Below are 243793 nucleotides of genomic sequence, written 5' to 3' on the forward strand. Positions count from 1 at the left end.
AATGGCCGATGACCGATGGCAATCTAAAACCCTGCTCAGGGACTTGAATCATTTCCCTCTGTTTTGCAAGTTAAAGCTCACCTAATCCCTTTTTGTATTCTCTGTGGCCAAATTAGAAAATTACTCCGGACTGAGAATCTAGCTCAACCACTTACTGATTTCTACTATGCAAGAGAAGCATTCTCGTCTCACATCCATTACCTCAAAAGTCATCATACTATTATGACTCTCACAACACATACCCTGGCTAGATGTCTTCTTTAACCACCTTGGTTTTTTTTTTTTAATTGGGCCCAAAATGAAAATAGCGATTATGATTCACATAAGAAAATCACATTGTCTCTTCAGGAAGTCGAACCTGGTACCTCTGTGTAACAATTCAGTGCTATAACCAACTGAGATAAAGAAGTACTTTCCCATTTACAGCTACCTATAAAGCTAAGTATCTACTACCTAAGGGAAGCAATCCTGTCACATGTTTTTTTGTTAAAATGACATTATAAAAATTCAATTATTATGTAATAGGTGTTACTTAAATTGTGATCGATATATCTTTACTTATTGGTTGTAAGACTTATTTTTATTTTGCATGTTTTGTATTGGCGGAAAAAATGTAATTTAATTTTTTTTAGAAAGTCTTAAATTTTCTTTCAAGTAAACATGGTGAAGGTAGATTCCTAAACATTTCCTAATCATGCTTATGTCAGATCATGAGAAACTTCTGGTGCCAATCATCAACCTTTGGGAGAAAAAAAAGTCACTTACCTGTCAACTCTTTATTTTCCTCCTGTGTTGATAGGAGCACATTAGCTATAACTGATTTCTTTTTATAGTTGATGTTTATAAAATTCATTAATAAAAAGTAGTGTGAAAGAAACAATTAGAGGGCATTGTTTTATACTGATATTTGATTAATGATAGATATTTAACAAATGCAATGAAGTTGAAATGAAAACAAGTTCAAAATTTTAAATAATTTTCAGAGAGGTTGACAGGTACGAACTCATAGTATTCCTCAAATTTGGTGATACTTTTACCATTGAGCCATCTTTGATCAATTATATAAATAGGGCACTATAGATCATGTAGATCTACATGTATCAGGAAACCACCCATGGCAATTTGACTTGAATATGTAAATGGTTTTGCAGTTTCATGTACATTGTTCAGTACACATACATGTAGGGACATACTGAGATAAGTGTCTTGGATTGGCATTGTGTCTGTCATGACAAACAGAAAAGTCAGTTTGTTACCCGAAATATTAGCTGTGAAATATTAGTCAAACCTGATTAAGAGTAAAAAAGATAAATAGCATATCATTTGAGTTGGTTAAGCAAATAACAACTTGATGTCAGATAGTTAGCAATGGTAGAAAGTTACCTGATCCAGTTACATATGTGAACTTTTTCAATTGACTCAGTGCTGTTGAAATTTTTTTAAGTCTGTCAGACAATGGGTCCTACAGACTTGTCCACCTAGTCGGACCCTTTGAGTTTTTGCCAGACCTTCACTTTTTAACATAAATTTAAGCATTTCAGTAAGTTGTATACTCACATGCATTGTTGAAGTTTATAAGTTAAATATTACTTGATATAAAAGGCAATAGCGAAGATACTGGACTCAAAGAGAACTGTCGAAAAGAATATATAAGTCTGTATACAAAAAGTCAAGAATTGCTCAACTAAATCAACAAACAATAAATTTCATGAATGTCATATCCCTGACTTGAGATTTTTTTCTAGAAAAATTGATGGTTAAAACATGGTTTTATAATGTACATCATATTAACATGTTTTGTCTTCTCTTACCTATAATTTAACCCTTTTCATACTAAAACAGGAACATTTAGCACTTACATTTTTTTCTTTCCCCAATATAATGATTTTTATGCTAATTTGAGATTTTTTTTTAAAACAATGTAAGCAGACAATAATTACAAGCAGGGCAGACCTGTTAAAAGATAATTATACAGCAGAAAATAAATTACATTGGTAGTTGTAACAACATGCAATAAAAAGGGACTAACAAAATCATTTGAAAGAATTTAAAAAAAAACTGAAGATTTATCATGTTTATTAAATACAAGGTGCAAAATAGATTACCCATCCAAAATTGAGCACAGGAAATTTTATGAATCATAAATAAAAATTAAACACCTTCCTTCATTCTTTATTTACAGAAAAATATCAACTGATCATGCATACATTTATAGTATGAAGCTTCGGTCAATGCTTTTACACCCCAATAAAATTATAAAAAGGAGCATCCAATTCTTAAATATTTTTAATTCTATCTGGCATCAGAAATTTATATTGAATATAAATTGTATACAGTTTATTGTTTTAATATGCAATACAATAGTTCTTCAATTCATTTGAAAAAATTAAAATAAATCTGCTTTCATATAAAATAGGTAAAAGTTTATTTGCAAGGAGACAGAAAATAAGTATACTTTTTTTTTTGGCTTGATAAAAAATATAAATGATAGCCTCAAAACCCTGTAAGGAGATTTTTGTTAGTTCTGAAAATAAATATTTTCTAATCTTGTCTAGAAAAATTTACAGAAGTGCAGTGCAATAAAGCTTTTATATGTATGTTTGCTAACCCTTACCAGGGGCGGATTTAGGGGGGTGGCCCGGGTGCCCAGGCCCCCCCTTATGGAGCTTTATTTATGGTTAATCCAGACTTTTTATCGGTTCAACTACAAATTTTGTCTAGTTTGGGGGCCCAAGCACCCCCCCCTTTCCCAAACCTGGATCAGCATCTGCTTACGTTTACACAAGATACATATATACATTTTTTTCAGAAACTCTTAATCATACATTATTATTTTTACAAATCCTTACATTAATATGTTAAATTTTTTCAGAAACATGGTATTATGTGTATTATCAGCAGAGGTCAGACAGCGACATGAACCACTGTATTGTGTTGATGTTTTAGATAAATCTGGTTTGTATATATTACAACGTTATTGATATTCACTGGATCAGTTAATATGAAGGGGTAAAGTTTTTGGAAATCTCATTTCTAAATTCTTTAAAGTCCAGTGAATCTCAATAATATGCCTAAGATCTTACAGAAATAAAGATCTCCCTAGAAATTTTTAATAGCACTGCGGGCAGGTGACATTCTGATTAAAAAAAGTTCAATATGCATTTTTGTCTCACCTGCAAAGAAAGTCATGGAAAGTGAGACATAGGGATTGCTTTCCCTGCAACGGCAACAGTGTCAACAATTGTAAAGTTTTCTGCTTAAGTTAGTTTGATAGGAACTTCTTGTGATCCATTAATGATATTTTGTATGAAGTCGCATTACTATCAGTACATATCAGTTTGACAACTATTTTGAGGCCCTGCCTCCTAGGACGTGGTCCAGTGACTTTGAATTAATTAGCAATGTTTAATGTTAAGTTTTCTGCTTAAGTTAGTTTGATAGGATCTACTTGTGATAGATCAATGATATTTTGTATGAAGTTGCATTACTATCAGTACATATCAGTTTAATGACTATTTTGAGGCCCGCTGCCTAGGACATGGTCCAGTGACTTTGAATTAATTAGCAATTTTCAATGTTAAGTTTTTATGCTTAAGTTATATTGATAGGAACTACTTACAATAAACAACAAAATTTTCTATTAAGTTACATTACTGTCTGTACATCTCAGTTTGTCGACCATTTTCAGGCTCTGCCCACTAGATCATGGTCCAATGACTGAATTAATAAGCAATGTTGCTGTCCATCAGATTGTCTTTTTCTGAATTTTATGCCGATAGGGGAGACGTATCTCTGTGTCAACAGTTTATTTTTTCAATCATTGTTTCTGTAATAATTTAATATGTCAACTCATGGCTTAATTTCTGTATCTTCAAACTGTGTCAATAAACTCATCATAGATACAAGGATAAAAATTTTGTATGCCAGATGCTTGTTTTGTCTACAAAAGATTCATCAGTGACGCTCGAATAAAAAAGTAGGGAGTAATAATACTTGAGGCCACAATATTTGAAAATCAAAACCCAATACAAACGTTGAAAAGATCATATATTAGTTTGTTTTTTTTTTTATCTCTTTTAACAGGTCAATCTGGGATAATATGGAAGAGTGCCTTGAAGGATCAAATTCATGTGACAATAGCAGACAGGGAGATTGATGATTCTTTGAAATCAAATTTAGACACATACAGTCTGTTATGTCGAGATCTACCATTAGATATAAATCGAATACCTGGAGATCCTATGGAACCACAGCATGTTAATGAAATATATATTGCAAAATGTTCAGCTAATGTTGTTCTACATATGGAAGCCTTTGATTTTGTGTTAGTATATTTTCTTTTGTTTTAAACTACAAAACCATATAAGCAACATAAATAAAAGAAGACAAATATATTTACTTTTTTGAAAATTTTACCAAAGAAATCCCAAACAGTTTTAAAACATTCACAATATCTTAAGCCAAAAAGAAAACAAAGTCTATTGAATCTTGTTGTGTATTAAGGCGGCTCACGGGTATAAATCAATTTTTTTTTTAAATATAGGATTTCGCTATTTTTTTCTATAAATAAACTTTATCCTTTACTTAATAGAAAAACAAAATAAAAATATGGGGTCACCGTTCATTTAAGCTCAAAATCTGCCTTTGAAATAAGCATGCATTTTTGTTCAGGTACTTTTTTTCTGTTAAACTAATAGGAGAAAAAAAGGTAATAATGAAATAAAAAAAGAACTAAATTACAGAAATCGCTTAAATTTTAATATAGTTTAGTTTAAGTACAGCTTATTTGAAAAAAATAATAAAAAATATAGGTCACCGATGAGTTGAAAAAGATATTTCAATTTTTATGCAAAAAAAATGGCATTTTTACACCAAAGGGAGATAATTTGGAGCTTTTTCAATGATATAAACATTTTAAAAGTCATCTGGGGTCAAAATGAATCGATTTTCTCGGTTGATTTTTGTACCATTTCATAAAGTAACAACTAATAGTATAATAAATAAAATTTGTAATGAAAAACAAAATGTTTGATTTTTTGCTGAAATTTTTGTACCCGCGAGCCTCCTTAACAGGGTATTTTGTGCAACAGGTTTGATAATTTTCTTTCACATTTCTTTGCGCTTGATGTTCTTTTTCACAAATTGGTTAAAAAGCAAAATGTTTTTTTTTTAATTTTTCTTTCATTGTGAAATGCCCATTTTATTTCCAATGCACTTAACTGTGCACATACCCCTCCTTTATGATAGACTGCCAAAGTTCACAAAAAATGGTGATCTGAAGGTTTTGACCACCAAAATTTCATAAAGGACCAACACAATTTTGGTATTTTGCAATAAAGAATATATTGAACACTAGCAGATTTTCTTCAAGGATCACCAGGGAAAATAAGATTTTGAGAACTCTGGACTGCCTTTCTATCTTGTTTCTAAGGCTCATAATTTTTCTAGAGCTATGCACATATATTTCCCATATATATATTTGATGTGTTATTTATTTATAGATTTACAATAAAAATGGTCGGTATATCAAATTAACCCAACCTATCATTCACAGGTCCAATACTGTAAACAAACTTATTTTGTGGATAATTAATTCCACCTGTAACCCTTATCAGTCAACTGTGCTGTGATTTTTTTTGAAGATTTTCTAATTGTCTTGATGTATTTATATAAGTTTAGACCCAAGTTTTACATATTGGCTACGTTACATATTCCGGTAATGTTTCTACTTGCAAAAGTCCTGAAAAATAAATCACCCGGAAAAGAAGTTGGTTTATTTACAGATCTTGAATGTTATTTTTCAGAAACATGAATCCAAACCAGCATTTAGTCAATGTTTTAGATTCAGCAGTGATGAACTTAAAACATAATGGAATATTGTGTGTATCATCTACCGACATTTCATCAAAATTTACAAGAACTGCTCATGTTATACATAGACATTATGGAGCAAGCGTTATCAAAACCAGTTATATGAAAGAGCTAGCTCTCAGAATTGTCATAGCAAATATAGTCAGGTATGTCAATCAATATTAGGCCATAAGATTTTAGATTTATAGTTCTCAGCCCTTCATGCATCCTTTGGTTGGTCCTTGCATTGCAATTATTTTTTCATTGAATAAAAAGAGAAATGTGGTACTGTACCCGGTCTAAATGGTTTCACATTTGGAATTCTCGTGCAACTTCATTAGCGTGTGTATGAAAAGTTCCAATAATTCAATTGTACAAACTTTTAAATCATTGATCATGTTGATTGATTGATTGATTGTTGGTGTTTAGCACCATTTTCAGCACTATTTGCTATATCGTGGCGGTAAGTTTTTATTGGTGGAGGAAGCTTGAGAGGACCACCAACTTTCCACTGAATTACTGACAATCCTAGTCAATTAAGATTGGAGTCATACACGCCTGCCACGTGCATGGTTAAAATCCATGATGTGACAAAGACATCATTTAAACATTAGTGCGGGAGGTCATAGTTCCTAATGCCAGCTGGGTCAAACCAAAGACTTTATAATTGGTATTTGCTGCTTCTCCACTAAGCACGAGGCATTAAGGAGTAAGAGCAAAGACTGGTTGGCTTGGAGTCAGAATAATGTGTCCAGGTAGGGTGTCATGTCTTTCTGGGGAATGTTACCTTGTGAACTAGCGCGTTAAAAATCTTGCTTATGTGTCAGTCTCGTACAAAGCAGGATTAATATTCATATTACATTAACATGTTTTCATCCTGAATATGCATTCAATTTACAGCTGGATGTTAAACAACCATCCATCATCATCAATACAACATGTATCATTTAATCATTAGATAGAAAAAATGAATAACATACAAAGTTTGATGATGACATGAATATGATTAACTGGTAGCAACTATCCTATTAAGGATGTTCGATACTCTGTTTCAAAATAATAAGCTTTTATAAAGACTGTTAAAAATTGATAGTATATAAATAAAGGAACTGAAATGGCTGAAAAAAATGAAGGGTTTGTTTGCTTTTTTTTGTTATATAAGACAGTCAAAATTTGGCAGGAAATGATTCTCTCTAGATTTTTCATACATTTAACATTGGCACCATTTTTCTTTCAAAAACTATGAAAATATAACAAGAACTTTATATAAGATTTTTTGAAATATGGCTTTTTAAAACTATATGTAATAAAACGACAAAAAGAAAAGTAGGGGTTAGCGAGCAAAATTTTTAATGGCACTACATGGATAAAACCAGAGGATTCCAAATATCTGGCAAAAATTCAAAAACAAAGAGGAGCAAACATTCTTAAGTGTTGAATTTTTATTGCTGTGGTCTGTTTGCTCAACTTGAACATGGATAGAACCATCTTTCTAATTTTCCTGATGATAATATGACCTTTTGTATTTTCAGGTCATGTGCAAAATGTAACAAAGGAATTGATGTGTTATTATCGGTGTGTGCACATGATAATTTCCTCATTGTTGTACGTATTTTAAGAGGGGCCAAAGAAGGGGATAGCTGCATAGATAAAATTGTACCAGTTCTACACTGTCAGATATGTGAAGAGAGAGTTTTTCATCCAAACACATTGTCTCCACAAGGTAACATTAACAGTTTAAAAGTTTGAAAAATATGACCTAATTAAACTTCATAGTTTTTTACAACCAAATAATGGTAGATTTATCATGGAATATGTGAGATATTTCGGTAAACTGTGGATTCATTATTATTTGTTGGGCACCAATTTTTGGTGGATTTTGTAGGTACAGGTGAACCACAAATTAAAATGTTCAACAAAGTACAATTTTTTTTTAAGCTTGAATGCAAACTTATACAGATCCAAGAAATCAAATATCCACGAAAATATAATGTTTCTTCAATCCACAAAAATTGGTATCCATAAAAACAAATGAATCTACATTGCTAGGTATTCAAAACTTTTGTTGAAACAGTATTTTAGCGAAAAAAATGATCTTCACAGGATTTGTATTTTAACACCCCCAAAATATTTTGTACATCTGTTATAAATTGTCATCCATTTTGTTAGCACTTTTGCAGTCCTTTTCCAACATGGAGAGAAACATTTTAACATGTTTATATTGAAAAGTTATGTTGCAGAAGTGTACAGAAAAGCAACAAAATTTAAACTGTTCTTAAGTATCTGGCTTTATCAGACAAGTACTTGGTTTTACATCTGAGTTATCTCCCATTACCAAGTTTAAAAATATATATATGAGGGACTGGATGGAGTTTATATAATAGAGAATAATGGGCAAAAATAAATAAAGAATAGAAAAAAATAGGCAAACAAAATAAAGAAAGGAGATTAATGGGGTGCTAAATTATAAAGAATAGAGAATAATGGGCAAAATAAATAAATAATAGAGAAAAATGGTACAGAAAATTAAAGGATAAAGGAATAAAGGAACCCCATCCAGACCCTCACATATCATATCATGTTTTTAACACACTTCTTGAGAAACCTGTAATATAGCTTTCCTACTTGACAAAATGTTCTGGTAGAAAATAATGCTGCATGACACATTTAAATTGTTTTGGGTCATATCAGTTTGATAAAAAAATTTTATTTAGTTTCCACCCATTGCTAACAAGGATCTGGCACAACTGTTTTTCTTTCTTTTTTGAAGACCTTCTTCAGGAATTGGGATCCTTGGGTTTGTTATAATGATAAAAGCACCATCACAAATTTCTAGACAGAAATTTCATTGGTTGACATACAGGGCTTCCAAAATTTCCTGACGACAGCCTGAATGATCAGCTGGATACTTAAATGTAACTGAGAGGATGCATAAATTGATATATGTGTCTAAATAATTAGTAGTGTTATATGCAATAAAATTATTTATAACTGTTTTGTTTTCTTCATTCTAAAAATAAATAAAATATTATCCTCGGTATTGTGTCATTTTTCTGTGTATCGTAATACAGTAACCATCATTGCATCAATCAGCTTCAGTACCTGACTGTTCTCATGTTTTTGTTTCTGTTTATATAATCTATCTTCTCTCTGTGAGTACTTAACACTTTGTAAATTAAGGCCATCTTATTTGAAACTGTTGATGTTGGCTTTAATTGCAGTACAACTTGATCATCAATACACGTGATACTTTTCTTTTTGTGTATTGATTACCTGACCACGTGACTTTTACAACTGATGCGGTATTTATAGATAACATTGAGGAGGCCCGATGAAGGATATTGTTTTAAACCGTGTAAAATCTACTGAACAGTGATAACATTTTTCTTTGTACAATTTCCCAACCTGATTTAGAAAATAAGGAATAAATAAAAACATACTCAGTTGATAAATAATTTAATGAATAACAACATGATATTTTATGTAAGCATATAACAACAATAAAATGTCAGAAGAGCACAATGCTGACAAACACACGCAATAAATATTACAATGAGCACATTGAAAAGAAGCACAGATCACAGCACAAGATTAGAGTTCATTTAGTCTAATTAAAGATTTTACATTCATGAGCTTGCTAAATGCATTGTTCTGATAAACATGGCGGTTACGAACGGATTGCCATTTGCGGATAGCAGGAACAGGGTCAAAGTCTTTAACATCTACACCTACTAAGCTTATCCTCATAAGTTGATCTAAAGCGTCAATACCTAGACTACACCTTAGTCGATCATAATTCCCATGGCGGGACTTAACTTTACGTCGGACATCACCTCTTTCTCTATAACATCGGAAATTGTCTGAATAAATTCGGAGCAGGCATTGTTCTCTTGGTATAATTTAGAAGTGATCACGGCACCATTTAACTTAGTTAAATCATTTATTGACTGAAATTTGTCCATTAGTTTTTCCTATATATTTTAGTAAATTTTCCCCTTGAGAGTACCCCAGTATTTAACACGATGTACAGTGTTAAATAAAATAATATATATCATACTTATTCATTTATAAATATCCTTATTTGAAGAATAACTTTTAAATATCAGGATACTTTTAAAACTGAATGCTCATTTAAAATAATATCTATAAAGCGTAATTAAATAGGATGTTGTTCCATACACGCTTACATGTTTGACCTCGTTTACCGGATTACCTTTATGTACATTGTTATGCATCATTAATTCTATTGATAAAGATAAGCTAAGGACACCTCATCAAAGGTAACAAACCTGTAATCAGTGAATGATTTATGGCTTCAATATAACTTATTGAAGAGATAATTGTTTGACAGCTTGTTGTTATTTAAATAAAAGAAAACGTGTTTTTTCTACTTTTTATTGATGTACACAAGCTAAAGACCAAGCCGTACATTTATGTACCCAGAGGATTAGACTAACTGAGACACTTCAAAGTATCTGAAATATGCTGCTTCTGTTTTATTAAACCCAATTATGACCGAAATATCTTTGTGAAATAGATTGCCACAATTATAAACTAAAATGCCCAAACGGACATGCCCAAAGCCCCAAACGGACATTTTTATCGATCGATAGTTGGTAAAAATTGAAATGACCGTTTCATGAAAATGCCTTGAATAACAAAATGTGGCACACCAATTCTATTTGACCGTTTGAGTCTTTTTATGAAAGTTTCGGTCAAGTCCGGAATATATGACCGTTTTGGAAGCCCTGTTGACATAATAATTATCAGAACAGGAAAGTAGAACTTAGTATTGTCAGATCCTTGTGAGTGTAGCGTAAACCAAGGATGTGTATTTCAATCAGATCTAGGTCATTTAGTCAAGTGTGAATATATAGCTGAAATAAATGATCTGTTAAGTCAGCTTTATTTTTTCCAGCAAATCACAAAATGAACATGAAAATTATCATTAAGAATAAAAGATTTCCTGAGAAGCAAAAATGATAAACAAAAAACTCAAGAAAAACATAAAAACTTAAATCCTATTGACTTTTTAAGTGAAAAAATGAACACCAAATATGTTCCTGACTATTTGTCTGTTTATAAGTTCTCATCAGATGCATTATCAAATTTACAAAGGGATGATAAAACCTATATTTAATCAGAACAGATATTCATGATTTTCAATTTTTCAGGATATTTTTCTATTATGTCATAATAAAACAAATAAATACTGTGGATTCATTATTATTCGTTGGATACCAATTTTCGTGGATTTCGTGGGTACAGGTGAACAACGAAATTAAATGGTAAACGAATAACAAACCTTCTATTGGCTTATATGAAGACTTCGGCAAAACCACAAAATTAAATATCCACGAACATGTAAGTTTCCCTTAATTCACGAAAATTGGTACCCACGAAAATAAATGAATCCACAGTATTATATATGAAGTAACAAGATAGATCTCTAAAATTTCTTTATCAGTATACTTTTTCTCTGTAAACATGCATGATATATTTGAAATCTTAAAAGAGCCTTTCCAAAATATTTAAGGTAATGAAATGAATTTTGATCAGGTAATACAGCAATCGATGACTTCATGTTAAATTCTAATACCCATCTAGAGTTTGCTCTTAATGAAATTTAAATAGAACATTTGTAAGAAACTTGTTGATACCTCCATGTTTCATGCTTTAAATATTTTCTAACAATTTCAGAAGACCCATACAGTTTGCTACCATGTTCCTGCAACAAGAATAATCCTGGGAAGACTGCTGTTATTTTAGGACCTGCCTGGTAGGTAACTTATATTTTATTGGTTTTTATATATTTCATTAAAAAAGCGTTCTAAGACAAGAAAGCAGAAAATGTTCAATAGCCCTTCCATAGATGTCATGTGACTTCCGAAAGCAGATATTTTTACAGTAAAATGATTTAATATGTTATTCCCTTCCAAGTGAAGTATATCTGGTTCATCATGGATGAACAATGCTCAGAAGTAGATAATATCTCATTATTTCATTAATAAAAGTATTCTCTAAAAATATAGCCTACAATAATTCTGGGTATGCACCCAAAGCATAGAGCCATGTCTGTCAAAATCTGGCTAATAAGCATTTTGTTTGACAAATAACGTTATAGTGCCCTTCTTCTTCACAGGAAGACCCACAAAGAGGATTACATAGAATAAGCAACAAATATGCTTATAGACATTCTTATTGATTGTTTATTGCTTAACGTCCACTGTAGACATTCTGTCCTTGCAACAGAATAATTATCTGTTTTCAATGACACAACCTTTATGTGGGCTGTTCTAGAAATAAAAACTCATCAAATATACCAGACTTATAATTTGGTACGCCAATCAGGCGTTTTGTCTACATCACACTCATCAGTAGTGCTGGAAATTTAAATAGTTAGGAGGCCAAATCAAATATAAAGTTGAAGAGCATGAAACATCAAAAAATTTTAAAAGGTTGTGCCAAATATGGTTAAGGCAATCTATTACTGGGGTTAGAAAAACATTAGTATTTAGAATAGTTCAATATTTCATCAACAGTGAATTTACTGAAAATGAACATATACTTTTATAGCTGACTACTGTAAATTCAGAAATTATTGCGAGGTTTTTATTATTGCGAAAAATGCGACAGAGTTGTAAACGCAATAATTTAAACTCGCATTTTGAAATATTTTATATGAACTAAACAGGATTTTTCTCAAAATCGTAAAAATTAAAATCGCATTTAAGTATAAAATGACAAAATCGCAATAATAAATGCACGCAATAATTTCTGAATTTACAGTATGTGGTATGGGTTTTACTCATTGTTGAAGGTCGTACGGTGACCTATAATTGTTAACTTCTGTGTCATTTTGTCTCTTGTGGAGAGCTGTCTCATTGGCAATCATATCACATCTTCTTATTTTTATATATGTATGATATTTCATGTAAACACAAAAGTGTACATTACTGGACTGGTGATGATACCCTAATGGATGAAACTTCCACCAGCAGTTTCATCAACCCTGTCATGGTAATAACTCATCAAAGATACCAGGCTTACTATTTGATGTGCCAGAGACTGGTTTCCTGTATAACAGACTCATCAGTAGGGGTTGGAAAGCACTTTTAATTTTACCCAATAATGCATAACATTTTAATTCATTATCATTGATTATTAACAAAAATTGTTCTGGTTATCTTATTAGAGTTTTATTCCAAGTGCCCTCCTACCCCCATCCCCTTATAATTGATTCTAGAACAACCCCAATGTAACAAGGTAATCATTTTCCTTTTAAAAATACTTTAATACTATTACCATAGACATTTCAACAGAGCATTACAACTTTCTGTTATTTTGAAGTCCCTTACACTTTCTTCCCCCCCCCCCATAGAAATAACATACAAATCATTATGTCCCATGAAAAATTAACCCATACAAACTACTGTGGATCATTTATTTTCGTGATTACCAATTTTCAAGGATGGGGGGGGGGGGGGGATTTTTATTTTCGTTGATACTTGATTTTATGGATATGGACAGTTTCTGTAACAAGCCTATAGGAAATTTCTAGTTTTTGAACACTTGAATCAGAGGTTGACCTTTACCAACAAAATCAACAAAAAATAGTTATCCATGAATAATAATGAATCCTCAGTATGTCAAATCAATGAAACCTCAGAAAATTTTATACATTTGCATAAATTATTACCATGTTTTATTTTATTTTTTAGGTCAGGAAAACTTTTCAATGTTTCATTTTTAGATTCAATGTTACATGGTTGTAAAGACTTGGATTGGAATTTCTCAGACAATTTCAGTATTGAAACTTTAGTGGAAGAGGCTAAGTGTCCAAACTGTTCCCTTCCAGAAGATGACAGTGAGGAACCAGATCTGAAGAAGACAAAGTTATCTCCCCCTGAAGAGCCAATGCCACCATTTTACTACAATCTTCATGCCATGAAATTGAAATCTGTTGAACATCCTAAGTATGTCATCAGGCATATGTTTTTTTCCTATCGTCACCATTAGTCTGTATTCATTTCATCATCTGTAAAGTTTTTAAAGATAATGTTCTCTGACACAACAGGACCAATTAAAATCAAAATTGTCTGAAAAATGATTTGGATATCTGCATTAAAGGTTTGCCCAATTACTTGGCTTAGCCAACTTGATTACCATTACAATAACTGGAATTAATGAGTGTAAAACATCCAAGGTGGCAATTTCCTTTAAGTATTCAACAAAAAGTTTTATAGTTACTGGTTACAGATTACACACCTGTTTTATTTTTTTGGCATATTTTTTTATTTCATTATTACCCTTGGATTTGAAAGTGAAAGTTTTCTACAACTTTTCAGTACTCCTTGCTGACTTAAAAGACTATATTTGATATATAAGTGTCATGAATAGTTAGAGATCCTAGATCACATTTGGGTTAAATTTAGGGCTTCCAAAATCAAATTTGAGCCAGTAGGACATTTTTTCAATCCTTATTTAACTTTTTTAAACTTTGTAACAATAGGCAATCAAGTTAATAATTATACAATGACTAACAGGAAAATGATATTGATGCCTTGAGCTGATAAAATTGAGAATGGAAAAGGGGAATGTGTCAAAGAGACAACCACCTAACCAAAGAGCAGAAAACAGCCCAAGGCCACCAACAGGTCTCCAACACAGCGAGAAAATCCTGCACACTGAGGTGAAAATGGATGTCACACTAAACTCTGAAACATAAAATTTAACCAAAAACATACAAGACTAACAAAGACCAGAGGTTCCTTTAAGACAGGGACTGGCACAAAAATGTGGTGGGGTGAAACATGTTTTGTGAGATCTCAACCCTCCCCTTATGATGTTTACTCGTACATTGATAGTTCTGCTAATTTACAGTGCATTGTTTGAAGTGTGCAATTTTAGATGACTTACATTCATGCTATACTCTTTATTAATGCAATAGCACAGTGAAAACAAAATTAAATTTCGTTTTTAAAATGCACATGTATCTGAATACCAGATGTTGGCTTGACAATGATAAAGTCTGGAAAATAGATAAATATCATGCCAGCCATATAAGGGTTTTTATTGCATGAATGCAATCTTTACCCCAACTAGTAAAAACATGTTGAACGTTTATTATTACGTTTTTAGTTGGTTATCTTCCCTGAAATTTTATCTAATCCCCTTAAAACAAGTCATCTATTGGTCCCTATAATAGGTTTATGCTCTGGGTCTTCTAACACGCTAAAAGTACTGCATTATCCAAACATTTTGAAAAAAAAGACATGTAGGACAATTTTGAAATATACATTTAGAAAAAAGACATTTAATAGTTAAAGAAAATAACAATTCTGGAATATAAATTTAGAAAAGATACATGCAATAGTAAAAGACATTTTTGGAATTATAATTGTAACTGTTGCTTTAAAAAGACTATGAAATATACTTATAAAGTATCATGTACATGTGGAATTCATAAAGAATAAAATGCTTATACAATTTTTTTTACCGTTTTAGATTCAGTCGTTTGTTAGAGTACCTGAGGCAGGAAGGATATAAATGTAGCCGAACACATTTAGATGTCTATGGCGTGAGAACAAATGCAACATTGAAACAGATAACAGACATAATGTACAAATATTGTAAACAAAAGTCCTGATATTGTTTTTGATATTTGTTATTTTTTATACACCTGCAAAGGATAGAACATATTACGGAACACCATTGTTAGTCTGTCTAGTGTAAACTTGTTGGAATATTTAACATCGCCATTTCTAGGTGACAAGAAATTTTTTCCAAATTATAAGAAAATTAGTCAGAGGGTTTTGGTACTATTTTGACAATTTTATGTGTGTTGTTGTTGAGTTACAGGACTTCATTTTGTGAGAAAGATGGCATAGTGTCAAACGTTGATAAATCTTAATTTATTTGTATAGTTTTAGTCATTTTTTTATAGATTATTAAGACTTGTTGTTGGATGATGTACATACAATAAAATTATATTAATATATTTTGCTGCAGAAAATTATGTGACTTTATTTCCTAGAAAAAATGAGGACTTTTCAAAAGATTCGTAATAACTCAATTTTGACTAACATGAAGGTTAGGTTGTGGGTATGCTAAAAATTTTAAAATTTGGCTTTCCCTTAAAAGAGTCTGTATATTACATGTAATTTGGGATAGTACGATTTGCAGGCAGGATGGCTAGCTTACAGGCTTCTTTAACTGTGCACTATATTGAAACTGTTAAACTAATCTTTATCAAATTTTCCTACATGAAGTATATCAAGTTTTGACAGAGATATTGATGTCAAAACAATTTAACCACATACTGAAAGTAAATGTTGATGCCACTGATACTGGAATGAACGATTTCTATGCCTTGCTTCCTCAACAAAAAGTTTCAGGCTCAACAAAAATAACACTTTATGTCATTTAAGTCCAAATTTGGAAATGGTTGAACCAAACCTTTCAAATTCTAATATTTTGTTTCTCATGACAAAATGGAGGTGAAGTTGATTGACAATGTTCACTTTTGCCACTCAGGAGTTTTAGTCCTTGATTGATTGAAAAATGACACCTTGGATGGAGAGTTGTCTCATTGGCACTCATACCACATCTTCCTATATATACCTAATGTGGTTTCTATTCCATAACTTGAGAATTTTTCAATTAATGTTTTTTAGATTTAAATATATTGTTTCTGATGACAAAGATGGAGGTCATGTTTGATTTTGACTATTTTCAATTATGCTTCACAGGATTTATGGATATTGATTGCTTCGCTAATATATATTTAGTAAAACCTTGTATAACCTAAAGTCATTTTGACAGCCTCATGTCTTATTTTGAGGTCCAGGTTTATAGGATTTCATTTGTGTGAAATATAGCACAAATGTAGCATGCTAGCTCGAGTTTGTTTGAACTGCTTTCTTTCTAACTGCATCACACTAAAGAAAAAGTTAGCTATCTCATAAAGTATTCCCAGCTCCAATCTACGGTTACATTATCAAACCAGACATTTTGCTTCATACACATTTTCATTTGGTGTATTATTTTTGTCTCAAACTTTCTTTTAATCCATAAGAAGTTGTGGTTGAAAGCTGTGACTAATACATGATATATGTTGGTACCAGTTGCATTTTGATATTAGATAATAATTTAATTTTGGATGTAACACGTCTTCTGATTGGCTGACGTTGTTTTGTTTATCAGCTCATAGACATAATTTTGTCATGTGACTGTGACGTCATCAACGTTTTTTCATGGTTTACTACGATTTAAAATGAAATTTAGAATTAAATTATAAGGAATGACTGTAATATTTTTTCTGTCTATTCGAAATAACATAAAAAATGTGGTGCACACTTTAAAATAACCCGCTATGCGGGTTATTCAGTGTACACCACATTTTTGATGTTATTTCTTCATACACAGAAAAAATATTACAGTCATTCCTTAAATGAATTTAAATCTGAGAATAGTGATCTCTCTATAATTCACCATATGAAATTTACTTGCTTCATTTAGTCCTGTCCTTGTGTAAACATTTATTGAAATCCTATTGATGGTTTAGGAATAAAGCTAATAGTTGTGTATGCTGAATTGGCTGCATTATCAAGAATCATTAAAAATTATAAAGCTACATTCAAATGAACATCTTATCTGCAGTGATCACCAGCCTGTCAACCGAGAGAACCCATGCTGTGGTGACCTGCATTCGACTCTGATCATAATTGACAAGAAAGCTTTCATGCCAAAGTCTGGTGGTACTCTTATAGTACTCCCATTACCCACACCAACAAAAATGGCAGCCATTTGATATACTGTGGGTATTTATTTTTTCCATGGGTACCATTTTTTGTGGATTGAAGAAAAATTGCATTTTCGTGGATATTTGATTGAGTGGTATTGCCAAAGTCTGCAAACAAGCCTATAGAAAATTTGTACATTGTTCATCTTTACCCACGAAATCCATGAAAATTTGTATCTCACAAATAATAATGAATCAATAGTAGTCAGGGTTGCTGAAAGTGGTGTTAAGCACCAACAAACAAACAAATGAACATATCACCATATGGTAGAACTTCATATAAATTCCTGAATTTGCAGTAATACAATATACAATCTGGGACTATTATACTAACATCAATATATTATATCCCAGATACAATCAATAAAACTAAAGTTAAAAAATTGCCAGATTTTCAAAAAATTGAAAGAGATAAACTAGTAGTTTAGATTGTGTGGGTAGTTCTTGTATTAGCGTATATCATTTTACAAGCATACACCTTGCTTTTATTTACAATGAATTGTGTATGCACTTTTGTAAATTAAATTTTCCCAACGTTCCAAAATTGTAGAAATCTTTAACGTCACAAATATTTATACTAGGAACTATGGGCACATAGATGTAAAGACGTACTATCCAGTTGTGTTTGACAGTCGTTTAGTCTGCAAATTACACACTTCCATATATGCATTTTGCATGCATTTTGTATTCCATGTTATCAGTAATTACTAACAATTGACAGATTCAGTTTTTTTTCCCGATAGCTAATGTAAATGTATTGTCTCTCTTTGCTTCGACCCAGTTTTACAAATATTATATAAATGGTCTGTAAACACTAACGGTTGTTTGAATCATGAGAATATTTCATATACTGGTAAATTCATTTCAATTGAAATCAAGAAAAAAAGAATAACTCGGCTGCATTATAATTATACGTATCTGCAGAGACATATATATGTGTGTATATGCCTCTGGTGTCTGCAATGCTCTCGTGATTTCTTCATGTATCTAAATTCGTTTGTTAGCACTTAGTTGCCTTTGCATTAAACTTGTTGGTTGTTTAGTACCAAATCTCCGTATGTTATATATATCTTTTTTAGGAGGTGACCCAGCTTTTTCCCAAATGTAGAATGCTTTTTTTTATTCATTATTACTGCTTGAGCTAATTTTGGTGGCCAACTTATCCTTTTCTTACGTTTGAATTTTAATTTCCGTCGTTGATAGTGTCGATCTACTGCTCTATTTAGTCCGGTTTTAATTGGTTCGATTCCATAAGGTTGTTCTCGTGTTCAAGTATTTACGATCTTTTCGCGTTCTTCAAATACTATTTATTCATAGTTTTCTTTGATGACATATTCCCAATTAATCTTTATCGTGAAGTTTCCTCTATGTTTTTTTTACTCATTCTTAGTTTTATGTAGAGGTCAGCAGAAACAGGATAATGATGTGAGGTGCTGTTACCTTCTTTTAAGGTTTTCATATGGATAAGCTCCCTAGTTTTAGTAACCAATACTGGCTTTTATAAAACGGGATGAAGGCTCCGTCGATTTATTGACGGTTCGCGCACAACTGTGTCTTCTAGATGGCTCTTAGACTAGTTAATTATCGTGGACACAAAGAGTGAGTTGGTATGTTGTGGTGTTCTACTGGTGGGAATGTCAAAACATCTAGTAGTTGTTTCTCACTTGTTTCTCAACAATGTTTGCTGTTTGAAAGTCATCGAACTTTTTGGCTGCAATGGATCTTTTTGGTCTTGCTGATTTAAGTACTGGTTTGGATAATATAGGAGGAGTCGACCCTCAACCACCTGTCACTGATCGATTTCCGGTTTTTTTTAAAGATGATACTCCGATATTATCTGTTTTCCTGAAGTACTTCCAGAATGGGTTTGTTGTTGCTTATTTTAATGCCTTTGATGATAGTATCATTGATTTACGAGTATTCTGCTTTCCTGACTAGCCTTTTTACCATTTTTTGAAACTGTCTATAGTTTGTCCACTTTTTAGCTCACCTGGCCTAAAAGGCCAAGTGAGCTTTTTCTCATCACTTGGCGTCCGTCGTCCGTCGTCCGTCGTCGTCGTCGTCGTTAACTTTTACAAAAATCTTCTCCTCTGAAACTGCTGGGCCAATTTAAATCAAACTTGGCCACACTCATCATTGGGGTATCTAGTTTAAAAAATGTGTCAGATGACCTCGCTTGCCAACCAAGATGGCCGACATGGCTAAAAATAGAACATAGGGGTAAAATGCAAGTTTTGTCTATTATTTTGAAAACCGTCATAAATAGAGAAACTCAGACGGAGCAAAAACGTTCAGAATGTTGAGCTCTACCAATTGTCCATATACGCCAAATCTGTCAGACGATTTCTAATAGGAGTTATTTCCCATAAATGACAAATTTTACCATGATTTTTTATTTTTGCCTATTATCTTGAATACTCTAATAGATAGAGAGAAACTTTAAATTGCAAAAATGATCAACAAAACAAGTTTCACAATTAAGTCTAATGGTCTTGATCGTCAGTAGGCTCCTTATTAGAGTTATTGCCCTTTGATAACCATTTTTACCATTTTTTTGCGTTTTTGCCTCATATCTTAACAATTATGATAGATAGATAGAAACTTAAATAGGCAAAAATTACCAGAAAGACAAGATCTTCAATTAAGACAATACGGAGGAAATCGTCTGATGACTCCTTATTGTAGTTATTGCCCTTTGATGATGATTTTTAACATTATTTTTGTGTTTTGCCTTATATGATAAAAATTATAATAGATAAATAGACACTTTAAATCACAAAAATTGATCAGCAAGGCAAGATCTACTCACAAGTCAAATTTTGCCGATATGGTTAGTAGACTCACTTTTTATAGGAGTGATTGCCCTTACAAGATTTTTTTTACCCTCTTTTGTGTTTTATGCAAAAACTAACGAATATAGAGAGAAACTAAACAGACTAAATGATCAGCAGTACAAGATCAACAAAACAGAGATTTTTGTCGTGAATTCTATTCTTGTCTACAATGTTGGAGAGTGTCCTTTGTTGAATATGCACATAGACCAAGGTGAGCGACACAGGCTCTTTAGAGCCTCTAGTTAGTTCTTTTAGCTTGTTGGTATAACTGTTGTTTCGTTTAAAGCAGCTTTCTTATTTTGTGGCTTAACAAGAGAAGGTTGTTCTTGGAGCGGATTTATTCAGATGGTATGTTTTTGTCCATACTTTATAAAAGGTCTTTCTTGAAGGTGTCGCTCATTTCTTATACATTTATTCCTTATTCCTGCATCTGTCTAATTTTTGTTGATGTTGTTGTAATCTCCTAGTTTGGATCTCCTTGTTATTTGAGTTGTTTGGTCCTGACATTGATTCCCAGTATATATCGGGGCAGTTAAAATTCAGATTTTGTAGTATATAAGATGGGCGTCTGTCAAGATACTGGCGCTTTCATTAGAATTTTGTGGTATAAGATGGGCGTCTGTCAAGATACTGGCACTTTCATTAGAATTTTGTTGTATAAGATGGGCAACTGTCAAGATACTGGCGCTTTCATTAGAATTTTGTGGTATAAGATAGGCGTCTGTCAAGACACTGGCGCTTTCATTGGAATTTTGTGGTATAAGATGGGCAACTGTCAAGATACTGGCGCTTTCATTAGAATTTTGTTGTATAAGATTGGCGTCTGTCAAGATACTGGCGCTTTCGTTAGAATTATGTGGTATAAGATGGGCAACTGTCAAGATACTGGCGCTTTCATTGGAATTTTGTAGTATAAGATGGGCGTCTGTCAAGATACTGGCGCTTTCATTAGAATTTTGTGGTATAAGATGGGCAACTGTCAAGATACTGGCGCTTTCATTAGAATTTTGTGGTATGAGATGAGCGACTGTCAAGATCCTGGTGCTTACATTACAATGTTGTGGTATAAGATGGGTGACTATTAATATCCTGATGCTTACATTACAATGTTGTGGTATACGATTTGTGGCTGTTAAGATCCTGGTGCTTACATTACAATTTTGTGACATAAGATGGGTGTCCAGATCTGTGTGCGAACATTAAATGTTCTGTTTTTGATATAAATGAATGTAAGGATCCTTGTGTCTGTGTTACAATGATGAGACCATGAAGTCATTATAAGACAGAGGATTAGCAACATTCCGGTCTTTGTATTTTAAAAGTAATTTATTGACCAGGTATTTGTCTTAACAGTAACAAACAGCTCTGAATTTTAAACATAATAAAATATGCATTCAAAGGAAAGTATTTTTGCTCTCCCTTCCCTTCTCGTGCTCGAAGACAATGTCACTAACATACCCGTCATAATAATGATTTATTCAGATAAGTGTTCTATATCACGAAATCAAAGATTTTAAAAGTAAACTTTTTTTTTGACTGACATTATAGAAAAGAAAGGGTATGACTGATATACATTATTTATTGTTATATCTTGATTGGTTGCTAAAAGTGGCTGCTACATATAACTTACGATCATTTAAGATTTCCAAAATTAAGTGCTAATCCGTTATAACGGATTAGAAATCCGTTGGAACGGATAAGCAATCCGTTATAACGGATTAGTAATCCGTGGGAACGGATTAGTTATCTGTTATAACGGATAAGTAATCTGTGGGAACGGATTAGTAATTCGTTATAACGGATTAGTAATCCGTGGGAACGGATTAGTATTCCGTGGGAATGGATTAGCAATTCGTTATAACGGATTAGTAATCCGTGGGAACAGATTAAAAAAATATATAGCATGTCCATTCCTGGGCTCCGTATATTTCAGTTTCTAAAATGATATATTTATATTTTTCAGCCAACGAAGACATTAAAATCTGTATGTACACACCTGACGGATTTTTTGTTACCATAGAGAATAGTGTACTGACACATGCAGAGATAATACTGTCTGACAAAATATCTGGAAAAAAAAACACTTCAAAATTCTTACATACTGAGAATGTATAAATTATTTCATATATTTATGTTGTGATGTCATAATGTATTGAAAAAAGATATGTTTTCTTTATTTGATTTTTTGACTTCAAATATATGTCACACGGTAATGGTAATTACACATGCAAACTCATATCATATATATTTGGTTTCATGAATTCTAAAGAACGAAAAATAATTTGGCTTGAGCTCATAACTGGAAAATTGATTGCAGGTATTTAAAGGCCAGTCATATTCAAATGAAGCAATCAAAGAGCAATGAATTAGAGCGTTTTGGTGTTCTTAAACCTGAATATGTTGGAAGGTTTGTAACATTGAGCACTTTGTGGTCCCATAGTGCTATCATTGTTAGTAACTGTTGCTGTGATATTTTTATGATATTATCAGGATGGGGTTTCTGGGTTGTATTGTCTGTTGTTTGTCTGTTATGGTTGGACTTAACCAACAGCACACCTTACGGACTTAGGGGAATGAGTAAGGGCCTGAAAACAGTTATAACAAACACAGTGAAGTAGGTTTTAGAACTTGTATCTTCAAAAGCGCATGAAAAAGTCTATATATAATTAATAACAGTATAATAGTATATAATGCAAATAATAGAAACATCTAATTCATATGGTTTTACAATATAATTGATCAATTAATATCTTTGGTATACAAACTTTACGTTAATGCATGAGCATATGCATTTTAACTGACGAACACGGATGCTTATAATATTTCTTATAAATAAAAGCTTATTTAGCATTCAAATATATGAGCAAGATGCGGACTAAATCTTAAATGTATGAGCATAATGCAAGACCTAATATTTGAACCTAACGGAGCATAAAGCATGTGCTGAACAGCATAAAGTATTGAATGCATAATATCTTAACAATGGACATGAATAAACATGTTGAATTCTTTTATCTTTCGACTTATAATCATGGTAGAGCATATATTGCGCTAGTAAAAACCTTAAACTATATAAAAACCTATTAACCCAAAAATATTCAATTCCGACGATGAGCATTGGTTGAGAAATGTTCGAAATCGAGACAAACTTAGCATTACGAAAATAATCGTGAATATTCAAATAATATAAATATTAAACAATATAATATGAAATGGGGAAACTAGCTTTGTAAAATATATATGCTTGCTTTGTATCAAAAAATTCATGACTCGTAATAATATAGGGCTAAACAACAAGAATAGTTTACGATAAATAATTTCTTATTAAATTCGCCTACACATGTGGAAATTACGCATAAAGCGTTTATTAAAATAATTGACATCTTACCCTTGCAGAACTGACCTTAAGTCTTATTAAGTATGAACAAGCGATAAGTTAAAATTATCATTTCCAACATGCGAGCGTAAAACTAAATTCTATAATGCGTTTAAAAATACCCTTGAGTACAGAAAGTTTGTGAAGAATAAACCAACCTTTTTTTGAACATATATACATCTATTTACACTGATCGAGAAACAACAATTTGATCTTAACTTCTTTACTTGCAGAACTCATAGATATTTAACTTCAACTTTACTAAATGAAATGGAAACGAATCTTTACGAAGTTTCATGATTCAATTGAATAAAATAATGAAAGAAACATATTAACTTTGAATAATTAAAATACTTGACTCACCTGAAAACAGTTATAACAAACACAGTGATATAGGTTTTAGAACTTGTATCTTCAAAAGCGCATGAGAAAGTGCCACTTTTGAGACCGAAATTCACTTGTTCGATTTTGCGTTACTGTTTCAGGTTCGACCAATCAGATTCGTTAAACACCCGAGCCACTTAGTTACCCTGATAATTTGGGGTAAAAAGGGGCGTGGGAAGGTCTTTGCTGGACAGAACAAAGAACCCTAATTGACCAGGTTACCTAGACATATGTTGTTTACACAACAACTTGTTTGTGTTTAAAGGACAATAGACTTAGTAAAAAGACATGTCTAATTGTGTCCACTTAGCTTGTCGCTAAACATCTGATTGATAAAAATAATGCCTAACAAAGAGAAAATTTGAAGTGACAAATGCCAGAGTAAATATCTGTCAAATTTGAACTTTTTATCTTAAATATATCGAGAATATAAAAATGATTTCCTTCAACAATAATGAACGAATATAAAACAAAAATACTTTTAATCAATACTGCAGTTTCGAAATGGACTTTAAATAAATAAAATATCTTAAACTTATTACTTTTTGCTGAAAACTAAATTTTCACAAAAATATAAAATTAGCCTAGGTCTAAAATGACTCTATGACAACTACCCTCTACTTCAGCTGATTTCGTCCCGAAATCTTGAACTTTCTACATCTTGATTATAATAATAATTGGTAGGAGTTGTAAGCATAAAAACATAGAAAACTAAATTTTCACAAAAATATAAAATTAGGTCTAAAATGACTCTATGACAATATTACGTTTCAGATGTATGTGTCAATCATATGTAAGAGAAACAAAACAAAGTAGAATAATAGAAGAAACACAAAACAAAGTAAAAGAATAAAACAAACACACACAATGTTGAATAATAAAAGAAAAAACAACACAAAGTAAAATAACAGTCAAACAGTCTATTGGTCGTGACTATTCACAATAACCATGTTGACAAACCAACATTGTCACTTTTGACCATTTCAATAAGTCATATGGACTGCATTCAATTGTCAAACTGACAAATGGGCATATTCAATTTGAACAGTCCCATTAGTCCTAACGACTATAATATATAGTCATTTTGCCTACCTTACATAGTCATAACTACCATCCTACTCAGTCAAATGTGACTCACCATTTAGTCAAACGACTAATAGCATAGTCAAAATTATTAAATTCATTGTCATCTAGAGGACAGTCAAAATGACCAATTAAATTAATCAAATTGACTAATTTAGGTTTTCAGTGGAATGTACATAGTTCGATGCATGATCATCAAAGCAAACACCGTCGCACTTCCATGTTACTTGGTGGCCGCATAATTCGCATGGGTATCAGGCCTGGGGCCATTACATTGCAATGTAATGCATTACATTACAATTACTTTGTGATTCTTTCATTACAATAACAATTACAATTACATTTTTTCTCACATGTAATGCATTAAATTACAATTACTTTGCCTGTGTAATGCATTACATTACACATTACTTTTTCAATATAAAAACTAAAAACATTTAAAAACTAGATTTTTATAAGAAATTGATAAATATTACCGGGGTTTATGTACATATATATATACAGTGTTAGAGACATAGACTTCAAATACTTGAAAAATAAATAAATTATCATATAATTTTGTTTCTAACATTGATCACTTAATCATGAAGACATCATAAAGGGGTTTCAAAGGGATATAATAAATGTGCCATTAAGCGATTATCTTGTTAAATGTTAAGGGCTCTGTGAGGACAAACATAAGTTGAGGAGATTTGATTGCAATAAAAACATTTTGATATTAATTAGGTGAAATAACAACCACAGTTTGGTGTAAAAATGTTGATTGACATATTCAATCTTTCATTGAAATACATGTAAGGTGTGTATAGAATTATTAGAATTTCATCTTCATATTTTTTCCATTCATCTATATAGTTTTGTTTAATAATTATTTTTAGAAGATTTTTTAAGGGCAAACTATCTATAATGATTTAATACATTAATTAACTGTGACAATAATTTTATTCAATACTTTCTTTTGTTTTTGTTAATATTTTATTTTTATTTTACTATATTCTTCAATTTTATGTATTTTACCAATTTGTTATGAAAAGTAATGTACAGTAATGGAGGCATTACATTGATTTTTAACTAAAGTAATTATTACATTACATGTAATTGTAATGCAGAAAATGTGCATTACAAATTACTTTGCATTACATCAAAAAAATGTAATATTACAATGCATTACAATTACAAATTACCATTACCCCAGGTCTGATGGGTATATACTTTTTCGTCTCGCAAAAGGTCCAGGGTAAAGTTCAATATCTCCTTCTAGTATAAGGTGTTGTTTTACATTTAATGTTGTTGGTAATGTTATAGATTTTTGCCTGCTGTTGACATGTTTTTATTTATTACACAGGTGAGAAGATGCTGTTGCCACAATGATTTACTGGTTGTTCCAAAACAGTAAAGCTAGCAGTATAATGTTGATTACATTCATGTTGAAAGTTATGGTAGTTTAATGATTTTGTTGATGTTTAAGATGTTTGAGATTTCAGTCCTAAATTAGCTATTGTATGGGTTCTTTGATACTTTAGCATCATTTCTGTTAAAGTGCCAAAGTTTCTCCATAACAAGCATGTCCCTTATATGTACATTCGTGGGAAGGTACACATTTTTTGAGGCAAATAAGTTTTTTTGCTGTTGAGATCACAATAGCCTGTATGTATTCTCTTATCTCCATCTGGAATCTAGAAAACATAATTGAAATTAAAGACCTTTCTGTATAAAATTGATATTTCACCATATCTTCTCGGTCTACCAAACAGAGACAGTGGTTCGTCAAGTCCAAATGGTATTGTTTCAGTAATTCTTTTTCGTATGATTTAAAAATAGCCAATGTTCTTGTAAGAATATTATATCATGCTTATTAAGTAGTCCGTTAAAAGTTCCTTTTGTTAGAGTGGAAGCCTTAAATGTTTAAAGAGACTATTCGCAGCTAATGTTCACGGCAATGTTGTTTTCAGAGCCTGTATATTTTGATACGACCCATGTAAGCTTATCGATCCTTTGAATAAACTCAATCTCAAAAGTACCAATTTAACACTGTAATATTGAATATAGTTTTCATCGATACAAACATTGATTTTCTTATCAATTGTCGATACTTATAGTTTGGCATTGCACAAGATCATGACTGTTTTAATACCTTTACACCAAATCCGTTGGATGTGTACTGATTGATATTTTGTCTTGGATACGTGATTTTTGTCGAGCCTGCGAAATTTATTTCGCAAAAGCGAGACATAGCGATCCTAGATTCCGTCGGCCGGCGTCAACATTTAGATTCAGTCTATGGCTAAAGTTTTTTTGGACATCAATAACTTTGTCAAACCTACATGGAATTAGATGAAATATGGACAAAAGCTTGTTTGTGACCAAAATACAGTATCCAGAGCAAAATTTTGAAAATGTTTATTTTCATTTTTCCGTATTTTACTGATAAATGGACTTAGTTTTTTTTACATTTAACAAATAGATACAGTCTGGGGTTAAAGTTTGTTACACATCCAATACTTTGTCAAACCTTCATAGAATTTTATGAAACTTTTTTATGATTAAGAGATAATGTCTGAAGCACACTTTTGAAAATATATTTTAATTTTGAGTATTTTTCTGATGGAAGGACTTTTTTTTACAGGTAACATTTACTGACAGTCTGTGATTAAATTTGTTTGACATGATAACTTTGTTAACCTTCTTGGATTGTTATGAAACTTGGACAGAAGCTAATCTTCAAGACCAAGAAATAGCATCTAAAGAGAAAGTTTGAATCTTTTTTAACATTCTGTATTTTACTGATAAATGGACTCACTTTTTAAGTCAACATTACACTTTTACACTGACAGCAGCAATCGTAGGCGAGACACAGGGTTCCGCGGAACCCCGCTTACAATTTTTTTTTTAATTCGTTGTTATTTACTTGGAACTAGCTTTGAGTGTCTGCGAGTACTCTCAGATCGGTACTTTGTGTCTTTATTCATTTTGTAGTTGTTGTTTTTTTGTCTGCTTTGTATCGATCTGGTGCGTCAAGTTCTTTTCAACTGATGTTTATAGTAAGTTTTTATGCTGTGTTTTTACACCACCGCCCCATGTAAGAAACGGCAAACATGTTTAACCCCGCCACACTATGTATGTGTCTGTCCCATGTAAGGAGCCTGTATGTAATTCAGTGGTTGTCGTTTGTTGCTGTGTGTAAATCATATTCGGTTTTGTTTCTTGTTTTGTAAAAGTAAAGTTTAAACTTTTAAAATCTTACATATATAGTATTTAACAAGTTTGTTTCTTGTTTCGATTACGGGTTTTACTTCTGTTTGTGTATAGTTTTATGACACCAATATTTTAAGAAGAGATGTACATTATTCTCATTATTATTAAAAAAATAAGTACTAGTAATATAGGTAACCCTTTAAATAAAAAATTAAGCCGTTTTCCACGGGTCCTCCGATAATGGAGGAAGCTACTAAGAGAAGAGAAGAAGAAGTCCCGTTATGATCTACTGTAACTAGGGATTCTGTAGGATTTTATTTCGTTGAAAAACATACACATAAAGCATATACTATTTGAAGGTACCCTATGGAAGAAATAAAATGAGACAAAAGTTTTCATTTTCTTGTTTGACCTTTGACCCCAAGCATCGATCTGATTTTCTGGAATACAAAAAAAATAAATTCTGCCGATATTCCAATTTCCAATAAATTAAAGTTATTAACTTACTATTAAATATAACTACAACAGCACCAGTCATATATAAAATGTGCTGAAAGGGTGCAGCAACTTATTTATTCTAATAACTTATGTTTCTTGCACAAGACCATCTTGTTTCGCAGAGGAAAACCCATGGAATACTAATTTTCACAAAACAGTGAAAAATGACATTTGCAGATATAATGATTTTCCTTATTATCCATGAACTTATTTGCCCAAATGATTCAAACAAATGGTAGTTTCTGATCTTAGAAGTGTATAAAGTGTTTCATATGTTGTCATTGGGGGTGGGAGGTGTCCAGAACACAGTGTGTGTGTGTGTGTGTGTGTGTGTGTGTGTGTGTGTGTGTGTGTGTAAAAAAAGGGGGGTTGCACCCACTACCTTGGAATTTAGTTTTATCAGGTCAAAATGAAGAAGATCAGCTGGACTCCGGTGGAACCCGCACCATTAACCAAAAAAAAATGTAGATCCGTGGCGGATACAAAAATATATAAAACATTACGACTCTTCATTTGAAACAAAATTGAAGCTTACATAGATTTTGGCAAATATGTGTATTTACAGCAAAAAATGAGAATGGTAAATTACCGTATTCTTTACAAAACCAAAATTATTTCTGGAGTGAAGCTATGTTTTGTTTTTCAATTATAAATTAATTCATATCTTTCAATGCAAAATTATTCAAAACCATTTAAAAGATGGGATAGTGTATCCTCGACAACAATGTATTTCTCTATATAACATTTTGAATAAATGGATATCTTAATGTAAATTATTTAGGTTCTTACTGTGACTTGACTGTTAGTGTTGCTCTCCATCTATTGCAACTTATTTAAAATTCTGACCAAATTGCAATTTGTTTTTTAAACCAAACTGTTCAACTGGTCAGAAATTTGAACTAACTGCTGTAGAAAACCACAGTCAAGTCGTGAAAGTACAAGGTGATAAAATAATGCATACTTACAATCCTATAAGAATTTAATTCCACTCCAATGTTATAATGAAAAATCCGTCTAACAGTTTGTATAGAAGTTTTATTGTTATTGTCATGCTAAAGGTGATGGATAGAAATTTTGAATTGCTATAAAAATGTCCAAACTAAGCTTTCATACAATTTTTCTTTCGATAAGTCTTCTATATTCATAAGAATCAGACATCATTTGAATTAAAACATCTTTTATTCAGTAAAATATATGTGAAATTACAATACGTTGTTAATAAGTTTCCATGGGAGATAACCTAAAACATTATTCTTTTGAATATAGAAGACTTTTCGAAAGAAAAATTGATTATCTCCCATGGAAACTTCCTAACAACGACCAATTTTCGTCTGGGAGTAAATAGGATGGAAGTGGGTGTAGGGGGAATTAAAGAAGTGGCCATAGAGGGAGAGAGAAGAGGGATTAGGGGATAGGGAAGTCGGTCCCGCCCTCTCACTAAAAGAATTAACAGAAAGAGTTGTCACAGTGTCACTGACTAAAGGTGTCAGACCACCAACTAACCCACTTCAATTTTAGAACATTTAGTAAAAGTTCCACCAGACAAAAATAGTTCGTTTGGTGTCAGTGTTTACATAAACTGAAAAACAAATTTGCAGAAATGAAACTTCTGGTGAAAGAGAAATCTATGTAGACCATTTTGGGCCAAAATTTACTTGCCCGTGATTTTGCATTAAAAATTGAGGATTAGTAATCTCCATAGTGTACTTATTTAAGATTTCCAGAAAACCAGGGATTTTTTTTTGTTGACTTCCGAACGGTGACTTCAGTAAACATTGATTGAAAATTGGCATATAAACTTTAAGGTGATACATGTGCAATGCAGAATATACCTGGTTAGAATTAATGTAAAATATTTAGAAAGCTGTGGAAATTGAAAAAGCTGGTTGATTATATAGGGGTTTTGAATTGGTGGTCTATGACAAAGTGCTTGGCTCCCGCCATTCAAATGTTTTAATATGTACTCCCTAACTACCGCCAAAACATTCCAACTCGCTTGATAAGTCCACACTTGTAAATGTACAATTGTAAAATGTTGTGAAACTTTTATTATTTTAGGCTGGTCCTCTCCCTTGCAACATACGGGTATCTATTATTATCTGTACTGTATAAGCTACATAAAGTTTTTAGGTCGGATATAACTGTACGGAAAATGAGGTCAACACTTTACGATAGCTAACGTTAAGTGCGTAAAGTGTACACTTTACAATGAAAAGAGAAACCAAAAATAAAGTGGGAAAATGCATCGAATGATGTTTCCTTACGTTGAGTGAGAATTTGTATTAGGTATATGCTATTTCAGTATATAACATAATAACCACATTGTAATCTTTTAATACTTGTTTGAAATAATTCTCTAAATAGCTTTGAAACAAAACATTTCTTCAACGAACCGTAATTATTGTGTCATTTTTTGTACTTTTACTTTTGTCACTTTAATGAATGAGTCATTTAGGAGACTTTATCTTTCTATGATTTTATAATCAACTTTCGAAGGAGTAGTTTAAGTTAAGGTAATAAACGTATTTACACTTTTGGTATTTAGCTGAATTTTGTCTCCGAATGACCTTAAATCTGTCTCCGAATAACCTTCTGACGTCAAGCAACAATCACTTTTTAATTATGAGGTCAAATTTTTTAAATTGTGATGTCAAAATTTACGGGAACTTGTGTGATTTTAAGTAATGGCTGACAAATTTGCATACAAGTGTAAATACATCTATATGGTAAGTTTCTCCCAAAAACTGAGGGTCTTCAATTCCCTATATTCCACTTTTTTGGTAATTTTTTTGCACTTCCCACTTAATTGTCTTCTTTTTCCAAGATCCCACTTTTTTTTATCACCTACACCCCATCCCACATCCCAACTTTATTTACCAATTATAATCCCACATCTCAAAAGGTAGTCATTCCCCCTCCTTTAATTCAAATACATCTTTTTAAGTTGTCAAGCACTGGTGTTGATACCATAAATTTTCCAGACTTTTCACATGACAAAACAAACATGCCCTGTCATGATGTTACAAACTTACAACCATATTGGGATCCCCTTGATAGCAAATTCCACATTTCAAAATTTAAACTACAACAAAGAAAGCAAACATGTGAAATTTAAAATTTAATTATTGAGTACTGGTTTGGAGAGTAGATATTCAAAAACTTTATAAAACAAAATCATTGTCAAAATTTAATAATTATGAAATAATTGTTAAGATAACAAGCTGTCAAAGTGGCTAAATAGTTTTCCTTTCCAACAATAAAACACCTGCCGGGGAGGGGGGTGTATTTATTTGGCTTTGTAGGATGTAGGAACACAGACACATCCATACAAAATTGCTAGGGAATTTGTTTCCCTTGCCTGGTGTAGAGAGTGCTATGCTCATAATTACAATTTAATTGAAAACCCATTACAACATTTTTCTGATAAATGTATGTGAGAAATATGGTCCAAAATCTAAAAAAACACCACAAGATTTTCTGGTGATTTCCTGATATTGCACTATATTTATGACATTCTTTGGTGTTTCATAGCTGTGACTTTGAGATTAAGAACAGCATCAAAAGCACTGTTCCTTGTGTTTTTTGCTGTGCATGTACTGGTTTTGTGTCATGGATGGATACCCTATTTCTTTTCTTTTCAATTATAAATTTTTTAATTGATTGTAATTTTTTTCTTTATCATGATTATTTTCAGAATTTAAGTACACTTTTAACAGAGAACATGGGAAATTGCAAAGGGAAGATATCAAAAGAAAGTAAAAGCCAGATGAGAGAGGACACTTATAGACCTAGTGACAAAGGAAAGGTGAAGGACAGTGTTGGGGATAAACTAGATAATAAAAATGGTATTAACAAAGAGGATGCAGAAGCTACAAAGATACCATTTGTGAATCCAGAAATCCCAACAAAATCTGAAACTGTGTTACAGAGTACAAATACAAGTGTATCTGGTATGAATGGATTAAAAGCAACTGATTACATGAAAGAACAAGATCACAAACAGCATGAACCAGAAGCTTCATTTTCAGAAAATCCTGTTGAAAGTTCAAATAAAGATGGACTATTAACTAGAGCAGATACCGAAAATGATAAAGGAGAAGAAACAAATAATGAGTCTCCAACAGGCATTCCATTAAATAAAGTTCCTGGATCCCAGTCTAGTGATGCAGAAACTGACAGGTCCTATTGTGAGTTAATTCATCTCATAGAATATTTATCCTGTTTATAAAAAAAAATGAGAGCTGTAGTATGACTGTCAATGAGACAACTATCCAACAGAGTCCAAATGAAGCCAATTTAAGCACCTATAGGTCATCATACACCTTCAAAATTGAAAAAAAACCATATAAACGTATATATATAGTCCACTTTATAGGCCCTGACATGACAAAATGTGAAACAATTCAAACATAAAACCAAAAGCCTGATTCATGATAAAACAATATTAATAAAATGAAAAAAACACCAAATATGACAGACAGCAACCAAAAACAACCACTGAATTACAGGGACATATAGAATGTGGATTAAGCATGTTTGTGAGTGCTCAATGCAACCCTCCCCTAACCTGGGATAATGGTGTGTAACAGCACAACATAAGAACAAACTGTAAAGATTAATTGAAAATGGCTGGACTCATCAGATCCACACAAAGCACATTTAACAACTAACATAAAGACAAAAGACACAAAGTGCCAATCTAAGAGCACAGTTACCATGGTTACTGAAAGCTAGTTCAAAGCTAAAAACAGCTAATAAATCAATCATGTTTTCCCAGACTAAAGTATCAATCATTACACATCCAATGGATTTAGTGTAAAGACATTATAAACTGCATGTTTATATGATATGATGTATTGAAGATTATTGTGACATACATTCCTCGAACATTTTGTATTGTCCATCATTGTTCATGTCTGCATGTTACTGATACGACGATATATACATTTAATTTTCATTATCATTTTGTTTGAAATATGACCAAACTTTGGATTAAATTATTGTAATTTTGGAAAGAGTCTGATTAACTGATAATGTTTTTGGTATTCAATATTGGGTCCTTCTGATGGCTATATGCTGACAACACTAATTGTTATAATTCAAACTGTTTTATCAGTGTAATTGTAATCATGGTAATTAATGCAAAGTGAAATTTGCCCACTGGATTAAAAAATTCAGTTTATGAATTGTGCAATTGTCTTAATACTAGGATCGTAATTTTCACTGGCAAAATTGACCTGAGAGTTTTATCTGTTTTGGTAATGATTCTTTTAGGTCTGGCATGCTCAATGCTACAAAACATATATTTTGCTTCTCAATCTTTAGTCCGTAATAATTATTGCATGATTCCTGCACTTTATATAATAATCAGTATTGTGGTTTTTGACCTTGGATAAGATCAACTTTAAATGTTTTATTGAAATGGTTTAAAACTGACAGAAAATTATATCTGAATTTCATTGAATTTGTCATGTTTGTGTCATAAGCTTTTACATTCAAAATAACAATGACTCATTATACACTCTATGTTTTCCTCAGAACTTGGTAGCTAGCTATGGCAAGACAATTTTTTTTTATTATGCATTATGACAAAGGAGTAGGCCCAATAAGACCCCTTTTCGGCCCCAAAATATAGCAGTTTTACAAAATTGTTAAAATGTAAATTTTTAGCTTTTTAGTGGAAAGAAGAGTACTTCTGTTACATAAATATGGGCTGTTTTTGACAATACAATGCACATGTATCGGGTACTAGCATCATTAAGTCATGCTAAATTACCGAAATCTGCGAAATTTTAGCATTTTGGTTAATCTTTAGACGGTTTCCGTCTGAAATGGAAGTGGCCGCATTTGTGTTCATTCTTAATATTTAAATGTAAGTTGTATTTGATGATAATACATAACATATATGAAGTTTGAGAATGAACACGGATGCGGCCACTTTCATTTTTGACAAAAAACATCTGAAAAGTGACATATTATGGCATATTTGATAGATTTTTCATATTAAAGCTTGAATTTGAGCGTCTTTAATGACTAAAGCAGTTCAAATCTTTTACATAAACTGATTGAATCGACTGAAGTAGACACTCAAGTGTTTAAAAAGTGTCCAAAATCTTTCATCAGATGAACCTGAATTTTGAGGCCAAAATCAGCCCTTACCGGACCTACTCCTTTATTAGAAAAACAATTTAATAATTTTTGTACTTATTTCCCTTTTCCTAGCCATAATAATCTGTATAAAACAGCATATTTTCATGTGTCTGTCCAAAGTCAGGAACCTTGTCAGTAATTGTCACATATTTACATTGTATATGTCATATCTTGTGATGTTTCTTTTGTAAGTTCGGTTGGATATTGTGTTATGTCTTATCGTTTGTGGTTTGAATTCTCTATTTTCGGTAAATTTCACATATGTCTTATTTGTCAGTATAATCGAGTTAATTTCCATTTTCCATGGATAAAGTATAGTGTTAGTCCAAATAATTATGACATTGTCACAGTATTAATTTAAATAGCCTTTCAAGACCGTCATAATCATGATAATTTTTTGGACTAGTATTGTGAAAATAATTGTGAAGTTTTGGATCTCATTCCATATATAATTGTATGAATTTCAAGATTATATATACATCACAAAAATACGTCACTGTTTGTGGTGTCCTGTGCAGTCGTTAATGGGAGATGTCCGTTGTTATTCTGAGGTTTACATGTTGTAATGTACTATTATATTATTTATTTATGCATTTCTCTGTGCTGAGTGTTCTTGCGTTTGTTTGTACTGTATTCCTGTCACGTAGTGTTGTCATTTTAGCGATATTTTTATCATTGCCATATAAGCGGGAGGTTTGGCTAGCCATAAAACCAGGTTCAACCCACCATTTTCTCTTAAAATGTCCTGTACCAAGTCAGGAATATGGCAGTTGTTATCAAATAGTCCGTTTCTATGTATGTTGGCGTTTGTTTTTGTGGCAGTTGAGTTTAGTGTTTCTGTTGTTCCGTTGTTTTCCTCTTATAGTTGATGTGTTTCCCTCGGTTTTAGTTTGTAACCCGGATTTGTTTTCTCTTAATCGATTTATGACTTTTGAACAGTGGTATACTACTGTTGCCTTTATTTATCATATTCATATTTCAAAAAATCGTTTTTATTATTTGGAGAATTGAGTATTAATGGCAAATGTTTGATTGTTTCTGTCAAAATTATTCACTATTTTATAGACTCAGGAGGATTTAAATCTTGATATTTTGATAAACTCCTGACTATTGTTGAACCTATGTCTTTTGGTTATTTTTGTAGTTGAGTTGCTGTATCATTGAGGTATACCCCACATCCCACTTTCATTTGTGACTTTATTCATTTATGTTTTTATTTTTTCTAGTATTTGCCCATGGAAGAAAAGAAGAAGAACCACAAATTGAAGAATCAGAATTTATAAACAAAAAAACTGGTAAAAGTGATGATTCATCAGCACATAAAGGTTAGGATGAGGAAAACGTCTTTCATATAGTTATAGTATTACAGCAATTTTGAACCATATCTAGCATGTCTAGAGAAAAACATGTTGTATTTCACTTTATGTAGTGATAGCTGGTAATTGGCCATTAATATGTTCTCTTCGTCTAGCCTGCAACAGAGGTCACAGAATGCAAGATGTACATGTAGGTGTGCAAATCAAGCAACAGTATAAATTATTAATGTATTCATATTTCAGAAGGTATAAGACCTGAATACATCATATCTTTCTTATAGATCTATGTTCTGAAGTTTCCATCTGTCACATGCCTATTGTCCTTGACCCCCTTTTCATGATTCAATGATCAAGGTTAAATTCTCAGATATTATAAGTTATAGGTAAAATAAAGTTTGAGTATGGAATGGTGTACATGTATGTCTGGCAGGGTTCATTTGACCATGACCTCATTTTTACACACTCTTCACAATAAAAATCCTTGCAACAACTTTTAATGGGGTCAGTGGGTATCCAGTTTCATGGCTTAATTTCTATCCCTATCCAATGTACCCTCATTTTCCAGTGGCATTCCAAATTTCCAGTCTATCAGTCGGGTAGACCCCCTATTGCAGGACCTACCTTTTGTCTTTATTGTCAATTTGTTCTTGTCCTAAACAGGCATGAAATATTTGCTTCTGGACATAAAGCAAACAACAATCAATCATTTTCATGGTACATTGGTCAAGTTGAGTTATCCTAATTAGGTCAATATATATCTCAGATACAACAAGCAACAGGGTAACAATATGTACTTAGTGTATGCAATGATTTTAAGTTGTTCATATGTCTGTCAGACAGGATTCATCTGACCTTAACTTCATTTTCATGGTTCATTTGTGGTTGATACCTTCTGTCAGATACTATAAGCAAAAAGGTCAACTATATTTGGCGTATGGAATGTTTGTGAGGTGTAACATGTTGGTCTGGCCTTTACCTAATTTATATTTTTCATTGATCAATACAGTCAGGATTCTACTTCATCAAAATTATCTCCCCATTACGCCACCTAATATTTATAATCATAAAAATGGAAGCCATTGTAGTGATGACGCGCTGTCAATTTAGCTCTTGAAAACCGATAAATTTATCCACATAGCATCATTACGATCCTTATATGCCAGTTGTATTTTAAAAGACGAATGTATCTACTAGCTATTGAGCATGTACTTTTATGCATTTGATCAACTTACAACTATTGTCTGATCGGTTGTCAGGAGGAATTTTCGAAAGTTCAAAAATATTTAAAAAATTCTAATTAAATATTTCGTGGAAGGGCAGACTAAAAATTTTCAGAGGTTGAAGACTAATTACCTTAGATAACACACACAAAAAATGAAGTTTTTTTGAAGTTATGCATTTTTAAGATCCACTTGAAAAGTCTGTCGTCAAGTACTTTTAGTAAAAATTTGTTATTCGAACACACCTACTCTGTTGATATGACTCATTAGAAAGGTATTTCACTTGACCCATATATTTCATTTTTTAGTACTGTAAATGTTTAATGTTATTATATCAACCTAGAGCCTAAATATACATATTATATAAGAGTAATAGAATCTGAAGCGAGATGATGTATCAAATATTTTTCTTTTTTACGTTTTCAAGACAGAAAAGTCAACTCAAACACGCCCAAACATGAAAAATTGTACTGGACTTTCTCTTTTCGATGAAATTATTGCCCATTTAGGGATTTTTTCACAAAAAACTGTCGCTGGGGGCAGAGATGCAAATTAATGCTTTAAAAAGATCAATCTATTATCTTTCTTTGGAATTTTTTTCAGCGGAATTTATGCTTATGCACAAAAAAGATCCACATGAATTTGCACCTACCACAATCGACTGTTTTGTGAAAATTTGTCTATAATTTAAAAATTTACAAATATCTGGAAGCTCCATACCATAATTTAAGTAAAAACACATAACATTAGACGCATAAAATCCTAAATTAGGCACATTCATTTATAAACTTTTAAAGCCCATAGAAACAGATGTATACAATTCAAATTTACAAACTTGGCCTTTTTTACCTTCTCTAACAAAGAGTTCCATTTCTTTTGTTTTATTTCAACTGGGTTTTCGCCTGAATATTAAGTTTTGGTTTTGGTGATTAGGTCAAACATAATTCTGATTAATAGCTCACAGTACATTTGTTTTAATCAAAACTCCTTAGTCCTAAGGATCAATGATTGCTGCTTAAGAAATAAAAGTAAAAAAAAAATTATCAGCAACAACTTATCAAAGATATTAGGCTTACAATTTAGTATACCAGATGTGGAAGTGCGTTTCGTCTATACACATCATACAGGACTTGTCAGTGGTGCTCTAATTTTGCAGTTGTTTCACATCATGCTAATGTTTAACTGGATTGCAACTAATTTTGAAGGTTTGAAACTTTTAATAATGCATACATGACAAAGGAAAGCTTTCCAAATAAATAAATAAATTTTAACAGTTATCTTTTAGAATAGAGAATGGAAATGGGAACATGTCAAATAGACAACAACCCGACCGAAGAGCAGAAAACAGCCCAAGGCCACCAATGGGTTTTCAAAGCAGTGAGAAAATCCTGCTCCCAGCGGCGGGCTTCAGCTGGCCCCCTTATGTTTGCTCTAGTATTTACATGAAGAAATATTACATAAATAACATAAAACAAACTACTAAAACCTCAGGCCACTGGACAAAAATGTACACAGACTTCATTTGTTCCAAGTTTTATTGCATTAATATAAATATTTACATGATTTATGCATGCATCTAAATTCTGAAATCTATAATTGCAAACAAGAAACAGATGTTTAAAATAAAACTACAACTAAACAATGATGAATATTTCAAACCACTGATGCTCATTTTTCACGTCAACTATATTATTGATACATCATGATAGTGTCTGATCTGTAATAAGGCACACATTATTTGAATGTTTTAGCTAAGAAATTCCTTTAGTGATCAGATATTTTTTGTTAGTAGAGTGAAATGTTTAAGGTGAAAATTGCAATTTGTTATATTAAAATTCTGATTATTCTCCTTTTAATTTTGTGGCCAACTAAAAGAATGGTATGTTTTGCAGAGCCCTTTTTGAAACTAGAATTTATAGATTTTGATATTTGTATTTGAAGATGAAGTAAGCAGCTTAAATGAGACTGGTCCAACAGACAAAGCAATGGCTGATGCCTCAACCACATTCGAAGAAACAAGCCCAGAAAAGAAGGTTGACAATTTACCAACAGACAATGCTGGTGGAAATGATTCAGAAGCTGTGAAAGGCAGAAGTGACCAATCAAATGGACTTAAAAATGATCAAATAGGCAAACATTCTGATAAGTCACAGCCTGAAAATGCTCAATCTGATAACCAACAGAACAGTGATGATCCTACAGGCTATAAAGGCTCTAAATTTGCAAAGCTTGCTGACATACAGGTACAAAAAGAATGTGATATATTACACAGAGACTTATTTTGAAGCATAATTAAGGGACATGGCATATTCACCTTTTCTTTACCACATCCAAGTTTTCAAGTTTTATAAGAGTTGTTGTCCTTTTGTAGATATTCACAATAAGTAATAGAGGTTCTAAATTTTCACAATCTGGTTATGAACAGGTACAAAAAATATGTTTTATTACTGATTTTGAGGAATTGGGGGAACATGGCTTATTCATGTTTTTCACCGTACCTGAGTCATGTCCCATTTGTGTAAGAGTTATTGTCCTTGGTATGTAGTCTCTGTATGATTCTTTAATATAAAAAAATCACATCAATAATCCTATCATAAGGTACACCTGATTTAGCTGTCAGAGTATATACAATAAGTAGATTTTTGTCTCGCCTTGATGGAGTCAAAAAGCGAGACATAGGTATGCTGTTTCTGGCATATCTCATTACCATGGAGATTATTTGGCCCTGCCCCCTCAGTCATGGTCTATTGACTTTGAAACTTTGCTTAGTTTACATGTATTAGTTTGTGATTAGGTCAGTTTATGGGGAACCACTAGTGGTAGGTCAATGATATTTGGTATGCAGTTGTATAAGCATTGGCATATCTCATTTCCATGGAGATTATTTGGCCCCGCCCCCTCATTCATGGTCTATTGACTTTGAAACTTTTGCTTAGTTTTCATGTATTAGTTTGTGATTAGGTCAGTTTAAGGGGAACCGTTAGTGGTAGGTCAATGATAATTGGTATGCAGTTGTATAAGCATTAGCACATCTCATTTCCATGGAGAATATTTGGTCCTTAGCCCTCAGTCATGGTCTATTGACTTTGAAACTTTTGCTTAGTTTTCATGTATTAGTTTGTGATTAGGTCAGTTTAAGATGAACCACTAATGTTAAATCAATGATATTCAGTATGCAAATGTATTGGCATTTGCAAGTTTCATTTCCATGGAGATTATATAACCCCACCCCCTAATTATGGTTCATTGACTTTGAAACTTTTACATAGTTTACAAGTTTAATATAATGTTTGTGTTTAGGTTTGTTTAAAGGGAACGACTTATGAAAAGTCAATGGTATTTGGTTTGCAGTTGTATCATAGCATTGGCACATCTTATTTCCATGGAGATTTTTTAGCCCTGTACCTTCAGTAATGGTTCATTGACTTTGAATATTTGCATAACTTACATGTTAAAGTATTGCTATTTTAATTTCATCATTTGCATTATCAAAATAACAAATAGGCGAGACATATCTCTGTGTTAACAGTTTATTATAAAAGAAATGAATGTAAAAAATTGCTGACTGTATAAACATTAAACATTGTGAACTATAAAAAAAAATGAAGCAAGAACAAGTTTGAATTATCTAAGTATTTTTCCTATCAGATATTTTCATTTATTATCCCCATTTAGTATGAAAATATGAATATTGACATTTGGAGCATTGCTTACATTTCCCATGGAAATTCATGAAATTTATGAAAAAGGTTTAGATCAGCAATATATCAGATTAATTTGAAAACCAAGACCCATCTTTTGGAAGAATTATGTCCCTTGGAAATTAAAATAATATTGAAAATCAACATTTGCTAGCACTCTTGAGGCAATTATTTCTCATTAAATTTTAATGAAAGAAGTAGATAAGGTAATGGGACCTAACTATTGCTACTTATATCATGTATATTAAAATCTATATATTTCAAGATGAAAAATGTTTCAAGATGATGCATACCCTGTTTGATCTTTTCTTATAGAGCATTTACCTTTACATCCCAAAAAGGCAAAATATATAGATTTAATAGATAAAATCCACAGTTAGACCTAGGAAACATAGACCTTAGGGATCATCAAAGTATATATGTTCAAGTCAGATAGGTGATTTGTTATAACAAACATAATTTCTTAAGGATGTTTGCTTATCTTGTTTTTGACTTTTTGTCAGATATTGGGAATCCTCTGGTTTTATCCATGTTGAAAAATTTTGCCCCCTATCCCCTACTTTTCTTTTCATAATTTTATTACATATAGCTGAAGAAACCATTTTTGAAAGTCTTATTAAAGCCTTGTTATTTTTTCATAGTTTTTGTCTTGCCTCTGACAAAAGTCACAGTATGCGAGACATAGGTATTGTAATCTGCTGGCGGCAAAGAGGGCGTAAACTATTTGTTTAAAGCTTTATATTTCCAAAGGTAGAAGACCTGGATGCTTCATACCTTGTGTGCAGATCAGCAGATACCTTATGTTACGAAGATTCCGTTGTGTCATATGCCCATTGTCCTTGAAGTCATTTTCATGGTTCAGTGACTGCTTGAAAAAAAATTACAGTTTTTTTGTTAAGTGAAATACTCACTTATTATGAGCACTAGGATAACTATATTTGGTATATGGATTCCTTGCAATGTCAGCATGTCTGATGGGTAGGGTTTACCTAACCTCGATCTCATCCATGGATCAAGGTTAAAGTTATGTGTTCAAGTCCGTATCTCAGATACTATATGCAATAGGTCAACTATATTTGGTGTATGGAATGATTGTAAGGAGTACATGTCAGACTGGCAGGTTTCATCTGACCTTGAACTCAATTTCATGGTTCATTGTACAATGCTTAGTTTTTGTGTTTTGGTCTGTTTCTCATTTACTGTAAGCAATAGGGCCACTATATTTAGTGTATGGAATAATTGTAAGGCATACATGTCCGTCTGGCAGGTTTCACTAACCTTGACCTCATTTTCATGGTTCATTGGTCAAAGATAAGTTTTCTTAATTTTGTCAGTTTATCAGATACTATAAGAATAGGTCAATTATACATGGTGTATGGAATTATTGTAGGGTGTTCATGTCTTTCTGGCAGAGTTCATATGACCTTGACCTCATTTTCATGGTTCATTGGTCAATGTAAAGATTTTAAGGTTTGATCTGTTAGAGATAGGACCACTATATACGGTGTATGGCATGATTGTAAGGTGTACATGTCTATCTGACCGTGACCTCATTTTCATAGAACATTGATAATGTTAAGCTTATGTGATACTTGTAGTAAAACCTTCATATTACAGACTTTCAACATTAATTCAATGATAAGTAAAACAGGCGAGACATTTCAGCGTGTGTGCACTCTTGTTTAAAGAAAAGGAACCAATGTTAAATGTTTAAAATTAACACCAATACTTCAGAGGATTTTGAAAATCAGGATATGATAAGGAAAATTTCAATATATTGGCGGGATCGTTGCTACCCTGTAGCATGCAATCTTGTTTTTTTACTATACTTTATTAAATTTTGAAATGACATTTAAAATGTGTTCATTGGAAATTTATTGAACTGTTTTCACAGGATAAAAAAATTTCAGAGGAAATGAAGGAAATGAATAGCAAAAAAACAAAAGGAAAAGAAAAGAAGAAGAAAAGTAAATTTGGTAAGTTCAAACACTTCTTGTCTCAGTTGTACCTAATGAAGATTATGTTGCTAGTGTGGTGCTGACAGAAATCAGTTTTCATGGTATTTAGAAATTTTTTTCATGAAATTTGTAACACATTAACATGGTTTATGCTTTTAATACTATCAATCAAGGAAACAATTTAATAACCTTTCCCAAGTTTAGGCGATGTTTCATGGTTGTCAGAGCAATTAAGATACTAGGTAGACATTAATTTTGCCAATTGTTAAAGGAGGAAGCATGATGCAAACCATCATTTAGTCCCTGAAATTATCTTGTATCAGGTTAAATATTTTTGTTAAGGTTGTCTACCATGAAGTTGTAGCCATATCAACAGGGATGGGGTAATCGTAATCTGTAATCGTAATCGATTGTAATTGATTACATTTTTTCCAGTAATCGACAGTAATCTGTAATCGAAGACATTTTCGATTACATGTAATCGTAATTTAATCGATTACAGCAAAAATTGTGATGTAATCATCGATTACTTTTCGATTACATTTCGATTACTTTAGTAAAATAGTTTGATGAAATATAACCTATTCTAAATGAAAGTATGTATGTATTAAACAGAATGTATCAATATGATTTAAGAGTTTATCAACTGCTTTATATCTATCTATTGTCACAAGCTGCATTATGATCAACCAGATCCCCTACCAAATTTTACTTTATATCTAGCTTTTGAAAAAAAAATGGATTTATGTGCTTGTCAATAATTCAAGACCTTATATATTAAAAAAAGAAAATAGATTTGAAATAAGAAAATAGAAATAGAATAATAAACGAGTCTAAAGTTAAGTACTGTACTACATTAAAGTAGTAAGCTTATTTGTATTAACATTCTTTAAAGCATAATTTTAAATAAGAGTTGGAATTTTAGATTAGAATAGATAATCAGTTGATTCCTTATAATGTTATGATATAAAAATTAAAAAGTACACAAAATCCTTTCGACAATGAACCATTGGCTATGCACTGAAATTCTTTTGGAGAAATAGATACATGTATCCCATTTTGACACTATGAATATATATTGTTTATAATTTGATTAGAGAATAAAAAAATCTAAACACAATTCTTGTCTTTACTAATCAGATGATAAAAGACTTCTAATAAATAAGATGTAGACTTTGTTTTCATTTCAATTATGTCTAATTAAGAGGGAGATTTACATTATTTTGCCCCAGGTTATAAATTGTACTCCATTGGCAGTTTTATAACATGTAATTGGGGTGGTTATCAAAACAAAAGGATTAATTCATGCATGACATTATAATTATAAATATTGATCTTTGAAATTAGCTGAACTAATTAATTATTCTACTTTTTTCAGAGGAAAACTTCCAACATTGCAATTAACTATGTTGAATAAAAATATACCTGTTTTTAATGAGTAAAAACAAAAAAGCTACTCTTAGTCAGTATGAAAGCAAATTTTTTGAAAAAAAACTTGCAATATAAATAAGTGATTGATGCAATGCGATGTCATCTCTCGTTCATGTTGAAAGCCAAATTTCAAGAATGTTTGAATATTTGTGATCCTCAGTAAGAGATTCCATCTAGAAAAAAAATGTCAACTTAAAATTTGAAGACAATGCTCTAAATGCTGTTTTTGGTAAATTTCTAAATATCCACTATACAAACGTTGAGCAACATAATTGTGTTTAACTTTAACTTACTTTATTATTTGTTTTGTAATTTTGTAAAATAAAATTGACAGTAATTGAAAAGTAATGTAATTACTTTTGATAAAGTAATCGATTGCAATCGATTACATACAAAAATCAGAGTAATCGATTATTAATCGATTACACAAAAATCCTTCATGTAATCGATTATTAATCGATTACATTTGTCAGTAATCGTGCCCATCCCTGCATATCAACTTAAAAGTTATTAAACATGTTCATTATGGTTTGAATTTTTAAAATTATATGATAAAATTTGGTTTTTACCCCAATTCACACTTCACTAAACATGGTAATATATTGTGAAATCAGTAAATTTACTTAACAATGAATGTGTGGTCAAATCAACTTGAAATTTGTTCATTTTAATGCGCTTTCAAAGTTCACCGAACAGTGTACGTGAGCGTTGCATAAATACCTATGGACACATATTCTTGTTTTTTTCTTGCCCAGGATGAAAGTTGTAGAATGCAAGACTGATTGATTGATGATTGCTAAACATCGTGTGAATGTGAGACATAGGGATATTAATCAAGAGTCAAAAACTAATTGAATAAATCTTAATATTTACGAAGGTTGAAGACCAGAGGATACTGTAAATTCAGAAATTATTACGTGCATTTATTATTGCTATTTTTGAAGAATGGACAAAAATGAGAGATTAATTATTGCTTATTTCAGGAAAATCTGAATACAGATATATGTATCAGACATCAGAGTTCAATTTCTTATTATTGCGATAAACACAAAGTCGCATTAATTAAAACCTCACAATGATTTTTGAATTTACAGTAATTCATATCTTGTATGCGGATGCCTTCTGTTCTGAAGTTTTGGTCTGGCATATGTGCCTTGTCCTTGACCTCATTTTCATGGTTTAACAGCTGCTCTAAAAAAACTGTATAGAGTTTTTCTATCATGTGACTTTCTCACTTATTATGAGTAAGAGGATGATTTTATCTTGTATATAGAATCATTAAGGTCTACATATCTATCAATGGTTTTGTGGTCAAGTCCATTTCTCAGATACTGTACCCAATATGTCAACTATTTGTAGTATATGAATGATTGCAAGGAGTACGTATCTGTCTGCATGGCAGTGTTTTTATGACCTTGGCCTCATTTACATGGTGCATTGGTTAATTTTAATTTTCATGGTGATATCCATTTCTCAGATACTCTAAAAAAGTACTTGTATAACAAAAATAATGAACTCCAAGGCAAGTTAAAAAAAATGGAAGTTCATAAAAACTGACAAAATCACAGAATAAGTGAAAAACAACTGCCATATTCCTTACTTGGTACAGGCATTTTCCAAAGAAGATGATGGGTTTAACCTGGTGTTATAGCTTGTTAAACCTCCCACTTGTATGACATTTTTATATAGGTTGCACTTGGTAAATATAGCTGTTTCACAAACCGCGTCCTTTTGGGGAGAGATAATATTCATAGATATTTTGTTTTGTTTACCTACTGGTTCCCAGATATGATCTCTAAGTTTCATCTCTTAGAGACACAACTTGGGAATTTTACCAGTATGAATGCACTTGGATAGCGGCCAAATTGAATTCTGAGGAAGAACCAAAGTGAAGGGAGGGGTAGTACAGAATTTTAGTATAAGTTTAAACTCTTAGAAGTTCAAGGCATATAAATGTTGAAAATATGCCGCACAGCCCTATGTTTTGACCTTTGAAAAAAAAAATAGTACTGCATATGAACTTTCCATTCTTGGATATAATTTTTTATGAAACTTTATAGTAAAAGTGGCACAGTTATGGAGTTCCTATGGGAAATGCATGGTCTATTTTTACAGAAGTGCAACCTATAGTAAGCAATATGTCAACTATATTTGGTGTAGGTAATGAATGTAAGGTGTACATGTCTGTCTGGCAGGGTTTTTCTGACCTTGACCTCAATTCATGGATTATTGATAATGTTGAGCTTTTGTGATTCTTGTAGTAAAACCTTTATCTTTAAGACTTTCAACATAAATTCAATCATGATCAGATAAAGCTGCTTTGACATTTCAGCATGTGCACTCTTGTTTGATAGATAAACAGCTATAGATCAAGTAAGCATTTTGTTCCAGTGCAATGATTTTTTAACCGGTAGAGGACTATGTATTGCCATGCAATACTCTCAGAATACTTGTTATAATTGTGTCACTTTGGTGCAGAAATGTCAGTTTTGATATCACTATGACAATATTAATATGTCGAATTTGACTTATCAATAGATTTCATACAACATGTACAATGGTCATTTAACACATAATTTTGACAAAATTATAAATGAGATCATATTTTTTTTATCCAGTGTAACCCCAAATCAATAAATGGATTTTGGTGAGAATACCTAGTTAAAAATGTGAGTAAAACTAGAAATCTCATACATTTAATATTGACTATTTCATTTTTCAGAGCCACCTCCCAATGCTAACATACAACACTATTATAAATATGCAGCGGTAGTAAACATTGGTAATGATAATGTTTACATGGGTCAGGTGGATGGAAAAGAGAAAGAAGAGCAAGAAAAAGGTAATATATTTTTCTTAATTACCCTTTAACATGTTTAAGTTCACCGTAAAACATACATAGAAATAAGAAGATGTGGTATGAGTGCCAATGAGACAACTCTCCATTCAAGTCACAATGTGTAAAAAATAAACAATTATAGGTCAAAGTACGGCCTTCAACACGGAGCCTTGGCTCACCGAGCAGCAAGCTATAAAGGGCCCCAAAATGACTTGTGTAAAACAATTCAAACAGGAAAACCAACGGTCTAATCTATATAAAAAATGAGAATAGAGAAACACTTATGAACCACATCAACAAACGACAACCACTGAACAACAGGCTCCTGACTTAGGACAGGTGCAAACAAATGCAGCAGGTTTAAACGTTTTTAAAGGCGCCAACCTTAGAAATTCCCATGGTGGGTAACAGGTTTTAGTGCCTAACAACATTTTTTAAAAATAAAATTTTAGCGGTGTTTGTGCCTGTGCTGATTTTCACTAGTTTAAAGTGTCAAATCTCTTCCTTTTTTCTTACGTTATCAGTCAGGGGTACTACTTGTACAAATTTTTTTTTTTTACTTGAAGAAGTAAATAAAATACACTTATATAAGTAAATGTATTATAATCATATTTTCTTATAAGGTTTGAATAATCTCCCCTAAATTTTCTAAAAAAGTAGCTCATAATTTTTAATTAGAGTTCATCCTTTCATCTCATTAAATCAACAAAGAAACTAATTGAGCAAAGATCTTATGTATTTGCACAAGGCCTTCAAAAATTCAAGAAAAGAAGATAGTATGACTTTTTTACTTGTATAAGTAAAAAAATATGAATGTCTAAGGGACATAACTATGCCATTAAAATAATTTACCTATACAAGTAAATAAAATACACTTGTATAAGTATCTTAAAAATTTACTTATATAAGTAAATTAATATTACTTCTTAAAGTAAATAAAAATAACTTGTACAAGTAGTACCCCTGACTGGTTATGCTGATGATAGACTTATAAGCCTTTTTCTTCTTTTTATTTGCATGATTCTTATATTTTGATTATTGTGTAGAAATGATAGTACATGTTGCATACCAGCAAAACATTTTTTGGTGTAGGAATAAGTGACTGTTGACTTTTCCCATTTATAAATGTTGAAATTTATTTTATTCCTATTGAAAAATAAAGACAATACTTTAAATAATGTGATAATTTAATATCAAGAGTGACAACAATGTATGATCTTTTACAATAAGTGTAATGTCCATATAAGCTACTATTTATTCTGTAATATGACGTTCTTCAAATGCTTTGAGTATTTAACTCGTGGTAAAATATGAATATATTGATATGCCAACGTCATGGATTGTTTGGGCTGTTCCAATTTTACTCCCACGTTGTTTGCTTTTTATGAATGAGTTACCCGAGGTCAGACGGTGTAAATGACGTCATTGAACGATGACATAAGAATATAAGCATTGTACAGGAATATGCACGAATTTGAAACTGAAAGTCGTAAACACATGAAAACATGAACAAACGATGATAAGAATTTGTTGAAAGCCCATTTCCTTAAATAAAAGTAAGATAATCAATCAGCTTTGTCCAAACCTGTCTTAGTATGTTATTGTAAATCATTTAAGCATGTCACTTGTTCAGTTTTGTCTCGTATTTTACGTCAATATTAATAGTGTGTTCAATTACGGGAACAGCAAACATTTCCCTTCACCTAGAGCGCTTTGAAACAATAGAACTGCTGTCTTTGTCCTATTTGAATAGAAATAATTCATGTGGGCTTGAATTTATATTGATTTTACCACAGGTTGGCCCTTTATGCTGATATTTTACCCCTCGCTGTCACTTGTTGTAAAATATTTAGCATAAAGGGCCAAGCCATGGTAAAATCACAATAAGTTCAAGCCCCAATGAATTATTTCTTAAATATATTCATGGTAGCACTGCAACTCAAAATGCATTAAAGTAAGCACACTTCATTAACTTGTACATGTATTAAACTTGATTCATATTTTAATGCAATAAAGAAAGACTGTTTATGAGAATCATTTTTCCACTGTGTTGCAGGATATGACATCAATTTTAAATATGTAATATGGCAAGTATTGCCTATATTTCGCATAGCCTTTAAATTAGGGGCAGTTAAGTGACAGAACAAATATGTTGAACTTCTGGTAACTTTTGCACATTTTGATTTTAAACAATGACTATTCAAATCATGGCATAAAAACATAATGTAGCAAAATCATGTATTCTCTAGTCTTATAAAGAGGTCGACAGTGAATTTATCTCATTTAAAATCATTTCTTGCTTTATACTGTAGACAAGAAAAAAAATCACAAATTAAAATTTTCTTTGAATAAATGATATAAGTTTTTGACATCTGTTATAGTGGAGAAATTCCAGCCAACTTCTACAATAAGTACTATGGAAATGGAAATCCTTGTAGAAGTGTCAAAATCAGTGGGTTATTTTCATGGACCCATTAAAACTGGAACATGTTGGAGAGTAGGAGAAGATAAAATCATTACTGCTGCTCATGTTGTTTATGATAATATATGTGAGTATAAAGTTTGTTATGTATTCTCATGTGTTTGATGAATTACAAATACATGTATTGTGTAAATAATTACTTGTCACTTATAAAATTTATAATAGGATTGTTGCATTAGACCCTCTGACATTCTTTAATATGTGTACCAGTTGTGCTTCTCCTCTTCATTTATTCTTTTTTTTGAAGTTTTAAAGGCCAGACTTAAATTTTTTCATATACAGAAGGGAAAAGTCAGCTGTCTTTTTATTTTAACCTTTTATCGTATTTTATCATGTCTGTTGTACAAATAATATCCTATCAATGATAATTTGGATGTCTTTTTTAATGCTGCCATTTATGAGTTAATCATGTATTGAATATTTAGAATTTAAAAATTTTGGATAGTTTTCAGAGTTTGAACTAGCAACCTGCGACACTTTAGGTGAGCATACTGCCTTATTACTACTCAGGCAGGTATGCTAAAGTTTTGAAAAAAAGTCTTTCAATTTGTAATAGTACAAAAGAGATAACTTATAAGTGGACGAAAAACTGACAACTCCATGTCAAAAAACGAAAAATGACGAAAATCTAACAAGTCCACAAAACGCTTCATAGAAACTAAAGACTGAAGCAACACAAACCCCCACCAACAACCAGGATGAAATCAGGTGCTCCAGAAGGGTAAGCATTTCCTGCTTCAAATGTCGCACCATTTGTGTTGCTCACGCTATTAAAAAGTTCAATGATAATTTAAAATTAACATAAAAAGACCTCTGAATAAAAAGGGATGTTTAGATCTCTGAGCATGGAGGGGGAGGGGATTTGCCAAGGTCAAAACAAAGTCTTTTAAATTGTTTAACTATATTAACAATTTTATAAGATAAACATATTTAAAATTTTTTTTTTTAGGTTTATGTATTAACGTGTTTAAGTTAAAATCTGCAAATAGGTTTTGAGAACTCAGAATACTCTCCTTTTTATCTGTACTTTGGTTAGAGGTATGATATAATATATATAAAGTGCCTAGAAAATCGAATTAACAATGTAAGAGTAGATTAGATTCTTTACTTCCTCCCCAACCGGGGCTGGAAGCTGTACTTCATACGACATAGCAAATTATATATGATATATACAGTCGAAACTGCCTTAACGGTCACCTCGTTTCAGCAGCCACCTGCCTCTAACGGTCATTTTCAGACCCTCCCAAAAGTTTTTTCTATATAATTTAACTCATTTCAGCAGTCATCTGTCTAACACGGTCAGCGGTCACCTAATTTTCAAACGAAATCGTCATTTCAACTTTTAACAATGGTCATTTAAATGTTTTAATTACCAAAAATTTTGACGAAAAATATATGTTGTCATTATCGAAGTTAATTGAAAAAATTGAAACCTGTTTGCAACCAAGATCGCGCAGTATGAGGTGAATTCGTGAATTCCCCTGTCTTCCAACCTTTCAGTATCCATTGAAAACCGTATGCCGACTTATTTCTCAATGAATATTAACATATTTCGAATTTGTCTTCACACTTACAGCGCAGGAATCCGCCATATTTTATTTCACTGCACGCAAGGACGATAACTCTACGGATTGAAAACACTAAACCAAATTGCCCCGATCCCGGTCACGGGCGATATCAGAATCTGAATTTTTTGGAACCTCCTTTTACAGGTCACCTCTCAAAATGTGTTTCTGTCAACACGTTTACAACCCTATAAAAATTACAAAAAGTAGCATTCGACCATAAGTTATGATATAACATATGCGGCTTATAGATACCAAATTAGAAAATATGTTTTAAACTTTTGAAAAAAAAATACTTGGAAATATGAAATTATTTGTCTTATATAAGACATGTTAAATATATAAAATGAAATCAGAAATTGGTAAAAATTAGATCAGTCTGTGTTGCAATTTCTTAATGTTGAATTGTGCTATTGCAAGTGAACTACAACATGTCATTTGTTGCTGTATTTCATATTTTTTTTTTATTGTTTTGTTCATAAATCAGGGCTTTAGCATGTTCTTTTTTTTTATTTGTTATACATAAGTCATGTTGGGGCCTATTATAGTTTACTATGTGGTATGGCTTTTGCTCATTGTTGAAGGCTGTATGTTGACCAATCGTTGCTGACTTCTACATGTACGTCATTTGGTGTCAGGTGGAGAGTTGTTTCATTGGCGAGGGTACCTCATCTCTTTTTATTTTTCATACTAGACATGTTTCATTGGAAAGTGTAGATTTTAAAGAGAATTTAAGGAGTTATAGAATAGAAACCAATTTTGGGACATATGTACAGACGTACGGACGGACAAACAGACAGACAAGGGTAAAACTTAATGCCCCCTCCCCTACGGCGGGGGCATTAAGTTTAACCCTTGTCTGTCTGTTTTTCCGTCCGTACGTCTGTACATATGTCCCAAAATTGGTTTCTATTCTATAACTTTAGTTTGCCGCAACCAAATGTTATGAAACTTATACACAATGTTTATTACCACAAAACACAGATCAAGTTTGAATTTGGATGGCGTCACTTTTACCTTTCAAGAGTTATGCTCCTTTACAAATGGAAAAATTGCTGAATTTTTCGTTTCTGCTCTCTGACTTTAGTTTGCCTCAACCAAATGTTATGAAACTTATACACAATGTTTATTACCACAAAACTCAGATCAAGTTCGAATTTGGGTGGTTTCACTCACACCGTTCTCCAGTTATGCCACTTTATAACGTTATATGCAAGCGGGAGCATCATCTGTGTCCCAGGGACACATCTCCATTTATATTTTATAAAAACGAAAAAAAACGTTTATGTAAATTTGGGGAAAAAAAATTAAAAGTGGCAAAAAATATATTGTTTTGGCGAAAGAGGTGACGCAAAAGAAAATTGATCTGAGAGTTATGGTCCTTGACAGATTTTTAAATGACACTTTTTGTAGTTTCAATGCAATAACTGATGAACCATTCAACCAACGCTTTTCTAATTTTTAATTTGTTGTTACTCTGATGACAAAATGAATGTCAATTTGGATGTTGACAATTTTCGCTTTTGCCATTCTGGAGTTATGGTTCTTCATAGATTGAAAAATAGGCACAGAATGAAGTGGGTGAAACAAGTCTGAAAGTACCTTCAAAATACAGAAACATGGTTTGCTGTCAATTTGACAGCTCATTTCTTGTTAAATTGGTAATTCAATTATACTTCACTGCTAAGCACCGATCATAAAGAGTAAGATCAATAATGATCAATGACTGACTTACATATTATGAGAAGATTTTCTGCATAAGATGTTGCCATGTATCTTATAAATCTCATTGTTAGTGTGGTATGTTATATATAAGTATAATATATTCATTTGAAACAGATATGTTATTGTTCTGACTAATTGCTACAGGACATTATGCATTCATTTAGTTTATGTCATTTTTATAGGGAATACTGTTCTTGATATACCATATGAAGCAGAATTGGATAACATAAAGGTAGACTTTGATTATATTAGCGAAAAGTCACCCGTTTTTTTCAAAGTTGAACCAAGAATATTGTTTAAGGATGAAAGTTTGGATGTAGCCGTTCTCCGGCTGATACCTGATAACCGGAAGCCGTTTCCTCCTCCACTTAAGAAGTTTTATAGACTTAATCCTAAAAAAGATGAGGATAAACATATTTATTTGATCAGTCATAATAAAGGTATAAAAAAAGAAGTCAACTCTGGAATAGGTATTTGGAATCCAACAGAGAAAAGAATGGAAGATCTTGAAAGGTTTTGTCAAAAATATGGACAACAGAATGGTTACATAGAACTGGACAGAAAAGATAGATTAGTTATTCAGTGTGAATTTGTTGGTGGAGCTTCAGGGAGTCCTGGCATTGTTATTTTTAATAATGTGGCTCATGTTGTTTTTGTTTATATTAGGGGATTTCCTTCTTTTTATCATCGGAAACAGTTTCCTGAAGAAGAAAGAAGAAAATTTCCTAGAGATAAGCTCCTTCAGCAAGGAGTCAATATTGGCAATCTGTATGACGCTATGTCTAAAACTAAAGTAAACTTATGTAATGAGATATTTCACGAGGAGGCAAAAAAACGTGAGCAGAATATAAAGCAGCACAAGCTTGCTATAACTGATGTCAACTCAAGCAATACAGATAAAACAGAAAGATCAATTGACAGTGGGAAAGATAAAATGGACAACATTAGTTCAAAATCTGAAGTGGAAATTCCTATTTCTAAAGTGACAGCTTGCACTGATCAAAGTGAAGACAAGATTCCAGATGCAGCAAGTTATAATAGACTGATGTCACATGTTTCTGTCCCTGGTCAAACTTATATTTCATCACCAGAGGAGGATACAGACAAATACAATAATACTGGAAACCAGCCAGCTCAAAATATTGAAACTGGTGGAAGTGACAAATGTACAGTACGAGGTAAATAATATTTTTCTATACTTATCATGCAGGTTGTTTATTTTGTTTAGTTCTTTATGGTGGTTGTTTGACTCAATTTATCATAAGTAGAGCTTCAATTATGATATTTAACTTCTCCAACAAGTTTGGCTTTTGGATCCCTATTATTGTCACAATTTAACAATATGTCGTATATTGGTATGACGTTAGCGTCGTTGTCGTTGTTGTCGTCGTCCGAAGACACATTGGTTTTCGCACTCTAACTTTAGTTTAAGTGAATGGATCTCTATGAAATTTTACCATAAGGTTCAATACCACAAAAGGAAGGTTGGGATTGATTTTGGGGGTTATGGTACCAACAGTTAAGGAATTAGGGGCCAAAAATAAGCATTTTTGTAACTTCCAGACATAACTTGTGTGTTAGTGTATGGATCTCTCTGACATTGTACCACAAGGTTCCATATCACAAAGGGAATGCTGGGATTGATTTTGGGGGTAATTGCCTCAAAATATTAGGAATTAGGGGCAAAAAAAGGGGCAAAAAACAAGCATTTTTCTAGTTTCATGACAATAACTTGAGTGTTAGTGTATGGATCTTTCTGAAATTGTACTACAAGGTTCCATATCACAAAGGGAAAGCTGGAATTGAGTTTGGGGGTAATTGCCCGAAACGTTTAGGAATAAGGGGCCAAAATGGGGCCAAAAATAAGCATTTTTCTAGTTTCCAGACAATAACTTGTGTTCAAGTGTATGGATCTCTCTGAAATTGTACTGCAAGGTACCATACCACAAAGGGAAGGCTGGGATTGAGTTTGGGGGTGATGAATCATAAGGGGGTTCAAAAAATTTGGGGGGGGGGGGTTTCCTTTTTTTTTTCTTTTAAAATTTTCCATTTTAAGTTGGTTATTTCTGATTTATATTTAAAAGCAAATAATAATGATATGGTAGGAGATACACACCAAACAGGATGTGTAAATTATTATATAATAAGTATTGTGCAATAGCAAGAAATTTTCAATTGCACAGTATTGCACAATAGCAAGAAATCTTCAATTGCACAGTATTGCGCAATAGCAAGAAATCTTCAATTGCACAGTATTGCGCAATAGCAAGAAATATCCAATAGCACAATATTGCGCAATAGCAAGAAATTGTCAATTGTGCAGTATTGCGCAATAGCAAGAAATATTCAATTGCACAGTATTGTGCAAAAGAAGATACTTCGTATAAATTGCTTATTTCTTGACCATTTTCAATGGGGTTTTATTCTTGAATTTTTGGGGTTCTTTAATATGCTGAATCTAACCGTGTATTAAGTTTTTGGATTTTGGGCCCCGTTTTTAAATTGGTCCACATTGAGGTCCAAAGGGTCCAAAATTAAACTTTGTTTGATTTCATTCTTGAATAATTGGGGTTCTTTGATATGCCGAATCTAACCGTGTATTTAGATTCTTAATTTTTGGTTCCGTTTTCATATTGGTCTACATTAAGGTCCAAAGGGTCCAAAATTAAACTAAGTTTGATTTTAACAAAAATTGAATTCTTAGGGTTCTTTGATATGCTGAATCTAAACATGTATTTAGATTTTTGATTATGGGCCCAGTTTTCAAGTTGGTCCAAATCGGGGTCCAAAATTAAACTTTGTTTGATTTCAACAAAAATTGAATATATGGGTTTCTTTGATATGCTGAATCTAACCATGTATTTAGATTTTTGATTTTTGGGCCCCGTTATCAACTTTGTCCACATTGAGGTCAAAAGGGTCCAAAATTAAACTTTGTTTGATTTCATCAAAAATTGAATTCTTGGGGTTCTTTGATATGCTGAATTTAACCATGTATTTAGATTTTGGATATTGGACCATAATAGGTGAATGTCCAATTTAAAATTTTTAAGCTCTTAGACCACATTCATTCTGTGTCAGAAACCTATGCTGTGTCAAATATTTAATCACAATCCAAATTCAGAGCTGTATCAAGCTTGAATGTTGTGTCCATACTTGCCCCAACTGTTCAGGGTTCGACCTCTGCGGTCGTATCAAGCTGCGCCCTGCGGAGCATTTTATTTTTATTTGAGTTGCCAGCCCAATTTTGTCAATATAATGGAAGTATAAACAACTGTCATACAAGTGGACAGTATAGCTTGCTATAAAACAACCTAGTTTTAAAATATCAGTACTAAGTCAGGAATATGACAGTAATGTTTTCAATTCGTTCTGTTGGTTGATACATGTATAATCAAATATCATATATGTTTTATTTTGTCAGGTTTAATGGACTCTTTATTTTCCTTGGAGTTCAGTATTTTTAGTACTTTTTTAATTCCTTGACATTCTCTTGTAAAAAAGATTTTTGTTTTTAAAATCATTCAAGTAGTTTTTACATGGAAGAGTATCTGTGATTGTGTAATAGAATTTACCACTAATGGATTTCAACAGATAATTTTGTACATCCAAATAAAAGTACACCTATAAAAAGTTATATTTTATACATCATAATCTATTTCTATCTGTGTGACATTATCAGCCATGATTATCTTTTTCCTGACATGAAGATGGCAAAACTTTCATTTACTTTCAGTTTTCAAATATTCTATTTTCTCATTTCCCAGATTTAATAGCACCTAATTATTTTACAACTGGTCAGCACTAAATTATGATTATTTTAAATGTTCTCTTATTTAGAAGGTAACAGATTATTATTTGAAGAGTTGCAGGCATTTTAATTAGAAATTTGCTGATAGCATTGAGTTTCATGCTCAGACTCAGGCAAATGGATGTATATGACCCTCAAATTTACATTCCATGCCTGCAAATCTTCAAATATGATACTTAGGCAACTAGACAGAAAACACTTAAAATGATACATTTTTAATCATTAATGGCATTTTTTGCAAATTAAGACCATACATGATGGAATTTTCAGATGGCATGGGATTGGTTGTGTTATTTAATCAAAATGAAAATAACAGCAAGGTCGCAATAGAATCATCAATTTAGCAGCATTTAAATTGTCAGCAAATCAAAGTCTCCTTTCTTCAATTTCATTTTCTAGTTACCCAGTGGAGTTTTGGGATAAGGTCTGTTCTGATAGGTGCCAAAAAAATTTGTTATGTAGACACTGGTAGATTTGTGTAAGGAATAAATGTTTGTCTGATAAATTATATAATATAATGCTTTGACTTAACATTTCCAATAGTATTTTTTTATTAGGCCTGCTCCTCTGTAACCGTTCATTACTATAAGGTATTTGTAATGTTTTTTTATGCCCCCGCCATAGCGGAGGGGGCATTAAGTTTTACCCTTGTCCGTCTGTACATCTGTACATCCCGAAATTCTAGAGCTATGCCCCTTTACAAATGGAAAAATTGCTGAATTTTTCGTTTCCGTTCTCTAACTTTAGTTTGCCTCAACCAAACATTATGAAACTTATACACAATGCTTATTACCACAAAACACAGATCAAGTTTGAATTTTGGTGGTGTCACTTTTACCATTCTAGAGTTATGCCCCTTTACAAATGGAAAAATTGCTGAATTTTTCGTTTCCGTTCTCTAACTTAAGTTTGCTTCAACTAAACGTTACGAATCTTGTACACAATGTTTATTACCACAATACACAGATCAAGTTTGAATTTTGGTAGTGTCACTTTTACTGTTCTTGAGTTATGTCCCTTTATAATGTGGTATGCAAGCGGGGGCATCATTTGTGTCCCATGGACACATTCCCCATTTATTTTAAATAACAGAATAATATAAATCATGATGAAGAATACTATAAACCATGAACTTTCTTTACTTTGTTTATTTCACAACAATTTATTTTCAGATTTTTTTTGGTATACTTATATATAAGACAAGAAACAAGTTTGACATATTTATGATAATTTATATTACTGCTAGTTTTGTCTTGGCAGTGACATTTGTCACAGTATACGAGACATAGGGAGTATTATCTGGAGGTGATGACGATGTAAACTATATGTATCAAACTTTATATTTCAGAAGGTAGAAGACCTGGATGCTTCATACCTTGTATGCAGATACCTTATGTTATGAAGTTTCCATTTGTCATATATCCATTGTCCTTGACCTTGTTTTTATGGTTCAGCAACTACTTAAAAAACAATTATAGTTTTTTTGTTATTTGAATTTGTCACTTATCATGAGAAATAGGATCACTATATTTGGTATATGGGTTCCTTACAAAATCTACATGTCCATCAGACAGGGTTCATCTGACCTCAAACTCATTTCATAGATCATTGATCAAGGTTAAAGTTACGTGATTAGGACCGCTTCTTAAATACTATAAGCAGTAGGTCAACTATATCATGTACATGTGGTGTATGGAATGATTGTAAGGGGTACATGTTAGTCTGGCAGGTTTCATCTGACCTTGGCCTTATTTTCAGGGTTCATTGGTCAATGTAAAGTTTTTTATGTTTTGGTCTGTTTTTCAAATACTATAAGCAATAGGTCTAATATAAGTGTACATGTCTGTGTATCAGGTATCATCTGAACTTGACCTCATTTTCATGATCAATGTTAAGTTATTGTATTTTGGTCTGTTTTTAGCTCACCTGGCCCGAAGGGCCAAGTGAGCTTTTCTCATCACTTGGCGTCCGTCGTCCGTCGATGTCGTCGTCGTTAGCTTTTTACAAAAATCTCCTCCTCTGAAACCACTGGACCAAATTTAACTAAACTTGGCCACAATCATCATTAGGGTATCTATTTTAAAAAATGTGTCCGATGACACCGCCAACCAACCAAGTTGGCCACCATGGCTAAAAATAGAACATAGGGGTAAAATGTAGATTTTGGCTTATATCTCTGAAACCAAAGCATTTAGAGTAAATCTGACATGAGTAAAACTGATTATCAGGTCAAGATCTATCTGCCCTGAAATTTTCAGACAAATCTGACAACCTGTTGTTGGGTTGCTGCCCCTGAATTGGTAATTTTAAGGAAATTTTGCAGTTTTTGGTTATTATCTTGAATATTATTATAGATAGAGATAAACTGTAAACAGCAATAATGTTCAGCAAAGTAAGATCTACAAATAAGTTGTCTTGACCAAAATTGTCAGTCGACCCCTTTAGGAGTTATTGCCCTTAATAGTAATTTTTTAACAATTTTTCGTAAATTTTTGTAATCTTTTACAAAAATCTTCTTCTCTGAAACTACTGAGATAAATTTAACCATACTTGGTCATAATCATCATTAGGGTATCTAGTTTAAAAAATTTGTCCGATGACCCCGCCTTCCAACCATCAAGGCCGACTTGGTTAAAAAAAGAACATAGGGGTAAAATGCAGTTTTTGGTTTATATCTCTCAAACTAAAGCATTTAGAGCAAATCTGACAGGTGGCAAAAATGTTCATCAGATTTAGATTTATCTGCCCTGAAATTTTCAGTCGAATCCGACAACCTGTTGTTGGGTTGCTGCCCCTGAGTTAGTAATTTTACAAAAATTTTTTTGTTATTATCTTAGATATCATTATAATATCTAATATCTAATACTATTAATTATGATTTTTACCTTATTTTACATGATTTCCAAAGCATCAGTAAATACAGGTGAGCGACACTGCAGGCTCTTGAGAGCCTCTAGTTTAAATACTAATAGCAATAGGTCAGCTTTATTTGTTGTATGGAATAATTGTAAGGTATACATGTCTGTCTGGCAGGTATCATCTGATCTTAACCTCATTTTCATGGATCATTGGTCAATTTTCAGTTTTTGTTTTGGTCTGTTTGTTAAATACTATAAGCAGTAGGTGAAGTATATTTGGTGTTTGAAATGATTGTAAGGTGTACATATGTATGTCTGTCTTTCAGTTATTTGACCTTGACCTAATTTTCATGGTTCATTGGTCAATCATTAGTTATTGTGTTTTGGTTTGTTTTCAATTACCATAAGCAATAGGTCAATTATATTTGGTGTAAGGAATAATTGTAAGGTGTACATGTCTTTCTGACAGGATTTGTCTGACCTTGACCTGATTGTCATGGATCTTTAACAATGTTAAGTTTATTTGATGCTTGTACATGTAGTAAAACCTTTATCTTTAAGACTTTCAACATACAATCAATGGTCAGTAAAGCAGGCGTGATATTTTAGCGTGTGCACTCTTGTTTATCTCTACAGTAGCTAAAATAAGTCAATTGAGAAAATAAGTTGGTTTACAGAAATGATAAATCCAAATCTGCTGCCTTGTGAACTTGTGATGTATATATATCACTTGAAATTGTTTTGTGTAGTTTCTTCTGATATCCCTTTTTACATAAATTCATGTATTATATAGATCCCTGTAACCACTCAAGCATGAATAATGGTGCTGCAGAGAATCACAGTTGGCATGTTAGAGAGAAAGAAATCGTTTCACTTCAGAGGAGTCCTGGGAAAACAAGACCTGTGCCTGTTGAGCAAATTACAATTGGTAAGATTTATCAAATTCTATTAAATAGCTTAACCATGTAAACAGAACTGAGATTTTTATATATTCATGACATCATATAGTTGTTGTCGCCGCCAGAATCTTATTGAAAGTAGTTTTAGTCAACAATCTTTCTCCTTATCAAATCTAAATAATGACTGTTAGATCACTATTTACTTCAAATTATTGCGAACCCAATGAAAGTTTTCCACAGTGCCCTCTCTATCTTGACCAGGTATTTAAACTTTTGCAAGTTCACCTGTCCCATTGAATAAATACAATAGCTATTGTTCTCTGTGTAGTTTATTCTCTGGGACCTTTAAATTTCTTCTAAAAGAAAACTATCATTCATTGATTAAATTACCTGAGTAAAAAAATGATCTGTTATATATAGACAAAAATACTTTTTTTATACTCAATAAATGCGTGTGATGATGTATTTATTCAAAATTAATAATATATTTTCATTCAGTTTAATATAAACATTGATTCAATCATAAAAAGTTGATTTCTGACAAAACTTTCAACATTGTTCCTTTTAAAAAAAATTTGTTTGACATGAATAAAAACTTGAAAATTATGATGTTCAAATTAAGATCTTCTTAAATGTATTCTATAACTAAAAATATAAACAAAAAAAAAGAATCAAATTTCAATAGGAACATTGATAAAACTTTTTGTTAGAAATCAACTTTTTATGATTGAATCAATGTTTATATTAAACTGAATGAAAAAATATTATTAATATTGAATAAATACATCATCACACACAGTTAATAAGTATAAAAAAAGTATTTTTGTCTATATATAAGAAATTTTTTTACTCAGGTAAATTAATCAATGAGTGATAGATTTCTCTTAGAAGAAATTTAAAGGTCCCAGTGAATAAACTACACAGAGAAAAATAGCTATTGTATTCATTCAATAGGACAGGTGAACTTACAAAAGTTTAAATACCTGGTCAAGATAGAGATGGCACTGTGGAAAACTTTCATTGGGTTTGCAATAATATAATTAAGATATAGTAAACACAAACTTTTCAAAGTGCTCTTTCTTTGTTTTCTTCAATAAAAAAAAATATTGAAGCTGCCTACTTTTTTTTCTAAAAATTGTAATGAATTAAATGTACATATTTTGATGTGGGGACCATGCTTTATTTGTTATTTGTAATTTTTAAAAGTTATTATTGCGAACCCAATGAAAGTTTTCCACAGTGCCATCTCTATCTTGACCAGGTATTTAAACTTTTGCAAGTTCACCTGTCCTATTGAATGAATACAATAGCTATTTTTCTCTGTGTAGTTTATTCACTGGGACCTTTAAATTTCTTCTAAGAGAAATCTATCACTCATTGATTAATTTACCTGAACAAAAAATTTAACTCTCAATGATAAAAATACATGTACCAATACTAAATAAGGACACACAAAACTATATGTGATGTTGATTTATTCAATATCTAATAATTTAGTAGGCTTCTAGAATGTATTAGGGTAAGTTGTCTGCATTGGCTATTTGCAATATTAGCCATAATAAACTGATTTACTTTATTTGCATTATTTACCAATTTTTACTAAATTGTCTACAGCTTTTCATAATTTTGTTCCAATGTTTTGACATTAAATTTTGCTATGTTCCTATGGAAATTTGTGACTTTCAAATTATTTTTTTTGTGTTGGACCAAAAAAACTATGAAAGTGACAATGCTAATATTTACTCTTATTATCCATTTAGACTGTACTTCAATGTACATTTATTCTAATCAAGCTTAAAGGTTTGTGAAAAAATGTCAAAATAAATAATCCTCTCAGACATAGATTTATAGAAATAAAAGGGATAAGTTAACATGAATAACTTTCTGTGAAAATAAGTTGGTTTACAGTATTTTATTAAATGTATTCTATAACTAGACAAAAAAAAATCAAATTTCAATAGGAACATTGATAAAACTTTTGTTTGAAATCAACTTTTTATGATTGAATCAATGTTTATATTAAACTGAATGAAAATATATTATTAATATTGAATGAATACATCATCACACGCAGTTAATGAGTATAAAAAAAGTATTTTTGTCTATATATAAGAAATTTGTTTTACTCAGGTAAATTAATCAATGAGTGATAGATTTCTCTTAGAAGAAATTTAAAGGTCCCAGTGAATAAACTACACAGAGAAAAATAGCTTTTGTATTCATTCAATAGGACAGGTGAACTTGCAAAAGTTTAAATACCTGGTCAAGATAGAGATGGCACTGTGGAAAACTTTCATTGGGTTCGCAATAATATAAAATATATTTTCATGTTTGTTTACTAAAGCTTTGAACTAGTTTTTATTAACTCTTAGATCGGTATTTTGTGTATTATTTATTTTTTAAGTCACTGTTTTTTTTCCCTTTGTGTCAACCTGATTAGTCAAGTCCTTTTGAACTGATTTTTGTCTCGCCTGCGACGAAAGTCGAAGTATGCGAGACATAGGTTTTACTATCCGGCGGTGGCAGTGGCGTTAACTATTTGTATAAAGCTTTATATTTCAGAAGGTAGAAGACCTTGATGCTTCATACCTTGTATGCAGATACCTTATGTTACAAAGTTTCCGTCTGTCATATGCCCATTGTCCTTGACCTCATTTTCATGGTTCAGTAACTGCTTGAAAAAAAATAACAATTTTTTTGTCATGTGTATTTCTCACTTATTATGTGTAATATGATAACTATATTTGGTATATGGGTTTATAGCAACGTCTACATGTCCGTCAGACAGGGTTAACCTGACCTCGACCTCAATTCATGGATCAGTGATCAATGTTAAAGTTACGTGATTAGGGACGTTTCTCAGATACTACAAGCAGCAGGTCAACTATATGTGGTGTATGGAATGATTGTAAGGGGTACATGTCAGACTGGGAGGTTTCATCTGACCTTGACCTCATTTCATGGTTCATTGGTCATTGTTAATTTTTTTGTGTTTTGGTCTGTTTTTCAAGTACTGTAAGCAATAGGTTAACTTTATTTGGTGTATGGAATGATTGTAAGATGTACACGTCTGTCTAGCAGGTGTCATCTGACCTTGACCTCATTTTCATGGTTCATTGGTCAGTGTTAAGTTTTTGTGTTTTTGTCTGTTTTTTAAATACTAATAGCAATAGATCAACTATATTTGGTGTATGGAATGATTGTAAGGTGTACATGTCTGTCTAGCCAGTATCTTCTGACCTTGACCTCATTTCTATGGTTCATTGGTTAACATTATTTTTTTGTGTTTTTGTCTGTTTTTCAATAACCATAAGCAATGGGTCAACTTTATTTGGTGTATGGAATAATTGTTAGGTGTACATGTCTGTGTGACAGTTTTTATCTGACCTTGACCTCACTCATTGTCATGGTTCTTTAAAAGTGTTAAGTTTATGTGATACTTGTAGTAAAACCTTTATAACATAAAATCAATGGTCAGTAAAACAGGGGAAACATTTCAGCGTGTGCACTCTTGTTACAGTTTGTTCTTGTGTTAGACTGTTGCACAAGTGTTCCAGGTTTGAGGAGGGTTGAGCGCTTACAAGCATGTTTAACCCTGCCATATTCTGTATGTGCCTGTCTCAAGTCAGGAGTCTGTAGTTCGATGGTTGTCGTGGGTTCCTGTCTATCATATTTGTTTGTGTTTATTATTTTGAATAAGAATAAGTCCCTTGGTTTTCTTGTTTGAATTGTTTTACATTTGTCATGTCAGGGCTTTTTATAGCTTGCTATGAGGTATGGGTTTTGCTCATTGTTGGAAGGCAATACAATGACCTATAAATGCTTACATCTAATATTCTATGTCATTTGGTCTATGGTTGATAATTGTCTCATTGGCAATCATAGCACATCTTCTTATTAGCTCACTTGGCCTGAAGGGCCAAGTGAGCTTTTCTCATCACCCGTCGTCCGTCGTTGTCCTCGATAACTATTTACATTTTGAACTTCTTCTAGAGAACCACTGAATGGAATGAAACCAAACATAGCATGAATGATGTTCCTTATGAGGTGCTGACCAAGTGTTGTTACTTTGAAGCCGATCCATCATCCAAGATGGCTGCCAGAGGGAGACTTAGTTTAACATAGGACCCTATGGGAAATACATACAAATATCTTCTTTTAGAGAACCACTAAATGGAATGAAATAAAATATGGCATGAATGTCCCTTATGAGGTGTTGACCAAGTGTTGTAACTTTGTAGGCGATCCATCATCCAAGATGGCCGCTAGCGGGGGAATTTTGTTTAACATAGGACCCTATGGACAATACATACAAATGTCTTCTTTTAGAGAACTACTGAATGGAATGAAACCAAACATGGCATGAATGTTCCCTTATGAGGTGCTGACTAATCGTTGTTACTTTGAAGCCGATCCATCATCCAAGATGGCCGCCAGAGAGGGACTTATTTTGAAATAGGACCCTATGGACAATACATACAAATGTCTTCTTTTAGAGAACCACTGAATGGAATGAAATAAACCATGGCATGAATGTTCCTTATGAGGTGCTGACCAAGTGTTGTAACCTTGTAGGTGATCAATCATCCAAGATGGCCGCCAGCGGAGACTTAGTTTAACATAGGACCCTATGGGAAATACATACAAATGTTTTCTTTTAGAGAACCACTGATTGGAATGAAACCAAACATGGTATAAATGTTCCTTATGAGGTGCTGACCAAGTGTTGTTACTTTTTAGCTGATCCATCACCCAAGATGGGCGCCAGCAGGGGACTTCGTTTTACATAGGACCCTATGGACAATACATACAAATGTCTTCTTTTAGAGAACCACTGAATGGAATGAAACCAAACATGGCATGAATGTTCCTTAAGAGGTGTTGACCTAGTGTTGATACTTTGAAGCTGATCAATCATCCAAGATGGCTGCCAGCGGGGACTTAGTTTAACATAGGACCCTATGGGGAATACATACAAATGTTTTCTTTTAGAAAAATACTGAATGGAATGAAACCAAACATGGCATGAATGTTTCTAATGAGGTGCTGACCAAGTGTTGTTACTTTGTAGCTGATCCATCACCGAAGATGGCCGCCAGCAGGGGACTTTGTTTAACATAGGACCCTATGGACAATACATACAAATGTCTTCTTTTAGAGAACCACTGTATGGAATGAAATCAAACATGGCATGAATGTTCCTTTTGAGGTGCTAACCCAGTGTTAGTACTTTGAAGCCGATCCATCATCCAAGATGGCCACCAGAGGGGGACTTAGTTTAACAAAGGACACTATGGGAAATACATACAAATATCTTCTTTGAGAGAACCACTATATGGAATGAAATAAAATATGACATGAATGTTCCTTATGAGGTGCTGACCAAGTGTTGTAACTTTGTAGGTGATCAATCATCCAAGATGGCCGCCAGCGGGGACTTAATTTAACATAGGACCCTATGGGGAAATACATACAATTTTTTTCTTTTAGAGAACCACTGAATGGAATGAAACCAAACATGGCATGAATGTTCCTAATGAGGTGCTGGCCAAGTGTTGTTACTTTGTAGCCAATCAATCATCCAAGATGACTGCCAGAGGGGAACTTAGTTTGAAAAGGACCCTATGGAAAATACATACAAATGTCTTCTCTAAGAGAACCACTGAATGGAATGAAACCAAACATGGCATGAATGTTCTTTATGAGGTGCTGACCAAATGTTGTTACTTTGTAGCCAATCAATCATCCAAGATGGCCGCCAGAGGGGGACTTAGTTTAACAAAGGATCCTATGGGAAATACATACAAATATCTTCTTTTAGAGAACCACTATATGGAATGAAATAAAATATGACATGAATGTTCCTTATGAGGTGCTGACCAAGTGTTGTAACTTTGTAGGTGATCAATCATCCAAGATGGCCACCATCGGGGACTAGTGTAACATAGGACCCTATGGGGAAATACATAAAAATGTTTTTTTTAGAGAACCACTGAATGGAATGAAACCAAACATGGCATGAATGTTCCTAATGAGGTGTTGACCTAGTGTTGATACTTTGAAGCTGATCAATCATCCAAGATGGCTGCCAGCGGGGACTTAGTTTAACATAGGACCCTATGGGGAATACATACAAATGTTTTCTTTTAGAAAAATACTGAATGGAATGAAACCAAACATGGCATGAATGTTCTTATGAGGTGCTGACCAAGTGTTGTTACTTTGTAGCTGATCCATCACCGAAGATGGCCGCCAGCAGGGGACTTTGTTTAACATAGGACCTTATGGACAATACATACAAATGTCTTCTTTTAGAGAACCACTGTATGGAATGAAATCAAACATGGCATGAATGTTCCTTTTGAGGTGCTAACCCAGTGTTAGTACTTTGAAGCCGATCCATCATCCAAGATGGCCACCAGAGGGGGACTTAGTTTAACAAAGGACACTATGGGAAATACATACAAATATCTTCTTTGAGAGAACCACTATATGGAATGAAATAAAATATGACATGAATGTTCCTTATGAGGTGCTGACCAAGTGTTGTAACTTTGTAGGTGATCAATCATCCAAGATGGCCGCCAGCGGGGACTTAATTTAACATAGGACCCTATGGGGAAATACATACAATTTTTTTCTTTTAGAGAACCACTGAATGGAATGAAACCAAACATGGCATGAATGTTCCTAATGAGGTGCTGGCCAAGTGTTGTTACTTTGTAGCCAATCAATCATCCAAGATGACTGCCAGAGGGGAACTTAGTTTGAAAAGGACCCTATGGAAAATACATACAAATGTCTTCTTTAAGAGAACCACTGAATGGAATGAAACCAAACATGGCATGAATGTTCTTTATGAGGTGCTGACCAAATGTTGTTACTTTGTAGCCAATCAATCATCCAAGATGGCCGCCAGAGGGGGACTTAGTTTAACAAAGGACCCTATGGGAAATACATACAAATATCTTCTTTTAGAGAACCACTATATGGAATGAAATAAAATATGACATGAATGTTCCTTATGAGGTGCTGACCAAGTGTTGTAACTTTGTAGGTGATCAATCATCCAAGATGGCCACCATCGGGGACTAGTGTAACATAGGACCCTATGGGGAAATACATAAAAATGTTTTTTTTAGAGAACCACTGAATGGAATGAAACCAAACATGGCATGAATGTTCCTAATGAGGTGCTGACCAAGTGTTGTTACTTTGTAGCCAATCAATCATCCAAGAGGGCTGCCAGCAGGGAACTTAGTTTAAAAAGGACCTCATGGACAATACATACAAATGTCTTCTTTTAGAGAACCACTGAATGGAATGAAACCAAACATGGCATGAATGTTCTTTATGAGGTGCTAACCAAATGTTGTTACTTTGTAGCCAATCAATCATCCAAGATGGCTGCCAGCGGGGAACTTAGTTTAACAAAGGACCCTATGTTAAATACATACAAAAGTCTTCTTCTGAAGAACCACAGAATGGAATGAAACCAAACATTGCATGAATGTTCCTAATGAGGTGATGACCAAGTGTTGTTACTTTGAAGCAAATCCATTAACTAAGATGGCTGCCAATGGGGGACTTAGTTTAACAAAGGACCCTATGGGAAATATATACAAATGTCTTCTTCTAGAAAACCGCTTTTTGGATTGAAACCAAACATGGTATGAATGTTTTTTTGAGGTGCTGACCAAGTGTTGTTACTTTGTAGCTGATTTGTCATCCAAGATGGCTGCCAGCAGGGGGAGTAAGTTTAACATAGGACCCTATGGGAAATACATACAAATGTTTTCTTCTAGAGAACCACTGAATAGAATGAAACCAAACATGGAATGAATGTTCCTTATGAGGTGCTGATGAAGACCTTAATACATGTATCTTTATAGATTGAGATATACTGTAAACTTCAAAAATATCAAGAAAAGAAGATCTACACATAAGTCAACATGAGCAAAATTGTCAATTGACATCTTGTTGAAGTAATTGTCCTTATAAAGTCATTTTCTACAATTTCAATTAATTTATTGGTAATTTCTGTAAATTTTACTAAAATTCTTCTGCTTTTGATTAAATTACAGGGCCATTAAACCAAATTTGGCCTCAATCATTATTAGGGTATCTGTTATGATTTTAATCTATTTTTACATGATTTCTAAAACCAAAGTAGAATCAGGTGAATGACACAGGCTCTTGAGAGCCTCTAGTTTCTATACGCCCGTTTACGGGACGTATTATGGTATACCTCTGTCCGTCCGTCCGTCTGTCTGTCCGTCCGTCGTCAACATGTCGGACATTAACTCAAAAACGCTTTAACCAATTTGCATAAAACTTTGGTGAATTGTTTATATCTATTGACGTGAGCTCCCTTTTGTTTTTTATAAATTTTAGATTTTACGTTTCCGAGTTATGGGGTTTTATTCATTAAAAAAAAGGGGGATTTTCCAGTTTTCAGACAATAACTCAAGAATGCTTTCACCAACTTGCAAGAAATTGTGGTGAATTGTTTATATCTATTGACATGAGCTCCCTTTCGATTTTTATAAATTTTAGATTTTACGTTTCCAAGTTACAGGGTTTTATTCATAAAAAAGGGGGATTTTCCAGTTTTTGGACAAAAACTCAAAAATGCTTTCAGCAGTTCTTATGAAACTTTGGTGAATTGTGTCTATCTATTGATGTAAGCTCCCTTTAGAATTTTATAAATTTTACATTTTACATTTCTGAGTTATGGGGTTTTATTCATTAAAAAAGGGGGGATTTTCCAGTTCGGACAATAACTCAAAAATGCTGTCAGCAATTCTCATGAAACTTTGGTAAATTGTTTATATCTAAGATGTAAGCTCCCTTTTGATTTTCATAAATTTCTAATATGACATTGAGAATTAATTGAACTTTATTTGTTTATAGTCTGAAAACAGATTTACTAAGTATTGCGCAACAGCACAGTGTATTACACAACAGCAAGAAATCTTTAATTGAATATAAATTCAATTCATATAACCAATTTCAAGTTCTTTGACTAGATTTATTCAGAAACCTATAATATGTCAAATATTTAATAACAATCCAAATTCAGACCTGTATCAAGCTTGAATATTTTGTCCATTTTTGCCCCAACTGTTCAGGGTTGGACCTCTGCGGGCGTATCCAGCTGCGCTCAGCGAAGCAGTTTTTATATTATAGCACTGCCTTCTAAAAATTCTTCCTATATCCCATTCTAGGATTTAGGGCTATGTTACGTTTACTTTGTAATGTCTGTCTGTCCGTTCTTCAAACAAATATTTCTGTCACACTTTTCTCAGATACTGCTGAACAGAATGACTACATATATATTACCAAATGTTTGACAGGGATGATTGGTCATGTGGGACCACTATCAGATATGTCAGACACCTACTTCCTGTTTGCCAAAACTTTAAAATTGAGAATGGAAACAGGGAATGTGTCAAAGAGAAAACAACTTGACTATAGAGCAGAAAACAGCGCAAGGCCACCAATGGGTCTTCAACACAGCGAGAAAATTAAATGTTTCAATATGCTGAATGAAATTGAAAAAAAAATGTGTCTCATTTTTTCGCAGGTACTACTGAACAGAATGACTTGGAGGGGGGCACTTCAATCCTTTTGTTTTTTTTTTTTAATTTTCGACCTTATATTATACCATGAAGCTTGAAAAAGTTATCTATTCCAGCTTCTCATCCCTAAAGCTTATTATATAGTGTTTACTCCCCCACCCCCCCTTTGCAGTCGAATAAGATCTGTTCAGATTATGTACAGACTGTTTAGAAGTTGTTATATACTTGCATACATCAACATCATACTATATCGTCTGAAAAGCTACTAAACAGTAATGAATTGACTGCAAGCAAATTGTCTGAACAGAATTGAATTAACTGCAGTGGATAAGTCTGGAAATCAGCTTAAAGATAGAACATGACTGACTTATTTATTGTTCAGACTTTTCAGATGATATTAAGATTGAAATGACAGTTTTAGACTAATAATCATTGACTAGTGTATTGTCAGCAACTTGGCAGTGCTGAGTTGTAAGTTGTGAGCTCTTTTCTGATCTGTCAGTGTCAGACACCTTCTTCCTGTTTTCCATGTCTCTGAATTTTGAGTGGGTCTTTTGCTTTAGCAGGACGTGTCTTTTTGAATTAACATTGGGTCATTTATTGCAACCAACAATTTGTAATGGCAAACTTTGATAATTCCTAAAATGCCCACTTATTACCTTATACTATTAAATATAAAGTTTGTTTAAATGTATTGCCTTCTGCAATTCTACTAGGTTAAAGGGTTGATCTGGGGAACAATTAATGAGTACATTAATATCATATCTGAATTATCTGGTCACTTAACTATGTATATGATTTGAAGGTTCTTACATTGCCTTTTAAACCAATCATCCAATTAATCATTAAAAAAATGTTATTTCACTGTCAACGAATATTTTTTCTGCCTAACAGAAGTTCCACTGGAAAATTTGTTATAAACAATGTCATAATATCTGTTCCTGTTTCCACAATTTTATTATGGAATACTGCATTTAACTAAATGCAGAGAAATTTTGTTAGGTCTATTGTTGTCAAACCAAACTGGAAAAGACTTTTTTAAAGGTTTCATAATTTATGACTTTAGACATGTGATATCAAGTTTAGGAATTCCTGCCGTACTCTTTATCTTCATATTTTAGATGAGTGGATTGGACGTGTTTGGCAGGAAAACCGATATAAACAGTTAGCAGACAAAGATATTTTATTTTTGAGTAAAGCTATTAATCCTGAATGTTTCAACAGTGTAGCACTCCAATTTGATTTGAATCAGATTGATGTTGCCAAGATACAAACAGAAAATAGAACAGACTTGTGCTATCATATGCTATATAAATGGAAAAATAAGAAAGGCAAGGAGGCAACTCTAGGGAAATTAATACAGAATTTGTTCTCATCCTGGATTTCTGAAAATGGAAGTGTTGGAGAGAAAGAATTAAAATTAGCCATTTTAAAAGTGACAGAGGTTTTCAGTAGAAAAGAATAAGTGGTATGTATCTCCAAACTTGATGTATTTTGATATGAAATAACCATAACTAAATAGAGGAAGCGTTGGTGTAATGATGAGACAGTTTCCTAAACAGCACCAATGTTCACCAGAATTAGAAATCATAAGGTTACCATAGTGCTTTCAATGATGGACAAGTGCCTATACCATGTGACAACTTTGACAATAAAAATTTGTAAATTAATTGGAATAAATTGCTAAAAAAATATTTTATTTTATTTTACATGGCAAAGAATGGACCTTGTTACATAGTAACATAATAATAACTTGAGCTACATTAAACAGATGTAGTGACATCAGATTATATGTCATATCAGTTTTTTTTATAAATAATTATTTACATATTTCTAGCTCAACTCTCAATTCTTTAGATATTGTCATTAAAACTTGCATATCATATGCAACTATTCCAGTCATAATTACGTTCGATAACTCTGCATGTTACTGGTTTAATTAGGATTATATAAAATTATCCTGTTACCCGTGTGATAAGTGTTTAGAAAATTGAAAAATATTTACATTTCACCTCAGTTAACATCCATTTGAGGTTATCTTTTATTGATTTAAAATAAAATCATAAAATAATTTCATAATCAGAATCGGACAAAACTAATCTACATAGGTCTTGTTAAAATTTACACCGTGATAGGGTGCCATGTTTGTTTTCTTTTATCACTTCGTTGTTATGACTTTTTATCTCCGTAATCTAGCTATGGATTAGGGTATTATTGTCGAGCCTGCAACATTTATGTCCTGAAAGCGAGACATAGCAATCCTAGATTCCAGCATCAGTGTCGGCGTCAGCGGTGTCAACATTTAGTCTGTGGTTATAGTTTTTTTAGACATCAGTAACTTTGTCAAACCTTCATGGAATTTTATGAAATTTAGACAGAAGCTTGTTTATGACCAAAAATACAGTATCCAGGCCAAAATTTTGAAAATATTTATTTTCATTTTTCCATATTTTACTTATAAATGTACTTAGTTTTTTTTACAGTTAACATTCAGGCTCAGTCTGAGGTTAAAGTTTTTCAGTCAACAATAACTTTGTCAAACCGTCATGGAATTTTATGAAATTTTGACAGAAGCTTGATAATGACCAAAATACAGTATCCAGAGCAACATTTTGAAAATATTTATTTTCCTTTTTGCTTATTTTACTGATAAATGGACTTAGTGGTTTTTTCCAGTTAACAAGTAGATACAGTCTGTGGCTATAGTTTGTTACACATCAATTACTTTGTCAAACCTTCATAGAATTTTATGAAACTTTGGCAGAAGCTTTTTTATGATTAAGAGATAATGTCTGAAGTAAAATTTTGAAAATATTTTTTTTAATTTTCAGTATTTTTCTGATAAATGGATTCACTTTTTAAGTCAACATTACACTTTAACACTAACAGCAGCAATCACAGGAAGACACAGGGTTCCGCGGAACCCGTTATGAAATTTTTAGACTCACAATTACGTGTCAAATCTAATTGCAATATAAACATTGAAATTAAATTAAATCATTTGCATGGACAAATGTGGAAGATCAACTACATTGGAAAATTAATTGGTCGCCATTTTTTTTCATGACTGAAAACTATATGCATCCAACAGTTATTTGATTTCTATCGTAAATTACAAAATATCTTTTACGAGTCGAGTTACAATGTCAGTGTAAACAGTGCATGATCAATGCATATAAATCTTTATTTTGTGTGGGAGAGAATGTTTCTAATAAATATACTAAAGTGAAGGTGAAATAAGTTCTTTCTCAAAACAATAAGACACACCTAAAATATTTCGAATATAACTTTTTAATTAATAACTTATTGAATACATGTCCTGTCGTTGTTTACTTCTGACAGCGGCCGCCATTTTCAAAAGTTTGCTAACTAATGACAAAATGTGAACTTTCAATCAAATTTTGAAGCAAAAAGTTTGTTACTTAGACTGATTTTGTTTTCAATTTCTTTGAATTAAATGTATTGTCAACCTTTTTAGGGGTTGGGCCGTTATTATTTACAATAAATAATTTGAGAAAATTGATTATTAAAGAAGATCCAAGTGCAATTTTATCGAGTGTTTACGAAGAAGTTAACCAAGGCTGTGTGGTTATGGTACCTCGATTTTCAAACTTAATTTGAAGCAAGAAAATCATATCTCTGAACTGAACTGAACAATTAATTGCCCTCAACGTTTAGCATCTTATATTTGTTACTGGGCATATATGCCCGCCTTAGTAATTTCCTTCAAACATGACCCAAACATTAAGTATTGGTGTTATTTTGTTGATGAAGATATATAATACAGAAAAGAAAACATTTAATTTGTAAATATGAAAAATCTTCAAAACGCAGAGTTCGGTGGTAAAATACACAATGTATCAAATAAAGTTATGATCGTTTAATATATGTAGCATTAATGATAAACAACAACTGAATTGTTAAATTCATGTGATGACTGCGATAGTTGGATATGATATACTTATGAGTAATAGGTTTTTTGTCTGGGAAATGATGCCTAGGGATTTTTCTCATGTATGAATTGTATGAAAAGAATTAAAGGTTCAACTCAATAAAAATTAAAAAATTAAAAAAACTTTGAAGAAATGTATTCAGAAATGTATTATTGTAAACTTGATTGTGTAATTCAAAATATGTTTTATGTCACATATTTATACAAAACAATATGTACTAGGCTTTTTTTATAGCATTTTGTTGCATGTAAATGAAATATTTTACACCTTTGTCGATTTCGGCTATCCTACCAATAATTTTATTATGTTATTTTTGGAACTAACATATATTTTATAGACATTTATAAAATGACAGTGAACATCCAGCTAAAATTACTGAAACTTAAATGATGAATTTTTAACCGGATTTTCGAAGGAAAAATCAGTTATTGATTTGGGGATGTACGGCGGGCGGGTAGCTGCCAAACAGTGTCCGTTCATCAACATGCAAACTCTTTGACGATTTTTTTTTCAAATTTTGATATGTTGTTTCCTGTGACTAAATGAAGGTCAGGTTCAATTTTCACGATTTTATAGCTTCTCTCGTTTTTGAGTTTTCAACTTTTTAGAAGTTCAAATATATTCTTATTATATGATTGAGTTATTTTTCCCTTTGAACAGAAATTGTGATTTGCAAATATCATTTTCATTAGATAATAATCTATTTTTATTAAAGGATATATTTAATTACTTTACATTGTGTAGATAAAATTGTTGACATTGATAGATAAGTTGCAAATCTATATTAGTTTGTGACAAATGAAAGAAAAAATATTGGGAACTATTAATTATATATATAAAGTTTGATTACATTATGTGGTTTGAAATAATTTTCATCTGTTAATAGATAACAAAACATCTGGTACATATCTTATCACACAATTATAATTGGAGTGACAGATTTATTTGAAAATTGTTGATGATAAGATCTGTAAGACAATATAAATCAATTTTGAAATTTACTGTTCATTATTAGACATTTTGAAGATAAGTTTTATAGATTTTTAATAGATATTGTATTCATGATAAATGACATTTTGGATTTTTTTTCATCATTTTACTTTTCTAAATTGTTTGAAGAATTTTGTAGTAGGTTTGTTTGTTATTCTGTATAAACTTAATTTCTGAATGCTATATATATATATTTTTTGATGAAGCAAACTCCTTTAAAAACTAAGCTTAGTTTGTCTTTAAATAAAAATGTATTTAGATTTCTGATTTTGGGCCCAGTTTTCAAGTTGGTCCAATTCGGGGTCCAAAATTATACTGTGTTTGATTTCAACATAAATTGAATATATATAGGGTTCTTTGAAAAGCTGAATCTAAACCTGTATTTATTTTCATGATTAAGTAGATAATACCCCATTGAGGTCCAAAGGGTCCTAAATTAAATTTTTGTTTGATTTCATCAACATTTCAAAAATTGAATTCTTGGGGCTTTTTGATATGCTAATGATAACAATGTTATTAGATTTTGGATATTTGACCATAATAGGTAAATTTCCGATTTCAAATTTTTCAGTTCTTTGACCACATTCATTTTGTGTCACAAACCTATACTGTGTCAAATATTCAATCACAATCCAAATTCAGAGCTGTTTTAAGCTTTAATGTTGTGTCCATACTTGCTCAACTGTTCAGGGTTCGACCTCTGCAGGAAAATCCGGTTTGCTGTCTCTCTGACAGCCTCTTGTTAATTATGGGCGAATCAAACCTTAAAATTTCATGTTATTTTAATGATTCTGTGCAATAACAGGTGCAACAACGTCTTATTCTGTACGAGAGGGGAATACAAATAGTTACCCACAATGAGTAATTGTAAGATTACCAAGTAGAAATTACTTTAAATGAAATTTTGTCCACAAACTGTTGGATCAAGGACAGCCCTTTTAGCTAACCTTGACCCGAAGTGTCAAATGAGCTATTCTCATCACTTGGCGTCTAAAGTCTGACATCAGACGTCAACTTTTACAAAATTGTTCTCTGAAACTACTTGTCCAATCTAATTAAAATTAAATCTCCGCACTTGCTCCTCGTTGTTTATATGTCGCGCGTGGACATATAAACAACGAGGAGCAAGTGCGGAGATTTAATTTTAATTAGATTGCTACTTGTCCACAATCATCATTAGAGTATCTAGTTACACAATTGTGTCCTATGATCATGCCTACCAACCAACATGGGTGACATGGCTAAAAATAGAACATAGGGGTAAAAGTTTTGTCTATTACCTTGAAAACCCCTATAGATAGTGAAAATCTGACGGCCAGAAATGTCCAGAATAATAAGATCTACCTACTGTCTATTTACATAGAAACTGTCCGACGACTTCTTATAGGAGTTATTGGCCTAAAATGAGGAATTTTACCATATTTTTTGTTCATTTTTGCCTATCATCTTCAAAAGTAAAATAGATAGAGAGAAACTTAAAATAGTATGCATGATCATCAAGTCACTGTCAAGATCTACAAACAATTTGACATGGCCGAAATCGTCAGTGGACTCCAAATATTGGAGCTGTTGTCCTTTGATGAAAATTTTTACTGATTTGTTGTGTTTTTGCCAATTGCCTTGAAAATTATAATAGACAGGTAGAAACTCTGAACATCACAAATGATCAACAAGACAAGATCTACAAAAAAATCAATTTGCTAAAATCTTTTATTGACTTCTTAAAGTAGTTATTGGCCCCTAAATGACGATTTTTACCAATTTTGTGCATATTTCACCAAGACTTAAGTTAAAATTGCAACGTTAGTTGTATTTTGAACAACGCTGGAGATCAAGATCAAAATGGAAGTTTGTGTTGATGTTGCTTGCTAGGAATTTAAAGATCAAAATGCTAAAAGTAAGTGTACATAAATCTGTTCATTTTTAGCTCACCTAGCCTAAGGGCCAAATGAGCCCTTCTCATCACTTGGCGTCCGTCGTCCGTCGTCGTCGTCGTCCGTTGTTTATAAAAAATCTTCTCTGAAACTACTGGGCCAAATTTAACCAAACTTGGCCACACTCATCATTGGGGTATCTAGTTTTAAAAATGTGTCCGATGACCCGGCCTGCCAATCAAAATGGCCGACATGGCTAAAAATATAACATAGGGGTAAAATGCAAGTTTGGTCTATTATCTTGAAAACCGCTATGAATTGAGAAAATCTCAGGGGCTAAAATGTTCAGAATGATGAGATCTACATATTGTCTATTTACTTCAAAACTGTCAGACGATTTCTTAGAAACTTAAATAAGCATGATTGATCAGCAAGACGAGATCTACAAATAATAAGTCCCATGGTCGAAATCGTCAGACGACTCTTTATTGGAGTTTATGCCCTTTAATGATGATTTTTATATTTTTTTTGCGTTTTTGCATAATATCTGAAAAACTATTATAGATTGATAGAAACTTAAACAAGCAAAAATGATCAACAAGACAAGATTTCCAAATAAGTTTACAATCTTGAAATCGTCTGACGACCCCTTATTGGAGTTACTGCCCTTTGGTCATGATTTAACCATTTTTTGCGTATTTGCCTAATATCTGAACAACTATAATAGATAAAATAGAGAAATTTAAATTAGCAAAAATGATCAGCAAGACATGATCTACAAATAAGTCAAATAGCCCAAAACATCAGTCGAATCCTTGTAGGAGTAATTGCTCTTTAATGACGATTTTTACCAATATACGTTTTTGACTACTATCTTGAATACTATCAAAGATAAATAGACACTTTAAATAGCAAACATGATCAGCAAGACTAGATCTACAAATAAGTAAAACTTTGCCGAAATTGTTGGTTTAATTAATATAGGAGTGATTACCTTAATTGATATTTTTTTACCAATTTTTGTGTTTTGGGCAAAAACTGAAGAAAATAGAGAGAAACTGTAAACAGAAAAAATTATCAGCAAAACAAGATCAACAAAAAAAAAAGATTTTTGTCATGAATTCTATTTCAGTCCACAATGTTGGAAAGTTTCCATTGTTGAAGATGCTCTTAGGCCTAAGTGAGCGACACAGGCTCTTTAGAGCCTCTAGTTTAATAGTGAAACAGCTGGTTTACTATAATATTTTGGCTTCATCAAATCAAAATGGCTGCCTTTTGAATTAGTCGTATAGGTCCCTTTGAAGTTTTCGTTGGTCACAGCAAACCACAAATTTTAGAGCATAGAGCACGGTATGAAAGAATCATGTCTTAATTTCATTACCGTATTGTTTACATATTTTTTTTATTAATATTGCTATATTATATATATATATATATAACTTTTAGTTGTAATTTTATTTATGTAATATGTATATTATATGCAGCAGTTTTAGAAACTGTTTCAATAGTTGTGCTGAACATGTTACAAGTTATTTCAATTTATTTAAGTATATTGCAATCAATTAGTTATTCCCTTTAATTTCATATTAGCAAGCATTGCAGTAATGAATTATCACTTGTGTTGGAACTTTATAAAACCAGTGTATTGTTTTGTAGATCAGTTTTAGCAGTATTAGTTATGAATTTGAGATTTTTTTTTTAATTAAGTCTCCCAAACAAAGTTTGGAGACATTGTTTTTGCTCAGTTATTAGTCCCCTACCGACGAAGTCGAAGGGGACTTTAGGTTTGCACTCTGTCCGTCCGTCCGTCTGTCCATCCGTCAGTCCGGCAAATCAGCTTTCCACACTTTTTTTCTTCGTTCTTGAAGATATTGATTTGATATTTGGTATATAGTTTTGACATGACAAGTTATAGATCAAGTTCGAATTTTGTGTTCCGGTCTGATGATTTAGTCCAGAGTTATGGACCATAACTTATGTTAGAGTACTTTGTTAAACCATATTTCTGTACAAAGGGAGATAACTCATTTTTTTAAAGACATTCTTTGGTAAATTATTTGAAGAATTTTTTGGCAGGTTTGTTTGTTATTTTGTATAAACTAATATTCTGAATGCTATATATATATATAAAAAAAAAATTATGAAGTGAAATCCCTAAATTAGATAATAATCTATTTTTATTAATGTATATATTACATTACATTGTGTAGATAAAAATTGTTGACATTTTATAGATAAGTTACAAATCTATATTAGTTTGTTACAAATAAAAGAAAAAATATTTGGAACTATTAATTATATTTGATTATAATTTGAAAATAGATATACACTGTATTACATCATATCTAATTTTAGAGAACTATTAATCATATCTAATGTTTAAGTGTTTTCAACACTTTTTTTCATCATGCTTGAAGATATTGATTGATAATTGGTATATAGTCTTATCATGACAAGTTATACAGATCAAGTTCGAAATTTTGTTTCGGTCTGATAATTTTGTGCAGAGTTATGATCCTTGGACTTGAAAAATTCACTCATTTTAATCAGTTTTCCACACTGTTTTTAGTCATGCTTGAAGATATTGACTTGATATTTTCTTTTTGTTTACACCATGACAAGTTATAGACCAAGTTAGCTTTTTGTTCCAGTATAATGAATTTTTACCCGGTAGGGGACTATGTATTGCCATGCAATACTCTCAGAATGCTCGTTATTATAATTATGTCACCCCTATGGTAATAGGGGAGATAAATTGTTATTGTTACGATTTTACATTCCACTTTTTTTGTCCAGCTTAGTTCTCGGAGATGACTTGATACACATTGATAAAAATGCACCATAATGACAATCCAGATGCAGATGTGCACATAGGGTTTGGAATTTTTAAGATGGCCGCCGTTACCATGGAAACGGCAAAAATGTTAAAAACCGAAAAGAGGTCCAAATTTAATGAAACTTTCAGGAAATATAACTCGTCATTCGAGAGTGTGCCATGCATCTTTAGAACTTTCAAAATGACCACCGTTGCCATGGAAACCGTCCAAATGTGAAAAAAAAATTTAAAAATCCTTAATTAATTCATAGTTAATCAACCGTTACAGATACTACCCCAAAACCTACCCCCTTGAATTGAGGGTATGCACTGTACAATTGATTATTGTTGGAATTTTTAAGATTGCTGCTGTTACCATGGAGATAATACTTAAAGTGTAATATTGACCAATATGGGATAAAACGTCAAAGTAACATTTTCTTGCAAATTTTAAGATCAAACTCAGTTAAATGATATTAAAATGTCATCTGTATGATTTTTTGTCGAGCCTGCGACTTTTGTCGCAGAAAGCTCGACATAGGGATAGTGATCCGGCGGCGGCGGCGGCGTTAGCTAACTTCTTAAAAGCTTTATATTTTAGAGGGTGGAAGACCTGGATGCTTCATACTTTGTATATGGATGCCTCATGTTACGAAGTTTCCGTCAGTCACATGTCCAATGTCCTTGACCTCATTTTCATGGTTCACTGACTACTTGAAAAAAAAGTTAAGATTTTTTGTAATGTTAAATTTTCTCTTATTATAAGTAATAGGATAACTATATTTGGTATGTGCGACCTTGCAAGGTCCTCATGCCCGTCAGACAGTTTTCACTTGACCTCAACCTCATTTCATGGATCTGTGAACAAGGTTAAGTTTTCGTGGTCAAGTCCATATCTCAGATACTATAAGCAATAGGTCTAGTATATTCGGTGTATGGAAGGACTGTAAGGTGTACATGTCCAACTGGCAGGTGTCATCTGACCTTGACCTCATTTTCATGGTTCAATGGTTATAGTTAAGTTTTTGTGTTTTGGTCTGTTTTTCTTATACTGTATGCAATAGGTCTACTATATTTGGTGTATGGAAGGATTGTAAGGTGTACATGTCTAGCTGGCAGGTGTCATCTGACCTTGACCTCATTTTCATGGTTCAGTGGTTATAGTTAAGTTTTTGTGTTTTGGTCTGTTTTTCTTATACTGTATGCAATAGGTCTACTATATTTGGTGTATGGAAGGATTGTAAGGTGTACATGTCTAGCTGGTAGGTGTCATCTGACCTTGACCGCATTTTCATGGTTCAGTGGTTATAGTTGAGTTTTTGTGTTTTGGTCTGTTTTTCTTATACTGTATGCAATAGGTCTACTATATTTGGTGTATGGAAGGATTGTAAGGTGTACATGTCTAGCTGGCAGGTGTCATCTAACCTTGACCTCATTTTCATGGTTCAGTGGTCAAAGTTAAGTTTTTGAGTTTTGGTCTTTTTTTCTAATACTGCATGCAATAGGTCTACTATATTTGGTGTATGGAATGATTGTAAGGTGTACATGTCTAGCTGGCAGGTGTCATCTTACCTTGACCTCATTTTCATGGTTCAGTGGTCAAAGTTAAGTTTTTGAGATTTGATCTTTTTTTCTAATACTATATGCAATAGTTCAACTACATTTGGTGTATGGAAATATTTTATGATCTATATGTCAGTCACGCAGGTTTTATTTGACCTTGACCTCATTTTCAAGGTTCATTGCTCAGTGTTAAGTTTTTGTGTTTTGGTCTGTTTTTCTTAAACTATAAGCAAAAGGTCAACCATATTTGTTGTATGGAAGAATTGTTAGCTGTACATGCCTGCCTAGCATGGTTCATCTGACCTTGACCTCATTTTCATGGTTCATTGGTCAATGTTTAGTTTACTTGGTTAATGTTAACTTTATGTGACAGTTGTAATAAAGCTTTATATTTAGGACTATCAACATAATATCAATGATTAGTAAAGAAGGCGAGACATTTCAGCGTGTGCACTCTTGTTTTAAATGGCCGCCGTTGCCATGGAAACAGCAAAAACAATGCATAAAAATACCTCGTAAATTTGACGCAGAGTTCTGTAATCAAGTGTATGTGCATACGATTAAAAACAAATCTGTACTGCTAACATCTTCTTGAATGTGCTAGAAGAAAAAAATATATTATTAAACGTGCTTTTATTCTATACAAAAATCGTGCTTTGAATAGAGAGTCGCCACCAATCTACTTTAAATGAATGAAAACTGAATCGAGTAACAATTACTAAACACGTGCGTTCTGGCCTAGAAAGGGAGAAAAACTAAGAGTACATATTAGTGACATTCCTGCACTTGCATTAAAGTACACATCCGGGATTCAAACACCTGCTAAAATATACACATTAATAGCTGAAATCAATCAATAAACGTGTAATTAAATTGTATAAGATAAAATACATATCAAATGCATGTATCGTGTGATCCGCGACCAACCATTCGTTACCTATTAAAGAACAAAATGAACAGTAAGTATGCTGCTCCGTCAATATATACACATGTTGTCTGTTCGAAGGTCCCCTCTAAAAAGACTATTAATGTTATTTAAAAAATATTAAAGTCCATGATAATATACTTAAGCATCACGTGACGCCACGTTCTTCCTCGCGCGTGGGTCTAATTTTAGATTCAAAAGATTTCCCAAACTATATATAGTTCTCAAACTCGGGATAATTCTACGGGAAGAGAGAAAAAAAGGGGGGGGGGATTAAAGGCATAAAAGTTCTTGCATGTATAATAGATGTGCCATTTGACTTTGGTATATTCAAAATGGTTGCTGCTACTGTGACAATGTCCAGTACGGGGTGACATCCTCCGCTATTGCTTGCAATGGCAATTCTAGTTTAAGGTTTCAAAATATGTTAGACTAACATGTCTAGTGGTGCATTCAGGGTTTCGTTTGTGCATTTGGGTCTAAAAAGGGGTACTTTGAGGGGCAAAAAGATGGGAGGGGTTTACTATAGATCCCTATGGGATTTTAATTTTTTTTTATTTTCAAATGATTAAGACTTGAAAACCGTTAGTGATAGACACACTCTTTATAATTGAAAATGTTCTTACATGATAAAGCACATCAAATGAAATAAAGGGTTAGTCCCCAGGGGTCAACCCCACCCCCTTGCTATTTGACAAAGTTCTAATATTTTGTAAGTGGCCAAGATCCCCACCCCTAAACCATACATATTCTGGTTTGTCATGATAAAGCACATCAAATGAAATAAAGGGTAAGTCCCCAGGGGTCACCCCACCCCCTGCTATTTGAGAAAGTTCTAATATCTTGTAAATGGTTGAGATCCTCACCCCTAAACCAAATATATTCTGGTTAGTCATGATACAGCACATCAAATGAAATAAAGTATTAGTCCCCAGGGGTCACCCCCACCCCCGGCCATTTGAGAAAGTTCTAATATCTTGTAAATGGTTGAGATCCCCACCCCTAAACCATACTAATATCTTGTAAACGGTCGAGATCCCCATCCCTAAACCATACATATTCTGGTTTGTCATGATAAAGCACATCAAATGAAATAAAGGGTAAGTCACCAGGGGTCACCCCCACCCCCTGCCATTTGAGAAAGTTCTAATATCTTGTAAGTTGTCGAGATCCCCCACCCCTAAACCATATATATTCTTGTTTGTCATGATAAGTCCATCAAATGAATTAAAGGATCAGTCCCCAGGGGTCACCCCACCCCCTGCTATTTGAGAAAGTTCTAATATCTTGTAAATGGTTGAGATCCCCACCCTTAAACCAAATATATTCTGGTTAGTCATGATACAGCACATCAAATGAAATAAAGTATTAGTCCCCAGGGGTCACCCCCACCCCCGGCCATTTGAGAAAGTTCTAATATCTTGTAAATGGTTGAGATCCCCACCCCTAAACCATACTAATATCTTGTAAACGGTCGAGATCCCCACCCCTAAACCATACATATTCTGGTTTGTCATGATAAAGCACATCAAATGAAATAAAGGGTAAGTCACCAGGGGTCACCCCCACCCCCTGCCATTTGAGAAAGTTCTAATATCTTGTAAGTTGTCGAGATCCCCCACCCCTAAACCATATATATTCTTGTTTGTCATGATAAGTCCATCAAATGAATTAAAGGATCAGTCCCCAGGGGTCACCCCACCCCCTGCCATTTGAGAAAGTTCTAATATCTTGTAAATGATCGAGATCCCCACCCCTAAACCATATATATTATTGTTAGTCATGATACAGCATATCAAATGAAATAAAGTATTAGTCCTCAGGGGTCACCCCCACCCACTGCCATTTGAGAAAATTCTAATATCTTGTAAATGGTCGACATGCCCACCCGTAAACCATATATATTTTTGTTAGTCATGATACAGCACATTACATGAAATAAAGTATTAGTCCCCAGGGGTCACCCCCCACCCCTTGCCATTTGAGAAAGTTCTTATATCTTGTAAATGGTTGAGATCCCCACCCCTAAACGATATATATATTCCTGTTCGTCATGTCACAAAGATTCGAATGATATAAAGGGTCAGTTCCCAGGGGTCTCCCCACCCCCAATGATCTAATATCTTGTAAATGGTCGAGATTACCACCCCTAAACCATATATATTTTTATTCGTCATGTCAAGAAGATTTGAATGATATATAGGGTAAGTCACCAGCGCCCCCCCCCCCCCCCCCTTTGCCATTTGAGAAAGTTCTAATATTTTCATGTCTAAGTGGTCGAGATCCCCACCCCAAAACCATATATATTCTTGTTTGTCGTGATACAGTCCATCAAATGAAAAAAGGATCAGTCCCCAGGGGTCATCCCCACCCCCTGCCATTTGAGAAAGTTCTAATATCTTTTGAGTGGTGAAGATCCCCACCCCTAATCCATATATTTTCTGGTTTGTCATGCCAAGATGATTTGAATGATATACATGGTAAGACCCAAGGGGTCATCCCCACCCCGTCATTTGAATATGTTCAGATATCTTGTAAATGGTCAAGATCCCCACCCCTAAACCATATATATTCCTGTTCGTCATGTCACGAAGATTTGAATGATATATAGGGTCAATTCCCAGGGGTCACTAATGCATATCACTTTACTGGACTAAACCAATTTTTACTGGAGTTTGCTTAATGTCCGCCGACCATGGGAATGACTGTAATTATGGGAACTTTGTTTCGGAGACTTCGTAACAGCATTCTGTTACAATCATTTCTTGTTCATCATTGTCATTATTTTTTTATTATGTGTTTGCATTATCTTTTCTTTAAAAGTTTGGGGAAATCATTCGATTCGGAAGAAAAGTTAAACAAATAAAAACAGCATTGCTCGTATATTCTTTGTGCTGTACAATATTGAAAAAAAAATTATTTTTATTTAACATTTTTTAAGTTAAAAAAAATATTTCTCCGATGAAAAAAATTTGCTCTGTTTGCTCTTTGAAACTAGACTACAAGGAAAACAATAACAGATTATAGTGTGATTTAACAAGGGTTAAGTGCGCACATGCAGCCTTCCTAAACCATCTGGATCATTTGTCTTAAAAATAATATACATGATAAACAACCTGCACAGTCCAGATACCAGTAAGATTACCAAGGTATATAAAAAACAACACATAAAAAGTTGATTTCCAAGACTTTTTCCAATATGTACAAATAGAAATCGATCTGATGAGTTAACGCCTTTTCAACTGATTTTTATAGTTTGTTCTTATGTTGTACCGTTACACCACTGTCCCAGGTTAGGGGGGTTTGCGCGCCTTCAAACTAGTTTAACCCCGCCACATTATGTATGTGCCTGTCCCAAGTCAGGAGCCTGGAGTCAGTTTCACAAAAAAACTAACGACTAAGATTGATCGTAAGTCATGAACAATTCAGTATACTTACGATCAATCTGTCGTAATTTTTTTTGCGAAACCGACTCCTGTAATTAAGTGGTTGTCGTTTGTTGCTGTATATCATATTTGTTTTTCGTTCATTATTTTCTACATAAATCAGGCCGTTAGTTTTCTCGTTTGAATTGTTAACATTTTTCATTTCGGGGCCTTTTATAGCCGACTATGCTGTATGGGTTTTACTAATTGATGAAGGCTGTACGGTGACCTGTAGTTGTGAATTTCTGTGTCATTTGGTCTTTTGTGGAGAGTTGTCTCATTTGCAATCATACCACATCTTCTTATTTTTATATTTGAACAATCTAATATCAGATTACCAAAATTATGAACATTTGCCATTAATTTATTGTTATTTATACTTTAGGTTAATCACAAAATTTTGCTGCAATAAGATTTACAACAGTGAGGGGCATCTCAAATAAATAGTATTCAATATTTGAAAGGCACTGGCTGCGGTTACATTGAAATGTAACAATAATAAAAAAAAAGTTATTGTTACATTGGAGACTAATTGCCGGAATGCATGGCTGGGTAAGGAACCGATTAATTACGAATGTAACAATAATATTTGTGTCTACGGTTACATTGTTTTATTGTTACGTTAATGCACTTCAATATACATGTATTCTGGGACTAGTAATATGTTTTAAAATAAAACGTGAAAACTTTTATTTGAATTTTACAATATTGCATATAATATTTAAATTTTAATTTACAATGGCAGTTTCAACAATGACAACATCAAGTATGTTGTTTTGGGAGCATGTTTCATTCCGACGCATTTTTTGGTGAAACCACTCTAGGCAGCCATCACAAACGAGTGATGCAGCAATGTGCACGTCGGTTTTACAGACTTTACAATTCCATTCTGCGTATCCCTTTTTGAAGTTATAGAAACTTTAAATGTCTGTCATGATCCAGGTGAAAAAATATTTTTTTACTCTTTCGATAGTTTTATTTTCGTCCAATATTTTTGTTGGAAACATGTGAGGTTGTTTCATGTTGTCTTTTAATATAATGGCATCCCAAGTTCAAATTTTTCACCCAAAACAAATTTCATAATAGGAACCACTTCATCCATTGTTCAAAGTATAATTACAGTAATAAGGGTATTAAAGTGTGCAGTTATTTTGAAAAGAGCTTCCAAGAATAGTTTTGAATAAAACTCTTGCAAATTAATGATTTAAAGTTATAATTTACAAATATTCTTTATTTGGCTGAAGTCAGAATATCTGGTTCACAAGCATCATTTATAATTTAAATGTATCGTAAAGTCTCATTGTTATTGTTCAGGTATCAAAATTCAAAAGTAAATGGCTGGATCAGTTTGTATTTCCTGAATGTCTATTTATTATACCCCTGCTTTCTAAGTGGTCCCCCTTTTTTTAATCCCCAACTGCTCCTGAACAGCTTGACATAACTATGTGAAACTTTCACAGAACCTTATTAGTTTTTGAGATATAAGCCTAAAGCTGCAGTTTAACCCCCATGCAATTTTTTATGGACATATTGATGAATTTATGGATGCATGAACGGGCGGACGCACCGCACCTATCACTTTACACAGCAAATTTAGACAATGCAATGTCAATTCATAAATAAGGAGAACGGAGTGGAATCATGTTTTATCTAGAAAAATCAAGCAATCTATTAATCCCTGATTAAAAAAAAAATTAGAGACTCTAAGAGCCTGTGTCGCTCAACAAGGTCTATGTACATCTTTAACAGTGGACACTCTCCAACACTGTAGAATAGAAAATGATTCATGACTCAAATCTCTCCTTTTTTGTTTGTTGAACATGTGTTGCTGATAATTTTATTCTACTTAGTTCTTCTATACTTTTTGCCCAAAACACACTAAAGGTAAACATAATCATCATTTAAGGGCAATAACTCCCATAAAAAAGACAACTTACAATTTCATCTATGCTAACCTATTTGCATATTTTGACTTGTTTTCAATTTCTATCTACCTATAATGGTTTTCAAGGAAATAGGCAAGAACACAAAAAATGGCTAAAAATCGTCTTTTTAGAGCAATAAGTGCACTTGGGAATCAAAAGACGATTTCATTAATGCTGATTTATTTGTAGATCTTGTCTTGCTGATAACTTTTGCAATTTATTAAATCTATTAAATTTTTCAAGATAAAAGGCAAAAAAGCAACAAATTTGTGAAAATCATCATTTAAGGGCAAAAGTTTCTATAACAAATGTATAAGGAGTCAACTGACGGTTTCAGTCATGTCGACTTATTTGTAGATCTTGTCTTGCTGATCATTTTTCCTATTTAAAATTTCTGTCTATCTTTGAGACTTTAAAAAAATGTAAAATTCGTCATTTAAGGGCAATAACTCCTATAAGAAATCGTCTGACATTTTTGATGTAAATGGATAGTAAGAAGTTCTCATCATTTTCAATATTTTTGCCGTTGTCCGATTTTCTCTATCTAAAGTGGTTTCCAAGATAACACAAAAAAATCGCAGTTTACTCCTATGTTCTATTTTACCCATGTTGGCCATGTTAGTTGGCAGACGGAGTCATCAGACATACATTTTAAACTGGTTACCGTAATGATGAATGTGGCCAAGTTTGGTTAAATATGACCCTATAGATTCAGAGAAGAAGTTTTCTGTAAAAGGTTAACGTCAGACGACGGACGAGTACGATGACCGACGATGGACTCCAAGTGATGGCCAAAGCTCATATGGGCAAGGGGAGCAAATAAAAATTCGGTGACTGGATGTTCCTAAACGATAGCATATCCTTTAAGATTATTGTTTTACATCACAACTACAAATCAGCATACGCTGACAAAATAGCAAGTTTGCTGAAGCTTGCTCCCCTGAACTCACCAGGTTTTCAAAATTGTAAAAGATACATGTAAGCAAAACGATACCGAAGGTATATTCAAAACAAACTGACAATGCCATGGCAATAAACAAGAAACGATGAAAAGACCAACAATAGTACACAAAATACAACATAGAAAACTAGACTGAGCATCACGAACCCACCAAAAACTTGATGTAATATTCACCAATTTACATACGTTATGAAAAAGCAAGATAGGTTAAAACACTCATCAATTTACATAGTACTCACGAACGTAGTGGATCAGAACGCCTTTATATTGCTAGTACATAAAGTTGTCAAAAAAAAAAAAGCAAGGTCTTAACTTTTGTTTCATGTCGTTCCGAACCTAAGTCGATACTGCCTAAGCCGTTCTGGCCCCAGTCGATTCTGCTCCTATATAAACTAGAGCTGTCCGCATAGTAAGACTAATACCCCGCGTACATGCATTTTAGTTGCTGGACAGGTTTGAAATTCAATTATTGTGTTGAGACAATAACATTTTGAGATTTTTGGTTTTCAGCCATTTATTTTATATAATCATTGCGTCAGTTTAAGATTGACACATGTTTACTTAGAGGTCTATAAGAAATATAGACCCAGGAACAAAGTTTGAGGTTTGTATACTGTAAATTCAGAAATTAAAGGTGAAAGTCAAGATCAGTATGAAGCTTCTGAATACAAAGTTTTGTAAAAGTTATGCACCAAATCAGACGTTTTACTATTAAAAGGCTCAAAGGTCAGAGTGACATGACTTTGATATAAATATTATGACACACCTCATCTCATGATGTATCAGCATACCAAATTGGGTAAAAAATGGTACAAAAGGTATTTGCAGGACACAAATCAGACAAGGTTTTACGATCATAGGGGTCAATTGTCAGACCAGTTGTTGGCATGATACGGGTTATGTCCTTTTATCGTATATTTTATGATGGTATGATACCAAACACCTCACGGGAGGGATTGTGCTTGATTTTCATATGATGAAGACAATCTTTCAATCAGTTTAATTGAGGTCTGGAGCTGGCATGTCAGTAACTGCTAGTAGTCCTTTGTTAATTTATGTTATCATTGTTATTTTGCTTAGTTTTTTTTTACCTATTCTAACATCGGACTCGGACTTCCTTTAAACTGAGTTTTACTGTGCGAATGGCTATGTGTTTGTTTATTTTACATTGGCTAGAGGTATAGGGGGAGGGTTGAGATCTCACAAAACATGTTTTCCCCCGCCGCATTTTTGCGCCTGTCCCAAGTCAGGAACCTCTGGCCTTTGTAAGTCTTGTATGTTATTTTTAATTTCGGTTCATCTATATGTTTTGGAATTTAGTGTGACGTCCATTTTCTCTTAACTAGTACACATTTTTAATTAAGGCCCAGCTGAAGCCTGCCTCCAGGTGCGGGATTTTCTCGATGTGTTGAAGACCCATTGTGGCCTTGGGCTGTTTTCTGCTGTCTGGTCGGGTTGTTGTTTCTTTGACACATTTCCCGTTTCCATTCTCAATTTTATTTGGTATATGACACGCCCCAAGCTCATGAAGCAACCGCATACCAAGGGTAACCTAAGTTTTTAGATACACAAGTTATAACCGGACCCGAATTGCACAAGGTTTTACTATCAACGTGGTCAAAGTCTAGGTCGGATTGATCTGACTTCGGTATATGACGCCCTAAGCTCATAAGGTAACTGCATATCAAGTTTGGTTAACCTAAGTTTTGAAGTATAAAAGTTGTGAGCCGGACACGAATTGGACAAGGTTTTACTATCACAGTGGTCAAAGTCGTCGTCAGAGTGACCTGAATTTAGTAAGTGACACAATCCAGACCATGATGCAACTGCATACCAAGTTTGGTTAACCAAAGTTTTACGGTACAAAAGTTGTGAGCCTGATACGAATCTAACAAGTTCTTACTATCATAGTGGTCAAAGGTCAAAGTCAAGATGAGAGTGACCTGACTTTAGTATGTGAAACATCCCTAGCACATAATGCAACTACAGACCAAGTGTGGTTAACCTAAGTTTTAAGCTACAAAAGTTATGAGCCGGACACGAATTGGAAAGGATTTACTATCATAGCGGTCAAAGGTCAAGGTCAGAGACCTGACTTTGGTAAAAGGCACACCCCTAGTCCATGATGCAACTACATACCAAGTTTGGCTAACCTAAGTTTTACGGTACAAAAGTTATGCGCCGGACACGAAGCAGGACACGGACAGTCAGAAGGACATGATGATTGATGATGGAGATATGAAAGTGAAATATATATTATTAGTTACATAGTGTGCTAGTGACCTAATACGGTATATATGGGGTCAGTAAATTCCATATGGGGTGAGAGCGAAGCTCGAATCTCCATATGGAATTTACTGACCCCATTTATACCGTATTACGTCACTAGCACACTATGTTACGAATTTATCTTACCGACTATCTTAACGTGTGAAATTTAGAGTAGTGACCTGTCAAAATGAGCAAGTCTTCAATACCGTTAGCATTAAGAAACTACTTCCATTGATCCTACAAAAACAGATGCCAACAATAACAACTTCTTAGGTTTAAATGTGTTTTATGAATTTATTTCAACCTTCATCATCAATTTCTTCGTCTGTTGAAACCTTTAAGATTTTTTATCAGTACCGTTTTGTTTTTATAAAGGGACGTAACACCACTACTTACCGTGTATGACATAAGCCACGCCTACCTACTAACCTAATACGGAATATACACGGTCTCCACGCGGACGCTTTTAACCAATCATATTCCTAGAAATGTATAGGAGGTAAGATAAATATATATATATTTCTTAAAGTAAATAAAGGTTGATATATTTTATGAATAAAAGCAATGGTATACGATCTAAAGTTCTGCCTTTGACAGATATTCAAATAAATAATTTTCATTATACAAGATATGTATTCGAATATTTTTTTAAATATTAATATTAGGACTTCCTATTACAATTTTGCTATGACAAATATTGAAATATATTATTTTTACCTCACCTGGCCCTTAGGGCCAGTGGGAACTTTTGCCATCACTTGGCGTCCGTCGTTTCTCGTCGTCGTTCGTCGTCTGTTAACTTTTACAAAGATCATTCCCTCTGAAACTACAGGGCCAAATTTTCAGTCGACCCGTTATTGGAGGTATTGCCCATTAACGATAATTTTTACCATTTTTTGCCCATTATCTTAAAAACTATCATAGATAAATAGAAAATTAAAAAAGAAAAAAAAAATATCAGCAGGATATGATTTACAAATACGTCAACATGACTGAAATTGTCAATTAATGCTTAATAGAGTAATTCCACTTAAATGAGGATTTTACCAAAAATTGTTGAAGATGCAGATGAACACTCTAGTTTTACATTATGATAGATCATTATAAGATATTTGTTGAAAATTACTGCTTGCAGGGAAGTAAATGTATTCAGGGGAAAATGTACATACACTTTAATGCTAATTTCAGAACATGCCCAGAAAGGTCTCCGACCCTTTTATGTCAATTTGATGACGGACTCCCGCAACGTAAAAACATTTCTCCGCGAAATAGTTAATGTCCTTTCAATTTTTATACGCCCGTTTACGGGTCGTATTATGGTATACCGTTGACCGTCTGTCCGTCCGTCCGTCCGTCCGTCGTCAACATATCGGACATTACATTAACTCAAAAAAGCTTTAACCAATATGCATGAAACTTTGGTAAATTATTTATATCTATTGACGTGAGCTCCCTTTCGTTTTTTATAAATTTCAGATTTACTGTTTACGAGTTTTGGGGTTTTATTCATTAAAAAAGGGGGGATTGTCCCGTTTTCCGACAATAACTCAAGAATGCTTTCACCAACTTACAAGGAATTTTGGTGAATTGTTTATATCTATTGACATTAGCTCCCTTTCGATTTTTATACATTTTAGATTTTAAATTTCTGAGTTATGGGGTTTTATTCATTAAAAAAGGGGGGATTTTCCAGTTTTTGGACAATAACTCAAAAATGCTTTCAGCAGTTCTCATGAAACTTTGGTGAATTATTTATAGCTATTGATGTAATCTCCCTATTGATTTTTATAAATGTCAAATATGACATTGAGAAGAAATTGAACTTTATTTGTTTATAGTCTGACAACAGATTTACTAAGTATTGCACAACAGCAAGAAATCTTTAATTGAATATAAATTCAATTCATATAACCAATTTCAAGTTCTTTGACTACATTTATTCAGAAACCTATAATATGTCAAATATTTAATTACAATCCAAATTCAGACCTGTATCAAGCTTGAATATTGTGTCCATTTTTGCCCCAACTGTTCAGGGTTGGACCTCTGCGGGCGTATCCAGCTGCGCTCAGCGAAGCAGTTTATTTTATTTAACTAGAACAAATATTTTCTTCATATAATTACTTACCGAGATTTTGTCGAAATTTATAAAGACAAAAACGATCTATTATACCTGGCCTAATCCTCCTAGCATATAAAGAAGAAAACATCCGATTCGATACACGACCTTTGACCAAAAATAGTCACAAGAACGTCCATTGTTGCGTTTCTCAAGATGACTTTTAGAATCCTAAAATCAAACATTAAAACAATTAGAGGTTATAGATTGATTTACCCACCACCACCACCTTATCCTTCCTTTTATGATGCAGAATTACCATTTTATCCTTTCTTGGGCACGATTGTTTACTTTGAGTTCTTACCAGTTCAGCATATTCATTTCCAAAATTCTACTGGCCCTGAAGTAAAATCAGATGGTAGTCCCCTTTTCTATTATTGAATGTGAACTACTGTCAGTTCGAGGATATGCTTTCCGCCGAGTAGATCGATTGATTGTTTAATTTTTGTTTCACGTCCAAATAGCAAAAATGTGCTTCGCCGAGCGCAGCTGGATACGACCGCAGAGGTCCAACCCTGAACAGTTGGGGCAAAAATGGACACAATATTCAAGCTTGATACAGATCTGAATTTGGATTGTAATTAAATATTTAACACATTATAGGTTTTTGACACAGCATAAATGTAGTCAAAGAACTTGAAATTGGTTATATGAATTGTATTTATATTCAATTGAATATTTCTTGCTGTTGTGCAATACACTGTGTTGTTGCGCAATACTTTAGTAAATCTGTTTTCAGACCATATACAAAGAATTAGCTAAATAAATTGTGACCTCCATTTTTTTTTTGGGAAATTGATAATTTCTTAAATCTTGAGGAAAAAAATTGACCCCTCCCCAAATTTTTTTTAACCTCCCCCCCCCCCCCCCCCCCCCCCCCCCCAAATAAAATAATATTTGAAGAAATTTTCTTTTTGTAAAATGTGGTACAATTTAAGAGACATCCATACACTTAAACACAAGTTATTGTCTGAAAACTAGAAAAATGCTTGTTTTGGCACCTTTTTGGCCCCTAATACCTGAACGAATTGGGCAATTACCCCAAAATGAATCCCAACCTTCTACTTGTAGTATTGAACGTATGGTACAATTTGAGAGCAATCAAAATACTTATATACAAGTTATTGTCCTGAAACTAGACAAATGCTTGTTTTGGGCCCCTTTTTGGCCCCTAATTCCTAAACGGTTTGGACCATCATCCCCAAAAACAATCCCAACCCTCCTTTTGTGGTATTGAACTTTTGATTAAATTTCATAGAGATCCTATGCACTTAAACTAAAGTTATTGTCCGGAAACCAAATGTCTTCGGACGACGACGACGATGTGATAGCAATATACGAACGCAAATTTTTTGTGGTCGTTTAAAAATTATATGCATAATCAGGATGGAAACAAATTAACAATAAATCTAATAGTTGAGCTTTGCAAAGTGAGTCGGTAGGGATGAAGGGCAGAAATTTCGACTACCAATGGAAAATGAGGATATATTATATATATATAGGGCAGAAATTTTGTCTGGGAACAGACCACTTACTTACCATTCACATAATTTTGGAAGCCCTTCGTGAACGGGAGGAAATCATGTGTCTACACGACATAACTTTTCGTACAGAACGAGGCTGTGTATTTATACATCTTGCACAGTCAAACGGGTGACCTTTTTTACACGTATTTTACTTACAGATAGGAAAAGTCAAAAGATGACTACATTTCTTAGTCTCCCCAGTTATTCTTTAGGGTGAACGCAAACAGAGATTCGATACTGGTCATAAGTGGCTGATACGTTTTCATAACAAACTGTTAATTTATTAATTATTTATGTAATGGAAAAAATGTTGACATAAGTCAATGCAAGATAATTTTATTCTTTTATTCTCAATTTTTTTTGCTCCCTAGCACTGCACGTACAAGACTTAGCCGGTTCCAAAGCTTTTAATTTAGGTGTTCCTAATTAATTTCATTGCAGGAACGCGTGTTGATCATGTTGATATAATTATGGAAAGCCAACTATCACGGAGTCGGTATAAAACATTCGCGGAATCGGCTAACAACTTTCACGGAGTCGGTCCAAAACTTTCGCGGAGTCGGCAAAAACATTCACGGGATTCGGTAATCTTACACGGCCGTGCAAGTACTGTATTATTACACTGTTAAACTTGCACGGAGTCGGGGGTCCCGTATGGCTTTCCATATATAATACTAATTTATATATTTCGTAGGTTAAGAATTTTTAATCTTTAACCTCTGCGATTTGCCTCTAGTTTTATAATGAAAAATATTTATATTAAAATCATTTTATAACTTTTAATGAGTAGGAATGAATAGATTATGCAGTATAAAGCATTTATATTGATTACGATTTTATCAGTAGTCATCAAGTTATTGTTTGAGCAAAATTATAATAAAACATATATTACAGAAGCTGTAGTAACTTAAATAACTAAATAACTAAATATATCTTTTTATTGTAATTATGCATTTCAGTAAACAATCAACATTAATCAACATTCATCGGCGATTTTTCATATGACTCTCACCTGAGTTAAACGTCTTAAATTTTCAATTGATGTAAAATAATTGGTTATTCCTGGGACATATATTGCTTATTATACTACTCCCAGGTATACATAAGCTGAATCCAAAACTGATGCACACACACGTTTTTTTTTTATGATGAAATTATAAACACAATTCAAATTGTGCAATGATGTTGATTTACCGAATCCCTTCCATGAAAGAGATAATTATACCTGCTATCATTGATCATCAATACTGTTTACTAAACATATTCTTCCGAACATCAGCGAAATTAACATGTGAAAATTCTACGTTGCACTTAATCAAATACTTCACCAAACTTTCCGAATTTTATTGTAATAATTCATTGTTTTATTATGGTGCTGGATCGACTTGGGGTCGGATTGGTTTGGGACCGGAACGACCAAATACCTTTATATGCTTCTGTTAATTTTAAACCAGAAGGGAAATTTGATGACTTAAATAAAGGCAACAGTAGTATACCGTTGTTCAATAGTCATAATTCGATTAAGCAAAAACAAATCCGGGTAACAAACTAAAACCGAGGGAAACACATCGACTATAAGAGGAAAACAATGGAACAACAGAAACACTGAACTACAACAAAATCAAACGCCAACATACATAGAAACGGACTGTCTGATAACAACTGCCATATTCCTGACTTGGCACATGAAATTTTAAGAAAAAATGGTGGGTTGAACCTGGTTTTATGGCTAGCCAAACCTCCCGCTTATATGGCAATGTTAAAAATACCGCTATGACAACACTACGTGACAGGAATAGTGTACAAACGAACACTCAGCACAGAGAAATACATAAATTAATAATATAATGGTACATTACAACATGTAAACCACAGAATAACAACAGACACCTCCAATGAATTCACGACAGCAACAATGTTAGCATAGAGGTTCTAACCTATGTAAAATAACTAAGGGTAGATTCAACTGAGAAAAATAGGAATATAGAAAAACAGAACCAGAATGAAACAGCGAAGAGAAATAGCACAAAAACTAAAAATATGGATGTTATACAAACTTATGAAAGACCAGAAGAAAATATATACAGACAGATCAATATAGAATGGTAGAAATGCGGTTTAAACAGTTAGAAAGCCAGTTGGTTCAGTTCATGTGTCTGAACACTCAATAACAACTCGGATAATGTTACAGGCCCAAACAGACTCCATTTATCCACAAAGATACACCAATATTTACAACTTAGTCCAACGACATCACTCAATGGAACAACCTACGAATTGCCAACAAACGTCAAATCTCAATGTCCTAAGACAAGAAGGAAGACTTCCAACAGATAATCAGCCAGCCCTTAATTACCAAAACAGGCATCAGTTTCAGCCAAAACTTACACAAAGTCTTTCAGATTATTATGGAAAACTTGCATTCCAGCAAATAACGTATAGGCCCACATTAATGAACAACATTGTTAAACATACACTAAAAAAATTCAACATCACATTCAATAAGGAGGAAATATTGAAAGCAATAGCTGACCTTATCTCGGGGAAAAACGGCAGACGAATACTCTCACTGCAGAGCATTTCAATTATGCAGGTTGAAGCATTAGTCCTATTATACTGTCTCTATTTGTCAAAATAATGCAGGAGAAATACCTAAAGTCTTCAAAACCGGAATCATGACACCCGTTTACAAAAAAAGGCATGGTCTGCAGATTACCAACAAATGGTAGGGGAATAACAGTAACTTCTGCCTTAGGGGAAATATTTAAATATGACATACTTTACAAAATGAAATAACAACCAATCAGAGCTTCACACAAAGGCTGTCTCCCACCATGACAGCATTATTAGTCTTAGAAGGAATAGCCGAAACAAAATAGAATATGTTTCTATCTACACTAGACAGCCATGAAGCTTTTGACGTTGTTCATAATTTGATTATAATGGAAAAGATGTTCTAAGAAATTCCCCAAAAAATACGGAGAGTTTTTCATGTATAGTAATATGTCATCTAAAACTAAATGGAACAATTTTAAAGGCAAGCAATTTTCAGTACAGAAATGAGTAAGACAATGTATAGTCAACACATCTATAAAAACTACATCAACGATTTACCTGAAGAATTAGAAGGGAGAGAATCAGGACTAAATGTATGCCTAGAATATTGTGGAAGTCCACTGTGTGCTCATATTGTATTGATGACCACCAATGAAAAAGATATTCAAGCAATGCTTTCTTTTTGTATAACTTTAAAATATCTACGACTTGAAGTCCTTAATTTTTAATTTTTTTTTTTGGGAGGGGGTGGGGGGGGGGGGGGGGGGGGGGGGTTGAAGTGTATGGTATGTATTTGCAAAGGGGCTTTGTAGAGGTGAGTTTTGTTCTGAATACCTCAGGCATATGCGACCGTGCTGAGTTCTATATACAAGTTTCCGGATTAAAGAATCACTTTTACATGATTGGACATTTGTCGATATTCTTGGTAAGAGCATTTTGTCTATTCAATAGATATCCTTTATGTTTTCCTTCTAACTTATGTGGGTCTGGGATGGTGGGCGTAATCTGTTTATAGATCTTTCACTTCTTCGTGGTGATTTTCTAGATTGTATCACAGTTTGCGTTGCCTTTTTCTATATTGCTTTGTTTGTCTTGTGGTCTTTTATTATATTGAATAATATCAGTTTTTTTTTAATTAATCTATTGTTTTACTCGTTGTACTTTTAATAACATAGGAGCCGAATCAACTTAAAATATGGGCCAGATCGACTTGGGCTGAATCAACTTGGGGCCGGAACGACATGAAACCGAAATTAAGACCGTGCTTTTGATTTTTGACAACTGTAAGTACTTTAATGGCGTTCTAACTTAGTAAGTTTGCATCTTTTTTTAATCGTATGTAAATTAGTGAGTACTATAATCTATCTTGCCTTTTAAAACGTATGTATATTGGTGAATATCACAACAATCTGGTGAGTTCATGGAAGCAAGCTTACACATTTTTAGACGGTTTTACCCGACAACCTTAAACCTTGCTATTTTGTCCGCGTATGCTGATTTGTAGTTGTGCTGTAAAATAATAATTTTAAATGATATCGTTTACGAACATCCAGTCACCTAATTACAATTTGCTCACCTTGCGCACTCGGCCAATTTGAGCTTTGCAATTACTTGGCGTCAGTCCGTTTGCAGTCTTTCTCGTCAGTCGTCCTCATCGTCGTCTGTCATCGTCCTCGTCAGCCATCCTCGTCCATCGTTGTCGACCATTGTCTATCGGTAAATTTTACAAAAATCTTCTCTTAAACTACTTGGTAAAATTTAACCAAACTTGGTCACAATCATCATTATGGCATCTTGTTTAAAATACATGACCGATGACCCAGTTTGCCAACCAACCTGGCCATTTCTTAAAATACAACATAGGGGTAAAATAAAACATTTTGTCTTTTATCTTGAAAACCACTTAAGATACAGCAAAACCTGACAAGGTCGAAAATGTTCGGAAAAACGAGATTTACCTACTGCCCATTTACATCAAAAAGAGTTATTGTCCTTAAGGTAGATGAGGGGGTCTAAATTAAAATCCATAGAATTTTTTAATAATTTGTCAAATGTAGTTAATATCATGCTTTTTTCAAAAATATAATAAAAAGTATGGGGTCACCGGACTTTTTTTCACGCTACAGGTTGTGCAAAATTGTCAGATTTTGTATAGATAATGCATTGAAAACCCAATTTTGTGTGATAAAAAGAAAACTACACAATAGAATTATAAGATTTATTATGAGGATAGCTCTAATAATATGCTTTCAGATGAGAAAAAGAAAAAAATGGAGTCGTCATTAAAGATCTAGACCGATTGTTATCTGCTATTTCAAAATCCAAGATGAGGAAGACACCCATACTACATTAAATCACGAATATTACTATTTGTTGTGCCGGTTTTCTTGAAAATTATAAAAGGAAGACAAAATGATGAGCACGAAAAAGACCACAAATAAGTCGACATGGCTGAAATCGTAAGTTCACTCCTCATAGAAACTATTGCCCTTTAATGACGATTTTTACCATTTTGTTGCATTTTTGTATATTATCTTGAAAATTATAGTACATAGATAGAAAGTTTATATTGCATAAGTTATCAGCAAAACAAGATGATTCCCTAATTTGAGTTATCGCCCTTTAATGACGATTTTTACATTTTTTGTGTATTTGACTATTATCTTGAAAATATAATAGATAGATAGAAACTTTAAACAGCCAAGTCAAGATCTGCAAATAGGTCGGTATTGATGAAATTGTAAGTTGTCTTCCTATAGGAGGCATTGTCCTTAAGTAAAGATTTTGTTTACCTTTTTTTGTGTTTTGTGCAAAAACTATAGACGATTAGAGAGAAACTTAGCAGAAAAAAAATTATCCAGCAATACAAGTCCAACAAAAAAAAATAGATTTAAGTCATGAATTATATTCTAGTCTAAAATGTTGGAAAGTGTCCCATTGTTGAAGATGTGCATAAACCTAGATGAGCGACACAGATTCATTAGAGGCCTCTGTTTTAAACGGGGATTAATAGATTGTTTGATATTTTTAGATAAGACCATTCCTTTTAATTAATGAATTGACATTGTATTGTCTAAATTTGCTGTATATTGTGAAGGGTGTGGTCGCCCGTTCATCCATCAGTGAATTCATTAATATGTCCATCAGAAATAGATAAATGGGTAAAACTGCACTTTGTTGGCTTACATCTCAAAAAACTAATAAGGTTCTGTGAAATTTTCACATCATTCTTTCAAGTAGTTCAGGAGCAGTTATGGATACAAAAAGTGTGACCATTTAGAAAGCAGGGTTTAATAAACAGATATACTGTAAATATTACCAGAACCAGCCATTTCCTTTTGAATTTTGATACTTAGTTGTATAAAAACAATAAGACTTTACGTTACACTTAAATTGTAGTCACAGCACGGTTCATGCTTGTGAACAAGATATTCTGATTTCTGAGAATACTTGTAAATTATAACATTAAAATCATTTCTTTGAAAATGTTTTATTAAAAGCTGTTTATGTGAGCTCTATTCAAATATTAAAAGAGATATACAATGTATCTGGTTGAGATGTCTCTTACTGTTGTAGATCTTGTGTAGCAGAATGTAGTTATTTAAAAGAAGCATGATCAACAGTGAATGAAAAATGTTCATAATTTTGGTAATTTGAGATTAAATTGTCTCCATTTGTACATTTTGGAAATCAACTTTTTATGTGTTGTCTTTGATATACCTTGTTAATGTTGGTGGTCATCTTATTTGTATATGGACTTTTCAGGTTGTTTATCATGTGTTTATTTTTTTTTAAAGACAATTGATCTAGTGGTTGGTCAAGGGGGCCGAATCTGCACACTTAAAACTTGTTTAATCACACAAAATAATTACATTTTGTACCTGTACCATCCTAACAAGTCAGGCTATATGGAATATATATATTGTGTTTGTTTCAATTTGTAGTCTTTTTTCGAAGAGTAAACAGATCAGTGTTTTTCATAAGAGAATTTTTTTAAATTTTAATGAGAAAATACAACACAAAGAATATACGAGCAATGGTGTTTTTATCTTTTTTACAGTCCTACTTTTCTTCTGAATCCAATAATCCACCACTTTCAAAGAAAAGACAATGCCCCTCCCCCAACAACAACAACAACAACAATTTTGTTTTTGGATTGGATGATTGGTGTCTAATTCATGGTAAACATACGATAATGAAATACAAATCAAAACAAAAATAATGGTTGGTGCAAACACATACTATAGAAATACTGAAAAATGCTGAATTAAAAAAAAATATAGACATTTCTAAAAATCATAACAAATATTGCTGAAACTGATATACAAAAAAAATAAACTAGTCTTAAAAGCGCAAGTGATAGCGTATTACTGCAATACTTGCTAATATGGAATTAAAGGGAAAAGCTAATTGATTGCAATATACTGAAATAAATTAAAATAACAGCACAACTATTGAAACAGTTTCTAAAACTGATGCATATAATATACATATAACATAAAAAAAATTACAACTAAAATTTATATATATATAATATAGCAATATTAATAAAAAAAAATGTGTAAACAGCACAACCATTAAAACAGTTTCAATAAAGTGCTACCGCAGGGCTCAGCTTGATACGACCACAGAGGTCAAACCTTGAACAGTTGGGCCAGTATGGACACTACATATTCAAGCTTGATACAGCTCTAAATTTGGATTGCGATTAAATATTTGACACATCATAGGTTTCTGACACAGACTGAATGTGGTCAAAGAACTCAAAAAATTGAAATTGGACCAATATCCAAAATCTAATTACAAGGTTAGATTCAGCATATCAAAGAACCCAAAGAATTTATTTTTTTTCAAATCAAACAAAGTTAAATTTTGGACCCTTTGGACCTCAATGTGGACAAATTTAAAAACAGGCCCTATTATTAAAATTTCTAAATACATGGTTAGATTCGGCATATAAAAGAAAACCAATGATTCAATTTTTGATAAAATCAAACAAAGTTCAATTTTGGACACATTATAATAGACCTTATTATGGACCAATTCAAAAACAGGGCCCAAAATCCAAATTCTAAATCCACGGTTAGATTCATCATATTAAAGAACCCTGAGAATTCAAGACTTTAAATTAAACCCAATTGAAATTGGTCAAGAAATAAGCAATTATTTTATGCAAACAATCACAAAAGTATTGTTTTTGGCCCCTTTTTCCTAAACCGTTAGGGTCGTGACCCCCAAAATTAATCCCAACCTTCCTTTTATGGTATGGAACCTTGTGGTACAATTTCATAGCAATCCGGATCCATAGACTTATACTCAAGCTATTGTGCAGAAACCAGAAAATCCTAGTTTTTTTTGGCCCATTTTTCCTAAACGTTTAGCCATGAATCTATAAATCAATCCCAACCTCCCTTTTGATGTATGGAACCTTGTGGTAAAATTTCATAGAGATCCATACACTTATACACGAGCTATTGTCCTGAAACAAGAAAAATACTTGTTTTTGACCCCTAGATCCTAAACAGCTGGGACAATAACCTCCAAAATCAATCCCAATTTTTCTATTGTAGGATGGAACCTTGTGCTACAATTTCATAGAGATCCATACACTAATACTCAAATTATTGTCTGGAAACAAAAATATGTTTGGACGACAAATGTCTACGGACGACAACTTGTTTTTGGCCCCTATTTCCTAATCAGTTAGGACAATAACCCCCAAAATCAATCCCACCCTTCTTATTGTGGTATGGAACCATGTGCTACAATTTCATAGAGATCCATACACTTATACTCAAGCTATTGTCTGGAAACCCAAATATGTTTGGACGACAAATGTCTACAGACGACATCTTGTTTTTGGCCCCTTTTTGGCCCGTAATTTCTAAACAGTCAGGACAATAACCTTCAAAATCAATTCCAACCTTCCTATTGTGGTATGGAACCATGTGCTACAATTTCAAAGAGATCCAGACACTTAAACTAAAGTTATTATCCGGAAACTAAACGTCTTCGGACGACGACGACGACGTGATAGCATTATACGAACGCAATTTTTTTGCAGTCGTACAAAAATGAGCATATATATAGATTTATTAGGAAAATTTAGCACTTTTGTTCTTCAAAGCAGACCTATAAGACTAGTTCGTAAGAGCAGCCATTATGATCTGATGAAGTCAAAATATTATAGATAACCAGTTGTTTCACTATTTAAAAATGAAAAGATACATGTAAACTTACTTTTAGAATGCTTTTATTTAATTTCCTAGCAAGCAACACCAATACAAACGTCCATTTTGATATCCAGCGTTCTATTAGATTTATTTATATATTCATTATAGTTTTCAAGGTAATAGGCAAAAACGCAACAAATTGGTAAAAATCTTCAGTAAAGGGCAATAGCTCCAAAAAGGAGTCGACTGATGATTTCGGCCATGTTAAATTGTTTGTAGATCTTGTTTTGTTGATCGTTTATACTATATTAAGTTTCTCTCTATCCATTATATTTTCAAGATGATAGGCAAAAATGAACAAAACAAATGGTAAAATTCGTCATTTTAAGGCAACATAACTCCTATAAAAAATGAAAACACGTGTCTGAGCGCTTTTCTAGATTAAGCTTCATCAGGAACACTCAAGGTGAATATTTGAAAGCCAAGGATGTCTAAGAACAGAAACAGTTAAAGAGAAGTCGTATTGACAGTTTTTATGTAAATGGACATCATCATTTTGAACATTTCTGCAAATTTTTGATTTTCTCTATCTATTAGGGTTTTCAAGATAATAGACAAAACATGCATATTACCCTTATGTTCTATTTTAGCCATGTTAACCATGTTGGTTAGTAGGCAGGATCATAAGACACAATTTTTAAACTAAATACACAAATTATGATTGTGATCAAGTTTGGTTCTATTTGGACCAGTAGTCTCAGAAGAGAACAATTTTGCAAAAGTTAACGGCAGACCTCAGATTATGGAGGCCAAGTGATGAGAAAAGCTCATTTTACAATTCAGCTTTTTTATGTTTGATTCGCCCATAATTTCTTTATCATCTAAAATTTACTAGATTTTCCAACATTGCAGGAATTATAGCTGAATGATTTATTGTCATTTTTATTAATGTCTATAAACATGATAAAGTATATGTTAGTTCCAAAAATAACATAATTACATTGTTGAAAGGATAAAAGAAATCACATTAGTGTAAAAATATTTCATATACATCCACAAAATGCTATGACGAAGCCCAATACATATTGTTTTGTCTAAAATGCGAAATAAACCATATTTTAAATAGCACACACCAGTTTAAAATATGTCAAATACACTTCTGAATATACTTTTTTTTATTGTTTTTATATCATTTTTCATTGAGATGAACCTTTTATTTTTTCCATACAATTCATACATAAGAAAAATCCCTAGACATCATTGTCCAGCCAAAAAAAGTATATAGATGCAAATATAATGACAATATCTAAAGAATTGGGAGTTGTTCTAAGAAATATACACATAATCTATTCCCAATTCCATTAAAAAAACCTGAGCAGCTACTGTCCTTACATCTGTTTAATGTAGCTCATGTACCATTGATTATTACTATAGTAACAAGTTCCATTCTGTGCCATGTAAAATAAGATAAAATCTTTTTTTTATAAAATTTTTCATATCAATTTACCAATTTTTATTTTAAAAATTGTTATATGGTATAGGCATGTGTCCATCATCGAAAGCGCTATGGTAACCTTAAGATGTCTCATTCTGGTGAACATCTGTGCTATCAGGAAGCTGTCCATTACACCAAAGTTTCCTATCTTTTATTATGGTTATTTTATATTAGTATACATCGAGTTTGGAGATACATAACACTTACTCCTTCCTACTGAAAACCTCTGTCACTTTTAAAATGGCTAATTTTAATTCTTTCGATTCTCTCCAACACTTCCATTTTCAGAAATCTAGGATGAGAACAAACTCTGTATTAATTTTCCTAGAGTTGCCTCCTAGCCTTTCTTATTTTACCATTTATTTAGCATATGATAGCAGAAGTCTGTTCTATCATAAGTCCCTTCCATGTAAAAAAATACTTCAAAGATTTAAAAAAATATCCTTTTTACAAGACAATGTCAAGGCAAAGTGACATATCATTATTAGAGTGCAACCAAGGAGTACTGGAATAAAACAACCCACAGAAGAGTTTAACAAAATAATCACCATGTTGGAAAAAGTATTGAGAAAAGATTATTTACCTTGTACTGTACATTTGCCATCAGTTTCAATATTTTGCGCTAGCTGGTTACCAGCGTTATTGTATCTGTCTTTATCCTGCAATCGACCTTTCTACTATACTAATGCAGGTGTACAGATACAACGAAGCAATATACGTATACCAGACTCATATAGTCTCCTGGTATCCTGCTTCTGTTGCGAGCTAGCAGTCATGTCAAATTACTGTTTTTACGTCACAGTTCAATTTGGGGTCCTCATTGCGGTCCGCCTTTAAGTCATGTCAATTTCTTTGAAAAACAAATTCAACGAACAAATTCAACGATTGGGATGGAAAAAAATGTACAAAATTTATTGCAGGATAAAGACAATAACTGTTTAGTGTCTTTAAATATCAGCTGTATTTGTACTCGGCTCAAAACAGGAGTAATAGCTCGCTGAAGCTCGCATTACACCTGTTTCTTAGCCTCGTACAAATACAGATGATATTTAAAGACTCTTAACAGTTATTGTCTATGTATCCTCTTCTGGTGATGACATACAAGTTTGACCATGGACAGAAACATGTGACGTCAGTCTTTTATAACTTGCTGCATCTGGAATCTTGTTTTCACTTTGATCAGTGCAAACTATACCTTTAGAAATAGGAATTATTTTCAATTCTGATTTTGAACTGATATTGTCCATTTTACCCTTCACAATGTCAATTGGTGTTTCTGTTTTATTAGTATTGCTTGATGTTTTGTCACCAGTTATAGCCAGTTGGTGCTGATTTATAGTCTGCTCAAGTTTTGCTTCCACAGGAAATATCTCATTACGAAGTGTTAAGTTTACTGCCTTTTTGGACATTGTGTTAAACAGATCGCCGATATTGACTCCTTGCTGAAGTAGCTTTTCACTAGGATATTTTCTTTTTTGTTCTCCAGTAAACTTTTTACTATAATAAAAAGAAGGAAATCCCCTAATATAAACAAAAACAACATGAGCCACATTATTAAAAATAACAATGCCAGGACTCCCTGAAGCTCCACCAACAAATTCACACTGAATAACTAATCTATCTTTTCTGTCCAGTTCTATGTAACCATTCTGTTGTCCATATTTTTGACAAAACCTTTCAAGATCTTCCATTCTTTTCTCTGTTGGATTCCAAATACCTATTCCAGAGTTGACTTCTTTTTTTATACCTTTATTATGACTGATCAAATAAATATGTTTATCCTCATCTTTTTTAGGATTAAGTCTATAAAACTTCTTAAGTGGAGGAGGAAACGGCTTCCGGTCATCAGGTATCAGCTGGAGAACGGCAACATCCAAACTTTCATCCATAAACAATACTCTTGGTTCAACTTTGAAAAAACTCTGTGATTTTTCACTTATATAATCAAAATCTACGTCAAATGTTTTCAAAAGTTTTTCATTAGATGTTTTATCTTCGGTATTATCTAAAAAAAAGTATGATATATATTGGATGAAAGCATAATGTCAGAACAATAACATCTCATTTTCAAATATATATATCCTACTTATATATGATATACTACAATAATGACAATTGAGATTTATAAGATGCTACCTTATATGTCATGGCAACATCTTATGCAGAAAATCTGCTTCTTATATAAATTAACTAATCCAGTCATTGATCTTACTCTTGATGATGTGTACTTACAGGAGAAACATTATTAAATTACCAATTTAAAAATGTAAGATTCTGCTTAAATCTAGCCAGTGGTTGAAATAAACTCACAACCTGCTACATTCAAATCTTCAAGGCACACTACTACAAAGATGATGCCACCTGCCTCATGTATCAATATAGGTGAGCAAACAGTGCAACTTGAAATAGTAATGTGACTGTAAGACATATTTGATGTCCCTGCCATAGTTGATGACAAACCAAGTACTCTGTATTAATTTTACCCATAAATGACAAAGTTCCAACATCCTGTCATTTTTGGAAAATTATAAGAAAAGCAAAATCCTGACAATAAAGCAAGTACTTAGTATATGTACTAACACCCTGTATCATGTAAATGTTCTAGCTAGAAACTGCATGAGTTGCTAGCAGGACCATCCATGTCCTAATTTTATCCAAAAATGACAAAGTTCCACATCCTGTCATTTGTGCAAAATTATTGCGAACCCAATGAAAGTTTTCCACAGTGCCATCTCTATCTTGACCAGGTATTTAAACTTTTGTAAGTTCACCTGTCCTATTGAATGAATACAATAGCTATTTTTCTCCATGTATTTTTTTCACTGGGACCTTTAAATTTCTTCTAAGAGAAATCTATCACTCATTGATTAATTTACCTGAGTAAAAAAATTTTCTTATATATAGACAATAAAATGCTCCGCAGGGCGCAGCTTGATACGACCGCAGAGGTTGAACCCTGAACAGTTGGGGCAAGTATGGACACAACATTCAAGCTTGATACAGCTCTGAATTTGGATTGTGATTACATATTTGACACAGTATAGGTTTCTGACACAGAATGAATGTGGTCTAAGAACTTAAAAATTTTTAATTGGACATTCACCTATTATGGTCCAATATCCAAAATCTAAATACATGGTTAGATTCAGCATATCAAAGAACCCCAAGAATTCAATTTTTGATGAAATCAAACAAAGTTTAATTTTGGACCCTTTTGACCTCAATGTGGACAAAGTTGATAATGGGGCCCAAAAATCAAAAATCTAAATACATGGTTATATTCAGCATATCAAAGAACCCCATATATTCAATTTTTGTTGAAATCAAACAAAGTTTAATTTTGGACCCCGATTTGGACCAACTTGAAAACTGGGCCCATAATCAAAAATCTAAATACATGTTTAGATTCAGCATATCAAAGAACCCTAAGAATTCAATTTTTGTTAAAATCAAACTAAGTTTAATTTTGTAACCTTTGGACCTTAATGTAGACCAATTTGAAAACGGAACCAAAAATTAAGAATCTAAATACACGGTTAGATTCGGCATATCAAAGAACCCCAATAATTCAATTTTTGATGAAATCAAACAAAGTTTAATTTTGGACCCTTTGGACCTCAATGTGGACCAATTTAAAAACGAGGCCCAAAATCCAAAAACTCAATACACGGTTAGAATCAGCATATTAAATACCCCAAGAATTCAAGAATAAAACCCCATTGAAATTGGTCAAGAAATAAGCAATTTATACGAAGTATCTTCTTTTGCACAATACTGTGCAATTGAATATTTCTTGCTATTGCACAATACTGTACATTTGACAATTTCTTGCTATTGCGCAATATTGTGCTATTGGATATTTTTTGGTATTGCACAATACTGTGCAATTGAAGATTTCTTGCTATTGCGCAATTCTGTGCAATTGAAGATTTCTTGCTATTGTGCAATACTGTGCAATTGAAAATTTCTTGCTATTGCACAATACTTATTATATAATAATTCACACATCCTGTTTGGTGTGTATCTCCTACCATATCATTATTATTTGCTTTAAAATATAAAACAGAAATAACCAACTTAAAATGGAAAATTTTAAAAGAAAAAAAAAGGAAAAAAAAAAAATCCCCCCCCCCCAAATTTTTTGAACCCCCTTATGATTCATCACCCCCAAACTCAATCCCAGCCTTCCCTTTGTGGTATGGTACCTTGCAGTACAATTTCAGAGAGATCCATATACTTGAACACAAGTTATTGTCTGGAAACTAGAAAAATGCTTATTTTTGGCCCCTTTTTGGCCCCTTATTCCTAAACGTTTTGGGCAATTACCCCCAAACTCAATTCCAGCTTTCCCTTTGTGATATGGAACCTTGTAGTACAATTTCAGAAAGATCCATACACTTACACACAAGTTATTATCATGAAACTAGAAAAATGCTTGTTTTTTGCCCCTTTTTTTGGCCCCTAATTCCTAATATTTTGAGGCAATTACCCCCAAAATCAATCCCAGCATTCCCTGTGTGATATGGAACCTTGTGGTACAATTTCAGACAGATCCATACACTTGAACACAAGTTATTGTCTGGAAACTAGAAAAATGCTTATTTTTGGCCCCTTTTTGGCCCCTTATTCCTAAACGTTTTGGGCAATTACCCACAAACTCAATTCCAGCTTTCCTTTGGTGATATGGAACCTTGTAGTACAATTTCAGAAAGATCCATACACTTACACACAAGTTATTGTCATGAAACTTGAAAATGCTTGTTTTTTGCCCCTTTTTTGGCCCCCAATTCCTAATGTTTTGAGGCAATTACCCCTAAAATCAATCCCAGCATTCCCTGTGTGATATGGAACCTTGTGGTACAATGTCAGAGAGATCCATACACTAACACACAAGTTATGTCTGGAAGTTACAATAAAATGCTCCGCAGGGCGCAGCTTGATACGACCGCAAAGGTCGAACCCTGAACAGTTGGGGCAAGTATGGACACAACATTCAAGCTTGATACAGCTCTGAATTTGGATTGTGATTAAATATTTGACACAGCATAGGTTTCTGACACAGAATGAATGTGGTCTAAGAACTTAAAAATTTTAAATTGGACATTCACCTATTATGGTCCAATATCCAAAATCTAAATACATGGTTAGATTCAGCATATCAAAGAACCCCAAGAATTCAATTTTTGATGAAATCAAACAAAGTTTAATTTTGGACCCTTTTGACCTCAATGTGGACAAAGTTGATAATGGGGCCCAAAAATCAAAAATCTAAATACATGGTTAGATTCAGCATATCAAAGAACCCCATATATTCAATTTTTGTTGAAATCAAACAAAGTTTAATTTTGGACGCCGATTTGGACCAACTTGAAAACGGGGCCCATAATCAAAAATCTAAATACATGTTTAGATTCAGCATATCAAAGAACCCTAAGAATTCAATTTTTGTTAAAATCAAACTAAGTTTAATTTTGGACCCTTTGGACCTTAATGTAAACCAATTTGAAAACGGAACCAAAAATTAAGAATCTAAATACACGGTTAAATTCGGCATATCAAAGAACCCCAAAAATTCAATTTTTGATGAAATCAAACAAAGTTTAATTTTGGACCCTTTGGACCTCAATGTGGACCAATTTAAAAACGGGGCCCAAAATCCAAAAACTTAATACACGGTTAGAATAAGCATATTAAAGAACCCAAGAATTCAAGAATAAAACCCCATTGAAATTGGTCAAGAAATAAGCAATTTATACGAAGTATCTTCTTTTGCACAATACTGTGAATATTACTTGCTATTGCACAATACTGTACAATTGACAATTTCTTGCTATTGCGCAATATTGTGCTATTGGATATTTCTTGCTATTGCACAATACTGTGCAATTGAAGATTTCTTGCTATTGCGCAATACTGTGCAATTGAAGATTTCTTGCTATTGTGCAATACTGTGCAATTGAAAATTTCTTGCTATTGCACAATACTTATTATATAATAATTTAAACATCCTGTTTGGTGTGTATCTCCTACCATATCATTATTATTTGCTTTTACATATAAAACAGAAATAACCATCTTAAAATGGAAAATTTTAAAAGAAAAAAAAAGGAAAAAAAGAAAAGAAAGGAAAAAAAAAAAAATCCCCCCCCCAAATTTTTTGAACCCCCTTATGATTCATCACCCCCAAACTCAATCCCAGCCTTCCCTTTGTGGTATGGTACCTTGCAGTACAATTTCAGAGAGATCCATACACTTGAACACAAGTTATTGTCTGGAAACTAGAAAAATGCTTATTTTTGGACCCTTTTTGGACCCTTATTCCTAAACATTTTGTGCAATTACCCCCAAACTCAATTCCAGCTTTCCCTTTCTGATATGGAACCTTGTAGTACAATTTCAGAAAGATCCATACACTTACACACAAGTTATTATCATGAAACTAGAAACATGTTTGTTTTTTGCCCCTTTTTTGGCCCCTAATTCCTAATATTTTGAGGCAATTACCCCCAAAATCAATCCCAGCATTCCCTGTGTGATATGGAACCTTGTGGTACAATGTCAGAGAGATCCATACACTTGAACACAAGTTATTGTCTGGAAACTAGAAAATGCTTATTTTTGGCCCCTTTTTGGCCCCTTATTCCTAAACGTTTTGGGCAATTACCCCCAAACTCAATTCCAGCTTTCCCTTTGTGATATGGAACCTTTTAGTACAATTACAGAAAGATCCATACACTTACACACAAGTTATTGTCATGAAACTAGAAAAATGCTTGTTTTTTGGCCCTTTTTTGGCCCCTAATTCCTAATATTTTGAGGCAATTACCCCCAAAATCAATCCCAGCATTCCCTGTGTGATATGGAACCTTGTGGTACAATGTCAGAGAGATCCATACACTAACACACAAGTTATGTCTGGAAGTTACAAAAATGCTTATTTTTGGCCCCTTTTTGGCCCCTAATTCCTTAACTGTTGGTACCATAACCCCCAAAATCAATCCCAACCTTCCTTTTGTGGTATTAAACCTTATGTTTAAATTTCATAGAGATCCATTCACTTCAACTAAAGTTAGAGTGCGAAAATAAATGTGTCTTCGGATGACGCCGGACGACGACGACGACGACAACGACGACGACGACGACGACGACGCCAACGTCATACCAATATACGACCGCAAAAATTTTTTGCGGTCGTATAAAAATGCTTATTTTTGGCCACTTTTTGGCCCCTAATTCCTTAACTGTTGGTACCATAACCCCCAAAATCGATCCCAACCTTCGTTTTGTGGTATTGAACCTTATGGTAAAATTTTATAGAGATCCATTCACTTAAACTAAAGTTAGAGTGCGAAAACCAATGTGTCTTCGGACGACGCCGGACGACGCCAGACGACGATGACGCCAACGTCATACCAATATACGACCGCAAAAATTTTTTGCGGTCGTATAAAAATACTTTTTTTATACTCATTAACTGTGTGTGATGATGTATTTATTCAATATTAATAATAAATTTTCATTCAGTTAAATATAAACATTGATTCAATCATAAAAAGTTGATTTCAAACAAAAGATTTATCAATGTTCCTATTGAAATTTGATTTTTTTTTGTCTAGTTTTAGAATACATTTAAGAAGATCTTAATTTGAACATCATAATTTTCAAGTTTTTATTCATGTCAAACAATTTTTTTTTAAAAGGAACAATGTTGAAAGTTTTGTCAGAAATCAACTTTTTATGATTGAATCAATGTTTATATTAAACTGAATGAAAATATATTATTAATATATTATTAATTTAACATTAATCAACGCTAACATGTTTAACCCCGCCACATTCTGTATGATTGTGCCTGTCCCAAGTCAGGAGCCTGTAATTCAGTGGTTGTCGTTTGTTTATGTGTTACATATTTGTTTTTCGTTCATTTTTTGTACATAAATTAGGCCGTTAGTTTTCTCGTTTGAATTGTTTTATAGCTGACTGTGTGGTGTGGGCTTTGCTCATTGTTGAAGGCCGTACGGTGACCTATAGTTGTTAATTTCTGTGTCATTTGGTCTCTTGTGAAGAGTTGTCTCATTGGCAATCATACCACATCTTCTTTTTTATATTTTATTAATGTTTCAACTTTGCATCACTGTTGATATTCAACAGATTGAAAATATATTATCAATATTGAATAAATATAACATCCCATGCAGTTTTGAGTATAAAACTTGGATGGAGAGTTGTCTCATTGGCACTCATACCACATCTTCCTATATCTATTTTCCTCTATTTACAAGATTTTTTTTTTACTCAGGTAAATTAATCAATGAGTGATAGATTTCTCTTAGAAGAAATTTAAAGGTCCCAGTGAAAAAAATACATGGAGAAAAATAGCTATTGTATTCATTCAATAGGACAGGTGAACTTACAAAAGTTTAAATACCTGGTCAAGATAGAGATGGCACTGTGGAAAACTTTCATTGGGTTCGCAATAAAAGAAAATCACAATCCTGACACTAATAGTTTTAATTGAGAAGTATGTATGAAGTTCAGGTAAAAATTGTGAAAAAATTTGAGGCCCTTAAAGCAACCCATCTTCTATAAATTCCAATATTTTTAAAGATAAAGTTAATGTCACAATGATATTTTGTCTTGGATTAACAGTGAAAAAATCAAACATGGTCTTAAGATAATTTTAACAATTAAAATTCTGATAAAAATCTTCACATTCCAACGAAACATGTCTTGTATAAACAAGTACCCTTGCCAATGAGACAACTCTCTACCACAGACCAAACGACGTAGAAGTCAGCAACTATATGTCACTGTACGGCCTTCAACAATGGACAAAACCCATATACCGTATAGCAAGCTATAAACATGATAAGGCCAAGACATGACAAATGTAAAACGATTCAAACAAAATAACTAACGACTTGATTCATGTACAAAGCAATAAACAAAAAACATATATGATATACAGCAAAAAACGACAAGTAGTAGTTTAAAATTTTTCCATTCTTTTCTTTTATTCGTTTTAAGTATTCCTTGGAGTTTGGTGCTTTTGTTATTTTACTTTTTACTTGCAATGGTAGTTTTTCCTTATTTTTCAAAAAAACATTTGGTGTTTTCCAGAATGTTTGATTCTACATTAAGAAATAACAACACAGACTAATCTTTCATACTAGTCTTTTAAAATAATTGTTATTTTTACCAATTTCTGGTTTCATTTTATATAATTTATATCAAAACAAATCATTTTATAATCCAAGCAATTTTTCGAAGGTATAAAGCATATTTTGCTCTGTGATATCTATAAGCAGCATAGTTTTATCATACAGGTACACAAATTAATAGTTGAATGCTTCTGTATTTAATTTTTATGTAAAAGTGTTGACCAAAGTATATTTTGTATGCAATATGGAAGTGCTTTATACTAAAATTGTGCCATGTTCATCGCTTATACATCCTATAAAATTACAAAAATAAGCATTCAATTTTTATAATTACATTTTTAATGTTTAGGGTTGATACAATGTGTGCTATTGAAAAAGTTTATAGATTTTATTATATACCTCAGGAAGATGCCTTCATGTGACCAAATGTAATGTAGAAAAGGGATAAGATAGAGCCTTTGCAACTGTGATTGATATCAATGACGTGACGTCATACAGAATAGGGGTTTGATAAAGCATTTGAAACCATGACTGATAATGATATCATCTTGGATGGCTGATACAGTACAATTGCTTGTATTACACATACAATTTACTATTAACTACTTAGTATATAATAAATACAAATATTTTCTATATAAAAATATACATACTTATATTACCCAGAACAACATGTGCAGCAGTAATAATCTTATCATTGCCAACCCTCCAACATGTTCCAGATTCTATACGTCCTGTTATATATCCCACAGATTTGGCAACCTCTGTCAAAACTTTCATTGTTTCTAAACTACAAGTAGTTGTTGGCCTTATAGGATCTGCTAAATATAAAACATATTCATGGAAATAAATATTAAGCTTTTTCTTTAGCTTTATTCTATCAGAAATATAAACAACAGTTTTGGCCATCAAATGAAATTCTTTTTGTAAATTTAAATAAAAAACAATGTAATGATTTGGCACAATTGTAAGAGACTGAACTTTACTTATAGCTAGACACAAATTCAGAAATATCTCTTCTTTTTGTATTCTAACACTCCAAAGTTAAAGAATTAATATTTTACTAAGTCTCTCAATTCTTAAAAATCTCCATAAAATATGAAAATTTCATATATTTCTGCAGTGGTTTATAGCTGGTCAAACTCTAATAAGTATGCCCTCCCCTCCCCCCCCCCCCCCCCCCTGGGAACTTCAATAAATATCTTATGATGGATTTTGTTCAGAAAAGAGTCATGCAAATTGACTTGGCAGATTTAGGAGAAGAGAGAAGAACAGAAGAAGGTCTGAGATGTTTGGGTCAAACCTTTCTTACTAGACAGTTTCATTAAATTAGAGATGTAAAATTGATGAAGAATTGACAGATGATACATGATACTGGATGTTTTGTGTTGATATATAAGGATCCAATTTCATTTTTCTAGATCAACTCTAAAGGTTGTTAGGAAAATATTATTCACCTTTTTCCTCTTCTTTCTCTTTTTTACCCATGTAAACATTATCATTACCAAGGTTTAACACATCTACATATCCATAATAGTTTTGTATGTTAGCATTGGGAGGAGGCTCTGAAAAATAAAATAGTCAATATTAAATTTTATCTTTTATTGATTGTTTTACATATTTAATAAGTGATGTTTATGTATGAGACATTTTCATTAACTTAAAAAAGTTTAGGGTTTACCTAGAATCTAAATACCTTTTGTTCACCGTTGATGTAGACTGACACAGTTGAATTATATTGCAACAAGAGAATATTCAAAAGTTTACAGAACCTGTTACTCAGGAGACATTATCAATGGGAGATCATCTAACGTGGATTAACTTATTTTTCGTTGATTAAGGAACAGTTGTTATTTCAATTCTTAGATATTTGATTTTGTGGTTCAACAAACAACAGCATTCAAGTCTTTAAAAAAAGTGTACTCCATTGAACAATTAAATTCTTGGTTCACCTGTACCCACGAAATCTGTAAAAATTGGTATCCCACAAATAATAAGAGTATTTTGAATTGAAATTAATAATTTAAAAGAATAAATAATACAAAGAATTAACAAAAAAATACTCAACACCTGACTGAACAACACAATAATTTACATATGAACTTAGGCCATGATTGAATTAGTAGAGTGTTCTACTTCCCAAAGTTCAATATTTGGTATATATCAATAAAACAGAAAAATTCACATTTATCCTACCCAAAATTAACCAAAATTATTGTTTTTATTTGTGGTTATTTGTTGATAAAATTTTACAAATTATTACTTTCATTGCTTATTGTTGATATTCTATTCTGATATCAGTGTCATACTGGTTCATCTAATTTCAACAACACATATTTTGAAATGTAATAATTTTATGCTGCTAAAGAGTTAGAAGCCTATTCTAGCGAGAATCTTTAAAAGCAAAATTATTAAGAGAACTCAAACAGGTACAATTCCCCTGTTTGTGCTATATTTGGACGCATTAAACACAAGAATGCACACGCTGAAATGTCTCGCCTGCTTTACTGATCATTGATTTTATGTTGATGGTCCTTAATATAAAGCTTTACTTCAAGTATCACATAAACTTAACATGATCCAAGAAAATGAGGCCAAGGTCAGATAAACCAAACCGGAAATACATGTACACCTTACAATCATTCCATACACAAACATAGTAGACCTATTGCTTATAGTTTCTAAGAAACAAACTTAACCAAGAAAATTTAACATTGACCAATGAACCATGAAAATGAGGTCAAGGTCAGATGAACCATGCCAGACAGACAATCAATCTATGCATTAAATATAGTTGACCTATTGCTTATAGTATCTAAGAAACAAACTTAACCATAAAAATTTAACATTGACCAATGAACCTTGAAAATGAGGTCAAGGTCAGATGATACCTGCCAGACAGACATATACACCTTACAATAATTCCATACACCAAATATAGTTGACCTATTGCTTATAGTTTAAGAAAAACAGACCAAAACACAATAAAATGCTTCACTGGGCGCAGCTTGATACGACCGCAGAGGTCGAACCCTAAACAGTTGGGGCAAGTATGGACACAGCATTCAAGCTTGATACAGCTCTGAATTTGGATTGTGATTAAATATTTGACACAGCATAGGTTTCTGACACAGAATGAATGTGGTCTAATATCCAAAATCTAAATACATACACGGTTAGATTCAGCATATCAAAGAACCCCAAGAATTCAATTTTTGTTAAAATCAAACTAAGTTTAATTTTGGACCCTTTGTACCTTTATGTAGACCAATTTGAAAACGGGACCAAAAATTAAGAATCTAAATACACGGTTAGATTCAGCATATCAAAGAACCCCAATATTTCAATTTTTGATGAAATCAAACCATATCATTATTATTTGCTTTTAAATATAAATAAAAAATAACCAACTTAAAATTGAAAATTTTAAAGAAAAAAAAAAGGGAAAAAAAGGACAAAAATCACCCCCCCCACAAATTCTTTGAAGCCCCTTATGATTCCATTCATCACCCCCAAACTCAATCCCATCCTTCCCTTTGTGGTATGGTACCTTGCAGTACAATTTCAGAGAGATCCATACACTTGAACACAAGTTATTGTCTGGAAACTGTAAAAATGCTTGTTTTTTGGCCCCTTTTTGGCCCCAAATTCCTAAACGTTTTGGGCAATTACCCCCAAACTCAAACCCAGCTTTCCCTTTGTGATATGGAACCTTGTTGTACAATTTCATAAAGATCCATACACTTACACACAAGTTATTGTCCTGAAACTACAAAAATGCTTGTTTTTTGCCCCTTTTTGGCCCCTAATTCCTAAAATATTGAGGCAATTACCCCCATCCTCAATCCCAGCCTTCCCTTTGTGGTATGGTACCTTGCAGTTCAATTTCAGAGAGATCCATACACTTGAACACAAGTTATTGACTGGAAACTAGAAAAATGCTTATTTTTGGCCCCTTTTTGGCCCCTAATTCCTAAACGTTTCGGGCAATTACCCCCAAACACAATTCCAGCTTTCCCTTTATGATATGGAACCTTGTAGTACAATTTCAGAAATATCCAAACACTTACACACAAGTTATTGTCATGAAACTAGAAAAATGCTTGTTTTTTGGCCCCTAATTCCTAATATTTTGAGGCAATTACCCCAAAATCAATTCCAGCCTTTCCTTTGTGATATGTAACTTTGTGGTACAATGTCAGAGATATCCATACACTTACACACAAGTTATTGTCTGGAAACTAGAAAAATGCTTATTTTTGGCACCTTTTTGGCCCCTTATTCCTAAACGTTTTGGGCAATTACCCCCAAACTCAATTCCAGCTTTCCCTTTGTGATATGGAACCTTGTAGTACAATTTCAGAAAGATCCATACACTTACACACAAGTTATTGTCATGAAACTAGAAAAATGCTTGTTTTTTGCCCCTTTTTTGGCCCCTAATTCCTAATATTTTGAGGCAATTACCCCCAAAATCAATCCCAGCATTCCCTGTGTGATATGGAACCTTGTGGTACCATGTCAGAGAGATCCATACACTAACACACAAGTTATGTCTGGAAGTTACAAAAATGCTTATTTTTGGCCCCTAATTCCTTAACTGTTGGTACCATAACCCCCAAAATCAATCCCAACCTTCCTTTTGTGGTATTGAACCTTATGGTAAAATTTCATAGAGATCCATTCACTTAAACTAAAGTTAGAGTGCGAAAACCAATGTGTCTTCGAACGACGCCGGATGACGCCAGATGACAACGACGACGACGACGCCAACGTCATACCAATATATGACCGCAAAATTTTTTGCGGCCGTATAAAAATGTAATTCTCACTATTCTTTTAATTTACACAAGCAGAAAAATCAATGCAAAATAAATTTTAGCAAATATGAGAAACTATGATCTTATTGATATAAATAAATCAATAAAGTTAAAAAAAAAAACAAAAAAAAAACAGGAAATTGAAAAGTCAAAATGCAAAAACAAGTTGGAAAACAGTACTTTCAATGTCTGTATACCTTGTTACCATAAAAATAAAATCTCTTCCATTCAATAAGAACTTCTACATAAGAAAGGTAACAAGTATTGGTCTTGATTGCTATCATGATTAACAGTGATTAAAGCATAAACCTTAAATTTGCTAATCAATTTCTGTATGATACTGATTTCTATGAACCATAAAACATGCTAATGGAATTACATTTATCTGCATCAATGAAACTATAGGAACTTAGAGGACCTAATACATCTTGTATATGTATTTTATCTGTAAATTTTACTTTATAAATTATATATTGTACAGAAACTAAGGTTGCAATTCTCCAGGCAAAATCTGATGACTCTTAATTAGATTGTATTGGCTGTTCTGTTTTAAAGGCTCTTGTGGTTTATTTTACTCACATGATATTTAACAGATACATTGTATTGAAATAAAATGACCAATGTCACTGCAAGATACAGGAACAATCCAATAATTTAGACAACCACTGGTTACATCCAAATAAATGTTAGATGACTTGGCTGACTATAATATATGAATAATTGAATATGGCAAGTAATTTGGGTTGTCTGTATAACAACTTAGATAAACAAACTGGCTCATAGAGTGAAAATGAAATAGTATTTAAGAGGAGTTATCTCATGAATAATTACACCCTTAACTGTTTCAATATGAAAGTATAAACAATCATGACCATTATGATGTAACTTTATAGTACAATTCTATAGGAAAGTTATTCATATTCCCCTTGTGACAGAAAATAGGAATACTATAAATTGCATGCATTAGCATTGTATCAATAAAATACTGGACCTCACCATATTTATCTCGTTTCTTTTTCTTCTTCTTTCTTTTTTTACCATCAATTTCTTTCATTTCCTTTGACATTTTTTCATCCTGTGAAAACAAAAACAAAATTTCCCATGATCATATATGAAAAAGCGTTTTTAAAGTTTCACAATGACAATGAATGATACGAAAATCTCTACCACAATGAACAAGGAACATTTCTTGGACAATTCCACACATGGTTGATTATGTCTGCATTTAACATTTAAAAATTAGAGGCTCTACAAAGCCTGTGTTGCTCACCTAGGTTTATGTGCATCTTCAACAATAGACCATATGATCTCCAACATGGTGGACTAGAAAAGAATTCATGACAAAAAAATCTCTTTTTTGTTGATCTTGTATTGCTGATCATTTCTTTTTGTCCAAAACATAAAAATGGGTAAAACAACTGTCATTTAAGGACAATCACTCCTATCAAGATTCTACAGATGATTTAGGCAAAATTTTACTTATTTGTAGATTTCATCTTGCTGATCATTTTTGCTATTGAATGTGTCTATCTATCTATAACAAATTTCAAGATAGGTATTAGACAAAAACACTTAAAATGGGTAAAAATCATCATTAAAAGCAATAACTCCAATAATGAGTCAACTGAGGATTTATGCCATGTTGTTTAAAATGTAGATTTTGTCTTGATGATCATTTTTGCTTATTGAAGTATTTATCTATCTATTATAGTTTTTAAGATAATAGGCAAAAATGCAAAAAGTAAAGGGCAATAACTCCACTAAGAAGTCTTCAGAAGATGTTGACTTAAATATTTGTTCTATCATATTTGTCTCAAATATATGATTTGCAGAAAATCTATTAAACTATATGAATTTCCTATAAGAATCTTGCATAGAATATCTACCCAAGGGCAACAACTCTTTAACAATAATAGAACAGAGTCCCAATATCCCGAGCATTGCACATATTTTATCTGACCAAGAGCAATAACTTAAGATTTTTTTTGGGTTCTTCAAAACTTTTGATAAATATGTTACAGAAATGATGGCTTGAGAAAGCTTACAATGCAATTTTCAATATAACTAATATCTACAAGGGGCATAACTCTTTTCAAATAAGTTGGCACTGACATTGATTATATAAACCTTTGATATAAATTTGATAAAAATCTGGCAAGAATTGTACAAATGAGACCGTTTACAATGCAATTTACCATACAATTAATATGTCCAAGGGTATAATTCTTTTAAAAATACATGATTCGCACTGATTTTATGAAACCAATGATATAAGTTTTTTTTTAAATCTGGCGAGAATTGTACACTTGAGAGAGTTAATAAGACCAGAGGCACAGACAGATGGATGGACATAAGTCCAGTATTTCTATGTCCCCAGCAAGGCGTCACACGTGGGACAAAAGAAAAGATGTCATGTCTGCTAGTAAATTAAATTTAATTTTAAAAACATGTTTGTTTTGTACCTGTTCATCACCAGGGTTTGAAAATTTAGAACTATTATAGCCTGTAGAATCATCATTGTTCTGTTGGTTGTCAGATGGAGCATTTTCAGGCTTTAACTTATCAGATGGAGTATTTCCAGACTGTAACTTGTCAGATGGAGTATTTCCAGGCTGTAACTTGTCAGATGGATAATTTCCAGGCTGTAACTTGTCAGATGGATAATTTCCAGGCTGCAACTTGTAAGATGGAGTATTCCCAGGCTGAAACTGGTCAGATGGTTTTTCTGTTGAATCATTTTTAAGTTCATTTGATTGGTTACTTCTGTTTTCCACAATGGGCTCTGAAACATTTCCACTAGCTTTTTCTGTTGGTACATTGTCAACCTCCTTTGTTAAGCTTTTGTCTTCATCTATTGTATTATCTGTTGGAACAATCTCATTTGACCTGCTTATTTGATCTTCAAATACAAAAATCATAATTTTGATGTTTCTAGTTTTAAAAAGCTCTTTGCAAAGCAAAACATCCCTACAAATTCCCACAAAAAGATAACCTGAATAATCCAGTCCTCATATTTTCACTCACTTCGATCCCTACATCACTGAAGGACAATGACCGTAAGGGTGCGCTGTAATTATTTGAGTTAACACAAAGGAGGTTTTTAATATGGCAAAATGAAATGCTATCTTCACGTTCAACCTACAAAAAACTTACTAAATAAATTTTGTTATTATCAAATTCAGATAACTTAATGTGTCTTTATCACAAGTAAGGCAGTACCACATTTACCAGAAATTCTTTCAGTATCACCTAATATATCCTATGAATTTACCAGGCATATAAAAAAGAGCAACAGTGGTTAGAATACATGTCTGTGCATGATTAAAGTGATCTAAGTCCCTGATGGAAAGATTGGAAAAGTTGTGTGAATAATTTCAAATCTTATTTTTAGTTTTCTTCTGGTGGAGAAAAAAAAATGATATAGCACTATTGCTTTTAGTTCCACTAATGCATATCTTTAGAAAGTTAATAATTTTTGTTTCAGTAGATAAAAATACCTTAACATTTGTCAATATTTTTTCAATGATTTTGTCATGTATAGAAAACATAACAGTGATAAGACAATCCCCCAAATTGCACAGATTGTAAGCTTGATTTTACTTTTTTTACTTGCTCTTACTTGACCGAGTTCTAGAATGTCCTACCACAGATTAGGTAACATGTTGAAAAATTATATACTCTGGTTTGGAAAGTTGGTAATGCAAAAATAGACTATTGTGAAAGCTAGGTTTTTACCAAATATTGATGTCTTACTGTCAACTCTTTACATTTCTTTGATATTGGCAATAAAATGACTTTGAAAAAGTTGACAAACATGCTTAACCCCACCACATTCTTTATGTGCCTGTCCAAGTCAGGAGCCTGTAGTTCAATGATTGTCATTCCAACGTTCATGTCTGTCATATTTGTTTTTTTGTAAACTGTTTTGTTATTAATTAAGTTGTAAGTTTTCTCATTTGAATTGTTTCACATATTCATGTTGGGACCTTTTATAGCCAACTATATGGTATGGGTTTTTCTCATTGTTGAAGGCCATATGGTAATTGCTTAAATCCACTTCATTTTGACTCATGTGGGTAGTTGACATTGACAATCATACCAAATCATATTTTTATAAGGTTTGGTAACATGATGCAAAATTACAACCAATTCTTACCAGACTATCACTACATAAAATGACATAAAGTAGAATACAATAATTTTTTCCTAAACATATTGTTAGTTGTTCCGATCAAAACTATTCTAAATTACTGTGACTTAACTGTTGGTGTTGCTCTCCACCTATTGCAACTTATTCAAAATTCTTACCAAATTGCAATTTGTTTTATAAAACCAAACTGTTCAACTGGTCAGAAATTTGAACAAACTGCTGTAGAAAACCACAGTCAAGTTGTGAAAGTGCAAGGTGACAAAATAAAGCATACTTACAATCCTACAAGACTTTAATTCCTCTTCAATGTTGTTATGAAATCTCAGTCTAACAGTTTGTATAGAAATTTTATTGTTATTGTCATGCTAAAGGTGATAGGTAGTAATTTTGAATTGCTATAAAAATGTCCAAACTAAGCTTTCATACAATTTTTCTGTTGAAAAAGTCTTCTATATTCATAAGAATCAGACATCATTTGAATTAAAACATTTTATGTTCAGTAAAATATGTGTGAAATTACAATATGTTGTTAGCTATAGGAAGTTTCCATGGGAGATAATCAATTTTTCTTTCGAAAAGTCTTCTATATTCAAAAGAATAATGATTTAGGTTATCTCCCATGGAAACTTATTAACAACGTATTGTAATTTCACATATATTTTACTGAATATAAGATGTTTTAATTCAAATGATGTCTGATTCTTATGAATATAGAAGACTTTTTGAAAGAAAAATTGTATGAAAGCTTAGTTTGGACATTTTTATAGCAATTCAAAATTACAACCTATCACCTTTAGCATGACAATAACAATTAAAAATCAATTGTTCAGAGAACAACTGAAGGTCTTTCCACATCAATTTTCTAAATTATTGATGAGAAGCTACATCCAGTTTACTCAAAATTACTATTGGCGTCCAACTGCCCGTATGGAAATTTCGACAGGGACTCCAGCTGGACTTCGAGACGTATTCCAGTCTGACTTTGAAAAGTCCAGTCTGACATGAGCCGTACACGTACTTTTTCTTATACTTGGGTTATTTGCCAGCCGGTATTTTCTTAAAAGTCCAAACGCACTTTTTGTAATGCCGACAAGAAAATAAACACAGCTGGACTTTTGAGGAAATTTATTCCTTTCTGTAGAATGATCAGAAGGATTTTTGTCTTAGAAAATTTTACATTCATTTATGAGCAGGAATTTAGACTTTGAAAATTTTCATCAGCCAAATCTACCCTTGCAGAAATAAAAAGTTTGCCACAATAGATTCTGTTATTTGAAAGGAACAATTCTTTCAAAATGTAAAATAGTTAAAAATAAAAGTTTGCAAGTAATAATAATGATAAAATATTTTTTTGCAATATACTTTTAGTTCAAACTATAAGATGTGATACTTTCCCTAGATTTTCAATTCCATTATGGAATATTTAACATAGACTGTTGATGGAAAGTTAAAATTCAATTTTGGTGACTTTTAATTGAATTATATCCAAGTTATTGCGAACCCAATGAAAGTTTTCCATAGTGCCATCTCTATCTTGACCAGGTATTTAAACTTTTGTAAGTTCACCTGTCCTATTGAATAAACACAATAGCTATTGTTCTCGTGTAGTTTTTTCACTGGGACCTTTAAATTTCTTCTAAGAGAAATCTATCACTCATTGATTAATTTACCAGTGAATAAACTACACAGAGAAAAATAGCTATTGTATTCATTCAATAGGACAGGTGAACTTACAAAAGTTTAAATACCTGGTCAAGATAGAGATGGCACTGTGGAAAACTTTCATTGGGTTCGCAATAATATGTTTACCACTGAATTACAGGCTCCTGACTTGGGACAGGCACATACATACAGAATGTGGCGGGGTTAAACATGTTAGCGTTGATTTATGTTATATTAATAATATATTTTCATTCAGTTTAATATAAACATTGATTCAATCATAAACAGTTGATTTCTGACAAAACTTTCAACATTGTTCCTTTTAAAAAAAAATTTGTTTGACATGAATAAAAACTTGAAAATTATGATGTTCAAATTAAGATCTTCTTAAATGTGGTCCGAGTACACAGTTATTTCGTAGTGCATTTCTTTTAGACAATAAATGGAAATTAAAAAAATCCCACCTGCGCTTTCTCAATAATATTTTTACAGTGTGTTGTACTACTTTTGGGACAAATTATATCAAAATTATAGAAAACTTCATCGGCTCTAACTCAAAATATGGACAATTTCATGTTAAGGGGGTCTTCAAATCTTTTGACAGCTTCCGAAGTGCTAATTTTTAACATTTTTCAGCTGGATCAAATCACTACTTTACTTTAAAATTCATGACCCAAATTTTTTTACAGTGTCATTTCACCCCCCTACTTACTATTTGAGTTATTAAACATGGAGAAATAAATTTGGAAGGGGTATAAAAAAGATTGACAAGTAACACACTGTCCACACTAGGGACTATATTCGTGGACAACGAAAATCAAAGGACGATAACTGTGTACCCGGACCTAATAGGGTAGAAAAAGTTGACCAATCTTAATGAAACTTGGTATGACCAAAGCTTATTAAATTATAAGACTGCTTACAAAGTTTCATGGCAATAGGATATATATTATAGACAATATGACTAATTCTATATTCAACATTGCGTGTTAAATTTAGACGTTAAAATTGAAAATTTTCAACTATCAACATTTGGGGCTTAAAAAATTAAAATATTGCAAAAAAATACTTTTGAAATGCCTTAATATATAATATATTATGTATTAAAAGCAATAGAGTACTCATTTGTTTTAACAGACTTATCATAATTATTAAAAAGTCAAATTTATATGAGCCTGTGGCTAAAAATGGAGGTTTTCCAATGAAGGGGGACCTTACATGAAGATGTAATATTTTCCAGCAATTTTAAATTTGTAAAGCTTTTTGGTTATAAATAATCCTTACATATGTATTTAATGTACTTTAAATGGAAAGAAAACTTACAAATAACATATCACATTAGTTTAAAAGGGTCTTAGGCCAAGTAAGACTGAAAATAATTTAGGGTCAATTTAGGCCGTATCACATATTTACATTTAAAAATGCATATTGAAGCTATAGGAAATAAAATTTTGTGTCTTTTCTATCATTTCTATACTCAGGAGACATGATACAATAAATCTGAGCACAAAAAGACTCTTGCATTCAACTTTTTTTGCAGACAGTATGGTCTGATACAAAGATTTTTCACTTTTTAGTGAAAAACATGCATGCAATTTTAGTCTCAACAGGCTTATATTTGAACCACTTGCTATCCTACAGAAGAAAGGAAAGATATTATGTGACATAAAACAGGTACAAAAGACATTGTTAAGTGCTTTTTATACAAATTTAGTGAGGTCTTTATAATGGACTTCAACTTTTATGTTCCAAGCTCCTCACATTTAACTTGATCCAAACAGGGCGTTAGACGAGGATCATATATACAACACATTTTGCACATATTGTCCGAGATAATCTTCTTTTCTGTAGATTCAGAGTTCACAAATGAGTAATACAACTGGATTGAAGCATAGAAACACAAATATTGACACATAAAAACCTGTCAGATAGAAAGTGAGAATGCCACTTATGCATCAAAACTGAAAAAGCTATGAAATGCTTATTTTGACCATAAAATGTCAAAATTGGTCATTTTTGCAGACATTCTATCAAATAAAAGTTTAAATTCTTTAGTTTTATGCTATTTGATAAATTGACACCATCAAATCATTCAGGGAAGTTGCCAAAGTACAGATTCTATATTTCCTGATTTCACCTCTTAGGTCCGAGTACACAGTTATTTCGTAGTGCATTTCTTTTAGACAATAAATGGAAATTAAAAAAATCCCACCTGCGCTTTCTCAATAATATTTTTACAGTGTGTTGTACTACTTTTGGGACAAATTATATCAAAATTATAGAAAACTTCATCGGCTCTAACTCAAAATATGGACAATTTCATATTAAGGGGGTCTTCAAATCTTTTGACAGCTTCCGAAGTGCTAATTTTTAACATTTTTCAGCCGGACCAAATCACTACTTTACTTTAAAATTCATGACCCAAATTTTTTTACAGTGTCATTTCACCCCCCTACTTACTATTTGAGTTATAAAACATGGAGAAATAAATTTGGAAGGGGTATAAAAAAGATCGACAAGTAACACACTGTCCACACTAGGGACTATATGCGTGGACAACGAAAATCAAAGGACGATAACTGTGTACCCGGACCATGTATTCTATAACTAGACAAAAAAAAATCAAATTTCAATAGGAACATTGATAAAACTTTTGTTTGAAATCAACTTTTTATGATTGAATCAATGTTTATATTAAACTGAATGAAAATATATTATTAATATTGAATAAATACATCATCACACGCAGTTAATGAGTATAAAAAAAGTATTTTTGTCTATATATAAGAATTTTTTTTTACTCAGGTAAATTAATCAATGAGTGATAGATTTCTCTTAGAAGAAATTTAAAGGTCCCAGTGAATAAACTACACACAGAAAAATAGCTATTGTATTCATTCAATAGAACAGGTGAACTTACAAAAGTTTAAATACCTGGTCAAGATAGAGATGGCACTGTGGAAAACTTTCATTGGGTTCGCAATAATACAACAATTATTTAACATTTCTACTTTTTTCATAAAAAAAAACCACTAGCAACATCTGTTACAGGTTAAATTTATGCATTTTCTAGTATATTTATATTTAATTAGATGAATGTATAAAATTAATAATTATCATTCATTCTTTAACATCAATTAGAAACTTGAGCCATATAACAGTGATTTAATAGCAGTTAGTCTTGTAGAAATGTGCCATCTGTTTTCAATTAACCTCAGTCTGGACAGGTCACAGGAAGTACCATCTCCACAGAGATTGAGGCCATATGTAGGAGAACACATTTCGAAATACATATTTCTGCAATAACTATCACTTTTATTAAAAATTTCATAATTAAACAAATAAATAATTGATTTTCTTTCTTTAATATATCACATAATCAAAATTAAGGCACATGCAATTAGTCATGAGAGGAACATTTAAAACAACTCCTTAAACAACCTCATGTATTGCAATACAACAAAATTTGAATTTGGAATAAACAGGAAGATGTGTCTTCTTTCTTGAACAAAATGAGAATTGTACATAATTGGATGTAAAGCAAATGTTTGGAAGTATAGTTTTGGATTGCATATTCTGGTAAGAACAATAAATTGAATTCCACCATTTTGGTGATATTATCTGATATACTCTTTTTATTCAACATATTAATAAAATAATTACAATATTATAAATAGCTTAATTCTTATTTTTGAAGAGTAAAAAGAATAAAAAAACCTACATCAAATATTTATATTCATGCAATAATTTTCATCTTGTCTGTTATGTCACTGTCGCTTCCTGTTTTGAATTGTTATTTAAAAAAATGTATTGTTATATTTTTTATTCCCTCTGTATTAAGGAATGGTTATTATTTGAGTTGTTTTGAAAGTTTTTTGATTTCTACACTTTAAGTGATTTTCAAAGCCAACTTTATTTTTTTTTTAGCCACTTTAAAATTATTTAGGCTATTATAACCACAATTTTTTAGAAGTTAGCATTTAGCTTCTCAATTCCCCATTTCTGGGTTTTGCCAGTAAGAAAGTATAAAAAAGAAAAAGAAATAACCAGTATATATGCATAATGTCATCTGTCTTTTTTTTGTATTTTCAGATTATAGCAAGGGATGCATGATGCAAATTAAATCAGAAGAATCAACCATCTGAAGAAAAACTGAGCAGTGGTGGATCCAGGGGGAGGGTTCCAGGGGTTGGAACCCCCCATTATTTTGACGATCAATGCATTTGAATGGGGACATATGGTTGGACCCCCCCCCCTTATCCTGAGTTAGGAACCCCCCCTTTTGAAAATGGCTGGATTCGCCCCTGCTGAGATCATCTTTAAAAGTCAAACCGCACTTTTTGGAGTCCAGCTGGACTTTATAGAGTTCAACTGGACTTTTTAAAGTTCAGCCAGACTTTGTAAAGTCCAGCTGAACTTTAAAGAGTCCATATTTTTGCCAGAAATGCCGGCTGGATTTTTTTTCAGACGTACTTTTATTAAAGTCCAGCTGGTCTTTATGAACCGGACTCCTGCTAATTTAAATATTTAGAGCCGGTTTACAGCTAATTTCGCCGAAAGTCCAGCCGGGGTATTTATTATAAGAAATTCAATGAAAAGTCCAAATGAATATTATAAGTACGGTTCTCAGTACGGCTACTGTCAGGCTGGAGTATGTGTCATGTTTTTCATACGGGAGCTTAGGTTTCTTCATACTGATTCAATTAATATATGGTTTCTATATACTTTTGCCTGAAATAAGGGAGATTATTGCCAACTTCTGATTTAGAAAATGTCACTTCCGGTCTCATATGATAGCTTTATTTACACTGATTCCAAAAATATATGGTTTATATATACTTTTGCATGTAAAAAGGGAGACAATTAGCTACTTCCGGTTTAGAAAATGTCACTTCCGGTCTCATATGATAGCTTTATCCACGCTGATTCCAAAAATATATAGTTTGTATATACTTATACTCAAATGAAAGGTTAATGTATGTCCATTCAAAATATATGTGGTTTCTAGGTACTTTTCCATGACATAAGTGCAACAAGAGGCTGTCAGAGTGACAGCAAACCAGATTTTCCTGCAGAGGTCGAACCCTGAACAGTTGAGCAAGTATGGACACTACATTTAAGCTTAAAACAGCTCTGAATTTGGATTGTGATTGAATATTTGACACAGCATAGGTTTGTGACACAAAATGAATGTGGTTTAAGAACTGAAATACTTGAAATTGGACATTTAAATACCTATTATGGTCCGATATCAAAAATCTAAGTACATATTAGAATCAGCATATCAAAGAACCCCAAGAATTCAATTTTTGATGAAATCAGACAAAAGTTTACTTTAAGACCCTTTGGACCTCAATGTGGACCAATTTGATAAAGGAGCCCACAATCCAAAATCTCTCAATACATGGTTAGATTCAGCATTTCAAAGAAGTTGAACCCCATCAATTATTTTTTTGTTGAATCAAACAAAGTTTAATTTTGAACCCTGATTTGGACCAACTTGAAAACTAAGCCCAAAAATCTAATATTTAAATACAGGTTTAGATTCAGCATTTGAAAGAACCCTATATATATTTAATTTATGTTGAAATGAAACACAGGTTAATTTTATCCAAAATATTTTCTGTGCAAAGGGAAATAACTCAAACTGGATATGATGCATTTTTTCAAATTATAATCAATAATCTAATAACAACAACCAGTGATGACTAAGTTCTCTAAAATTAGATATGATTTAACACTCAAACATTGTTAGAATCAGCATATCAAAGAACCAAAGAATTCACTTTTTGATGAAATTAATCAAAAGTGTAATTTAGGACCCTTTGGACCTCAATGTGGTATTATCTTATTAATAATGAAAAGAAATACAGGTTTAGATTAAGCATTTCAAAGAACCCTATATATATTCAATTTATGTTGAAATCAAACACAGTTTAATTTTGGACCCCAATTTGGACCAACTTGAAAAGTGGGCCCAAAATCAGAAATCTAAATATATGTTTATTAATAGACAATATAAGCTTAGTTTTTAAAGGAGTTTACTTCATAAAAAAAAATATATAGCATTCAGAAAATTAGTTTTTACAGAATAACAAACAAACTTGCCACAAAATTCTACAAACAATTTACCAAAGAAAAGAAGAAAAAAATCCAAATTTTTTTTTATCATTAATACAATGTCATTTCAAAATCTAGAAAACTTATCAGTAACAAGAAATAATTGTAACAGAATGCTGTTACGTTAAAGTCTCCCAAACAAAGCTCCAATAATTTGTCATTCCCATTGTCGCTTGTCATTGGCAATGTCCGGTACAAATTGGTTTATGATATGCATTAGTGACGCCTATGGATATACCCTGTATGTCATTCAAATCTTCTTGAAATTACGAACAGGAATTTATATGGTTAAGGGGTGGAGATCTCGACCGTTTATAAGTTCTCAAAAGGGGGGGGGGGGGGGTGATCCCCAGGGGACTCTCCCTTTATTTCATATGATTTGTTTTTTTGTCCCGTACAAGAATATATATGGTTTAGGGGTGGGGATCTCGACCGTTTACAAGTTCTTAAACAGGAGGGGGGTGGGGTGACCCCAGGGGACTCACCTTATATTTCATTTGATTTGTGTTATGGTCCCATACAAGAATATATATGGTTTTGGCTAGGGGATCTTGACCGTTTACAAGTTTTCAAAAACAAGGGGGGTGGGGGTTACCCCAGGGGATTTCCCCTTAATTTCATTTGATTTTTTTTATTGTCCCATTCAAGAATATATATGGTTTAGGGGTGGGGATCTCGACTGTTTACAAGTTATCAAAAAGAAGAGGGGGTGGGGTGACCCCAGGGGACTCGCCTTGTATTTCATTTGATTTGTTTTATTGTCCCATACAAGAATATATATGGTTTCGGGGTGGAGATTTTGACTGTTTACAAGTTTTTCAAAAAAAGGGGGGTGGGGGTGAACCCAGGGGACTCCCCCTCAATTTCATTTGATTTTTTTTATTGTCCCATTCAAGAATACATATGGTTTAGGGGTGGGATCTCGCCTGTTTACAAGTTATCAATAAAATGCTCCGCAGGGCGCAGCTTGATACGACCGCAGAGGTCGAACCCTGAACAGTTGGGGCAAGTATGGACACAATATTCAAGCTTGATACAGCTCTGAATTTGGATTGTGATTAAATATTTGACACAGCATAGGTTTCTGACACAGAATGAATGTGGTCTAAGAACTTAAAAATTTTAAATTGGACATTCACCTATTATGGTCCAATATCCAAAATCTAAATACATGGTTAGATTCAGCATATCAAAGAACCCCAAGAATTCAATTTTTTATGAAATCAAACAAAGTTTAATTTTGGACCCTTATGACCTCAATGTGGACAAAGTTGATAACGGGGACCAAAAATCAAAAATCTAAATGCATGGTTAGATTCAGCATATCAAAGAACCCCATATATTCAATTTTTGTTGAAATCAAACAAAGTTTAATTTTGGACCCCGATTTGGACCAACTTGAAAACTGGGCCCATAATCAAAAATCTAAATACATGTTTAGATTCAGCATATCAAAGAACCCTAAAAATTAAATTTTTGTTAAAATCAAACTAAGTTTAATTTTGGACCCTTTGGACCTTAATGTAGACCAATTTGAAAACGGAACCAAAAATTAAGAATCTAAATACACGGTTAGATTCGGCATATCAAAGAACCCCAATAATTAAATTTTTGATGAAATCAAACAAAGTTAAATTTTGGACCCTTTGGACCTCATTGTGGACCAATTTAAAAACGGGGCCCAAAATCCAAAAACTTGATACACGATTAGATTCAGCATATTAAAGAACCCCAAGAATTCAAGAATAAAACCCCATTGAAATTGATCAAGAAATAAGCAATTTATACGAAGTATCTTCTTTTGCACAATACTGTGGAATTGAATATTTCTTGCTATTGCGCAATACTGTACAATTGACAATTTCTTGCTATTGCGCAATATTGTGCTATTGGATATTTCTTGCTATTGCGCAATACTGTGCAATTGAAGATTTCTTGTTATTGCGCAATACTGTGCAATTGAAGATTTCTTGCTATTGTGCAATACTGTGCAATTGAAAATTTCTTGCTATTGCACAATACTTATTATATAATAATTTACACATCCTGTTTGGTGTGTATCTCCTACCATATCATTATTATTTGCTTTTAAATATTAATCAGAAATAACCAACTTAAAATGGAAAATTTTAAAAGAAAAAAAAAAAGGAAAAAAAGAAAAAAAAAGAAAAAAAAAAAATCCCCCCCCAAATTTTTTGAACCCCCTTATGATTCATCACCCCCAAACTCAATCCCAGCCTTCCCTTTGTGGTATGGTACCTTGCAGTACAATTTCAGAGAGATCCATACACTTGAACACAAGTTATTGTCTGGAAACTAGAAAAATGCTTATTTTTGGCCCCTTTTTGGCCCCTTATTCCTAAACGTTTCGGGCAATTACCCCCAAACTCAATTCCAGCTTTCCCTTTGTGATATGGAACCTTGTAGTACAATTTCAGAAATATCCAAACACTTACACACAAGTTATTGTCATGAAACTAGAAAAATGCTTGTTTTTTGGCCCCTAATTCCTAAAATTTTGAGGCAATTACCCCCAAAATCAATTACAGCCTTCCCTTTGTGATAAGGAACCTTGTGGTACAATGTCAGAGAGATCCAACTTTTGGATATTAAAAATGGTGATAACTCAAAATGGAGATATACTAATATCTTGAAAATTGAACTAGACCTTCATTAAGTCCCAGGAAACAACATATTTAAATTTGAAAAAAAAATTTGTTAAAGCGTTTTCATGTTATTTTGCTGACAAGCTGTTTGGCAGCCGCCCGATCCGCCCAGCCGCCCCCCGTGGGTCACCCTTTTAATAACCGATATTTCCTTCGAAAATCCGGTTAAAAATGGCTACTTCTGGTTTACTCAAGGGCACTTCTGGTTGATATTGTTCAAGGTCATATGTCAACCAACAGTTTGCAAAAACCCTATGGCTTTATCATGTACCAAGCTGGAGTAATAATCAATTAACCTTAAATTGCATCATTTCAGGGACAATACTTCCTATAAGATGTCATTGGATTGTTTCAGATCAAATATATCATATCTTAATCACAATTAGGCAAACATTTTGCACTAGTTCTTTTATATATATCTTTAAAAGCATTGAAAAGTGACAGAGGAGACCAAATAACAAGGAAAAGTCAAAATTTAGAATATGACCTTGACCTTTGACCTTGGCCTCAATTTCATTTAAATGAACCAAGGACCTCAAATCAATATACCTTAGGTCTCTATCACTTACCATTCATGTATATATATCCCTTATGTCAAATACAGAAGAGGAAATAACTGTCATATGGAGTTTTCGTATCGCTTCGGTCAAAATTGGACAAAACATCCTGAGTATATAACGAGCAATATGGTAAAATAACTTTGTCGCTTTCTCTTGTTCGGGAGATAACTCCTACAAAGAAAAGTATTTGGTTAAGCAGGGTCAATTTCAAAAGCGCAATAACTGTTCGATATCATATGCAAAAAATCTAAGCGACATCTTGTAAAACCACAATACCCCGTAAGAAAAAAAAGTGGCGGAAGAAAAAAGAAAAAAAAAATTAAAAACCAATTGTTCAGAGAACAATTGAAGGTCTTTCCACCTTATTTCTAAATTTATTGAAAAGAAGCTAGTTCGTGTTTACTCAAAGTTAAAATTGGCATCTTATCATCAGTTTCTTCATACTGATGCGATAAATAAGTGGTTTCTATATACTTCTGAATGAAATAAGGGAGATAATTAGCTACTTCCGGTGAAATAAATGTCACTTCCGGTCTCATATAATAGTTTCTTTCACACTGATTCCAAAAATATATAGTTTCTATATACTTTTGCTTGTAAACCAGGAGATAATTGGCCACTTCCGGTTTATCGAAAGTCATTTCTAGTCTTCAGTGATAAGTTAATGTATTAAAATTACAAAATATATGGATTCCGAGTACTTTTCCATGAAGAAAGTGCAAAAATGGCTACTTCCGGTTTTCTCAAGGTCACTTCCGGTTGTCATTTCTCAAGGTCATATGTCATCCAACCTTTTGTAAAAGGTCATATGGCTTTATAATGAACCAAGTTGAAGTAATAATCAATTAACCTTATAATTGGACATTTCAGGGGCACTTAATCCTATAAGATGCCATTAGATTGTTTCAGACCAAATGTAACATATCTTCATTACAATAAAGCAAACATTTTGCACTTGTTGTTTCATATATATCTTTAAAAGTGTTTGAGAAACTGCAAAAACAAGGAAAAGTCAAAATTGAGAACTTGACCTTGACCTTTGACCTCATTTTCTAAGTTAGGACCTAGGGACCTCAAATAAAAAGATTCCAGGATTATACGGTTAACGGTTAATGAGTTAAAAAAAACATACCGACAAATTTATTTGGTAAAGGTAGATAACAGAAAAGTGGAAAGACCTAATAATCAGAACAAATACAATAGGTCTTTCCACAGAAAAGTGGAAAGACCTAATAAAATTTCTATACAAACCGTTAGACTGATTTTTCATAATAACATTGAAGAGGAATTAAAGTCTTGTAGGATTCTAAGTATGCTTTATTTTATCACCTTGCACTTTCACGACTTGACTGTGGTTTTCTACAGCAGTTTGTTCAAATTTCTGACCAGTTGAACAGTTTGGTTTTATAAAACAAATTGCAATTTGGTCAGTATTTTGAACAAGTTGCAATAGGTAGAGAGCAACACTAACAGTCAAGTCACAGTAAGAATGTACATGATGTATGACTATGTAGCAAATTTTTTTTTATATCCTAACCTGTAGATGCTGGATCTTTTATACCAGTTAATTTGTTGGTAAAACCTAAGTCTTCAGTTTGTGGTTCTCCTCCTGGAACTCCTTTGGAAAATACTTAAAGAATATAAAAATATATCTGAATAATCAGAGATGTGGAGTTTACATCAATGAATTAGCAACCCAACAACAAAAACAAGCATTCTGAGAGTATTGCATGGCAATACATAGTCCCCTACCAGTTAAAAATTCATTATACTCGAACAAAATGCTAACTTGTTCTATAACTTGTCATGGTGTAAACTATATAAAAAATATCAAGTCAATATCTTTAAGCATGACGAAAAGTGTGGAAAACTGATTATTTGAGTGAATTTTTCAAGTCCAAGGATCATAACTCTGGACAAAATCATCAGACCAGAACAAAATTCACACTTGATCTGTAACTTGTCATGATAAAACTGTATACCAATTATCAAATCATTATCTTCAAGCATGACGAAAAAAAGTGTGGAAAACTGATTATTTGAGTTAATTTCTAAGTCAAAGGACCATAACTCTGGACAAAATCATCAGACCGGAACAAAATTCCAACTTGATCTGTAACTTGTCGTGATAAAACTATATACCAAATATCAAATCAATATCTTTAAGCATGAAGAAAAAAGTGTGGAAAACTGATTTGCCGGACTGACGGATGGACAGACAGACAGACAGACAGACAGACAGACAGACAGACAGAGTGCAAACCTAAAGTCCCTTTCGACTTCGTCGGTTGGGGACTAATAACCAAAAGATATCTTGAGGCCAACATTTTCAACAATAGACAGGACATGCAGTGTCAGTAATGGTGTCTATAAAATATTTCCAAAAAAAAAATGTATTACTACAGTTGGACAAAAAGAGGGTGACCTGACAAGGCAGTTTTGCTTAATACAGGTGACCTTTTTAGCAGGTTTGACTGTGCAACTGCATAATCTAATATACTGTTAACACAGAGATATGTCTCTCCTGTCCCCAGAAAATTCAGAAAAAGACGATCTGATGTACAGCAACATTGCTAATTAATTCAAAGTTGCTGGACCATGACCGAGAACAGCGCGTCAAAATGCTTCAAACTGAGATGTACTGATAGTAATGAAACTTTATAGAAATATCATTGCCTTACTAGTATCATTAGTAGTTTCTATCATGTCTATCAAACTAAATTATATATATAACTTCAGCAGAAAACTTAACATTGAAAATTGGTAATTTATCAAAATTCACTGGACCATGAAATAGTCTTCAAACTGATATGTACTGATAGTAAAGCAATTTTAAAGAAAATATAATTGATTTATCGAAAGCAGTTCCTATCAAACTGATTTAAGTAGAAAACTTAACATTGAAAATTGGTAATCAATTCAAAATCATTGATTTATTACAAGTAGTTACTGTCAAACTAACTGAAGAGAAAACTTAACATTGAAAATTGCTTATTAATTGTAAGTGGCTGGACCATGACCTTGGTATGTACTGATAGTAAAAATGCAACTTTACAAAAATTGTCATTGATATATCACAAATAGTTCCTATTAAACTGACTTAAGCAGAAAACTTAACAATTGTTGACGTCGCCACCTGGAAAGCAACACCTACATGACCTATGTCTAGCTTTACACCACTTTCATTGCAGGCGAGACATAAACTAAAAATATTCAATCCAAATGGTCAATTTCAATAAAAGTTGCATTATGTTAGTCAAAATAACAAACAAAACTGTTGGAAAAATAACGATAAAAATTCTGTGAGATGAGTTTACTCACAATTGGACTTTTCTGCATTATCTGACTGGGATCCAGGAACTTTATCTATTAAAATGCCTGTTGGAGACTCAATCGTTGTCTCTTCTCCTTTATCATTTTCAGTTTCTGCTCTAATTAATAGTCCATCTTTATTTGAAATTTCAACAGGGTTTTCTGGTTCATGCTGTTTTTGATCTTGTTTTTCCATGTTATCATTTGCTTTTAACATGTTTAATCCATTCATATCAGATACACTTGTGCTTTTACCCTGTAACACAGAATCAGTTCTTGATGAGGTTTCTGGATTAACAAATGGTGTCTTACCATTTGTAACTTCTGCATCCTCTTCGCTACCTATCTTTTTATCTAGTTTATCCCCTACATTATGTGTCTCCTTTTCTTGTTTTGTTTGTTGATCACTGGGTCTATAAGCTTCTCCTCTCATCTGGCTTTTACTTTCTTTTGATATTTTCCCTTGGCAATTTCCCATGCCTTTTGTTAACAGTTTACTAGAATTCTGAAAATAATCATGATAAAGAAAAATAAAATGCTCCGCTGGGGCGCAGCTTGATACGACCGCAGAGGTCAACCCTGAACAGTTGGGGCAAGTATGGACACAACAATCAAGCTTGATACAGCACTGAATTTGGATTGTAATTAAATATTTGACACAGCATAGGTTTCTGACACAGAATGAAAGTGGTCTAAGAACTTAAAAATTTTTAATTTACCTATTCAAACCATATCATTATTATTTGCTTTTATATATAAATCAGAAATAACCAATTTAAAATGGAAAATTTTAAGGAAAAAAAAATCCCCCCCCAAATTTTTTGAACCCCCTTATGATTCATCACACCAAACTCAATCCCAGCCTTCTCTTTGTGGTATGGTACCTTGCAGTACAATTTCAGAGAGATCCATACACTTGAACACAAGTTATTGTCTGGAAACTAGAAAAATGCTTGTTTTTTGGCCCCTTTTAGGCCCCAAATTCCTAAACGTTTAGGGCAATTACCCATAAACTCAAACCCAGCTTTCCCTTTGTGATATGGAACCTTGCAGTACAATTTCATAAAGATCCATACACTTACACACAAGTTATTGTCCTGAAACTAGAAAAATGCTTGTTTTTTTGCCCTTTTATGGCCCCTAATTCAAGTTTTGAGGCAATTACCCCTAAAATCAATCCCAGCCTTCCCTTTGTGGTATGGTACCTTGCAGTACAATTTCAGAGAGATCCATACACTTGAACACAAGTTATTGTCTGGAAACTAGAAAAATGCTTATTTTTGGCCCCTTTTTCCTAAACTTTTTGGGCAATTACCCCCAAACTCAATTCCAGCTTTCCCTTTGTGATATGGAACCTTGTGATACAATGTCAGAGAGATCCATACACTTAAACACAAGTTATTGTCATGAAACTAGAAAAATGCTTGTTTTTTGCCCCTTTTTGACCCCGAATTCCTAAAATTTGGAGGCAATTACCCCCAAAATCAATCCCAGCATTCCCTTTGTGATATGGAACCTTGTGATACAATGTCAGAGAGATCCATACACTTACACACAAGTTATTGTCATGAAACTAGAAAAATGCTTGTTTTTTGCCCCTTTTTGACCCCGAATTCCTAAATTTTGGAGGCAATTACCCCCAAAATAAATCCCAGCATTCCCTTTGTGATATGGAACCTTGTCGTACAATGTCAGAGAGATCCATACACTTACACACAAGTTATGTCTGGAAGTTACAAAAATGCTTATTTTTGGCCCCTTTTTGGCCCCTTATTCCTTAACTGTTGGTACCATAACCCCCAAAATCAATCCCCACCTTTCTTTTGTGGTATTGAACCTTATGGTAAAATTTCATAGAGATCCATTCACTTAAACTAAAGTTAGAGTGCGAAAACTAATGTGTCTTCGGACGACTACGATGACGCCGGACGACGACGATGACGACGACGACGCCATACCAATATACGACCACAAAATTTTTTTTGCGGTCGTATAAAAATGGACATTTCCTTATATAAATACGTTAAAAGATTTATGTACTTATTCATAATTTGCCTTTTTAGAATAAAAATTCATATATCATATATTCTGGGTATAATTTTGTAAAGCCCCCATCAAAATATTATGCAGGATTTGACACTAACTAACATGACTAAATTCCTTTACTAGCCCATATGGCTAGTTAAATTTTCATTCTTCTAGCCCTCCAAGTGCCGAAGGCACGAACCTTTCTAGGAAATAAATGAAGCTAAATCCAGTGTTCTGGAGCATTTCCAGAGCGCTTTGAGCATGTTTAGCACAATTAATGTTTCATTTTCCATGTTTTCACTGGTTTGCTAACAAAAAATTAAAAAAAAACTTTTCATTTTTAATATCAAATCATCTCTATTAAGTATCTGTATAATCTGGTCACAATTCTTAATGGACTCCTTCTTTGGCTCAGTTGTTTGTTTGGGTGTTTTGCAGGAGGAGGTTTGATTAATAAGCATATGTACATGTTTACATATTATTTATAACCATATATATATAGTCTTAACAATGATCTGCCCACAGGGTACACATGTAAAATGTTATTTCAAATATGACACATGTACAAATGAGCATGATGATTTGGTCATGTTGGTCTGGGACTGTTTTAAATCAAAATAACATACCTAATAAATCACAATTCCCAGTCAACTTTGAAAAAAAGATCTATATATATAAATCCGTGGGAAAATAACTATCGTTTCACTTTCGGTTTCTCTTTTCATTGTAACGTGTATATTTTACTTAGCTGTCGTAAACACGGTAAAGTGTTGAATTTACAACTTTGACATATATGATGATAACTTTCCGTATACAATTAGCATAACATATCCCACTTAAAATTTTATGTTACTTTTACCGTACAAATAAGAAAATTTTCATATCTAAATTCTAATTTGCATTTAGAACTGACATTGTGTTGAATTACAATAAGTTAACACATTTTGGCGGGAGTTTGGCCAGCTCTGAGTGTAATTACAAAGGGATCTGTAGTTTCATATTGCATTTCTTAGTAACTGAAAGTTTTTATGTGTTTCAAAAAAAGATAAAAAGATAGATTTATTTGATCAAATGTCAACATAAAAATGTTATAAAGTAAAATAACAAAAACGATACGGCCGAACTCCAAGGAAAATTCAAAACGGAAAGTCCCTTATCAAATGGCAAAATTAAAAGCTCAAACACATTAAACGAATGGAAAACAACTGTTATATTCCTGACTTGGTACAGGCATTTCCTTATGTAGAAAGTGGTTGGTTAAACCTGGTTTTATAGCTAGCTAAACCTCTCACTTGTATGACAGTCGCATAAAATTCCATTATATTGACAACAATGTGTGACTAAAACAAACAGACAATAGTCAGTGGTAAAACAGATCCAATTGTATCTGTAATAGTGATAGCCGTTTCTATGCTTATCCTGAAGACTTTGTCCTTTCACAATAAAAATTGCTTGAATATTTTACGGGACCTCGGTGGCCGAGTGGTCTAATTAAGTAGTTGAACTAGTCACCACTGTATCACCAGCCTGTCAACATTAAAGTTGTGAGTTCGAATCCGGCACGTGGCAGGCGCGTTCGACTCCAATCTTAATTGTCTAGGATTCTCAATTTTCATACCGAAGGTCGGTGGTTCTCTCCTGGCACTCCGGCTTACTCCACTAATACAAACTGACCGAAACCGTCGGAAATAGCACAATAGTGCTGAAAGTGGTGTTAAACCCAATCAATCAATTAATCAATAAATATTTTACCAAATTACAGTTTGAATTCATCTCTACAAACTGATCAACTGAAAAACAGTGTAGAACGTAGTGAAAGGTTGTTAATATGAAGCAAGTGCAGTGAAATAAAAAAAATAAACTTACAATCCTATAGGATTTGAATTCTTTGTCTGTTTGACACGCAAAATATTTTGATTATTTCAAACACTGATTAAGTTTTTCATGTCCAACACTAAAGTACACATGTGTAACCTCTTTTCCATTTGGACTCCTCCTGATCCCTTATTAGAGATCAATGAAACTTTCTCGAATTCGTCACACAATATTATGCCATTATACACCTCTTTATGCTCTGATATTGTTTTTTAACCATTTTTGGGGGGTTTCCCTTTAGCAAACCCTGGACTTTGCCATTGTTTTATCTTGGGGAACCCATTTGTATTTACAACTCCCATCATAAACCCTTTATCTGTTTAAACTTGCTCAGAATCTTGACCATAAAACATGTATTATGCCATTCCACACCTCCTATTTTGTTTTTATACGACCGCAAAATTGTCGTCGTCGTCGTCCGAAGGCATTTGGTCTCCAAACAATAACTTGAGAATAAGTGTATGGATCTCTATGAAATTGCACTACAAGGTTCCATACTACAATAAAATGCTCCGCTGGGCGCAGCTTAATACGACCGCAGAGGTCGAACCCTGAACAGTTGGAGCAAGTATGGACACAACATTCAAGCTTGACACAGTACTGAATTTGGATTATAATTAAATATTTGACACAGCATAGGTTTCTGACACAGAATGAATGTGGTCTAAGAACTTAAAAAATTTTAATTTACCTATTCAAACCATATCATTATTATTTGCTTTTATATATAAATCAGAAATAACCAATTTAAAATGGAAAATTTAAAAAAAAAAAAGGAAAAAAAAATCCCCCTCCCAAAATTTTTTGAACCCCCTTATGATTCATCACCCCTAAACTCAATCCCAGCCTTCCCTTTGTGGTATGGTACCTTGCAGTACAATTTCAGAGAGATCCAAACACTTGAACACAAGTTATTGTCTAGAAACTAGAAAAATGCTTGTTTTTTGGCCCCTTTTTGGCCCCAAATTCCTAGAATTTTGAGGCAATTACCCCCAAACTCAATCCCAGCCTTCCCTTTGTGGTATGGTACCTTGCAGTACAATTTCAGAGAGATCCATACACTTGAACACAAGTTATTGTCTGGAAACTAGAAAAATGCTTATTTTGGCCCCTTTTTGGCCCCTTATTCCTAAACGTTTTGGGCAATTACCCCTAAACTCAATTCCAGCTTTCGTTTTGTGATATGGAACCTTGTAGTACAATTTCATAAAGATCCATACACTTACACACAAGTTATTGTCATGAAACTAGAAAAATGCTTGTTTTTTGCCCCCTTTTTTGCCCCTAATTCCTAAAATTTGGAGGCAATAACCCCCAAAATCAACCCCAGCATTCCTTTTGTGATATGGAACCTTGTGGTACAATGTCAGAGAGATCCATACACTAACACACAAGTTATGTCTGGAAGTTACAAAAATGCTTATTTTTGGCCCCTTTTTAGCCCCTAATTCCTTAACTGTTGGTACCATAACCCCAAAATCAATCCCAACCTTCCTTTTGCGGTATTAAACCTTAATATGGTAAAATTTCATAGAGATCCATTCACTTAAACTAAAGTTAGAGTGCGAAAACCAATGTGTCTTCGGACGACGACGACGACGACGACGACGCCAACGTCATACCAATATACGACCACAAAATTTTTTTGAGGTCGTATAAAAAGAGGTTGAGAATAATCTTGGGGGTTATTGTCTTAACTGTTTGGGAATTAAGGGCCAAAATGGGGCCAAAAACAAGCATTTTTTTTTGTTCAAGACAATAACTTGTGAATTAGTGCATGTATGGATATCTATGAAATTGTACCAAAAGGTTTCATACTTCAAAAGGAAGGTTGAGATTGATTTTGGGATTATGTCCCAAATCGTTTAGGAATTCGCGGCCAAAAAGGGGTAAAAAATTAGGATTTTCGGGTTTCTGGACAATAACTTGAGTATAAGTCTATGGATCTCTATGAAATTGTACCACAAGGTTCCATGGCAAACAAAAGGAAGATTGGGATTGATTTAAAGGTTTGTATGCTGAATCTAAGCATGTATTTAGATTTTGGTTTTTGGGCCCTTTTATCAACTGTTTAGGAAAAAGGGGCCAATAACAATACTGTTCTAATACTTTGTATAAATTGTTTATTTCTTGACCAATTTCAATGTGGTTTAATTCAAAGTCTCGAATTCTTGGTGTTCTTTAATATGCTGAATCTAACAGTGTTTTTAAATTTTGATTTTTGAGCCCCGTTTTTGAATGGGTCCACATTGAGGTCCAAATTGTCCAAAATTATACTTTGTTTAATTTCATCACAAATTTAATTATTAGGGTTCTTTGATGTACCGAACCTAACCGTGTATATAGCTTTTCAATTGTGGGGACTGGTTTTCAAATTGGTCCACGTTAAGGTCCAAAGGGTCCAAAATTTAACTTTTGTTTGATTTCAACAAAAAATTTAATTCAAGGGATTCTTTAATATGCTGAATCTTGACATGTATTTAGATTTTCGATTTTTTGCCCAGTTTTCAAGTTGGTACAAATCGGGGTCCAAAACTAAACTTTGTTTGGTTTCAACAAAAACTAAATATATGGGGTTCTTTAATATGCTGAATCTAAGCATGTATTTAGATTTTGGTTTTTGGGCCCTTTTATCAAATTGGTCCACATTGAGGTCCAAAGGGTCCAAAATTAGACTTTGTTTAATTTCATCAAAAATTGAATTATTGGGTTCTTTGATATTCGATTATAACCATGTATTTAAATGGTGAGTATTAGAGCATAATAGATAAATGTCCAATTTCAAATTTTTAAGTTCTTGGACCACATTCATTCTGTGTCAGAAACTATGCTATGTCAAATATTAAATCACAATCCAAATTCAGAGCTGTATAGCAAAATTAATAGAAATTGTAAGTAGTTAGATATTCTGAATCTAACCGTGTATTTATATTTTGGATATTGAACCATAACAGGTATAAGTTCAATTTTAAAATTTCAGTTCTTTGACCACATTCATCCTGTGTCAGAAACCTATGCTGTGTCAAATATTTAAGCACAATCGAAATTCAGAGCTGAATCAAGCTTAAATGTAGTGTCCATACTTGCCCCAACTGTTCATGGTTCGACCTCTGCGATCGTATCAAGCAACGGGGAGCATTTTATTTTAGCAAATCATAGATTTTGCCATTTCATTATATACATGTATATATATATATATATATATAGAGAGTGGTTTCTTGGGGCTGATGGATCCATAACATACTGAAGCGTCTCATAAACATTTCAATTTACAAACTGATTACAAACATCTTTACAATAAGATCACATTTCTTGACACAGTAACGCAAGTGAAGAAAAAGGGAAATCATCCTTGAAATATATTAATTTTAATGATTCCAACATAGGAACTGTCAATAATATTTGGGATAGCAGTGGGACTCATCCATACTCCGTAAAGATGGCTACTATTAAAGTTTAAGTTAAAATTGCCACGGGCATATAATGATTCTTCAGTATCAGAGGTCTAGATTTTCAATAAACTCTATTCTAGCATACTGCCAATTATGTAACATTGAACCAGAAGATACGACTCATTTTATCTGAGCATTTTATACTTAGATATGAAAAGCTGTCATGCAAAAGATCCAAGAGCTGAAATTTTTTCTTATTAATTAGTAATAAGTATATGGTGATGGATTAGTCCGCATGCTGTAAATAAGTTGATGTTTTATTAACTTTAAGTTTATGTACATACACTGTAAACCGATTTTAAGAGTGCTCCGTGTGTAAGGGTTAAGGCCTTCAGTTATGGGTGCAAATAATTACGCTTTAGAAACGAAGCTCCTGCTAGAGGAGGAAGATAAAGACTAGGTAACAGGCAAAGGTAACAGGTGAAGGATTGAATCATATTTATAGATCTGTATTGCAAGCCCACAGACAAACATCAATATCTTTCTCCTTCGAGTTGTCATCCTAAACATTGCACTAAGAGCATTCCCTACAGACAGGTCTTCTGAATAAAACGGATTAGCTCCACCAATAATCATGACTGCAAAAAGGCGATTACTTCATTTTTTTGTGTACTTCGCGGTCACCTATAAAATCAAGGCTACAGAAGAAAAGACATTGATGGAGGGCTCCTTTCGTGCTAACAACACCAGCCAAGATGAACTTTACAATATAAAGAGAAAAGGGTCAACAAAAGAGTGCCATTTGTGCTGACTTACCATCCCAAATTTGACAAGTTATCACTTTTTAGATATTAAAACTTAGCTGTTTGGTAAGATAAAGTCTTAACCATACATCTGTAAAATTGAGAATAGAAACGGGAAATGTGTCAAAGAGACAACTCCACCAAAGAGCAGAAAACAGCTCAAGGCCACCAATGGGTCTTCAACACAGCGAGAAAATCCTGCACCCGGAGGCGGGCTTTAGCTGGCCCCTAAACAAAAATGTATACTGGTTCAGAGAAAATGGACGTCACATGCACTAAACTCCGAAACATTTAAATGAACAAAAATATTTAAAAAAATACAAGACTAACAAAGGCCAGAGGTTCCTGACTTGGGACAGGCGCAAAAAAATGCGGCGGGGTTAAACATGTTTTGTGAGATCTCAACCCTCCCTCTATACCTCTAGCCAATGTAGAATAAACAAACACACAGAAATACGCACAGTAAAACTCAGTTTAAAAGAAGTCCGAGTCCGATGACAGAATAGGTAACAAAAGAAACTAAGCAAAATGACAATGATCAACATAAATTAACAAAGGACTACTAGCAGTTACTGACATGCCAGCTCCAAACCTCAATTAAACTGATTGAAAGATTATGTCTTCATCATATGAAAATCAAGCACAATCCTTCCCGTTAGGGGTTTAGTATCATACCATCATAAAATATACGAGGAGAACATAACCTGTATCAAACCAACGACTGGTTTTAGAATAGATGTGTTTAATTGCAATACTCATAGAAGAAGACCCTATATTAATACTGAACCAATAACAATGAGATGAAGAACAACGATCAAGAGTTGTTGACGTATTTTCTAAACTATGAAGTCCTTCCTTTAATCACAAAGTGATTAAAAATTGTTCTAGAGTTGTCTCTCTTTGTCTGTTAATTGTAATTCACAAATACCAAAATTAAAATACTACAGACTTACTGTATATTATACTCATTTGTGTAGAGGTTCCATCCTCTGTTTTTCATTTATAACTTTTACAACTTATACAAAAACAATCATTCTAATTACACATACATTTTATTACACCAACTTGTATTTACATTTTCATACACAGTGAGAATAATCTGCTTACTCTTCCGGAGCACATGAGATCACCCCCAGTTTTTGGTTGTGTTCGTGTTGCTCAGTCTTAAGTTTTCTATATTGTGTTTTGGTCTTTTCTTCTTTTTTTTGCCATGGCGTTGTCAGATTATTTTCGACTTATGAGTTTGAATGAGCCTTTGGTATCTTTCGTCTCTCTTTTATAATAAATGATTATAATGTTTATCATATTGTTATTATATCATTGATATTGTTTAATAACTGCAAGCGTCTATGAATTTAAGTACACGTAAAAGGTCACATTATGTTGTCACTTTCGTTTAGACTTGTTTATGATTTTTATTGATGAAAAAATGAATGACATCATATTTTGTTTATGATTTTTATTGATGAAAAATGAATGACATCATATTGGAACTTTCAAGATTATTTAGAATAAGAATTCTAGAACTTTCTGTTTGGTCATTACATGTATATATAAAGCGACACTAATAGAAAAAAATTCATTCCATTTTTATACGACCGCAAAAAAAATTTTGTGGTCGTATATTGGTATGACGTTGGCGTCGTCGTCGTCGTCGTCGTCGTCTGGCGTCGTCCGAAGACACATTGGTTTTCGCACTCTAACTTTAGTTTAAGTGAATGTTTCTCTATGAAATTTTACTACAAGGTTCAATACCACAAAAGGAAGGTTGGGATTGATTTTGGGGGTTATGGTACCAACAGTAAAGGAATTAGGGGGCAAAAAGGGGCCAAAAATAAGCATTTTTGTAACTTCCAGACATAACTTGTGTGTAAGTGTATGGATCTCTCTGACATTGTACCACAAGGTTCCATATCACAAAAGGAATGCTGGGATTGATTTTGGGGGTAATTGCCTCCAAATTTTAGGAATTAGGGGCCAAAAAAGGGGCAAAAAACAAGCATTTTTCAAGTTTCATGTCAATAACTTGTGTGTAAGTGTATGGATCTTTCTGAAATTGTACTATAAGGTTCCATATCACAAAGGGAAAGCTGGAATTGAGTTTGGGGGTAATTGCCGAAACGTGTAGGAATATGGGGCCAAAAAGGGGCCAAAAATAAGCATTTTTCTAGTTTCCAGACAATAACTTGTGTTCAAGTGTATGGATCTCTCTGAAATTGTACTACAATGTACCATACCACAAAGGGAAGGCTGGGATTGATGATGGGGTAATTGCCTCAATATTTTAGGAATAAGGGACCAAAAAGGGGCAAAAAACAAGCATTTTTCTAGTTTCAGGACAATAACTTGTGTGTAAGTGTATGGATCTTTCTGAAATTGTACTACAAGGTTCCATATCACAAAGGGAAAGCTGGGTTTGAGTTTGGGGGTAATTGCCCTAAACGTTTAGGAATTTGGGGCCAAAAAGGGGCCAAAAAACACATTTTTCTAGTTTCCAGACAATAACTTGTGTTCAAGTGTATGGATCTCTCTGAAATTGTACTGCAAGGTACCATACCACAAAGGGAAGGCTGGGATTGAGTTTGGGGGTGATGAATCATAAGGGGGTTTAAAAATTTGGGGGGGGGGGGTTTCCTTTTTTTTTCTTTTAAAATTTTCCATTTTAAGTTGGTTATTTCTGATTTATATTTAAAGGCAAATAATAATGATATGGTAGGAGATACACACCAAACAGGATGTGTAAATTATTATATAATAAGTATTGTGCAATAGCAAGAAATATTCAATTGCACAGTATTGCACAATAGCAAGAAATCTTCAATTGCACAGTATTGCGCAATAGCAAGAAATCTTCAATTGCACAGTATTGCGCAATAGCAAGAAATATCCAATAGCACAATATTGCGCAATAGCAAGAAATTGTCAATTGTACAGTATTGCGCAATAGCAAGAAATATTTAATTGCACAGTATTGTGCAAAAGAAGATACTTCGTATAAATTGCTTATTTCTTGACCAATTTCAATGGGGTTTTATTCTTGAATTCTTGGGGTTCTTTAATATGCTGAATCTAACCGTGTATTTAGTTTTTGGATTTTGGGCCCCGTTTTTAAATTGGTCCACATTGAGGTCCAAAGGGTCCAAAATTAAACTTTGTTTGATTTCATCAAAAATTGAATTATTGGGGTTCTTTGATATGCCGAATCTATCCGTGTATTTAGATTCTTAATTTTTGGTTCCGTTTTCAAATTGGTCTACATTAAGGTCCAAAGGGTCCAAAATTAAACTTAGTTTGATTTTAACAAAAATTGAATTCTTAGGGTTCTTTGATATGCTGAATCTAAACATGTATTTAGATTTTTGATTATGGGCCCACTTTTCATGTTGGTCCAAATCGGGGTCCAAAATTAAACTTTGTTTGATTTCAACAAAAATTGAATATATGGGGTTCTTTGATATGCTGAATCTAACCATGTATTTAGATTTTGGATATTGGACCATAATAGGTGAATGTCCAATTTAAAATTTTTAAGTTCTTAGACCACATTCATTCTGTGTCAGAAACCTATGCTGTGTCAAATATATAATTACAATCCAAATGCAAAGCTGTATCAAGCTTGAATGTTGTGTCCATACTTGCCCCAACTGTTCAGGGTTTCGACCTCTGCGGTCGTATCAAGCTGCGCCCTGCGGAGCATTTTATTAAATATTATTGTATGCTATTACATTGAGTATTTTATATGTTTATCAGTGGATTTGTCTTCACCAATATTACTTACTGTTGAAATATCATCTGTAGTATATTCTTTCTACTTGGCGAATAAACATTATCAATAGACAGTTAACTTATGGGTATGGGGTTACATTATAACTTACTGTTAGATATACGTGTATTGCAAACTGAAAACTTGATAATTATCCTTATTCATTGGACACACTAAGTTTTTAGTGCACGATTGCATAACTTGTATTTAACTTTCGGACTAAGGATTGATATATCGTCTCGTTGCATTGGTTACAAACCTTATATCATCGACCTGGAGGGACTAACACATACATTAAGTTAATTCGGTTTGGATCAAAATCAATTTCCAAAGACAGTCTAAGGCAATAACTGGTCAATGGCTTTCATTTTAGCAAGAGTTTTGATATATAAAATAGTTTTCAATTTAGTTGAACAAATGCGTGAAGATGCAAAAAATGTCCACGCAAAAGAATTAAAAGGCGATGGAAAGGTTACGGCATTTTTCCTTTGTTCCAGACAAATGTTGCCATATCAAATAACCAAACGGACAAAAAAAAAAATTAAAATGAGGCAGTCGACGCTATTTATTTGTCAGATACATACGATGTAGAATAAGTTGTCTCCAAAATTCAAAATGTTAAATTTAAATAAAACCCATTGCACTAATCATCAAAATTCAGATACAAAAATGCATTATGATAGAATGTTGTTTTCTTTCGCAAACTTCTACACTGGTCAATAACACCAATGGTTACAACAATATTTGTTTTTCCCTAATTTGCAACAGGAAGTGAGATAAACCTACTTACTGGTGAAAATTCTTTCCCTTCCAAAATCACAAACAATGCTCAGTGCAACAGAAATAACAAAATTACCAATTAAAAAAAGGGGGAATATAAAAATAAGAAGATGTGGTATGATTACCAATGAGACAATCTCTACCAGAGACCAAATGACATGAAGTTAACTAATAGGTCACCGAACGGCGTTCAACAATGAGCAAAACCCAAACCGCAAAGTCAGCTATAAAAGGCTCTGAAATGACAAATATAAAACAACTCAAACGAGAAAACTAACAGCCTGATTTATGTCAAAACAATGAACGAAAAACAAATTTGATATACATCAACAAACGACAACCACTGAATTACAGGCTCCTGACTTGGGGCAGGCACATACAGAATGTGACGGGTTAAACATGTTTGTTGGCGCCCAACCCTTCTCCTAATCTGGGAGAGTTGTGTAACAGCACAACATATGAACAAACTATAAAAATCAGTTGAAAAAAGCTTAACTCATCAGATCGATACAAAGCAGAAAAACAAGTAACAAAAACACAGACCGGACGTGACAGGGGTATTTATACATCCCCACAACAAAAAAGACTAAGTACAGATCTGAGAGTACTCGCAGTTTCTGAAAACTAGTTCAAAGCCAATAACAACTAATTAAAAAATCATCCATCTATGACTAAAATATAAATCAGTACACATCCAACATCCAATCGATTTAGTGTAAAGACGTCATTAACAGTCAGAGAAAAACATGACCTTGTGCAATGCAAGAATAAAGATATCGACAGATTGTAGAACCGTGAATGTGCATATGCATATGTATATAATAATAATATGAGTTTAGTTTTAATTTATTGATAATGAAATCAATATCAAGTCTGCTATCAAAAGGGTGCAATTGGTGCCCATAGGAATACCTACAACCTGTCGATACACTTTATTACCTCCAGTAGGTATATCTAGTATATTTACCTTTCTTATTAGTAAAGAAGGCTTTAAATGAGTTGCACAAAATATATTTGCAATCAGATTTTTTAAACGACCACTTGATTGAATAGGAAAACTTTCTTTGGTAATATTCGGCGGAAGTGTAGTGAAAAGAGTTGAAAAGTCAAAACTGTCAGCAGAATCAAAAGGATCATTAAAAGCACGTAATTTATCTACAACATCCAAAGAATGTTTCACACTCCAAAAATAGTTAATGCCACTATTTTCATATGTTTTTATTTTACAAAAGTTAATGATAAGTTTTTTGATAGTAGTTAAGTAACTAGTTAAAAGCACTGAAAGATTAGTTGTAGAACACTTACTAGATACCGAGATGAAACGATATTTTACGGGGTTTTGTTTTGTGTATTGTAGGTAACAAATACATAGTAGGGACTTTCGAATGATCAGAAGAGTCCTTATGTATGTATGTAGGATGTATTCATCTGCTGTTTCAGTCTCGTTGAAATTTCGATCGGGAATTATTTCCAAAACATGTGATACAAGTGGAAAATATTAATGAATTCAAAAAATGTTATAATCAAACTAAACTCTGTGAAAAAAATTGTGTACTTACAATAAGTAGTTTTTGATTAATAAAATTTTCAAATTTTATAACCAATCCGGTCAGAGTCATCAGCCAAAATGTTGAGAAAATGGGTGAGGGGTACAAAGAAATGATTTTACCAAAAATATGAACATCCCATATCAATTTTTTTCTTTTCAAAATTCTTAGATATGTATTTTTTTCAAGAAAAAGTTTAAATAATATGCTTTTTCTTCTAAAAAAAGAGAAAAATCCCAAATTTACAAAATTAACAGCATGGTCAATTTGACATAAAAAAAACAACAACATTTTATAAAACTTTCTTATATTAACACCAACCTATAGTTTTTTTTTTTAATTTAATTTTATTCAGGTTGGTTCACTTCATCTTTTGTGAAAGTATGAAAAAAAGTTTAATTGAGAAATTAATTTTTTTTAATGATAGTAGCCCAAAAATGGGTAAAAATTGATGAAAAATGGGAAAATCATTAAAAATGGGTACTTTCAAATGGTCGTAGGAAAAAAAGTAGTGCACCATCATATATTTTTTTTTCATCAATTTCTTTCTTACAGTTATATAAACCCAAAAATCAGGTTAAGAAAAAAAGTTTAACTCTAGAAATGTTTGGCTCCTCAGAGGTGTGCATCCTTAAGTTGTGATGTGGTTATGATATGACTGTTTATTATTTGACTCTCTGTGGAGCGCACTGACTTGAATGTTATAATACATTATAATTTCATTCTTATGATCTTCCGTGAAGTATTTACTTCATACCAACACCACGTTGTTGACTGCTTTGTCGGCCGCTACAAACGCAAACCGCTGTGCGAGCACTTAAAGTTTGTTTCTTATTCTAGAAATAGGCGTATAATGTACTTTTTTTTTAATTATTTCTACATTATTTTCAAAATGTGATTTTCGAATATCCACAGCATGCATACACTTATTTGAATAAGAATCAAGAAATTTTTTATCAGATTTTTCCCCGTCTACACAAAATATTTACAATACGATGAAAGAGCGTCTTTTATGACCTGACGACACTTTCCAATCTTTAGGTCCATAAAACTGACACACAAACAAAAAAAAAACGATATGTCTCGCCTATCGGCATAAAATTCGGAAACGACAAACTGAGGGACAGTAACAGTGCTTATTAATTCAAATTCTTGGGACTATGAACTAGCGGACAGGGCCTCAAATGGTCGACAAACTGAGGTGCACAGACATTAATGTAACTTTATAGAAAATATCGTTGTCTATGGTAAGTAGTTCCTATCAAACTAAGTTAAGCAGTAAACTTAACATTGAAAATTGGTAATTAATTGAAAGTCACTGGACCATGACATAGTGGGCAGGGCCTCGAAATAGTCTTCAAACCGATATGTACTGATAGTAATGCAACTTTATAGAAAATATCATAGTAGTTCCTATCAAAACAGACTGAACAAGTAAACTTAACATTGAAAAGTTCTCATTAATTGAAAGTCACTGGACCATGACCTAGGGAGCAGGGTCTCAAAATAGTCGTCAAACTGATAGTGATGCAACTTCATACAAAATATCATTGATCTATCACAAGTAGTTTATATTAAACTAATTTAAGAAGAAATGTTAACATTGAAAATTTCTAATGAATTTAAAGCCACTGGACCATGACCTAGGTGACAGGGCTTCAAAGTAGTCGTCAAACTAATATGTACTGATACTAATGCAACTGCATACAAAATATCATTGATCTATCACAAGTAGTTCCTGTCAAACTAACTTAAGCAGAACACTTAACATTGAAAATTGCTAATTAATTCAAACTAACTGGACCATGACCTAGGGGGACAGGGCCTAAAAATAGTCGTCAAACTGTACTGATATTACTGCTGCAACTTCATACAAAATATAATTATACCACAAGTAGTTCCTATCATACTAATTTAAGCAGAAAACTTAACAATTGTTGACGCCGAAGTCGCCGGAAAAGCAATAGCTGTCTTGCCTTCCGCGACTTTCGTCGCAGGCGAGACAAAAACTACGAAAAGACAAAACATCACATAGAAAAATAAAGACTGATCAACATGAATCCCACTAAAAACCGGGGATGATGAACTCATTGTTCCGGAAGAGTAAGCAAATCCTGATCCACATGTGCCACCCGTCGATCGTGTAGCTTTAGCAGGAAAACATTCCTTGTAAGTAGTAACCCACTATCAATGAAAATAAGGAGATATGGTAATAAGTAAGTAATAAGTCGATTTCGTTAATGTCAAAATCGACAACATTGGGACGGGATTGTGTTAACGACAAGTGGGGCATATCCGTAGTAATATGTGACACAGACATTCCATAACGGTTAACCAAACCATGGTGGCCTCCATGAAACTTTCATAGAGATGACTTCAACTTTACAAGTCGAGCGTTTGATTTTGTCAGGTTTAATGGACTTCCCCCTTTTGAGTTTACCTTGGAGTTTGGTAGTTTTGTTAATATTATCTAACCACTTTGAACCCTTGATACAATAGCTTCAGTAACCCTCTATCAAGACATTATGAGAGGAAACGTTAGTCCTAGAAAATCGTATCAACTGAGAGATATATATTACGTATGAAGACGCTTCTGGAATGTTGCTAAATAGAAATGGAAAGTTTAGTTCTCCACCGAGCCTTATTATCAATTTCTAGATGTAAGTCGAGATATACGGCAGACTTAACTGTATCTGTTGCATTCTTTTACTTCAAGTTCATTGGAATAGATGCAGTCAAAATAGTCACGAAATGTTGAATAATTCAGTGAAAGGACATTATCTAGAATAAAGCCTGCTTTTTTTATATTTTTCTTGAGAAGCGTCTATATGAACATGATGAAGTCGACCTCATAAGAATAAAGGAACAAGTTGGCAAGCAGAAGGGCATAGTTGGTTCCAATGGGAATGCCAATTGTCTGTTGAAAAACACGTTCTCCAAATGTAACAAATAGGTTGTCAATAAAAACTATCTTTTTTTTTAAGATGTCAATTGCAGTGTAATTTCTGGAGCTTCAATTTATCTAATTTGATGAGGACCGACTTTTTTCTGATTGAGGTGCTAAATTGGTAAGCAAATGAACCGAAGAACTTTGTTTACCATAAAAGTGACTCAACAATATACATATGTGTTGTGTTGTGTTGTGTTGGAGCAAAAGAACTACACAAAAATCACAAAGCGAATGCTAAACTCAGCAAGTTGTGAAAGGAACATCGTGGTAAACCTAGACACAATCTGTCTTAATTTCTCTCTATTCTTCAGACAAGAATAGGACTTAATGCTCCTAATTCAAAATTATATTTTGACAACGACCTATATTTTACGTTGCAATTGTTTTTACATATTTCAACGGGCCACACAAATTATGTGAATATGCTGCGGTAATTAGTTTGCGTTAATGAATGTCTACAAAGGAACCGAAAGGACCAGGGAGGGAATTTCAGCCAATTTGCGACGAATCATCTGTTGTCAAAATTCAACAAGATGTAAGCAATCATATGTCATCATACGACCTTCAACGATGAGCCAAACCCATACCGTATAGTAAGCTATAAAAGGCCCCGAAATGACAAAATGGATAAAACCAACGGCCAGAGTAATGCCACAAGTCTAAACGAAATACAAATATGACAGACAGTGACCAACGACAACCACTGAATTACAGGCTCCTGACTTTGAACAGGTACATAAAGAATCTGACGGGATTAATCATGGTTGTTAGCTCTCAATCCTCTCCTAACTGGGGACAGTAGTCACAACTTAAAATAAATTGTATTATTCAGTTGAAAAAGGCTTGAATAATTACATCGGTACAAAGCACACAAAAAAACTTATAAAAGAACAAAAGACACAAAGTACCAATCTAAGATTAATAACATGCAGTTACTTATAGCTATGGCAAGCCGTTTTACTATTTATTATAACCTCAAGATATCTAATAAACTTTATAAGATATCTCATAAAGTTTATAAGATATTTTATATAGTTTATAAGATATCTTATAAACTAAATGAGATATCTTATAAACTATATATCTTATAAAATATATGAGATATCTTATAAAGTATATAAGATATTTTATATAAAAAATATTTATGAGATATCTAAGAAACTTTATTAGATATCTTATATACTTTAGAAGATATCTTATAAAGTATATAATATATCTTATAAAGTATATAAGATATCTTATAAAGTATATAAGATATCTTATAATTTTTTTTAGATATCTTATAAACTAGATATCTTATAAAAACTAGATTATAAAAGATATCTTGTATATTATATGAGATATCTTATATATTACATGAGATATCTTGAAATTAGAATAAATAGTAAAACGGCTTGCCATAGAATTTTAAAAAAATATTGTCAAAAAACACTACAATGTCAACCAGTATACACATCCAACGGATTAAGTGTAAAAACTTCATGACTACTCATTTTTAGCCGGACATCCAGAGTAAATAAAAAAAAAAACCCTATTCAGTACACTGCTTCTTAGCTAAACATTGGAAGAAACTAATTTTGTTACCAATTTCTTAAAAACAAAGTCTTTTAAATTTAAATTATACATACCTGAAGGACAATCAAAAGGATGATTGCTTCCATCATTACCACTGGGTTCTTTAACTTTTCAATGAAAGTAGGTGTCATCTAAAAAATGTAAGCATTGGGATATCTAGGGTAGATCAATAAGACGACAAACGGTACTTTAAACTAATAACAAATCCTACACATCAAACATTGTATTTTTTTCTAATTGCATGACTAAGGGGCGGGGCCAAGGAATCTCCATGGACATGAGACCTGCAAATTTTAATACAACAGCATATCAAAAAGCATTGACCGGGGCCAAGGAATCTCCATGGACATGAGACGTGCAAATTCCAATACAACAGTATACAAAGCATTGACCTATCACTAGTTGTTCTTCTGAAACTGATCATATCACAAACTTATACAAGCATACTAACAAAGTTTCAAAGTCAAAATGTTATGACTGAGGGAGCGGGGACAAATTATCTCCATGCAAAAGCTAATACAACTGCATACCAAATATAATTGACCTACCACTAGTTGTTCCTCTTAAAGTATTCTAATCACACACTTATCCATGTATACTAAGCAGGGTTTCAAAGTCAATAGACCTTGACTAAGGGAGCGTGGTAAAATAATCTCCATGCAAATGAAACATGCAAATGATAATACACTTGCATACCTAATATCATTGACCCCACTAGTGGTTCCCCTTAAATTGACCTAATCACAAAAAAAGACATTGTTGACGAGACAAAGATGAAAACTCATATATACAACATTTATCGACTTGTCTGGGAATTTCCAGTCTAATACTAGAGATTAGACAATTGCTTGTTGTTGAAATCCGGAAGTGAACCCTTGTATTTCTATTTTGGTTTTGTTGTGCTGTTGAGCTGTTCCTTTACTGACATGCACTAAAATAATTTATTCCAAACTATTCTAGACTCTCGGGGATTTACAGCTTAACACTATAGTAAAGACAAGTGTTTGTTGTTGATGACCGGGTGTTATCCCATAGATTTCTATTTTTGTATGTTGTGTTTGTTGTGCTGCTTCCATAGTGACATGCAATAACATCTATTGTATATGAAAATAAGATAATGACATAGAGTAAGCAACTATAAGTTGCCATACGGCCTTCAACAATGAGCAAAACACATAATAAATATATAGCAAGCTATAAAAGGCCCCGAAATGACAAATGTAAAACAATTCAAAAGAGAAAAACTAACGGCCTGATTAATGTACAAACAATAAACGATAAACAAATATGATATACATCAACAAACGACAACCGTTATATATATGAATAGTGAGTTTTATGTTACAACTTATGCATGTACAACTGTTCTATAAAAGGACATCATTTACAGAATTCAGTATGTATCCTTTCGATAGAAGTCTATTCAACGACCTGGTAATGTTCCCTTTATAATTTTCACGATCTGAGCTTTTAGTGTTGTTTATGACAAACGCTAATATATTTCAATATAGTGACACTATTGCTTGTACCAAGTCGGAAATATGACAGTTGTTTTCCAATCGCTCCGTTGGTTGATACAGTCTTACGTTTGATTTTGTCAGTTTGTATGGATGTCCCCTTTTTGAATTTAACATTTTTGTTAACACTCTTTCACTAAGAGGCAATAAAAAATGTATCTGTATTTTGAACCTGTACATATTGCTGTTATACAAAGATAAAAAGAAACTAAGTAATCTTTTATGTGTCTATTTTGTCTTTGTTGTTCGTCTTTTTGTCGTTTTTTTCTTTTTATCCATTGTGTTGTCGGTTTTTATTAGAATTATGATTTTTGATTGTCCCCTCACAAAAATAACAACAGTCTATTCTTTTGACGGTTATAAGTTCTACTTTGAGTTTCACTGAACATTTCAATCTTGTGTTTTATAGTTCAACACTTAGTAGTGTAAATGATTATACATCAAACACTAACATGATACTCCTTTTAAAAGAAAGGCGAAAGATACCAAAGGGACATTCTAACGCACAAGTCGAAAATTAAATGAAAACGCCATGGCAAAAAAAGAAAAAGACCAAAAGAAAAACAACAGTACAAAAAACACAACATAGAAAACTGCATGATAGGGTTGTAGAGCTTACCATTTCAAGCTGTAAGTAATACATTTAAATAAAATTCAAGATACATTTACTGATTCTGTATCTAGATGACTTGGTTTAGTGATGGAGGCAACTCGTAACTGTACTCACACTTTGGTAGCTGTTTGTAATCTCTAATTGGTGTTCCGATCTGTGTTAAATTCATCGTACTTTTGATCTAAGTTAGAATAGATTTTTATTACATGTATATGAATGTTTTTTCGAGCTCAGTGTTCTGTGAATTTATAACTTATTTGAAATTAACATGGGTATTTTACGGTTGAAAGTAGTTCGTCTTCGACTAAAAGTTTCGAATGTATTTCATAACACTTTATATGGAAGTACAATTTAAATCCATGTACGTAAAATAAATTACCATTCAAATTTAAAACAACCGTCAAATAGTTGCATTACTGTGTTCCGTTACTGCCCTTTATTTCATTTTCACGTGGATTTTCTGCTTAAGCCACAACTGATTTCCTTTAATGTGCTACATTTCTGCAATCTACCTCCCGTTTGAAGAAAAATGTCCATCGAACATTTGATCTAAGGTTATCATACTTAATATTTTGTGGAAATGTTTTTTTTCTGTAAATCCCCGTCTTTTATTGCGAATTTGGTACAATTTCAGACACGTGTGGACTTTATGTAATAAATGTAATAACACTTAACTTCACTTTGATAGTTTTTCTTCAAATAACCAAGAACTCTGTGTCATGTTGCGAATTTTAGCTAAGGATACTTACTTTAAAAAGAGCAAATAAAAACAGCTGTAATTGTCTGTTTTTAGATTTAGATATTTTAGTTTCACACTGGAAACTTGATTCAAACATTTACGACAAGAGACACTATTTTCGTTTGCTGGTGTTAATCTTCCTTCTTTGTTGTTGTTCCTTGGCATTTTTTTACGGTGTGTATATTTTCCAACTTGTTCTTTATGCCCGTGTCTATATAACTGGTAAATTTTGAATTCAGGGATTTCCGAATGGTTACCTAAAGTAACTTCAAACTTTTGCTAAATTCTTTCATATATAAAAATATTTGGTTTGGAAGTTTGGCTGTACCTGTAAAATTCTTATAACAAACGGGATATCACATCTTATTTTTTCCCGGTTATCATGCATGTTGTTTATAGAACCCGTTAATTAGATACGCTCAATGTAAACTCATTCGTCCGTTGAGTATAGTTATTCCAAAAGGTTATTAATTTTACACCGTAGAACGATCTTTGAATATGTTTTTATCGGTACTAACATTGATCATCTCTTTAATAAATTAAAACATATAACTTAATATGTATTGCTATTCAGTTATGAAAACGTATGTTCTACATCATGACCATACTACATATATAATTATATTTTTGCATTGCACAGAATCATTCTTTTCTCAGACTGTTATTGAAGTCCTTACACTAAATTCGTTTGACATGTTTGATGTATACTGATTTATATTTTTTGTCTGGAAGATCATGATTTATTTATTGGTTGCATACATTTGCAATCGGTATGTAACTGTTACACATTATGTTGAAATTCACACTTGAATTCGAAAGTTCTACAAATATGTTAATTGTATTTATTGTTTTGGTTTAATTAACCTTCATCATAATTTTTCACAAACCTTGTTAATCAGAACATATTCTTCCGTTTTACACAATGAACCCTTTTCTGCTTTTCAAAAAAGACTCAACGAACTTGTTTAACAGACGTCATGTGTGTATCAAAAGTTGTACGGGTATGATAAATGATATATCAGAAGAGTATGACAGATAAGAATTGAATTGATTAATAAAATGTTTACCGTTGACACATTTAAATAAGGGATCATCTCAAAAGGATGCACTTAATTTTGATTAAATCAGTGCATAAATAGCTTTTCTAATTGCTACCAATACATTGAAAACAATCGTGAGTGAAAGTCATTCCATTTTTTCTAACATGATTATCGGTTGATTGGTTTGATGCTAAATATAAGTATAACATCAAGTAACAAGTTGCTCTTATTCATTTGTTGATTTGTTGGTTTTAGATGGTTGGTACAAGACAAGACAGACAAAACAAGAAAAATACTTTATTAAAGTCTTACCACTTGTTACATATAAAATATACAGCATAGTAAAAAACAAGATAACAAAAAGAGCCACTCTATAAAGAGTTATGAGAAACTATAAAACAATTTTTTAAGTATAATACAAATACAAGTCAACTATCAAGAGTTTAAAATTCTTTTTTCGCTTTAATAAAATTTCATTGCAGATTTTGGCAGCATAAAATACCATACTTTCATTTGTAAAAAGAAATATCATTTTTTCATTATCAGACATATGTAAACAGTTCTCATCAACAATAGTAGCATGATTAAAAATAACATTACGGATATCTACATGTGGCTATGTTGGTTGTTTTGATTGAAATTTTGCATTATGTCAAAGTTGACGAATTTATCATTCATTTATCATTAAAGTTTAATTGGTTGGTTGATTGACAGTTTGCATAACGAAAAGAGAGATGATTATTTGATATTGATCAATTAATTTGTTGATTGTTAGTGTGACCTCAAACCAACGTTTTTACTCAGAGAATGTTAAATGCTCGCCCTCCTACAAATAAAAAGGAAAGACCAGTTTTTCGATTAAATGCACAAGGAATGGATCCCCTTAAATCACACTGTTCAGGTAATTGCAACATGTCAGTAATTTGTATTCAAATAATGGTATTTCTAGGAACGGTGCAAAGATTGAACACTCCCTCCCTTACAAAATTGTCCTTGCATGTACCTTTTAAATTTTCTATTTTTCTAGGGACACACGGAATTTATGTGTTGTTTATTTGTTTTGTGTGCATTTTGTTTTCATTTGTATAGAAATCTGACCTTCTTCTTAAATTTGTTACTATTATGTTTTTTTTCTAATCGTATTTGAATCTTAAAAATATTCTTAAAGTAGTTTCGTTTTCGTATGTTCTTAGAAACCCAGCCCGTGTATTTAATCGAAAACCTGGTCCCCAACCTAGCTCTGATATAGGAGGAGGAGGAAGGGTCATTTCATCAGTTGTTGGGAGTAAAACATGTTCGGTAAACATTTATGACAGGGAAAGGTGGAAAGACCGTCACTTACAATTGTTTGCTTAAACAAATAGTTTTTTAGCATTGCTACTCATAATTATGCTGATTGAGTCAATATAAATTCATACTTTTGAGATGATGCCTTATTTAAATGTCATGACGCTCGTCTATCAAATCTAATACACATTTGGCCTGCTGATTGCATTAAACCATAGGATCATTGTTATTTCTGCATCCCTGTTGACCGCATGCTGATAATTTGCCATCTTTGAGCCTCTGATATTCGTACCATGTTCACAGAGAATGAATAATTTTTTTAAAACGCCGGACTTAAATACCCAAATTTGAAGCGTTTGCATACTGAATTTCGGAAATTGCATGGAAGGCATATATAGTTCACGTGTATGATACCTCAATATCTTAATTGGCAGATTCCATATAAGAAAGTGAAACAACTCCCATAAGCACGTTAGGCAAAAATCATAAGCAATGAACTTCTGTTTTTGAATACATGCTTTACTAATAAAGATAAAGACAATTTGACCAAAAAAAAAATTATGAGCATCATCCTTTTTAAATAAACGAAGCCTTAAATATTATGTTTCTGACATAAGATTTGACAGACTTTATTGTTTCTGACATAAGATTTGACAGACTTTATTGTTTCTGACATAAGATTTGACAGACTTTATTTTTTCTGACATAAGATTTGACAGACTTTATTTTTTCTGACATAAGATTTGACAGACTTTATTATTTATGACATAAGATTTGACAGACAAATTGGGTTTCTGACATAAGATTTTGACAGACTTGATTCTGACATAAGATTTTTCATACATTAGATATTTTGACAGACAATATATATTTGTTTTTTTTGACAGACATTGGAAATCAAATCCTAGTTGAAAGTCATTTTTAAAACTCCTGGAAATTACTGCAGCCTAACATCTAACAAGATTTCACTACAGGTCAAAGAACTTTAACTGTTAGCACATTCAAATGTTTCAGACATAAGAAAACAAGTTTGACAGATCTTATGTAGGAAACATATAAGTTAAAACTATTGCTTGAATAAAGTTAAATGAAAGAATCAACATGTGTTTTTTCTTATGCACAGCATGACTTACAGTTTTAACTGGCATATATTGGAACCTACAATGATTTTGAAAGTTTTTACAGCGATGTTCCTGACATAAGATTTATTGACAGACACTGAGCTATAAAGCAAGATATTTGAAAGTGAAAAAAAATATATATCACAGATGTTTTTGACTAAAAAAAGTAACAAATTTGGGAACAGGGATGTTTGAATAAGCAGACTACACTAGTAAATACCAGTATACAAGTGTCAACATAAAGCATTGCAACACATAAACATTGTGTAAAAAAATGGGAGTTAATTCTGTCAAAATCTTTGCATTTTTTCAACTTTTTTTAATCATTTCTACTTTAAATGGAAACAATCATATCCAAAAATTATTTTTATAATTTCTTCTAACATCATTATTCTTCAAAACATTCACAGATTATCTTTAAAATAACAGTAATTATTATTTTTATTTATTTATTCATTTTGACAGACATTTCAATTTCTTATATGGAATCTGCCAATTATCGGTCACACCTGTATGATCACATCTTATAATGAAACTATGGTCTTTTTAAAATAAATATTTGTGTTTAAATTGAAATTCGTGGTAACATGCTATAATTCTTTGAAATGATTTCTCCTTGAAATCCATTCATTGGTTAAAGAATGAACTTTCAAGATTCAAGGACAGATCGACAAATTATTTTTAAAAAGGTACATAATTATGAGAAAAGTAATGTGGTGTAACATCAATAAGAGAAACATCCTACCACAGAATAAAAGCATAAATAAACATCAAGAGATCTGCATATAGTTTTTTCTACATGTTACTGTATTGGCTCATTTCATTGGTGATGACTTGCACATGTTACTGTATTGGCTCATTTCATTGGTGATGACTTGCACATGTTACTGTATTGACTCATTTCATTGGTGATGACTTTAACATGATGGGACCTCTCAATATTATATAGGCAACCATACGGCCTTGTGAGGAAAACCCATACCGTATAGTTGGCTATAAAAGGTCCCGACATGAAAGATTGAAACAATTCAATTGAGAAAACTAATGGCCTAATTTATAACAAAACAATTTACGAAAAAACAAATATGACCGATTATTGTGCTCACTGTTTGACAAAAAATGATACCTTGATCAATTAAAGTACGGTAAAATAAATTAACTAAAACATGTTGATTGTTTTATTTATATAATTGCACTCTTTATATCACAACTTTGCAATCTTTGATCTTCGACATTTTATTTTTCTGTAGGGATTATTTTTTTAAAATTTTGTCAGTGAATCACACACATGTAACAATTTTTAGCAAAAGGAGCGTAGCATGTTTTTAAGTTATACTGAAAAATATTTCAATAATTCTACTGATCTATACTAATGACAAAAAACACTAACTTCAAATTAAACTGAACAAGAAAGAGGCCCATTCAACAAATTTAATATAAAAATATTTTTCATGATTAATAACTGAAAATTCAGTAAAGGAGAAGGTCCGGTCCAGTAAAGCTATATTTGGCCTAAAATTTGAAATACATCTGATGAAAGATTTTTGACATTTTTTAAACACTTAAGTGTCTACTTCAGTCGATTTAATTAGTTTATGTAAAAGATTTGAACTGATTTGGTCATTAAAATTTGACCCTCAAATGCAAGCTTAAATATATATAAAATGCTCCGCTGGGCACAGCTTGATACGACCGCAGAGGTCGAACCCTGAACTGTTGGGGCAAGTATGGACACAACATTCAAGCTTGATACAGCACTGAATTTGGATTGTGATTAAATATTTGACACAGCATAGGTTTCTGACACAGAATGAATGTGGTCTAAGAACTTAAAAAATTTTTAATTTACCTTTTCAAACCATATCATTATTATTTGCTTTTATATATAAATCAGAAACAACCAATTTAAAATGGAAAATTTTCTTTTAAAGAAAAAAAAGGAAAAAATCCCCCCTCAAATTTTTTGAACCCCCTTATGATTCATCACCCCCAAACTCAATCCCAGCCTTCCCTTTGTGTTACAATGTATGGTGCCTTGCAGTACAATTTCAGAGAGATCCGTACACTTGAACACAAGTTATTGTCTGGAAACTAGAAAAATGCTTGTTTTTTCGCCCTTTTTGGCCCCAAATTCCTAAACGTTTAGGGCAATTACTCCCAAACTCAAACCCAGCTTTCCCTTTGTGATATGGAACCTTGTTGTACAAAATCATAAAGATCCATACACTTACACACAAGTTATTGTCCTGAAACTAGAAAAATGCTTGTTTTTTTGGCCCTTTTTGGCCCCTTATTTCTAAAATTTTGAGGCAATTACCCCCAAAATCAATCCCAGCCTACCCTTCGTGGTATGGTACCTTGCAGTATAATTTCAGAGATCCATACACTTGAACACAAGTAATTGTCTGGAAAGTAGAAAAAAATGCTTATTTTTGGCCCCCTTTTGGCCCCTTATTCCTAAACGTTTTAGGCAATTACCCCCAAACTCAATTCCAGCTTTCCCTTTGTGATATGGAACCTTGTTGTACAATTTCAGAAAGATCCATACACTTACACACAAGTTATTGTCTGGAAACTAGAAAAAATGCTTGTTTTTTTGCCCCCTTTTTGCCCCTTATTCCTAAAAAATTTTGAGACAATTACCCCCAAAATCAATCCCAGCCTTTCCTTTAGTGGTATGGAACCTTGCAGTACAATTTCAGAGAGATCCATACACTTGAACACAAGTTATTGTCTGGAAAGTAGAAAAATGCTTATTTTTGGCCCCCTTTTGGCCCCTAATTCCTAAACATTTTGGGCAATTACCCCCAAACTCAATTCCAGCTTTCCCTTTGTGATATGGAACCTTGTAGTACAATTTCAGAAAGATCCATACACTTACACACAAGTTATTGTCATGAAACTAGAAAAATGCTTGTTTTTTGCCCCTTTTTTGGCCCCTAATTCCTAAAATTTGAGGCAATTACCCCCAAAATCAATCCCAGCATTCCTTTTGTGATATGGAACCTTGTGGTACAATGTCAGAGAGATCCATACACTAACACACAAGTTATGCCTGGAACTTTCAAAAATGCTTATTTTTGGCCCCATTTTGGCCCCTAATTCCTGAACTGTTGGTACCATAACCCCCAAAATCAATCCCAACCTTCCTTTTGTGGTATTGAACCTTGTGGTAAAATTTCATAGAGATCCATTCACGTAAACTAAAGTTAGAGTGCGAAAACCAATGCGTCTTCGGACGACGACGATGACGCCGCCAACGTCATACCAATATACGACCACAAATTTTTTTTGCGGTCGTATGAAAATCTACCTAATATGCTATAAAGCGTCTCTTTTCAGATGGTTTTTGTCTAAAATGTTAGTGGCCGCATTCGTGTTCTGTCTCAACCTTTATACATCTTATGTAGTATCATCAAATACTACATACATGTATATTCAAATATTAAGATTTGACACAAGTGCGGCTACTTCCATTTTAGACAAAAAGCTTCTAAAAATTATTAGCACAAATGCTAAAATTTCAGTAATTTTGCATGAAATAATGTTGCTAGTACATGATGCATGTGTATTTTATTGTCCAAAAACAGCCAATATTTATGTAACAAAAGTATTCAACTTTCCAATAAATAGCTAGAGTTTACATTTTCAACAAATTTGTAAAAATGCTATATTTTGGGGCCAAACAGGGGTCTTACCAGGCCTACTCCTTTACAGTTATACAATATACAAACATTCAATAATTGACAATAAGGTGTGATTGATTATATGATACCTGCACATGTTACAGTAGAATATTACAATTGTAAATTAAAATGTAATTATCAATAAAAGTATATGAAAGCAACACTTAATAAATTTGGCGCTTCTGAGCCATTTTCTGGATTAACCTTCATCAGGACTACTTTTTCACAATATTTCAAACTCAACTTCAAATTTATTCCTGAAATTACAGTTTATAATATTAAAGTAACAAATTTGCTGGATTTTCAGGAAAACATAAGGTCTTAAATGAGGGTTTAGATTGGGTGTACAGAATAGAGAATAATGGGTCATAAAATAATCAAGGAAAGAGAAAAATGACCTAAAACTTTAAAGAATATAGAATGGAGAATAATTGGCTGTTAGAATGTTAGTAATATAAAATAATGGGCAAAAAAACAGAAAAATTGCCAAAGAATTAAAAATTACAAAATGTAAACTTGAAACTGTACAATCTGTTTATAAGATAAGAAAGTATTGAAAAACTTAATACACTAAACTAAGAGATAATAATTATGTTTCCGGTTTAACCGAATCTGGTTGATACCATGGATAATGATGTAGGACACAGTCTCACTTCCAAGTCTATCATTGCAAGGGAAAAAAAGAAAGGCTGTATTTATACAAAACAATACACTTTTATATTGAAATATGGGGAAATATCATTACAGCAACAATAAGATCTATATAATAAAATAAATGACAAGGGACAATTCATAGAAATTGCATGTAAAATTCATAAAAATTATGCACTGATACAATACAATTTAAATCACAATTTAGTATTAGAACAATATAAAATGTTATGAAATAAAAACCAAGAACATAAATATAATCTCAATATACAATGAAGAGTAATAAAATATAATTATAAAGTATCAAGACTGATTTTAAACAGAAGAACAGCCATAAAAGCGATGTTCCTCTGATTTTGTAAAGTATGAGAAGGATTGTTGATATCATTGCTGCATTATATAGACATGCTTACACATGAGTTTGAATTACCATATACAAGTTATTTATTATTAGAAAAACAATATTCAAAATATTACATGTTTTGCACATGTACTGTACATTGAATCAGAAATGCTTGGATGCAAAAATTATTGCGATTGTTGAGTAATGTACAAAAATATGATATTAATTATTACAAATTCCTGAAATGCTGCATACATATAATAATTTCAAATGTGTGTTTTCATTTTTGTAAAAGCTACCGAGTATTAATTTTCGCAATAATAAAAAACAATTTTTGCAATAATAAAAACAGTGAAAAATTTCTGAACTTGCAAAATTTCAAAGATACTTTTTCAAATTTATAAGCTGTCCACATTGTCACTGCAAACACCTAAAAGTGAACCTCCGACATTTATATTTTTGATGTTGCTAGCCTATGATATAATTGCAATAAATTACAAGATATGATTTTGACCTTCATTGACAATAATGCATACGCTTCTGTCAATGACAATTGTTTAGTGATAGAAAAAAATTTGTAAGAGGTTCTGCCGAACCCTGTGTCTCGCTTGCAATTACTGCTGTCAGTGTTAAAGTGTAATGTTGACTTACAAAGTGAGTCCATTTATCAGTAAATTACAGAATTTAAATAGAAATTTAAACTTTTGCTTTAGGAGCTATTTCATGGTCTTGAAGACAAGCTTCTGTCCAAGTTTTATAACAATCCATGGAGGTTTAATAAATCTATCATGTTTTTTTACCAAAAAGGTTTAATCCCACCCAGACTGTCTGTAAATGTGAACTGTAAAAAAAACTCCATCTACCAGAAAAATACTGAAAATGAAAAAAACGATATTTTTGCATCAGACATTATCTCTTAATCATAAAAACAATTCTGCCAAAGTGTCATAAAATTCTATGAAGATTTGACAAAGTAATTGATGTGTAACAAAATTTAACCTAAGACTGTATCTACTTGTTAAATGTAAAAAAAAAAAAAAAAACAAAGTCCATTCATCAGTTAAATACAAAAAACAAAAATATAAATTTTTCAAACTTTTGCTCTGAATTCTGTATTTTGGTCATAAACAAGATTCTGTCCAAATTTCATAAAATTCCATGAAGGTTTGACAAAGTTATTCCTAAAAAAAATGAACCACAGACTGAACCTAAATGATGATGCCACTGAAGCCGATGCCAACGCCTGAATCTAAGATAACTATGTCTCACTTTCACAACATAAATGTTGCTGGCTCGACAAAAATGATAGTTTTAACAACATTTCAATATAATATAAAACCAGATCTCAAACTTAATATTATGTTACTTTCAGTCATATTAATGTGATAATCTTGGGATCAGATTTGAAACTTTTGAGAAACACCATTGAATGTGACTGAGACTTTGATTTTTAAAATATAAACATGAAAAAACAGTTTATGTTATACATGTAATAATTTAAGATGTATATCATTTCTTCCTTCTCTGTTATTAAACAATTGAGTTGTAATCTTTTCATGAAACTTAAAAAGATTATCTTACATTTGACATAAGTTGGCCAATTTTACCTCTTTCGAACTTTGACAAATGTTTGCAATTGTAAAAAGCATTTCAAAATAGGCTACACATTTGTAAAAATTTATTCTTTTGATACATACTGTTTATATGCAAAATATTTGTTTGTTTGTTAATTTATGTATTATCTGGTTTTTTTCCTTGATAATATGGGGTTAACAGGTCCCTTAACTACAATAAATAAATGAATAAATACTAACATAATGAAATTTTTTCCGTCCTTGCATTTTATAAATGATATATTTTCCTACCTCAAAATAAAAGATTTCTGAAGTTTTATTTATTCTAAACTTAATTTTGTTATCAGTAAGTGACTGAGTGCTTTTGTTTATTGTTAAATATTCAATAAAACAACAAAAATGAACATGATAATTTCTTTTTATCAACAAGTCCATATACTGGAATTTTCTCAGAAATAGCTGATGTGAACCTTTGACATAAGTTTCATTACAATCTGATGAGAACTGTATGTGTGAGAGCACTTACAATGTTGGACGGAATGACATCACCATTTCTGTATCCCCCAGAAAGCACACATTAAACGTTCCAGTATCATTTCATTACTTTTAGAATTGCAGACTTTAATGCTGCAGTAAACACACTACCATTATCAGATTCCCAGGCACAGAACAGGTTTCCAATTAGTTTTTCAAGAGTTGCTGCATTACCGGTCTTGTTTCTCCATTTATACAAAATGAGGTAACATAAGTCTGCTCCAGTTTGATACGTAATTATTTCAAAATCTGACTGACTTAATCCAAGTTGCAATGCAACACTATTTGCTTTTGAAATATTTATTGCTTTACTGAGGAGTGAAAGGTCTAAGTCTTTTAATTGGTTTCCTTGGTATGCCTGTATGTCATGTCCAATCCATTCTTCTACAAAATATATTATAAAATTGCCAACTGTCTTCACCCAAAACTAATTTAAAATTAATTTAATTCTGCTTATTTTTTATGACGTGGTAAATTATTTCGAGTGGGACAGAATATGAATTCAAAAATTTTGGTTGAGTTTTGATGCCCATGCATGTACATTTTGAAACCATACTTGTTCAGTGTATGTTCCTTGGTGTTAATATGTCCTTTGATTGAGTTAAGCTATTTCAGTTGATATTTTATAATATTATTAATTCGTATATTTTAACAAATTTGATTCGTTTAGGGATAGTCACATGTTAAACTATATTTTCGAAGGTAGAGAGAAAACGGCGGATAGCAAAAAGCATATTGCACAGCAAAAAGCATATTGCACGGTTATTTTTAGAATATCTAAAAACCGATATACTTTGTGACGTCATGTAATAAATTTCAGGATATTGTTCAACGTTTTGAAACAAATGACATCTGTGATCGATTATTTGACAATTTTTTTTTTCAAATACATAAGATGTCAAACAAACAAAATAAAAGTAAATGAAATAACAACTAATATGTTGTTATTGTCAAGGAGACAATATAATATCTATAAAATTCCAACAAAATCAAATGACGATTTTGATACAAATATGGTCGAAAATTAATAATATAACAAATATAGCCTTTGTATGAGGTCAATACAGGATATATCGACCCAAAGAAGTATATCGACCTCGGACTTCGTCCTCAGTCAATATACTTCTTTCAGGTCAATATATCCTTGTATCGACCTCATACAAAGGCTATATTTGTATAGTGTGTCTTTCTATGTTGTGATGTTACACTTTTGTTTCAGAAAAAGGGTGAAGGTTTGGTACCATTAAAACGTTTAAACCCGCTGCATTTGTTTGCACCTGTCCTAAGTCAGGAATCTGATGTTCAGTAGTTGTCGTTTGTTGATGTGGTTCATAAGTGTTTCTCATTTCTCGTTTTTTATATAGATTAGACCGTTGGTTTTCCCGTTTGAATGGTTTAACACTAGTAATTTTTGGGGCCCTGTATAGCTTACTGTTCGGTGTGAGCCAAGGCTCCGTGTTGAAGACCATACTTTGACTATAATGATTTACTTTTATAAATTTTGACTTGGATGGAGAGTTGTCTCATTGGCACTCATACCACATCTTCTTATATCTATTGCTATATAAATTTCATTTGCAGACAGATGTAGATTATTTTTACAAAGAATACAAATAAAACTACCGGGGTATAGGCTCTTAGGACGATGAATTGTTCACTTGGTACATTTATTTTTTCTCTTATTCAAGATCAAAACTTTTTTTTTAAGAAACAAATTATTTGTTTTCAAATAAACAGCATTGGTCAACTTTAATGTATAAGGATCACATTATTTTTTTACATGAAAATCTGGATAAAAATTCTTTATAGGCCCCACTCTCTCCTCACCAAAATATAATGGTCCTCCAGAAAGCTTAATATAAAAGAACAATGAAATGATTCGTAGATCTCAATTTTTTGCTTATGAATACTGTTAACAGTATTTCACTACCCATTATTATTTTTCATCCTGCAATCAACCTTCTACTATACTTATACAGGTTGACAGATAACATGAAGCATTAAAAGTATAGTGTACGCTCATAGTATCCTGGTATCCCCCTTCTGTAATGAGCGACCAGTTATATTCAAACTACTGGTTACGTCACAGTTCAATTTGGGGGTCCTCATTGCAGTCAGCTTTCAAGTCATGTTGATTTCATTCAAAACAAAATGCAACTGTTTGGAATAAAAAAAAACTATATGGATACCCCATATCCTTTGTCTTTCTATTATAAGCATAAATGTTAAATTGCAGGATAAAAAACAATATTTGTACATTGTAGGAAAATATAGAATGTATTTGAACTTGCTATGAAACAGGAGAAAAGATCAAAATGTAAGGATATTGCCTATTTGCTGTATGGTATACCAGACAGAATACTATCTTGGACATATACACAAATACAGTTGACTTACTGGTATTGTTTAAAGTACCGGTTCATGTATATGTGAAACTGACTTATGTTGTGCCTTTACACTGGTCCCAGGTTAGGGGGAGGGTATGGCGCCAACAAACTAGTTTAATCCTGCCACATTCTGTAAGTGCCTGTCCCTAGTCAGGAGCCTGTAATTCAGTAGTTGTTGTTTGTTGCTGTGTATCAAATTTGTTTTTGGTCATTATTTTGTACATAATTTAGGCCATTAGTTTTCTCATTTGAATTGTTTTACATGTCATTTCGGGGCCTTTTATAGCTGACTATGCAGTATGGGTTTTGCTCATTGTTGAAGGCCGTATGGTGACCTATAGTTGTTAATTTCTATGTCATTTGGTCTCTTGTGGAGAGTTGTCTTATTGGAAATCATATCACATCTTCTTATTTTTAAATTAAGCATGACCAATGAACAACGAAAATAAAGTCAAGGTCTAATACAGAAGAGTTATTTTATAAACCAAATATAGCAGATCTAGTTCTTATAGTATCAAAGAAGCAGACCTAATCACCAAAACTAAGAGTTGACTATAAAAAATGAGAACAAGGTCAAGGTCAGAAGAACCCTGCAAGACAGACATGAATAATGTTATAGTTGACTATATGGTATGGGTTTTGCCCATTGGCAATCATACCACATCTCTTAATATTATAATGTATGCCTTACAATCATTCTATCTATACCCCCAAATAATGTTGAACTATTGCTTGTAGTAACAAAAAACAGACCCAGAAAACTAAAACTGAGAACATGAAATGAGGTTAAGGGCAAGTGAACCCAATCTGACTTAAATAATCATCCCTTGCAATGAACCTATATAAACAAGGAATTATTTGAATCTGGAATAATTTGGAATTCTAGAAAATTGATAAGAAATGTATGATAAAAACTAACCCAATTTATGAGGGTTAGCCATGCATTCATGGCTAAGGGAGGTTAGTTAGTTCATACTGAAATATCAGTGAGAGTAAAATTAACCTTAGCCATGCGTGCATGACTAACCCTATTCAGTTGGGTTAGTTTTTATCATATATTTCTTATCAATTTTCCAGAATTAAAAATTATTCCAGATTCAATTAACTCCTTGTTTATACCAAATACGGTTAATTGTCTTATTATTCATAATAACAATAAAAATCATGTACCAAAAAATATACAGTTTATTAAGAAGTCATTGACCATGAAAATGAGGTCAAGGACATACACATTAGAAGGAAACTTCTGGCATATGGCATCTGTATACAATATAAATTGAATTGTCCAGCTATTCTATCTACAGATATAAAAAGCTGTATACAACAAATTAACATCCCTATGTCTAACATTTTGCGATATTGTTGCATGCGAGACAAAAATTTATCATATCTTCTCTTCTTTTCATATCTGAGCAAAAGTCTCTCCTATTCCAATGCTTGTTTTTGTGGCTTAATAAACACAAAACTGGACAAAATGCAGATCAACCTAAGACTTTTTCCATTCCGCAAAGTATCACACGTCATGGTTAATTTTATAATTTAATTTGAAGCAAAGATAAACCACATCTACAAATCTGTTATTGTATTATGAAATCCTTCTTTGACTTTTCATTTTAACTCTTAGTATCTTGTTTTTTTATATGACAAATCTTACCAATAGTTATATCTGTGACAGGTTGTGTTTTCCCAGGGTTTGTATAAGGCACTGATTTCTCTTCTTGAACCATGTCATTTTTCCCCGAAGCAGCATTTTCCATTCTTGACTGGCCATCTTGATTTACATCTAAGTTTGTTTCTGTAAATTAAATGATAATAAAAAAAAATGAGATTGAAAGTATTGACTATTGTGTTTTCTGAATATAAACCTAGATATATTTGTATAGATATCATACAGCATCAACTGAGAATTACATTATGACGATTATTGGAAATCAGCACAGCAATTCAGCCAAAACAATGTTTAGCATATATTTTATGATTATCCATATCCTGAAATTCTGATAAATCTTTTCGTTGTATTGACTTGAGAATTCCCTTAACCCAAATGGGTTGTTTCAAAATTTTTGAAGTTAGCTCTGATAACATTAGTCAGGACAAACCATGTACAAAGTCAAAAAGCTGCAATAGAGGATTAAATGAAGCATTGGGCAGAATGAAATTCACGTAGGGAAATAAAATAATGTCAAATAATACAAATGAAATCTGTAGAATCAGAACCCTTGCATGGTTACCATGGTTACCTTTATAAATACTCCATTAAATCAACTAAAAGTCACATATCAATACACCATTAAAATTATAATAGTACTTAATGGTGAGTACATGTATTTCACTTTTGTGATCTTTTAGTTAATTCATTGTGAAGGAAATAAAACCTTTCAATAGAACCAGTTGGTGTTTACCTGGCTATGTAAATTTTTGCAAAGTAAACTATCTCATCGAAAAAATACAATAGCTATTGTTCTCTGTGGGATTCAATCAATGGGAACTTAATATTTCTCCTTGAAAAAACAATCATTCATTGATTAATTTGGTTGTACAAAAAAAATAAACTCCTAGTTGTGGAAATACATGTACCAATACTGAATAATAACATATGGACTCACAGACTGTGAAACCTAATGCCGCCTAAAATATTTAAGGTGAGTGTAAAAGGGTTGCTGGGGAGAGGAAATACCAGAGGAGTCACAAAATATTAAGGAATCGTTATTGAAACGAGTATAGCAAACTATATTTCAGTCTGACCAAAGAATATTCCAACTGTGTCTCATGAAGCTCACTAAAAGTTTTGAGTTACTATAAAACAATAACAGGTTCTCATTATACATCATAATGGTTTCTGAAATTTCAATATTTTTGTATACAGAAGCAACAAATAAGTCTTCATTCCTTTAAGCTTTAAATATTTTGTTCGAAGAAACTCCAGTTGTTTATAATCCCTATATCCTAGCACATTCATTGTCCTACATTTTCCTAGGGCTATTAAAAAACTGGAGATTAGTCTTCAGTAAATAAACAGTTGCGCCATGAGCGCATGATACGCCCGTCATCTTGTGTGTGAATTTTTATGCAATAATCATAAACAGTTTCTGACATACAGCCTGACATGCGAAAACCCCCCATTTTTCACAAAAAACTCAATATCTCTAAAATAAAATTTTGAATCAAAACCAAAAAGTATACAGATCTTTAGATTAATATAACTAAGAAGTGTGTAAAATTTAAGCAATAATCATAAATTGTTTATGAGATACGGCACGACATGTGAAAACCCCCATTTAAAAAAAAAAAAAATCAATATCTCAAAAATAAAATTTTGAATCAAAACCAAAAAGTATACAGATCTTTAGATTAATATAACTAAGAAGTGTGTAAAATTTTAAGCAATAATCATAAATCGTTTTAGAGATACGGCGCGACATGTGAAAAACCCCTCCCCATTTTTTTACAAAATACTCAATATCTCTAAAATAAAAATTTTAAATCATCACCAAAAAGTATACAGATCTTAAGATTAATATAACTAAGAAGTGTTTAAAGTTTTAAGCAATAATCATAAATTGTTTTTGAGATACGGCGCGACATGTGAAAAAAAAAACACACCTGTTTTAGTTACTAAGTCCCATAACTCAAAAAGTTTTAATCTTATTTTCACCAAAAAGTATACAGATCGTTTGACCATCATAAGAAACAACTATGTTAAGTTTCATGAAATTTGGATAAGTCGTTCTCAAGTTAAGGTGCAACATGTTTACGCCGGACAGACAGACAGACAAACGACATTTGTATACCATAATACGTCCCGTCAAAATTTTGACAGGCATATAAAAAATGATTTGATGGAATATAAATAATACATTTTTGGAATTTTTATCTGTGGGTATTAAATTTGTACAACATAATGTAAAATGTAAGAAATTTTGAAACCAATGTCAAATTATTCAAACTCTGGGAAAGATTTTTTTGTATATGCAGTTTACTTCCTGTTATCAGCAGTTTTACCATGGGTACCATGTATGTTTTAATGGAACAGCCCTAAGTTACAATCTGTCAATTATCTTAGTTTGGCATTGCACAAGGTCATGTTTTTCTCTGACTGTTAATGATGTCTTTACACTAAATCCATTGGATGTTGGATGTGTACTGATTGGTATTTTAGTCTTAGATACATGATTTTTTTTATTAGTTGTTATTGGCTTTGAACTAGCTGTCAGTAACTGCGAGTACTCTCAGATCTGTACTTAGTGTCTTTTTGTTGTGGGGATGTATAAGTACCAGTCAATGTCCACTCTGTGTTTTTGTTAGATGTATTTCTATTTGTATCCATCTGATGAGTTAAGCCTTTTTCAACTGATTTTTATAGTTTGTTCTTATGTTGTACTGTTACACCACTGTCCCAGGTTAGGGGGAGGGTAAAGCGCTCACAAACATGTTTAACCCCACCACATTCTTTATGTGCCTGTCCCAAGTCAGGAGCCTGTAGTTCAGTGGTTGTTGTTGGTTCATGTCTGTCATATTTGTTTTTCGTAAATTGTTTTGTTATAAATAAGGCCATTAGTATTTGTTTATATTTTTTATGTCAGTATGGGTTTTTCTCATTGTTGAAGACCGTACGGTTGCCTATAATTGCTTACATCCACTTCATATGAATTTTGGTGGATAGTTGTTTCATTGGCAATCATACCACATCTCCTTATTTTTATATTAATAATATTTTTACCTTGTTTAAAATTCTGTTCATTTATATGAAATGCAATATTCTGATCATTACCTTGTTGTAAAGTTTTGTCAGTGTCATCTGCAGGAGGTTTCATATGAGGATAAGCTATATTTTCTCTTTTGCCAGTTGCAAGATCATACGATTCGTGTCTTTTATATTTGGCTGCATGTTGTATTGCTGTTTCAGAATGTCCTTCTGTGCAAGTAGTCACTTTCGCCATATTATTTTCGGTTTCATGTCTTACAGTTATATGATCCTCTAAATTCTTTACATTTTCAAATGAACTTTCTGGATTGTATGGGTTAATGGACTTTTTGGCACCATCTATTGCATACTGGTGTTGACCATTTAGCTGTTGTTGTTCTTCACTGGCTTGATGTGGGAAGATTTCATTTCTCAAATCTAAATACATTTTATCTTTGGTCATAGATTCGAAAACAGGCCCAATGTTGACTCCTTGTTGGAGTAGTCTCTCATTTGGAAATTCTCGCTTTTTTTTTTCCGGAAAGTTTTTACTAAAATAAAAATCTGGAAATCCTCGAGTATAAATAAGAACAACAGTAGCCTTGTCTTCATGTATAATAACACCAGGGCATCCTGAAGCACCACTGACAAATTTACATTGAATTACTAATCTATCTTTTCTGTCCAACTCTTTGTAACCATTTTCTTTTCCATACTCCTGACAAAACTTTTCTAAGTCTTTCAGTCTTTTTTCTGTAGGATTCCAGAGTCCGATTCCATAATTAATGTGTAATTTATTACCTTTATCATGGCCAATTAAATAGATATGTTGATCATCATTCTTTTCAGGATCCAGAATCTTAAATGATTCTAAAGGAGGTGGGAATTCCTTATGTTTTTCTCTTTTTAATTTAAGAACTGCAACATCTAAAGTATCTGGATCAAAATACTCAGTCCTCTCTATATCAAAAACATACTTGGAATCTGTATCTTTTGATTTTTTGCCATTGTAGTTAAAGTCAACATAGCATTCCTTATATTTAGTTTCATTTAGAAATTTACTGAAGGTACTCCCTGTTCAAAATATAAATTATTAATAGGAATATAGAGAGAAAAAAGACATTCAATTTTGTTGGAGAGAATAATTTTGTTATCACTTAAATGTAAAAGCTTTAAATCAAATCCATATGCTCTAGATATTACACTGAAAGGAAACACACTAACTTCTTTCTATTTATCTTCCTCCTGTGTATAGGAGCACATTAGCTATAATTGATTTCTAATTACATGTACAGCTGGGGTTTATGACATTCATTAATAAAAAGAAGTAAACTAGTGTGAATAAAACAATAAAAGGGCATTGCTTTAGAAAGATATTTAATCAATTTTATTAATTAATGATAAAATCAGTTTTATGGTAATAAAAACATTTTTGGCAGTAAATTTTTATACACTAATTTTTAGCTATATAGGCTACTGTTTCAACTTGTATACGGTTTATTTGTTATCAATGTTGTAATAAGAAACCAAAAATTTCCATGGTCTTTGTCTAGGAAATATGCAAGTTTTTGATTACAGGCAGTCAAGGTCAGCATGGTCATGGCATGATCAGGGTCAATACTAATTATCATTAGCCACAAATATTTTATTTGACCAATGAGGATAAAGTGCATGCTAACTTTTAACAAGCATCTGGTTGCGCCCGCATTATCGCAATTGCACTGAATGCTACTAGACGCTATTTTTGTTTTGCAAGAAAAGTAAAGATTTTCAATTTCCCACCCACCTACACCCTCTTTACTAAGTTTTTTTTATTATTTTATTATATCAAATGTTGATTGTATAAATTTGTTTGTTTATGTTTTGTAATTTGTTTACTGATGGGTGGCGGTATTTATTCCCCACCTTTGCAATTGTTGTCATTTATTCAGTTTTGTTTTATGACATAATTGTCCATCACTGTCAGTTGTATAATGCTTTATGATATTCTGAATAAATGACCTTTTTCACAAATCTTGAGTTAGATATTCTGCAAATGAACTCGCATCCTTGGTATCCATTGTCATGTCTTTATTTAGACAAGAAGAAAAATTCGGCTGACAAAAATATTTATATACTTAACAAATACAAAAGTGATTATTTTTAGGAAACTCAGTGGTACATGTATATGTTATAGTATATAAAAATAAATTGCTTTGCAGAGCGCAGCTGGATACGACCGCAGAGGTTCAACCCTGAACAGTTGGGGCAAAAATGGACACAATATTCGTGCTTGATACAGGTCTGAATTTGGACTGTAATTAAATATTTGACACATAATAAGTTTCTGACACAGAATAACTGTAGTCAAAGATCTTAGAATTGGTTATATGATTTGAATTTATATTCAATTTTTTGCTTTTGTGCAATACACTATGCTGTTGCGAATTATACCCCTCCTTTCTTTTTAATTTCTGAAATGTGAAAAAAAAAAAATTCCCCCGCCCACAATTTCTTTTTTACCCCCCCCCCCCCCAATTTTTTTTCCACCTCCCCTCCCCCTTTTTCCAAACTGTTAGGACTATAACCCCCAAAATCAATCCCATCCTTCCTTTTGTGGTTATAAACCTTGTGTTTAAATTTCATAGATTTCTATTTACTTATACTAAAGTTATTGTCCCGAAACCAAATGTCTTCGGATGACGCTGACGGCGACGACGACTACGTGATACCAATATACGACCGCAAAATTTTTTGCAGGCGTATAAAAAACCTCTCAATACTAAAATTGGACCGAAAAAGTTTGTACGCGTTATGACCTGACATTTTCTTCAATGCAGGTCATGACCTGCATTTTCAGTTTCAGAGGTTGACAGGTATGGTATGTGAAAAAAATTTCTAGGTTGTCATTCTAGCCGCAGACATCGTACAGTCAAAACTTCCATTTCTTATTGTATTTGATATTGGCATATTCATGATGAGGTTTGGCATCATTAACCAGAAACTGTTCTATCACTGCTCTGCGAAGCAGGTTTCCAAAATATTTGTTTTTTCCTGTGTAGTGTCCATTGATGATGGGTATCCATAATATGATATTTAAAATTTACTCGTTATAATGTATCAACATTTTGTGTGTGTATTTTAGATTAGACGCCTTCTGGTTAACCCTAGAGATGATCTCCATAGAATTCTGTAGGTCATATGATCAGATGTAAACATAATTATAAATATATTATAAATATAAATACACAGACAAGAATGTGCAACGAATTTTCTAGGTCTGTTTTATTTCAAATCATAGATTATAAAAAATATGTAAATCATCGTTTTAACTGTATTTGAATGAATTTTTGTGAGCAGAATCAGTCAATGGAAAAAATCTTCCCAGTGGCTGCCATGTTTTGCTTATAAATGTTGACATTCTTCCTTATAAATAACTATACATGCTTAGTCGAATCGATTCGTCGGCCATCCCAGTTCAGGGTTAAATTGAAGTTTCACAACATCACCATACCATTATACGGCTGCAAATTTTGGCATTCATATAAAAAGGACAGCTGCCTTATCATTTTTTCATATGAAATAAATGAAGTCTTAGGCCAGTACAAATAGAGGAACAAGTGAAGAAGAGAAGTACAACTGGTACTCATAAGAATGCAAGAGGGTCTTCTGCAACATTTCTATTATCATATATTTTATTAGTGGCAAAATAATAAATTTTCACAATATTTGTAATTTATCAAACAAATGAAAATACAATGTACATAACAACCTTATACTCACATATATTATCCTTAACAACATGAGCAGCAGTCATGACTTTATCTTTTCCTACTCTCCAACATGTTCCAGTTGACTCTGGTCCATGAAAAATCCCCACAGATTCTGACACTTTTAGGAGGACTTTCATCTCAAGAGCACTTATTATAGAACTTGGCTCTAACGTCTCCACTAAAACAGATGTCACAATATTTTTGCATATTTTTTTCAATTTTCATTTGTAATTTTGTGGTTCTTGTCTACAGAATAAAAGCAAGAAATGATTTCAAAGAGGATTAATTTATCTCCCTTAATAAGGCTAGAAAATACATGTACATGTTTAAGTTTTGATGCCAGTATTTAAAGAGTGATTGTTTCATATCAGAATGTGAAAATGGTATGAACAGCAGAACATTTTTGCACACTTAAAGTTACTGATCCTCCTTTTTCCTGCATGCTAGCTGTAGTGGAAGTAGTTTTTGCCATATCAATATATGATGTGCAATACATGTATTTACTTCAAATACTAGACCACATTTCATCAATGAAAATCATTCAATGGGTGCCTATTAATTGCATAGAACAACTGGCAGAAAAAAACTAGAGGCCATAAAGAACGTGTGTCACTAACCTGAATCTATGTGCATTTTAAATAATGGACACTCTCCAACATTAAAGACTAGAATTAAACTCATGAATAAGATTTCTTTATTGTTGATCTTGTATTGCTGATATTTTTTTCAAAACCTTCATTAAAGAGCAATAACTTCTATAAACATGATAAAGAATAGACTGATGATTTCAACCATGTTTTACAAATTTGTAGATCTTGTCCTACTGATAATTTTTCCTATTTAAAGTTTCTCAAGATAATAAGCAATAAAATGCTCCTCTAGGCGCAGCTTGATACAACCGCAGAGATCGAACCCTGTACAGTTGGGGCAAGTATGGACACAACAAGCTTGATACAGCACTGAATTTGGATTGTGATTAAATATTTGACACAGCATAGGTTTCTGACACAGAATGAATGTGGTCTAAGAACTTAAAATTTTTTAATTTACCTATTCAAACCATATCATTACTATTTGCTTTTATATATAAATCAGAAATAACCAATTTAAAATGGAAAATTTTACAGAAAAAAAAGGGAAAAAAAATCCCCCCCCCCCCAATTTTTTGACCCCCTTATGATTCATCACCCCCAAATTCAATCCCAGCCTTCCCTTTGTGGTATGGTACCTTGCAGTACAATTTCAGAGAGATCCATACACTTGAACACAAGTTATTGTCTGGAAACTACAAAAATGCTTGTTTTTTGGCCCTTTTTTGGCCCCAAATTTCTAAACGTTTAGGGCAATTACCCCCAAACTCAAACCCAGCTTTCCCTTTGTGATATGGAACCTTGTAGTACAATTTCGTAAAGATCTATACACTTACACACAAGTTATTGTCCTGTAACTAGAAAAATGCTTGTTTTTTGCCCCCTTTTGGCCCCTAATTCCTAAAATTTTGAGGCAATTACCCCTAAAATCAATCCCAGCATTTCCTTTGTGGTATGGTACCTTGCAGTACAATTTCAGAGAGATCCATACACTTGAACACAAGTTATTGTCTGGAAACTAGAAAAATGCTTGTTTTTTTGGCCCCTTTTTGGCCCCAAATTCCTAAACGTTTAGGGCAATTACCCCCAAACTCAAACCCAGCTTTCCCTTTGTGATATGGAACCTTGTAGTACAATTTCATAAAGATCCATACACTTACACACAAGTTATTGTCATGAAACTAGAAAAGTGCTTGTTTTTTGTCCCTTTTTTGGCCCCTAATTCCTAAAATTTTGAAGCAATCACCCCTAAAATCAATCCCAGCATTTTCTTTGTGGTATGGTACCTTGCAGTACAATTTCAGAGAGATCCATACACTTGAACACAAGTTATTGTTTGGAAACTAGAAAAATGCTTGTTTTTTGGCCCCTTTTTGGCCCCAAATTCCTAAACATTTAGGGCAATTATCCCCAAACTCAAACCCAGCTTTCCCTTTGTGATATGGAACCTTGTAGTACAATTTCATAAAGATCCATACACTTACACACAAGTTATTGTCATGAAACTAGAAAAGTGCTTGTTTTTTGCCCCTTTTTTGGCCCCTAATTCCTAAAATTTTGAGGCAATTACCCCCAAAATCAATCCCAGCATTCCCTTTGTGATATGGAACCTTATGGTACAATGTCAGAGAGATCCATACACTAACACACAAGTTATGTCTGGAAGTTACAAAAATGCTTATTTTTGGCCCCTTTTTGTCCCTAATTCCTTAACTGTTGGTATCATAACCCCCAAAATCAATCCCAACCTTCCTTTTGTGGTATTGAACCTTATGCTTAAATTTCATAGAGATCCATTCACTTAAACTAAAGTTAGAGTGCGAAAACCAATGTGTCTTCGGATGACGATGACAACGATGACGACGCCATCATCATACCAATGTACGACCGCAAAATTTTTTTGCGGTCGTATAAAAACACCAAAAATTGCTCAAAATCATAATTAAAGGAGACATGACACGATTTTCAATTTCTGTTTCAAAATGTTTATTTATACATAACTTTCCCCAAAAATACATTGAAAGCAGTATAAGTGTCAAAGAATTGGTAAAATATGTATTTTAATGCATCGACCTGATAAATATGCATATTTTCCATCCCAGGATCACTCACAACAAGGTGTTATGTCATTGGTTACAATCAGCTATATTGACAGAAGGGAATACAGCAAATTTAATTTTGATTATTTATGTAGGTCTTGCCAAGGGCACAGTGAAACAGGAGTATATACAGGTATGACTACATGCTGTTTAATGCATACATGTAGTATGGTCATACAATACCCTATGTACCACCGATTTAAAACCCCTACCAGTTCTGATAACTAATACACAACCTGTCATTCTTTATTTGATTATAAATATCGTGCAGATATAAAAAAAAGATTTATTGCAATATGCACTTTTTTACATTGATTTCTTGAAATAGAAAAAATAATGTTCCTGTATGCATGCAAGTCTATAATTTAATTGTTAGGCATGAAGCTGGATAAATTAATCATAGATACACAATAATTGGTGTTGGAGTCTGGATGCAAAGGGGAAATCCCCCACCTTTCAAAAGTGGTGGGGCAAAATTATGTTTTTGCCACACACCCCTATTTTTGACATTTTTTTCAAATATATATGCATACTTGAAACTCACTTACTTCTTAATTATTATAGACTATCAAGAAAAGCTTAAATTTGCTTGTCACTCACCTCTCATTAATAAAACCATAACCTCCCCCCCCCACACACACACGCATATTATTTTTATGAAATGCATTAAAAAAATATGAATCATATCTTTCACATTCCTATATTGACAACAAGTGAAATTTCTATTTCTATACTAACTGGACATATCCTATCTTTAATTCTTTGTATTTTAAAATATCTACCAAAAATACAAAATTTAGGCTTAGCTAATGAGGACAAAGATAAGTCAACTGAAATATGATAATGGTTAACGCATATTTTTGGATTGCCATTTCTTTCGGCGTAGGAAGTTGAGGACATTTTGCAGACGATATAATGTCAGTTGCTCCTGAAAATGAAAACAGCAACAAATAGCCGACTTTACTTCATAGAAAATTACGTAACCTGTTATTTGAAATTTCCACAATGTGGACAACTGTGCCTAATGTAGAAACAAAACGTACCAACAATGGGCCAGAGTCTTTTTGCATCCATTACCATCGTATTTTACCCCTCGCTTACACTCGGGATAAAATCATCAAATATAATTGCCCGACCCATAGTTAAATGAAAATAAATCTACGGCTGCCATGAATTATTTCTTAAATATAAGAAGTAAGAAAATGTGGTATGATTGCAAACTATGTTTAAAACAATAAATGAAAAACAAATATGATAGACAACAACCAACGAGATGACTCATTTTCCTAAAAAAAAATAAAATTCAGGTTACTCTCATGATTAAATCACAGGTAAAAACTGAGGTAAATTACAGGTAAATTCACGCAAATGTAATACCATATCTTCGCTCAAACGGAATGCTTGTCATTTTCAAATTCTTCCAAATGTAGGTCGCCCAAATAAATAAATAAAATCCAACAAAAAGTTTTTGTTCACTTGTAAATTGATTTACAGGTGACTAAATTACACAACAGGTGCCTTATTACCTTTCACCTGGTCAAGTATGCTAGGTGTGAAAATCTAATTACTAAAACAACAGCCTCCAATAAATGTTGACATTAACAGGGGGAAAGTAATAAAATTGTTATTTGAAGACTCCTTAAAGCAGGAACATATATATTGACAGGTCTTGACACTACATAATTGTAGCCAATTTTATCGTTGTGTCATAGGTAATAAAGATACGATACTGAAATGGACACATGTTAAAAACGTACTCGCTATTATCCTAATAATTTCTGATAATATCAATAAAATGTCATTCAAACTAGTTTTACAGTGATGCCAGTGTATCAAACTTGTATTCTGTCACTTCAAATTTGTTATAATCGCATTCATTTTATCACAGAATGGTACAGAATGCAGACAGGATAATAAAATAAAATGCTTCGCTGGGGCGCAGCTTGATACGACCGCAGAGGTCGAACCCTGAACAGTTGGGGCAAGTATTGACACAAAATTCAAGCTTGATACAGCTATGACTTTGGATTGTCATTAAATATTTGACACAGCATAGGTTTCTGACACAGGATGAATGTGGTGTAAGAACTGGAAAAAATTTAATTTACCTATTATGGTGGAATATCCATAAACTAAATTGTTTGTTAATTTCAATATATCAAAGAATATGTAGAATTCAATGTTTGATGTAATGTAATAAAGTTGAAATTTGGACCGTTTTTGTTCAATGTGGACCAATTTGGTAACATGTATAAATAATCAAAAATCTAAATACATGGGAGCCCATTTAAATACATCATAAAGGTATTAAAATAGAAAGTGACATCATAGTCATGGCTAAAAATAAACAAAAATCCTTAATCAGCAACATTTAAAGTAATATCTAAAAATAAAATTCCTTTGTAACCATAAAAGCCCATTTAAATACATCATAAAGATATTAAAATAGAAAATGACATCATAGTCATGGATAAACATAGCTAAAAACCCTTAATCAGCATCATTTAACAGTAATATCTAAAAATGGAAATTACATCATAAAGGTATTAAAATAGAAAATGACATCATAGTCATGGCTAAAAATAAACAAAATCCTTAATCAGCATCAGCAACATTTTATAGTAATACCTAAAAATAAAATTCCTTTGTAACCATAAAAGCCCATTTAAATACATCATAACAGATATTAAAATAGAAAATGACATCATAGTCATGGCTAAACATAGCAAAAACCTTAATCAGCATCATTTAACAGTAATATCTAAAAATAAAAATTTCTTTGCAACCATAAAAGTAAAATAGAAAATGACATCATAATCATAGCTAAAAATAAACAAAAATTTTTTTTATTGGCAAATTTTAAATGGAGTTTATTATACTAAAACAATAAATTTGCAACCATAAACATGATAAAACCCCATTTAAACACATCATAAAAGTATTAAATAATTCAACTACATCATAAGGCTATAAAAATAGAAAATGACTTCATAGTCAAGGCTAAAGGTAAACAAAAAACCTTCATCAGCAAAATTTTATATTGGCAAATTTCCAATGAAGTTTATTACACTAAAATTGTTGGCAAATTTCCAATGCATTTATTAACAATAAAGTTATTGGCAAATTTCCAATTTACATAATTTAAAAGCAGTGTAGATGAGATATTTAAATGAGTTTGAATTACCAACCTTACACTGCTTTTAAATAATGTTCTTTACTCAATTATTTGTCTATTAAAATGGAAACCCTTGTTTTTTAACCTTTTTTCCCCTTATTCCTTAAACATTAGAGCCATAACCACCCCACCCCCCCCCCCCACCCCAAAGCCAATTATTACTTTCCAATGTAACTTAAATTTCCAATATACATAATTTTAAATTTCAATTCCTCATGATATATAACCGTATCATTATTATTTTCTTTCATATATAAATCTGAAACAACCATCTTTAAATGGAAAATTTTAAAGAAAAAAAAATGAAAAAAAAAAAATCCTACCTTCCACACATTTTTTCAACCCCCTTTTGATTCATCATCCCCCACCTCAATCACAACCTTCAATTTGTGGTATGGTACATTGCAAAACAATTTCACAGAGATCCATACACTTGAACACAAGTTTTTGTTGCAAACTAAAAAAATCCTTATTTTTGACCAATATTTGGCCCCTTATTCATAAATGTTTGAGCAATTAACCCCAAAACTCAATTCCTACTTTCTCTTCGTGATAAAAAATAACTAACTTAAAATGTAAATTTTAAACAAAAAAAAAAGGAAAAAAAAAAATTACCCCTTTTTTGACCCCCGCCCCCCTTATGATTCATCACCCCCACCCCCCTTTCCCCCCAAACCAAGCTCAATAACAGCCTTGCCTTTGTGGTATGGTACCTTGTAATACAATTTTAGAGAGATCCATACACTTGAACACAAGTTATTGTCTAGAAACTAAAAAATGCTTATTTTAAACCCCTTTTTAGGCCCCTTATTACTAAACGTTTTGGGCAATTACCACAACACTCAATTCCAGCTTTCCCTTTGTGAAATGGAACCTTGTAGTAAAATTTCAGAAAGATCCATACACTTACACACAAGTTATTGTCATGAAACTAGAAAAATGCTTGTTTTTTGCCCCCTTTTGGCCCCTTATTCCTAAAATTTTGAGGCAATTAACCCCAAAATCAATCCCAGCATTGACCCTTTGTGATATGGAATCTTGTGGTACAATGTCAAAGAGATCCATATGCTAACACACAAGTTATGTCTGGAAGTTACAAAAATGCTTATTTTCGGCCCCTTTTTGGCCCCTAATTCCTTAACTGTTGGTACCATAACCCCCAAAATCAATCCCCACCTTCCTATTGTGGTATTGAACCTTATGGTGAAATTTCATAGAGATCCATTCACTTAAACTAAAGTTAGAGTGCGAAAACTATTGTGTATTCGGACGACGACGACGACGACAACGACGACGACGACGACGACGCCAACGTCATACCAATATACGACCTCAAAATTTTTTTGCGGTCGTATAAAAATGGCGCGGATTGCATTCCAAAATTCAAAAACATTATAAAACACTTCACATCAAATAAATCACACTTATTTTGGTCATTTTATATGACAAAATATATCTACTTTATGATAAAACTTGTATTTATTTACGATTAGAATTATGTGGTTACTTTATTGAGCAGTTCCGATAGTTTTTCAGTCAAACGCCACCAAAATCCATAAATCTCGCAAAGTCTCGAGGAGTCCGAGATTTTATCAATTTTATACTGAAAAGCCTATCAGATTCATTTCCGGTTAGATATACTGTTCCCAGCTTAAAGCAACACTATATAAATCCTTGATTCAGCTGAGACAAAAATCTTCCAAATGCAGAAAATAGAAAGTCTGATATGTCTAAGTGTGATGTATGGTTTCCAACCAAAAAATATATATTGAGGCATAAAATCTTATGATAATTCGTACCTATAAAAAGTCCCTCCGTAACAAACAAAAAATTTAATTTTAAAACATATCCTTAGCAAAGCCCAATTTGACTTTTTAATACTCTCTTGTTTTTTTTCTGCTCCTGGTGGCCGTGCACACCTATAACGTTAGTGTAACAGAGAAAAAATTGGACTATTTGATCATCAATAATTCAAAACTTATACTTTCAAGACATGACTAATAGTAGTTTTATTTGAAAAACTGCAGAAAGCGCTTAATAAAATTTGACCATCAGACTAACCCATAAGTATGGTAACAAGCTGATCGGTATTGACTGAATAATCATCGATGTTGGACTTTCCCCATGAAAAGTCTTTTTCTTGGTTATTTTCCACACTCAATGGCTCATTTTGATGAGGTCAAATTGGTTTAGCTGTAAATAATGTCCATCGTGTAATTGTGCAGAAAAGTGAATGATATCGTCCAGTTTGAGACATTTTCCCAGCTTGAAACTAGTGACCTAAGCATGATCACGACTGTTATCTAATTTAAACTCATTGATTATGACAAGCTCTGAATTCTTTGACCAGCAAAATTGTACAAACATGTTTTAAGACTTATGTTTATTGATTTATTAAAAAGAAATGTCATGTCTCCTTAAAGGGGCAATAGCTCCAAATAGGAGTCTATCCACTAATTAAGAAAATGGACAAAAAAAAAAGAAAAGAGAATAATGGAGTGCTAAAATATAAAGAATAACTGCAAAAATTGAAGAATTTGGTAAAAAGATACTGATTACAGAAAAGAGCAATGTCCAGAATACAGTTATCAAATAATTACAGAATAGCCATTATTTTTAAAGATAAAGAATAACGTTCCATTGGTTGATAATGTTTGGTTTGTCAATTTTTATGGAAACCCCCCAACCCCTCCCCCCCCTTTCCGCTTATAAATATTTTTAACCACTACATATTCTTTATGAGTCTGTTCCAAATCAGGAGCCTGTAGATCAGTGGTTGTTGTTGATTCATACTTGTCATATGTGTTTTTTGTCATTTGTTTTCTTATATATTAGGCTGTTGGTTTTCTCGTTTGAAATTGTTTCACATTTTTCATGTCACGGTCTTTTATAGCTGACTATACAGTATTTTTTTTTTTCATTGTTGAAGGCAGTATGGTCTCTTATAATTACATACATTGTTCTTTATTTGGTGAATAGTTGTCTCATTGGCAATTTAAAAAGATAAACAGTAAAAAATTTAAAAAATTATAAAAATTATAATTTGAGGACAATAACTTTTATAAGGAGTTGTCTGACAGTTTTGGTGTAAATAAACAGTAGGAAGATCTCAACGTTTGGACCTTTTTATCTCCAGTCAGATTTTCTCTATTTATAGCTGTTTTCAAGATAACAGACAAAATTTGCATTAAATCCCAATGTTCAATTCTTAGCCATGTCGCCCATGTTGGATGTTAGGAGGGATCATCAGGCACATTTTTTAAAACTAGATACTCCTAAAATAACTGAGCAAGGCCGTAACTAGGCATATTATTTTAGTGAGGCAGAACTGATCGCAGAGCAGAGCGAAGTGAAAAATAGAGCCGAGCATAGCGAGGTGAAAAATTTCGGCAGGGGTATGGGATAAATGGTGTAAAATCCTGCATTCTGGGCATTTCCAGAGAGCTTGACATCGTTGAAACAAGGTGTCCAGTGTTTTTATTTTTTTAAACCCTATATATTTTTCATATTTTAAGACATGTACTAACACCAAATTTTTAACAACTTTATCTAAATTTATATTTCGGATAAACATCCAAATATCAATTTGAGTCTGCCGCCAAAACACAGAACAAACATCGACTCAGTAGCAATTGTTATTCAAATTGGAGTTTACCAATTTTTCTATGGCCGGTTTCGTCAAATCGTTTCATAACATTTGGTCTGCTGACATCCTTATTGCGATGAACATGAAGCATGGCAAGACTGCACAGTCTCTCATCACTCATGCTAGTCCAAATAATTATGACGTCTTGAAAGGCTATTTTGTTTTTTTAAACAAAACAAAAAAACAAAATAGCCTTTCAAGACGTCATAATTATTTGGACTACACTAATGTATGCATGCTCTTTCCCCAAGTTTTCGGTCGTCTCAAGGCAGAAAAAGAACGTTCAAAGCAAAAACTCGTCACTTGGAGAGTTAATAAAAGCAGAAGAACACGTCTTATAATATCAGATAATCATATCTTTTTCATCTGAATTCACTGAGGTATGGGGGTACCCCCTATGTCATTTTATGTTATTTAGGAATATTATTTTTAGTTTTTTCTTTTTGCCACATGCTACCTTTTAATGTTATGGATACGGCAAATTGGATATAACTAGTATATCGTTTTATGTTATTCTAGGAATATTGATTTTTAGGTTTTTTTTTTTATTGATTCGGGGAAATTGGACTGGCGTTTTCGCCGTTTACATGTAGGTCTGTGATTTAGGATTATTTCTGGAAATAGTCAGTAGGTTGACAATCGAATAATGAAAGGGGTAGGAAGGGGTACGATCCCGAAATCTCGAATTAAAAGACACGAAAACCCGTAGTCCCGAATTAAAAAACATGAAATCCCGTTTTAAAGGTCCTACCGTCCCTCTATAATGTCAAAATTGGATTACGGGATGTTCTTTCAAATTTTAAGGTAAAAGAAACATGGACAAAAACTAATCCATGCAGGTTTCATATTATTTATATTTTGTTTATCTGTATAAAGAGAACGAATAAAGTTGGGGAAAATGGGGAAATGAATGCTCAGACAGGAAAAACAAATGACTACATTTCGTATTTAATGCCCATAAACAAATACACACAAAAAAAAAAAAAAAATCAGTGTAGAAATTTTAGTGAGGCAATTGCCTCACTTGCCTCAATGGTAGGCTCTGTTGTTTCAGAGAAGAAGATTTTTGTAAAAGTTAAAGTACAATGGCAGATGACAGACACCAAGTGGTGAGAATAGCTCAATTGACCCCTTGGGAGAGAATGCATGATTTTGGATGTTTTGTGTATCTAAGTAATAGTAATAAATTGCTTCGCTGAGCGCAGCTGGATACGACCGCAGAGGTCCAACCCTGAACAGTTGGGGCAAAAATGGACACAATATTCGCGCTTGATATAGGTCTGAATTTGGATTGTAATTAAATATCTGACACAAAATAGGTTTCTGACACAGAATAACTGTAATCAAAGAACTTAGAATTGGTAATATGATTTGAATTTATATTCAATTTATGCTTTTGTGCAATACACAATGCTGTTACGTATTCACCCCCCCCCCCCCCTCTCCCATCTTTTTTTTGCAAAAAAAAAATAATATTTGAAGAAATCTTCTTTTTAATTTCTGAAATCTGAAATGAGAAAAAAATTGTTCCCCCCCCACAATTTCATATTTCCCCTCCCACCCAAATTCCCCCCTTTCCCTTTTTCCAAAAAAAATTCTTTCCCTCAAGATAGGGTCATAATCTCAATTCAAATTTCTAATGGAGTTTGCAACCATAATTACAGTCCCTGTAACGTAAAAGTTAACACTTTTTTCATTCGGGAATCGTACGTACAGCGTTCGGGAATCGTTCGTATAGAGTTCGGTCATCGTTCGTACATCATTCGTATAGCGTCCGTACAACGTTCGGTCAGCGTTCGTTCATCGTTCGTTCATCGTATGGTAAATGTCATCGTTTAGGGTTTTGTATATCGTATGGTTCATGGTATCGTTAAGCGTTTTTTTGTCGTATGGTACATGGTATGGTTTAGCGTTTAGCGTTTCGTTTATCGTATGGTATATGATATCGTTAAGCGTTTCATCTATCGTATGGTATATCGTTTTGTTAAGCGTCTGATATATGTTAGGGTTTTATTTCAGAAAATTATTTCAATTATTATTTTGAGTTAAAATAAATTAATATAAAAAGATGCGGGATTAAAAAAAAACAATTATTAGTTTGGATTGATTGAAAGTTGGTTGCGTACTTGTATATCCCAAACAACCAAACGGATGCCCCCACTTTGGCAAGTTTTTTTTACTGCCAGCCGTAAGAAAACCTTTAGTGACCATATTTATATCCTTTTGACACCCTTTGGACTATATTAGATTGGAAAGATTGGATTGGAAACATTTCACTTGTTAATTAAAGCAAATAAGTTATCTTATTTATTATATATTTTGTTTCATACTAACTGCGTAGTTCTTGATGTCTTTTTGTAATTTTGAATCATTTCAAATTCGATCTTATAAAATGTTAAAAAAAACTAACCTATACAATACCCTTAGTTAATTGAAACGTGAACTATTTATTTACATAAAACATATTTAGTCATAAAAATAGTATTGGTTGTAAACGTTTTATCTTGATTGAGAAACGTTTAGCAATGCAATAAACTTACTTTAGATGTACTTTATTTAACGTAGATTTCGAACTGTAAACCCTATCTTACCGATAGAAAACAAATCTGCAACTAATATCATTATAGAATACCCTGCTATATAAAACGAAGGGGAAACATTTCCTTACACCACATTTTGACATGAATAACATGAGACTAATTTGAAATACCGCGAAATAAGTCTCTCTCTTTCTCTCTCTCTCCTCCGCCAAATATTTCCTTGAACAATAAATTATATATAATGTTCTATAAATGAGGCTTTATATGAGATACACGTTTTATATTTAAATGTATTTAAAGAAAAGACAAGACATCCATGGTATTTGTTCCCCTCAATGTCACAGTCTGATATAAACCGAAAATTGCCAGGGATATATAAAAATTCGTTGAAGACTTCTATGGAACCAGTGTCGCTTATGATTCCTGCTGACGGTGTTAAAACTGTTATTTTGACTGTAAACAGTGCTTAAGTCCATGTATGAGTAAAATACAGAATTAAAAAAAATAACTCTACCGTTTTTTATATTTCTTTATTTTAGAGGTAAGCTCCTGGCCAAGTTTCACCAATTTTAACGCAAATCATTTACCTTAAATAACCAATCAATTGTATTCTAAAAGTTGTTGATTTGTTCTATGTACGAATACATGAAATATTTGTCACTGGACGTTATGCATGCAATCGATGATCAAATACAAATATACAGTATTTATAAACATACTGCAGTTGTATATATGAAAGAGACTAAATAATATAAATTTTAATTATTTTACGCATATTTGAAGGATCGAAATAACCACTTCCACAAATGGTTGTTATTGAAAGACTTAAAATTTTACAAATATCACATGCCTCTATGAAATTTCATATCGACGCACCAAACTATTTCATTTTATCGTGCATAGCTCATTTTCCAAATCACTTAAGGTTTTTAACGATCTTCTTACTTGTTCATTACATTCTAAAATTAAAATCCTACACAAATTGCCAAAACTTTTATTCTCAGGCTAGACAGCGTAAAAGATGAATACTGTTTTGTTAGTGTACACACGGTGTTTTGAAGGCCGATATCCAATTTCGCTGAAAAAGAATTAATTTGCGCCGCAAATTAATGGCGCAAATTAATTCCGCTAATTCATTTTTCGTATCACTTTATTTTAAAAACTGCAGCATGCATTTGCGCCAATAAAACAAGCATGTAATTGCGCAAATGTTATAGAGTTATTTGCAAATTGTTGTTCTTAGTGCACTAAGGGGGCCCTTTGCGGTATTTCTACTTGTTCACTAAGAACAAAAAACACTGGACACTTTTAATTTGCAAAACACTCATTTGCAAATCCGCCGCCGCCTCTCCTTAGACCTACAGTGTCGTGTAAATAACCAAAATGTGCGGAATTACATGGGATTCAATAATTTCATTGCTTTTCTGCTGTTATTATTATATATATTTTGTAATTTGATTTAGAAAAACATGGGATTTTCAATATCCCGTGGGATAGGGCAAATCCCATGGGATTGACCATTATCCCATGGGATTTTGGTTAAATCCCATAGGATTTTTTTGGGTCCCATGGGATAATTGTAGTCCCATGGGATATTTGTTGTCCCATGGGACAAAAAAAATCCCATGGGACTATAATTATCCCATGGGATTTTTAATATCCCATGGGACAAAATAAAATCCTATGGAATTCAAATTATAAATATACAGTAATGTGTATGTTACAATGAATTCTGTTTGGTAGTAAAAAGTTTATAATATATATATGAGTGTATTTTGGTTTTTTTCATTTTGTCACAAACATGTTTTTAATTTGTTTATATGACAATAAAGATTATTATTATTTTGGAAATATAATAATATTTAAAGTCAAAAAATAAAATCCTTTAACTGAAATAAAATGATGACGTCTTAATAAAAGAAAAAAATATTGATTTGAAATCTTTGTCTTCTTTGTTTTATTATGAAAAATAGAACTGAAAAAAATATTTCATATTCTGACTGAATAAATTGACAAAGCACAGTTAATAGTTTACTCTTTTCATGAGGTAAAGTTTTCTTTGTGAATATGCAAACGATTTGAATCTTATTCCTTTGTGGTGTTCATAATATTACATTTATATTTGTAAATTTATAAAATAAACACTTTTCCTGTTAATTTTTAGTTTTCTTGTTTCAGCTTGCTATGAACAATTATTCAGTCCACTATATAAGAGTCAAGTAAATAAATTATTTCATCCACTAGAATATTCCTACAATTCTTAGACAAAACATTTTTGCAATCTGTTCTTCAAAAATCTTCCTCCGTACATCTTTATTGGATGGAGCGATTTAAATGAGTGGACAAAGCAAGTTCATTTGGACAACAAAATACTAATATATTTTTTCATTCCTCCCTTCTTTCAATTGATAATTACGTTGTTGAATTTACATGATTAAGTTCTTGAGCATCTATGATCATGATGATATGACTCCTTTTTGTTTATAGTCATTATGTTGAAATTTCCTCTTTCTTATGTAGGAAAAAAACACATTCCATTTCAAATTAATAAAAAAGTCACACTATGTAGAAAAATATCAACTTTAAGTTTGCTGTTCAGTATTGACCTGTTGAATGATGATCATGAAAACCAAGATGTCTGACCTACAAATACACAAAACTCAAAAATTATAAATGAAGAGAAATACAGCAATAAAATGGCTATTTTATCATGTTTATGTACATTTTGATAAAAATTTCATTTGAATATTTAAAATTGTAAGAACTCCTATTTCAGTGCTTTGTGTCTATGGTTTTCATATTAGTTGTTTTTTGTGCCTTGTTGCAGTCTTTTGAGTTAAGCCAATTGCAACAAATGTTGTGCTGTTATTAAAACCACTGTCCCAGGTTAGGGGTGGGTTGGGTGCTCACTAAATGTTTATTTTATTAGTTGATATTTGCTTTGAATTAGCTGTCAGTAACTGTGAGTACTAATAGATCTGTATGTTGAGTCTTTTTTGTTAAAGGGAAAGAATAAATTTCCAGCCACATCCGGTCTGTGTTTTTGGTAGCTGTTTTTTCTGCTTTGTTGCATTCTAATGAGTTAATAAAATTGAGAATGAAAATGGGAATGTATCAAAATAACCTGACCCAAGAGCAGAAAAAAACCCTTTTCAACTGATTTTATAGTGAACTGACACTTACACCACTGTCCTTAATTAGAGGAGGATTTGGCGCCAGCAAACATGTTAAACCATGCCACATTTTGTAAGTGTCTGTCCCAAGTCAGGGGTCTATTATTCAGTGGTTGTCAATTGTTGCTATATATCATATTTGTTTTTTGTTTATTGTTTTGTGCAAAAATCAGGCACTTAGCTTTCACCTTTGTAGTGTTTCCCCCAAGCATGTTTAGCATGGATAGACACCATGCCCTTTTTAAATGACGCCATGCCCTTATTGAATTGTTTTACATTTGTTATTTCATGGCCTTTTATGGATTACTATGCAGTATAGGGTTTGCTCATTGTCGAAGGCTGTACAGTGAACTAATTTTGTTAAATTTAATGTCATTTGATCTCTATTGGAGAAAAGTCTCATTGGCAATCACACCGCTTCTTATTTTTATATCAACCCTGCCATATTTTGCCTGTCATTATTTACAGGTCATCATTGGCCTCTAATAAGTAATTGCATATCTTACATCCACTTAATTGAACTCCGGTGGATAGTTTTCTCATTTATCATACCACATCTTATTTTCATAATAATCATTATTCAAGGGCAATAACTTTTATAGAAGTGGACTTACCATTTAGGCTTTGTTGACGTCTGTAAATCTAATTTTGTTGATAATTTCTTTTGTTTATAGTTTCCCTTTATCTTTAATGTTCTTGCCCTACACATAAAAGGGTAAACATTATCATTTAATGACAATAACTACTATTACATAATGAGTAGGCAACTGACAAATTTGGATCATTTGTATCTTGCCTTGTTCATCATTTTTGCTTGATATTATCAATATTCTATGAAAATGAGGTCACAGTAATATTAAACTTGGCAGACAGACATCTTCTTATTTCTATATGACACCTTGCAGTCATGCCATACACCAACAAGTAGACATATGCTTATAATATCTGATAGAATGAATAAAATGCTCCGCTGGGTGCAGCTTGATACGACCACAGAGGTCGAACCCTGAACAGTTGGGGCAAGTATGGACACAACATTCAAGCTTGATACAGCACTGAATCAGGATTGTGATTAAATATTTGACACAGCATAGGTTTCTGACACAGAATGAATGTGGTCTAAGAACTTAAAAAATTTTAATTTACCTATTCAAACCATATCATTATTATTTGCTTTTATATATAAATCAGAAATAACCAATTTAAAATGAAAAATTTTAAAGAAAAAAAAAGGAAAAAAAGGGACCCCCCCCCCCCCAATTTTTTGAACCCCCTTATGATTCATCACCCCAAACTCAATCCCAGCCTTTCCCTTTGTGGTATGGTACCTTGCAGTACAATTTCAGAGAGATCCATACATTTATACACAAGTTATTGTCTGGAAACTAGAAAAATGCTTGTTTTTTTTTGTCCCTTTTTGGCCCCAAATTCCTAAATGTTTAGGGCAATTACCCCCAAACTCAAACCCAGCTTTCCCTTTGTGATATGGAACCTTGTAGTACAATTTCATAAAGATCCATACACTTACACACAAGTTATTGTCCTGAAACTACTAAAAAAATGCTTGTTTTTTGCCCCTTTTTGGCCCCTTATTCCTAAAATTTTGAGGCAATAACCCCCAAAATCAATCCCAGCCTTCCCTTAGTGGTATGGTACCTTGCAGTACAATTTCAGAGAGATCCATACACTTGAACACAAGTTATTGTCTGGAAACTAGAAAAATGCTTATTTTTGGCCCCTTTTTGTTAAACATTTTGGGCAATTACCCCCAAACTCAATTCCAGCTTTCCCTTTGTGATATGGAACCTTGTAGTACAATTTTAGAGAGATCCATACACTTACACACAAGTTATTGTCATGAAACTAGAAAAATGCTTGTTTTTTGCCCCTTTTTGGCCCCTTATTCCTAAAATTTTGAGGCAATTACCCCCAAAATCAATCCCAGCCTTCCCTTAGTGGTATGGTACCTTGCAGTACAATTTCAGAGAGATCCATACACTTGAACACAAGTTATTGTCTGGAAACAAGAAAAATGCTTATTTTTGGCCCCTTTTTGTTAAACATTTTGGGCAATTACCCCCAAACTCAATTCCAGCTTTCCCTTTGTGATATGGAACCTTGTAGTACAATTTTAGAAAGATCCATACACTTACACACAAGTTATTGTCATGAAACAAGAAAAATTCTTGTTTTTTGCCCCTTTTTTGGCCCCTAATTCCTAAAATTTTAAAGCAATTGCCCCCAAAATCAATCCCAGCCTTCCCTTTGTGGCATGGTACCTTGCAGTACAATTTCACAGAGATCCTTACACTTGAACACAAGTTATTGTCTGGAAACTAGATAAATGCTTATTTTTGGTCCCTTTTTCCTAAACGTTTTGGGCAATTACCCCCAAACTCAAACCCAGCTTTCCCTTTGTGATATGGAACCTTGTAGTACAATTTTAGAAAGATCCATACACTTACACACAAGTTATTGTCATGAAACTAGAAAAATTCTTGTTTTTTGCCCCTTTTTTGGCCCCTAATTCCTAAAATTTTAAAGCAATTGCCCCCAAAATCAATCCCAGCCTTCCCTTTGTGGCATGGTACCTTGCAGTACAATTTCACAGAGATCCTTACACTTGAACACAAGTTATTGTCTGGAAACTAGATAAATGCTTATTTTTGGCCCCTTTTTCCTAAACGTTTTGGGCAATTACCCCCAAACTCAATTCCAGCTTTCCCTTTGTGATATGGAACCTTGTAGTACAATTTTAGAAAGATCCATACACTTACACACAAGTTATTGTCATGAAACTAGAAAAATGCTTGTTTTTTGCCCCTTTTTTGGCCCCTAATTCCTAATATTTTGAGGCAATTACCCCCCTAAATCAATCCCAGCATTCCCTGTGTGATATGAAACCTTGTGGTACAATGTCAGAGAGATCCATACACTAACACACAAGTTATGTCTGAAGTTACAAAAATGCTTATTTTTGGCCCCTTTTTCCTTAACTGTTGGTACCATAACCCCCAAAATCAATCCTTATGGTAAAATTTCATAGAGATCCATTCACTTAAACAAAAGTTAGAGTGCGAAAACCAATGTGTCTTCGGACGACGACAACGCCAACGTCATACCAATATATGATTTTTGCGGTCGTATAAAAAACCAAGAAAACTTAGCATTGACCAAAGAACCATAAAATGCGATCATGGTTATATGAATCTGCCAGACAGACATGCACACCTTACAATCCTTACATCCGCCAAATATAATTTACCTGTTGCTTAAAGCATATGATAAACTGACAAAACAATGCAAACTTTTCATTGACCAATGAACCATGAAAATGAGGTCAAGGTCATATAAAACATGCCAGACAGACATGTGCATCTCACAATCATTCCATTCACCAAATATAGGGGCCTTATTCATGTTATTGCTTACAGTATCCGAAAAAAAACCACAAAAACTAAACATTGTCCAATGTACTATGAAAATAAAGTCAAGGTAAGATGAAACTTCTCAGTCAGACATATGCACCTTACAATCATTCCATACACCAAATATAGTTGACCTATTGCTAATTTGAAAATAAGAAAATAGAAAAACTGACCAAAAAACAAAAAAATAACATTGAGCAATGAACCATAAAAATGAGGTCAAGGTCAAATAAAACATGCCAGACTAACATGTACATCCTTAAAAATTTTCATACACCAAATATACTTGACATGTTGCATACAGTATTAGAAAAACTGGACATTTTTACCTAGGAATAGTGATGTCATGGACTAGGAAAATTAGTCTGGGGACATAAATTACTGACATCGGACTAAATATACTAGTAAATTCTGTATCCATGGACTTTTTATACTAGTTATATTTGTCTGACCAGACAATTTATCTCTTACACTAGTTCTCAGAGAGACATGTCACCTTACCTTGACACATTATTCTGGCTCTGAACAAACCAGTATTTGCTCTTACTCCTTAATAATACTGCGTGCTTAGGGGAGAAGCAGCAAATACCAACTTTAAAGTCTTTGGTTTTACCCAGTTAGGTTCAAAATAAACAACCTTCTGCACGTGAGGTGAACACGCTACCATGAGACCAGGCAGTATAATATAAGGAGTTTACCCAAGATTTAAAGTTTCCAAGTTTTTGCAAAAACTGGATCAAAATCATCATTGAAAAACAATAACTTTTTAATAAGATTTAAGTTTCTCTTTAATTATTACAGTTTTCGAGATAAAAGGCAAATTCAAGAAATATGAAGAAAAAAAAATAGGGAAAAATCTGTATTTAAGGCAACAACTCCTATGAGTCAGCTGCCAGTTTTCATGCAAATGGACAGTAGATTTTTTTTTCAACATTCTGAACATTTCTACCCTTGTCAGATATTGTCCATCTATTTTAGCCTTTTGTAGCTTATTACGCAGTTTGGCTTTTTAGCCCGTTGTTGAAATCTGTACGGTGACCTATATAGTTGTTAACTTCTACGTTTTTAGTTTCTGTTGAAGAGCCGTCACATTGGCAATGATACCATATTTGTATATGTTTTTGTCATGTAGGTGTAAGGAGACAACCTTTTGATTTTCTGGTGGGATAAAAAGGGGAGACAGATTTTTTATCACCTGGCCTGGTAAGTTTTTCAGGGTTCGTAAGGATAGAAAACCCGGCAAATTGTAACAAACCCCTGTGGTATGACCATATTTGCCAAAAGATTAGTCCAAATAACTACGACGTCTTGCAAGGCTATTTTAACTTTTTTCTGGGCACGTAATAGTCAAAGTTGTGACTGAGTGCGGAAATATGAAGATAGATAGATAGAAAAATTATAAAGGGACATAAATGAAGAACAGTAAAAGTGACGCTACCCAAATTTGAACTTGATCTGAGTTTTTTGGTAATAAGCATTGTGTGCAAGTCTCATAACATTTGGTTGAGGCTAACTTAAGTAGAGAACAGAAACTAAAAATTCAGCAATTTTTCTATTTGTAAACACGCATAACTCTAGAACGGTTGTGTATAAGTTTTATAACCATGATAACATTTGGTTGAGACAAACTAAAGTTAGAGAACGGAAACGAAAAATTCAGCAATTTTTATGTTTATAAAGGGACATTACTCAAGAATGGTAAAAGTGTCGCCACCAAATTTCGTACTTAATCTGTATTATGTAGTAATAAGCATTGTGTATAAGTTTCATAACATTTGGTTGAGGCAAACGAAAGTTAGAAAACGGAAACAAAAAATTTGTACTTGATCTTAGTTTTGTGGGAATGAATATTGGGTATAGGTTTCATAATGTTTGGTTGGGGCAAACTTAAGTTATAGAATGGAAACTAAAAATTTGCAATCTTTCAATTTATAACGGGGCATAACTCAATAATGGTTAAAGTGACACTACCCAAATTCAACTTGATCTGTGTTTTATCAGTTGAAGTCAAAATTAAACATTGCATTGTATAAAGCATTGATTGTAGTTGATTCAACTATAATAATGGACAAAGGAAGATAATTCCAATTTTAAAAATTACTTGATATTTAGAAGAAAATAAAAATTTTGCAATTTTTCCATTTATAAAGGGGCATAACTCTAGAACGGTTAAAGTGACGCCACCAAAATTCAAACTTGATCTGTGTTTTGTGGTAATAAGCATTGTGTATAAGTTTTATAACATTTGGTTGAGGCAAACTTAAGGTTAGAGAACGGAAACTAAAAATTTTGCAATTTTTCCATTTATAAAGGGGCATAACTCTAGAACGGTTAAAGTGACGCCACCAAAATTCAAACTTGATCTGTGTTTTGTGGTAATTAGCATTGTGTATAAGTTTTTACTTTAACATTTGGTTGAGGCAAACTCAAGTTAGAGAACGGAAACCAATTTTGGGACGTACGGACGTATGTACGTACAGAGGAACAAGGGTAAAACTTTTTTTTATGCCCCCGCCGTAGCGGTGGGATAAAAAAAATAAAATAGCCTTGCTAGATGTCATAATTATTTGGACTACCAAAAGATGTAACCTAATTCTTACTTGTTTGGGGAAGAGGGGATTAACCGAACCACTATTCAATCTAAATCAGTGAACTGAATTATTGTCTTCTGCAGTAGTCCGAGTCAACATCTGTAACTAATCATGCAAATTGATAGTCAACAGTATACCTTTTTCAGAATGTCAGTTCACAAAGAATCACTGGTGATAGGGGAGTGTAACCGATAAATTGATCCTGAATCAGATAAGATTTTCCAAGGACGTATAACTAACACAATACGTCCTTGGATTTTCCCAGTAACGGAGAACCCCTTTCTTTGAGTGAATATAAATAGTGACGGGGGTCTCACAAATATATTTAAATCTGAATTACAGGAACATCGATTAGCAAAGTAAACTTACATATTAATCTCGAAGTTATTTACGGTAAAGACAGACTGTGCTCCTGAATTAAAGTATTATACATTTGTGTATTTTACTCGGGGGGGGGGGGGGGGAGGGAGGCACTTCCTATATACAAGGTGATAGGACGTGCCGCTGCAATATGTCACTTTTTCCAGCTTGAAAATATGGGAATAGGTGGGGAAAACTATCAGAAATATATGATAAGGTCGATAAAGTTCCAATTACTTGTATATGAAAAGCCCTGTCATTTTTTCACAGCCGAAAGTCTCGCCGTAAGTAAACATTACATACAGAATCTTAGCCTTAAATATTCCACTTTTCCAACACACCCCACGAAAACCAACCAATATGGGAAAAGGTTACAATTTTACCAACGCAATATATGAAAAGGTATACATTTTTAAGATCTAAATTATATGAATAGGGTGGGGTAAGAAAACCCCAGCGACATCCCCTACCTAGCACCTATTGAATTCCCCTACTCCCACCGGAGGTATTTTACTGCTACAAGATATTTGATTTGCTAATCACGCACCCGTTGATGAGCAGAGAACCATACTTTCAAGCCAGGGGCAGTCTATACTAACAGTTAGTATAGAAAGTCCCTGTAAAAAGGCAGGCAAATCCTAACAGTACTGTAACTTAATGATACATGTATATCAAGTTACAGCACCTCACCCAGCACAGTTAGCACACTCAGTGGTGTGTGTCAGTCTTATAATATAAAACTGCGTAGGTTCTTATCGTTTGATTCAACGTTTTTTCGGTTATTTTTTAGGACCGTTGTCAACTTGACATTGTCAAATCCGACCTGCCACTTTGCAACCTGACCTGCAAAAACATAATTCGACTAAAAACAATGCCAGTCAATGAGACTTGGCGACTGAAAAAGTTTTAAAATGTGACCTTGTGACCCTACTTGGAATTCTTCATTCATCGGCGTGTGTCGGTTTGGCTAAAAAGGGGGCATTGTTTTTTTTTCTTGGGACAAAAAATTGTTTCTATCTTTATTAAAAAAAAAATTAAGACCAATCATAAACTTTTCTTTCAAAACTCAGTGTCGTATTTTATTGTTTTCCCAACAATTTTTAATAAAAGCTTAAAATGTTTGTTTCACTTCCCTCTGACTTCCCTCCTGATTTTTTTTCTCAAGAAATTATAGAATCAGTAAATGGATATATATATATATGTCTGTGGTCACAGTCATGCAGTTAGATAAGAAATTCCAGCATGCATCATCAAATAATTCATGTGTATTTGTGACATCAACATAACTGAAACATTATATTATTTCCCAGTAATTATGTAAATCATTTTGATTTACAATTATATATGTCTGGGACATATGCATGTATATATCTCACAGGCACTTGTCTCAGAAAAAAAAATCCTATATACTTTAATAAAAGTATATAGGAAAAAATTCTGAGACAAGTGCCTGTGATATATCTGTCAGTCCCAGAATAATAAATATAATTGTATCTTAATCTTTGGAAAAATCCGATTATTAAATTGTTGACTTATTTTACGTCATAATTATATCTAAGTATACTTTTTGAAGTTTTAAATTTTAAAGTTAAAATGAATATTCCGTTTTGATCTGAGGAAAAACTTTTTAAACTGTAATGACATGGTCAGTCAACGTTGCATGGCTGATTACAGGTAATTAAAGCATGCAGTAATTTTCCATTACGACAGTGCGTGTACCCTGGGGTGTGTATAACGTATTAGAAATATCATAGTTTTCTAGAGAACATCCTGTCTATGTGTAATACAGATTAATGACATTACACAAATTTTTTTTTCGTTAAATGTAGTTAAGTATCTGTGTCCATTCCCTATTGCAACACTACAATTCTTTCGAAGAAAAAAATGTTAAAATTAAAAAAAAAAAAAAATCATTTATATAAAATAAAGAAGAAAAAAGTAGCAAATAAACTTATGTAACTACGCATTGAGTAAACATAATTTCACTTTACATGTACAAACCCTTGAGAAAACGTATATATAGATGTGTTTAAAAAGGCCAATTCCCAGTGGATTTATTTCATACTAGGACCACAGGCACTTGTCTCAGAATTTTGTTTCCTATATACCTTAATACATGCAGGGACTTTCTATACTAACTTAGTATAGAAAGTCCCTGCTTAATATAACATTAAAAGTATATAGGAAATTTTTTTTCTGAGACAAGTGCCTGTGACTAGGAACTAAGATAACTAGAACTAAGTTCATTGGAAAGTCTTTTTGTCTGATACATGTATACCTATAGATAATGTACATAATTAAGAACAGCTTCAAATATATGCCTTTAAATTAACGGTACGTCTGAAAACCGCTCAGGACCTCCTGAGTGCAGACAGGACATAAAAAGTCACTCAGGACATGTATATATGTTTAAGTGAGCGTTGAGGGTATACATTCGATAGATAATTTAATATTTGATCTTATAATTTTGATTTTGATAAAATCAAACCAACATTAAAGAAGTTATTTGGGATACGTCATGCATGACCGATGATCATATTCAATACCAATCATCATTTTGATTACGACGTTTGATCTTTAATAATTAGGACTGATTGATGATGGTTATAAACACATACAAGTAAACTTTGCAAACAAACAAAAAAAAACCAAACGTTTCCTTGGAAAAATTATAAAAATACATGAAATATTGTTTTTACAAAAAAAGTTAATTAAATTTTTCGTTTTGTATGTAATAATTGAAGCCATTTAGAAATATAAGATATCTTCACATAGTCGGGAAATTTTCAGTTCAAGTTATTTCATTTGAAAACGTTAACAAATATAGATCTTATTCGATGTAAAATGTGGCGTCCTTGGAGATCAAAACCCCGTTTAAATAGGGTTTGTCTACTTTCGTCTATTGCCGAACATTCTATAATTAAGGATTTTTACAAATCCTTGCTATAATATATTGAATCGCGTCGCCAATATCACCACAATTACATAAAGTACAAATACAATCTTCTCCTAAATATTTGCATCTAACAATTACAATAGGAAAGTTTGAGTCGAAACTGAAGTACCAAATCTACAAAAAGAATCACTATTTTTTGTAGTAGTAGGCGTTGAAAACTAAACTGTTTATAATCTTTTTTTTCTCCTAAATTAATTGAAACTCCTGAAATAATTTAACATTATCTATAGACAGCTTACATATGCAAATCTTTTTAGAAGTATGTGAGTGTTTAGTAATAATTTGTTCATTAACCCCCCTTTTTCCTTCTATAAAATTACATTGTAATCGATTTTATTTCCAAATTTGTGTTTGCTCGGATTGACACTTAGAACGTACAACAAAAAGTAACAAGTAAAAAGTCACGATTCAGTTTTGGGATATTTTTTTCTTTGAATAAACTTAATTTTAAAAACGTTTCAGTATTTTTCTGAAACATTTTTAAAAGGAAACGGCCTTGTAAACAAAATTTATTTTTGAATATAATATGAACAATGATTGTTTAAGAAAACAATCTGCCAAAGTGGTTTGGTAATTAACTGAAGTCATGCTGTCAAAAATGTCTCCTTTTTATAAGTTATTGATAAAAAAAACTATTTGAAGGCGAATTAATCATTTCCTCAACTAAATACATTTATCTATAAATAAAGTCAATTCGTCAAGAACTTTCTCTCATATATTTAAACAATTGTAAAATAATTAATTTAAACCTTTGTCCTGCGACTTTCTGTCCGTTTACCAATACTTATTCCTTGTTAAGTTATTTCATATCCATTTACGAATACTTATAACGTGATAATTAATTTTTCCGGATGCTTTTTATCCTATTTTTATATCAAACAACCATGTTACCCGTTGAACGGAGTTAAGTACAAATTTAGGAATTTAGTACTTAAAATTTTCAACAACAAAATTTTACACTTTCATTTACCTGGATTTTTTTCTACGCTTCGAAGCCGCCACCCTGTATCAAACTTATCCAACACCTCGCATGACGTATTCACGATGTGGAGGGATTGACAATATACAATCAAAGTTAGCAATATACAGCAAGTAAGTAATTGGATGTTGAATGCCAGTAGATCTGAATTTGTAAATTTTTAAATTGAATTTAACCTGTTTAGAACGTGTATTGTTGAATTGTTCAATAAAATTACACACATAATCTGGGCTGATATGCATAAAACCACTTTAAGTTCAAGGTATCAATAAAACTGGGTCTGCATGAAAAAATGACTTATCACATAATACCAGAACCTATATTTAGCCTACTGTTACACGATAAGAAAATATAGCTGTAGGCCTAGTTGAAAATCTTTACAAATTATTTATTCTTTTAATTTCTGTTTGACTGTCTGGGTGCTTCTTATGTGTTTTAAATGCTATAGTCAAGTTTTATAGACTGTTGTACGTCATTTGGTCGTTTTTAAGTTTTTGCCATGGCGTTTGTCAGTATGTCTTCGACTTATAAGTTTTATCAAGGATTTGTATAGTGAGATTGGTTTTATATAATCTGCATCTCTTGTGCTGTATTTTAAAATGTATTACAATTGCTGCATCTTTACACATTCATCAATACACCAAAAAATATGAATAAAACTTTCGTATATATATAAATAAGGAGATGTGGTATGATTGGTAATGAAACAACTATCCGCCAGTTCAATTCAAAAACCTGATATAAGCAAATGTGACTTACTTACTTACTTTAGTCAGAGAGATCTTGAATCTGAATTCAAGGATACGAAGTGGGAAGGGTTTAGAGGTGGATTAAGGTGAGGGCATGGGGGCCCGCCCCTTTTTTGGAAAAAAAATGGTTGATTATTTAGAGAATTACTGAAGCGGGCCCCCTCTTTATGCATGACAGTTAGTGCCTCCTTATGACATTTTTTGGTAAGGTGAGGACTTCATAAAAAAATATTTAGTAAGTTTTTGTTTTGTGATGAATAATGTATTAAGACAGAAATAGGATAAAATAAACTACCGAAAGCTTAAGTCCACATAACAGGGTATGGATGGGGGTTTACAGAATAGAGAATAACGGGCAAACAATAAAGATTAAAGAATAATGAAATGCTAAAATATGAGGAAAGAGAGTAATGAGCAAAAAGTGTAAGTTTGTAGAAATATAGCAAAAAAAAAAAAAAAATAAAGAACACGTATACTATTAGTAGTTAGCCGAAACCACTAAGCGTTTTGCATCCATACGTTTTTTTTCGGGATAGTGACTGCATAGTAAACTATCAATGTACTAGTTAATGTTCTCGAGGGATGACCCTATTACAGAGACATATATACACATATGTGTAAATATGTCTCTGCCCTATTACGTATCAGTTACCTCCTCGACACGGTTCATTTTTACGGCGGCTCAGTTTTGTGTTAAGAATAAACATAATTGATAAGTTTCTTTCCCCTGCATTTCTCGATCGCACTTGTAAATAGCACCAGAGACATATAATACACTGTATATGTCTCTGATAGCACATTGGTCTCAAGACATTGGTTACAACACTTGCCGTCAGTACTCAAAATTGGAAAAATATTAAATAAGAAGGTATAGAAAATTAAATTAGTGCACACACACTATTATCAACCACAGACATGATGTTTTTCTCAATTTGCCTAAATCGTTATTCCGCAATACAACGAGAGTGAAAACCCACCACTTTGAACACAGTCACAGGCACCGGCATGCTGTGAACTTGTAAGTTTCCAAAATGAGTAACTATCCATTACTTTTCCAGTGTAAAGTTCATAGGCTGATCCGGGGGGGCTTTCTTGGGAAAAATTTGGTTGATTATATAGGGATCACTGAAGCATGACTGGAGCCAGCCCTTCCTTATGAAAATTTCTGGATCTGCCACTGTATATTCATAAAATAAACCAACAAATTATCCAAAAGATGAATAATACTTAATACTTACGACTAAGATTGATTATAAGTATACTTGAGTCGGTTTTACAAAAAAAAAACCTTACAATTTATCGTAAGTATACTGTATTGTACATGACTTAATTACTATCAATATTTATTTGTAAGTTTTTTTGTGAAACTGACTGCTGAATTGTTTTTCCATGCTTATGGTACATCTAAGTCGTATGCTTTTTTTAAAACCACCTCCAGGGTATAATGTCTGCTCGCCCATAGAATCTGTTTGTAGATATAGGAAGATGTGGTATGAGTGCCAATGAGAAAACTCTCCATCCAGGTCACACAATTTATAAAAGTAAACCATTATAGGTCAAGGTATGGTCTTCAACACAGAGCCTAGTTTTTATCAAAAATGAAATATATTGATATTAATAGTATACAGGTTAAATAATTTATTCATACATTTTTAATTGACTGACTAGAATTATCAGATTATTGAGGAATTTAAACCATTCTTATTTTTCAAAAGGGACAAAAATAAAATTTATATATAATAACAGGGTGATACAAATGAGAAAAACTCAAGAAATTGTTTTCAATTAAGATAAATACATGGTTTTCAGTTGTTTTTTTAAAGCATAGGCAGATTTAGTTTAAAGTTGGAAAAAATTGTTTGTACCAACAAAAATAAATACACAAAGTTAATTCGGAATTATGTGTTTATCATTTTTTTTTTATGTTTAGGTTGCCAGCAAGATGAAAAGAACAATGCAGTTCAAAAGTCAAAATGTAGATAAGCTGCGGTACAAGGTCCTACTTTTGCAGATTTTTATATTTTGCATGAATGAATTTGAAGTTTATATCATGGAGGGCAGAGAAAGAAAAGAAACACTTCAGTTTTCCTGCTTCTGAAGGATAAATGTAAAACATCTTGTTTGGTAAGTTTTATGCTCTGTTATGATAGTGTTTGTGCATCCATCTGTCTTTCTCTAAATTGTATTCACTTAAAGTTTTTGGTTACAGTTCACCATGAACTTCAGTTAGTAACTTGTGGTTTTACATGTATATACTCAAAATTTAGTACTTTAAAATGTTCATGTATTTTTGTCGAGCCTGCAACTTTTGTCACAGAAAGCTCGAAATAGGGATAGTGATCCGATGGCTGCTACGGCGGTGGCGTTAGCACGGGGGGGTCTCTTCCTATATTAAGGTATATACATATGTGCCGCTGGAATGGGTCCCTTTTTTGATGCATCAAATATATCAATGGGGTGCAATTTTACCGAGGAAATAAATCAATGGGTCATAATTTTTCAGTTTGTTGTGCAACGATCTTCACTTAATGGGTTATGATTTCGCTGTGAAATATATGTATAAGTTGGGATTTCACAATTATTCAATATATGAATGGGGGGTGTTTTTTAAATTCTAGCTGCACAACTGTACCCGAAATCCCATGTTGAGACCCCCCCCCCCCCCGTGGGCGTTAGCTAACTTCCTAAAAGCTTTATATTTTAGAAGGTGGAAGACCTGGATGCTTCAAACTTTGTATATAGATGCCTCATGATACGAATTCTGTCTGAAACATGTCCATTGTCCTTGACCTCATTTTCATGGTTCAGTGACTACTTGAAAAAAAAGTTCAGATTTTTTGTAATGTTAATTTCTCTCATATTATGAGTAATAGGATAACTATATTTGGTATGTGCGTACCTTGCAAGGTCCTCATGCTCGTCAGAGAGTTTTCACTTGACCTAGACCTCATTTCATGGATCAGTGAACAAGAACTTAGTCTTAGATGCATGATTTTTTTATTAGTTGTTAGTGGCTTTGTACTAGCTGTCAGTAACTGCGAGTACTCTCAGATCTGTACTTAGTGTCTTTTTGTTGTTTGGATGTACAAGTACCCGGCCACGTCCACTTGTATTTGTTGTATTTTTATCCATCTGATGAGTTAAGCCTCTTTCAACTGATTTTTATACGACTGTGGTCGTATATTGGTATGACGTTGGTGTCGTCGTTGTCCGAAGACATATTGGTTTTCGCACTCTAACTTTAGTTTAAGTGAATGGATCTCTATGAAATTTTACCATAAGGTTCAATACCACAAAAGAAAGGTTGGATTGATTTTGGGGGTTATGGTACCAACAGTTAAGGAATTAGGGGCCAAAAAGGGGCCAAAAATAAGCATTTTTGTAACTTCCAGACATAACTTGTGTGTTAGTGTATGGATCTCTCTGACATTGTACCACAAGGTTCCATATCACAAAGGGAATGCTGGGATTAATTTTGGGGGGTAATTGCCTCAAAATTTTAGGAATTAGGGGCCAAAAAAGGGGCAAAAAACAAGAATTTTTCTAGTTTCATGACAATAACTTGTGTGTAAGTGTATGGATCTTTCTGAAATTGTACTACAAGGTTCCATATCACAAAGAGAAAGCTGGAATTGAGTTTGGGGGTAATTGCCCAAAACGTTGAGGAAAAAGGGGCCAAAAATAAGCATTTTTCTAGTTTCCAGACAATAACTTGTGTTCAAGTGTATGGATCTCTCTGAAATTGTACTGCAAGGTACCATACCACTAAGGGAAGGCTGGGATTGAGTTTGGGGGGTAATTGCCTCAAAATTTTAGGAATAAGGGGCAAAAAACAAGCATTTTTCTAGTTTCAGGACAATAACTTGTGTGTAAGTGTATGGATCTTTATGAAATTGTACTACAAGGTTCCATATCACAAAGGGAAAGCTGGGTTATAGATTGGGGGTAATTGCCCTAAACGTTTAGGAATTTGGGGCCAAAAAGGGACCAAAAAACAAGCATTTTTCTAGTTTCCAGACAATAACTTGTGTTCAAGTGTATGAATCTCTCTGAAATTGTACTGCAAGGTACCATACCACAAAGGGAAGGCTGTTATTGAGTTTTGGGGTGATGAATCATAAGGGGGTTCAAAAAATTTGGGGGGGGGATTATTTTTCCTTTTTTTTTCTTTAAAATTTTCCATTTTATATTGGTTATTTCTGATTTATATATAAAAGCAAATAATAATGATATGGTTTGAATAGGTAAATTAAAATTTTTAAAGTTCTTAGACCATATTCATTCTGTGTCAGGAACCTATGCTGTGTCAAATATTTAATCACAATCCAAATTCAGAGCTGTATCAAGCTTGAATGTTGTGTCCATACTCGCCCCAACTGTTCAGGGTTCGACCTCTGCGGTCGAATCAAGCTGCGCCCCAGCGGAGCATTTTATTATTGTTTGTTCTTATGTTGCACTGTTACACCACTGTCCCAGGTTAGGGGGAGGGTTTGGATCCCGCTAACATGATTAACCCCGCCACATTCTGTATGTATGTTCCTGTCCCAAGTCAGGAGCCTGTAATTCAGTGGTTGTCGTTTGTTTATGTGTTACATACCGGTATTTGTTTTTCGTTCATTTTTTGTACATAAATTAGGCCGTTAGTTTTTCGTTTGAATTGTTTTACATTATCATTTTGGGGCCTTTTATAGCTGACTGTGCGGTATGGGCTTTGCTCATTGTTGAAGGCCGTACGGTGACCTATAGTTGTTAATTTCTGTGTCATTTGGTCTCTTGTAGAGAGTTGTTGTCTCATTGGCAATCATACCACATCTTCTTTTTTTTATATTTAAGGTTAAGTTTTGGTAGTCAAGTCCATATCTCAGATACTATAAGCAATAGGTCTAGTATATTTGGTGTATGGAAGGACTGTAAGGTGTACATGACCAACTGGCAGGTGTCATCTGACCTTGACCTTATTTTCATGGTTCAGTAGTCAAAGTTAAATTTTTGAGTTTTGGTCTTTTTTTCTTATACTGTATGCAATAGGTCTACTATATTTGGTGTATGGAATGATTGTAAGGTGTACATGTCTAGCTGGCAGGTGTCATCTGACCATGACCTCATTTTCATGGTTCAGTAGTCAAAGTTAAATTTTTGAAATTTGGTCTTTTTTTCTAATACTAAATGCAATAGGTCAACTATATTTGGTGTATGGAAACATTTTATGATGTACATGTCAGTCCCGCAGGTTTAATTTGACCTTGACCTTTTTTTCATGGTTCATTGCTCAGTGTTAAGTTTTTGTGTTTTGGTCTGTTTTTCTTAATCTATAAGCAATAGGTCAACTATATGTGTTGTATGGAAGGATTGTAAGCTGTACATGTCTGCCTGGCATGGTTCATCTGATCTTCACCTCATTTCCATGGTTCATTGGTCAATGTTTAGTTTTCTTGGTTAAGTCTGCTTCTTAGAAACTATAAGCAATACCGGTAGGTCAACTGTATTTAGTAATTTGAATGATTGTAAGGTGAACATATATTTCTTGTCAGGTTTATATGACCTTGAAATCATTTTCTTGGATCATGTTGAGTTTATGTGATAGTTGTAGTAAAGCTTTATATTTAGGACTATCAACATGATATCAATGATTAGTAAAGAAGGCGCAACGTTTCAGCATGTGCACTCTTGTGTATACATTAAACACCACATTTACTGCTTTTACCCTGATTTTATGGATCACTGAACATAGAAATGTCATGATGTGAAATTATAGTACATTCTTAGGTTAAAGTTTTAGATTAAGGTACATAGCTTACCATGAAGTTGAATTTCATACACATGTTCATTATGTGGTGCATTTTTAAATTCAGTGCCAAACTAAGATTTTGAGCCTGATTACATGATTGACTAGACATTGACACATGCTAGTGTTTGCCAGGCATTGTGTCCTGTACTAGGAATTTGTCCTGTACTAAGAACTTTAATAGTACTCGCTGAGTATGGAGTTTTTGTGAAAGTTTAATATTAGTGAGATTTTTGCATGACATCCTGTCAACTGCTTGTTGATCATGTTTATACATGTCTTAAAATTAATATCTGACACATTGGTGTTTTGTGAACTTGGAAATAAGTTATTTGATAGAATAATAATGTTTTGAGATTATCAAAATAAAAAATATCCCATTTTTACTACATTGTGTATTAATGATTAAGTATATAAAAAAGAAGATTTAGGATATATGTATAACCATATATAAAAATGAGACAGCAACCGAACAACACAAAAATAAGAAAAAAAAAAACAATATAATTTTTTGCATCAATGTTATAATTTCCAACATGTCCAAAGAGTTCAATGTATTTTCTAATTGAAATAAAACACAAGTGGAACTCTTTCAGAACTTCAGAAGCTTAAAGAAGTGATGTTTCTATTGTTGGCTTTCTGTATAATATATTGCAAATTCTTGTGAAAAATGGAATTTTATTGTAATTGCCTAAAGTTTTAACATTGATCTATATAACTGGGGAAAATACCCAAATGTTATAAAGAAGAATACATAAATTGATTGTTATATAATATTAGAATAGGAAGATGTGGTATATTGCTAATTTGACAACTCTCCATCAGAGACCAAAGGATGTAGGAGGTTAGCAACTGATGACACTGGACAACCTTCAACAATCAGTAAAATCCATACCGCATAGCTATTTTTATTGAAAATCATATGTTCTTGCTACATGTATACAAACAATTTTTTATTATCCATAACTTCGGATTTTATTGGTTCTTTTTCAGAAGGATTGAAATTCATCACTGAGAATAAAAGGAGAAAACACAGAAACAAGACCAAAATAAATTCAAAGACAAAAGTCAGATCAGTTATTATTTTCATCACTCAGCCAATGAATTGAAGTTCTATTACATATCTAAAGATATTAAAACCACAATAATGACAATGTTCTGTGCTGAATGGCAAAAAAGTGGACTATACATTACGATCACACAATGCTGGATGATAAGAAACTATTAATTTTTTGGGTGGAGGGATATCCTGAAAAAAAAATAGATTTATGTAAAAAGCTACTAGTATGTTAAGCCTATTAATAGAGTTTTCATTGATTTCAAATGGGAAAAAATTGTGTTTCAAAAAAGTATTCTAGAATTCATAAATAAACATATATTGATACTTACATTATCTGCTTTGTTGTTTAAAAGTTTAGTTTTGAACAGTTATAGAACAATATAATTGCATTAACATTTCCAAGGAAAAAAAAGATATTCGACTAAAAAGATTCATCTTAAAACAATTTACTACCAAACAGAATTCATTGTAACATACACATTTATTTACTGGATATTTATAATTTGAATCATAGGATTTTATTTTGTCCCATGGGATATTAAAAATCCCATGGGATAATTATAGTCCCATAGGATTTTTTTTGTCCCATGGGACAACAAATATCCCATGGGACTACAATTATCCCATGGGACCCAACAAAATCCTATGGGATTTAACCAAAATCCCATGGGATAATGGTCAATCCCATGGGATTTGCCCTATCCCATGGGATATTGAAAATCCCATGTTTTTCTAAATCAAATTACAAAATAGATATAATAATAACAGCAGAAAAGCAATGAATTTATTGAATCCCATGTAATTCCGCACATTTTGGTTATATACACGACACTGTAGCTCTAAGGAGAGGCGGCGGCGGATTTGCAAATGAGTGTTTTGCAAATTAAAAGTGTCCAGTGTTAAAATATTGCACTAAGGACCAGTCCTGATGGAATGATAGAATTGACACAAAAAACATGGCACATAGAAGGAATATAATTTCAAATTTTATAATCATATCTTTAGTACCCGGTAATTATAAATTTATTTAATGTTTTATCGACACGCGCCACCCTCTGTTGATTGTCACCTGTGTAATCGATAGCAATTCATGTTCGTTCAACCTTGACCCGTTTTTGAATCCGCTTGTATTTTAAATTAACATGTTTATGATATTTCAATTGTCTCTGATTTTTTTCGTCTGTTTGTTACTGTCGTATTTCTTTTGTTTTTCTGACTGTTATATTTTTTAGTTCAATGTAATAATGTAACTATGTTCTACTATTTTTTTATTTTTTTTTTCCTTTTAATTTCTCTTGCTTGTTTGTAAACTTCACTTTTTTATAGTTCTCTAGTATTTTTTAATTAAAAAATATTTTAGAATGTATATACTTGTTTACCAGCACATTAGATACACATGACTGTTCAAAGTATAACAGTTTATTACATTTTTGTCGAGCCTGCGACTTTTGTCGCAAAAGCGAGACGTATAGCGATCCTACATTCCATCGTCGGCGTCGGCTAGCGACATCCACATACTCACTCTGTGGTTAAAGTTTTTGAAATTTTAATTACTTTCTTAAACTATCCAGGATTTCTACCAACAGAAGAATGTTTATGATCATAAGATAGTATCCAGAAGTAAAGTTTGGAAAAAAAATCCTGGTTATCTATTTTTTAAATTTTAAAAACTTTCTTAAACTATCCTGGATTTGTACCAGTGGCACGCGCTGATTACAAAGTCATTTAACTTCAAAATAATAAAATCTATTCACACCAAACTTTATATTTATGAGTTATATACTCATATATTCTTTTATCCATGTTCTTTGTGGTCTTAAAACATCGTGTTAGTGTCCTTAGTGCAAACACGTTAGTCTTAGTGCACTAAGAAGTCCTTTGCGGTATTTCTGCACACCGTTTTGATATGTAATTAATAACTGGATTCCCTCCTCCTAGCTATTTACGGGCTAGTTTCTGAGTGCTTAATGCATGTTTGTGATCTTATTCACCATTCAAAATGATTGTGCACGAGTCATCTCTAAACAGCCTTGCAAAGCATGATTTAACAGCGCTCATTATGTTTCCATTTAATTTCTCCTTTTTCTATAATAAGTTCAAATGTTGCTTTATTAAATGCACCTAGGTACGTATTTGTAAACTTATGTTATTACTTTATTTCATGTATCTTTTGTGTCTTCTTTTTTGGCTTCAATTACTTATTTTTTTTCTAATTGACTTATTCGTAAATCGAAAAACGCAGAAACCTAAATAGAATCAAATGGCATTGAATGATTTCTCCAACTCAAAACTAGTTATAGATGCCTCTTAAATTTTATTTTTCTCGTTGGGTTGCTTGTCCATTAATTGACGTTTACGCAGTATTCTTGTTTTCGGTATTTGTAAAAAGCCGCTCATCGATCAATTTCACAAGAAATTTAATACTCGTAATTCATGTACATTGAAGTTTAACTTGCTATCAATTTTTCGTATTCGCACACAGATAAAATGAATGAAACACTTTTAAGCTGTTTAAATCATGCAGTGAATTTTGAAAATATGGTTTTGAAAAACCGGTTATTTCTGTTTAATACTTTTCTGTCCCTTTTCTTAATAATTAGGACACGTGCCACTGGTTAATATAGAACTAGTCAACCATGAATAATCCCAAACAACAAATTTTTTTATTGGTTTGTCATACTTGCTTATCAATTTTGTATTGTTTTTGGCTGAGACTACTATAACAGTTTTTTTTTATATAGATTAGACCGTTAGTTTTCCCGTTTGAATGGTTTTACACTAGTAATTTTTGGGGCCCTTTATATAGCTTACTGTTCGGTGTGAGCCAAGGCTCCGTGTTGAAGACCGTACTTTGACCTATAATGGTTTACTTTTTTAAATTTTGACTTGGATGGAGAGTTGTCTCATTGGCACTCATACCACATCTTCTTATATCTATAGTAGTCTCAGTTTTTGGCAATATTGTAACAATATCCTTTAGAATTTTAAATTGCTTTAGTCATTTAATATATAACTTATTTTTGTTGTTGTTCACGATTAATATTTTTAGATTGATAATATAATTGCATCATTTTTTAAGCATTATAGAAGTCACAGTAAACATTAAACTTATGCATGGCGGAAAAGAAATATACGAAAACGATAGGTGCAATGTTCATGCAGCCTTGCAAATTTAAGTATTTTTGATGGGATGTTGAAGTTTCCAGAACATAGAAAATACACAAGAAAATCTATTAGTACACTAGTCTATCAAAATGTGCTTGCTGTCCATTTTACAATATATTATTTAAGAATTTAGTGTTTTCTTATTCATTCTGACATCTGTGTCCCTGGATCTGAACAAGAAATTGCGAGGACGTTATGCTTATCAGTTTACCTTTAAAATGATTTTTCAAACAAAATGGCCCTAAAGCTAAATGTCATCGTCAGATGTATAATGGAAGGTGATAAACACTTAAGAATATATATCACCTGCTGGTTCCTTTTACCTGGACACAGATCTTATAACGTAAAAATTTCGAATGTAAAATTATCGAATTGGTATATTCAGTCGAATATATACGGTATCTCTGGACTGGGGTTTTTAAGATATTTTGATCTGACAATGTATGAAAATTTATTTGTGCTTCAAATCACTGATTTCAAATTATAGACCAATCTCATTATTATCAACAGTGGGAAAAGTATTTGAAAAAATTGTATTTAAAATGTATTTAATCACTTAATTAGTTATATTTCAAATCTGAGACTACTATATGTGTTATAGTAGTCTCAGTTCAAATATACAAGAAAGCGTTTTTGTTTCAAGTTCATATTCGCCTTTTTAGAATACTAATGCAGGAGTTCCACAAGGCTCTGTATTAGGTTCCGTACTATTCCTTATTGATGTATATGAGATAGCTGGTGATTTGATAAGTCTAACTCGATTGTCTGCTGATGAAACATCCCTTTCTAATTTAAGTATTATAGTCCTTACACAATAGAGGATGTCTTTAATAGCGATTTAGAACAAATTTCAGCATGGTCTAAAGATTGGCTTATTGATTTTAATCCTAACAAGACAATTACTATGCTATTCTCCTGTAATTCTTCCCCAGATGATATTAAAATAGAACTTCAAAATCAAGTAGTAGAATTGTCTCCTGTCATAAACACTTAGGGATTACTTTTGATTCCAATGGTAAATTCTATACACATATAGAAAACGTTTTAAATTGTGCAAGCACAAGATTAAATTTCTAAAAAGAATTGAAATATGTATTGACTAGAAATTATCTTAATCGTATAAACTTAACACTTATAAGATTAATTATGGAATATGCATGTGAGTTATGGGATGGCTGTACTCAACAAGATTCCGACAATCTAGAACATGACGTTTAGTTGGAAGCAGGAAGATTAGTAACTGGGTTGCCCGTGTTTGCTAGTCCGGAAGTTATATATTTTCAGTGGTACAGGCCCACATTTGCTAGTGGACAGAAGAAAATCCAGAAAGCTCAATATGTTCTATTCTTCACATAAAGAGGGACTGCCTCTACGATTTAATGCCACTTTTTCAGTTATAAATAGATATAACCAGAAAATTCTTTTTTTTTTTCATCTACTACTATCGAATGAAATAGCCTAAACCCCGACATATGTACGTCCAGAAATATGATTATATTTATCTAACTTGATACAGACACAATTGCACTCCAATCTTTATTATTAAGGACCGTTGATTGGATAAAAGTGATGGATTGCCACGCCTATATTAAAACTGAGGTCCTATGAACTGACTTCAGATAGCTCCCAGTATTCGTCGTTTCTATAGTTCTATATCTTTTATTTTTTTTAACCATTTCAGTTTTCTTTATTCTTCTGCCAATTAATCTGTATAATAATTGTCCTAAGCATACATGTAATTTTTGCCACTGGACGTTAAGCAACAAACAATCACCTCTTTATTCTGTTATCTATATTTATTTATATCTATTGGTCCCATGAGTCTCTGTTCTTTAAATCCCATCAGAGACATATATTATATATCTCTGACCCCATTCATATCCTCATAAATGATAACCTTTTCCTAGCCTCATACATATACGTACATTGTAACTGAAACAGGAAAAATATACAATCATATTACTGTTTGCTGGAACTAATAGATAAACGTATTAGTTCCAGATTATCTTCTATAAAATGCAATTGCGTTTTAATTAGAAACAATGACAACCAAATTATTTTTTTGTGGAAAGAGGGGGGGGACAGTTTTTTTTAAAACAAATTATTGGTTTCCTTTGAAAATAGGAGTGAAAAGAAAATACGACATTTAGTTTATAAAACTGATAATGTGAGAATTTTGTTATAAAGACATATCCCATACATCGATACTTATATTCTTGGCACTAAACATTTATTTGTACATATTTATTTAAAACACAGATTTTGGTTAGTAATTTCTTTCCTGGTCAGGGGATGATATTGTATTAAAAACCAATAAAATAAAGTTATTCAACATGAAGAAATACAAAAAAAATCAGCTGGTTTTGAAATTTTTTAAGAGTTGCAAATATTTTACAAATTAAAATTATGATACAGAATGATTCTTTTTATTTGTTTTCCTCACGAGTGTTTGCTGAAGCATTTTTTCCCGAATCCCGAAAAGTTTGATCTTATATTCCAGAGTTTAATACGTGTAAAAACCGAATTCACACACATAATAAAGTCCCAACCCGACGTTCATAAAAGGTCTGTTCTAGAGTTTAGTTTAATTTTCAGAAATTAAAATCAAACACAATGTTTTATACAAATTCGTCTTCAGACACGTAAATAATATAGGTTATTAGCTTGCCTGGATTGTGATAGAAAATATCTAATGAAATGAATAAAATATCTAATGCTATGGGTCACGCATGGACTGTCTTACTTTATCATGTTTATAGGGATGCCCATGTGGCACATCAAAGATAAGATTGATTTACCCATTGTACTTTAAAATTGAAACAAATCTTAAAATTCACTTGAATACATTAATATATTGACTTGTTATCTTGTCGACTTTAAAGCCAACATACAGATGGCCGTTATATCCTGAGAAGAGACCTCGATGAAATTTGAAAGTTTAACAAATCTTAGTTTTCACGGGAACGAATATTTTGTAAAAACGTTGTAGTGATCAGATTATCAATGACGCGTAATATGATGAAAAATGTTGTCCAGCATTTTTCTTTAAATGTAAACTCAATGTAAATATAGTCCTGCTTTTTTATTTTACACTCTATTCGGTCCTTCCTTTCTTAGTTATTAATTTTTCCTGACTTGTTTTACATAAAGTCATCATGCCTTTTTCTTTTTGGCAAGATGCCCATCCTGCCTTTTTTTTCTCTAAACTCCTGTCATGCCTTTTTTTCAAGTTTCATACTTATCGTCTGAAATAAATTTGAACATGATAATGATTATTGCTATCGCTATTTTAAGAAGAATAAGAAGTTCAAAACGTCATGTACATTAACCGCGCGTAACGTCACACGATGTAATCCCAACATTTCAGAGGGGAATATGATCCTCAGAATGGAATATGAAGATTTGTTCAACGACACGTGGGATCGATAGTCTCAACCAATCAGATATTGATTAAACTATCAATATGTATAAAAATTGGAATAATATCCCATTATAGATTCACCGACCGTGCAAGGGCTGTATAGCCAGTCAAGGTCGTTAAAAACTTCCATTTGTGATTATAGATTCACGTCTCAGTCATTACAACTGAACGGACGTGCTGGGTCAGCTCTCCTTTACCCGCTATCTTCGATGAGGGTTTACTGTTAGATGGATCAACGACTTACTACTTTCGATGACAGAAACCAATCCAACTGTACAGACTACGTTAGGCTATAATCCGCGTAGGGCAAATTCCCGCGTCAACATACACTCCAAAACCCATTATGGATGGGGGAGTGGTATGCCGAGTGACGTCCGAGGGCTGTATCCTAGGTGTTAGATGATGGACCACCATTTCACTGTCTCACGACTTTGGTCCTGATAATGCTTCCTGTCATCGTTATTACTATGTCCGAGACTCATCGACCAGTACTCCATCATCGTGGTTAGCGGGCTGCCAAGCTGACCAACCTGGCCCTGAAAGCAGCCGTTGTGAAGTAAACAACAAAATAGTCAACAAAACAAAAACAAAACAACTCACCAAATCCAAGATGGCGGCCTACCAAAATGGCGAATTCCAACTGTTCCTGACCGACTGCAAAAATATTTAAACGCTCACCAAAACGCCTTCGGGCACCGAGCCGACCGTGCGAGGGCTGAACAGCCAGTCAAGGTCGTTAAACACTTCCATTTGTTATTATAGATGACATCATTTGCACACCGACCGTGCGAGGGCTGTATAGCCAGTCAAGGTCGTTAAAAACTCCCATCATCATCATAGATGAACCGACCGTGCAAGGGCTGTATAGCCAGCCAAGGTCGTTAAAAAGTTCCATATATATATCATAGATGATCAGGTTTGATATAAAAAAGAAAACTACATTATCGTATCTCGGATATATATCTATTAAATATAATAAAGAAAACTTAAAGTAAGATTGAGTACAACAAAAGCTTTGCCTTATTAAATCCTTGATGCTGTCTCCTTCAGACTGTCAAACACCGTCACCCTACGAATATAATCCCTAGTGTGAACAGTGTATAACTTGCATTTTTTTTTGGATATACTTTCCCAATTTATTTCTTGAAATTTAATGCATGAAATATCAAGAAGGGGGATGAAATTACATGTTAAAACAATTTGGGTGCTGAATCTTTATGTTAAGGAGTGATTTGGACCAGTTAAAATAGGGGTAAAAAATTAGTACGTCTGAAGCTGTCAAACTGAATTTTAGACCCCCTTATCACAGAATTGTCAATATTGGGTTAGAGATGGTATAGAGGAGGGACGACACTCTGCACACGGCACGCAGATTTGTCTTATATTATCGATCGGTCGAGGTGGTATTGTGTCATTTATATCAAACTACTCGTGGTGTTGACATCACCGTTAATGACACCTGGACAAACGAAATTTGTTGAATCAATTAAAAAAACAAGTAATATACAGGAGGGCTGATCATGCAATATACATATACTTTGTACATATATAATAAACAAATTTGTTAGTTATTTCTTGACAATAAACATATTTATACCCAAACTAACTGTTTATTACCAAGGGCTAATTTCGACATCGATAATCACTGAATTCTCAATTTATTCAATCGGTTTTAAGTTTTTAATCGGGACAAAGTTTTGTAAAATACTTAATTTTAAATATTGCATTATTTCGTCATTTGTCAGTTAACAAAACAGAGATAACACTAGAGAGAAGGCAATTAAGCAATCCAATACACAAATAATGCACGATTCAATTATGAAAAAAAAACTATATTTATCATGATGGTTATTCATAAGACAAAATTTTCATTTTGTTTTCAAAATGATTAAAATACATATAAGAGTTTATATGCCTTAAATAACATAATTACTAGCGGATTTGACAAATATTATTGATATTTTACTTACCGGAAATCATATTTTAGCGACTTATTACAAAGCAACGGCTGGAGACTTAAGAAGATTTAGAATGTTTGAATAGTGTTCTTTAATTGGCATAAATTTGAATGATTTTCACGTGCTGACATTTGTAAAATTTACAAAAATCTGTGCCTCGTGATTTCGCAGAGATTGAATAAAATTTCCCGCCATTACAGTGCATTTCTTTATTGATAGAATTTACTTAAAAGATAAAAAAACATAAAGAAAATATTTCATATAAAGTGATCTTCTATCATTGATTAATCTTTTTATTTCAAAACTTTCTATATTTTCTGCGAGTGCAAGAGAGTATATTTGATATAAAAACATGAACAGATCGATCTTTTCCAGATTCAAAATTGTCGAGAGACGCTAAAATCGTACCACGTGACCTACAAAAATTTGCACACAGCACCTAAGGCTGTCGCCCCTCCTCTGGAGCTGGTAGAAAGTTTCTATAATTTTGATATTATTTGTCCCAATAGTAGTACACTACACTGTAAAAATCTTTCTTGAGATAGAGCAGGTGCGATTTTTTTAATTTGAATTTATTGTCTAAAAGAAATGCACTACGAAATAACTGTGTTCTCGGGCCTAATTGTTAACGTGGTATTATATGTGATAAATTGTTGTAAGCAATAGTAAACTGAGTATAATAATTTATTCACAGTAAGCACTTCCTAGTTTAGTTGTGGTGATAGAAATCTTAATATCATTGATACACAGTTGAGAAATATGGTGCAGTTCTTCAAATGCAGATTTAAACCTTATTAATATTAAACCCAATCCCGCATGCAGTTATGGCCACCCTGTTGAGGATAGTATTCATTATTTTTTAAGTGCCCATTTATCAACGAAGCAACAGAAATATTATTTTCAAAATTAGAAAGATCTACTATATCCATTTTGCTTCTATTGGCTGTTGACGGTGACCTTTCATTTCAGCAAAACAAAGACTTTTTTGAGTCTGTACAATCATTTATCAGAAATACACAAAGATTTAGAACATTCAATTAAAATTCGGAATTCCTTCTTCCTAACTCTTCACTCTAGTCCAGTTTTATATATTACTCTATATTATATTATACTTTTTGTTTTTCAGTGAGACAAGGCCATATTTTGTCAAAAGAGTAGCACAATTACCCCAAAGCGAATTGCGAGAAGTGGTTTCGTATTTCGTTATAGAAAAAAAAAATACTAGTAGTTTATGTAAAGTAACGACTCTCGTACGGTGTCGCGTTAATATCTTTTTAATAAATTGGTGCAATTGGATGCAAAACATAATGACCATAAAATGTCAGACAGTAACCTAACAACTAAACAATTGAAAATCTAGGGATCAATATTTAACATTTGTCAGCAATGAGCAATTTTCATAAATAAAACATGATTTAGTCGAATACTTTGCGAGTAAAGAAAAAGAGACTACCATAGATTTGTTATTAACCCCAAATGCTTGATAGGTACAAATCAGTATTCAGGAGTTACCTTTTTTGCATTAAACCACATTACAACAGAAATTGGAAAATATGGCCTGGAAGTATTTCTATAAGACATTGTTGTTTTCCTGTTCTATGAAGCTTTCTTATTGGCAAACATGGTGATAGATTTTATAGATGCTGTCAGGCACCGACCATTGAAAACAATCGATCTGTTTAAAATAAGAAATGAAAATAACTGTTTGATGTTGTTTTTTTTTTTGGCAAATAAGAAAAATGACCGTTTGATTTAAAATTGTTTAAAATTATTTTGAAATAGATTTATGAAAATAATTTATTTACATGTGAAAAGGCTAGACTTTGTGGCGTAGGGATGTGATTGAGTGGTTTTGTTTACAATTATTTCCCATTATTTCGGCAGTGAAAATCTGCAATAATTATTTGTTCATCTTGTTGTGTGATTTACACATTATAACAAAACTAAGAATATGACGGATGAATTTAGAGTTAGGTGTTTAATGTCCAGTGGCAACTATTATATGTATTATTAGGAGGACATTTAAAATGTTATAAATATGAACAAGGACATCCTTTGTTATGCAAACATGTATCACGACACAAGCGATGACCTATAGACCGTGTGTATCATATGTATATTTAGGGTGGGGTTGCTCCGAATAAAGGAGGTATAGATACAGGAAAATAAAGAAAAAAAAATATAAAATTAGAATAGAGTATAACGGGAAAAATAAAGAACAGAGGAAAATGGTATAAGAAAATTAAAGAATAGAGGGTCTAGTTTTTTTTACTGGACAATTGTTGATGATAGTTTAAAGTCAAGCGCATTTATAGTTAAAATAATACACAATCGTATGTACATCGGTAGGGATTTATGTTTAGGGTTGATGAGGCACATAACGAGTAATTGTTTTTATTTGAAATTTCTCGAATATTTGTTTTTTTTCGACTGATTTGATAGATGAATAAAAAAAATCTATAATCTAAAAAAAATGGTTTAATTACGATATATGGATACAACTGCTATTCAGTCGATTTTAAAATACATGCGATAAAAGAGAATACATAAGAATATTTAACAAACCTTTTGGACAAAAGGTCAACCTTAAGACCCCAAATAAACTTTTGTAAGAACATTAGATTAATTCCGAATTCCATCTTAAATCAATTGTTCATTTAGGTAAAAAAAATAATGTTAATACATTGGGCTATTTTCAAAAAATGTTGACTAAATACCATGCAGACTGCAGTTTACACGCACATTCACCAAGTACGTATTTCTACGGCTAACAAAATTCATAATCGTATCTTTTAATTTGTTTAAATTTATTTCAGTGTTTATTTTTCAAACGTTTTATGTAAATAATTTTGGATCAACATCGAGTCAGATCAAATTATAATTTATTAAATTATTAATTAAAAACTGAAACATGCATCCAATCTAAATTTTACGCCTATTATCACCTATATAAAAAAATTAAACAGAACACCATTCATGTTTTATATTTAAAAAAAAACATATACGCTAAACGAAACTATGCACGCCAAGAAACGATGTACACTAAACGATACGATATACGCTAAACGATACGATGTACGCTAATACGCTAAACGATACGGTATACGCTTAATGAAACGATGTACGCAAAACCATACGATGTACGATAAAAGGGCGCTTATGTTATCGTTTATGGTATGGTTTATGGTATATGGTTTCGTTCGTACATCATTCGTTCAGCGTCCGTACAACGTTCGGTCAGCGTTTCGTTTGCATTCGTACACCGTTCGGGAAGCGTACGTACATCGTTCGGGCATCGTCCGTACATGATTCGGGCATCGTTCGTATTGTTAACTTTTACGTTACACGGACTGTACCCATTATAATACATCATAAAAGTCTTAAAATAGAAAATGACATACATATTCAAGGCTAAAATTAATATTAATTACTGTAACATTTAAAAATAAATTGACAGCTAATCACCTCAAGACAATACAGCATTTTTTATACATAATTTACAAGCAGTGTAAGGGAGGTAATCCAAAACATACACAACATTGTATACTAAATGTGATTGGATTACCTCCCTTACACTGCTTTAAAATTGTCCATTAACCAGGAAACCCTGGTTTTCCCCTTTTTTTTGGTTTGAGCCATAACCCCCAAAGTCAATCCTAACCATCCCTTTGTGGTATGGAAACTTGTGGTATAATTTCAGAGAGATTCATACACTTAAACACAAGTTATTGAAAACTACAAAAATGCTTATTTGGGCCCCTTTTTTTGCCCCTAATTCCTAAACTGTTGGGACCATAATCCCCAAAATCAATCCCAATCTTCCTTTTGTGGTTATAAACCTTGTGTTTAAATTTCATAGATATCTATCACTTATACTAAAGTTATTTAAAGTTATTGTCTGGAAACCAACTGTCTTTGGACGATGACGACGACAACGTGATACCAATATACGACCACAAAAATTTTTTGCGGTCGGATAAAAATAGCTAAATTGATCCTTTGGGAGAAGATGCATGATTTTGGATGTTTTGTGTTGATAAGTATCCAATGACATTATCTAGGTTAACTTAAAAGGTAATTAAGAAAATGCTATCACCTTTTTCCTCTTCTTTCTCCTTTTTACCCATGTAAACATTACCATTACCAAGGTTTAACACATCTACATTTCCATAATAGTTTTGTATGTTAGCATTTGGAGGTGGATCTGAAAAATGAAAAGTCAATATCAAATTTTAACTTTTACTATATAATTGGTTAATAAGTAATGTATTTGTTTGAGACATTTTCATTAAGGTGGTACATAACACTACAGGGAGATAACTCTGTTAAAATCAGCTGAATGGATTAATCATGTTCTATTGTAAAGGAAATATTAAGCTTCTCAATGATCAAAATTAGTGTTTGTCAAACTGCTATATATCCTATGAAATTTTTCTGATAAAGTGTGTGGTTCAGGTTTTTTGAAATTTTATATTTTTGTCAAAGGGTCAAAGTAAATATTTTGTCAAAGCTTTATGAAAATTAAACGAGCCAAATTAATTTAAGTCGAGGTGTTTGGTACCACCTTAACTTAAGATTTTGAGATACTCCCTAATTATCTAGTACAGTTCTGTAGGAAAGTTAGTTTTTACTTATTTTTAGTTTTCTTGAACAGATCTTTATATTCCCTTCATAAAAGAAAATAGGAATTCTAAATACTGCATGCATTACTCTAGCAGAGTATCAATAATATGCTGGACCTCACCATATTTATCTGGTTTCTTTTTCTTTTTTTTCTTTTTTTTACCATCAATTTCTTTCATTTCCTTTGACATTTTTTTATCCTATGAAAACAAAAACAAAATTTCCCATGAACATATTAAAATGCATTTCTAAAACTTCACAAATGATAAGATACGGTAATCTCTACAACAATGAACAAGGAACATTTCCAGGACAATTTTTCTCGTGGTTAATTATAACACCAATGTCTCCATTTTAAATTTCAAACAAAGTCCCCCTTGGATGTACTGAAATTTTCAATATCATTTATATTTCCAAGGGGCATTACTTTCATGAAAATAATCAATCCTGCGATATTGCTGATGTTAACCTTTGACATAAATTGTATTAAACTCTGATGAAAATTTTATAGGTGAGAACATTTTTACAATGTTGATTTTCCATATTATTTACATTCCCAAGGAGTCAAGCTTGAAGGACATATACTCTACCAACACACTGACTTAACAACTCATCAGAGTCATTGCTGATTGTTAACCTTTGACATCAATTGAAATAAAGAGGCAACAGCAATAACAATGGTGCTTTTCAATATTGCTTACATTTTTTTTTATTTATCTCAGCACATTGCAAATTCTCATATTTTGTCATGTGAAAGGGGCATAACATCCCAAAACTAAATGATTAGTCCTTATCACAGAACTCATCTGAAATAATTTGCTTTGAAAACCTTGACATGAATTTATATCATAATCTGACTAGAACACTAGATGCCAGTGCACTTATCATGATGAAGAAAGAGAGATAGATGGACAGACAAATCTGCTGATGAAATGTTGTTCTTCCTCCAAAACTTTGTTCAAGCAAGTGGAAAATAAATGCAATTACCTCAAATAGCTATAATATAATTCAACCTTTTTTTTCTTCAGTTTTCTTAGAGTTCATAATGATTATATTGCAAGTAACTTTTTAAGCTTACCGTAATATTTTATACGATCAATTTTACCTAAATAGTCAAATCACATATTTGTTATTTAAATCAGTATTCAGATGTACCTTATGATAACTTTTGGGGATCTTAAATATATTATTTACAGAAAATCTATTAAACTTTATCATTTTCCTATAAGAATCATACAGAGAATACCTATCCAAGGGCAACAACTCTTAAACAAAAAAAGACATGATTCAAGTATGATGAAAAAAGGGAAGATGCAATATATATCTTCTAATGAATCAACACAAGTGAGAAAAAACCTGTTTGTTTTGTACCTGTTCATCACCAGGATTAGAAAATTTAGAACGATTATAGCCTGTAGAATCATTATTGTTCTGTTGGTTATCAGATGGAGCATTTTCAGGCTGTGACTTATCAGACGGAGTATTTTTAGGCTGTAACTTGTCAGATGAAGTATTTTCCGGCTGTAACTTGTCATCCTCTGTTGTTGAGCTTTTGTCTTCATCTATTGCTTTTTCAGTTGGAACAGTCTCATGAGAGCTACTACTTTGATCTTCAAATACAAAAAATTATATATATGTTTCTAGTTTAAAAATATTTAAATTATTATCTGATATCACTTCATAAAGTAGAATACAATATTATTTTATAAAATATATTGTTTAATATTTCTGATCAAAATTATTTTAAAGTAAGAATGTATAATATGTAGGAATTTTTTTTGTCCTAACCTGTAGGTGCTGGATCTTTTACACCAGTTATTTTGTAGGTAAAACCTGAATCTTCAGTTTGTGGTTCTTCTCCTGGAACTCCTTTGGAAAATACTAAAATAATAAAAATACATATTGATAAAGGGAGTTGTAACATGGTTGTCGGGTGTTCATCAATGAGATAGCAACCCAACAACAGAAATAACCAAAAGACATTTAGAGAGCAACATGACAGTTTCACCAGGTGTCTATCATGTCTATAAAATATTTCAAGCTTAAATGTCCCAGAGTGTATAAAAGTTGTGAATAATTTAAACAGAAAGAAAATTTACCTTACAAGAGGATGACCTATGACCTGAGGCTCAAAAGGAATAAGTATTACTACAGAGGGCCAAGAAGAGGGTGACATGACAAGACAGGTTTTTGCTTATTACACTTGACTTTTATAGCAGGTTTTACTGTACAACTACATAATTTAATAAAATGCTTCGCTGGGCGCAGCTTGATACGACCGCAGAGGTCGAACCCTGAACAGTTGGGGCAAGTATGGACACAACATTCAAGCTTGATACAGCTCTGAATTTGGATTGTGATTAAATATTTGACACAGCATAGGTTTCTGACACAGAAAGAATGTGGTCTAAGAACTTCAATTTTTTTAATTTACCTATTATGGTCCGTTGTCCAAAATCAAAATACATGGTTAGATTCAGCATATCAAAGAACCCCATATATTCAATTTTTGTTGAAATCAAACAAAGTTTAATTTTGGACCCCAACTTGGACAAACTTGAAAACTGGTCCCATAATCAAAAATCTAAACACATGTTTAGATTCAGCATATCAAAGTACCCCAAGAATTCAATTTTTGTTAAAATCAAACTAAGTTTAATTTTGGACCCTTTGGACCTTAATGTAGACCAATTTAAAAAACGGGACCCAAAATTAAAAATCTAAAAACACGGTTAGATTTGGCATATCAAAGAACCCCAATAATTCAATTTTTGATGAAATCAAACAAAGTTTAATTTTGGACCCTTTTGACCTCAATATGAACCAATTTGATAGCAGGCCCACAAAATAAAAAATCTAAATACATGTTTAGATTCAGCATATCAAAGAACCCCATATATTCAATTTTTGTTGAAATCAAACAAAGTTTAATTTTGGACCCCAACTTGGACCAACTTGAAAACTGGTCCCATAATCAAAAATCTAAACACATGTTTAGATTCAGCATATCAAAGAACCCCAAAAATTCAATTTTTGTTAAAATCAAACTAAGTTTAATTTTGGACCCTTTGGACCTTAATGTAGACCAATTTAAAAAACAGGACCCAAAATTAAAAATCTAAATACACGGTTAGATTTGGCATATCAAAGAACCCCAATAATTAAATTTTTGATGAAATCAAACAAAGTTTAATTTTGGACCCTTTTGACCTCAATATGAACCAATTTGATAGTGGGCCCACAAATAAAAAATCTAAATACATGGTAAGATTCAGCATATCAAAGAACCCCATATATTCAATTTTTGTTGAAATCAAACAAAGTTTACTTTTGGACCCCAATTTAGACCAACTTGAAAACTGGGCCAAAAATCTAAAATCTAAATACATGTTTAGATTCAGCATATCAAAGAACCCCATATATTCAATTTTTGTTGAAATCAAACAAAGTTTAATTTTGGACCCCAACTTGGACCAACTTGAACACTGGGCCCATAATCAAAAATCTAAACACATGTTTAGATTCAGCATATCAAAGAACCCTAAAAATTCAATTTTTGTTAAAATCAAACTAAGTTTAATTTTGGACCCTTTTGACCTTAATGTAGACCAATTTGAAAACGGAACCAAAAATTAAGAATCTAAATACACAGTTAGATTCGGCATATCAAAGAACCCCAATAATTCAATTTTTGATGAAATCAAACAAAGTTAAATTTTGGACCCTTTGGACCTCAATGTGGACCAATTTAAAAACGGGGCCCAAAATCCAAAAACTTAATACACGGTTAGATTCAGCATATTAAAGAACCCCAAGAATTCAAGAATAAAACCCCATTGAAATTGATCAAGAAATAAGCAATTTATACGAAGTATCTTCTTTTGCACAATACTGTGCAATTGAATATTTCTTGCTATTGTGCAATACTGTACAATTGACAATTTCTTGCTATTGCGCAATATTGTGCTATTGGATATTTCTTGCTATTGCGCAATACTGTGCAATTGAAGATTTCTTGCTATTGTGCAATACTGTGCAATTGAAAATTTCTTGCTATTGCACAATACTTATTATATAATAATTTACACATCCTGTTTGGTGTGTATCTCCTACCATATCATTATTATTTGCTTTTAAATATTAATCAGAAATAACCAACTTAAAATGGAAAATTTTAAAAGAAAAAAAAAAGGAAAAAAAGAAAAAAAAAGAAATAAAAAAATCCCCCCCCAAATTTTTTGAACCCCCTTATGATTCATCACCCCCAAACTCAATCCCAGCCTTCCCTTTGTGGTATGGTACCTTGCAGTACAATTTCAGAGAGATCCATACACTTGAACACAAGTTATTGTCTGGAAACTAGAAAAATGCTTATTTTTGGCCCCTTTTTGGCCCCCAATTCCTAAACGTTTCGGGCAATTACCCCCAAACTCAATTCCAGCTTTCCCTTTGTGATATGGAACCTTGTAGTACAATTTCAGAAATATCCAAACACTTACACACAAGTTATTGTCATGAAACTAGAAAAATGCTTGTTTTTTGCCCCTTTTTTGGCCCCTAATTCCTAAAATTTTGAGGCAATTACCCCCAAAATCAATTACAGCCTTCCCTTTGTGATATGGAACCTTGTGGTACAATGTCAGAGAGATCCATAAACTTACACACAAGTTATTGTCTGGAAGTTACAAAAATGCTTATTTTTGGCCCCTTTTTGGCCCCTAATTCCTTAACTGTTGGTACCATAACCCCCAAAATCAATCCCCACCTTCCTTTCGTGGTATTGAACCTTATGGTAAAATTTCATGGAGATCCATTCACTTAAACTAAAGTTAGAGTGCGAAAACCAATGTGTCTTCGGACGACGCCAGACGACGACGACGACGACGATGACGCCAACGTCATACCAATATACGACCAAAAAATTTTCAATTTTTGCGGTCGTATAAAAACTGAAAATTATTCATCCAAATGGTAAATTTCACTTTGCATTAATTAAGAATTGAATGCTTCTTTTTGTAAATTTATTGGGGTGTAAAAGCGTTGACCGAAGTACATTTTGTATGAAGGGAAGAAGCTTTTACAACCCTTGAATTTGGATTGTAATTAAATATTTGACACATTAGAGGTTTCTGACACAGAATAAATGTAGTCAAAGAACTTAAAATTGGTTATATGATTTGAAATTATATTCAATTGAAGATTTCTTGCTTTTGTGCAATACACTGTGTTGTTGCGCAATACTTTGTAAATCTGTTTTCAAACTATATACAAAGAATAAGCAATTGTGACCCCAATTTCAAAAAATTTTCTTTTGTAAAATGTGGTACATTTTAAGAGACATCAATGTTATTGTCTGAAAACTAGAAAAATGCTTGTTTCAGACCCTTTTTGGCCCCTAATTCCTGAACGGTTTGGACAATTACCCCCAAAATGAATTCCAACCTTTGACTTGTGGTATTGAACCTTGTGGTACAATTTCAGAGCAATCAATATACTTATACATAAGTTATTGTCCTGAAACTAGAAAAATGCTTGTTTTGGGCCCCTTTTTGGCCCCTAATTCCCAAACACATGGGACCATCACCCCCAAAAACAATCCCAACCTTTCTTCAGTGGTATTGAACCTTTTGGTAAAATTTCATAGAGATCCATACACTTAAACTAAAGTTATTGTCCGGAAACCAAATGTTTTCGGATGACTCAGACGAAAACATGATAGCAATATGAGATCCCAACATTTTTTTGCGGGCGTATAAAAATTAAATGACAAAACTGTTTGAATTATATCAATAAATATTCTGTGAGATGAGTTTACTTACAATAGGGCTTGTCAATTTCTGCATCATCTGACTTGGATCCAGGAACTTTCAATGAAATGCCTGTTGGAACCTCGTTCAAATTCATCTCTTCTCTATTGTTTTTAATATTTTCTGTAGATAGTACATCTTTATTTGGTTTTTCAACAGGTTTTTCTGGAATGGCATCTGATTCAAGCTGTTTTTTATCTTGTTTTCCCATGTGATCATTTGCTTTTAATCCATTTGTATCAGATACACTTTTGTTTGTACTGGTACCCTGTAACACAGTTTCAGATTTTGTTAGGGTTTCTGAATTTACAAATGGTAACTTATCATTTGTAACTACTGCATCCTCTTTGTTACCATTCTTATTATCTAGTTTATCCCCTACATTGCCTGTCTCTTGTCCTTGCATAGTATCTGGTTTACTACTGGTAGGTCTATAAGCTTCCCCTCTCATCTGGCTTTTACTTTCTTTGGAATTTTTCCCTTTGCAATTTCCCATGCTCTCTGTTAACAGTTTACTTGAATTCTGAAAATAATCATGGTTAAGATGAAATTAGACATACCATTAACATGAATTAGCCTTTTCAGAATTTAATGCATTCTGGGTAATATTTTCTTAAGCCCCCATCAAAATGTGATAATTTGATAACGACCTCCAAAACCATTTGTAAACTATATGGAAATTCAAACAACATGAACAATGAGGCAATGACATGATGCTATTTCAATTCGGGGAAGGAACTAAAAATATAAATAACCATTAGATTCTGAAACAGTTAATTGTCTATTTATAGATTAGGCGGATTTGGAGTTTGACATAAAGTATAAACTTTTCTGCTAACTTAAGACGGTATGCTGACTTCTATTTGTTTTGATTTTTTTGCTAGTTGTTTTTTTCATTAGGTTGATGTCTCATTGACATTTTCCAACTTTTTATTTATTCATAAGTAATATATATATATATATATAATATAGCAGAAAACCATTACTAGCATATAATGGAGTCATTATAACATTTACATTTCAAGAAAAAATAATAGCACTTTGTCCAAAATCTTCTTTATTCATAAGTATACATATGATATAGCAGAAATCCATTACTAGTATAATGGAGCCTGATGATAACATTTACATTTCAAGAAAAAATAATAGTACTTTGTCTTTGTAATTTCGTGCATCCTTATAACGCTTTTCTGGATATCATATTCTAGCATACACTGTACATATATTTCTCCTAGCTTTCATCATTGGTTGTGTAAATAGTTGTTGTTCAGGTTGTTGATTATGATTTAACTGTCACGCCAAGGCTTTTTATAGCTTACTATAAGGTAAGGGTTTTGCTTTCATTTTCAAACTTTATAAAAAGTTTTCAGTTTTGACTTAATTTTTCCTCATTATTTAAAAAACCTTCTCAACATGCTCAACAAATCCTTTCCTTGATTTTCAATTATACTTCTGTATATTTTCAATGTCTTAGTCCTTACTGAAGTTGTGTATTAAATTTTCAGTACGACATTTTGTTATATGGTAGTTAGATGGTATTTCCTGAAAATCCTATTTCCACTGTAATTCAGCGATATTCCAATTATCTTTGCACATAATGCATGTAATGCTAAATTTCTGATATGTTTTTAAAAATCTCTGTTTGTCTGTATTGATTCATCATCCACAGTGACTGTTACTCTCATGCATTCCAAAAATGCTCTATATCAATGTCCTCTTTTTTTATATCGCACCAAAATATACATCATTAAAGCTGATATTTAACAGAGGTTGGACCTTTTCTGTGAATTATTTTGTTTTCAACAATGTCCCAATAGTAGTCTGTGCTTATTAGCAAAGAAATCCCAAGTTCATCTTCTTCACATACAGGGTGTGCTAAACTTAATCCTTGTAAATAAGGAAGTTTAGATGCTTTGTAATTATTTTAGTTCTGTAGAGGGGCAACTATTGTGGGTACAATAAGCACTTCCATTGCTATTCTCTCTCCTTGTTGGGTTTCTAACCTATTTATCAAGGTTACACAGATTCCTGATTCCTGTTTGGGTCTTGAAATGCTGCAAGACTGACATTGGCTGTTCCCTTTGTTTATATTTGTAATTTTGTGACTGAATCTTTGGAAATGAAAGATTTCTGTGATCTTTCGTCTATCAGTATATTTGCGGATAGTGTCTGTCCAAACTGTTGATATTGTGAAATTGCTGTTTTCTGTAGCAAACATGGAAAATCCGTTCTAATTTGCATGGGCAATGTTGATAAAGCATAAAATATGGATGTATTATTATTTCCTTCTTCAACATCAACTATATTTACGGATATCATGCCTTGTCTTGTCTTGATTAAATAAGCTTGTGAGATGTTTATTATTACGATTACAGCATTTAAATTTAGAACAGAGTTCTGACACTTTATGATTTCTGAGGCAATTGAAACAAAGGTTTTCTGTTTAATTATGGTATTGCATTTTAATGGTCTACAATGTTTGTACAATCTACTGATGAATGCGACTGTTTGCAAAATACACATGGTTTAGTTGTCAAGCGTGTGTACATTCATAGTCTTGCTCTGACTTCACCTACATTGTTGTTTATTTGTGCTCGTCTTAGGAATTGCTCCCATGTAAAAAGAAGTAATTGCTGTCAGATTGTTGGACATATTGACATTACCTGCCTCTTGAACATACATCTCCTTTGCTAATGCTTCACCCAGCGATTTTATGTGTTAAATTTTTCCTCATTTCTGCGGGTAGTTTTCCAGAAATGATGATACAAGAAGGAATCCATATGTATCCTGTGTCTGACCATGTAATTGCTTGTTCATATAAGTTTGCATTGGTTAGGGCTAATCCTGCAAAACATTGTGCTCACTCATATTGATGTTGTGAATTTAGGTAACTGAACTTTTGGTTGTTGTAAGAGCAGGGTTCTAGTGTACGGTTGATCTAAAAGAATCCCAAAATGTATGCCAGTGTATAGAAAATCCCCTGAAAATGTTGGCAAGTGTAACTTTGAAAGTCTGTAATAAAAATTTGGAGAAGGGATGTATATTGTGTTTGCTCCGTGATTGCAAAAAATGAGTTGTGAAATTCTTCCTGTGTCTGATTTGTGTTGTGATTTATATTGCTAGTTGTTGGAAATGTTAAAATATTTGCTGCTGGACCTTTAAACAAGAGTGCACACGCTGAAATATCTCTCCTTCTTTACTGACCATTAATTTCTTGTTGATAGTCCTAAATATAAAGCTTTACGACAACTATCACATAAACTTAACATGATTCAGGAAATGAGGTCAAGGTCAGATAAACCAAACTGGAAATACATGTACACCTTACAGTCATTCCATACACCAAATATGCTTTAAATATAGTTGACCTATTGCACATAGTATCTAAGACACAAACTTAACCAGAAAAACTTATCATTATCAATGAACCATGAAAATGAGGTCAAGGTCAGATGAACCCTGCCAGACAGACATCTACACCTTACAATCATTACATACTTTAGATATAGTTGACATACTGCATATAGTATCTAAGAAACAAACTTAACCAGGAAAATCTTAAGATTGACCAATGAACCATGAAAATGAGGTCAAGGTCAGATGACAATTGCCAGACAGACATATACACATTACAATCATTCCATACACCACATATATACTTGACCTATTGCTTATAGTACTATAATGATTTGAGGGACATTGCAAAATAAGGTGTTCATTTTCACTTACTTGTCTATCATTACTGACAATATTCATCTTTTTTTCAATAAAATAATTGCTTTAGGAAATAAGCTGATTCATTTATTCTTCCAAATCATCTCGATTGAAGGAAATTGCAAAGTCAACATTGTAATCGGAAGTCATGACATTAATTAACCTGAGATTGAATGATCAACAGATTAACGATCATCAAAGGTGTTAATTGGGACATAAACATGTCATTTAAAGAAAACGGTTACATAAAAAATGCTACAAATGTGCCTATATACCAGCTTTAATAAATGTTTGGTATTACTATAAATTTTCACTTCTTCGAACTATGAACATCAAAATTATTTATTTTGTAAAAATATTTCCTTTCTCCTTTTTAAACTGTATACCTAACAACAAAATTATTGTCATTTACCTGGGTATAATATTATTGTAAATGGCGGATTTTTGTTTAAGGTTATTGTTGTTTTTCTGCAATTGTTAAACATTTCACAGCGGTATAATACTGTTACTTTAATTATTCATCCCTTATTTTATTGATTTTGTATTTACATTGTATCATAGATCAAATTTATTCGTTCAGTGTATGTTCACTTGTGTTAATATGTCTTTTGATTGAGTTAAGCCATATTTCAATTGATATTTTATAGTGTGTCTTTCTATGTTGTGATGTTACACTTTTGTTTCAGATAAGGGTGAAGGTTTGGTACCATTAAAACGTTTAAACCCGCTGCATTTTTTTGCACTTGTCCTAAGTCAGGAATCTGATATTCAGTAGTTGTCGTTTGTTGATGTGGGTTCATAAGTGTTTCTCGTTTCTCGTTTTTTATATAGATTAGACTGTTGGTTTTCCCGTTTGAATGGTTTTACACTAGTAATTTTTGGGGCCCTTTATAGCTTGCTGTGCGGTGTGAGCCAAGGCTCTGTGTTGAAGACTGTACTTTGACCTATAATGGATTACTTTTATAAATTGTGACTTGGATGGAGAGTTATCTCATTGGCACTCATACCACATCTTCTTATATCTACTTGAAATGTAGAATTAATTATTCTTATGAATTTAAAAAGCAAACCCAATATGAAATTCTTTTTTTTCACATGAGAATTTTAAGGAGATAAAATGAACACTTTATCATCATATATCATCACAGGGAACTAATTTTTCATGAGAATAAAAAGGTTAAAAGTCGTACAGTTTAGGTTTTTTAAAGATTAAACGGGTAAAATCCTGTCTGAAGTTGTATATATATAGTTCATAGTGCGATTGCTGATATTTGATGTATTTTCTAGATTACATGCCTGTATCCATGTAGTCAAACCTATATGGGAATGTTTCCATGGCCAGCTAGCTCCTGAGTTTGATAGAATGTCTTTGAATTTATGAATGGCCACTTCCAAATGTAAATTATATTCGTCACTGTCCAAAATTTCCTGTTCCATATTTTCAACTTCTGTTCCATCTAGAATCTGTGTGTCCAAATTTTCAATGAAGTTCCTCTTCTTCACTAGTGTTTCTATGGCTGCTGAAAGTTCTTGATTTCCTATCTCATTTTCCGAAATTTTGTCATCTGTTCTATTGACCAGTCTTGTGATGGCACTTCTATGGCCACCACGAATTGCTTTCAGCTTCTCCATTAGTTACGGCACCAATATCTTGAATGGCTATGGTTAGTACTTTCCTCTATAGTAAAAATACTTGTGAACAGTTCTAATTATATTTAAATGACTCTACTTGCTCATATGACTATAACCTAATAAATGTGTTGATGTTACAATGTTAGTTACAGTCCATGAAAGAATAGCAGCAAATCCTTGACATTCATGTCATTCCACATTCAATAGTTACTGAACATGCTGAATCACATGAAAATTAGGATGGTGTCATTGAGAGGGATATCCTTAATAGTTTGAATGTCTACCTTTTTCAACTGACCATGTAAAACCGTAGTCCTAACAATGAGCTGTCCACAAGAAACACATGTAAAATGTTATTTTTAATGACAAATGTATAAATGATTTGCTCTGGGACTGTTTAAATCAAACTACAGATCCTTTACAAATTGTTTCATGTCTTTGTCAACACAGCATTGTGGGCAAACAATCGTCTGACAGACATTCAGATCCTTTATTAATCAACATGATGATCTGTTCTACTGATGAGAATGTTAAATTTTATGGATTGTTGGGTCTTTGCTTAATGTCCAGTGGCAAATATTTCATCCATATATATATATATATACAATTAACAAATTAACAATAAATTCAATCAGTCAGGGGTTATATACTTATACAAGTCAATGCAAGTCAATGATGTAAGTTATATTTACCATGTTTTCTTGTTTAAGTAAATTTGTAAGATTTTTATTTTATTTTCAAAGTTTGAATAATCTCCCCTTAATCTTTTCCCAAAATACAACCCCTTAAATTCTCAAGTTTTGGGAGGTCAAAACATGCCTTCGCACTATTTTTCTGGTTTGCTAATTATTTTTTAAATGGAGTTCAACCTTTTATCTCAAGAACTAAACAAAGAAGTCTATTGCGCACATGTTTAGTAACTGTGCAAGGCCTAATTTTTTAATGATGTAGGAAATGTATCCTTTTACTTAATCTCTGCAATTGTACATTTTGCAAAAAAAAATGTATATAAAAAAAAACCAAAAAAATTAAATTTGCTCATACTTGGAATAAAAAAGTAAAAAAAAAGGTAAAACAAATATTTGGTGCCAAATTGTCTCACCAAATGCTGAAATGACTTAAGATGGGTGCCGATTTGACTGGATGCCAATGTGACCAGGTGCCGATTTGACTTTTTTTATAGGTGCTGAATTGACCAGGTGCCTATTAAACTTGTAACCTTTCGAGTTTGCCAAAATAGTTTTATGTACAGCACATGTAAATAAAAGACACTAGCTTGTATAAGTATTACACCTAACTGACATTAAGCATGATAAGTAGGTTCTGCAAAGTACAAATGAAGGTACAATGCATGGACAGAAATTTGGACAGCCACTGGAAAATGTAAGTCTCTTCGAATGGGGCGGAAATTTTGTCTTGCAACAAGCACATGTAGGCACCTACATGTACATGTATCAGAGAGTTGTTGTAACGGTTCTTTAACGTACAGTGAGTGTGTCACTCTCTTCACCAGGCGCTCGATTAAACGTCCCTAGACATTTTGTCTGAACATGTCTACGTTTTTATACTACATTTTGCATAGCCAAATAAATGAATTCTAGTCACTTTGACACCTGGTTAAATCGGCACCTGGTCAAATTGGCACCTGTTATAGTCAATTTGGTACCTAAATAAATCAGGACCTGGTTAATTTGGCACCTGAGGTAGTGATTAAGGCACCCACAATTACCATTATGTTTTGCAAGTAAACTATTGCATTTCTATTGAAGACTCCGTTTTTCATGATACTTTTTAATATTTTCACTTGAGGTGTCAAACTATATTTGTTGCGCATAACAGAAGTTCCAATGGAAACTTTGTTATAGGTTATAAACAATGAAGCCATAATATATGTTCCTATAGGATCCTCTATTTCATGACAACTGCACATTACTAGTAAACAAGGGCGACATGATTGGTGCCAACGTTATTCATTTTATACAAGTAGACAGGAAATGCAGAAAAAAAAACAATTGAACTTACAATGATTGAATTATTTTTTATCCTGATCTGTGGATTAAACAACAGCTTGTGTTATGGCTTCTTTCTTTACTTTTTAATATAAAAGATCAAAAATTGTTAAAACAACAAATTTCGGGTTACCATGGTTACTGTTTGTAATTTATATAAGTTCATAAATTTTCAAAGTGATTACCGATCAAAACATTATTAATAGAATATTGAGAAAACTTCAAACAGAACATGCAGAAAGCCAACTGATTATTTTTTATTGTGTATTCTTCCTGAAATTGTAAGTTTTGCAAATATATATAAAATATATAGGTTTGAACGTTGTTTTCAATTTAGACTTGTATATGTATATATATGTATATATATATATATATATATGTATATACAAGTCTAAATTGTAAACAACGTTCAAACCTATGATTGCGTTGGATAAAAACCGCAATTTTTATACGTGTGCATGCAAAACAAATTCCTTGTTAGAGGGGTCTAAATACAGCACAAACAACATTTTCCAAAAGACCAAAAAAGTGAAAAAGTATATTTTAACAAAACGCATTTGACTAACAGGTCGAACAACAAATGTTCTTAAACCCTGCTAACTGCCATTGGCGATTGCCAAATAAACGGATCACCGATGTAATAAATGGATCTTAATTTTAAATTTAATACTAAGCAGACTAAATAAACTTGCGGAGAAGATGATATACTGCAAACAAAAGGTGCAAAGGTTTTTGTACGCCATATCCGGATTTCGACAAATAATGTCTCTTCAGTGATGTTAGGAATCGAAAAGGTATTTGGAAAGCCCAACAATTTACCTCAATTTAGGATAGACTCTTGAATTTTGAATACTGTAAATTCAGAAATTATTGCGATGTTTTATTATTGCGAAAAATGCGACAGGGTTATAATGGCAATAATTTAAACTCACATTTTGAAATTTTTTATATGAATTATACAGGATTTTTCTCAATATTGCAAAAATTAAAATCGCATTTTATTCTAAAATGACAAAATCGCAATAATAAATGCAAATTTTTAGTTCTTTGGTCTAGAGCATCGGATACAGTGCAGGCGATTTGGTGTCACGATATCTCAGTAGCATGAGTTCGAGGGAAGAACTAAAAATTTGCGAAAGCAAATTTACAGATCTAACATTGTTGGGCTGATTTTTAGACGAGTTGTATATATATATATATTTATATAATATATATATATATATACAAGTCTTAATTGAAAACAACCTTCAAACCTATGATTGCGTTGGATAAAAACTGCAATTTTTATACGTGTGCATGTAAAATTAATTTCTAGGTATATATATAAAAACGAAAACTATTCTCAAAAAGAAAACAAAATTGAAAATAATACTATGTGCCAGTTGAATTATCAAATGCTGAAATGACTTTAAATAGGTGCTGATTTGACTAGATGCTGATTTGACCAGGTGACAATTTGACTTTTTTTAAAGGTAATAAATTGACCAGGTGCCAATTTGACTTGTATCCTCGATGATTGGAAGTTCGTTGCCCTAACTCGAAACGGAAGAAAAAGATCAAAACCTTGTAGCAAATATTATCCACTGTGGATGTAAATATTCTTTACTTATTTGCAAACAGTCTGATACATTTAATTGATGAATAGCTTCAGAAACATGGTCAATCTTTCTATGTCTCGTATTGTGACCTGATTCTGTAAAATAAGTAGACATGCTTGTAAGTTGGTGACCTTTGTCTTGGATGGTGGCTTTTGCACATGTGCAACAATATAAAGGTCAGGCCTATTGTATTATGTATTTGAACATTACAGAATAAATTTGAGATCAAATAACAAATGAACATGATGAATATCTCGAGAGAGAAAAAAAGAGAGATTGGGACATACTGACTTTTTATTCTCCCTACAAAAACTATTCTAATTTTTACACCTGACTTTCAATGGTCAATTGGAAAGTCCAGAATTAAACACTTTAAACACATTTAAAATAACTATAACAATGTCATAATGTCATTAATGCATCAAAGTATTTTTTCATTCAATTTGCATTCAATGGCATAGGATTAAATTACTTTTAAGAGCCAATATTCAGCAGGTTTTGTTTTATCAAAATATATCAAATCATTTTCTGATCTTAAAAAATCCGCTCACATGCAGACCATAAAAAATAATACTCTTGGCCTTCAAAAAAGGAATAAGAGGCCACATAACCTAAAAATAGATGATGACTCATTGTTGAGATGTTAATAACATTGCTGAAAGAATTTTCCCAAGAATCATCATCATGAGAATTCAACGAAATTCTAGGAGAGGAATAAAACAGTATTAGTGGAAATAGATGTTTAATCAAATAAGATGATAGAACACAACCTCTTTTTTTCAAACCAATATTAATGAAAATGCAATAAAAAATATTCGGTTAAGTATTTTTGATGTAGCACGTTGCCGATGATAAATACTTTTGCATGACGTCATGAATAAAGTGGAAATCCTCATATGTCACGATCTTGCAAGCATAACGAACTTTTGCAATCATCGACAATACCCAAATAAATGCCATCCTCCTTGACATGTATTTTACTGTCACTGTGTCAGAGAGGAAAACAAACTAGACACTTTGACATCAATCTCTTGAATTAATTTAGTGAATGGTTAGGTTATGTTATTGTATCTAGAGAATATAAATCATTTTGAGATGTGGTATAGATTATCTTTTCTGGTATATATAAGTTTTAGGGAAGGGCTTACCACAGGACTTTGAAATCTTAGCAATAACGGTGTATAAATATGTAAAACTCGACTATCACAGTCACTTCTCTCTTTGAGAGAAGCTCTACTGTGATAGAAGAGTTTTACATATCTATACACCGTTATTGCTAAGATTTCTTCGAGAGAAGCTCTACTGACTAGTACTGTGATAGTTGAGTTTTACATATTTATACACTATACACCGTTATTGCTAAGATTTCAAAGTCCTGTGGACTTACCGTAATAGTCCTTAAACTGTTAAACAGTACAATAAAGCTATAATCCTTCCAAGCTTTATAATATATAAAGTCTCCTAAATGAATCATTCATAAAATGACGAAGTAAAAATACCAAAAAAATAATTTTCCTTTTCACCATGTTCACTGTTTCTCTTTTTTGAAGACACCGTGAGTGACGCTTTGTATCATTATGCGATTAAGATAATAATATCAAACATGTATTAATTGATTATAATGAGGTAATTATGCCATAAATGAATATAACATACCTAATAAATCAAATTACCAGTCAACTTTGGGAAAAAAAGATTTATAAATATAAATCCGTGGGAAAAACTGTTTCACTTTCGGTTTCTCTTTTAGGTTACACTAAAGACCTGAAAAGACCTGAATAGACCTGAAGATATACGACTTGATTTATTTAAATTACAATAACTTCTTTATTTTCCAAAGGATTTACTTTATGTTAGAATTTCATTAAAGGTAAAGGTCCATATTTTATTAGAAATAAATGTTTTAAATAAAAAACAAATTGTTGATGCCAAAACCTGGACCTGAACGGAGAAATGAAAAGACCTGAACGGATCTAAAAATCTTTGGTCGGACTTATTCAAACTTCAATAACTTTTTAAACATTCAATGGATTTCCTTCGTCTTTAGATTTTTTAAAATAAGAAAATTAATATTTTGTTAAAATTAAAAATTGAAAAATGAAAAATATGTTTTTAATGCCAAAACTCGGACCTGAACGAAGAATTAAAAACTTGAATGAACCTGAAATTCCACTAATATATTTTTTCAAACTCCATTTACTTTCTTTTCCAAAGAATTTCCTTCAAATCTAGATTTTGTTAAATCAAACATTTAATATTTTATCAAATTATTTGATGTATGCTTATAAATTTCATTTGTAAAGTTTAAAGTCAAATTTGTAACTGGACCGTCAATGTTTAGGTCATGTACCAAGATTAAATGCTAATCCAATTAAAAGATTAAAAAGAAATGTTTATTTGGACAATGATCCAATTATCACTAAGCATTTTCATTATCTTCCAAAAGTGTTGGGGTTAGCCACGTTATTTAAGACAGAGACATATATACGTCTCTGTTTAAGAGGTGTCTTCCT

General features: G+C 32.6%; 3 protein-coding genes and 2 long non-coding RNA genes across 12 annotated transcripts in view; 3 read left to right on the forward strand and 2 right to left on the reverse strand.

The window, feature by feature from the left end:
• LOC127727990 (TRMT1-like protein) overlaps positions 1-15850 on the forward strand; it is a 17958-nt gene extending 2108 nt beyond the window's left edge. The window contains exons 2-8 of one of the 2 annotated variants that reach the window (XM_052235139.1): positions 2873-2955; positions 4084-4324; positions 5805-6017; positions 7383-7573; positions 11551-11629; positions 13572-13826; positions 15358-15850. In XM_052235139.1, the coding sequence (XP_052091099.1) occupies positions 2873-2955; positions 4084-4324; positions 5805-6017; positions 7383-7573; positions 11551-11629; positions 13572-13826; positions 15358-15499 (1204 nt within the window). In that variant the 3' untranslated portion in view covers positions 15500-15850. Of the gene's footprint in view, positions 1-348; positions 2956-4083; positions 4325-5804; positions 6018-7382; positions 7574-11550; positions 11630-13571; positions 13827-15357 lie in introns of both variants that reach the window. The other variant, XM_052235141.1, reaches the window with a different exon arrangement.
• A 15320-nt stretch (positions 15851-31170) lies between these two features.
• Positions 31171-98722, forward strand: LOC127727977 (uncharacterized). Of its 2 annotated transcripts, none has more exons than XM_052235119.1 (10): positions 31171-31309; positions 32718-33210; positions 36400-36498; positions 39651-39952; positions 43305-43386; positions 47522-47641; positions 50020-50187; positions 53593-54588; positions 60873-61007; positions 98638-98722. In XM_052235119.1, the coding sequence occupies exons 2-10, from the start codon at positions 32745-32747 to the stop codon at positions 98652-98654; spliced, it is 2385 nt and encodes a 794-aa protein (XP_052091079.1). In that variant the 5' UTR covers positions 31171-31309; positions 32718-32744; the 3' UTR covers positions 98655-98722. The 2 variants fall into 2 exon arrangements, with proteins under 2 accessions (XP_052091079.1, XP_052091078.1); XM_052235118.1 differs by lacking the exon at positions 98638-98722 and adding an exon at positions 71681-76545.
• Positions 98723-99666: 944 nt separating this feature from the next.
• LOC127727976 (general transcriptional corepressor trfA-like) lies at positions 99667-243028 on the reverse strand. Of its 5 annotated transcripts, XR_007993954.1 has the most exons (13): positions 242937-243028; positions 232340-232850; positions 228309-228401; positions 227892-228130; positions 226642-226720; positions 225994-226101; positions 135807-135899; positions 121574-122010; positions 120108-120186; positions 115749-115856; positions 114945-115112; positions 103387-107135; positions 99667-103197 (listed from the first exon to the last, which is right to left on the reverse strand). XR_007993954.1 is itself a non-coding variant. In XM_052235114.1 (12 exons), exons 2-12 carry the CDS (start codon positions 232821-232823, stop codon positions 106204-106206), a joined length of 2817 nt encoding a protein of 938 aa, XP_052091074.1. In that variant the 5' UTR covers positions 232824-232850; positions 242937-243028; the 3' UTR covers positions 99667-106203. The 5 variants fall into 5 exon arrangements, 4 of the variants coding, with proteins under 4 accessions (XP_052091074.1, XP_052091073.1, XP_052091077.1 ...); XM_052235114.1 differs by having other exon boundaries at positions 99667-107135; positions 114945-115109; XM_052235113.1 differs by having other exon boundaries at positions 99667-107135.
• Positions 160485-167804, reverse strand: LOC127728008 (uncharacterized). Its single transcript, XR_007993964.1, has 2 exons — positions 165457-167804; positions 160485-164806 (listed from the first exon to the last, which is right to left on the reverse strand). It is a non-coding gene; the product is annotated as an uncharacterized LOC127728008 (long non-coding RNA).
• Positions 205304-213683, forward strand: LOC127728013 (uncharacterized). Of its 2 annotated transcripts, none has more exons than XR_007993968.1 (3): positions 205304-205872; positions 208439-208632; positions 213287-213683. It is a non-coding gene; the product is annotated as an uncharacterized LOC127728013 (long non-coding RNA). The 2 variants fall into 2 exon arrangements; XR_007993969.1 differs by lacking the exon at positions 205304-205872 and adding an exon at positions 207300-207376.
• Positions 243029-243793: the final 765 nt, after the last annotated feature.

The sequence above is a fragment of the Mytilus californianus genome, unplaced genomic scaffold (genome assembly GCF_021869535.1).
Source record: "Mytilus californianus isolate M0D057914Y unplaced genomic scaffold, xbMytCali1.0.p SCAF_2, whole genome shotgun sequence".
In the NCBI taxonomy this organism is placed as follows: domain Eukaryota; kingdom Metazoa; phylum Mollusca; class Bivalvia; order Mytilida; family Mytilidae; genus Mytilus; species Mytilus californianus.

Coding starts and splice junctions, on each gene's coding strand:
- LOC127727977 (XM_052235118.1), top strand. CDS start 32,745: ATGGGAAATTGCAAAGGGAAGATATCAAAAGAAAGTAAAAGCCAGATG. Junction 47,642..50,019: donor GAAAGAAGAGCAAGAAAAAG/GTAATATATTTT, acceptor CATCTGTTATAG/TGGAGAAATTCCAGCCAACT. Junction 50,188..53,592: donor TGTTGTTTATGATAATATAT/GTGAGTATAAAG, acceptor TCATTTTTATAG/GGAATACTGTTCTTGATATA.
- LOC127727976 (XM_052235113.1), bottom strand. CDS start 232,823: ATGGGAAATTGCAAAGGGAAAAATTCCAAAGAAAGTAAAAGCCAGATG. Junction 226,102..226,641: donor AAAGAAACCAGATAAATATG/GTGAGGTCCAGC, acceptor TTCATTTTTCAG/ATCCACCTCCAAATGCTAAC. Junction 115,857..120,107: donor AAAGAAACGAGATAAATATG/GTGAGGTCCAGT, acceptor TTTATTTTTCAG/AGCCTCCTCCCAATGCTAAC.